The sequence below is a fragment of the Schistocerca cancellata genome, chromosome 3 (assembly GCF_023864275.1).
Source record: "Schistocerca cancellata isolate TAMUIC-IGC-003103 chromosome 3, iqSchCanc2.1, whole genome shotgun sequence".
Lineage (NCBI taxonomy): Eukaryota > Metazoa > Arthropoda > Insecta > Orthoptera > Acrididae > Schistocerca > Schistocerca cancellata.
This window is the reverse complement of record NC_064628.1, coordinates 918,171,082-918,430,714: the sequence shown is the minus strand read 5'-3', so window position 1 is coordinate 918,430,714 and position 259,633 is coordinate 918,171,082. Positions and strand designations below refer to the sequence as shown.

The following is a 259,633-nucleotide window of genomic DNA, read 5'->3' as shown; positions in this document are numbered from 1 at the left end:
CGTCTCACGCGGTCTACACGTCCAGCACGAACGCTGGTCCAACTGAGGCGCCAGGTGGAAATGGCATGGCAAGCCGTTCCACAGGACTACATCCAGCATCTCTACGATCGTCTCCATGGGAGAATAGCAGCCTGCATTGCTGCGAAAGGTGGATATACACTGTACTAGTGCCGACATTGTGCATGCTCTGTTGCCTGTGTCTATGTGCCTGTGGTTCTGTCAGTGTGATCATGTGATGTATCTGACCCCAGGAATGTGTCAATAAAGTTTCCTCTTCCTGGGACAATGAATTCACGGTGTTCTTATTTCAATTTCCAGGAGTGTATGCCTAGACGACTGAGGTCGCCATGAGATTCCACTGATTTGAGGCTGGATAGGTGGGCCACAGATACACTAAACATTTGCCTGCTCAGTGATCAACAACAACAACATCGATACAGTAACAGCAGCATTAGACGCTAAGAGCAAGGAAATGCAAACCATAACTAGCATTACACATCCGTGCACATCGAAGACTGGTTACGAGTGACTCGCAAACCACATAAGAATGCTGACAGCGTAGGTGGTGTGGGGGAGGGGGAATGTAATGAGAGCCACAACACACTTTCTTTCGTCTCTCTACAGCGATCAGTGTAGCAGCCTAGTGACCAGTCATATGCGTTAGTCTTCTTGTTTAAGTTGACCCGGCGGCGACCTGTACCTTCAACAACAGATTGTGCCAACATGTCTCTCCAAACTGCATCACCGTGATACAGGGTCACTTAACGAAAAGAGAAGCATCGATTAAACCTAGTTCTGACCAATCTTTGTGTTGCGGACTTCGATTGGGCGGTCCTGGATCATAAAGTTTACGCAGGTACTTCTGATTTCTGGTAGTGTAAACGTCACGATGAGTCACCTAAGCTATTTTGACGTACTGCCGCGTCACATGACACTTAGCGTGTGTTTCCAATAAAGTGGCTCATCAATATGCACTGTAAAAATTACAACAGAAAGGATGGCAAATAACGAAATTTTATTTTCTGTGTATCTCCAGTATATTGGAAAGAAATCAAGATAGAGCTTTTAGGTGCTACAAGGATATACAGGGTGGGAAAATTAGTATGGGGAGCAGACATTTCTGTGATCAACAGTGGCTCTAACCATGTTCAGTATCGAGTCGAACAGCTTGGCTGATACAGGGGGTGGACAGGAATATGGACCAAGTGGCTATGAGCATTATAGGACTTAATTTTTGAGGTCATCAGTCCCCTAGAACTTAGAATTACTTACACCTAACTTACCTAAGGACATCACACACATCCATGCCCGAGGCAGGATTCTAATCTGCGACCGTGGCGCTCGTGCGGCTGCAGACTGTAGGACCCAGAACCGCTCGGTCACGGCGGTCGGCACAGGAATATGAAAACACCACGAACGCAACGCATTACCATACCTAATGCGACGCAGCAAAGCCGTTGACATTCAAAACAGCTTCCAGCCGTCTCAGAATCAATAATTACTTATCCTGATCCTGCATGGTTTACAATGGGATCGTACGCCATGATTCCTGCAAAATAGTCGGAAATGCAGGTGAAGATTGAAGGGGTGTCCACTCTTAAGTGTCCTGACAATTTTGATCAGAAAGTGTATGTGTATCAGGGCATCGCTATGAAGGGATTGCAAGCGATGATGGACATTATCTCTCAGAACAGCCGTTCACTTAACGACCGGGACCAGCGGCATTTTCGTGGAGCTGTCTGCGGTAACAGACAAGCAACAGCGACTAAAATAGCCGCAGAAATCAATGTGGAAAGTTTGACAAACGTATCCGTCAATACGATGCCTCTAAATTTGGGGTTAATGATGCATGTCAGCAGAGACCAACGCGAGTGGCTTTCCTAACAGCACATAGCCTGCAGTGACTCTTCTGAGCTCGTGACCATAACGTTTGGACCTTACACGACTGGAGAACCGTGGCCTGGTGGCCTTGTTTACAGTTGGTAATAGCTGATCGTAGGATTCGAGTATGGTGCAGCCCCCTCGAAGCTTTGGATCCAAGTTGTCAACAAGGTACTGTGCAAGCTGGTGGTGACTCCATAATGGTGTGGGCTGTGTTGACAGGGACCACTGGCTGGTAATGGTTATGGTCGACTACTTGGATACCATTTGCAGGCATTCATGAACTTTGTGTTTCACAAATAACAACGGAATATTGGTGGATGCAGTGCACCATATCACCAGACTACAAATGTTCACCCTTTGTTTGAAGAACATACTGCACGATTCGAATGGTTGGGCCACACAGACTTCCCGATATGAATCACATCGATCATCTATAGGACATAATCGAGAAGTCAGTTCGTCCACAAAAATCGGCACTAGAAAAGATTACACGTTTATGGACGGCTATAGAGGCAACGTAGTTCAGTATTTCTGCAGAGGACTTCCAATGACTTATTGAGTGTGTGCCACATCAAGTTGCAGCAATATGCTGGGCAAAAGGAGATGCGACACGATATTTGGAGGCGTCCCATGACTTTTGTAGCAATGGATATTTCTTCCCATTTCATTCCAGAAATGCTCTATTTGTGACAATACAGTGGACTGGGGAGGCCAGTCATAGATCCATACATTCCTCAAGACGTTTGTGTGTGAACTGCAGCTCGGTATTTGCATTACCACCTCTCAGATATGTCATTTGGTACCCTGGTCATGAAGATCATGGTAAAGTTGCTAATCGTTCTTGTCATATGTAGGTGACCAATACGAATCCCTTAAACAATCAACAAATCAGTCCCATTGTCATGCGAATCAGCTCCTTACAATATAATTCCAAGAACAGGGGAGGCAAGGATCTCGACAATCACTGCATCCTGTGACTTTTCACCAGGGCGTCTACAGACACAGTGGCTTTGATACGTCCGCCACCAACAGAAGCGACACTCATCGCTACTCACAACAGAATGACACTGAGCGTTCAAGTCGAATATTGCTCTAGTCAGAATGCGTCTCTATTGTTTGTGGTTTGGTATGAGCGGCAAACGACTAGAGATGGGGGATCCGCTCTTGAACTGATTCATATAGTTGAATCTTTCAAAGGAGTGAACAATCAGTGATTCAGAAAAAAAGAACGGTAGCACCAAACGTTTCCCACGGCAGAGAGAGAGAGAGAGAGAGAGAGAGAGAGAGAGAGAGAGCATATCAGCAGCGCCTCTGCTGGTCACAGCACAGTGCACGCCACACAACACAGCCAGCGCCGGCCTCTGCCCTGCTTCTACCTTGGCTGCCTGCATTGTGCAGTGCCCCATTGGATTTTGTGTTTCACATATGCCGTGCCGTCTCTGTGCATCGTCTGCCGCGTGCAGTGTCTGGCGCAGCTTAACTTCGCATTGCACTCTGTCGGCGATCGTTTCAGTCGCATGTCCTGCCCTCTGGGCAGTTGATGCGAGCAACAGGACAGAGAGCCACCTAGCGGATAACATAGGAACTACTTGCAACAACCTGCTCGCAAGGGAACGGACGATTTGTCTCGGAGTGGGTGAGTGGTGGCCGTTCACTGCTCCCCCCACCCTCGGAACTCGACCGCTCAACGCTCACCCCACCGTTCTCGACTCTAGCCAGAGCGTTGAGCAAAGCAACTCAGGTGTCACTCTGGTTTCTGCGGTCTTAGCTCACGCAGTAATACAGCTCGCGGCTCGACCTGCTCGACTCAGTGCTTCTGCATCGGAGTTCGTTTCTACTGGATATTGTTCTTCGTAGTAATACCCGCTATGTATATTACATTATTATGTTATGTATACATCATTTGTTTTTATTTTATTTTTATTTGTTTAAACTGATCAGATCAGGTTCCTGACGACTCCTCTTACTGTAGGATTTTTATTATGGACACTCGAATTTACGCTTTAATTACGAGCGAACCGATGAACGTATCGCAAAATGTGATACACCAATATTTTCCTTGTTTTGTTCTGTGTAAGGCTATATGCAGCACTTTCGTTTTACAGTCAAATTTATATTTTTTTTTTCTTATTCTGGTACGGATTTTGCGATTTTAGGCGTCTTTGGAAGGAAACGTTCACTTTAAAAATATATGGCCTGCGATGTATTTGTATGAGGTTAATGAAATTTTAATATATTATAGCCAAATATATTGTTAATGTAAATCTCAAGTTACAACATTTTCCGATCACCCAAAAAACCACGATAGTGCAAAATAAATCAATAATCAAAAACTTTGTCATATCGTGGAAATTTCAATAAACAATACAAAATTCTTACTCATTATCTGTGTTACTTCAAAATAGGATCAAATAAGATCAAAATGCAGGTATAGTACTGGAATAAGCCAAGTTTAAAGGGCAATGTGCCTTCCATTCATTTTCTATTTTAAATGAGTGGTGAGTCATGAAAAAGAGCTAATTCATTTCAGGGAGTGAACAGTTCTGATCTGATCTCTGAAAAGAACAGCTTTGCCCATCTCTACAAACGACACATGATGACTAGAGATGTCAGCCCAGCTTCCAGTAATCTGCTCAGCAAAATTCCTGAAGACACTCTGCCTGTTGCCTCGGACTACATCTGTCTTTTGCCTGCTACTCTTCACCGTCGATCTCCTCCTGGTGTAGGCCGTGTGGAAGAACTCGTGCCTACTCTTATCGCCACACTGTTTTCCTGAACCCATGCTGCTGTCTCTGTGACATGTCAGTATGACTCTCCTGTGTTCCTCATTCCATTGGTCCGACCTTACTGAACTCCCCTGGACATACTGTGTTTCGATCCCCACCTGAAAAGTTCCAGGAACATATACGATGACTCACAGGTAGCAAATAAATTTAATAGTAATTTCGTAACTACAGGGTGAGTCTTACTAACGTTTAAAAACACCCGAAGCGATGTAGACGCCGCTGCGACAAATGATTTAATATGAGACACATGGTACCGCAAATGGCTGGAAATACCCCACAAGTGGATGACAGATGTTGAACATGTGACATAACCAGATGACGTACCTCGTCGCACGTGCTACGCTTGTGCCTGTCGATCCTATACTTACAGGAATGGGGCAGTGCTACGCATTTATGCATAATGATGCAAATTTCGGGCACATTTTGTAAGTGCGATCTGTTGTTAACGCAAAGCAAATGCTGTTCTTGTTTTCTGTTTCTTTCCGTTGGTCCTTATTTTCTTTGTTTACAGACATCGTGTAGTAAAGGAAACGTGGGTCATTTATAGGTTACTACGAAATTCAGAATTTTATACTCATTTACTTGTGACGCAGTACGGTATGTTTTTGCTGTACTGCAATAAAACATGAGAACGGCAAATAAAATTGTACATCTTATATCAGCGTAAACACATAACTGTCTGACGCAATGAAAAAAAGTGCTGTCTGCCCGGCAGATGACTCGAACCCTGGGATCCATGCGCTGAAGTTTTGATCATTCGCCCGCAGCCACCCCGGCCTTAATGCTTGACATGCGTTGGCATGATGTTCATATGTGTGTGAATTCGTAAGGGGCCAATCTGCTTAGGTCATAGGTCCCTAGACTTACACACTACTTAAACTAACTTATACTATGAACAACACACACACCCATGCCCGAGGGAGGACTCGAACCTCCGACGGGAGGGGCCGTCAAAACCGTGGCATGATGCCATAAACTACTCGGTCACTCCTCGCGGCTGTTGGCATGATCAAGTCCCATAGACAGATAGGCTCAATCACTGCAAGTTCCGCCGACGTACGTCATCTATCGACGTCACATATTCAACACTTGTCATCCACTTTAGGGGTATTTTACCGACATTTGCGGCCCCGGGTTCAAAGTTGGTTCAAATGGCTCTGAGCACTATGGTACTCAACTGCTGTGGTCATCAGTCCCCTAGAACTTAGAACTACTTAAACCTAACCAACCCAAGGACATCACATGCATCCATGCTCGAGACAGGATTCGAACCTGCGACCGTACATGTCACGCGATTCCACACTGTAGCGCCTAGAACCGCTCGGCCACCCCGGCGGCTGCGGCCCCAGGTGTCTGATATTAAATTATTTGTTTCTTCGTCATCTACGTCGGTTCAGAGTTTTTAAATGTTAATAAGAATCACCCAGTTTAGTAGAAAGTATAGTAACAATCAATTGAAGAGAAAGATCACATGAGTATGTTGAAAAAGTAACCCTCATAAAATTCAGCCATATGAATTTCTCACCAAAGCCTCCTCCAGAAATTGAGAAAATACTCTCAAAAATCAAATCTCATTCAGAATTTGATGGTGTTTCACTGAGTGAGGTGGTACAGTGGTTTGCACATTGGACTCGCATTCGGGAAGACTACGGTTCAACCCGCGTCCGGCCATCTTGATTCAGATTTATCTTGATTTTCCTAAATCGCTTCAGACGAATGCCGGAATGGTTCCTGTGAAAGGGCACGGCCAATTTCCTTCCCCATCTTTCCCTAATCCGAGCTTGTGCTCCGTCTCTAATGACCTCGTTATTGACGGGACGCTCGACACTAATCTCTTTCTCTCCTCTTTGATAGTGTTTCCAATAGAATACTGACGATTTCTACCCTTAACTGCACACGCCCCACCATTACAGAACCTCCACCAACTAGAACGGTCCTCTGCTGACATACAGGGTCCATGGATAGAAGAGGTTTGCACTATGACCGTACATGCTCATCCGCTCTATACAATTTGAAACGAGACTCGTCCAACGAGACATCATGTTTCCAGTCATCAACAGTCCAATGTCGATGTTGACGGGTTTATTACACCAAAAATAAGTGTACATGTCGAGGAAATAATAGTGTCCACACTGATGAAAATTTGAATTGGAAAAGGCTCATTTTGGAACTTCTAAATCATGTTAGCTCAGCCTTATTTGCACTTAGAATGATTGTAAACCCTGGGACGAGACGAATCTATAAGCTCAGATATTTGACACTCTTTTATTGAACGATTTCATATGAAACGTTGTTCTGCGGCAACTCATCTTTAAGGATGAAGGTCTTCATTGCTCAAAGAATTGTTGTAAGAATAACATATGGTGGTCATCCATTATCATCTTGTAGGCATCCTTTTAGGGAGCTGCGAATTCAGACTACTGCTTCACAGTATGTTTATTCCCTCATGAAGTTTGATATAACTAGTCCACTACAGTTCAAAAGGAGCATTGATGTACACAATTACAATGCCAGAGGGAATAATGACATTCATTACTCCAGTTAAAATTGTCTTTAGCACAAAAAGGAGTGCATAATGCCAGGACAAAAATTTTTTACCACTTATTCAGTGACATAAAAAGCCTGACGGGCAGGAAAGTAATATTTTAAAACAAACTAAAAACGTTTCCCCTTGACATCTCCTCCTATTCTGTGGAATTTATATTATTTTAATATTTAATACATGGAGAGTAGGAGTTAAATAAAGGTGTATTATTTTTCAATGACGGTGTAAAATGATTCATTCCACAGCATTACGATTTATGGTGAAAACTGTTTCATGGAACATGGAACTAATTACCTTAGACACACTCAACAGCCATCACGTACATACATCATTATTCTTAAGTGGGTATCATCTCTTTCCTACAGCAAATTACGAAAACAATTTCGCAAAAGGATGAAATTTTAATCAACGTATCCCACAGGCATGGAATTTCTGCGGCGTAAGTTTGGTAGCATTCCGATTTCCGTATTTGTCACGTAGCTAATTTCCGTGGTCCGAACCTGAAAACCGGAATTTTATTCTGGCAACATACAAAACGTGCAACGTCTTTATTCCAGTGCAGTCAGAATCCAGTGCTGATTATGAGTTGCATTGGCGTGTCACCCGCGGAGAGCAACGTATTGTTCCTCTGGAAGGACCAGGCGTCATCCATAGTGGCAGCGGAAATTAGAACTTCCCAGTACCCGGCGGTTTCTCTTCGGCGGTCGTCGAGTTTCAGCCAAAGAAAGGTGACGCAAAAGACTGAAAACACGTAGATGAGGTTGGAAGCACATATCTAGCAAGCTCGAACTTACCGGCCTCTCAGGGAAGGGGGTCGCCCTATTATCTGCTACTGTTAGGGAGCAGTCGGCCAGTTAGTAGGACGACCAGCTTTCAGAAATATCGCTGTGAAGTTCTGATATACCGTCGCTCACCGTTTGTTGTATACACCAAGTTTTGACACGTCCCGATACTAACGGTGCCTGGGAGTTAGGTTGGTCTAGTTCATACTTAGTGAAGAAACATACGTTATGGACAAAGAAAAACGACGCACCACGAAGGAATGATCCGAACGGGACAGAAATCATTATGAAGTGATGTACATATTCAGACATGATAACAGTTTCAGAAAAATTTGATGATTCATTCAAGAGAAAACGCTTCAAAACTGAGCAGGACAATAACGCGTTAGTTGACCTCTTGCCATTAAGAAAGCAGTTATTCGGCTTGGCATTGACGGATAGAGAGTTGGATGCCTTCCTGAGGGATATCCTGCCAAGTTCTGTCCAACTGGTGCGTTATACAGGGTGTCCCATTTATCTTGACCACCCTAATTAACTGTTTGTCCAGATACAAATTAGAAAATGTTTCAAGCAAATGTTGTATACCTGTCACGGGGACATCAATCAGCATGTTTGCCTTCGTTGTAGCTTTGTTTTCTTACAAAGATATGAAGAGCGGTATGACTTTTTTTTTAAATGGCACACTGTATTTTTTATTCATTTCCTATCCTAAAGACCTATTCAAAAATGTATCACAGCGTACCATTCACTGAAACACAACGACCCGATCGGACAACTCCATTGTGGTGCCTCGTCCTTCTTTCTTTCTCTTTCTTGGAGTGTATTTATATAACCCCAATGTTATCTTAGCTACAGTCCGTCTCTTTGTCTTGGTTGTTACTATCAGCACAACAGGTAAAGGTAGTGCAAAGAGTTGATTCGTCACTTGTCAGAAGCACGGCGTCAGTAAACTCAGGAGATCAATTGAAGACATAAAGTCTGGAAATGAGTCCGTGATCATATCTTTGGCACTTTATTTTACAGGTCCGTCTTGTTCACATTTTTTTTAACATTCCTCTATGACAGGTTTTGGCCACTGCCATCTTCAGAGCATAAAATATTCTGATGTAGTATCAACGTCAAACTAAACATGTATGTACATAGTAACGTTGATACTACGTCAGAATATTTTATGATCTGAAGATGGCAGTGGCCGAAAGCGGTCGTAGAGAAATGTTAAAAAATAAAAAAATTATGTGGTCAAGACTGACCTGTAAAATAAAGGAACTGAGGAGAAATAACAGAAAACCGTGGCTAATATGAAAAGGATAGTTAGTAGAGCTTCGAATGCACTTTTGTTGAAGAGGCCTCAAATACGTAAAGTTGTACAAAACAGTGAAGCACGCCGAAGTGGAGGAGGAAAGGAAATGAAATTTAACGTCTTGAGAGGATACGTGACTACAGAATCATGTCAAATTTACAAGGAATTCGGCAGTACGAGCACCCATTACATTATGACGTTGCATCCCTCCCGGTCTGGATGCATGCAGTGATTGGACTGCAAGGGCGTCATAAAGCTGTTGTACCCTTTCCTGAGTCACGCTCGTCCCCAACCGTAGGCGGTAATCGATATTTTGGATGGTGGTACAAGGGCTTACATGACGTCAGAGTTGGCCCCACAAATGCACAAATTCGAGTGGGCTGGCTGGCCACGGGAATACCTCAAATAACGCTGAAATTTTATAGAACGACTTGACATGTGTGGACGATTGTTATCCTGTTGCAAATGGTTCGATACTGTCACATGAGAGGTATCACAAGTGGACGAAAGATCTCCGAGACGTATTATTGTACAATCAGAGTTATCTCAGTCACTGCCGGGCGTGACCTGAAGTCATCACCTACGCACCTACGGCTCTCCATAACATGAAACTGTGAGTTACGTAGCGGTGCCTGGCTAAAACATTGAAAGAATAGACCCTCTCCACAGGTCGTCCCCACAGACGCCGCCGACGGTCATCTGGGCAGTGCAGAACAACGATTCATCGATGAGTACAGGAAATTATCTAATCTGGCTGCCACTCTCTTGCCAATAGTGGGAGATGAGACAGAACGTTGGAGGGGGGAGTCCATTACTTGTTCCTTCACGGCAGGCGCAGATGTCGTTACTATGCACACTACGGGGATCCCCCCACGCGGTCACACTTGATCAGCTGGAACGTTGACGGCGAGTGTGTCTGCTCTTATGTTCCCGTGCAGCCCAACATCGGATCATTGTCGCAGCCAAGTGACCCACAACTCTTGATACCGTACGATTCGGAAAATTGGAAATTTGTGGTAAGGTCTGATGGGAAAAAACCTCTGAGGTCATCGGTCCCTGAGCTACATCTACATCTACATACACACTCCGCAATCCACCATATGGTGCGTGCCGGAGGGTACCTCGTACAACTAGCATATCTTCCTGTTCCACTCCCAAACAGAACGAGAGAAAAATTACTGCCTATATGCCTCTGTACGAGCCCTAATCTCTCTTATCTTATCTTCGTGGTCTTTCCACGAAATGTAAGTTGGCGGCAGTGAAACTGTACTGCAGTCAGCCTCAAATGCTGGTTCTCTAAATTTCCTCAGTAGGGCTTCACGAAAAGAACGCCTCCTTTCCTCCAGAGACTCCCACCCGAGTTCCTGAAGCATTTCCGTAACACTCGCGTGAAGATCGAACCTACCAGTAACAAATCTAGCAGCCCGCCTCTGAATTGCTTCTATGTCCTCCCTCAATCCGACCTGACAGGAATCCCAAACGCTCAAGCAGTACTCAGGAATAGGTCGCATTAGTGTTTTATAAGCGGTCTCTTTTACAGATGAACCACATCTTCCCAAAATTCTACCAATGAACAGGACGACTATCCGCCTTCCCCACAACTGCAATTAAATGCTTGTCGCACTTCATATCGCTCTGCAATGTTACCCCCAGATATTTAATCGACGTGACTGTGTCAAGCGCTACACTACTAATGGAGTATTCAAACATTACGGGATTCTTTTTCCTATTCATCTGCATTAATTTACATTTATCTATATTTAGATTTAGCTGCCATTCTTTACACCAGTCACAAATCCTGTCCAAGTCATCTTGTATGCTCCTACAGTCACTCAACGACGACACCTTCCCGGACACCAGAGTATCATCAGCAAACAGCCGCACATTGCTATCCACCCTGTCCAAAAGATCATTTATGTAGATAGAAAACAACAGCGGACGTTCCACACTTCCCTGGGGCAGTCAAGATGATACCCTCACCTCCGATGAACACTGACCACTCACCAATCACTTATACACTATTTAATCTAACTTAAACTAACTTATGCTAGGGGCGACTCACACGCCCATACCCGTCGGGGGTAGCAGCTCGGACCGTGACAAGACGCCTCTGGCCGCTCTACTATTCAAGCAGCAGGTCAAACGCACGCTACGCGTCCCCTTTGAAACTCTATCAGGTACCTATAATGTAGTACGCGGTATCTCCGAGTCCTTCAGAGTGCTCACTCAAAATCTGGCGCTGTTATTGCCTCTTCTACAGGGTGAACATTAATACGAGGGCAGTTCAATAAGTAATGCAACACATTTTTTTCTCGGCCAATTTTGGTTGAAAAAACCGGAAATTTCTTTTGGAATATTTTCAAACATCCCCGCTTCGTCTCGTATAGTTTCATTGACTTCCGACAGGTGGCAGCGCTGTACACAGCTGTTAAAATGGCGTCTGTAACGGATGTGCGTTGCAAACAACGGGCAGTGATCGAGTTTCTTTTGGCGGAAAACCAGGGCATCTCAAATATTCATAGGCGCTTGCAGAATGTCTACGGTGATCTGGCAGTGGACAAAAGCACGGTGAGTCGTTGGGCAAAGCGTGTGTCATCATCGCCGCAAGGTCAAGCAAGACTGTCTGATCTCCCGCGTGCGGGCCAGCCGTGCACAGCCGTGACTCCTGCAATGGCGGAGCGTGCGAACACACTCGTTCGAGATGATCGACGGATCACCATCAAACAACTCAGTGCTCAACTTGACATCTCTGTTGGTAGTGCTGTCACAATTGTTCACCAGTTGGGATATTCAAAGGTTTGTTCCCGCTGGGTCCCTCGTTGTCTAACCGAACACCATAAAGAGCAAAGGAGAACCATCTGTGCGGAATTGCTTGCTCGTCATGTGGCTGAGGGTGACAATTTCTTGTGAAAGATTGTTACAGGCGATGAAACAGGGGTTCATCACTTCGAACCTGAAACAAAACGGCAATCAATGGAGTGGCGCCACACCCACTGCCCTACCAAGAAAAAGGTTAAAGCCATACCCTCAGCCGGTAAAATCACGGTTACAGTCTTCTGGGACGCTGAAGGGGTTATTCTGTTCGATGTCCTTCCCCATGGTCAAACGATCAACTCTGAAGTGTATTGTGCTACTCTTCAGAAATTGAAGAAACGATTTCAGCGTGTTCGTAGGCACAAAAATCTGAACGAACTTCTCCTTCTTCATGACAACGCAAGACCTCACACAAGTCTTCGCACCCGAGAGGAGCTCACAAAACTTCAGTGTACTGTTCTTCTTCATGCACCCTACAGCCCCGATATTTCAATGCTGAATAAAACAACTCCTGTTTCAGAAAAAAATGTGTTGCATTACTTATTGAACTGCCCTCGTAAAACCGACAAACTGCTGGGACGGGTTCCTGACTGGAAAACATGTAAAAAAGAGGTCCTATGAACATCAGTCCGGAAATGGACGGTGTGCGTGCAACGACAGCAAATCGTGCGGGAACGCAGTACAGAGCTGCATCGCACCCACGTCACAACCGGTGTTCAAAGTGGCCTCCGTTGTCTTCCAGGGGATGGGGACAGGAGCGGTTGCCTTACAGGAAAGCATAATCGTACTTTGACTAACAGAATGTTGCCGGACTACTTCCTGGAGATCCTTACAACATTCGCCTCAATGTCTTATGGTACTCAGACCTCCAAATCTGGTGTACTTACAGTCCTCCATCTCCCTGCACGTTCCTCTGTCGGAAGGATCCCTTGACCACACATACATCCAAGAAGGGCTTGAAATTTTGTGTGATGTGGCTGGTGTCTGTGAGAGTACAGCTTTGGTACAGCTCTGCTGCCTCTCGGTCACTTCCCTTTTTCTCGGCCGTACAGAAAAACTATCTCGCCTCCTTCCCGACAAGAATATTGAACCATTATGCTGCTAACAGTAATTTGTGTCAATCACTTTTGTGGCGGGGGCTCGTAGCGACAAACACTTCGCTGTAGAAACGGCTTACGAAGTCACCGCCACACTTTTAATAGCGGGCCGACCGGTCCGCTGGAACAGTGAACAGAAAGATGAAAACCAAAACACTCTGATTAAATAAAAGTCGGTACTTATCTTTATTAACGAAGATACAGAAACACAGTAGTGAACTCCGTGTCTACAGAAACTGTCCAGTTCGAGTCGGAGCGGCTAGGACAGCGTCGGCTGACGACAAACAACAACTCTGCTGCGATGAACACACAACTGACTAGCAAGTACACAAATCGGTGGCGAGTATACAACTGAGCGGCGAATACAGAACTGTCCTAGCGCTCGCGACTCCAGCGCTTAAGAAGCCAGCAGCCAGCGGTGGCGCGCGCAGACTTGCGGCGATTTCCTGTATCGCTGGCGCTGCTTATGCGGACGGCGTCCGGACTTTGATGCTGCCACCCTTTTGGCAGCGGGCTCGGTTGGCATTACTGGCTAGGATATAACAATCACATAGCCTGCAGCCTACAAGGAACACACGGCACATAGTCACAGGAAGTGTTATTAGTCAGCGTCATCTACTGTGGCAACGATGCATTTCCGGTTACATATTCGTTTGAACTTTTTACTTGTTTTCCAGTCAGGAATCCGTCCCTGCAGTTTTTCTGTTTCATTAATGTTCACACTGTATACACTACAATGCCCGGTAACAACTCTAAACACGAACAACACTAATGCATCATAGAGAAATGCAGCTGTAATCATCTGCATATCAGGTGATGGTGTGTACGTGAGCCACTGACATACAGTTATATCTAGTGGGTACATTAAGTATTTTTTTAAAATTATTTCAGGCACAGTATATTACTTCCATATACATATACATCTTGTAATTACGACGACAGAATAAGGGAAACAGTGTTAAATAATATACACTCCTGCAAATGGAAAAAAGAACACATTGACACCGGTGTGTCAGACCCACCATACTTGCTCCGGACACTGCGAGAGGGCTGTACAAGCAATGATCACACGCACCGCACAGCGGACACACCAGGAACCGCGGTGTTGGCCGTCGAATGGCGCTAGCTGCGCAGCATTTGTGCACCGCCGCCGTCAGTGTCAGCCAGTTTGCCGTGGCATACGGAGCTCCATCGCAGTCTTTAACACTGGTAGCATGCCGCGACAGCGTCGACGTGAACCGTATGTGCAGTTGACGGACTTTGAGCGAGGGCGTATAGTGGGCATGCGGGAGGCCGGGTGGACGTACCGCCGAATTGCTCAACACGTGGGGCGTGAGGTCTCCACAGTACATCGATGTTGTCGCCAGTGGTCGGCGGAAGGTGCACGTGCCCGTCGACCTGGGACCGGACCGCAGCGACGCACGGATGCACGCCAAGACCGTAGGATCCTACGCAGTGCCGTAGGGGACCGCACCGCCACTTCCCAGAAAATTAGGGACACTGTTGCTCCTGGGGTATCGGCGAGGACCATTCGCAACCGTCTCCATAAAGCTGGGCTACGGTCCCGCACACCGTTAGGCCGTCTTCCGCTCACGCCCCAACAACGTGCAGCCCGCCTCCAGTGGTGTCGCGACAGGCGTGAATGGAGGGACGATTGAAGACGTGTCGTCTTCAGCGATGAGAGTCGCTTCTGCCTTGGTGCCAATGATGGTCGTATGTGTATTTGGCGCCGTGCAGGTGAGCGCCACAATCAGGACTGCATACGACCGAGGCACACAGGGCCAACACCCGGCATCATGGTGTGGGGAGCGATCTCCTACACTGGCCGTACACCACTGATGATCGTCGAGGGGACACTGAATAGTGCACGGTACATCCAAACCGTCATCGAACCCGTCGTTCTACCATTCCTAGACCGGCAAGGGAACTTGCTGTTGCAACAGGACAATGCACGTCCGCGTGTATCCCGTGCCACCCAACGTGCTCTAGAAGGTGTAAGTCAACTACCCTGGCCAGCAAGATCTCCGGATCTGTCCCCCATTGAGCATGTTTGGGACTGGATGAAGCGTCGTCTCACGCGGTCTGCACGTCCAGCACGAACGCTGGTCCAACTGAGGCGCCAGGTGGAAATGGCATGGAAAGCCGTTCCACAGGACTACATCCAGCATCTCTACGATCGTCTCCATGGGAGAATAGCAGCCTGCATTGCTGCGAAAGGTGGATATACACTGTACTAGTGCCGACATTGTGCATGCTCTGTTGCCTGTGTCTATGTGCCTGTGGTTCTGTCAGTGTGATCATGTGATGTATCTGACCCCAGGAATGTGTCAATAAAGTTTCCCCTTTCTGGGACAATGAATTCACGGTGTTGTTATTTCAATTTCCAGTAGTGTATTTCTTTTATTTTACGTCTTCCTACATACGTCGGAAGCCGTTGTGAAGTGCATGGTGGGGCGTATGTCGTACCAGTATCATCAGTTTTCTTTTCTACTCCATTCGTGGACTGAGCGAGGGAAAGTTGTTCTGCATCCACCCTACTCTCCTTTATGTATTTTTTTATGATGTCAACTTGAGACATACGTTGATTGTTGCGTAATGGTCGAAAATACGTTCTCTAAATTTATCCAAGCGAGTTTCGTGCGATCACGTCACCTTGATATCAGGGATTCCCGTTTAACTTCCCCTAGCATTCCTGTTACACTGCCGTATGCACTGTATTGGCTTGTTACGATACACTCTGTTTGTCTCTAAACTCCGCCGGCCGGTGTGGCCGTGCGGTTCTAGGCGCTTCAGTCTGGAACTGCGTGACCGCTACGGTCGCAGGTTCGAATCCTGCCTCGGCCATGGATGTGTGTGATGTCCTTAGGTTAGTTAGGTTTAAGTAGTTCTAAGTTCTAGGGGACTGATGACCACAGATGTTAAGTCCCATAGTGCTCAGAGCCATTTGAACCATTTTTTTGTCTCTAAACTCCGAAGTCGTTAGATGCCTTCCGTAATGCCTGCTTAATTAAGCCCCAAAGCACTCGGACAACACTCTGGAGCTGGTGGCTGCACCGTCGTGTATGCGATCTGATTTATGCACGCATGTGGAGCATCATCAGGGAGGTCTCCGCTTCTGTCCCACTCCCCACGCACCAGCTACTGCGTACCCTGATACAGGGTCGCGCTGAGACGAACGTAGCACAGCGCAAATATTTCTGGAAGAAATTTTATGTACTGGAAAAATTCTTGCAGTTGCCTCGTAATATATTACGTGCAATGTTTGTTTTATGTTACTCGTAATAAACACTACAGTGGAAAAGTACCCTCGCCACACCTGAACTAACATGACAGTCAACTATGTACATTCTCTGTACAACGTGGAGCACACGATACGAACAGAGCCGGGAGACTGACATTACTGGTAGTGGCGTCATGAAGTGCACTGCCCATTGCTTCATCAGCCGCCATATTACAAGGTGCATTCAAGTTCTAAGGCCTCCCATTTTTTTTCTCCAGACTGGAAAGAGATAGAAACATGCGCATTGTTTTAAAATGAGGCCGCGTTCATTGTCAATACGTCCCAGAGATGGCAGCACCGTAAGGCAGATGGAATTCTACCGCCAGCGGCGAGAATGAGAACTGTTTTAAATACTTAAAATGGCGACGTTTTCCTTACTTTAACAGCGTGCAATCATTCGTTTTCTGAATTTGCGTGGTGTGAAACCAATTGAAATTCATAGACAGTTGAAGGAGACATGTCGTGATGGAGTTATGGATGTGTCGAAAGTGCGTTCGTGGGTGCGACAGTTTAATGAAGGCAGAACATCGTGTGACAACAAACCGAAACAACCTCGGGCTAGCACAAGCCGGTCTGACGACATGATCGAGAAAGTGGAGAGAATTGTTTTGGGGGATCGTCGAATGACTGTTGAACAGATCGCCTCCAAGGTTGGCATTTCTGTGGGTTCTGTGCACACAATCCTGCATGACGACCTGAAAATGCGAAAAGTGTCATCCAGGTGGGTGCCTCGAATGCTGACGGACGACCACATGGCTGCCCGTGTGGCATGTTGCCGAGCAATGTTGACGCGCAACGACAGCATGAATGGGACTTTCTTTTCGTCGGTTGTGACAATGGATGAGACGTGGATGCCATTTTTAAATCCAGAAACAAAGCGCCAGTCAGCTCAATGGAAGCATACAGATTCATCGCCACCAAAAAAATTTCGGGTAACCGCCAGTGCTGAAAAAATTATGGTGTCCATGTTCTGGGACAGCGAGGGCGTAATCCTTACCCATTGCGTTCCGAAGGGCACTACGGTAACAGGTGCATCCTACGAAAATATTTTGAAGAACAAATTCCTTCCTGCACTGCAACAAAAACGTCCGGGAAGGGCTGTGCGGGTGCTGTTTCACCAAGACAACGCACCCGCACATCGGGCTAACGTTACACAACAGTTTCTTCGTGATAACAACTTTGAATTGATTCCTATTGCTCCTTACTCACCTGACCTGGCTCCTAGTGACTTTTGGCTTTTTCCAACAATGAAAGACACTCTCCGTGGCCGTACATTCACCAGCCGTGCTGCTATTGCCTCAGCGATTTTCCAGTGGTCAAAACAGACTCCTAAAGAAGCCTTCGCTGCTGCCATGGAATCATGGCGTCAGCGTTGTGAAAAATGTGTACGTCTGCAGGGCGATTACGTCGAGAAGTAACGCCAGTTTCATCGATTTCGGGTGAGTAGTTAATCAGAAAAAAAATCGGAGGCCTTAGAACTTGAATGCACCTCGTACGTGTACACCACGGTGACACAGTTCTGGACGCTGTGTAGCGAGCCCATTTTTCTTTGAAACTGTCCTGACATATTTCAGAGGATCCGAATTCCCTTGATCAAGTGGTCGTTCAGTTACACCGCTCTGTAATTGCAGATCAGGTTTGGAAACACCAGTGGCTGTTTTCATTTTGCTGCTTGTTTTTTCTGACTTTAATATACAGTACGGCGTAGGTTTCGAAAAGCTGAAAGCTTACAAGCTGGCTGCACGAGGTAGGAGTCCCTTTAAGAGGAATTGGCCATCATAAAAAAAAAATTCTCCACAGTACACTTTTAGCAAGATAAGAGGTCTCTAGGCAGGTGCGTTTTACCACAGGGCGTGTGAATCTTCATAACGACGCCTCCGACTAACGGTCGGTTTAAACTTTCAGACTCCAGTTTTCTGATTGAGTCTTGGTGTCTTTTTCCAGCTATATGCAGAGCATTGGATAGGCTCTTTTCAGAATTCTTTCACGAAGTGGAACAGATTTTTTGCATTCCTCCACAGATAAGAGTTTTATTTGATCAGCATAGGAATAATGCACGAAAGTAGGATATTTTTTGACATCTTCACTCAACTTTCACTGGTAAGCGCTAGGAAACATTACTGCCTTTGACCAGCTGCTGTGTCCGCCGCTCGTGGTCTCGTGGTAGCGTTCTCGCTTCCCGAGCACGGGGTCCCGGGTTCGATTCCCGGCGGGGTCAGGGATTTTCACCTGCCTCGAGATGACTGGGTGTTTGTGTTGTCCTCATCATTTCATCATCATCCAGGAAAGTGGCGAAATTGGACTGAGCAAAGATTGGGTAATTGTACGGGCGCTGATAACCACGCAGTTGAGCGCCCCACAAACCAAACAACAACAACCAGCTGCTGTGACGAGAAACAGCGAAGTTACAGATCGGCCTGAAGGAGTACGCTTCGGCGTAGGCCTTTGCCGAGATATTACATCACTGTAGTATTTGGTGAATACTTCACCCTAGATTTTCGTAGAGTTCAGACCTCAGATTAGGACAGGAGAGATACGTGATGAGATCAGCCTTGATGCCACTACAAAGATGTAGGTACTTACGCAATAAGTACAACGAGACGGCTGAAAACTCATGTTCCAATTGCTGTTGCTGCAGCCGAGAATCTTATTCACGTTCCGCATGTTTTGGTAAGATACGTCACCATCACACCCGACGAAATCGTTCACACACGAACTCGCTCCCCTCAGGAGCCAGGTGCGTCATTGTAAAGTTACGAATCTGTCTTCTTGCTCTCAATGCACATTCTGGCAGCCTTATGGTGCTCGCTCTTACCTTTCGGTCTGCTTACTACTTTTAATTACCAACTGATGCAGTCACTGGTCATTATTAATGTACCTGTGTATCATCCTACCTAACAACATGTGCCAAGGTTATGCCTCACGGTTACGATCATTTGCACGTTTGTCAGTGCTTCTTTTTAGTATATCTGTTGGTAACTTTAATGTTTAAATATTATAAATCTAAATGTAATAGTGACCATTTGTTTCCATTCATAGCTAGAGGATCCGTTCTCCGATTAATAAATCTATGTGAGTGATGTGGTACTAATTTGTTTCGTACTTAATTGGACTGCCACTGTAAATATTCATCAAAACAATACGTTTCCTTGTGCGACAGTACCCTTGTTTTAAATTTATTTACGTGAGCATTTTGGCTGGTTGCTCATACTGTGTGTCACCAGAATTTGGTATTGTGCATCATAGTGATATAGTCCAACTAAATCCGATAATCAACAATGGCGTAACATTCAAGTTGAAGCTGGGCTCATCATGTCGTTACTTCTGACTGCTGCCAAATCGTGGGTGGTCAGCACGCACGGTTACTGCAAACTGTGCGCCTTTTGCATATTGATGCAAATTCTACGGAACGCAACAGAACGGGCGACAACGCAAGAAAGCGAATTTTTAGATACCTAATGTTATTTTGTTTAAGATGGATCGGAATAATATTAAATCCTGTAACAAACGCTTTTGCCCTGAAGACCACCAATTCAGCTGCGTAGGTTTAAACAGACAGAAAGGCTGCAAATTTCTGTATGATATGCTGCTTCAACTAAGGATGGAAGGGACACATTTCAACTGCTTGGTAATGTTGTCAACTGTCGCCACATAGTAAGCTTAAATACGTGGGGGAATGCACAGCGTTTGTGGAGGTATTACGCCACCTTTTTCGCTCTCTCTATCTCTCTCTCTCTCTAACACACACATACACACACACACACATACACACACACACTCACTCACTCACTCACACTTTATTTAGTTATTTACGAAATAGTGACAATAAAGATTTATATTTTTTAAATGCAACACTATCCTTTTCTAACACTCAAGTGATGTATTTAAACAACTGTGTAAAAAATCAGTTTAAAACAAGCGTCTGTCAGTTTCAGTTAGGGATGTAGAAACTCTCAAAGTTGTAAGGCTGAATACAACAAACTGTACGTGATGTTGTTGGTATCATTGAGTGACAAACTCCGTCGCTTGGACTGCAGAATTCCTCCTCAACCCTGCCGTATACAAGGCAATGAGTACCTTCACATATTGCTGAATCTCCGTGAATGCCAGCACGTTGGAACGTAGCAGCCACGGTTCATGCTGTTAGTTATCCTGGTGGCCGAACTCCACCAGCAGTTGCTTTATTATGTGCTGAAGAACGACTTCAAGAAAGAAGTAAATGCAGAATGTGTGGCACACTCAGACGGATAGCAACAGAAGTGAGCATATGAAAGTTCTTGCTTTAGCTACAGTACACCACGATATGTAAGTTATCTGACGAGAAGCTGCTCTTGTCACTGGTTCCAGCCTTATATCGGTGTGTCGAATTGTATACGGTAACAAGTTTCACCCGTACCACCCATCACTGAGACAACAACTGTATGGGAAGCGCTTCAGTTGGAAAGTTTCAGCTGATAGGCCATGAATGACTGCGCTCCGGACGTCTCACGATTTGATATGTTCGCTGAAGAACATACTTCAGCAAATTGTGGTGCACTGAACTGTGATGAAACATTACTGTCCCAGAATGCGGTTCACTAACGTGTATTATGAAATCATAAGATATGTAGTCATAATAGATTCACACTGCTTCGCAGCGCCCTGACAGATGGGACGTATCGAAATCTTTATTATCTGCAGTTTAGGTGCTCACCTCGAAAATGTTAGTCTAGGCATCAGAGGCCGTTTATGGTGGCATGGTAGCAGAACAATGGCCACACAGTAAATTTTGGTGCCATGTTGTGCAAGAACTGAACAACATACTTTCTGGTCGATAGTTTGGAAACCGTGTTCTCTGAAAAGGTCCGCAGAATCGGCCAATTAAACGCCAGTAAGTTTCTTTCGGTGAGGATATCCACGGACTTCTGGTCATGTCATCGTGTCCACATTAAACAGCTGGTTTAAATGCATCAGATACATAAAAAATTAAATAACAGTATCTTTAAAAATATTTTAACGCGTTACTGCAACCCACTGAAAAACTGATCAACTTCGATAATAGTTGCACGTTTACCTCCTGTCATATATACACTCCTGGAAATTGAAATAAGAACACCGTGAATTCATTGTCCCAGGAAGGGGAAACTTTATTGACACATTCCTGGGGTCAGATACATCACATGATCACACTGACAGAACCACAGGCACATAGACACAGGCAACAGAGCATGCACAATGTCGGCACTAGTACAGTGTATATCCACTTTTCGCAGCAATGCAGGCTGCTATTCTCCCATGGAGACGATCGTAGAGATGCTGGATGTAGTCCTGTGGAACGGCTTGCCATGCCATTTCCACCTGGCGCCTCAGTTGGACCAGCGTTCGTGCTGGACGTGCAGACAGCGTGAGACGACGCTTCATCCAGTCCCAAACATGCTCAATGGGGGACAGATCCGGAGATCTTGCTGGCCAGGGTAGTTGACTTACACCTTCTAGAGCATGTTGGGTGGCGCGGGATACACGCGGACGTGCATTGTCCTGTTGCAACAGCAAGTTCCCTTGCCGGTCTAGGAATGGTAGAACGACGGGTTCGATGACGGTTTGGATGTACCGTGCACTATTCAGTGTCCCCTCGACGATCACCAGTGGTGTACGGCCAGTGTAGGAGATCGCTCCCCACACCATGATGCCGGGTGTTGGCCCTGTGTGCCTCGGTCGTATGCAGTCCTGATTGTGGCGCTCACCTGCACGGCGCCAAACACGCGTACGACCATCATTGGCACCAAGGCAGAAGCGACTCTCATCGCTGAAGACGACACGTCTCCATTCGTCCCTCCATTCACGCCTGTCGCGACACCACTGGAGGCGGGCTGCACGATGTTGGGGCTGAGCGGAAGACGGCCTAACGGTGTGCGGGACCGTAGCCCAGCTTCATGGAGACGGTTGCGAATGGTCCTCGCCGATACCCCAGGAGCAACAGTGTCCCTAACTTGCTGGGAAGTGGTGGTGCGGTCCCCTACGGCACTGCGTAGGATCCTACGGTCTTGGCGTGCATCCGTGCGCCGCTGCGGTCCGGTCCTAGGTCGACGGGCACGTGCACCTTCCGCCGACCACTGGCGACAACATCGATGTACTGTGGAGACCTCACGACCCACGTGTTGAGCAATTCGGCGGTACGTCCACCCGGCCTCCCGCATGCCCACTATACGCCCTCGCTCAAAGTCCGTCAACTGCACATACGGTTCACGTCCACGCTGTCGCGGCATGCTACCAGTGTTAAAGACTGCGATGGAGCTCCGTATGCCACGGCAAACTGGTTGACACTGACGGCGGCGGTGCACAAATGCTGCGCAGCTAGCGCCATTCGACGGCCAACACCGCGGTTCCTGGTGTGTCCGCTGTGCCGTGCGTGTGATCATTGCTTGTACAGCCCTCTCGCAGTGTCCGGAGCAAGTATGGTGGGTCTGACACACCGGTGTCAATGTGTTCTTTTTTCCATTTCCAGGAGTGTATTACGAGAGTTATATATATATATATATATATATATGTGTGTGTGTGTGTGTGTGTGTGTGTGTGTGTGTGTCTGTGTGTGGGTGTGTGTGTGTGTGTTATATACTGCGGCTCGCTTCCAAACAGCTCCACAATTTTGCGTCTCCCAAAGGTAAGGTAAGTGGCCACCATTAGTAAACAATTTGCGCACAAGGACAGCAACTTACATTATGTTTGGAAGACGCAAAGATGTGGAGCTGCTTCGAAGAGAGACGCATTTTTTTAGAGACTAATAGCTAACATAAATGAGGAATCATTATTTTAAAAGTAACATTCATGTGCCGGCCGGTGTGGCCAAGCGGTTCTAGGGGTTTCAATCTGGAACTGCGTTCCTGCAACGGTCGCAGGTTCGAATCCTGCCTCGGGCGTGGATGTGTGTGATGTCCTTAGGTTACTTAGGTTTAAGTAGTTCAAAGTCTAGCGGACTGATGACCTCCGATGTTAAGTTCCATAGTGTTTAGAGCTATTTGACCCATTTAATATTCTTGTACTAAATTATTATAAATGTGGTGACTGTATTTTAGGACATACACCATTTTGAACCAGTAGTCACAACGATTCAAGACACAAAATAATTAAAGATATTAGCTGCAAATGGGCATTGATTTAAACCAATGGGGAAAGTTGAACATTTCCTCCATATTGGAATTCGAACACGGGTCTCAGATACCTGCAGATTCATCCAAAGTCAAGCTCGTTGCTGAATAGTAGCATACGATTTACTATATTTTTTTTGTTGCTAGTTACTTTCAGTGTCACCACTAATGGCAGAAACTTGCGTATCTAAAGTATCTATAGAACGGGGCATTCGGCCAACCGCTATTTGTAGTTTCTTACTGTCAAGGTCTAAAACAAAAAGTACTTGTGTCATGTTGTACTTTTATGCATTCTCCCTCTGTGTAAGTACTCTTTTATATTGGAATATAAAAAAGTCGGCAGCTTCAGTAGGTAAATCCGTTTCCCTGGAAAACTTGCTCGTAACCTTACTCTAAACCTGCAGTTTTTTCTGAAATGATGCAATTTAGTTTTCCTTAGCTTAGGAACAACAGGAAAGTTTTTCCGGAAACCACTGTGGTTGCTGTCATGATGGTTTTTGAGATAACTCGTCTTGTACTGTGACAGTGACATTCTATGCAAAAACACATTGTTTAATTGTTACTCTCTACAAAAACGAATTTCTCCCATCACTCTTTATTAAACACTCTGTTTTTTTTTCTTCATAAGTACACTTCTTAGGTAAGACTGTAACTGTTACGACACTAGCAGTAATCACATGTTTACTTACACAGTGATACAGCATTATTAGCTACGACCGTGACCGGGGACTGACTGCTGCAGCCCGCTCGTTGATGGCGATAGGAAGACTAGTTTTAACATGTCGCATATGATGCAAGTCTCAAGAGATTGAGCTAACGGCCAGAATGGACAAGGATGGAGAAGACAACAGATTAGCGTAACCACTTAAAAACTAAATCTAGATTAGTGGCCGGGAAATCGAAACCCACTCCTCCAGTATTCAAATCTGCTCTGTCTTTAACCACAACTGGAACCCACTGGAAGTGTTACCGAAATAGTCTTACTATGAGATGAGCTACCCCTGTAATTTAGGTGTTCATGACTCGTCTGTTATGCCGCTGTCGTCTCAAGCCGAGTTTCAATAACAGCGTATTTCCACTAAAGTAGTATTCAGAGACAATGCAGGTTTGCAGCCGGCACTGAGTTATTTTGCTCCAAGATGCTTCGACTAGGCGCCTGCAAATGATTGTGAGGTGTGCCTCAGAAAACTGACGAAGATTCTCCTTTCACGCAGTTTGTCAGCGCATTGCGTGTATTCCACCCATTCGTTAAGACGATGTAGAATGACTGACCCTGACAACTGGCGTGTAGCGCCGTCGCAGGTGGATCCGCGTGGCTCAGGTGGGATGTCCTCAGGCTTGCTGCTCGCCATGATCATCAGTGTACTGCGTCTACATCCACATCTGCAGGGTGTTTCTTTCCACCGTGTACAAACTCTAGGGATTGATCGATGAGAGGATACGGAATAAAAAAGATCTAATGAACTTATATCCGGTAATGCATCGTTTCCGTGCTAGACTCCATTCACGCAACCATACTTTGTTACAGAGACTGCGGCCTGGTACACGCTGTACCGTGCAGCCGCAGTTACAGTACGCATGGTTTACTCCTAGAGGGTTGTACTGTTGCTCACACCTCATGCCCTAGCGCCCCCTCCTGCCACGGTAATTGGTAATGCTGCGTCCGATTCACTTCTCTTGCTGACTCACCCTGCAGAGGACGTGATACATCGTTGTAAACAATGGTACCGTATTCGAATCGAGAGCTGGCCGATATGATGTTTACTTACGGAAAGGCAACGGGCGGCGGTTAGCAAGTTTGTATGAGGAGACCTAACCCAGCCGATAACAACTGCAGTATTCACTGTTCGCAACTGTGTCTTAGACGGTCGTTTCAGGGAGCAGGAAATCATGGAGGACGCATCCGAAATGTTAACACAACAGACTTGGAGGAAAATGTTATTAACACTGGTGAAGACGACCGCCTTGTTAGTACCAAGCAGTTGGCCCGCCAGTACAGGATAAGGCAGTCGACCGTGTGGATGATTGTTTCTACCCTTATCTCTTACAACGTGTGCATGACTTACTAGAGACAGACTTTCAACAGCGGAAACAGTTTTGTCACTGGATTCTTCACCATGCAACCACGATTCCTGGATTTGTTTCATTCACAGATGAGGTCACCTTTACGTGGAGTCATAAGGTTCATAGCAGTCATTAGCGGAACAGCATGCAGAACCCCCATGGTATGGTGGCAGCGAATCGTGACGATCGGTGCAGCCGGAATGTGTGGACCAGGATAACTGGCGGCCGTATTTTGGAACCAGGCTTTCATCCACGTCACCTAACAGACCGGAACTATCAGCGTTTCTGGCGGATGACTTTGCATCCCCTGCTGGAAGAAAAGCCACTGATGATGCGAAGGGTCCTGTAAAGAACATCATCTTTGCTTTGTCTTACTTTGTTATGGTAATTACTGCTATTCTGATCAGATGAAGTGCCATCTGTCGGACATTTTGTGAACTGTTTTTTGTTCTAATAAAACCCCATGTCATTCCAAGCATGTGTGTCAATTTTTACCGCTCTATCTACATTATTCCACGGTTTATTAAGTTTCCAAATTTATACTGACTTTTTGATCACCCGGTAAATACGTTATGTAATGTGAATAACATGTTCTCGGGTTTCCAACCGCGTCAATTGCTTAAAACTACACGAGCTTTCGGCCAAGCACTCCTTGGCCATTGTCAAGTGTTATGACTGCCAGTGGGTTGTTGGTGCGCCCTTATATACGCTGGCTGCCGGCTGTGACGTCACTGATGCCAGTGACATTGCCATATATGGGCATGTTTTAAGTCGGCGTTCGTTGTGCCCTCTTCAACCACGCGATTGCTGTATCCTACGCAGCGCTGAGTTCTAAGCCACCGTCTCTATTCAGGGTGTGTGCGGTAATTTTTATTTCAATAGCTTCCTTTATTAAACTGTCCCAGAAGCCGTTAGTGCGAGCCACGACTGAGGTATCGTTCAATTTTATGTGGTGACCGTTTTCTAATGCATGCTCAGCTAACGCAGATTTCTCTGGATAGCGTAGCAAACACCCTGAATAGAGACGGTGGCTTACAACTCAGCGCTGCGTGGGTACCAGCGATCGCGCGGTTTAAGAGGGCACATCGAACGCCGACTCAAATCATGCCCATATATGGCAAAGTCACGGGGACCAGTGACGTCACAGCCGGTAGCTAGCGTATATAAGGGTGCATTAACAGCCCACTGGCAGTCATAACACTTGACAATGGCCAAGGAGTGCTTGGCCGAAACCTCGCGTAGTTTTAAGCAATTGACGCGGTTGGAAACCCGAGAACATTTTATTCAAAGATGGTTCAAATGGCTCTGAGCACTATGGGACTTAACATCTACGGTCATCAGCCTCCTAGAACTTAGAACTACTTAAACCTAACTAACCTAAGGGCATCACACAACACCCAGTCACCACGAGGCAAAGAAAATCCCTGACCCCGCCGGGAATCGAACCCGGGAACCCGGGCGCGGGAAGCGAGGACGCTACCGCACGACCACGAGCTGCGGACCACATTTTATTCAATGTTACCTCCGTGAGACTCTGCATTCATACACGTCATATAATCTGTTTATAGCCTTTCATCAATGTTTCGCAACACAACGTGAGAGAAGGAAGCAAACTCAGTTTCGCAAGATCGATACTTTGTAAACCCATGCTGATTTGCGGCCTGACGCTCTTGTGTCCCTAATGAATTCGTTGTATTCGAACTTGGAATAAGTTCAAGAATTCTACATCTCGTCTTTGTTAAGGGTATTAGTCGATTATTTTGCGGGTCTGTTCTTTTTCCATTCTCATATAGAGGAGCCACCAGCGCCTTTTTCTAATCCCTTTGGGCTTTGGACTGGGCGAAAAATTCGCGATAAACGCTGGCTAGTTGTGGTTGCGATGCCGTAGGCAGCCTTCTCTCGTTTTCAATCGGAGAAAATCGGGAAAATGGTTCTGTTACACACTTCATCCAGCTAGTACCTGCCATCATAGTCCATGAAATTATACGCCATGTGTATTAGGAAGGATTATTGACTCATTGAGTCCCAAAATGATGCTGCTGTGGCTAAATTTTTGATTTACCATACTCCGCTGAACGTCCAGTGTTGACACTGCGTTCAGCGGTAGCAGACTTGATTGGTGCAAAAGGTGAGTGCCGCTTTGATGATCGGTGCACTGTTTTCCCACGGTGGGCGTGCTCCAGCCATCGTAAGACACACTATATTGGCAGTGAGCTTACCTAAATATTGATGAAGAAGAGACTTTACCGAGGCCGGTTGCTAGAAATGCAAACTGTACACACTTTAGGAGAAATTGGTTGCACTGACTAGTACATTTTTAGTCTTTGGAGCCAGCGCAGTATTGAAACTTCCAGGAAGCTTTTTAAACCGTGTGTCCGACTTGGATTCGAGCCAGGAGGTACGTATTTAGTTTGTTAGGAAGTTTGAAAACCTCGCAAACTCCGCTGCGGTATAAAATATTCGCTATGGAATCTCTGTAGTATAATCTGGTAATATCCATATGTTGCGAAAAGTGGTAGTTAGCCCTAAATAATGAAAACTGTGAGATCATCCACGTGAGTACCAAAAGGAAACCGTTAAATTTCGGTAGTACGATAAGTCACACAAATACAAAGGCTGTCATTTCAACCAAATACCTGGGGACGACAGTTACGAACAAGTTAACTTGTACCGGTCACATAGATATTATTACAGGGCAGACGAATGAAGGACCATGTTTAATTGCTACAATACTTAGAAGAAGCAACAAATCTGTTAAAAAGACTGCCGATACAATGCTTGTCCGTCCACTGCTAGATTATTGGTGTCCAGTGTGGGTTCCTTACCAGACAGGATTGACGGAGGACCAAAATAAGTTTTAAGGAGGTCACAGCGTTTTGTATCACTACGAAATAGTGGAGAGAGTGTCACGAATATGATAGGCGAGTCGGGGTGGCAATCAATAAAAGAAAGCCATTCTTCGTTGCAGTGAGATGTTTTCACGAAATTTTGTTCTCCTACTTTCTGCCCCGGGCAACGGCCTTGCCGCAGTGGATACACCGGTTCCCGTCAGATCACCAATGTTAAGCGCCGTCGGGTGTGGCCGGTACTTGAATGGGCGACCATCCGGGCCGCCATGTGCTGTTGCCATTTTTTGGGGTGCACTCAGCCTCGTGATGCCAACTCAGGAGCTACTCGAACGAATAGTAGCGGCTCGGGTCAAAGAAAACCATCGTAACGACCAGGAGAGCGGTGTGCTGACCACACGCCCCCCATATCCGCATCCTCATTGAGGTTGACATGGCGGTCGGATGGTCCCGATGGGCCACTTGTGGCCTGATGACGGAGTGCACTTTCTCCCCCGGCTGCCAAAATGTTTTGGTGACGCCCACCTGCGTACGGAGAAATGATCATCATTACAAAATAAAAGACATAACAGTTCTCACGCAAGGGTATGTGTTCGTTTTTCCCGCGCACTTTTCGAGAGTGGAACGGTAAAGAAGTAGTGCAAAAGCGGTCCGATGAACGCTCTGCGAGGTTCTTAAGCATGAATTGCGCAGCGATAATGTGGATGTAGCTGTAGATTACGAAGATCACGCTAAAATTCGCGAGCAAGTTTAAAGTATCTTGATAAAAGCCAGCACAGTTAAAAAATTCAGAAATAGCTGGAGTTTGTTGCCCTATATACAGTTTGCATAGCCAAGTTAAGAGCACTCGAATACCTACAACACAATTTCGACATCAGTCTATTTTCGATAGTAGTTAAAGAGACGGTGGATAGAAGGTTATTACAACAGTTCCCAGTTTGTTCTCTATTCTAACGCCAATATTTGCAGCCAGAGACTTTCAGGGAAAACGAAATCTACAAAAGAATGTTCTACAAGCTGCAGAAATTAGCGGTAAGCATTGGTTTCCTAGGGCTGTTAGAAGCACCATCTACATTTTGGTATTTTACATTAATAATTCTGAAACCTAGTCCCACGCACGAGTTGAATGAATTCTGTTTTTGATATTTACTGTTTAACTTCTGTATTACCAGTGTTATAAAATATAGTAGCAGACGTTAAGCACAAACTATGATAATAAACATCAAAATTTATTTTTAAATAGGCTGTTGTTTATTTAGCGGGGAAATTCGTTATCCGCAGGTGCCTGCTGAAGCTCATTCGAGGACGTTTTAGGTGTTGGCCAATGGACAGTTACATAAGTTACGTTTTTTGTAATGCTATTCTTCTCTCTATGTCTTCTGGAAAGATAAAGTCAGTGATCGAGATATTTATATAATTAAAGGGATATTGCGCAAACTCACGAGTAGAAATCAGATGAAGCTATACTTCATCAATGTACAGGCACACCAATTACAATATGTTTATCGTAATGATATTCTTCTCTATGTCTCCCGGAAAGACAAAGTCACTTGTAACAATTATCTGATGGGGAATTTCAGTGATTGAGATATCTAGGTAATTAAGAGTAGATTGCGTAAACTCGGGAGTAGAAATCAGGCGAAGCTGTACGTCATACGGCAGAGTGAGAAGGGTCAACCCTCCTGGCATGCGTGAGTACTTTGTTCTACATTTTAAAGCCATATAATTGCACTAGAGTTAATGAAGTATTAGAAGTGGGTTTAGTAGGCGTTACCTCGCTTTGTACTGTTGGCTAACTGGCAGAATTTATGGTCCACCACCACAAATACTTTCTTCATTATTGTCAACCATTTCATAGCAAACTTTGATAAAAATCCCCCATTTTTCTGCAAGCATTACTGTCATCTACTTAAATTATAAAATCACCGATACTCATCTTCGTTCACGGCTTCGCATCAGTCTTAGCTCTTCCAGATAAGAATTCTCTTGATGGGTGTCTTTTCGCGTAAGACTCCAGTGTGAGCGTGATGTTTCGGAGAGGATACTCCCTCCCCCCCCTCTTTCTCTCTCTCCCTCCCTCTCTCCCTCCCAATGTCTCATTCTATTTCCAACTTCAGGCCAAGTGCCATTGTGATACGGTCCTTCTCCTTGTGTACGGTAGGTACTGGCGGCGGGCATAACCTCGAAACGGGCGCCCAACAGCATTTGGACGGCTTCACAGCCTAACAACAATGTTGTTCCTGCGTGGTGGAAAATATTAACAACAACATGATGGGGTTCCAGTGGCCCTGCCTCTCTCACGCTTCGTGTTGTGGCCACACGGGAGAGCTTCAATAAATGAATTCGTCGACCACATTCATCTATCAAAGTATTAAATTGAGCACGGAGGCCGCGGAGAACGACTGACCCCCGTTTCTGGGCGTCCACGAACAGAGGAAGGCTGATAGTATTTTGGAACATGAAAACCCAGCCACACAGATCTGTATCTTCCGGCGATTAGCTGCCACCACATACGATAGCTATTCTCGTTCCCAACGACGCTGGCGCAAAGCACGAAGACAGTCTGTAGTAACATCATCTTACAGTTGGAGCTGGATCTCCTAAAAGACTTTTGTTTCCAATGGAAACATAAAACAAGAAATTAAGAAAGCGCTGGGTCAACACAGACATAACAAGAGCACAGAAGCACCAAACAATTAAACAGAACTTACCGATCCTGCCATGTATAGGCGCAAGAATCCGCCGAGCTCTGTGTAAGAGAGATACCAAGCCAGTTTATACTCCACCTGCAAAAACAAGGAACCTCCTGGCCACTGTGAAAGATACCTTCGGTCCTCCACCTGGTGTTCTTCACGGTACGTGTGAATGTGGAAAATGTTACAACAGACGAATGCATCGCTGTATCTCCCTGCTTTGCATGGGCCATCTTTGCAACGTAAGACCTAGGCTGTAAAATGAATCTGCATTAGATCCTACCCTCTCATAAAAAAACCAGCTGCTCAAATAATGGTTTCTAGAGCAGCACTGTCAAGCAGGCAATCGAGATTCGAGTGACGGGAACACCTGTTAACTGAAGTAAGGAGTTTGCTCTCAGCGAAGCTTTGCAGCCAGCATTTGAGGCAATAGGACAGGAGAGGAACCAGTCTGCGGTGTGCAAGGCTGCGGTGTGTGGCGGTCAGGACTTGCCAGTTACATTAACAACCGACCAATCCGTAGTTAACTGTAGTGAGACGCCGTTGCGAGATCTGCGCACATGCTTGACACTGGCATCTACCGGATACAGGGTGATTCAGTGGCCCCTACCGATAGGCTGTATGCAACCTGCAACGCCTTCAGAAACCATGCGCGCACTTTTCGTTACCTCTCGAACACAAACTATTCGTCCTACAGAACAAATGGAGGGCTTATTTCAATAGTGGTACAAGTCCATTTTTGTTCATATAGAGATACACAGTCCTAAAGTTAAATGAGCACTGAAAAATCTACAATTGGGATACCAGAAATATTCAAGCATATGGCTTCTTGCTAGAGATGAACCTTTCTTTCTGTTTGTTTGGCTCATTAATTTCAGAAGCATTATTGACAGGAAAGTGGAGGTAATGGACTTATACCACTATTGAAATAAGCCCTTAAATGAAAAGGACCTTTTTGTAGGTACGCTAAATTTTGAACTGGGATACGTTTTCACTGGAGGCCACAGGTTTCTAGTTATTCAAGAAAAACGTGTTTCAGAGTCAGTTCTGTATGTTTTTCTTAAATAATTCGAAATCTACAGCGTTTCTCAATACAAAATTTAAGTACATTAAATTTCGTAAAAAAGAAAAGATCTTTTTGAGCAGGGGCAGCTCAATACCTCATATAAGAAGATGGACTGACACACACCGTCCCTTTGCCAGGTGAGACTAGCCATTCCGAAATGTCGCGCTGACGCTGCAGTCTTAGGCAAAAAGGAAACTGTGAAGGTTCAACGAAACTGACACGCCCTGACAATCTTCATAGACATAAGAATTTTCTTGGACCAGCAGTCACTCATTCGCGTGGCTGTATGTCCTATGCATTTATATTTAACTATCATTACAAACACAAACACATTCTCCAGAACACTGTGCTCCCTGACCCACTTGTCTTCGTGTTTTTACCCTTGAGACATGCATCTCCCCATCACTCTATGAGCCATCTGCCGGGTTTGGATCGTTTTACGCATTGGAAGTCCAAGCAACACTGCCACAGGTCATGAAGACCCAACGGTACCGACAGGCCGCCGTGTCATCCTCAACCCATAGGCATCACTGGATGTGGTATGGAGGGGCATGTCGTCAGCACACCACTCTTCCAGCCGTATGTCATTTTCCGAGACCGGAGCCGCCACTTCTCAATCAAGTAGCTCCTCAGTTTGCCTCACAAGGGCTGAGTGCCCCCCCCCTCCCCCCCCCCCCCCCGCTGCCAACAGCCCTCGGCAGACCGGATGGTCACCCATCCAAGTGCTAACCCAGCCCGACAGCGCTTAACTTCGGTGTTCTGATGGGAACCGGTGTTACCACTACGGCAAGGCCATTGGCACCCAGAAATACTTTTATGTCCGGTTTCTGGGCATTACGTCCGTTTCAGAGAGCGACAGTTAATACAGCATCAGAACAGCCAGTAGCAAGTCTTCTAAAGGTGTTTCTGACACTATATTAAAATAGTCTGTAAGTGAACAACAGACACGGAATTCCATCCTGCATAAAAGACCATTAATCACTGTTATCTGAAGACTGTCTTATCCCGTTGCTTTCCTTTCTTTTTAATCTCACCTCATCTTGTATTACTTTAGTAATGTAGATATATTCCTGATGTTATCTGAATTTCTGCTTCAGCTCTGGCGTCGTAGTTGCTGTAGGACCCGACCGTTTAACTGATGAAATGTGATCTCCACCGAACATCAGTTTCGTTTTAGTCTCTTCGTACCCCTATTATCTTATTTCTAGCTGCCTCACGTACCACATTTTCGTGGCACCTTCTCTCATTCTCTCCGAACAGTTGCCTTAAGATTAGACAATTCTTTTACATTTCTCTCATCACTTACGCGAAACACTTTCTTTTTAATAGAAGCCTTGGTGCATTTGCTATATGTTCAGTCTATCGCATAGGAAAATACGTTACATACATCGATCTTTTGTCAGTTGCTGTATAATACACAGTTTCTAAGATACTGAACACTTAGTTAAATTTAATCCCGTGTACTTTCGTAATCTTACTTAATTTGCTACAATCCGAGTTCGTGCTTCCATATGTTCTTCCAGCTATCCCATCGGCATCTAATGAGTCTATGATCCCTGTAAGTCCGATAATGGTTCGCGAGCGCTGCATCAAGTAATATGTCTATACCATTTGATAAGACACAGTTTTACTGTTCTTCCAGTCAGGCGCCTCAAACTCCATTTCCTACCACGTTCCTACTAGAGAAATGTATTTAAGCACAAACTGTAGTGGACTGACCCGACAGCCAATCCACTATGACTTGTAGCCGAATAGCACGCTTTTAAGCTCACGCAGACTGGCGTGAGGTCTGGAACAGATTAAAGGAGTTGAGTCTAATAAATAAAGTACGGAGTTGATGTAATACTTAACTTTAATCCATAATTGGAGAACATCGCCCAGTTGTACAGCCGACTTTGCTAGCGAAGCTACACTGACAAATACGCTCTCATTTGCCGAGACGATAGTTAGCATAGCCTTCAGCTACGTCATTTGCTACGACCTAGCAAGGCGCCATGACCAGTTTATATTGAGATTATATAATGTATGAACAAGAGCGATGTTCTCCAATTATGGATTAAAGTTAAGTATTACATCAACTCCGTACTTTATTTATTAGACTCAACTCCTTTAATCTGTTCCAGACCTCACGCCAGTCTGCGTGAGCTTAAACGCGTGCTATTCGGCTACAAAAAATGGTTCAAATGGCTCTGAGCACTATGGGACTTAACATCTACGGTCATCAGTCCCCTAGAACTTAGAACTACTTAAACCTAACTAACCTAATGACAGCACACAACACCCAGCCATCACGCGGCAGAGAAAATGCCTGACCCCGCCGGGAATCGAACCCGGGAACCCGGGCGTGGGAAGCGAGAACACTACCGCACGACCACGAGATGCGGGCTATTCGGCTACAAGTCATAGTGGATTGTCTGTCCACTACAGTTATCACTGACAGTGGTGACACGCGGGTCCGACGTATACTAGCGGACCGCGGCCGATTTAAAGGCTACCACCTAGCAAGTGAGGTGTCTGGCGGTGACACCACACAAACGTTTAACCTTATGGGAAAATTTTGTAATGATAACCTGTATTGCGGAGATTCGACATGCACTCCGTTGGTAAACGTTCATACCCTTTCCATATCTACTGCAGCAAGTCGGTGGTGATTGATTCTGACGCTGCTTCGATCCCCTGCCATAACTGTGACAAGGAGTATGGCAGGGACGGGACAAATACTTAATCCTCCACACTGACCAACAAAAAAAAAAAAATTACAAACAGTTAAGCCTGCTTATCGTAGCGATCACAGAATATCATCAGCATCTACACTGCCGAGGCATCATCCAGGCTGATGTTTATTTAGGTATTCCCATACAGCGAAACGAAAAAGAGGCGTTGCGCCATATTGTTATCACATGAAGTCGATGGAGTCCTCTTGAAGTAGTCATAAGAAAGCATGTCAAGAAAGCAAAATGTCTATGATAATTTTGCTTATCTACATCTACATCCATACTCCGCAAGCACCCTGACGGTGTGTGGCGGAGGGTACCTTGAGTACCTCTATCGATTCTCCCTTCTATTCCAGTCTCGTATTGTTCGTGGAAAGAAGGATTGTCGGTATGCCTCTGTGTGGGCTCTAATCTCTCTGATTTTATCCTCATGGTCTCTTCGCGAGATATACGTAGGAGGGAGCAATATACTGCTTGACTCTTCGGTGAAGGTATGTTCTCGAAACTTTGACAAAAGCCCGTACCGAGCTACTGAGCTTCTCTCCTGCAGAGTCTTCCACTGGAGTTTATCTATCATATCGCCATTACTAAATGATCCTGTAACGAAGCGCGCTGCTCTCCGTTGGATCTTCTCTATATCTTCTATCAACCCTATATGGTACGGATCCCACACTGCTGAGCAGTATTCAAGCAGTGGGCGAACAAGCGTACTGTAACTTACTTCCTTTGTTTTCGGACTGCATTTCCTTAGGATTCTTCCAAAGAATCTCAGTCTGGCATCTGCTTTACCGATGATTATCATTATATGATCATTCCATTTTAAATCACTCCTAATGCGTACTCCCAGATAATTTATGGTATTAACTGCTTCCAGTTGCTGACCTGCTATTTTGTAGCTAAATGATAAAGGATCTATCTTTCTGTGTATTCGCAGCACATTATACTTGTCTACATTGAGATTCAATTGCCATTCCCTGCACCATGCGTCAATTCGCTGCAGATCCTCCTGCATTTCAGTACAATTTTCCATTGTTACAACCTCTCGATACACCACAGCATCATCTGCAAAAAGCCTCAGTGAACTTCCGATGTTATCCACCAGGTCATTTACGTATATTGTGAATAGCAACGGTCCTATGACACTCCCCTGCGGCACACCTGAAATCACTCTTACTTCGGAAGACTTCTCTCCATTGAGAATGACTTGCTGCGTCCTGTTATCTAGGAACTCCTCAATCCAATCACACAATTGTTCTGATAGTCCATATGCTCTTACTTTGTCCATTAAACGACTGTGGGGAACTGTATCGAACGCCTTGCGGAAGTCAAGAAACACGGCATCTACCTGTGAACCCGTGTCTATGGCCCTCTGAGTCTCGTGGACGAATAGCGCGAGCTGGGTTTCACATGACCGTCTTTTTCGAAACCCTTGCTGATTCCTACAGAGTAGATTTCTAGTCTCCAGAAAAGTCATTATACTCGAACACAATACGTGTTCCAAAATTCTACAACTGATCGACGTTAGAGATATAGGTCTATAGTTCTGCACATCTGTTCGACGTCCCTTCTTGAAAACGGGGATGACCTGTGCCCTTTTCCAATCCTTTGGAACGCTACGCTCTTCTAGAGACCTACGGTACACCGCTGCAAGAAGGGGGGCAAGTTCCTTCGCGTACTCTGTGTAAAATTGAACTGGTATCCCATATGATAAAATAGGGGCTGTAAATCTTTTCCCAGCCCGAACTACAGTGATCTTTGTGGATCTCGCTCGTGTTGCACAGAGAAATGGGGTTTTCTGTTCTCGAAAAACTTATATATCGCGACGATTACCTTTACCATTAGTATGAAATGTTGCATAGGCATTAAAAATTATACTCTCTGACGTGTCACTGTCATTGTTCATTCCAGCCAACGTATCGATGCAGGAGTCAGGTTGTGCAGAATAATCTCCTCGACTCAGTGCATGAACAAACTGTAATTTGCACGGTTTCATGCGGAAGAGCTTACACATGATTATGTGGATTGGTGTTTGTCTGATATGAAGCTCACAGCTTGCACAAAGCGTTGATTTCTATAGGCTTTGTTGGAATGCTGCTCGAGCGTGATCGACATTTTTCTCCTGCACAGTAGTCAGACCGGGGCATTTGCCTCTGCGTATGGAGCCCTCCTCTTCATACTGTTTGTACAGGTATAAATGGAGACTCCACTGGATGTGCAGTATCCTCTCAGAGCAATTGACCTACGCAGACTCCGTTACACTCCTATAAAGATCCATGTTAACTGTAAATTATACAACGGAATCGCTATCTTCAAATACCCTAACATAGAAAGATAATGTGAAAAATCACAATAATCCTACATTATAACTATCTATTCCATCAATAGAATAAATCAGTGAGCTGAAGGAAATTACGTGCTTCTTCAAGGAAAATTGCAAATGAAACATAAGCCGATTTTTTTTTATATTAAACACTTACAAGGTATTGGAATCAACATTATATGAAAAAAAAACAATGTTAATTGCTGAAGTCATCTAACAAGATAGGCAACCGGAGGGATGGCTACTGTATGCTAGTTGAATATGACATCATCATTCAGACCCAACGATTAATTTGGTAACTCCAGTGCTCCATTGAATACCACATCGAATGACACTAAGGCATGAATCGGATTTAGTGGAGTTGTGGCACCGGTACGGCTTCCTATCTAAACACCAACACCCGTGTAATGGGCTGTGATGCTGTAAACTCTTATCACTCTGCTGCGGCAGTGAGTCGGAGTACCGTGGTCGTAGATGAAGTTCAGAATCTCGCTCGTCATAAAACCTCCAAGCGGCACGATGTCTTGAACAAGCTGCCTGTCTCCATCCACAGTCCTACCGAAAGAGTATCCTCCTCTTTCTACACTCCACATATCCTCATCACACTGATGAATGTACATTTTATTCCCTGTTTCCAAGGGGTGCACGCACAGATTTCGTTGCGAGTGACTAAAATGTTTTCTCATAACCTCCGAATGTTATGTAACATTCCTGGGTGTTAATAACCGCGCCATCTGTATTCAGTTTTTTATCAGTGGATGACTACCGGTTCCGTGGCACTAAAAGCCACATCTTCAGGTGAACATATGACTAAAACATTATAGCGGCAAAGCTCGGAAACTTTTTGCCCGAATTTCGTTGTCCGTCAGAACAAAACACCACTAAGCGGCGGTATGCCGTACAATAAAACAGGCTGATTCCAATATACCGGATGGGGTGCTTGTCCGATCTACACGGCATCGCGTACAGGTGTCGTGGTCGCTAAGGTGCGAAGACCCCATTACACCCCCAAGGATGCAAATGAGTTCAGTGATTCCGACTGTGGCCTACTGGTATTGTAATCGCCGGAAAATACGTTTTTGGGGCGTATGTTGACGCGCAGTGAAATTTGGGTAGAAAGGTTCCGAGCTTTTCCGCTCTAATGCTTTAGTCATATGTTCACCTGAAGATGTGGATTTTAGTGCCATGAAACCGGTAGTGATCCAATGATAAAGCACTAATCACAGCTGAAGCGGTTATTAATACGCAAGATGACTTCTCATAGTTGTGGTTTCCCTCCCTACACGGTCGTCTGCAGTTATGTAACATTTTGTTCCTCCTTTCTGTAATCCTGTTGCCAAATTGTAAATGATCAATTGTTCCCTATTCACTTCTAAAGCCAACTTGTTCCCTTCCTTGTTTGTAGTTTGAAGTTTCTTTTGTGTTAGCAGAAGACCCAACACCGTGTTACGAGTGGAGGCCGAAATGCACGCGTTTTACCTCACGCAGGCTGGCGTGAGGAGGGAAGAACTATACTGACGTGAGGTCTGGAACATGACAAGGAATGAGAATTCAGAAAGCGGACGTAATTAGTTTGGTACTTAACTTTAATCCTTTAATGATGAACGTCGCTCTTGACGGTACATGATTCACAGTATTATCTGTTCAGAGTACATTCTTGAAGTAATTATAGTAACTGAGTATGGCGTCTTGCTAGGTCGTAGCAAATGACGTAGCTGAAGGCTATGCTAAACTGTCGTCTCTGCAAATGAGAGCGTATGTAGACAGTGAACCATCGCTAGCAAAGTCGGCTGTACAACTAAGGCGAGTGCTAGGGAGTCTCTCTAGACTAGACCTGCCGTGTGGCGGCGCTCGGTCTGTAATCACTGACAGTGCCGACACGCGGGTCCGACGTATACTAACGGACTGCGGCCGATTTAAAGGCTACCACTTAAAGGCTACAGTTTCCTCTAAACAACTTTTGCTAAAACGTTTCATATAAAGGACTAATGGACCCGTAACACTTCGCATTCGCTGCTCCATTTCTCGTCTATTACAAAGAATTGTTACAACAGTGTGATGTCGTCCTCTGGACAAAAATAACTACAAATTTCTTCCACTCCCCCCCCCCCCTCTGTTCTTTTCTGCTTTACCATTTCTACTACTAGTCCATGAAGTTACAGGGGAGCAACTGGGGAAATGTCAAGTATCAGCTTTATGCTGTGATCCACAGTAGTAATTACCTCCGCTTTTTCCTCTTCCCATGACATGAATTACATAACTTGCTTCTCCTTGTAAGCTTCGAGAAAGCTCTCACTCTCACAGTCCGTTATTAAGTGTTCGCACAAATGATTTTGCAGTAAAATTTACTATAATTTTTACCTTCACCGCAGACGCATATGGTAGTTACCTATAGTGTATTGTCTTAACATCGTCGCGAATAATTGCCTTCGTCTTATTTAGAATTTCGTAAAGTGAAGAAAGAATCCAGGGTAGGCTTTTGTCACTCTGGGTAATCGGATCTGAAAGTAAAGCTGAACTAGAGACCCGAATAGCTGTATACAGAATTCAGCTATATTTCGTCCTTATTCAAGTGAAGTTAACGTTTTCGCAGGTACATAGATCGGCGGTTGTTCTGGACGCAGAGTGAGCGATGTCTGCCCTCTTGGCCGCAGTGTGGCTGCTTATAGCAGCAGGAGTCGTGCAGGGACAATCGACGCCACCAAACATCATTTTCATAATTGCAGATGACTTGGTAAGTTTCACCTCATGATGAAGTAAGAGCAAAAGTCGTTAAATGTATTCGTAGAAATTGATTTCATTTCGTTATGATCTCTGGCAAAGAAAGAGAGTATTGAAAAGCAGGTATACCTATAACTCCTTCATATCTCAATTTGTGCTCTGGATGTACTAATGCACCCCAAATGCGTTGTGTACCTTGAATGAAGAGACATCTACATAAATAGAACTAGCTTCTGCCGTGTCGCAGGGAGCGGTTTTGGGACCTTACTGTTCGCGTGGTGTATGAGTTACCTGGCAGACAATACTAATAGTAACTTCAGATTGTATACTCAGGATGCAGGTACGCCGGCCGGAGTGGCCGTGCGGTTCTGGGCGCTACAGTCTGGAGCCGAGCGACCACTACGGTCGCAAGTTCGAATCCTACCTCGGGTATGGATGTGTGTGATGTCCTTAGGTTAGTTAGGTTTAATTAGGTCTAAGTTCTAGGCGACTGATGACCTCAGAAGTTAAGTCGCCTAGTGCTCAGAGCCATTAGAACCATTTGAACAAGGATGCAGGTACCTGTGATTAAGTTCCGTCTGAAAAATAGTTGTTGAAATGTCCTTTCCGATCTTGGTAAGATTCCAAAATGTTACAGGGATTGCTAAATTCTTTTCAATAAACAGAAGCTGGTAACTGTGCACTTCCCAAAACATAAAAACATATTTTTCTGCGCTTACATTATCAGTGAGCTACAAAAGTGTGAGATGATCCACAAAAGTTCTAAAAGAAATCCGTTGGAATTCGATTACTCGATAAATAGTACAATTCTCAAGGCTGTCAATTCAACTAAGTACGTGGGTGTTAAAATTACGAACAACTTCAGTTGGAAAGACCACATAGATAATATTGTGGGGAAGGCGAGCCAAAGGTTGCGTTCCATCGCCAGGACACTTAGAAGGTGCAACAAGTCCACTAAAGAGACAGCTTACACTACACTCGTTCGTCCTCCGTTGGGGTATTGCTGCGTGGTGTGGGATCCTTGCCGGATGGGATTGACGGAGGACGTCGAGGGGGTGCAAAAAAGGGCAGTTCGTTTTGTATTATCACGTAATAGGGGAGAGAGTGTGGCAGATATGATACGCGAGTTGGGATGGACGTCATTAAAGCAAAGACTTTTTCGTCGCGGCGAGATCTATTTACGAAATTTCAGTCACCAACTTTCTCTTCCGAATGCGAAAATATTTTGTTGAGCCCAACCTACATAGGTAGGAAAGATCATGAAAATAAAAAAAGAGAAATCAGAGCTCGAACAGAAAAGTTTAGGTGTTCGTTTTCGCCGCGCGCTGTTCGGGAGTGGAATGGTAGAGAGTTAGTATGATTGTGGTTCGATGAACCCTCTGCCGAGCACTTAAATGTCGTAGTAGTCATGTAGATGTAGATGTAGAATTGGAATCAATGAACTCATTTGCTTCCTTGATTGTGTAACGGCGTCTTAGTTGTTTAATATTCAATGATAAGTCTTCTAACAAGAGACTGATCATTATTTAATGTGAGTTGCAACGAATCCCTGATCTACATCTTGAGTTATGAAATAACACTTATGTTGTTATTTTGCTGGTGGCCTCGTTGTCATCTGTCCTTCTGATCTTAGCACATTGATCTAGTGCATGCTTGTCTCGGATTCGATTTCTAATACAAAATAATGGTGTAAGGACATTGATATCAGATGGCTTCCTCAGCTTTCAGCAGTACTGCAAATACACACCAGCTCCATTTGTAATAGGTGTCTTCCTCTGCCATCAACAGTATTACAAAAATACATTTGCTTCATTAACAATAGGTCTTCCGACAAGACAGTCAATTTCGAATCACATTCTCGCCGAGATTGTCCATTTACAACTGCTCTCCCCACAAGATTGTGCACAACGAACAAGAACAGACACAAAATATAAAATCAGAGAGCTTACAACATTGTCGATAATGCTCGCTAGTACAACTTCGGAGTAATTAATAAAAATGAATTTACAGAGATTTAAATAAAATGCTTCAACACTAATTTAGATAGTTATAATTTGAATGTTTAAATATTGAACAACTTATTTTCTATCAGTATGTGTGTATACGAAATTGTTTACACCTAAAAGAAGATACTGATACTCACCTTTTCTTACTGTTGATTGACGACCCCATGGAGCGCTGTGTGCACAACTACCATATATGTTCAATTAAAAGGAACGGGCAAAGCTGACCTTTCTTTTAATTTATGTTCCTTACTGTGTTATTGACTTGATAGCACTGCGGGTCCAATAATGAGGAAAGTGTAATGGAGTAATCACAGTGGTTCGGGAAAGAAGGTGGGTGACATCCGTTCAGTACTGTTAAATACAATCAGTCTGTAAAGAAGATTATTTACAACACCTGATCCAAGCACACTGATCTAGTGAATGCCACCCACACCATATAATAATAATAGTCAGTACAGAGCGTATACGAGGAAGTGCAGCAGGAAAAATCACAGTAACAGTATAAGGTGTCAGGCAAACCGAACACCTTCCATGAAAACTCTGACATGATAAGTAAATCCAGTAGTATGTCACATAGCTCCAAGTAAATAGTGACATTAAATTAACCAAAGTAATACGAGTAACGAGTGAGCAAATGGAATACCACAGACTAACACAAGAATGCCTAAATGCATGTCATACCTTCCCACCGTGAGACAAACGCAGCTCCGAGGGGAGAAACGAGAACAGAAGCCGAGACCAGAACCGTGTTAAGCTGGAAGGCCCTATGATAAGGGACGGATGGACACCCACGTCGCCAGCTAACCGCTAGGACAACACCACCTGCAAGTTTTAGCGTGAGACTTTTTCGCGTCTCTGTACGTTAGGACCACCCGCAGCCCATGTTAAAAGATCCTCCATAAGAACAGTATAGATCTTATGATAACGCTAAAAGGACCACACCAGCTGCAAGTTCTAGAGTGAGACTTTTTCGCGTCTCTGTTACGTTGCAAACTTTAAAAGCATTGCCCCACCACGAAAGGTATAACGTTTCTCATTGGATAGACAGAATTTTTGTAGGCAGAGCTTAAGGTTAACATTGAGACCCTGACTGATCAGATGAAAACTCAGTCAACTTCGGTAAATAGTAGTAAGGAGAAGTTAGAACAGAGTTGCTTCGGAGACGGCGAGGTGAGCGTAGCTGTGCTTTCCGCCACCCCCTGACGAACACGGACAAGGTAATGAACGCACGCGATGCCCCATAACAGCGCATAAAGCTTCACTCAGAACTGCAGAAGTCTCATCTGTTACACCCCTTTTTTTGCGTAATACTAGTGTCGATCGTCAATTAAAGCTCATGGTGTTCACATTTGCCACATGAAGTAAAAATCTGAAACGCGATGATTTTTCTGTTATATAGTTATTGAGAAGCCACCTCGGCCACTGTAATTTACGACAAGTTAGGTAAGTAATTTAAGATAATTGAGGGTCACTGTAGACCAATTTGATAGTTTTCTCTTTTGTGAAACTTAATTGAAACCTAGATTATACGTAGATGTGATATGGCATAGGTCATCCTTCGATCCATTATAGAACTTGGAAACCCATTCAGGGAATGTTCGTTCACATTTTTGTTGATCGCAGTTGGTTTTTACCATCCTGTATTGCAACAGGTCCCAGGTTCAAACTAGTCAATTCCCTAAAAAACACGCTCAGAGCGTCGTTGCGCGAAAGTGGTAGGGGGACACGATATAGAACAAACAGACACCACGCAGAATGTTAGAAAAAGGCGACCCTGCCAGGATGGTAAAATACCATGATTGACGGTCGACCACATGCCTAACTAGGTCAGAAAAATATCGTGTTGAAATATTTTCGTAATAAAAAATTTTTTTTTGAGCGTTATAAATAGTCGAAAACAGTAGCTGCAGCGATAGATGGTAAGAAAGTATTCAGTAGAACGTGAGACATTCTAGCAGAGACAATAGCATAATTAACTTATGAATTTTAATATTGTTAGAATTAAGTTTTCTCTGCAATGCAAGCGCACAGGTGGTGGATACATCGTTGACAAGTTGGTTCTGACCCAACAAGTAAGTGAATGGAGTGTCAAGTCGTGTGTGCAAAAAGTTTATGAAACGCGTGAGATCGTATGAGCGCATGTTGACGAGAAGTATGGCGCGTGAATTGCTTCTAAAACAGAAAATAAGGGATTCGGAAAGATTAGCAATGGCAGATCGAGACCTTGACCGAATTGAGGTAGAGACCCAACATGAAGATGGACAGAGAATAGAGGACAGTACAACAGACCATGCAGTATCGCGAGAAATAGGACAGATAACGCACCATAACGAGGATAATGTACGCCAAGGCACAGTAAACCTAGGTCAGCATACGACAGAGGAGCAGGAAAATAGAGAGACAGCCGATGAAGATTCTAACTTGCGTCTTGAATACGTAGAACCCATAGTACAAGTAATCAGAGCTCCCTCACCTCAGAGTACAAGGAATTCGAGCAGAAACGTGTCACCGCACAGTACAACGCAATCGGTTGCGAACCAACACTTGGGCGAAAACACAGAGCGTAGGACGTCGGAAGAAAACGCAATAGGGCCCACCAATCTGGCAGAATCATTACAACAAATTACGGAAACCATGACAAGGCAAAATAAAGACATAGCGAACCAAATAAAAATTCAGAATGCAGAAACCACGAGACAAATGCGTGAGATTAAAGAACAAAACAACAAAATTCAGTTACACCTACGTCATATTGAAGATGAGGCAAAAGAATCTAGAGAAGTGATAGGAAACTTAGTAACAGGTCACAATCAATTGAGAACAGACATTGACAAGGTACAAGCGGATGTAGAAACATTGCGTAATGACATTCAGGACGAGATCAAAACATTACCTAACAACACCCTGGGAGAAGTCAAGAAACTAGAGAAATAGATAAACGAAATTACTAGACAAGCATCAGGTACAGCGCGTGAAATTGTTGAAAACAGTGTGTTACACAAACGTATCACAAAAGCAGCGCTGAAAAGATATGATAACCGCATAGTCAAAATAGAAGCGCAAACGAAGCGACAATTTCAGAAATTGCGAACAGAGTTGTTGCAAACCATTGAAGAGCGTAGTGAACAGGATCGAACAAGCACAGCGTCTGCAACCACATCCGTATCTGTAACAGCACCGGAAAAACAAGCAATTAACGAAGATATTACGCATTTGCGATTCCAACCACAGGCGGAAAGTAACATACGTGACAATGGAAAGCCAGGTCGCGAAGAGTACAGTGCAATGCATTCAGCTACACGTTCACAACCTATGGAAGAAAATTATTGCGAACCACTCCAACGATACTACGCAAGGGTAGGCGATAGTTACAGTGGACAATATCCCATGGATCTACCACAACCGGAAAGAACGACGGGAGAAATGATCAGAAACAAAAGTGGCGAAGAATCGCGAATTTCATATGGAACTATGACGAAGTACGTCAACGATCATTTCCTCACAGTCAGAAAATTTCAACACTTTCGAGAAGGAAACCAATTACAACCAAGAACTTTTATTGATCAATTCCGAGTAGGATTACCAGAACACTGGGCGCTAGCGCACAAATTAGACTTTATATGTGCACACATGTCAGGAACAGTCGCAGAAACCATGCAGAATGTTGCAGCGACGTGCCGATCGTACGACGATTTCAGAGAGAAGTTTCTCTCACGATATTGGTCCAGCGAAGCACAGAACAGAGTGAAGTACGAATTATTACAGAACCCATATTTTGAAAATTCAGGAGAGAAGAGTCCCGTGAAATTTTTCGAATTAATGGCAAAGAAAAATCAATGCTTAGATGTACCATACAGTGACGGAGAGTTGATTAAATTATGCGCGATGAAGCTACCATTGAAATACCAGCAATCATTAGTAGGTCGCGGAGGCAATGACGTCGAAGCATTTGAAGGTATTCTAAGGGAACTAGAGTTCAAATTTTCGGAAGATGACGCAAGAAAAAGACGAAGCGCACGTGAAAACGAAAGCAAAAAGCAGTGGAATCCACAAGACACAGTACAAAGAAACAATAATTACGAACCATGTGATAACTTCGCACCAAGAAACGACAATAGATTTTAACAAAGAACCGGTTAAGGATTTAGAAGAGAATATGGAAATAACTACAATTCACCCAGGAACGGCAACAACTATTACAGAGGGAATAACGACAACCGGAACGGGTACTGGAGAACCAATAGACCGATAAATTATCAACAAAGAAACCACTATCAACAAGCTGAACAAGAAAAGAGAATACAGATAGAAGAGGTAGAGGTAGAACCACCAAACCCCGATAAACGTTCAAATTGATATCTAAGCGCCCATGCCAAAGAGAATAACGCACCGACCCAGGACAATTGCAGCACCTTGAACAGAGAAGTAAAAATGTTACCACGAGAAGAGAAGAAGGAAGAAACAAATCCGCAGGGACCAGATGGAAACGAAGACAAGAAAATAACAATATCGTGTTGGGACGAAATTAATTGGGAGAATACTGACGAGGAAGATGAATTACCAGAGGCATGCACAACGAATGTAGGAGGAAAGGACGAAGTCATGAATATCGCACAGCTGTTTGAGATGGAAACCAGGGAAAGCGAATTCAATGAGGATAATGCGCAGTCGACAGAATTTCAAAATAAGTTATGAGTGGGCACACAACCCAACATATATAATGAAGGAAGTTATGAAGCGATAATTAGAGCATTTAGATGCTATTATGTGGAAGTAGCGACGAAGAAGGAGAAGATAGACGAGGATGAGGAAAAGGTAGAGGATGTTGAAGAAAGCGTAAATGAAGGAAGAAATAGAGAAGGGGAAATAAAAGAGAGAGAAGTAGCAGTCGAAGCTTATCCTACAGAAAGTTCGAATTCACAAGGGAAATTCCTGAAAAGTCTCATGTATGATTCAGTGGAGGATTCGTTGATGCAAGAAGAAGAAGAGCAGAATCAACCCTTTTAAATTCAACCAATTTTGAAGGCCATGGTAAAGCATATCCCAGTCAATATTGTAATTGATAGCGGAAGTGAACTTGCTGCGATGTCAGAAAATTTATTCATACATTGTAATGACAATGAGGAATTGCCAGTTCTGAAAACACGTAAGATTAAAGTAAGAGGTCCTTTTAGAAACAATGCTGCAGAACTCTTTCGTGCCAAGGTCAAAAGATTGAAGCCAACTTCGTGATTATACCTAAACTAACTGCAGATTTGATTATAGGTGCAGATTTTTTAAATGAGAGATGAGCGATAATAGATATGGGGAAAGGTAGCGTAACATTCGGGAATGTCACACTTCTCTTTGAGGAAAAGCTAAAATTGGAAGAAATACCACTCATAAACAAACAATTAAGAATGACGCGAGATAAAGAGGATGAAAGAGGAGGAGGAGGATATTACCGTTTAACGTCCCATCGACAACGAGGTCATTAGAGATGGAGCACAAGCTCGGATTAGGGAAGGATGGGGAAGGAAAGTGGCCGTGACCTTTCTAAGGAATCATCCCGGCATTTGCCTGAAGCGATTTAGGGAAATCACGGAAAACCTAAATCAGGATGGCCGGACGCGGGATTGAACCGTCGACCTCCCGAATGCGAGTCCAGTGTGCTAAACACTGCGCCACCTCGCTCGGTAAAGATGATGAAGAGTTAGAATGGTATGCACAAATGGGGGAATCGCCTCAACTCATATTAGAAGTCCATAAAGAAATCGTCAAAAAATTGCATGAAGTTCAAGGTATTTCGGAACACAGTAAAAGAGAATTAGAGGGCATTTTACGAGATAACGCACAGGTATTTTTACCTAATACTAGCAGTATTAAACACTTTCAGTACAAGTTTGAAGATTAATTTTATTACTGGTAAATAATCAGCAAAATATGTCAAGATTATGTTGCAGATAAGATCGTTAGGACAAAGCAGAATGAAGAGAGAGGAAGGAGGGAAAAAGAAAGTAGTTTCAATAAAAACAAAAACAAAAATAACACCAATAGTACCATAGATTAAGGTGAAGGGATAAAGCGTAGATAGTCTAACAGCATGAAATACTAAAATGCTATACACCACGACACTACACAAAAATAGAAAACCAATTTGAGGTTTCTTGTTTAAGTTAAGACTCAGAATATCTTAGAATTGTAACATGGAAAGGGCGCTGAAAAAAAAGCGTAAAACAATGTAGGTACTAGACATATGTTAGATGAATATAACATTTTGTAAGAAGCATTGTAAAAACTCCAGCAAGGATGAGATGCAACGACCCACAAGTGGCAATGCAAGAAGTATCAAGAAAAAAAAGGACGTAATTAGCAAGACATGATTCCTACAAGGCAGAAGCGTCGGGGGAGGGAAAGGACAGTGAGACCAGCAAAGGGCGCTAGTAAATCTACTCCTGAAGGGACTGGTGCAGGGACTGACAAGCAAACACCGAACGCCAGAAGGGTCTCCGAACGCTTCCACTCAGTGGAGCGAGCAAAAAACGGTCCAACGAGAGACCGCTTGGGCAAGCCACCACTGGCAAAAAATAAAAAAAAGTGTTAAAATCACACTACCGCTATTAAACAGCACGCAGATGCACGAAACTGAAGAAAACGTCCACAAAGTAGAAATGACATGTCCAAACCATTTATCAAATAGTTACTAGGACGAGAACTTCAAAGCGACTAGTTATCAATAAATATTTCCATATCCTGCCCAGAGAAGAACCAAGAAGCAGATAAAAAGCAGGAAGAAGTTGAATATTCACAAGATTGAGACCAAGAAAGAAGATGAGTGAAGAATAGACGACATACCTTCCCAAATCCCTATCCTACTGTAAACTAGTCGTCTGCGAAGTATTACAACGAAAAACGACCGCTTTCAGCTACACATAACGATGACTTTCACGCATACAAAGCCAGTAAACCATGAGATTCTGCACTAACAGCTCCATTCCATTATGGGACCTCCACAACAGCAACACACACTTGCAAAGCCAACAAGGAACGACGAACGAAGCTGTACATCAAATACTTGCCCACATCCATCTCGCTCAAGTCCATTGCCTTCGTGCAAAAGAAAAAAAAAAAAAAAAAACTTAAACATTCATAGGATTGTGTGAATGTGTGAAATCAAGTTAAGCACACTGAACAGCTAATAAACTACAAACTAACAGTTATTGACTGTGGACTTAAGTAAAAAGTAGACTATCGATAAAAATAAGTTATTTGTTCTGAAATGGACAGTATATAAAGAACAACAGTGAGGCATAATAAACACTAAAACCATATGCCACTTGTTTTCTCCTCATAAAAATGAAAGAATAACTATATTTTACTTATTTTCTCCTTACAAAAATAAAGAATAAAAATTATCTTGTTGGATGTTTTCCCTTTTTTTAACATTTGTAACATTTGTTAGGATAATATCTCAATACTTGTGCATGTATATTTCTTTGTCGAAGCAATTCTTGGAAATAATTCTTATTTGTTAGTGTAAAAATGTTGAAATGAGTGTCGAGAAACAAAAGCATTTTACTTGTACATGATATTTAGAAAATGTGTTAGGAATAGATATTACTTAATCACTACATTTATAAATAATATATATATATTTCAAAGAAAGTCGGTGTGAAAGACTCCTCATTTTCCATAACAAACTTCTTTAAAAACAAACTTCACACTTAAATAAAGAAAGAACATAATTAAAAATAAATAATAGCATAAACATATTCTTCTCTTGTCATTTTTGAGAATAATGTGGAAGAATATAAAAATATAAATTAGTAATACAAACTAGTATAGAACACAATAACGTGGATGAACAGTAGGCAACAAAAGTTAGATAACGGAATAATTTTTGACTGACTTATATAACGATTCAATCATTGCCTAAATTCAGTGCAAAAATTACGTTCGAAGGGTGGTGATGTGTAAGGTGTCAGGCAAACCCAACACCTTCCATGAAAACCCTGACATGATAAGCAAATCCAGTAGTATGTCATATAGCTCCAAATAAATAGTGACATTAAATTAACCAAAGTAATACAAGTAACTAGTGAGCAAATGGAATACCACAGACTAACACAAGAATGCCTAAATGCATGTCATACCTTCCCACCATGAGACAGATGCAGCTCCGAGACCAGAACCGTGTTAAACTGGAAGGCCCAATGATAAGGGACGGACGGACACCCACATTGCCAGCTAACCGCTAGGACCACACCACCCACAAGTTTTAGCGTGAGACATTTTCGCGTCTCTGTTACGTTAGTACCACCCGCAGCCCATGTTGAAAGCTAGAGCCCTCCAGGAGAACAGTATAGATCTTATGATAACACAAAAAAGGGCTACTCCACCCGCAAAGTTTTAGTGTGAGACTTTTCCGCATCTCTGTTACGTTGGGACCACCCCTCAGCCCATGTTAAAAGATAGAGCCCTCCAGAAGAACAGTATAGATCTTACGATAACGCTAAAAGGGCCACACCAGCTGCAAGTTCTAGCGTGAGACTTTTTCGCTTCTCTGTTACGTTGCAAACTTTAAAAGCATTGCCCCACCACGAAAGGTATAACGTTTCTCATTGGATAGACAGAATTTTTGTAGGTGGAGCTTAAGGTTAACATTGAGACCCTTATTGAACAGATGAAAGCTCAGTCAACTTCGGTAAATAGTAGTAAGGAGAAGTTAGAACAGAGTTGCTTCGGAGACGGCGAGGTGAGCGTAGCTGTGCTGCCCGCCACCCCCTGACGAACACGGACAAGGTAATGAACGCACGCGATGCCCCATAACAGCTCATAAAGCTTCACTCAGAACTGCAGTAGTCTCATCTGTTACACCCCCTTTTTGCGTAATACTAGTGTCGATCGTCAATTAAAGCTCATGATGTTCACATTTGCCACTTGAAGTAAAAATCTGAAACGCGATGATTTTTCTAATATATAGTTATTGAAGAGCCACCTCAGTCACTGTAATTTACGACAAGTTAGGTAAGTAATTTAAGATAATTGAGGGTCACTGTAGACCATTTTGATAGTTTTCTCTTTTGTGAAACTTAATTGAAACCTAGATTATAGATGTGATATGGCATAGGTCATCCTTCGATCCATTGTAGAACTTGGAAACCCATTCAGGGAATATTCGTTCAAATTTTTGTTGATCGCAGTTGGTTTTTACCATCCTGTATTAAAACATTTCGTTTTATCAATAGTGCAATTTATATACAATGTTTTGTGAGTAGAATAAAATTTCCAATGGTAAACTTAACTGCTTTTTCGACGTTATTTTCCCAGCTAACTAAAAATAGGAAAGATTTGAACCCCTTCCACTAAATTTAGTTAGTATGAAGATTCCTTTACAGGGAGTGCAGTGGAGCTGACGCTCTAATCATTAAGTATTTGGTTATATCATCGCTAGTCTCACAGAACTCTTCTGAATTCTACATGGCATGTGTTGTCTGACGTCTCCTTACCAGCAACAGGTCCCAGGTTCAAACTAGTCAATTCCCTAAAAAACACGCTCAGAGCGTCGATTCGCGAAAGTGGTAGGGAGACACGATGTAGAACAGACACCACGCAGAATGTTAGAACAGAAGTCAGAAAGATATGATGAAAAACATGTATTAAAAGGGATGCTTTCTCACGAATGCCAACAAATTAAATTTTATGTACCTGTATAAAAAGGAGAAATAGTGGAATGTATTACAGCAGCCTATGTACTACTACCGTAGGAATAGCGAATGCAAAGTTTAGTTACACCCTTCACAGAGGCCTCTGAACAGTCAGGCTACTCGTACTCCATACTCTATGTAGACTCGAAGATATCATCCAAAAATTAATACAGTAATACGGCACTGATGTCTTTCCGTGTACATTAGTACTTTCCCTTGACATTAGTTAATTTTTAGATATTTTAACCACGTTTAAATTAGTGTCCTATTCATTACTTTCTTCGAAAAATTGCCTCCAAAATACAGGTGCGTCTTTTAGTCGAAATTAATATAAAAATATTCAGTGTTTTATTTAAAATTTCCACTAGTCTTAAAAATGGCCATATATTCGATATGTCGTGGGAAACGTATCTGTATCTAGCAAAATTGGGTTTTATTGGCAGCAGCAGTGCATCGATGCGACGAACATGAGCTGCAGGGATTCACAAGCTTACTAACAGTGTGGAAAACATAAGGAGAAGGGACACGATGATAAGACATCTGTTAAGGGGGGTAGGACGTCAAACGGGCCACCTTGGAGCAGGAGAGGCACCACAGGACATTTTAATTTCCACCGTCTATACTTTTACAAATAAATTTATAAATCTTTGACAGAATGACGAGGAAGGATTCAGCATTCATACTCATAGCAGTGATAGCTCAAAAACGTAACAAAATACACTTTTTACATGTGAAATTTCATTGTTTTTTCACTTACTACTGGCTGCATTTGTTGATATAGGTACACTTTTCTTCCTAAGTAAGAGAGATTCTTCGATGAATTTTGTGCAGCATACTAACCATAGTTATAGGTGTATGAAACATTAGAATTTATTTAATTTATGAAAAACTGAATGAAATGTTACATTTTAAATTTCATGTTTAGAAAAAACTCAAATTTTATAGTTAATCACCTCAATTTCTACCACAATATTGTAATAGATTTGGAAAATTCTAGAATTTCATTCACCTGTAAGTACTGTTCGTATGATGTGCAAAATTCATCGAAGAATCTCTCTTACTTAGGAAGAGAAGTGTACCTAAGGCAACAAATGCAGCCAGTAGTAAGTGAAGAACATGATGACATTTCACATGTAAAAAAAGGTGTTTTGCTACGTTTTGAACTTGCACTGCTATGAGTGTGAGTCCTCAATCCTTCCTGGTCATGCTGACAAAGTTTTATGAATTTATTTGTAAAAGTATAGACAGTAGAAAGTAAAATGTCCTGCGGTGACTCTCCTGCTCCAAGTACGCCCGTTTGACGTCCAAGCCCCCTTAGGACACGAAGGAATGAGTTATATGGTACTAGAGGGAACTGTAGATGGGCAAAAACTGTAGAGGAAGACAGAGATTGGAATACATCCAGAAAATAATTGAGGGTTGGTTGGGGTTGGGTTGTTTGGGGAAGGAGACCAGACAGCGAGGCCATCGGTCTCGTCTGATTAGGGAAGGATGGGGAAGAGGTCGGCCGTGCCATTTGAAAGGAACCATCCCGGGATTTGGCTGGAGCGATTTAGGGAAATCACGGAAAACTTAAATCAGGATGGCCGGACGCGGGTTTGTACCGTCGTCCTCCCGAATGCGAAAATAATTTATGTAGGCTGCAAGTGCTACTCTCGCATACTGCGATTAGGAAACGTGACATTCATATCAGATAGTCCTTATGGTTTATCTAATAGAAACGCGTGCTACAATCACAGAACCACAGTTGCAGCGACAGAAAGTGAATGCATAAGACAACGCTTTACACACACGCGCGCAGAGTCTGGTATCAGACAAGCTATAACCCCATCCCACAAGTGCACTGCTTCCGCCTTACGGTAACATTAAAGGACAGGCTATACTCATAGATGAAGTGTGCGTCTAAGCGAATTGTATGAATATGTTAACGACACTGCCTAGTCACTTTAATGCAGCCGTGAAAACCCGGAATAAACACAGTTTGTAACGCTCGTCGCTGAGAGATGTGTAGGAAGAGGGTCAGTGAAGTTCTGGAAGGAACCTACAGGGATTTGGAGCCGCCGGCAGTTGTGGCCGAGCGGTTCTAGGCACTTCAGTCTAGAACCGAACGACCGCGCTACGGTCGTGGATTCGAATGCTGCCTCGGGCATGGATGTGTGTGATGTCCTTAGGTTAGTTAGGTTTAAGTACTTCTAAGTAGTTCTACGCTCTTCATGACCTCAGATGTTAAGTCGCATAGTGCTCGGAGCCATTTGATTTGGAGCCATGCCGACTCCAGCGCCGTGGCCAGCTGCGCCAGGTTTCTCAGTTGATGATCCATGACGCGAACAGCCCGATCGAAGTGGTTCCACAACTTCCCAATTGGGTTTAAATTTGGGGAGTCAGGTTGGGGGCTAGGGGACTACGGTGGACTCATTCTGGTACTTTTCGAAGCACGCACGTACAATGCGAGCAGTGTGGCACGTAGCAGTGTCCCGCTGGTAGCATACTGCATATAGGGGCTGACATGGACAGCATGGACAGAAGGATACCTTTGTTGATCCATCGTGCGCTGCAGAATGACGAGATCACTCAGGACATTTCGCGGAAATACGCCCTAGACCCTAAACCTCGCTCCTCCTGCCGGGACCCTTCCGACGAATGTTCCAGGTTGTTTGTTTTCAGACGTTTCGCTCCCCATAGGCCAACAGCCGTCTACACGATGGAGCATGAAACATGATTCATCTGAAAAGGCCACATGTCGCCACTTGCAGTTGCGGTATTGCCGTGCAAATTGCAGTTTTCGTCGCCGATGAGCAGCAGTCGACACAGGTGCATGAAACAGGCACCTGTTGCGGAGGCACATACCCTGGAATTCTCGCTGAACGATCGTTGAGAAGTTGTTAGTCCCTTAGTACACCTGAGCGGTCAGTTGCTGAACGCACGTCTATGCGCCCGTACGGAATCCCGCAGCCATCGTTTACCCGTGTCATCTGTGGCCCGTGCTGCACCCGTGGCCCGAAAGCCATTGCCCATGACCTTTCTGACGACAGGCAAAACGCTCTGTTTCCGCTTTGCAAAAACGATTGCACTTGTTTTTCGTGTCCCTCTGACATGCTTTGTATTCACTACGCTGCTAGTGCTGCCACCAGCCGCCTGGGAGTGGTTATTGCACTTTGACGTCGAAGATAGACGGTGGTCATATTTATGCAACGGACTGTGTATAACAGATGTAACATGCTGGATTTCACAGAGGAACAGTTTGATCAACGTCTCAGGTAAACAAGTAAAGCGGCAGTTGCGACTAATGTATGATCACTTTTATAAAATGTTCAAATGTGTGTGAAATCTTATGGGATTTAGCTGCTAAGGTCACTAAGGTCATCAATCCCTAAGCTTACACACTACTTAACCTAAATGATCCTAAGGGCAAACACACACACCCAAGCCCGAGGGAGGACTCGAACCTCCACCTATGATAACTTAAATGCTTTTACGCAGCAACAGAGACGAATGCTGAATTAACTATATTTTATGAAGTGTACAGTTAATCTAAGTCAACTAATTGTTCTATATTAGATATAATTTGAAACTTCACCTAGACAGGCTTGGCACCAGAATTAACCACATCAACAGAACATCGGACGACAACAAGAGTCTAAGCCTAGTCATTTCCAACATGTACACAATGAAGTACGAGGGTGAGTCAAACGAAAACCTTAAATTTGTAATAACAAATCGAAATTCCGCGCCGTTATCCTGTGAGTTGGTAAGCGTGCTACAAACAGCCTGCAGAATGGCCTGTAGGTGGCAGCATAGTGCAGATGCACACATACCGTCGCAGTATCAGTATAAGATGGCCGCCACTCTTGCGACTAGCACCAGGGAAGAACAGCGTTCTGTTAATCGGCTTTTCCGTAGTGACAATGTGAAACCTATTGCAATTCATCCACGAATGAAGGTTCAGTACGGTGATGCATGTTTGTCACAGCAGCAAGTCTACGAATGGAGTAGGAAGTTCGCAAACGGTATGACTTTAGTGGAAGATGCTCCTCGTCCAGGTCAGGCACAACGAGTTGTGACTCCACAGAACATTTCAGCAGTTGATGTCATGGTGAAAGAAAACCATCGAGTGACACTGAATGACATTGCAGCATGTTTGCAGATTAAATGGTTCAAATGGCTCTGAGCACTATGGGACTTAACATCTATGGTCATCAGTCCCCTAGAACTTAGAACTACTTAAACCTAACTAACCTAAGGACATCACACAACACCCAGTCACCACGAGGCAGAGAAAATCCCTGACCCCGCCGGGAATCGAACCCGGGAACCCGAGCGTGTGTTTGTAGATTAGTCATGGGTCAGAACACCACATTGTGCAAGATGTACTCCAGTTTCACAAAGTGTCTGCAAGATGGGTGTCACGGCAGCTGACTCCTGAAATGGGAGAACGACGTGTTGATCCTTGTGAAGAACATCTTCGGCGCTTTAAACGAGAAGGTGATGGCTTCCTTGCAAGAATCGTTACTGGGGCGAAACCTGGGTTCACTTCCACCAACCGGAAACGAAGCATGACGCCATTCCTCATCACCAAAACCAAAGAAGTTTCGAGCAGAACCATCGGCAGGGAAGGGTATGCTGACTCTCTTTTGGGACAAAAAAGGCGTCATTTTGGAGCATTACATCCCTGGAGGGACCACTTTCACCAGTGCACCACACACAGATCTACTAAAAAATCATCTGCGGTCTGCAATCAAATCAAAGCCACGTAGGTTGCTAGCTGAATGTGTCCTTTCGCAACATGACGATGCAAGGCCCCACAGTGCCCGTACAACAGTTGCAACAATCACAGACCTGCATTTTGAGTGTCTTCCTCATATACCAGGCCTTACCCCAAATGATTTCCGTATGTTTGCACCCCTGAAAGACGCATTGGGAGGAAAGAAGTTCCGTTCTTATGAAGAGGTACGCCACGTGGTGCATGAGTGGTTGCGCGGACTATCAAACGAATTTTTTTCTATAGGAAGTTATGCACTTTGTAAGCGCTGGAGGACTTGCTTTGAGCATGAGGTAGGGGGGAGATTATTTTGATAAGTGATACAGCTTTGTGCCACTACTTCACAATAAATAATATTAAAAAAATTATTTAAGGATTTCATTTGACTCACCCACGTAGGAAGGCGATAGAGCCCGCATCTCGTGGTCGTGCGGTAGCGTTCTCGCTTCCCACGCCCGGGTTCCCGGGTTCGATTCCCGGCGGGGTCAGGGATTTTCTCTGCTTCGTGATGGCTGGGTGTTGTGTGCTGTCCTTAGGTTAGTTAGGTTTAAGTAGTTCTAAGTTCTAGGGGACTGATGACCATAGATGTTAAGTCCCATAGTGCTCAGAGCCATTTGAACCAAGGCGATAGAGCTACGACAGCTATTTTTACACGTGTTTTAAAACGAATACCTACAAATACAATTCTGCAGTTATTTTACACACGCTTCGAAAGGAATGAAAACAAGACGTATTATGCTAAAAACAGATCACTGAATATACAACGTGAATTGAGTAGTTGTGTAATGTGATACTAAGAATAAATTAAGACCAGACGTTTTCGTTGGAACACGGACATGGCCTGTGACATGTCGTTCAAATTTGCCATTTAATTCTTATTTTTGGCATCAGTTTATTTCATTTGAAACAGTAGGTCTAAGTACGTAAGCTTTTTACATGTGTGTGGAAATTTCCTGCTCTTCTGAAATATCCGTGCATTAATTAAAATTGTAATACAGGAATCTCATGATTGTTGTCAATCGGAACTGGTTGTTAAATAACAAATGTTTTCAGCAGCTCAAGAGGTCATCATGACGTTTTCCAACTCCTAAAAAACTTCGAACAATAATATCATATAAGGGTAAAGCGTTTTCTATCTTGTATACCATTCCACACGTTTCTTGAGAGAATAATTACCACATCAGAAAACCTTGCGTTTCAGGGATGGAATGATCTGAGTTTCCACGGCTCCGATCAAATCCCGACACCCAACATCGACGCCCTGGCTTACAACGGCATCATACTGAACAGCCACTACGTGATGCCAACATGTACGCCGTCCAGGGCGTCTCTGCTGACAGGGAAATATCCCATACGCTTAGGTAAGGAAAGTATTTATATCAAGATCCTAATATATGGAACACAGCATCTCTATGTATTGCCTTAAGAGCAGGAAAATCTTTTCGAGATAACTGAAACGTGACAGACGCATCGATAAAGCACTTTGCTTGTAAGTTATTAGACAGAAAATAGTTGTCCATAATAACATACAGGGTAATATTTATTTAGCTATATGAAATAAAGTCGTCGTAAGTTCTGACGGTTTGCGTTGGGATGTCCAAACTATACGGTTGGCTGCGAGGCATGATGGAAATTAGTATGGTTTCGTTCAGCGACGAAGCTTACTTTCATTTTGGTAGGTTCGTCTATAAGGAAAATTGGCGCATTTGGGGGACTGAGAATCCACATATCGCGAATGGGAAGTCTCTTCACCCTCAACGGGTGACAGCGTGGTGTCCAATCTCCAATCACGGAATAATCGATGTGACATTTGTTGATGGAACTGTAACTACAGAACAGTACGTGAAGGTTTTGGAAGATGATTTGATCCCCACTATCCAAAGTGACCCTGACTTCGACAGGATGTGGTTCATGCTCGACCCCATCGAAACAGGATAGTGTTTTTTGTTCTGGAGAAGCACTCTGGGGATCGCATTCTGGCTCTGGGATACCCAGAGGCTACTGGCATGGGCCTCGATTGGCCGCCTTATTCTTCGGATCTTCGGATCGACCCCATCGAAACAGGATAGTGTTTTTTGTTCTGGAGAAGCACTCTGGGGATCGCATTCTGGCTCTGGGATACCCAGAGGCTACTGGCATGGGCCTCGATTGGCCGCCTTATTCTTCGGATCTGAACCCATGAGACTCTTTTTCGTCGGGCTATATTAAAGATAGGTTGCACAGCAATAACTTCAAAACCCTTCCTGAGCTAAAAACACCCATTCAGGAGGTAATCGACAGCATCGATGTTACGATACTTTAGCGGGCCGGTCTAAGGCGCTGCAGTCGTGGACTGTGCGGCTGGTCCCGGCGAAGGTTCTACTCCTCCCTCGGGCATGGGTGTGTATTTGTCCTTAGGCAAATTTAGGTTAAGTAGTGTCCAAGCTTAGGGACTGATGACCTTAGCAGTTAAGCCCCATAAGATTTCACACACATCTGAACATTTTGAACTTTAGCGGATTACGCAGAATTTCGCTATTCATCTGCGCCACATCATCGCCAATGACGGCAGGCATGTCGAACTTGTCACAACCTAAATGCGAACGTCTGTGGTGATGTTTACATGTTGAATAAATTGTTTGCAGACTGTATTTTGTACCTAATTTACGTTTCTTTTCTTCATACATTTCAATAATTACCACCCTGTATAGACTGGCATGTCTTATTGCCGCTATCTCAAGACAAATTCAATGTCAAACAATAGTTCTCCAGATGTCACTGCAATAACCAAGTGTATCACTGCAGCGATGTTATCACGGTAAATGTATCTGGTGAAAGTTACCGGTACGTCAAACAAATATCATGACATTCAATGCAACTTCGGGAAGTTAACAAAGTTCTGCACACGCTTCATTAGTATTAACCCGTTAAGGATTTTGCGTCCTCAGCATATAGAGTTTACGTGCTGAACGTCAAATAATTAACAGGTTACCCCATTTGTAAACTATTCTCACCCCTGGAGCTGGTTTACGCTTTGCGCCCCGAGGTATCATGAGTGATAACTCAAGGTTTAATTTTTTTCTCGGTATCGTACGCAGCTAAACGTTTTCTGACCTGTGGCATCATGTGCGATACACATCGCACTTGCACATCTCACTTCTTCATCCTTCTGCCGAGCACCGCAGGGATGTCAGCATTGGCTGTGATTCTGATCGTGAGCTGCACTGCATGTCTCGGCGAAGGGCATGTCTCTTTCTAATCATAGGTGTTTTTACACGTTTTAATAATTTATTAAAGCTTCACAAACATTCCGCAATTAATAGCTAACTGTAAGTTAGCGTTGTAACGGACTTATAACCTTTAAACTTCTGAGTATCATACATTATGATACCTCGGCCTCAATTCCCACTTTGTTTACTTCAGTGGTATTGGGGTTATATATATTCTTTTAGTTTGAATACCAGGCTTGATCGCTATGTTCAGAAGAACAGGTCAAAATGCCCAGCAGAAGGATGCAGGGGCCTTACCTTTGTACGATGCGGACAGTGCAAAGTGTTCCTTTGCTTCGCTACTGACAGGCCATGCTTTACCCATTCAACAAAAATTATAATTAAATCAGGAGAAGTAATGTTAACTCAACACTGATCCCTGTGGTAACACCAGGAAAAGTAAAAACACTTTGAAAAGTTTTGGTATTGTAGTTTTGTTTAAGTATTTCGGACTGTTTCCTTACAATTTTTGAAAGATTTGAAACAAAAGTGTAATTTGCCCTATCTTCAAATCTACGACTAAAGTGAATAACATGTGTAACGTACATGCCGCTATTTTCTGTAATAAACCAAGAAGAAGGTGCAGAGTTGTGTGTATAATTGTCCTGCTGAAGTCCTGAGGAATCATATACCGCCTATAAGGAATTCACTACGGTTTCAACAAATTCTTGAGAGTCTTTCATTACTAACATTCACACAAAGCAATTAGCACAGTACCAATATACTTGTAGTTTTAATATGTGCTCGGCAATAAAGAGGTTGTATATGGGAGTTCTTCTGGTAATGGTCTACCATAGACTACTTTCTGTACCTACTCACTGCAGTACCTTCCATTTCACATATTATCTGCCCACACTATAGTCTGCATTTTTCGATAGCTTCAGATGCTACCAGTCCCCTCTTTAGATTTCTAAGTTCAGTCCCCAATTATGCATATAGTGACCCAGACATAAACTTTCAAGAACTTATTCTTCAGTTACGCATTAATATCTTACACCAGTAAAGCACTTTTGTTAAAGAAAGCGATCTTCACGTTAGCCAGTTATGTAATATTCTTTGTGTAGCCGAAGTGTGTAATATTGCTTCATAGAGAAGAGATCTTTTTATCCGTTTGCGCTCCTGCCAAGCAGGTCTTTATTCTACGTCTTCCTTTTCATTTCTGCGCTCAGGTATGCAGGGAGCACCTCTGAATCCCACCATCAAGGGAGGGCTACCTGAAGGCAAGATCCTGCCGCAGTACCTCAAGGATCTCGGGTACGTTACCAGGGCTATCGGCAAGTGGCACCTGGGCTTCCACAAGAAGGAGCTGACGCCCACATATCGCGGGTTCGACTCCCACCTAGGTTACTGGAACGGCCACATTGGATATTATGACATCATTTTGGACTATGGGGTAAGTACCTTCTACTAAATTCTGAAGTAAGTTCTTTCATGCACATCTCAGTACCGTACACATAGATGCCACAGTGCAACAAACACTTGAAGACTTTTATAGAGCAGTGTGTACTTGTGTGGTACACGTACATATATACACAAAAACCCACCACATTTGTGTGGCTGCACAGCCCGCTGAAACTATTTCTCCCTCTTCCTGCCCCTTTTAGAATGGCGCTCAGCAAAGAATGCATGTCTGTATACGATAATACTTCTCTACATGCAATAATTTCCGTAGTTTATTCCTTGTTGTCATTATGCGAAATGTAGGTAAGTCAAAAGTCATAGTTTATTGACTCGTACTTGATCGAGTATCCTCGGAACACTGCGAGGTGTACAAAACCTTTCTCGGAAAGTCTTCCATCAAAGTTTGATGAGACTGTGTGTGATGCTCCAGGTCAAAATCAACAACCAGCAACCAAGCACGCTCCTCTTTTCTTAAACTTCTGTATCGCTTCCCTCAATCAGATGTAATAGTACTGTTAACAAGATTCAAAAAATGGTCGTACCAGAATTTTGTAAACTACCTTGTAAACTACCTTATGGTTCCTTATAAATCTTCCAATAGATGTCTTCCATGGACAATCTGCATGTTCTGACTGATCACGGTGAGTGATCAGCGATCGTGTAGTCAAAACTTACCGGAACTTTCCGTGTAGTTGCAAGCATTACATATGTTATGTTGCCTTTATTTCCATCGAGTCTCTGCCAGTCTTTGCAACCAAACAATAATATATATATCATTTTGCCATCCTTTCTGCTAGTGACATGATCACGCCACGGCCATGACAAGGTCTGTGCCCTTTCCCTTAAGTAACCGACTGTTTTGTACTTTTTATATCTACCGTTTTTTTTGTCTTCCGTTGTGGTGCCCAACTCTATTCTCTTCATTCCTCTTCATCGATAATGTGAGTTTTCTAATACTGAATTCATTTAACGTCCATATCTCGCAAGCGACAAGTTATTACCAGTAATATATAGTGGTCAGTAATTGTTTTCTTCAATCAGCCGCCAAGTGATTTCATAATCTCCTGTGTAATTTTGTACGTAAATGTTTGGGTCTCCGTGTATAAGGAAAATGTTAATATCCCAGTGACTTAAGTCATTAGTCAGTTGTCAAAACTGCAAGATATCTTCCCCAAGCTTGCCGGCCAAATTTATTACGTGGAGTTATTTCTCCTATTAACCCTCATTTCATATTTACAGCAATCGTGGTTCCGTTATTTGAGGAGTGTGATAATGATATCAGATTGATGTCTTGGCCACCAAAGTCACTGAGTCTAATCTCGATGGAACACATCTGTGACGCTTCCAGATACATTTCACTACCCTTTTGAAAAAGTCGGTTCAAAGTCGATTTTCCCTTTTCCAAAACGTGTTGATGCTAGAATGAGTCCCCATTCGTCTCCGTTCGGCTTACACAGGTTTCAGTAGACCACTGCACGAACACACATGTCAGTGGACAGAACATCTTTCCAAGTTTCTATTTGTAATATGCACTGCGGTGTAGTTGCGGTAGGCCATGGACGTGCCAGAAAATGGGCACATATCGTCCACTCCGTACTGTAATATGCAATTAGTTCACACTTGCAAATAGGCAGCCCAGTAAAAAAACTTCTAAAGGAAGTTGCTGTTATGGATTTTCATGCAGTTAGTGTCACCGGCCTCAATCAGTTGTATACATTTATTGACTTCCAGCATGTAACAAAAGGTAAGCACCTTTAATGTGAAATAAGATCTTGTACGCTCTATCGTCTGACACTTGTCTACTTCAGGTATGTCTTAGAGTTGCCACAAGTTAACTTTATGAGAACCCGAAAGGCACCTACGAAATGCACTGTATACTAACCTTATAGTACCAGGTGCCCACACATGACACCTGGTTATATTCAGTCATAAACATGGCACTGCTCTGCCCAGTTTCTTTTATTCGGAACGAAAACAAAAAATTACCTCTAGATTTGTGAAAACACAACAGCTTTGAAATTATGAAACTCTTCCTGTACGCTGGGCAGAGATTCTTCTCATATCTAAAACGCCTTTTTGTAAACGTCTCTATGGCAACGTCTCTTCATAGCTCAACAGACGGCTGTTGTTTGCGCATTCAGCCGTTGGCACTTCGCACTTGCAAACTGTCAAAAGCGCTGACAGGTGCCAGGGATTTCCTTAAGCTGACTCGACTGAAATAGTGCCTTGGTAGCAAAATAATAAGTATTAAAAATTCATACATGATGCTGGATTGTTTCAAGTATCTCACTGTTTATGACACCATATATATTGCACAACGTCTCGTACGATGGTATACTTCTGTAGGTACATTCAGCGGCATATGTGAATACTGTCTGCAAAAGTAGTTGCGAACAGAATTAGTAACAAAGAAGTAATAAATTTAAACTCTATGCGCAATGTGGCTTTTTTCAAGCGTCTCAGTGTTTATGACATCATATCTCCTGAATTATGTGTTTTAGCAAGATATAATTTTGCAGGTGCATTCATCAGCATATTTGGATACTGCCTGCGAAATTTATTGCGAGCAGGACTAGTAGGACAGAAGTAATACTCTTCAACGTAACACATGACGAGGCAGTTTTTCAGAAACCTTCTTGTTTTTGACGTCGTATGTCCTGAACTATGATAGGTAGGTGTTTATTACCCCCACAGCGATTGCTGCTTGACAGTAAGGCATATACGTGCCAATTCAGTGAAAATCAGTGCAGAGGTTTAGCAGGAGATGTGGAACATATGCACACAAATATATACACAGATACATTCATTCATTTTATACCTATGAATGAATGATTCTTTGTAAAAACAAGTAAGCACCCAGAGGCCAAAAAGGAAAAAAAATGAAACTTGAGTTTAGCGCGTATGTAATCTTATTTCACTGATTAAAAAGGAGTCATATTTACAACAACAAAAAGCCTAGGCAAGATGATCACCCTTATTATTATGACGTTTCACTGCTTCTGGTCTGGATACATGCAGTAATTAGACTGGGAAGTATGTCATAATGGCATGGTATCCTCTCCCCAAGCTGTATCACCCATAACTATGGAAACTGGTCCTTGACATCCCACGTAATGGCGCTGGGAAAGAGTTCACAACTGAACAAGAGCCACACATTCTGCGTCGGGAACAGATCTGGGGATCTTGCTGCCCGCAGACGTACCTCAGCATCACGCAGATGGTTCATAGTGACTTATACCATGTAGGAGTGGCGCTCAATAAGTAATGCAACATTTTTTTTTTTTTTTTGAGTACAAGTTGGTATTATCCAGGTTACCAATGCACCGTATTATCCCCCTATCTTTTAGCTGCAAAACCCTATTTTACAACATTTCCGTAAACTACGACAGTCCTACGCTATATTACTGGGAGATCCTGTATGCCAAAATGGTACCACTCTGCTGGGTGACGTCGGAGCCAAAGTCATGCAGCATTAATAACCTCAACATCATCAACATGCGTTCTTCAGTGGGCGAAACAGATGGAAGTCGGAAGTTGCCGGCTGTAGGGTGGAAGAGGATGAACCCTCCAACTAAGTGTTGTGAGCTTCTCTGGGATGCGCAGACTTGTGTGAGGCCTTCCATTATTATAGAGAAGTTCGTTTCCATTCTTGTGCCGACTAACATGCCGAAGTAGTTTGCTGAAGGTAGCTCAATACACTTCAGAATTGATAGTAGCACCCTGGGGGAGACATGTTACAGAATATTCCCTCCATACTTCCACAAGAGCGCCTTCATGACTTTGCTGGTTGTGTATGCAGCTTTGAATCTTTTCTTTGGAGCAGCTGTGTGCGGTCCGCCAACATTCGGGAGATCGGATGAGATTGCGTGACCATGTTGCGGTGATGACAGACGAGTCGCACACGAGTCACCGTGCTTTTTTTCACTGCCAGGTCTCCGTAGACATTCTTAAGCGCCTGTAAATATCAATGCTCTGGTTTTCCACTAAAAGAAACTCAGTGATAGTTCTCTGACTGGAACGCACCTCCGTTACAGACACCATTTTGAAGTTCCACCAGCTATCGGAAAGTCAAGAAACTGTAGAAGCCGAAGAGGGAACATTCCACGATACCCCACAACAAATTCCGCATTTTATCAACCGAAATCGTGTGAGAAAAAAGTTTTGTAGCATCACTTATTGAACGCCCCTAGTATAGGTGAGCACTGTCCTGTTGAAAAATGGTGTGAAACGATGTGCGTGCTGTACTGTTTTGCCGTCAAAGTTACCGGCCATGATCTGAAGCCCTACCCGACGTCTCTGCACACCATGTTGCCAGAAGAACCACCGCTGTGCCTCTAAAAAACATTAGAAGAAAGGGACCAGTCTCCAGGTGGCCGCCATATTCGCCGAAGATATCACACACGCTAAACACATCACGACGCCAATCGTCAGCAATACATGCTTCGCAGTCACGGCATCACTCCAGACACAGCCGCTTGTGTCGTACTGTTAACAGCGGACAACACATGAGAGGATAATGCCCTAGTCCACGTGCTGCAAGTTTCCGTCCTGTTGTGTGAGATGACACACAGAAAGTATGCAAATTCCCCTCGATATGCGAAACAGATAAAAAAATTTCCTCATTTTAGCCTTGATCTTATAGAAAGTGTAATAGGTGACATAAATGCTTTCCAACACGAGAATCCGCTAGGTAAACTAATCCTTTCCTGGATTATCTTAACATTTGCTCCGACGTCTTGTCTCTGACTCCCTCGCAGATATTGTCCATCGAAGTACACTACTGGCCATTAAAATCGCTACACCACGAAGATCACGTATTACAGACGCAAAAATTTACTGACAGGAAGAAGATGCTGTGATATGCAAATGATTAGCTTTTCAGAGCATTCACACAAGGTTGGCGCCTGTGGCGCCACATACAACGTGCTGGCATGAGGAAAAAATGGCTCTGAGCACTATGGGACTCAACTTCTGAGGTTATTAGTCCCCTACATCTTAGAACTAGTTAAACCTAAGTAACCTAAGGACATCACACACATCCACGCCCGAGGCAGGATTCGAACCTGCGACCGTAGCGGTCTCGCGGTTCCAGACTGCAGCGCCTAGAACCGCACTGCCACTTCGGCCGGCGGCATGAGGAAAGTTTCCAACCAATTTCTCATACACAAACAGCAGTTGAACGGGGTTGCCTGGTGAAACATTGTTTTGATGCCTCGTTTAAGGAGGAGAAATGCGTACCAGCACGTTTTCGACTTTGATAAAGGTCGGATTGTAGCCCATCGCAATTGAGGTTTATCGCATCGCGGCATTGCTGCTCGCGTTGATAGAGATCCAATGACTGTCAGCGGAATATGGAATCGCTGGGTGCCGGAGGGTAATACGGAACGCCGTGCAGCATCCCAAAGGCCTCGTATGACTAGCAGTCGAGATGACAGGCATCTTATCCGCATTGCTGTACCGGATCGTGCAGCCACATCTCCATCCCTGAGTCAACAGATGGGGACGTTTGCAAGACAACAATCATCTGCACGAGCAGTTCGACGACGTTTCCAGCAGCATGTACTACCAGCTCGGAGAGCATGGCTGCGGTTACCCTTGACTCTGCATCACAGACAGGAGCGCCTGCGATGGTGTACTCAACGACGAACCTAGGTGCACGAATGACAAAACGTCATTTTTTCGGATGAATCTAGGTTCGGTTTACAGCATCATGATGGTCGCATCCGTATTTGGTGACATCACGGTGGACGCACATTGGAAGCGTGTATCCGTCATCGACATACTGGCGTCTCACTCGGCGTGATGGTATGGGGTGCAATTGGTTACACGTCTCGGTCACCTCTTGTTCGTATTGCACGACCGCATGTTGCAGGTCCTGTACGGGCCTTTCTGGATACAGAAAATGTTCGACTGCTGCCCTGGCCGGCACATTCTCCAGATCTCTCACCAATTGCAAACGTCTGGTCAATGGTGGCCGAACAACTGGCTTGTCACAATACGCCAGTCACTACTCTTGATGAACTGTGGTATCGTGTTGAAGCTGCATGGGCAGCTGTACCTATACACGCCATCCAAGCTCTGTTTGACTGAATCCCCAGGCGTATCAAGGCCGTTATTACGGCCAGAGGTGGTTGTTCTGCGTACTAATTTTTCAGGATCTATGCACCCAAATTGCGTGAAAATATAATCGCATGTCAGTTCTAGTATAATTTATTTGTCCAATGAATACCAGTTAATCATCTGCATTTCTTCTTGGTGTAGCAATCTTGATGGCCAGTAGTGTGTAAACCATCACTATTTTTAATATGATAAACAATGAATGCAAAATAATAAAAAGAATGACAAACTTAGCGTTCAGCATTCAAGACAATGAACACAAAATTTCAAATATTCTTTTAACTAGAGCATTTAATGGTAATTATTAATCACATGTCATTTCGTCACAGTAACTTATGTAAACAACACTAAACATTTGACTGACATTTTTGGCGGTTTCGTTAACGCTCTATAGAGATCCATAACCACATTCTTTAACATTACATAACTACAAATATAAAAACATATGCCTTAACTAGTGACTCGCTATCGCTCCGGGAATTCAATTACGTTACACATGGGATAATTATTCTCCTTTTACTCTATAACAACACCTGTTCGTCCACCATAACACTTTCAACAAGCACTACCGACCCGATGGTAGTTCTTTTATAGTATATGTCACTGAGACATTATGTTCATTTAAACCGTGCTTCACTCATTTATTGAAACTGTCGGCCCTGGTTGCTGTAGTAGCAGTATACTTCGTCATTGTCAGCCATAATTACGCGGTTTTCAGCCGAATGTTTTTTCTTACTGACTGCCACTCTGGTTTTGGCTTTCATGTCATGTCATCTTGCTATCATGGCTGCGAATTACTGTGGTTCCAGGCGTCATCAGTTTCATCACGGTTACATGCAGTAAACAAACATATTTCAGACACGACATACTAAAAAGCTTTCACATTTTCCATACTGATTGCATATTATTAGTTATTTTCTTTTCTCCAAAAGGCACACAAATGTTTTTCAACGTTCCATGTAATTAATTACTGAATTTCCTCCTGATACACGTTAAATCATATTCACCAGTTAAACTAGTTCATGTAAAACCGAACCCACTACAAAGCAATCAAACATAGAATATTTGTTTACAAACATCCCTTAACATTACTGGTGTTTGCAGTTTCTATTTACAAACATTGACTCATCCCTGTTTACGTCACCTATGCGTTCGTTTAAGCGTCGATCCTGATATATGGACGCCACTTTCCAGGAATCCATTGGCACGGGACTGATCATAGATCCCTTCACTTTAAATACCACTTCGGACATCACTTTCCGCTCGCTTCCTTATCTACAAGGCCGTTCAACTCAGGGGACGTGTATATAGACACGATAATAAAATTCATTATGCATGATTTTTTAACCCTAGTTGGCTCTTGCCAGTAGCATCTCCCCACTCTGCTGTAGACATTGAGCCTTATTTAGTTCATGGTCCTTTACCCGGCGACAATTTATTTCGACCATTTATTCACAAAAGAAGTGCTGCTTTCATTGTCCGGTATCCATACTACTCACATACTCATTACGACGTTATTTTTTAACATCACCTTTTAACGACTGGGATTCATAGTGCGTCACTTCTACTGATTTTGAACTGGGTACCTTGCTCATAATTTAGAGGTCTTCAAAATTTCATAACACAGTTTTACCTTGTCCTTGATACTAAATGCTTCATCGTCATTTTCATTAATCTTGTACATTTCTAAAACACATTCCGTTGCCTAGAAAGCCAATTCGTTAATCCTCCCTTTACAGCTTGTAAATTACTTTTATCATATCAGTAACATATTGTATCTTCCCGTCACACTCCACCACGTTTGTGATATTTGAAAACACTTTCGTATACTTTAAACCCCAATTACTTGCTCCTCCTTTTTCCATATTGTTAATTAGTTTCATTTCCTTTAGTTTAACTTTTATTCCACTGGTTGACACTCTTTGTTTCAGTAACATTATGACGATTCTTTTTTCTTCTCTAGGCAATTTTATATTTACTGGATTCGTACAGAAAACATTGACTCATCATCATCACAAAGGATCGATAATGGACTTCTTTACAAGACACTTAGTTTTTGCATACTTTGTGTTATTTTCTGTACCTAGATCTTATCGATGACACTGTCCTTCTCAAAACTCACGACTTCACCCACTTTTCTGTAATAAAACCAATACATCAATGTGATACCACCATGGCAATAGTTCTCACTACTTTTCCTTTGTTCCTCTTTTCCACTATTACCTGTTTCTTTAGTCTAACGGCATTTACAAGCTCGTAAGATCTTCCTAGTACAATGGCATCTAACCTGCTACTGATTCCAGTGACCACTATCATTTCAATAGCACCAACGCCAACCCTCACACTAAACTGATAATTCTTCGTATTCTCCTCCCTTATACCTTTTCCTTTAATTTACTTTCTGCCATGATTATTACATCATGTATTACAATGAAAATCTGAACTCCTATGAAAGTCCTCTATTTCAAAATCGTTAAATTGTGTCTTATCATCTGGATGTAAATACTCATCAGAGTTTTCTTTGTCACAGTTATTGTTTTGTTTACAGCCATGGAACATGAAGCCCTTCGTTTCGCACCTACTCTTTTCCTGGGAAAATCATAACTACTGCTTTAATTCTATTTTGAGGGATAGTTTTCATTTGTTCCCTTTCCCCCATTTTTTTATTTCCTTCTGACGCCCTTCCATTCGTTGCTTTTTTTTTTGGCAAATCAATCAGCTAACACAAAGCCTTCAAAACATTTCCTGTTTTCTTTCTGTGATTCCCAGTATGGTGCACGTTTCTCTTACATGTAAATTCACGAAAAGAACCTACTTTCAATGGGGGTCATCTTTGTTAACATTTACATTACTAACATCAAATTTCTTAACAGATTCTACATTAATAGATGGTGTAGATCGTATCAGACGCCTCTACGGGGAGGAGATATCAGGAGAAGTGCGACGCCTGGAAGGACTCCAGAAGAAGAGAGTGCAGCTTTTGTGTTCCCTCACATTCCTGTCTCGTTGCAGAGCCGTCGGCGTTATACCGAAGTTTCTGAAGATAAAGCGACTGTTCTATTCGGGAAAGGCACAACGCATTTTCAAACGGACTGAGGAGGCCTTACTACGAGAGCGCATTCAGCAGACCCGACGGGACTTGGCAAGCACAAACTGTAAGTTAATGTCTCTCCATATTACGATCAGTAATAAACTGTGCAGCGGTGACTGGGGTAAAATTGATAGACTACTGGTTGATACCATGGGGTAGCGTATGTTGACAACGTCTAGTAGACAGAAGAAGAAGTTTGATAATTTGCTACCTAATCAGACTGTTCGGCATTTAGACGTTACCCGGACCGTTATCAATTTGTCCAAACGTTCGTTATCTGACGATGAGACATCTGTGCTTGCCAAGGGAGGAAATTTTGCTGTTAGTCCGCGTTTTGTGCCCACGGAAGAAATTATAGCCAGTGTAGAAGCAGGAATTCGCAGTGTGGATTCTGTAACAGCTGAAGAAATCCGTATAGAAACAGTAAGAATATTATCCAATGCAAAACCGCCGAAAATTAATATAACTGTGGGTGAGAGAAGAGCTTTAAAACTCCTGAATGACGACGTTTGGTTCTCCCAGCTGACAAAGGAAGCGCAACGATGGTTATGGATGTGGCCGACTATCGGAGTAAAATTACTGATCTACTGGATCTGCAAGCATTTAGGAAGCTGAATAAGGACCCCACTAACAACGTTCTCAGAACTGTGTCTTGGTTAATAAAAAAGTCCTCCATTGAAGAGAGTGTACAGAAAGGTCTCTACAATTCGGTTGCACTACCACCGAGGCTTTATGGATTGCCCAAAATTCATAAAGAAAATGTGCCGTTAAGACCGATACTAAGTGCCATTGGTTCGCCCACCTACTCGTTAGCCAACTTTTTTACTACGCTGCTAAAACCACATGTGGGCCGTTCGGACTCTTATACAGGGTGATTCAAAAAGAATACCACAACTTTAAAAATGTGTATTTAATGAAAGAAACATAATATAACCTTCGGTTGTACATCATTACAAAGAGTATTTAAAAAGGTTTTTTTTTCATTCAAAAACAAGTTCAGAGATGTTCAATATGGCCCCCTCCAGACGCTCGAGCAATATCAACCCGATACTCCAACTCGTTCCACACTCTCTGTAACATATCAGGCGTAACAGTTTGGATAGCTGCTGTTATTTCTCGTTTCAAATCATCAATGGTGGCTGGGAGAGGTGGCCGAAACACCATATCCTTAACATACCCCCATAAGAAAAAATCGCAGGGGGTAAGATCAGGGCTTCTTGGAGGCCAGTGATGAAGTGCTCTGTCGCCATCTTAGCATCAACTGACGCTGACGCCTAGTCAACAGTGCCTCAAGCAAACAAATGTACAACTAAATGAAACTTTATAGCTCCCTTAATTCGCCGACAGATAGAGCTTAGCCCTGCCTTTTGTCGTTGCGGAGTTTTAAATTCCTAAAGTTGTGGTATTCTTTTTGAATCACCCTGTATAAAGAATTCGACACATTTCATCAGCTGATTGAATGGCATAGTGGTCCAGCCGGAGGACATATTGGTCAGCTTCGATGTGGTATCGCTGTTTACCATGGTTCCACTTAATGATGTATTGGAACAGCTGGATCGAATTTTTCCTGCCGATATTTCAGAACTGTTTAAGTGTTGTTTGAGACCACATACTTCAAGTGGAATGAACAGTTTTATGAGCAAACGGATGGCGTGGCTATGGGAAGCCCACTAAGTCCCGTAATTGCAAACTTCTTTATGGAGAAATTCGAAGAACAGGCCTTATGTACTGCCAGCAAAAACCAAATGTATGGTTCCGATACGTGGATGACACGTTTGTGCTGTGGAGACATTGTAGGGAGGAACTAAGCCGGTTCCACGAACATCTGAACAGTATAAACTCGAGAATTCAGTTTACAATGGAGGAGGAGGTAGACGGCAAGTTACATTTCCTCGATGTGCTTGTTTTTCGAAACGAAAATGGTAGTTTGGGCCACTCAGTATACCGCAAACCCACGCACACGGACCGTTATTTGCACCGGGATTCGAACCACCACCCAGAACAGAAGCGGGGTGTTAGCAAGACGTTAGTGGACAAAGCTAGAAATATTTGTGATCCCGAGTTGCTCGACGCTGAGATGGAACATCTCCACAATGCACTGATGAAAAACGGATATTCGTCCGCCGAAGTAAAACGTGCGTTGAGGCAGGCAGGCAGAAATCATACTGACATACAGACTAATGCAAAATTTAAGGTTTTCCTGCCGTTTGTTAAAAATGTAACGGAAAGAATAGGGAGGATCTTGGCGAAGCGGAATTTTACCGTAATTTACAAGCACACCAGCAAGATACAGGAATACCTTAAGCCTGCCAAGGACGCTCGCAAACCACTGAAAAAAGCTGGAGTGTATAGGATCCCATGCAGCTGTGGTGATGTTTATGTGGGTACCACTAAAAGAACTGCTTCTAAACGTTTAGAAGAGGAGAAACGGAACGATCAGCTGTGCTGTTGCGGAGCATGCTTTCCAGCCAGGGAACCACAATATTCGTTTCGAGGAGACGCAAGTACAAGCGGCCACAAGCGGATATTACGAAAGCCTCTACAGGGAGGCAATCGAAATCGCTAAACACCCAAATAATTTCAACCGAAAGGAGAAGGGTGTGAAATTAAACGGTATAAGGATGCCGGTGTTAAAGAAGATGTGTACCACCCGTCCACTACTGGGTGATGGCAACGGCGATCGACGGCGACGGACAGCGGCAAATTGCACTGACGTTTTCAAAACACGTGACGTCACGCCGCGGCGTGGGAGCGCGCGGACACGGAATTTAGCGGCAGTCAGTAGCGAGCCAGTGGGTGTGTTGGACCTTCCATTGAGCTATGGACCCCCTTGAAGATGTCTCCCGCAGTCGGAGACGAAACGTTGGGAATCGACACAGAATTCATCAACCGACCACGGCATAACAGCCCGGATTCCTTATTCATGACGACCAGAATATTTGCTTCAGATATATTGTCTGCAGTGCCTACAGCCCCTTGAACCATTTCCTGCTCCAGATTTAACGATAAATCACTTACATCCCTGAGGTCTCTTACATTGTTCCGATGGATATGAGTTACTGATGACTTCTGCTGAGTCTGTCGCTTCTTGAGCCGTGTAATGCTCCGTGTTTTCTACTTGACTTTTCGGCATGTGGTACCACTCCTAGGCAGCACAACATTACACATAATTATATGGATTTCAAAAACTGTTATTTATTCCTTCTCATATCTGATGTGAATTTTGACTTTCTATGGGTAAGTTTGCTCGTTCTCCAGATGACGTACCATTTGTACACTGTGTCGATGCTTCGCCGGTGTGTCGAACTCCGGACCTCTGCGCCTCAGGGGCACCCCCTGTCTACAGCGGTGACAGATTCCCATACGCCCTCTGCATGCATAGATGCCTCCTCCGGGTACGTGACTGCCGTCGCCACGTCGTTGGCCGCTTGCTTCTTTTTTCACCCTCGCAATATCTTCCTGGTGATCGTTCGGTGTATTTCACTCTTCAAATCTTCATCATCCATGGACGCGGTTCAACTTTTCCGAGAAGTGAATTCGTTACTTTCCGCAACACACTTGTCGTACTCCGCGACGCACACAACTGTAACTCGACATTGCTGCCGGAAAGCCATTTTTTAGTTTACAATTCACTTCATGCTTCTATTTTCTACTTAGACAGAAACCTTTTAGAGCTGACTACTTGAATTTTTCTGAGAAAGTAGTCGTCTGGCTGTATGGTATTCTTAAAGGGTGATCAAGGTAAATACAAATAAAGTAAAAAAATTTCGTAATGAAAAACAAGCTCTTGTGATGTGTGAATAACCATAATTATAATACAGTAAGTACCTCATCGTTTACGTTGAAAAGTACGCAGAAATCGGGATCTGCACATCGTTTTTCATACGTATGTTTACAATCACATTCTCATGTTCCTTTCCCACCTCAGATAGTAAGTTCATCACTTTCTGGATGGAAAGCTCAGTAGCAAGGGACTTGTGTCTAGCAATGCTATGTAAGGCATCGCCTAGTGGAACTGCCTTACAGGAACTGCGTCATCTTCACTATAATTGTGTCACTACACTGAGGATGTGCGTTCATTTCCGCTCATCTTCCAAATTATCATCACTATTGATGCGTCCAAATTCTTCGTTCACTGTAGAAATATCCAATTCAATATTGGCAGCATTGCGCAGGTGACTGAGGATGTTAATCGATTTATCGCCATCCTTTTTTTTTTCTTCGTCGTTCGCATTTTGTGAATACCGAAAACCAGAATTAATGAAGCATTTTCTAATTGTTTCGTTTCTCACTTCATCTCATGCACTTTTAATCCAGCTGACAGCATCACCTACTGTTACAGACTTAGCTAGGCCATGCACGGATGTGGCGTTGTACGTTTTCACATCCAGACAATGCAGAAGCTTTTTCGGTAATTTAGCTGAAAAGACGGGATCACTCCTTGATCAAGAGGCTGAACACGTGATGTTGTGTCCATAGGAAAAATAAATTTTACATCCAGACTTGATAACCCGATGCATTATCTACGAAAAGTATGACATTACATTTCTCAATGTTCATTTGTCACACGTCACCCATGCATTTTTATTTCCGTGCCAAGAGACACAAGGAAGGAAATGTTAATCTTTCTTAAGCACAGTGAACGATTTCCTCTTTGTATCACTAGTCGTTCTTCTTTTTCACTGCAGAGATTAGCACAAACACGGATCGTGAATCTTTGTCTCGCCATTTTGCCGCCTTTGCACTGATCATCCTTAACAGTTGGTGTTTTGTCTGGAATAGATTTAAAAAATAGACCAGCTCCATCCATGTTGTAACTGCCACTATCACAATAGCCACTTATAATTACATTAAGTCTCGACTCCCTGTCGGATACAACATCCTGATTAACGTATGCACTTTCTCCACAGACTGCTTGAAAAACAATACTGTGTCGAACACGAACTCGGTCCAACCAACCGTTGCTTGCATTAATATTTGGGGTTCCAAGATAACAAGCAAATTCAAGGGCTTCTTACTGCAGCATCGGTCTGCTAACAGGCAATCCTTTGACACGTGCTCTATTAACCCACTCTAAAATGGAATTATTAACTTCTTTTCCTTGAATTTTTGTTGACACTTTCTTACCATTTCGTAATAGCAGCGATTTGAGTTTTATACTGTATTTCATTTTTCCCCACAATTAAACTCACCAGCTAATTGACACTACAATTTTTCGTTTTCGATCTCTCTTATAACAGAATTTCGCTGTTCTGGTGAAAGAACAAGTAGTTTTCTTTTTATTTGAAGTAGCCATGACTGTTCATCACACAGGAAAAACCAGCACTATTGGCTATTACATATAGAAACGACAGTGAAATTTTAGAGCTTGTTGTCACATTGTCGACGAGAAACCTTGCGTTAATACAGTATGTTCGTGATCGTCTGAAAGGAAGGGCACTGTTAGTTAAAGAGTGATCGCTGATCGAGAAAAGCAGTGGTCATTTCAAAGGGGATAACCTTTTCATTGGTCTTACAGAAAGTTATTTCCGTTCCTTAAAAATATAGCCGGTTAGAGAAGGGGTCGGCTCAGACGGGAGGTCTTTCCAGAGGTTTAACTGTATTTGATTTGAAATTGCATCTTCTGCCCTTAAAATATTAGCATTATTCCCAGCTTAAGGATACCTCATGCCACGTTCCGTCGTTGTACTAGACTGACGTAAAAGCTTCTCAACTTAATCACGATTCCGTAGAAAGTGATAGAAGTAAAGTACTGATAACTGGTCAAGTCTTCCTACCCGAGACTGTAGTGTTTAATGTAACCCTTTCTTGGATTATCTTAGTGAATCGCTGTATGTAATTTTCACCTAGCTGTTTTCTATGAGTCTCTTGTAGATCTTGTCCCTCGAAGCAACCTTTGTAGTGCATTGGACTCTTCAACGTGATTTGCTTGCTTATAGCTAATTTATTTGAAATAAGTCCCGGGATGGCATTACGATGCGCTTATTAGCAAACACCTTAAAACGGTAACAATTTGCTATTAAGAAATAATTCGTCTGAAACTATTAGTAAAACTCAAGAGCATTGTGAGACTGTCTGTAACGTAAGAACAGCCCCGCATCTCCGAAATTTCCGAATCGGGGCGAAAACTTTATAGTGGCGCCCGTCCTGCCCCCACCCCGCTCCCTCCGTCAGCCGTTGAGCGTTTGGGACAGGACATTCCTCTATCGCACGTCACCGTACTTCGCTCTATGGAACTTAAATGTATGTATTTTGTAGTGGGAGTCATCAAGCCTATATTAAGGACGGTGGAATTAGAATGTCATATGGTACATCTTCTGGTCCTAGAAGGCCGGTTTGGCATTCTACCTCTCATAAAAAAAAAAAAAACTCACGATTATTTGCGACGGGGAGAATAAGGGCTCTTCAGATAATTTGTACTCTTTGTTGGTTATTAGCTAATAAGTTTCTCTTTTGCGTGACATAAAATTAAATACAGGAATCACAAAATCAGTAAAGAGAAGAAACAAACAAGACAGTACACATTTCTTCAGTCCTTAGGTCCCAGTATCTTTTGCTCTCTAATCTTAATACATATTTGCACGGCGTGCTTTCCTTTTCTGCGAAAGAATCTACTATGTCAAACTTCGTCAAACGTTTCTCTACATGAAAAATCAAAATGGCGTTGTCTAATGCTGAAAAAGCTGTTAATACGAATAGTACGCAAGACTGGTGTGTTTTCTCGGTTTTGTTACTCTGTATGATCAAAAGTATCCGGACACCCCAAAAACATACGTTTTTCATATTAGGTCCATTGTGCTGACACCTGTTGTCAGGTACTCCATATCGACGTCCTCAGTATTCATTAGACATCGTGAGAGAGCAGAATGGGGGCGCTCCGCAGAACTCACGGACTTCGAACGAGGTCAGGTGATTGGGTGTCTCTTGTGTCATACGTCTGTACGCGACATTGCCACACTCCTAATCATCCCTAGGTCCACTGTTCCCGATGTGATAGTGAAGTGGAAACTTGAAGCGACACGTACAGCAGAAAAGCGTACAGCCCGACCTCGTCTGTTGACTGACAGAAACCGCTGGCAGTTGAAAAGGGTCTTAATGTGTAATAGGAAGATATCTATCCAGATCATCACACAGGAATTCTAAACTGCATCAGGGTCCACTGCAAGTACTGTGACAGTTAGGTGGGAGGTCAGAAAATATGGATTTCATGGTCCAGCTGCTGCTCATAAGCCACACTTCACACGGGCTGGGTGTGGGTATGACGAATGTTCGGTGAACGTCATCTGCCAGCGTGTGTAGTGCCAACAGTAAAATTCGGAGGCGGTGGTGTTATGGCGCAGTGGTGTCTTTCAACCCCTTGTTGTTTTGCGTGGCACTATAACAGCACAGGCCTACACTGATGTTTTAAGCACCTTCTTGCTTCCCACTGTTGAAGAGTAATTCGGTATGGCGATTGCCTCTTTCAACACGATCGAGCACCTACTAATTCATAACGCACGTCCTGTGGCGGAGTAGTTACATGACAATAACATCCCTATAATGGACTGGCCTGCACAGAGTCCTGACTGAATCCTACAGAACACCTTTCGGATGTTTTGAAACGACGAATTCGTGCCACCGATACCCATACGTCTCCTCAGTGCAGCACTGCGTGAAGAATGGGCTGCCATTCCCCAAGAAACTTTCCATCACCTGATTGAACGTATGCCTGCGAGAGTGGAGGCTGCCGTCCAGGCTAATGGTTGGCAAACTGCATTACCTTTGGAGGGCGCCACGAACTTGTAAGTCATTTTCACCCAGGTGTCCGGATGCTTTTGATCACATAGTGTATGTCTATTTTGTCACTGATAAAACGAAATAGGCCTTTCTAATATTGCAGCAACTGCAACACACACCAAATAAGCGAGACTGTTTTTGCACAAATGGTCATGTTTATCTACCTGATCTATGTAAGTAACACGACAGACTATAATTCACGGGGTAGAAATATCAAATGCCTATTAGGCCTACTGCAAGCAGAAAGTTTTATGCTAGAAAATAGTTTCACATTCCATTCATATGCTCCAGCTTCTCGAACATGACATCGAAAAGTAGTAGTGCGACATTCTTATATGAATTTGGAATCTTCATGTTGTGCCTTATAATTCGTGTAATGTTCTCGTTTCTTCTCCTTTTACCGAGCGAGGTGGCGCAGTGGTTAGCACACTGGACTCGCATTCGGGAGGACGACGGTTCAATCCCGTCTCCAGCCATCCTGATTTAGGTTTTCCGTGATTTCCCTAAATCGTTTCAGGCAAATGCCTGGACGGTTCCTTTGAAAGGGCACGGCTGATTTCCTTCCCAATCCTTCCCTAACCCGAGCTTGCTCTCCGTCTCTAATGACCTCGTTGTCGACGGGACGTTAAACACTAACCACCACCATCTTCTCCTTTTGCCGGCAGGGGTGGCCGAGCGGTTCTAGGTGCTACACTCTGGAACCGCACTACCGCTACGGTCGCAGGTTCGAATCCTACCTCGGGCATGGATGTGGCTGATGTCCTTAGGTTAGTTACGTTTAAGTAGTTCTAAGTTCTAGGGGACTGATGACCTTAGAAGTTAAGTCCCATAGTGCTCAGAGCCATCTTCTCCTTTCTCGTTCTAACAGACAATCTTGTCACCACCAATTCTGTAACTATTCCTGCCATTGTCAAAACTTATTCTCCGGTTAACTTCACCAAACATGCCAGAATCACAGAATCCCGCGTTATTCTCCGGTTAAGCCCTGTTACGTGTTCGTACGACGTCTCTTCCACGCTCTTGCTAGAATAGAGTTTAAAGTGTGCTAACAGAGAACTGAACAACTGTTATTGTTGCGATCTGGCAAAAATTTTGTGTCAAAATTTTGTTTTCTTCGATACAGCGAGAAGATCATACGTAATCTCTCTTATCGGTTATTACTGTTAGTCGCTTATTTCCACTGAAGTATTCTGAATCTCTGGATCCTCAATAATTATAACAACGCTGATAATTCGCTCATCCAATCAACCGCTTAGACAAACACCAACTGGCCTTCACCCGTTCGGGTTTATTCGGCTCAGCTCGTGTAGCCCCGTCCCCTTTTGCCAGGGGGAACTTTTTTATATCTAGATGTGACAGAGATTCCCCTGGCAGAGACAACTCGTACAATATGCACGCATCCAAAAATCAACTTATGAAAGCAACTTAGAGTGTGTTCAAAACTGTTCAAAAATCAAGTCGGCTGCGTGTTAACATCATACGAATAATCGATAGAGGAACGTGCGCTGGATGATATGCATTTTGTGAAATACGGCTTTTTTCTTCAAGAATATGAATTTTGTGCCCCCTGAAATTGCCGCTCGAGGCAGATAACCCGGTTTAACCCCCCCTTCCCCCACATTTCCCTGCATCCGGGCCTACGTAAGAACTCTTTCGCCGACTTGTGGCATAGATGCACGGCTGAATTCTCTTGTATGCTTCATGAAATCTTCAATACTTTAACAGAATTCATTTGGCTACTGAATTACCTGGGTCATTGCATATCTATTATATGGTACTAAGGTGCTGGTGACGTGTAGGTTGCTGCAAGAATTTGCTATGGCAAAAGCGGATTTTAATAACTAATATTTAATAAAGGAAGTTCCGAGTTTCGCACCAGAACGCATGTGGCTCCCCTACGAATTGACTGCCGAGCAACATTAGCTGTCAGGGCTCTCCTTCTTCTCTCCATTCCCATGATTCACTACCGCGTCGTATTGACCACTGGACCACTTGTCACCGCCACGTTCGTGGGAACCAGCTTCCATCTCCCTGCCACTCTATTGTTCAGTGCTTCTTAGGGTTGCACATTACTTCTGCTGTCTGATGAATTCTAGCAAACGTAAAATTTATCAAACATAATACACTACAAATCAAGAGGGATCTCACACATCTTCATCGGTGAATTCCTTACAAAATTAGAAGAAAATTCCAATTTTCAAAACAACAGAACCGCCGTATTATGGATAATGGTGATAGCATATACAGTTGATCCTTGCTTCTTCCTAGGCAGCAAACTTAGATTGTTTCCAGTTTCATCATTATCTGCTCTAAACATTTTTTTCATTAAATGATGTCTTTCAAGATTTACCAAAAAGAAACAAATTTAACAAGTTTATACAAGTATCAAAAGCAAAACGATTTACAGTTTCCTTGTATTTACATAACAAATTTCATTCCATTTCCCACGCTTTCGTAATATCTATACATATCCCATCGAATGGGAACATAAGGTTCTACTTTAAAAATAATTTTTTTTGTGAAGGGAACCACATCGACTCTTTCAGTCGACACTGATCTTCACTTGACAGACGTTATGAGCAGTACGTGTCTAGATCTCACACCAGCTACACGTAGCAAAAACGAAACACCAGGGAAACTAATATATTTGGATGTATGTCTGTGTGTGTGTGTGTGTGTGTGTGTGTGTGTGTGTGTGTGTGTGTGATGTGGTTTCTCAATGTGTGTAGGAGAAAAATTTACGACTGAAGGTCAGTGATCAGTGCTGAAACGAATGCAAAACGTGTGTACCATTTTCTGTAAAGCAGTACTTACAGTATACTACCCCGTTTCTGTATCTCAATAGCGTTACGACGGTGTAACATAACACTTAGTAATTAATTTGTAAAACATTCGTGTGACAAATATTTCATGGAAGGAAGCTCTTTGGTCGACATATGTACGAAGAGGTTCTGTACCGAACGAAAGGAAACAGGTTCGTTTAACTTTGGAAAATTTGTATTTCTTCTTGGCATAACCGGCAAGGAGTCTTGACCAATGTCGTCCAGCAACTGTGGACTAGCTTCCTTCGTACCTATTCTGTCTGATATTGTCTACTTGAATTGTAAGTTCCATGTTCCACTGTTCGTCTCGCCATCTGAGCGTAACTGCCTTTTCGAAGTACAGGTGATGTTGGAAGACTGCCGGCCGCGGTGGTCTAGCGGTTCTAGGCGCTCAGTCCGGAACCGCGCGCCTGCTCCGGTCGTAGGTTCGAATCCTGCCTCGGGCATGGATGTGTGTGCTGTCCTTAGGTTAGTTAGGTTTAAGTAGTTCTAAGTTCTAGGGGACTGATGACCACAGATATTAAGTCCCTTAGTGCTCAGAGCCATTTGAACCATTTTTTTTTGGAAGACTGTTCTAATAAACAAAGTATTTGGCGTTTTTTACTGATATAATACGAGGCCATACAAAAAAACGGCAAAAATAACATTTACATGCGATTTACCTGTACTACCTGCCAGCTATGTAACGGGGTACGCCGTTGCTACTGGATTACTAGTTATTTTTCCTGTTTTACTGTTCCATATAACACACCTATCACGAACCTAATACGACGCCAGACTAATGTGGGACCGCTCTGTCGAATTAGTACGTAAAATTCCGGTTTTAAAAACCAGTTTCTTCCACCGGGAAAAAGAAGTTTTGCGTTGATACTGGTTGTCGCATAAACATTTGATGAGCAGTATTTGTTGGGGTCGACTTCAGCGATAAAAAGCAGAATCAAATTACAAATATCTGCTGAAAGACCTGATAAAATGCTTCTTACAATTCTTAAGAGCGACACTCTGTGTGAATTTTGGCGTGTGTGCATATGTATTGTACATTTAATCTATTACCACATTTCATTGTGGTAGGCAGGTGCTGCGTTTGATTGTAGTGATAGCATCTTATCAACAGCGACATATCGCATTCACTTATTTATTACCTATTTAATCAAATCACTGTCTCGTTTCGATATTCCCTTGGCGATTTGTCCGATGTCTACTTAAGGTATCCGGTTATCAAGAAACACATTGTAGGCTGGCGCTCCCTTATCTACAAGCGACTGAAATTCGTGAGTGATAAGAGATTAATTAGTTTCTCGCTATCTTCTCAAAAGTAGACGTATTGAGAAATACGGCTGTAATACAAATACAAGGTTTATAATTTAAAATCCAGACAGACACTAGTATGGCTTACAGAGGTTTATTGAAAGCAAAGTATTACCCGTTTCGGATTTATTAGAAATGATTTTCCAGATGTCTCTTACTGGTTTCATTGCTTTCCCGACGGGGGGCTTCGTGTAGAGGTGGACACTTCTGTGCGACGAATTCGTCGCGTATTTGTGTTATGGATTTCAAAGTCAACACAGTTTTACGCATGTGTTAACGTTAAAATGTATGTCGCAAATTCACGACAAATTCGTCGCAAAGAAATATATCACACCGCAAAAATCCTATATAGAGAGCAAAACGATTCCCCATGTGGGGAGCAAGCAGATACGATGAGAAGTAGCAGTATTTTTTTCGCATACTTGTAATGTTATACCAGTTCATTTATGTATTTTATCCGATATGAGATCGTGGTGGACGGTCGGTGATTGGATAATTGATCATTTCTTTGTTCTTTGTCTGATATTGACTAGCCCAGGCGCTAACATTTTTCTGTAGTGTTGCATGCCTGGAAATTAATTTCAGCTGAGCGCTAACAGCACGCAGTGGTGACTGTAACACGTTACCGTGAAAGCGGCGATCAGCAGAAGGGAGGTTAGAAGAGACGCCGTGTCGTGTTCGACCGGAAGGTACGAGTTTGAATGCACTGTAGAAAACAGTGTGGAGACAGCGGCTATATAGCCATACTGGAGATTTCCCTGTGACAAGGCCGGTGCATTGAGGTTAGACGCACTCCTGTCGCTACAAAATAGCCAGAGGCTGACAGCAGGGGGTGGAAAGAGATAGCATCTTACAAGTGAAGAAGGCATCCTTTCAATAAGGAGCAATGCGCTGGTGCCACGAACGGCGGATGCAAGTTTGTCTTTCGCAGACCTTCTCAGGAGAAAAGGCGAGCGATATTTCCCGTCAAAAAATAGAGAAGTGAATCTGATTGGTGGTGTCCTTAGGCGTAGGGCGAGTTTTAGAATTTATTAGAATAGTGTCCCTTATCGAGTACGAAAACCAGGCGACTGGCTGGGAGTTTCATGACCAGTTTAGTGGGAGACGCTGCTTTCGTAATGGGCTCGGGGATTCGTTGCAGGCAGACCACACGTAGCTGCCGCGAGCCTCGCAGGAAACCGGCACACTGCATGTAAGGGACGCACCTGCACGTGTCGAAAGAGGACGTATTGTTGGTAAGGGACTTATAGGCTTCGCTGACAAGGGCGTGAGTGAAGAGTCTCATTGTCAGAATTGGCAAAGTGTCGATTTCGCCACTAGGAATGGGTTAGGTAAGCAGTGTGACGATTGTTTGCTTCTCTGTGGATTATGCGGCATATTAAAGTGCTATTTTACGAACGAATAGCTGAGCTAAGTTTCTGTTGCAGTTTTATAAGCAAATAGAAACATCGAATCGTTTTCTGTGTCTCACTCACGTAGTTTCAGCCATAGGTGTTTTCGGACAGTGCACTACGTCCACTGTGCAGACAGAATTTATAGGTACGCAAAGCACACCGATAAGCCAAAACATTATGACCACTCAATTATTCAAAAACAGTCTGAATCGTATTTATAATAATAATAATAATAATAATAATGATAATAATAATAATAACAATAAAAACAGATGCCTATAAATAACTAGGATACAGACAAAAAATAAGAATAGATAATACAAATATTAAAGAAGAACTAAAAGAAAAATATAGACACAGGCTAACAAAAATACTAAAAACAGAATTGACAGCAAGAAACAAGACAAAAGCTATAAATACCTATGCTATACCAATATTGACCTACTCATTTGGAGTTGTGAAATGGAGTAACACAGACCTAGAAGCACTCAATACACTTACACGATCACAATGCCACAAATATAGAATACATCACATACATTCTGCAACAGAAAGATTCACATTAAGCAGAATGGAAGGAGGAAGGGGATTCATCGACATAAAAAACCTACATTATGGACAGGTAGACAATTTAAGAAAATTCTTTCTAGAACGAGCAGAAACTAGCAAAATACACAAAGCCATCACTCACATAAATACATCGGCTACACCACTGCAATTTCGTAACCACTTCAACAACCCTTTAGATCACATAACATCAACAGCAGATACGAAGATAGTAAATTGAAAAAAAAAAACACTACATGGCAAGAACCCGTATCATCTAACACAGCCACACATCGATCAAGACACATCCAACACATGGCTAAGAAAAGGCAATATATACAGTGAGACGGAAGGGTTCATGATTGCAATACAGGATCAAACAATAAACACCAGATATTACAGCAAGCATATTATTAAAGATCCCAATACCACAACAGATAAATGCAGACTTTGCAAACAACAAATAGAAACAGTAGATCACATCACCAGCGGATGTACAATACTAGCAAATACAGAATACCCCAGAAGACATGACAATGTAGCAAAAATAATACATCAACAACTTGCCATAAAACATAAACTAATAAAACAACACGTTCCCACATACAAGTATGCACCACACAATGTACTGGAGAATGATGAATACAAATTATACTGGAACAGAACCATTATAACAGATAAAACAACACCACATAAGAAACCTGACATCATACTCACCAATAAAAAGAAGAAATTAACACAACTAATCGAAATATCCATACCCAATACAACAAATATACAGAAGAAAACAGGAGAAAAAAATGAAAAATACATCCAACTGACTGAGGAAGTCAAGGATATGTGGCATCAGGATAAAGTTGACATTATACCGATTATACTATCAACTACAGGAGTCATACCGCACAATATCCACCAGTACATCAACGCAATACAGCTACATCCAAACATATATATACAACTACAGAAATCCGTAGTTATTTATACGTGTTCAATAACCCGAAAGTTCCTAAATGCAATGTAACATATACCGTACAGTTAAAAGGAAGTCACGCTTGATCAAGGTCCGCGTCACTTTTGTTTTTGACCATACATAACGTTTGAGAAAAGAAAGAATAATAACAATAATAAATGCGGTTAAGACTGTTTTTGAATAATTGGTTAATCATAGTAATCGCTGCTTCATCTATACAACCATGTTGTCCAAAAATTATGACCACAGCCCACCGTGACGTTGGATGCCACCTGGTGGCGTTGCGAGCACGTGACGTAGTAAGCCCGTCAAAGGGGCAGACAGGGGCGGGTGATCACACTAGCAAACATATGGGCTGCAAATGGGGAAATCCATTGAGATAAGCGATTTTGACAAAGAGCACTTTATTATTACGCTGAGCCTGTGAACGAGCTTCCCTAAAGCGGCGAAGCTGGACGAATGTTCACGTGCTAGTGTCGTGAGCGTTTACGCAAACAGGCATAAGGGTAGTGGAACTACCTCCAGGCGCTAATTTGGTTCGACGTCCACGACTCTTCAGAGAACGTGGCGTTCGGAGGCTCGTCTGCTTATAAATTAAGATAGATTCTGATCTTTGTCATCTCTGCCGGAAGAGTGTAATGCTGGTGCACGCACAAGCGTTTCGGATCACGCCGTTCATCGTACATTCTTGAACATGGAGCTCTACAGGAGACCACCAATACGTCTTCATACGTAGACAGAACGACATTGTCAGTTACGATTTCAGTTGGCACGGAACCATTAGGATTCGACCGTTGATCAATGGAAACGTGACGGCTGTTCGGGTGGATCACATTTAGCTACACTAGGTCGACGATCGTCTCCACAAACACTATCATCGAAGTGAGCGACGGCTCGAAATGTGCAGCGCGTCACTGGCGCTGGCTGGTGGGGGCAGTATTATGCTATTGGTGACGTTCTCCCGCACTTGCAAGGACCTGTAGTAGTAATCGAAGACATGCTCAGAGCTGCGAACCGCAGCATCGCTTCATGCTTGATTTCTTTCCCGACGGCGATGTCATATTTCGGCAGTGTAATTGTCCGTGTCTCAGAGCCATAACCGTGGTACTGTGGTTTGAGGAGATTTATAGCGAACTCAAGTTGATGTCTCGGTGATCAAATTCGCCTGATGTAAATCCTATGCAACCTATCTGCGTCGCTATCGTTCACCATCATCGTATACTGGAGCCAGCGGACAGTTATTTACTACCATAGCGTGACCTGCCCCAAGACGTCTAATGCCACATACCTCCGCAAACCTACCAACAAATTTTCGGATTCCTGATATGCAGAATCAGTGATGTATTTCGTTTCAAGGCCGGACTAACAAGCTATTAAGCAGGTAGTGATAATGTTTTGGGTCATCAATATACATCTTCTGCACCGTAATCGGTGATACACGCACCATTGCTCGGCAGTCACACTAAATGTGCTGAGTTCCATTTGCTTGTTCTCTAAGCTCTTTACTATCAGTGCCAATCAGGCTGGAAGTCTTATGGTTCACGGGGCTAATCGGTATCAGCCAACTTATTGCGAGCGTCTAATATACGACGGTGCGATTTAGAGGACAGTCACAGATGTTCTCCCAGTCTCAAAGCTAGAGTAGGATTTAACATTCTGTACGTATTTTATACATTTACATCATTCCTCTATTGTTTGAAAATAAATAATTTTAAGGTATCTAGTTGTATTATCCTAGTAGGATATCTATTCGACATTATAGATTTACTAATTAAGTTAGAATAGAATATCATCACGACTAGGTATCTTATCTAATGTATTCCTCTAGGTGTAGTTTGTCGATACAGTGCTGTTTTAAATTCATTCGTATGCGAGAAGTTTCCGTTGCAGACACAACATTGGCAGCCACTCATACAAGCGGTATATATACAATATAACCCCGGAGTTCACACTGTAAAATATCCGAACTGGGTAATGGGTTGTTTTAAGTAAACGTTTGTAAATCACACTTGTAGCTGAGTGGTGTTTAAATTATAAATATTATACTTAGTTTCTTACGATCAATGGTGTGCAATCTCTTTACTCCGACAGGGAAGGTATTCAGAATTCTGTTTAAAAGTAACGAAACGTGAGTGCCAAATATTTCTAATAACTCTACAGAATAATGATGTCAGCCTGATTGGTTGGTAATTACCTTGCGATCCCTCATTAAGGAATGGAAGAGCCAGATTATTTTTCCACTCCATGCAGGGAGCTCTATTATTCCAGCGACACACTATAGGCTGTTACTCGAAGACGGGGTAATCCTTCCGCATATTCGCTATTGAATCCAACAGCAGACCAATGCAGCCATTCAACTGTCACTCGTCTTCACTTGTTTCTGACCTCTGCATCTGTGCAATAGTTCAAGGTTGAAACAAAATTCTTTGTGAAAAGAGACAGTCTCACCTGCAATGTTAATTTTATTACAAATAATGCGTTCCGATTGATTAAGTCATCATCAGATTTTATCAAAACCCAAAAAAAAGGCCAATGTCATAGAATAGTATAATTCTTGGGCGTAGTTCCAATCTGCTCTAAAATTATTATTGTTATTACCATTATTTTCCAAAAGCGAGGAAAGAAGTAAAGGCGAAACGCTACCAAAAGCGTTTCATATTACCGGATGAATAGACGATTGGTCACAAATGAAGGGGATTAAATCATATAAAAGAAATTTCTACCAGACTAGATCGACTGAAACAAAACAATACGTCAGATGGTAATAGTAATAAACCGGAGTAAATATATAAGACACAGGTCTGTACTAAACCGTCAGTATAACCGAGCATTACCACCGAACGAAGCGCAGCATAGAGGCAGACGTACGTCGTATGAGTCTGAAATTCAGTTAAGTAAACCGCCTACAAAGCGGTCACATTGGACCTAGAGTACGCAAAAAAACACATGTGCTCCGTGATAGTAGAGTGGCTCGACCACAGAGGGCACAACTGTCGGAAAATCTTCGACTATCAAGAAAACATTCACAAGTATCAGTGAACGATCTTGATGAAACTTGGCGGGTGTGTAGAGGGGACAAAATAATTCAATACGTATTTTTTGGTTTGTGCCCAATTTATCTTTTTAGGGATAAAACACACCAAAACGTACTTTGGCGCATTAGGTTTTCAGTGAATATCTTCGAAACGATGGTATACAGAAATAGCTTAACGTATCAGTGTTGATATGTAATGAACTGTCCGCCTCCATAGCGTAGCGGTAGCGTTACCGCCTACCACGAAGGGGACCCGGGTTCGATTCCCGACAGGGGACTGCGTGTTGTGTGTCCATCATCACTGACTTGTAGGTCACCTATGTGGCGTCAATTAAAGACGACTTGCAATACGGCGTCCGAACTCTCCCGAATGGGGCCTGCCGGCCAAGAATGCCATACGATCATTTTGTTCATGTAAATAAGTTCCTTGGAAACTGATCATCAAATGTTATTATTTTCATGTCAGAAACATACAGGTACATGTACATACATTTCACACAGTTATAATTAAATTACTTTTGACCAAAACTTGGCCACTTCCAGTGCATTTTCTGTTGCTTGTTAAAGGTCATCTTCTGTACAGGAGACTGGACACAGTCGCCACCGAAGCATGTGCCGGACTGTCTGTTCTTCTCCACAGTCAGACTATAGTTTCATTTGGGTCTGTGTATCCCCATTTTGCCGCCTTAGCTTTTGATCTTCCAACTCCGGATCTTAGCCTATTCAGGGACTTCCAAGTTGTCCATTCCCGATCATGGCCTGGAGGTAAAGCTTCAACAACTCTATTCCAACCAGGGGCAAGGCAGGTCGCAGCCCTCCGTAGTTGTAGTCTAGCTTTCTCAGCGGTGGTTGTAAGTTCTTTTGATGTCCTAAGGAAGGTCTTCCTTGACTTCAGTCGTTGCGGATGCGGTTCATGCCCCATGAGTAAATTAATTTTCCACTTGTTCGCAGCTATCTCTCTTCGAACAGGTGGTGGTGCTATTTCTGCGAGGGGGTAATAATTTGAAATTTTGCAAAAAACAGTGAACACAATGTAAAACAGAATTCATGAGGATTTGTAATTCATTTGTTCACGATATTTGTTGGTGGAGCTACAGAAACTGGAAGTCGTGTATTTTTTCGTCTACTTTGGGTCAACCGACACGGGAAGCAGCGAAGATGAGGTAAGAAGACGGACCCCGTTTGGCCGAGTAGTGATGAAGCAGATAACGGAAATATGCCAGAACAAAGCGCAAAATCTAGAGGAAGATCGAGGGCAAGAGACCAAGAGAAAGAGCAGCGAGCAGGTAGAAAGATCTAATCAAGAAGATCTTGGGGCGACCTCTTCAGCAAGCTGTAAGCGAGGCTGGTAACCTTCTGGGAGGGAGACTCTTGGTTCATGATGTCACGACACACAGTAAGACATATGTCATCTTACCGACCCAAGGGCGCTATCTGCTCAGCTCCTCAATGACGATTTGCTGAAACTCCCTTGAGTGCCATAGTTTAGCCGTAAATTCAGGCAAATGTAGGCCGCTACCATTATTAAAATAGAGAATCTCGTGGCCACCGGTTGCTTTTGTAGCGGCCAGCTTGCGTTGGCTGATTTGTGACGCGCCCATGCTCTCCTGTCGGCCAAGATGCGTGGACGATCTTCGCCTAACGTACGAATACATGCATGGCTACACAGAGTATGGATTTTTCTAGAACTTATGTATCAAAATAGACTTTAGTTACAATGAAATGAAAATATCACATTCTCTTCGTCGGCTTATGTAACTTCTTGGCTGCTATTACAGTAGACTTAAATGATAAAATTATATGTGACGACACAAAAACCGATAAAAGTAATTTTTTCCGTTGTAGCCTCGCGCTATGTCTATTGCAAATGTATAGTTTTACGTAAAAAAGAAGTTGCGAGAAGAAAAAGATCTCCACTTTAAAACAGCTGCCAGAGGAAATTCGATGCATTTTGAGGTCTCTTCCACGAGAATACGCGGAAAACTTGGTTTCAAGTATGCCTGGAGATGCCAAGCAACCATCGAATCTGCGGTTGACTGAATGTATTATTTACTGTAACTGCATTTTTCTTTTGTTCACATAGATGTTCATCTAAGTTTCAGAATGTTGTCGAATAGATTTTTCTACTGATTAACCAGACCATGATCTTGCTTAACAGACTGAATGACTTTATTTATTATTCCATTGGATTTTACGATGCCACAAAAAGACTGATGTGACATGTTTCCACGAGCAGCCTGGGAACGCGTATACACCACACTCACAATTTCTGTGTACATACATTAGGAAAACAACCTCGCGATCTGGCCTAATTTGGCGTGGAGCCATGTACATCGAAGCATTTCCTGGAAAGCAGGGGCCTGCAACTGATTATCGATCAAGATATACATTTTAATTGCATAGCTTCTACTTGTGATTTTCCTTGCTGGTGATGATAGTAGGGCACTTCTATAACAGGCGAGTGCAACTCTTAACCTGTCAGTAAACGTACCCATCGCATGCTTTACCTAACGGCATACACCTTGACAGAACTGCTTCTAATTAATACGTAGGCATTCCGATTTCATCGACAAACGGCCCAGTGCACAAATGAGGAAGCATCGGTTCACCCACCCACCACACGATTCAGTAACGTAAAGAGACGGGCCCATCTTGACGTAAGGCCGCAAAACCTTGTCTAGACATTGATGATAGGTTTCTTTACAGATGTTTTGGCTATTGCGTGTACATTCTGACGTCGTTCCATTAAGTGGTTTATGTCTTGATGGACCTGAGGGCCAAATTTGTCACTAACTTCTTGAAGACAAACGAAAACTGTTGGAACAGTTTTCCAGAAGATGTTAATTGTGTGATAAAATCGAATTTAGTAAAGCATTACATCTTTATATATTTTGATATTAATTCAGTTGTATTACACGATGTCACAAAAAATATTGTTGTCACATACTTCGACGGAAAAAAGGTCGTAAAATTAGATCTGAACACAGGGCGCAAAACATCGAAACTATGCCCTAGACATGGCTCCACAAACGATCTTGGTAGTGTGTCGCGCCAGTAGTCCCATGGAATAGCGTCAAAAGTTTGACTGTCAGCTTGTGGTAAGCTGTTACGTGTAGGCATGGAAGTCCAAATAGGTATCCCTTTATTTGAAAGTTTCGACCGCATCATACAGCGATCAATGGCGGTTTCCCCTTGTGAGTAAAAGCCAGTCCCACACACGAGAAGTGAGTGTTGTGGCAGATTCAGGAATCCCGCATCGCAGGTCCGGACAAGGTCCTAGTAGATATGGTCAGCTACTGTAGTACCGCCAACTGTTATGAGGTATTAACGTGTGTAGAAAAATTTCATCTAACAGTCACAATAAAAGGTTATTTATTTGCCACACGAGCGGTCTCGGGCTTGCGCCCATCCTCAGATGTTTATATATTCACTTACATGTTTATATTGCTGGAGATCCGTGTATAAATACAAAAAAATTGTTTTCTGGTGACAACAGATACAAGTAGGACAATTGTAAGTGGCAAGGCAGCATTTGCCGAAAATGTATCTTTAGTTACATAAAGGTGAAGCATCATTATCGTAGTTACGCTGTGGTGACAGTCTTTCCACTTAGTTACACACCTATCATTTTCGCGTCCATATTTCAGTGTTATAAAGTTCATCTGCATATTTAAATATTACGATGTGCGCTCGTGATATTCACTCTGTCTACATACAAACATGTGGCCTATGGTCAAAGGTCTTAGACGTAGCAGGTGTAAAGGTGTTGCTCATACAGAAATATGTAGGTTGTAGTCAACGAACTTAGTCACAGGAAGTGCAAGGATGTTGCAAATATAGAAACTTAAAAAGCTATTATAGACTGCAAATTTTTTTGATACACATTATGAAACTTTTTGATCCACATTTTTCTCATAGAACTTAGATCTAGGAAGTACAGTGATGTTATATATATGAACTTACTAAAAGCTATTACAAATTTAAAATTGATGGCTAAAACTGTTTGGAGCCACGCTGTTGTCATAGAACTTAGATCTAGGAAGTACAATGATGTTACACACATGAAATTATACAATAACAGGTACAGCTTGTGTTTACAACATGACTTTTACACATTATGATAATGACACTTGAACTGTTGTATAACTGCTACATCGAATTTCCATAGAATAATAAAATGTTATTATATCATAGGATAATCAGTTTTTTTAATATTTTGTGAAATATGTGAAGATAAGATCTGTTTGCTTCAGTGGACATATTAAAAAAACAACATTCCTATATATGACACTATTCAGATAATTAAAAAACAACCTATTAAAACACAAAAAGCTATCCAAGGCTGAGATATGGAAACTCATTGACCTGCTAGAACTAGTCCTATCACACAATTATTTTACTTTTAACAACAAATTTTATAAACAGGAAGATGGTCTTGTAATGGGCCGTAGTTTGGCAGGAATACTTGCAGGTATTTACATTAACCATGTAGAAAATAATTTTTTCAGATGAGATAGTTCACTTAAAAATAATATAATATACTAAAATAGGTATGCAGTTGATACTATTATCTTGTAAGAAGTTACAACTGAGGAGACTGAGAAACTAGTGAAAGGCCTCAGCAAAATGCCCAACAACTTCGCTGTAGAACATCAAGTAGTTAAATGCATTAATTTTCTTGGCCTTACAACATCTAATGTAAATAACAAACATGCCTTCCAGATATACAGAAAACCCACCACGAGTGACGTCATTAACAATTCCTCATGTCGTCCAGTACAACAAAAAAGGCATTCTTCAGATCCACACTTATCTGCATCCATAAAATTCCAATCAGCCCCCATGATCAACCTAAAGAAATTAATTTTATCAAATAAATTGCACGTGGATACGACCCAGATGTAATTAATTAACTTAACAACAAAATCAAAAAGAAACAATGCACACCTACTAAATCAGATTCACAAGAAGCAAAAAACACATTTGCCCACATACCCTTTGTAGGTAAAATTTCATATCAAATTGCCAACCTGTTTCGGAAAACTGGTATTCAAATTTTTTTCAGCACTAACAACAAGCTACAACAGCACATCATCCACAATAGTAAGATAAATAACAAATGCCACCACAAATCAAGTATTTGCGAACTTTTATGTGACAATTGCCCACAGTTCTACATAGGGCAAACTGGAAGGAGTTTCACTATAAGATACCGTGAGCATATACAGGGCTATTACAAATGATTGAAGCGATGGTCACGACACACTACAGATACGTAGAAAAACTCATAAAGTTCATTTCTTAAACAGGAGATTGGAAAACCGATGGATCGGTCGTGGTGGAGATCATGATCAGCAATTCATGTCATGGCCTCCACGCTCTCCCGACTTAACCCCATGCGATTTCCTTCTGTGGGGTTATGTGAAAGATTGTGTTTAAACCTCCTCTACCAAGAAACGTGCCAGAACTGCGAGCTCGCATCAACGATGCTTTCGAACTCATTGATGGGGACATGCTGTGGCGAGTGTGGGAGGAACTTGATTATCGGCTTGATGTCTGCCGAATCACTAAAGGGGCACATATCGAACATTTGTGAATGCCTAAAAAAACTTTTTGAGTTTTTGTATGTGTGTGCAAAGCATTGTGAAAATATCTCAAATAATAAAGTTATTGTAGAGCTGTGAAATCGCTTCAATCATTTGTAATAACCCTGCAGATGCCTTCCAGCTAAATAGCTCTGACAAATCCACCTTTGCAAAGCATTTAAAAAACCATGGTCTCTCAGCCACAGCCATTACAGACAACCTACAAATAATACACACTGTGAACAAAGGATAGAAAATGAATCTGCTTGGATACCTAGATATTTATATCCACAGCTTTAACACACCAGTCCTTATTCTCATCGAACAAGTGGAGCTTGCAAACAAATCTTATTTTCACATATTTCATGAAATATTCAAAAACAAAAACTCATTATCCTCTGATATAAAAACAATGTAATATTTTATGGAAATTCGATGTAGCAGTCATACAACAGTTCACGTGTCCTTATCGTGATTTGCAAATGTCATATTGTAAACACATGCTGTAACTGTCATTGTGTAATTTGTAATAGCTTTCAAAATGTCATGTGTGTAACATCATTGCACATCCTAGATCAAAGTTTTCCGACAAAAATGTGGATCAAAAAATTTCATAATGTGTATTAAAGACTTTACAGTATATAATAGCTTTGTAAGTTTCTATTTTTGCAACACCCTTGCACTTCCGGTGACTAAGTTCTTTGACCATAACCTACATATTTTTTGTATGAGCAACATCTTTATACCTGCTACGTCTAAGCTCTTTGACCATAGGCCATATGTTTGTATGTAAACACAGTGTATTTCACCAGTGCACATCGTAATAGTGAAATACGCAGCTAAACTTTATAAAACTGAAATATGGACGTGAAAATGATAATAAGTGTGCAAATAAGCGGAAAAAATGTCACCACAGGGTAATTATAATAATGATGCTTCATCTTTATGTAAGTACAGATATATTTTCGACAAACGCTGCCTTGTCACTTACAATTGTCCCACTTGTATCTGTTTAGTCACCAGCGAATAATTTCCTTTTTTGTATTTATACAGTGATTTCCAGTAATACAAACATGTAAATGGATGTATAAACACCTGAGGATGGGCGCAAGCTCGAGACCGGTCGTGTAACAAATAAGTAACCTTCTATTGTGAATGTTGGCGGAAATGTTTGTACAACCTATAAAGGAAAAGACACGGAGTTCAACAGCATCCATTATGGATAAAATTCATTTATTAATGTGTATCTGGGGCTGAGAGTTTGAACAGCGTAGCGCTGGATTTGTGTAGCTATGAATGTTGGGTAGGGAGAGGCAAATAGCCCAACTCGTGTCGAATGGCTGCAAGGGGGCCGCCGGCTGACGGACGGATAGCTAGCTGTGTACTGTGTCACACCGACCCGCCCTCCACATGAGACACTGCAGAGAGGATTGGAATTTAATGCAGAACATCAGCTCAGATTCTTATAATTTTTTAGGGCATACTATATTCATGTTAATAAGGGAAGAAAAAGAGTACAGCGAAGGCAGTTACTTCTAAACGAGGGTGGTAATTTTTATATGCAAGGGTGCTTTAGGAAAAGTAAATATTTTAGTAGGTGATATTACGGAAAAATCTGAATATAGCTTTGGTCCAATTTTAACTGATTACAGCAACATTTCTGTAATCAATTAAATTTGCGCAAATGTTATGTTCCAAATTGTCCGTAGTATTTACTTCGTCCAGTTATCTCCCCTAAAATGTTACAAAACAGGGTACAAATACCATATCAGCATATTTGTGATATGCTTAAATGAAATAAAAACTTAATCCTGTAACTAGCAAGTTGCAGGGTTAAATTTTCATGTCGTGTGTTGGCACTCCAAATGCTATGTGCTTATTTATAGACCGTCAATTTTTGTTTTTAAGTTCAAATTGTGAAGTGGTGCTTGAGTTCACATAACTGAGAGTTCAGCTGTCATCTGATTGATCCTCTCTAGTCACGACCACACAGGCTTCAGTATTTCACTGCTGCTGTCCTCATCATCTGATACAGAAATTACAATGTTTTACATAGATTCTTCTCTCACACCTTCTTCTATGTTCGACCTCATAATCTCTTTCCACACATGATTCACGACGTTCTTTCAATTTTCAAGTATTAATCGTGTGACAACCTCATTTACCAGCCTCACTTGGTCTCGCTAGGTAAACGTTTTATTTCGCCCTGCGACATCTTCTATTATTAGAGCCCAGGCAACTTAGATGCCGTTGTAATGGCAGTGGCACGATGCAAGACGTATAATTTGGTATCGTTTAACTAATTCCACACGTTCCACTTTTTGCATACTCTGTTCAAAGCCTATTTTAATATCTTTCAACCAGCTGGATATTTTGTGTCTCCTTGCAAAAGACTTTGGTGATTTACTTAATTGTACAAAATGCTACGGAACGGTGTCCATTACGAAACACTACCTGAACTGACATTTGGCAGCAAGAGTAACGGACCAGATTTTAAATGTATCTGCATTCGTTTCTCGTGGCGATCGAGAATTTTTTTTTTTCTGACTGAAACATCACTATAACACCGGACACAAAACCGTTGACAGAGGCAGCATGAAGAATAATTAGTTGCCGTCTCTTACCAGTTGGCACACTCGTAGTTCTGTGGCGCGTGTCGTCTGTCCATTAAATGGTTCGTGCAGGAGACACGTTAACCCGTGTTTCGTTAATCCGTGTTACGTTCTCCCGATCCACTGCTGGCAACTCAAGCCGGAAACAATATCTCCGTGCCACCATGTCTCTGCCTTCCATTGGTGTCTTTCTTCCTGAGAAACTTTTCCCCCGTAAGACACCTTTTGTTTCTTTTAACAACGCAGAGAAATGCGAACAGTGGCGAACAGGCCACTGTCTGACAGTGACGTCATCTTACTTTTTAGTGTCGGGTAGTCCCTCCTCCTGTAATAGACTTACACTGAAGATCCAAAAAATTATGACCACCTGCTTAATAACTTGTGTGTCCGTCTTCGGAAGAAGTACATAACTCATTAGGCATATCAGGGATGCAACAGGTTGTTGGTAGGTTTGTATAGATATGTGGCATTAGACGCCTTAGGCACAGTTCATGTAATTCGCGTAAATAATGGACCGCTTATTTGCCTACGCGGTGATGGCGGCAGATAGCTCCCCCGATGGTTTCCATTAGGCTTCCATCAGGTGAATTTGATCAACGAGGCATCAACGTGATGTCCCTATAATGCTCCTCACACCACTGTAGCACGGATCAGGCTCCGAGACACGGACAATAACACAGCCGAAAGATGACATCACCATCGCGGAAGGCACCAAACGTGAAGAGATGCATGTGGGTCGCAGCTGTCAGCGTGTCTTCGTTTACTACCACTGGTCCCATGCAAGCGCAGGAGGATGTCTCCCATAGCATATTACTGCTCACAGCACCCTGCGTCCGCGGCGCTCTGCACGTTTCGAGTAACTGTGCACCTCAATTACAGCGTTTGTCGAGACGACCAACGACCTAGTGCAGCAAAAATGTGATTTACTCGAACGGCTGACACGTTTCCATTGATCGACGGTCGAATTTCTATCGTCCAGTGCCCACTGCAATCACAGTTCACGACGTCATTGGGTCAACATGTGAGCACATAGCGGTGGTCTGCTGGGGAGCACTATGTTCAAGAATGTGCGATGAACGGTGTGCTCCGAAACACTTGTTCGTGCACCTGCATTGAGCTCTTTCGGTAGAAATTCCACAGATTACTATCTGTCCTGCTTTACATACCAGACAAGACGCCGAACCCCACGTTGTGTAGCCGCGCGGAGTAGCCGTCCAGTCTCAGGCGCCTGGTTACGGTTTGCGGTGCTCCTCCCGTCGGAGGTCCGAGTCCTCCCTTGGCCATGGGCGTGTGTTGTCCCTAGTGTAAGCTAGTGATAGGCCCGCTAATCCCGCTGGGCAAAACAGGTTATAGGATTGTGGAACGGGCCAAGCGTTGAAGTCAGTTTCTGCTTCTAATTGTCATTTATTGTAATGTAGCAACTCTTTCTCGGCTGAAGGCCTCCAACAAGAAATCGTAAAAAATAAAAATCCAGTTAAAATAGCAATGAAATAATTCAAAAAACAACCTACGCAAGGTGCAATACAAATGGCTGTGGGCCACAATGAGATTCCAAAAATTTGGAATGTATTACCATACATCTTTAAAGGCAGAAGGCCAGCATGTTTAACAACAAGAAATCTTAAAATCCAATTAAGATAGCAATAAAGTAATTAAAAGAAGTAACATATGCAAGGTGCAACACCAGTGGCTGAGGGCCACAATTAAACCTTAAAATTTTTTAAATATGTTACCATAAACTTTAAAGGCAGAAGGCCGCAGTGTTTGAGCTCGGAAGATAAACTTAAAAATTAATTTTGCAAAATTTTAAGAAAACAAAACAAATAACCATAAGCCTAAAATTTAAAATAGCTGACAACAGATAATTAATCACCGGTGGCACTCAGAAGGCCTCCAGGGAGGTCAGGCTGCCCTCGTTCACTTAGGTGAGACAGGTGGCGAGCCCAACTATGCTTGATCCGTCGGAACCCAACCAGGGGACAGCCACGGTCCGACCGACACAACGACTTGCTTCCAGTCAATCAATACAATAGAATTCAAACCGGAAATGTTACAAACGAGATAATCCACAAAAGAGTATGTCAAAGCTACACTCAGCTTCCATGTCCTGGGTCGGTGAACCATGGAGCTCTTAGCGATCGGACAGCTCCACACACGCTGCGACACAGCGCAGGGCCAGGCAGTGAACCCAGACGACTGCCTGCCTGCAGCTCTCTAGTATGGACAACCTCCTCTGAGGTGGTCTACAATATCGGAGTCTGTTGTCATTTGACATTTACTCCACAAGTATAAAGATAAAATTGGCTGGGATAAAAAAAGGGTTTGCTAAAACTTGTCTGAGCTCGACAGGATAAAATACAAGAAGTGCTAGGAAACTAGCGGCGAGAGGAAGAAGAATGTTTGTTCTTCTTCTGCTTAACTCTCGGAATAGCAGCGATTATACGCTGCCAGTCATAATCGGTAAAAATAGGGAAGCGGTTTATAAGGTCCAAGTCACTCTTAGGAATGATGGCGGAGAGATTTGCAATTGCCCAACCGAAATCATAAGGCTTATGGGGTAGAGGTGGTTTAGGAACACTGGAGGCGGTAAAAGGGTACGGGGTATTGTGATGCGCGAACGTGTTGCCACGCAATGATTTTGCGACCATCTTCATCAGTTCTGGCGCAGTGATCTCTGTCTCTGCTGGCGGCGTGTGGACCGCCTCTCCTGTGTCCTGTTCTCGGATGGGCGCAGCAGTTGTGACTTCATCTCCCAGCAGCGGCAGTCCCGCCTTGTCCTCGGAAGGGCGGGCGGGCGTCTCGATGTCCTCGGTCACGTCATCTCGTATTGCTGGTAGGGCTGGTTCGGAATCTTGTTTCCGCTGGCCATCCTCCTTCGAGGAGGGGGCAGACATCTCATTCGCTACCTCCGTGGGCGCCCCCACAGCGCCCTGCGTTACCACAGGAGCCGGGAGAGCGTCCGTATGCGTGGCGGCGGTGGCAGTCGTAACTTTCTCGCCCCTTGCGAGTCTTACAGGCCAGCAACTCGCGATGCTGCGCGAGCTGGAGGCGTACCTCGTCCACCTCGGCCCGGAGTGCGGCCCTCTCACCTGCCATGGCAGATTTGAGAGCAGCAACTGCGTTGGCGACAGCATCGTCGATCTTGTGAATGCTGTTGGAATTGCAGCAGCACAGCCCTCCACTCGCGCCAGCACCGGCAGAAGTACCAGTGGCGTGATGCGCGGGCAGAGAAATTACCGCTTCTTGATTCCTTGTCACCTCTTCTTGCGCAGTGGTTCGCCGTCGGTGTGTGTTCCGCTCCCTCCCGCGGCCACGGCTCTTGAGGTAGCTGCAGCCACGGTGATTGGCAGCGTGGGAACCGCCGCAATTGCAACATTTTGCAGCGGCTTCCCTAGGCTTCTTACAGTCGCGAGTGAGGTGTGGCTTTGCACACTTCAAACACGCGAGTACTCCTGTGCAATCCGCGGCGAAGTGCCCCAACTTCTGACAGCGAAAGCACTGTAGAGGTTTCTTCCTCTTCTGCTTGCTGTCCAGTCCAAGCGCCTGGCCCAGGAGGCTAACGATTGCGGCAACTTGTTCTCCTCGTCTTCCCTTCTGGCGTCCAGACATGTTGGCGCGGCGGGCGAGAATGCCGGAGCTCTTAGCGATCGGACAGCTCCACACACGCTGCGACACTGCGCAGGGCCAGGCAGTGAACCCAGGCGACTGCACCGCCCGGAGATGTCCTCCCTGGTCCGCACCAACCGACCGACTGCCTGCTGATCCGTCCGAAACTGCTGCTCCTTAGCGACTGCACTGCCGGTGCGTCTCCGACTTATTTCCAGACACACGACGGCGGAAATACTGGCTCGGACCCAACCATGCAGAGGAAACACGCCCACTGGCTAAACGACATCCCTGAACCAGGAAAGGACCATCCCAACTTAAACAAGATGGTAACTGAAGGGGCCGAGAAGCGCTCGGAGAACCAGTTACGCGTCGCCCGATGACACGACCGACATCTCAGAGGCAACACCCCGACAACATTTAAAATAACTTGTCAAAGGAAATAACGCTAGCTACACACACAGCCTGACAAACACTTGCACGAAGACCTGAACGATACCCAACACTAACTAAGCAAGCACGAGGACAAATCGGGAGTCGATGCACACACACACACACACACACACACACACACACACACCACACACACACACACACACACACACGACTCATGAACGATCGGTGAGCCAAAACGCGTCGTCCGGTAGGACGACCGACCGACGATCCACCAAAACCGTGGCCCGTCTCAAGTGGTGCGTGGCGGCAATGGTCGGGCGAGCCACGTCGACGCAGACCTCACTGCTGCTCCAACCCGACTGCACCAGTGCGGCATTGCATCTCCCCGACTGGCAGATCCGGACTGCGCTCAGGACGCTTTCGAACGGACTGGCAGACCCGAACTCGCAATCCGAACTGGCGATCCCAACTCCCCTACAACAGACAATGAGCCGGAAGTAATAGCAGTCGAGCAAAGCTACTACGAGAGGGGATGTATCGATACGCGCTGCTAACGCCGCTCACGGTCTGGCAAAGCGGCAACTCAGTGAAAGTAGTAATTTAAATTATCGTGGTGAGGTGGAAGTACCTTGAAAACAGGTTGTAAAATAAATGATGGCGGGAACATGAGCCACGCACGGCTCAGTTAGTTTAACGTAGATTAAGTTGTGCATAAGCCTATGGACCGATGACCTGAGCAGTTCGTTGCCATAGAACTTACCCCAAATTTCCATTTTCCCATGTTCTGTGTAAGGTAGATTAAGTTGTGCATAAGCCTAGGGACCGATGACCTGAGCAGTTTGTTGCCATAGAACTGACCCCAAATTTCCAATTTCCCACGTTCTGTGTAAGGTAGATTAAGTTGTGCATAAGCCTAGGGACCGATGACCTGAGCAGTTTGTTGCCATAGAACTTACCCCAAATTTCCATTTTCCCACGTTCTGTGAAGAATCGTGGACGTCCAACCATTTCGCGCCTAGATGGCAGGCCTATCGAATGCGTCATAGCCTACATTGGAAAAGTGACGTTTACATGTTATGTGCACGCCGTAGTTTGTAAATAATTTATGTTTGTTTTCATGTAGTTCAATAGTTGTCACCCTGCCTGACTATAGAACGAAGTGTCAGTCACAAGTGACTGCTTTACGTCACGGTTGCCCAATCCCCAGAGAAGAACTGCTTGTTTCCGTGCAGGACATCGGCGCAGGCTACGACATGCACAGCAACATGACGACCGCCTGGGAGTTCGCCGGGCGGTACGCGACCGACGTCTTCACAGAGGAGGCGGAGCGCCTGATCCAGCAGCACGACTCGCAGAAGCCGCTGTTCCTGTACCTGGCGCACCAGGCCGTGCACGCGGGCGACGCCGCAAAGTGGCTGGACGCACCCCAGGACGTCATCAACAAGTTCCTCTACATCAGCGACCCCAACAGGCGCATACTGGCCGGTGAGTTGTGGCAGTACACCGCCAATCAAAAAAGCGGCATCCGCATTATCCATGTAACTAACACTGAAAAACGTTTAACTGAGCATAACAATAAAATAGGACCTGCAAGGGCAGTTGAAAGGAATGGACAATATCGTGAAAGGAGGATATAAGATGATAACTAAAGCAAAACCAGGATAATGGAATAGAGTCAAATTAGATCAGGTGATGCTGAGGGAATTAGATTAGGAAATGAGACAGTTAAAGTAGTAAACGAGTTATGCTGTTTGGGAAGCAAAATAACTGATGATGGTCGAAGTAGAGAGGGTATAAACTGTAGACTACCAATGGAAAGAAAAGCGTTTCTGGAGAAGACAAATTTGTTAACATCGAATATAGATTTAACTAACCCTTTTCTCAAAGTATTTGCAATGGAGTGTAGCCATGTGTGGAAGTGAAAGAAGGAAGATAAACAGATTAGACAAGAAGAGAATAGAAGCTTTCTAAATGTGGTGCTACAGAAGAATGCTGAAGGTTAGATGGGAATAGCACGTAATTAATGAGGAAGTACTGAACAGAACTGGGGACAAGAGGAATTTGTGGCAAAACTTGACTAGAAGAAGTGATTGATTGGTATGACTTGTTATGGGACATCAAGGGATCGCCAATTTAGTATTGGAGGGCAGGGTGGAGGGTAAAAATCGTAGAGGGAGAGCAAGAGATGAATACACTAAGCAGATTCAGAAGGATGAAGGTTGCAGTAGGTACTTGGAGATTTGTACGGGATAGAGTAGCATGGAGAGCTGCATCAAATCACTCTCTGGACTGAAGACCACAACAACAACAGGAATGAGATACTGACCCGTCAGTGCGTCCTCTCTCGAAATGGTAGACCTAATCGATAAAACTACTTAATCTACACTCCTGGAAATTGAAATAAGAACACCGTGAATTCATTGTCCCAGTAAGGGGAAACTTTATTGACACATTCCTGGGGTCAGATACATCACATGATCACACTGACAGAACCACAGGCACATAGACACAGGCAACAGAGCATGCACAATGTCGGCACTAGTACAGTGTATATCCACCTTTCGCAGCAATGCAGGCTGCTATTCTCCCATGGAGACGATCGTAGAGATGCTGGATGTAGTCCTGTGGAACGGCTTGCCATGCCATTTCCACCTGGCGCCTCAGTTGGACCAGCGTTCGTGCTGGACGTGCAGACCGCGTGACATGACGCATCATCCAGTCCCAAACATGCTCAATGGGGGACAGATCCGGAGATCTTGCTGGCCAGGGTAGTTGACTTACACCTTCTAGAGCACGTTGGGTGGCACGGGATACATGCGGACGTGCATTGTCCTGTTGGAACAGCAAGTTCCCTTGCCGGTCTAGGAATGGTAGAACGATGGGTTCGATGACGGTTTGGATGTACCGTGCACTATTCAGTGTCCCCTCGACGATCACCAGTGGTGTACGGCCAGTGTAGGAGATCGCTCCCCACACCATGATGCCGGGTGTTGGCCCTGTGTGCCTCGGTCGTATGCAGTCCTGATTGTGGCGCTCACCTGCACGGCGCCAAACACGCATACGACCATCATCGGCACCAAGGCAGAAGCGACTCTCATCGCTGAAGACGACACGTCTCCATTCGTCCCTCCATTCACGCCTGTCGCGACACCACTGGAGGCGGGCTGCACGATGTTGGGGCGTGAGCGGAAGACGGCCTAACGGTGTGCGGGACCGTAGCCCAGCTTCATGGAGACGGTTGCGAATGGTCCTCGCCGATACCCCAGGAGCAACAGTGTCCCTAATTTGCTGGGAAGTGGCGGTGCGGTCCCCTACGGCACTGCGTAGGATCCTACGGTCTTGGCGTGCATCCGTGCGTCGCTGCGGTCTGGTCGCAGGTCGACGGGCTCGTGCACCTTCCGCCGACCACTGGCGGCAACATCGATGTACTGTGGAGACCTCACGCCCCACGTGTTGAGCAATTCGGCGGTACGTCCACCCGGCCTCCCGCATGCCCACTATACGCCCTCGCTCAAAGTCCGTCAACTGCACATACGGTTCACGTCCACGCTGTCGCGGCATGCTACCAGTGTTAAAGACTGCGATGGAGCTTCGTATACCACGGCAAACTGGCTGACACTGACGGCGGCGGTGCGCAAATGCTGCGCAGCTAGCGGCATTCGACGGCCAACACCGCGGTTCCAGGTGTGTCCGCTGTGCCGTGCGTGTGATCATTGCTTGTACAGCCCTCTCGCAGTGTCCGGAGCAAGTATGGTGGGTCTGACACACCGGTGTCAATGTGTTCTTTTTTCCATTTCCAGGAGTGTATTACACATTCCTAAGTCTAGCATCGATTATGGGGTGGTGAATATTCATACGAATGAATCAGGAGCATGAAATTGTACATGGTAGTTTCGTTGGTAAGTTTGAAAAATCTATACGATATTAGCAGTGTAACTACCTCTGTTCAGGAGGAAGACATTTCCCAAAGAAGTGTGATTCACAACCAGTTGTGGACCATGTTTATTATTCACATTAGTACCCACTTCAGAATCGGTGTCAGTTCCGCGACTTACGTAAAACGATTCTTGAAACACAGGTATACTGTCTACCATACGTGCTGCATCTGTACTGGACGTTTCACTAACTGGTTCACTTGATGCTGTATTACTAATGTGTTAGTGTTCGAAACTCTAGAAACAGTTGCTACACTACCTGCATCAAAGTCTCCTGCAAATTCCGAAACTTCTGCATGCTGTTCTGTAACGTCTTCCGATCAGTTCAGTACGCAGTCACTCAAAATTTTATGTATCACAGAACTATGCGACCTCAATGACAAATCGTTTAGATCTCAAAATAATATTCACTAGTATCGATATGATCCCTGTAACTATAAAAATTATACAAAGGGGAGTAAATAATACTGAAATGTGTGCAAATACTATTTTCGTCATGTTGTATATTATAAGCATTTTCATGCAGGTGAACTGTCAGCGGAAATAGTGTACATTAACTCAGCGGCTAAAATTTTAGATGTAATTTAAGGGGGAATGGATGTAACTAGGAAATGAATTGGTGAGAATCTCTTTCCTTACATAAAAGGCGAGGAAGAAAACTAGCTAAAAATATGCTAACAAAGAACCCCCGTATTGACTGTGTACTATATAATATAGGAAATGTTAATGAGAGTTCAACTTCCCGTCGCTTATGCCAGGAGACATCAGAAGTGTCAATCTATAGGAAACAAATGCTACTTGAACACAAATCCTGCTCTTGAGACGAGTGCCTCAAAGCCTATCCGTAAATATTCATACCAATTACTCACTTGGTAGCTAATATCTCAAGCCCACGAAATAAGAAACATAAAAGTGATAATAAACGCAGTAGAAATTCTTCCAATCCATCTGTGGCATACAGCAAACCGGTGCAATAATAAAAGCAGTCATATTCTTAGTTATCAGACAAACCGTTATGAATATAGTAACAGCAATATAATCGCTAATTTGTACCAAATAAAGTAGTAAACAGTATTACGGACCAGTAGTATATACTCGTATGCTTACCAGTACCACTTGCAGCGTTAATGTGGAATATTGAAATTGTTGAAAGGAATTAGCAAAACCTGGTAGATCTACAAGTAAACCCTTAATCGCAAATACTAAATTTTGAGAACATTCTGTTTAAATATCTATATATAGGGTGTTTCAGAATTCATGTTAAACACTTCTAGAGGTTGCGGAGGGTAATTAGTAGATTTAATTTTATATATGAACCCATATCTGCAAATGGCTCGTTTTCATGTTACAACGAAAGCAAGGTGTACAAACTTTTCTACTATTAACAATGCTATTACAACAGCTTTTCGATACGAAGACCACCAAGTTCGCTGCACACAGTGCATTTACGCAGTAAGTTCACTTAAACTCGGTCCAACAAGCGTGGTACATGCTTAATCACTTTTGCCACAGTCATGATCCGTGCAACCAGATCTTCGTCTAACTGGACAGGGATCTGAGAAACAAAACTCTTCGTGTGTCCCCGCAAGGAAAGGTCCAAAGGGGTTAAATCGACGTATCATAGTTGTCAACCATGTGGTCTACCTCGACCAATCCAACTGTCCCCGTAGACGACGTTTGAAAAATTTCTGACTCGAACTGCGAAATTTATTGCCGCGGCATCTTGTTTCAACCTCAATTCGTGCCGAATGTCCAGTGGCATATCTCCCAAAAATTCATGCAGCACTTGGTGCAGGAATATCAAGTGCCGTTTAAGAAGGAATTCTTCGAAATTCCACCCCTAAGTGTATGAAATAGGAGATGAAATGTTTCTATCCTTCTTTGAAAAACAGACGCAATTAAGGCAATTTTGAAGCGAGACCTGTGAAAATTAGTATTTGGTTTCTTCGCTAGCAATAAAGAAATATATCTTTCAGAATTTATTGATGTTTAACCTCTATGAGCGTAAAGTAATGGGAGAGAGGTTTTTGAAAATAAATTATTAATAGCCGGCCATTGTAGCCGAGCGGTTCTAGGCGCTTCAGTCTGGAACCGCGCCACCGCTACGGTCGCAGGTTCGAATCCTGCCTCGGGGGTGGATGTGTGTGATGTCCTTATGTTAAGTCCCATAGTACTCAGAGCCATTTGAACCATTTTAAATTATTAATAAAGAACTGCTCAAGTATATTTGAAAACCGATATTTCATCTCTCGGTTACAAACAAAAAAAAAAAAAGATGTTTCATTGCTTTTGGATATTCAACACTTAAGGGGCTGTTACATGTAATAGTTAACTATGAAAGCATGCTTAAAGCTAAATATATGGAATTTACAATTTGGGTTCTTGGTTGGCAATAAAGATTGTGTTACACTTTTCTTGGAAATTGAGCCCCTATGGCGGTGAAATAGGGAGAATTGCTTGTATAATATATCTCGGTAATAAAGCTATTTGGAAGCTAGAAGTACGAAAGCTGGTATTTCGTTTCTCATTCAAAAATAAAAAGATACACCTGTTTCAGAATTTTTTGAAATTCAATCACTAACGGATAAAACAGAGGACAAAAGTTTTTAAGAAAATATTTCGTTATATTAAAAAAATTTTAAAGGTACATGTATAAAAAGTGGTATTTCACTTCTCGGTGAAAAACGTGTTAGAGGATGAAGTTTATGTTAATCATATTTTTTGCGTTGTTGTGGTGGTAATACAACCACAAGAACGCAAAAAACATAAACTTTCCAGAATTGCTTTTCGTTGAGAAGTACGTTCGCCAAAGACCATGCTTCTATGACCGTCTTTAGCGTTTGGAGGTTAGAAGGTGTTGCAGTGTGTGTGCAACACAAAAATTCCATTAGAGAAATATTTTTAAAAAATGTGCAGACTATACAGTCTACGCTATAGAATTGGCTTGCGCTACTCCAGTTGCCGATAAGGGATTAAAGAGATATGAAACAGAAGAACACGGCCATGCCCTGATGATACATCAGACCGAGGAGACCATTGATTACGGAAATGCTAAGTAACTGAAGATTGTGTCGTTATTTTGGAAAGAAGACACGTGAACACAACCGATAGAATCTGAACTGGACTGGCTCGAAGTAAGGCCCGGTGCGCCACCGCAACTTCGCCCAGCCAGAAAATGAGTTAACCTTGGGAACACACTGGAACACCTTCGACCAGCGACCAAAGCTGGTGTTGCTCTTTCTACAAGACCGAGGATACCTAAGGTCACTTGGAGCAGGCTATGGGATTGTTCGGCTCGAATTCATAACACAGTAAAACTGTTGGTCGTCATCCATTGCGGTTTCAACTTACAGCGATGAGAATGGGAATACTGAAAGCTCAGAAACATCGAAGCCGTAATTCTTCCCCCACTCCATACACGACTGGAAAGGGCAGAAACTCTGATATGTGCTACATGGCGATTATCTTCCACCACGCCCTTCCCCGCAAAGTATATGTATGTGCATGCACAGATTTAGATGTAATCGCCTGCTAACCATTCCCAAGCGTCACTGCATCAGCGGGCATGGTTCATTCACTTATTTTATTTTATTTATTGTTTCATTCATCCTAATAAGATTGTCTCTGTTAGTCCGTCATGGACAGTGGTCATCGACTGATTAAGTAATGGTCAATGTCAATGGAATTCACCAGCAGCCATGAAACTTAAGATGTTATTTTATTTTATTTTATGTCTACCAGTTTCAGCATTTGACTGAGCCATCTTCAGTCTCCTTATGCATCTATCCAAATAAAACGAAAATTTCTTACAGTTGTTTGATACCAACTTTGTTGCTCATCAAGTCTTCGAATGAGGCACTAGTGTGCCGATTGAATTCATTACATCCAGATATTTATGACTCTATATGATATTTTCGTCTTATCGGAGAGATGCATATGGTGTCTGAAAATGGCATAGTGAAATGCTGAAACTGCAAGCCTTCGGAAAAAAAATAACATCTTACACTGTTGTTGGCAAATTTCATTGACATTGACAACTGATAAGCTTACAGTCGAGGTTTGACGTGAAGTCATGTACGAGGTATGCACCCATTTTTACGTAATTTGAAGGTTGTGTTAGCACGAAGGATGCTATAAAAATACATGGAAGTCACAGACTGTGTGGTTACCACTTCCTTTAATTACGAGTTTAGATTCATACATCACCATCAGATTAATAAGTGTTTTCGTGACGAAATGTCATAAATTTGTATGGAGGCATCTACTTTCGATTCATACATCATCTTCAGTTTAATAAGTGTTTTCGTGACAAAACATCATAAATATGTATGATGGCATCAACTTTATCCATAAGAATATGAAACTCAGTTATCTTACGGATAAAGAAGATGACCCCTTACAAACGTATGAGTTGTTCACAATACGAAACTTCGTTGTCTAATGGGTCAGGTAGATGACTCCATACACATGTATGTCGTGTTGTCGCCCAAACCGTGATTAATGTGTAACAGAAGGACTTCCATTATAGGCACTGCCGCAACCTTCAAAAGATTGGGTCCGCCAGGCACTCTCTTATACTTAACCAGCCAGTCTATATATTTTGCGTCACAGTCATTATGATAAGAGTGTTATATCTTACACTAACTGTTAACCGCAGCTGCGCTCGCGTATCAGTAGTCATGGTATGATGAGTGATGGGAATAGGTGAGGTAGCAATTTATAAGCATCTCTGTATATAATGGTGTAGACAAATATACACAAAAAAGTATGCAGGGTCGGTAGGCAGGTACATAATGAATGTGTTTCTATTTTGCTGCATATAGAATATGAAACCATGCGTCGTATTTACTGTGATTAAAAAATTCCTCGATTCAAAGTATTAGTAAAGGAGTAGAGCTTTCCTCTGGCACACATGGTACTGGATGAGAGATTTAGCCACCAGAGAAACCGTACCGACCATTTCTATCTCCCATTCCAGTGCATTATAGTACCTACATTTTGATCCATCCCATTAAGATGACATAATTTATAATTAACATAGTCAATTAAAAGATCATATTCCAATGCAGCCTCACCAGAAGCCTCCAATGTTCGCCATGTAAAGGTGCGACGTCGTTCTATTTGTCGCACAGTCTTTAAATGAGGCTCTGCGTCTCGGAAGCTGTAACAGACGCATGACGTTCAGCATCTAAAATGCGACGGGCTCGTGTCTGTTATGATGTCTCTCCAGCTCGTAAGGCCATCTGACGTTCTGCATCCAAGTTCTGGAGGACATGACATTGCTGCGACATATGCTGGATTCGAGAAACTATCGCAGCTGTACCATCTGGTGAGCAAGATCTATGAGACAGGCGAAATACCTTCAGACTTCAAGATGAACATAATAATTCCAATAGCAAAGAAGCAGGTGTTTACATATGAGAAAATTACCTATCTATGAATTTAATAAGTCGCAGCAGCAAAATACTAACACGAATTCTTTACAGACGAATGGAAGAACAGGTAGAGGCCGACCACGGGGAAGATCAGTTTGGATTCCGTAGAAAGGTTGGAAGACATGAGGCGATACTGACCCTAAGACTTATCTTAGAAGATAGATTAAGTTAAGGCAAACATAAGTTTGTAGCATTTGTAGGCTTAGAGAAGGCTTTTGACAATGTTGACTAGAATACTCTCTTTCAAGTTCCGAAGATGGCAGGGGTAAAATACTGGGAGCGAAAGGCTATTTACAATTTGTACAGAAACCAGATGGCAGTTATAAGAGTCGAGGGGCATGAAAGGGAAGTAGTGGTTGGGAAGGGAGTGAGACAGGGTTGTAGCCTCTCCCCGATGTTATTCAATCTGTATGTTGAGCAAGCAGTAAAGGAAACAAAAAAATTCGGAGTAGGAATTAAAATCCAAGGAGAAGAAATAAAGACTTTGAGGTTCGCCGATGATACTGTAGTTCTGTCAGAGACATGCAACGAATTGGCAGAGCATTTGAACGGAATGGTCAGTGTCTTGAAAGGGGAATATAAGATAAACATCAACATAAGCCAAACGAGGATAATGGAATGCAGTCGAATTAATTTTGGTGATGCTCAGGGAATTAGATTAGGGAACGAGCACTTAATGTAGTAAAGGAGTTCTGCTATTTGGAGAGCAAAATAACTGATGATGGTCGAAGTAGAGAGGATGTAAAATGTAGACTGGCAATGGCAAGGAAAGAGTTTCTGGAGAAGAGAAATTTGTTAATTTCGAGTATAGATTTAAGTGTCAGGAAGTCGTTTCTAAAAGTAATTGTATGGAGTGTAGACATGTATGGAAGTGAAACAAGTGCGATAAATAGTTTGGACAAGGAGAGAATAGAAGCTTTCGAAATGTGGTGCTGCAGAAGAATGCTGAAGATTAGATTGGTAAATCACGTAACTGATGAGGAAGTGTTGAACAGGATTGGGGAGAAGTGGAGTTTGTGACACAGCTTGACTAGAAGAAGGTATCGGTTGGTAGGACATGTTCTGAGACATCAAGGGATCAGTTTAGTATTGGAGGGCAGCGTGGAGGGTAAAAATCGTAGAGGGAGACCAAGAGATGAATACACGAAGCAGATTCAGAAGGATGTAGGTTGCGGTATGTACTGGGAGATGAAGAGGCTTGCACAGGATAGAGTAGCATGGAGAGCTGCATCAAACCAGTCTCAGGACTGAAGACCACAACAACAACAACCATCTCCTCAGTCTCTGGACTGAAGGCCTCAACAACAACACATCCCAACTGAAAATTTCCAGCTATGCGAAGTGTTGTAGCAACTCAATATCATACACTGGGTGCAAAATAACATAAGATTTCCACTTTCGCGGAATAACCTTTAATCGCTAAAGGAAGCCGACTATCGCACCAGCGTCGTTCGCATCCTACTCACCTACACCACATTTAAAAATATTATTAATACACAGAAAGATAATACAACTTCCTAAAGTAGCCTATGATATTTCTCAGGGTTGAAGATACCCCATATTAAATATCACCGGAATCAGTTCAGCGGTTAGAGGCGTGAAAACGTAAGGGTAGAGTTATTTTCGTATTTAATAATAATGGTACAACTATGATAGTATGGATTAAACACGTTAAGAATTGAATAAGCGTTGTACTGATTACTCTGAATCGTATTACGCGGAACATATCAACCACTAAAGCATTTTCCAAAATATGATAAAATTCAAAATGAAAGTGAATTACGTAATTTTCAGAAATTATTTATGGCAATTTTAGTTTATATCTTCCTAATCTAACTGTTTCCTAAGTGAAAAAATCGATTTTCGCTAGTTTGCTACGTACTCTATCTTGGCAGAGTCTTCCTACTTTCTGCTCACTGTCAAGCGCGACCGTTTCAAGACACCACAAGAACTCGTTCTAGGATTAATGATTTTATATTTAGCATTGTTTGTTTTCTTATTATTTACAAAAACGTGCTGCTTTGTGATTAAGACTAGGCCCTCATTCACCTCTCTAAATGAGAGGAAAGCAAATAATTAAGTATTCATCCCGTTGAAATAACCCTGCGGAAAAAATCAGACACAATTAAGTTCACGACAATCCTGTCTTCTTCTTTTTCTGGCAGTGTAGCATCATACCACTGCAATGTTCGGAGCTAGATGCAATTTTCGCTGAAATATCAATATCAGTTATTCAACATTCGAAAATTCGGACTCTCTTCACCCGCAAATTGTCGCATGATGCTACTCCACATGCAGTATTCGATGGCCGAAGCGCTTCTGTGTTTTGTGTAAATGTCGTTCATTACCGAAATATTTAATTTAACAATTAATTTCTGCAAAACATGATTTGTAATTGAACCATTTTTCCTCGAAGTGCTGTAATATCTGACGCAATTATCAGGCACCGTGGCGTGGTTTGCGGTCCGTCTGACGCTAGTGCCATCGCGCACACAGAGATCGAAATGAATTTGAAACTCACAAAATTACCTGAGCCTGCTACATACATTTAAACTATTTCATCTACTGCTGCTACTCGTCTGGTATCGTCGATGTCTGGCAATTACATGCTAACTAACACTTCCAGTGGGATTTCATTATTGGGACCCGTGATCCAAAATCTATCATTGTAAATGTATACGCGACAGGCTTTTAGCCATTCATTCTACCTGTACTGTATCTGCACTTCCGATTCTGAACGTAGTCGGGAGTAACAACTAAAATTGAAGTGCCACATCCAGGAGAAATGCTGCTCTCAAATTCATATTAACAACAAAGCTGAAATAAAAGAGCAGTACTATCACAAGTTACAGGGTGTTTCCGTAATGGGGTCTAAAACTGTAACACGACATAGAGAGTGTTCCACTGAACAGCTCGAGGCAGGGAACCTAGGGTCGGAGAAGCCAGCTTAAGGAGGTACGAAAGTAAACTTGTCTACCTCGTTGTCCGCCTGCTTAGATGCCGGCACGGTAGCTCAGCGTGTTCGGTCAGAGGGCTGCGTGTTGTCTGTAATAAGAAAACTGAGTCAAGGTGTCAACGATCAACTTGAACGGATATCGTGTGACGTCCGCCCAGATCAAACGCAACGAACTACACCACTGGCCATTAAAATTGCTACACCACGAAGATGACGTGCTACAGACGCGAAATTTAACTGACAGTAAGACGATGCTGTGATATGCAAATGATTAGCTTTTCAGATCATTCACACGAGACTGACGCCGGTGGCGACACCTACAACATGCTGACATGGGGAAATTTACCAACCGATTTCTCATACACAAAAATCAGTTGACTGGCGTTGTCTGGTGAAACGTTGTTGTGATGCCTCGTGGAAGAAGGAGAAATGCGTACCATCACGTTTCCGTCTTTGATAAAGGTCGGGTTGTAGCCTATCGCGATTGTGGTTTATCGTATCGCGACGTTGCTGCTCGCGTTCGTCGAGATCCAATGACTGTCAGCAGAAAATGGCATCGATGGGTTCAGGAGGCTAATACGGAACGCCGTGCTGGATCCCAACGGCCTCGTATCACTAGCAGTGGGGATGACAGGCATCTTATCCGCATGGCAGTAACGGATCGTGCAGCCACGTCTCGATCCCTGAGTCAACAAATGGGGACGTTTGCAAGACAACAACCATCTGCACGAACAGTTCGACAACGTTTCCAGCAGCATGAACTATCAGCTCAGAGACCATGGCTGCGGTTCCCTTGACGCTGCATCACAGACAGGAGCGCCTATGATGGTGTACTCAACGACGAACCTGGGTGCACGAATGGAAAAACGTCATTTTTACAGCATCATGACGGTCGCATCCGTGTTTGGCGACATCGCCTCGAACGCACATTGGAAGCGTGTATTCGTCCTCGCCATACTGGCGTATCACTCGGCGTGATGGTATGGGGTTTCATTGGTTACACGTCTCGGTCGCCTCTTGTTCGCATTGACGACACTTTGAACAGTGGGCGTTACATTTCAGATGTGTTACGACCCGTGGCTCTACCCTTCATTCGATCCTTGCGAAACCCTACAGTTTAGCTGGATAATGCACGGCCGCATGTTGCAGGTCCTGAATGGGCCTTTCTGGATACAGAAAATGTTCGACCGCTGCCCTGGCCAGCACATTCTCCAGATCTCTCACCAATTGACAACGTCTGGTAAATGGTGGCCGAGCAAATGGCTCGTCCCAATACACCAGTCACTACTCTTGATGGACTGTGGTATCGTGTTGAAGCTGCATGGGCAGCTGTACCTTTACACGCCATCCAAGCTCTGTTTGACTCAATGCCCAGGCGTATCGAGGCCGTTATTACGGCTAGAGGTGGTTGTTCTGGGTACTGATTTCTCAGGGTCTATGGGTCTATGCCCCCAAATTGCGTGAAAATGTAATCACATGTCAGTTCTAGTATAATATATTTGTCCAGTGAATACCCGTTTATCATTTGCATTTCTTCTTGGCGTAGCAATTTTAATGGCCAGTACTATATATATAAAAGAAGGCTGGGTGGTAACGTGCTCGCCTCCCATGCAAGCGGGACCGGGTTCGATTCCAGGCCGGGTGGGGGATTTTCTCTGCTCGGGGAATGGGTGTTGTGTTGTCCTCACCATCATTTCATCATCATCACCGGTGCGCAAGTTGCGCAATGTGGCGTTGAATGAAATAAGACTTGCACTTGGCGGCCGAACTTCCCCCAATTTCATTAATTGTCTACCTCGTTGTCTAGCATTACTGTTTCCATGCTTGTTTACAACTAACGTGCTCTTTTTTTTTATATGTACACTCTTTATACCCTGGAAGGAAACTAGGAGGACGAGCCCGGTTACTAGGAAGTATTCCCTTGTAGCTCTATTGGAAGGGGGCATCCTAGTCCATGGGCCTTGATTACATCCTATCGGTATACCTAAAGTCACTTGTGTATGAGACACCAGTGGATACGGAGATGGAGTTAGTTGCCGGTAATGTAGCTGCCTGTGACGTTATTCGAAATCCGCCAATGGTAATTGTCAGGATGCGTCAGAATCTTGTTCGGCAATGTCATGGTTGCATCGAGGTTGATGACCGCTAGTTGCAGCACATTTTGTAAGATACAGTACAAATGGTACGTTCATTATGTCAGTGATGGTATTTGCAGTTAACTGTAACTAATGTAAATAAAGAAGCACACAGTACTGTGATTTTATTCCTACTACCTCTTTACTCTGGCTTCTCCGACCCCAGGTTCCCTACCTCAAATTGTTTAGTGGAGCATCCTTTATGTCCTGTTAAAGTTTTGTACCCTCTTACGGAAGCACCCTGTATAAAGATTTTGTCGTGACGTCAGGAAGCAGAAGATACGTAGCCACGCTTTTAAATTGCTTGAAACCTTGTTTTCAGATGAATACCGCAGGTTTCTGCACCGCTGGTGGTCACTTGCATGCACTATATCCCACCAGCCTCCTTTGTTTATGAGATATGTTTAAGAGCTATCAAAACATCTTTTTTCCCACGTAAACTGATAAGTGATGCAGACTTTCTACTGTGGATATGACTTGGGACAGTTGTAGCAGTAGGCGGCACAATTCTTGCGTCATGATATCAGCTTCTGAAACCGGTTCCGTACGAAGCACCAAGGTCCTCAGGAAAGATCTTTTCTCTTCTGGGAGGTGGCAGTGTCTAGCGTGCAGATATCGGTCCGTGTAGGTCGATTTTCGTTAACCATTGCCCCTAAGACGTGGCCAAGGAAGACAGCGAGAGGCAAGGCACCTTTCGTCTCTACCTCCGTCGTGGACTTGATGTGGGCGTGTATATTTTGATTTCCTCCATGAACTCGGTGCACTTTTCATGTCTCTAAAGGAAAGTTTTTATCAGTGAAGGTTATCTATAACCAATGAAGGTTGACATGAGATAGCGGGAAACATTACCTCACACATTAATTTAGTTTTGCAGGACAACACAAATCAAGTATTAAATCATGTCACAACTAAATCACGGACTGCAAACATTGTCTGATAAGAACTATGTATTTTCTAATTTACGATAAATTGTGCAATATGTCTGTTAAGCGTTTAAGCATATGATTGTACCTATCTTACCTTCGACGTTGTGAACATTTCGTGTGCGTATTTGCTGTTACCAAACGATCACTGAAGTTTATTTAACCCTTTTTACTGAATTTTATTAAATTCTGAGAATGAAATAAAGTTCATGACGAAGAAGTAAAAGGAATGAGATTTGACGATGTTTTGGAAGATCAGCTGAATGGAATGGATGGTGTTCTGAAAGAAGGATGTAAGATGAACATCAACAAAAGCAATACAAAGGTAAGGACTGTAATCGAATGGAATTGACAGTGCTGAGAGAACTAGATGAGGAAAGGAGGCACTTAAAGAAGTGGCTGAGGTTTGCTGTTTGGGCAGAAAAGTAAATGACGAAGGCCGAAGTAGAGAGGCTTTAAAATGTAGACTGGCAATGGCAAGAAAAGCGTTCCAGAAGAAGGAAAGACTGTTGACATCGAATATTGATCTAAATGTTAGTGAGTCTTTTCGGAGTGTGTTTATCTGGGGTGTACACTTGTACGGAAGTGAAACGTGGATCATACATACTTTAGACAAGAACAGAATAAAAGATTTTTAAATGTGATGCAGTGGGTAGATAGCGTGACTAATGAGGAGCTACTGAACAGAAGGGCACTGAGGGCAACAAAACAGAACGTAAAATATCGTCGACGTACCGATGTGCTGGAAGGATGATGTTGATGGTGATGTTTGGTTTGTGGGGCGTTCAACTGCGCGGTTATCAGCGTCCGTACAAATTCCGATCCTTTGCTCAGCCCAATCTCGCCACTTTCATGATGATGATGATGATGAACTGATGAGGACAACACAAACAACCAGTCATCTCGAGGCAGGTGAAAATCCCTGACCCCGCTGGGAATCTAACTGGGAGGGAACGCTACCCCGAGACCACGAGCTGAGCACGCTGTTCTCGAAGGGTGCCTAGGATGACAACCAACGGGGCCCTGCTATGAATTGAGATGGCACCCCAAACCATCATTTCTGTTTGTTGGGCCGTACGGTGGACGACGGTCAACTTCGAATTCCGCTGCTATCTGGGGCGTTTCATGACACATTTTCGCTGGTCATCGTGATTCAGTTCGAAGCGGGACACGTCACTGAAGACAATTCTACTAAGTCAACGAGATTACTAGTCGAAGGCGTGCCTAGATACGCCCCGAACAGTGGTGGGATACCAAGCTGACTGTCGGCCGCCATACAGCCCGGTCACAACATAGCAGCAGCTCTTCGGCTGCCATCTTCAACACTCTTACAACACAGCGGTACGTCGACGATATTCTACGTTCCCTTCGGTTGCTGTTCCTTGAAAGCCATCCTGAGCTTACAGTCCAGAAAGATAATGCCAGCCCGCACACGGCGAGAATTCCTGCTGTTTGTGTTCGGCCTTGTCAAACCTTACCATAGCCAGCAAGGTCACTGGATCTCTCCCCAGTTGAGAACGAATGTAGAAGGTTTCCAAACGACTATGACGATGTAAGGCACCTCATGAACAGAATTTGGCACCGTATCCCACAGTAGGACATCCAACAACTCTGTCAAACAGTGCCAAAGCGAGTACCTGCTTTACATGATGTCAGAAGTGGACCAACGCGTTACGGACTTGCTCACTTTGCGAAGCTCTTTCTCTCGAACAAATCGTCAATCTTTTTTCTCAAATTGTAATGATTTGTTTCTCTGCAAATGTACATCATTCGGAAGGTGTTTTTTTTTCTAGCTCACCTAATTGTTTGACTAGTACAAAAATTCGCGAGTAGAAAGGACTAGACGCAATTGTTAATCTATAGAGATCTAAAAACTCTGACAAAGTGATACTGTTGAATGCATTCCGTATTAATAGCAAAAGCTGCTTTCCTCGACTAGACAGTTTTTTCTCCTCCCACTTTACGTTACGTTCAGCGCATGTGAAAAGTGTTTCCTCACAACACATTTCGTTTGCTACATGAAGCCTCCTGTAATTGGTTGTATGATTTATTCCCTGACCAGGATTATATGAAATCAAAATGTGTGTAGTGTATCGAAAGTACGTCTCTGGTATCACGGACTGATCTAAAGTGCGAGTACAATTACTGTTTTCGGCCTTTTGTTGTCTGGGAGCGTGGACACATTCGTCAATGACAAATCAGAAGGTACAGTTGTAGAACACAGTTTTCTGGAACTTCACAATACATGAATGGAGTCAAGGTGATGGGGAAAGCTACAACAAATTAATGTTGGTGAGACACAGTGTGATAAAGTAGTTGTGTATTTAAATAAATATCACAGCCACTATTCACTGGCGCATGCCGTAAGCACTGGTACTCAAATCTTGATCTTTAAAGAATTAAGACAAGTCCCTGCTGTTCGTTACAAAGCAAAAATCTATGATGCCCAACTGTGTTCAACGCAATTAAAAGTCCCGACTCATCTAACAAACGCAAATGAATACAAATCTAGACTGTGATTAAAACACGAAAAACGCCCGATGACTCCACACTGCTGAAATACTTACAAGTTCTGAGAACAGCCCAAAAATAGTCGAAAAAATTTCAAGAAACCAAGGAATGAATTTCGAGGCCATGCTAGGAGAGAACACACAAAATTTTTGTATAGGTGCTGATGTACACACACGAAAAGTACTTGTTCAAACCGAAAGTGGGAGACGTTCTGCCACAATTACTATCAAAGTTCCAAGTCTGAGTGCCACACACCTTCATCTACCAAGTGGTTATATCTAAACTTTCCCTGTTTAACACGATATAACACGGAAACTATCTACGCTATGAGGACCAAACTTGTTAGCATTAATGTCAAGGAACTGGGGAAGAGAAGTAATGCAGAATGGTTCAAAAGGTTCTAAGCACTATGGTACTTAACATCTAAGGTCATCATTCCCCTAGACCTAGAACTACTTACACCTAACTAGCCTAAGGACATCACACACATCCATGGCCGAGGAAGGATTCGAAACTGCTACCGTAACAGCAGCGTGGTTCCGGACTGAAGCACCTAGAACCGCTCGGCCACAGTTGCCGGCTGAAAATGAAGAATCAACTGAAAAACTTTTAATGTGCTGCTAGGGTACACCATCCCATTACATACCGGTACCATTACTGCTATTAAAGGGGCTCAATATGGCGCCCATCAGCGTCCTGAAGAGTCTGAAATTACAGGACTGCATTCTACACAGCAGAACGAAGCATGTCCCTAGGCATTGTGGCTATCTCTCTTGATATGCTGCGCTTCACATTAGCACATGTGCGGATGTTCTCCTGGTAAACCCTGGCCTTCAGGCAGCCGCACAGTCAGAAATCACGGGTAGTGAGAGCAGGTGATCGTGCTGGCCAAGTATTTGGAAACGATCGGCTGATAATTCGATCATATCAGACCAATTGTGTGATTGGATGGAGGAGTTCATAGATAACAGGACGCAGCATGTCATACTCAATGGAGAGAAGTCTTCCGAAGTAAGAGTGATTTCAGGTGTGCCGCAGGGGAGTGTCATAGGACCGTTGCTATTCACAATATACTTAAATGACCTGGTGGATGACATCGGAAGTTCACTGAGGCTTTTTGCAGATGATGCTGTGGTGTATCGAGAGGTTGTAACAATGGAAAAATGTACTGAAATGCAGGAGGATCTGCAGCGAATTGACGCATGGTGCAGGGAATGGCAATTGAATCTCAATGTAGACAAGTGTAATGTGCTGCGAATACACAGAAAGATAGATCCTTTATCATTTAGCTACAAAATAGCAGGTCAGCAACTGGAAGCAGTTAATACCATAAATTATCTGGGAGTACGCATTAGGAGTGATTTAAAATGGAATGATCATAAAATGTTGATCGTCGGTAAAGCAGATGCCATACTGAGATTCATTGGAAGAATCCTAAGGAAATGCAATCCGAAAACAAAGGAAGTAGGTTACAGTACGCTTGTTCGCCCACTGCTTGAATACTGCTCAGCAGTGTGGGATCCGTACCAGATAGGGTTGATAGAAGATATAGAGAAGATCCTACGGAGAGCAGCGCGCTTCGTTACAGGATCATTTAGTGATCGCGAAAGCGTTACGGAGATGATAGATAAACTCCAGTGGAAGACTCTGCAGGAGAGGCGCTCAGTAGCTCGGTACGGGCTTTTGTCAAAGTTTCGAGAACATACCTTCACGGAAGAGTCAAGCAGTATATTGCTCCCTCCTACGTATATCTCTCGAAGAGACCATGAGGATAAAATCAGAGAGATTAGAGCCCACACAGAGGCATACCGACAATCCTTCTTTCCACGAACAATACGAGACTGGAATAGAAGGGAGAACCGATAGAGGTACTCAAGGTACCCTCCGCCACACACCGTCAGGTGGCTTGCGGAGTATGGATGTAGATGTAGATGTAGATTTCCAAATGCATTTCGGAGAATCAGGTGAACTTCACGAGTGATGTGCGCTGGAGCCCCATCTTGCATGAAAACTGTTGAGTTGAATGCGATTCTCTCCTATAGGGCGGGTAGGACACGCTGGCGAAGCATATCGCAGTAATGCTGGTCAGTCACAATGCACATCATTGGTCACTGAGCGACAACCTGTTCAGAGAAGAATGGGCCAATGCTGAAGGTAGCCGTGAAGCCACACCCCACGGTGACACGTTCGTGCACAGTGACTCGAGGTGAAGGTAACCACACTCGCCAATTCTGAGTGTTCACCTCACCCTTCTGAGAAAAATGAGCTTCGTCTGTCCAGGGCCACCCCTCGTCAACTTCAGTCCTCGGGATAAAATGGAGAGAGAAGTCAACACGTCGTTGTGCGTCCTGGGGTGCAAGCTGCTGTACGATATGGATCTTGTACGAATACCATTTGAGAATGGTTCGGAGCGCCTACCGTACAGGTGACCACGACGTGTTCAATTGTCGTGACACAGCACGCGCACTGCCTGACGATCGGGAATAGCGCGCAGCGTTGCTTGCCATAGCGACAGCGATTACATCAACCACCTGTGGTGCAACCGATCGTCGGCCTGCTCCCGTAGCGACGGCCAGTTCTCCAGTTGATTCGATATTCTTCATCATGCTCCGCGCAGCAGACGATATTCTTGAAGTAGCATTACTGTTGTTTTGATAATAAAGCTTCATCAATGATGACCTGCTCCTTCTGTCCAAGCTCGTGTTGGCACGTCAACAAGCGCACGGCGACGGGTCAGGTGTGTGGGATGAGCGATCACGGCAGCTGGTGGACGGTGGCGCTGTGACGCATGGACATTAATGCTGCCAAGTTTGGTACTCGCACGGTAATTAGTTTCCGTGTCATAACTTACAATCATCCGGTATAGAAGTGCTTAAGGGGCTCCGGAACGCCCTATACTTGCAATGTTAAAATAACGCTTATAAATTACATCTTTCCTCACAAAGTATTTGAGGTAGGAAGTTGAACTTTTTACTGATTATTTATTGGAATATGGGCTACAACTTAACACAGGGATTTTACAAAATTTTAGTTCAGTTATTAAAGATGATTTTTTTTTCAATTGTAATGAAAATTCACAACATTGTTTTGCAATTTTTTATTTATATATTCAAAACTATACAGTTTTTTGGAAAAAGGCTGGGTTAAATTATGCAGAAGGTACTGTGTAACATTTACTAAGAGTTTGAAACAAATATGTTTGGAAGATCCTTAGAAAACATGTAATTAGTATGAGAAAATAAAAGTTTTGGGAATCGAGCGACAAAGATTGGATTAACTTTTTAGTGCATTCCAGGTCCATTGGATGGATTATCTTCATCCTCTGCAAACTCCTCCTCCAGCTTCCTCTTGTTCCTCCTCCTGTTTACTCTTGCTTGTATTTCTAGACTCTTTACAGCCCTGTCTGCAGCCCGAAGGCGTCCCTTGTCTAAAGCAAGCATCGCTCGTACCATGTTAGAACCTATCTTCATTCCCATATTTCTAAATACCTTGCACCTTACAATGTTGCCATCATTGAAAGTCGCAACAGCATCATACACACCAAAGTGAAGTGTTTCTATTCCAACAAATACAGTCTTGGGGATTCTCGACCATATAACACTATTTACACTTTCATTGGGGTTTTGAGTTTTTCCGTGAATACACTTTTTCAACAGTTCAGGTGCTGCTAAGCCTCTGAAAATAGGTTAGCCACAACACATACTTTATCTCACATCACTAAAATGTACCTGATGAACAGGGATTTACTAATAACACCATTTGACAGCAGTTTAACAGCGCCACAGTGGGTTACGCCCATGTAGAACACATTTAAAAAAAAAATTTAAAAATAGTTGTAGTCTTCAGAATTGAATAAATTATATATCTATTAAAAGGTAATAGTCTGCAGATTCAGAAAACGCAAAAAAAAATTGAACTTTTCATGATTTTGAGCCTTTCCGGAGCCCCTTAACTTCCCTTTATTTTCTGTTGTTGGACTCTGTACCAGTAGAAGTGTTTAGTTTCTATGTCCTCAATATCGGTGAGCACCTAATTACATAACACGACATACTCTCCAGTGCTGATTAACTTGAAATGTTGCATTATGTTGTGCTATTCCAAGATCACCAAAACAGTTAGTATGAATTACTATAGCCACACAATTTCACTATGTTATTAACGTTGTCTTAGAAATACTACTAGCAAAGAAACACACCATTCTTACGATAATGTACACTCATGCTCGTAAATTAAGTATTATTGCAGAATGTGGTGCCACACAACGTGGCTCTACACAGATCTGGTTCAAATGGTTCAAATGACTCTGAGCACTATGGGACTCAACTGCTGTGGTCATAAGTCACCCATATTTTAGAACTACTTAAACCTAACTAACCTAAGGACATCACACACATCCATGCCCGAGGCAGGATTCGAACCTGCGACCGTAGCGCACAAATCTGGTGCTAATAGCATAGGCACATAGGGAACACACACGACACAGATCTATTGATGATAAGTTGAGAAAATCGTCCCGAGACACATGTGCTACAAAATGGTTCAAATGGCTCTGATCACTATGGGACGTAACTTTTGAGGTCATCAGTTCGCTAGAACTTAGAATTACTTAAACCTAACTAACCTACGGACATCACACACATCCATGGCCGAGACAGGATTCGAACCGGCGACCGTAGCGGTCGCGCCTTTCCAGACTGACGGAAACTCCTAGAACCGCTCGGCCACATCGGCCGACACATGTGCTACAAAACGTCACTGTTTCCTGCGCATGTACCCCGACACCAATATGGGATATAATGACCTTGCACACGTACACAGGCCGCACAATGAGTTGGCATACTCTGGATGAGGTGGTAGAGCAGCTGCTGCGGTATAGCCTCCCATTCTCGCACCAGGGTCTGTCTGAGCTCCTGAAGTGTCGTAGGGGTGTGAAGACGTGCAGCGATACGTCGACCGAGGGTATTCCAGACGCGCTCTATGGGGTTTAGGTCTGTAGAATAGGTAGGCCACTCCATTCGTCTGATGTCTTCTGTTTCAAGGTACTCCTCCATGATAACAGCTCGGTGGGGCCGTGCGTTATCATCCATGAGGAGGTAGGTGGGACCCACTACACCCCTGAAAAGACGGACATACTGGTGCAAAATGACGTCCCGATACACCTGACCTACTAAAGTTCCTCTGTCAAAGACATGCAGGGGCATACGGGCACCAATCATAATCCCACCCCACACCATCAAACCATGACTTCCATACAAGTCCCTTTCAAGGACGTTAAGGGGTTGGTATCTGGTTCCTGGTTCACCCCAGATGAAAATCTGGCCAGAATCACTGTGCAGACTATACCTGGACTCGTCCGTGAACCTAACCTGGGACCACTGTTCCAATGACCATGTACTGTGTTCTTGACACCAGGCTTTACGGGCTCTCCTGTGACCAGGGGTCAGTGGACTGCACCTTGCAGGTCTCCGGGTGAATAAACCATGTATGTTCAGTCGTCTGTAGACTGGAGACAACTGTTGCAGTGGTTGCGGTAAGGTCCCGAGAAAGGCTACCTGCAGTACTCCGTGGCCGTCTGCGGGCACTGATGGTGAGATATCTGTCTTCCTGTGATGTTGTACACTGTGGACGTCCCTTACTGTAGCGCTTAAACACTTTTACTGTCTGCTGGAATCGTTGCCATAATCTTAAGATCACACTTTGTGGCACACGGAGGGCCCGTACTACGACCTGCTGTGTTTCACCAGCCTCCATTGCCCTAGTATTCTACCCATCATAACGTCATCAATATGCGTTCTTTGAGCCATTTTCAAAACACAGTCACCATTAGCAAGTCTAAAAACGTCTGCACACTTACTCGCTGCACCGTACTCTGACATGCAGCAACACACCTCTGCGTATGTGGACTGCTGTCAGCGCCACCGTGCGACGACCGCAGGTCAAATGCACCGCATGGTCGTACCCCGAGGAGATTCAAACCCGCAAATCGCCCACCAGAACGTTGTTTCACCGCGCTACCAACATTATCCTTAATTTGTGAGCATGAGTGTTGTTTCCCATCCTGCTGATGGTTTATCTCATGATCCGAAAAAAATTAAATTGTGTCAGATTTTATTTACGAAACAATAATCAGCTCTAAACAACCAATAATTGCATCTAGTAACTTAAACATGTCCTGTGGCCGAAAGTCTATGCTAGTACAAAAAATAAACAAGGGATTGGCAGTAGCAGGCTATATGGTATCAATCATGAATTCAATAATTCATTGGCGGTTCAAGCAAACGATAAGTTGCTACCAGTGGATCTAGACACTTGGAACTCTTGTGGAATATACCGCAATCCACAAATATTTGGACGTTTACAATTATAACCTATTCGAATCCTGTTGACGCAATGTGCCATAAAACTGATCGGCCAGCCTTGTACAGGGTTATCACAAATGATTGAAGCGATTTCACAGCTCTACAATAACTTTATTATTTGAGATATTTTCACAATGCTTTGCACACACATACAAAAACTCAAAAAGTTTTTTTTAGGCATTCACAAATGTTCGATATGTGCCCCTTTAGTGATTCGGCAGACATCAAGCCGATAATCAAGTTCCTCCCACAGTCGGCACAGCATGTCCCCATCAATGAGTTCGAAAGCATCGTTGATGCGAGCTCACAGTTCTGGCACGTTTCTTGGTAGAGGAGGTTTAAACACTGAATCTTTCACATAACCCCACAGAAAGAAATCGCATGGGGTTAAGTCAGGAGAGCGTGGAGGCCATGACATGAATTGCTGATCATGATCTCCACCACGACCGATCGATCGGTTTTCCAATCTCCTGTTTAAGAAATGCCGAACCTCATGATGGAAGTGCGGTGGAGCACCATCCTGTTGAAAGATGAAGTCGGCGCTGTCGGTCTCCAGTTGTGGCATGAGCCAATTTTCCACCATGTCCAGATACACGTGTCCTGTAACGTTTTTTTCGGAGAAGAAAGAGGGGCCGTAAACTTTAAACCGTGAGATTGCACAAAACACGTTAACTTTTGGTAAATTGCGAATTTGCTGCACGAATGTGTGGATTCTCTACCGCCCAGATTCGCACATTGTGTCTGTTCACTTCACCATTAAGAAAAAATGTTGCTTCATCACTGAAAACAAGTTTCGCACTGAACGCATCCTCTTCCGTGAGCTGTTGCAACCGCGCCGATAATTCAAAGCGTTTGACTTTGTCATCGGGTGTCAGGGCTTGTAGCAATTGTAAACGGTAAGGCTTCTGCTTTAGCCTTTTCCGTAAGATTTTCCAAACCGTCGGCTGTGGTACGTTTAGCTCCCTGCTTGCTTTATTCGTCGACTTCCGCGGGCTACGCGTGAAACTTGCCCGCACGCGTTCAACCGTTTCTTCGCTCACTGCAGGCCGACCCGTTGATTTCCCCTTACAGAGGCATCCAGAAGCTTTAAACTGCGCATACCATCGCCGGATGGAGTTAGCAGTTGGTGGGTCTTTGTCGAACTTCGTCCTGAAGCGTCGTTGCACTGTTATGACTGACTGATATGAGTGCATTTCAAGCACTACATACGCTTTCTCGGCTCCTGTCGACATTTTGTCTCACTGCGCTCTCGAGCGCTCTGGCGGCAGAAACCTGAAGTGCGGCTTCAGCCGAACAAAACTTTATGAGTTTTTCTACGTATCTGTAGTGTGTCGTGACCATATGTCAATGAATGGAGCTACAGTGAAGTTATGAAATCGCTTCAATCATTTGTAATAGCCCTGTAGAGTGATGTCGGCAGGTGCACTCATTGTGACGTGCGGACGCGTTTGTTCAGTACAGAGTGTTCTCACACAGGTTCACACTGATGGCTTTCGCACACATGCCCGTAGGTGTGCTCTGGAAGCTGGATGAGTCTGTGGGACGCGTGGTGGCGGCGCTGGAGAAACGCGGGATGCTGGAGAACTCCATCGTCGTGTTCGTGTCAGACAATGGAGCGCCGTCTGATGGGATGGATCAGCCCAACTGGAGCTCCAACTACCCACACAGAGGGGTGAGTTAATGTAACTGCAATCACGACAGGTGATTACGAAATCTAATATATTGTTATTATTATTGAAACTAATTGACCACTCTGGATCATACTGCAGCTTTATTTCTGTTTTGTTCCTTTATCTGCAGTTTCCTCTGTTTCCATCACTCCTTCGTGCGCCCGCTAGCCTGCTTCTACTGTTCTTCTGTCCTTGTTCCTCCAGTTCTACTACGTCTTCCTTCAGCTTGACACTCTTCGAAATTTTGCAGTTTGCTCCTAAATCTACTTCTTTCCGCACTCTGGGACTCGGTAGTGACCGGTTTTTTCTAAATATTATCTAACTTCTTTTTTCTTTCTGTATTGTTTGAATATCTGCTTGGTTAATGTATTTCCAATAACTCTATACAGGCTTCTAAGGAACTCCAATCCTCCCTCCATCTCCTCCACATAATGTCTGAAATTTTACCATGTTCTGTTAATTGCTTCACAGTTTATATCTGTTTTAAATCCACACTGTGCCAATGGTTTTACTCATAATTATTCATTCCTCAAACTGCTTCAGGATATAGTACGTAGAGAGTGCATTCACTGGCTTTAGATAGTCTCTTTTCACAGATGACCTAATACTGCATTTCCAGTCGATACATTCCTTACTTGTGTGTGTTTGTCTCTGTGTTTGTGTGAATTCCATTCTCTTTCCAGCTTTAGGATTCTATCCCTGTCACTGACTTCTGATTTTTTCTGATCCATTCCCATGTCTCGTCAACGTAAGTGAACTTCTTGACTCTGCCAATTCGACGCATCTTTACCTCAATGAATTTTACTACAAGTATATGTTTTGCCATATATTTAGTCTGAGGTTCTGCGATATGTTTGCCTGACATTGGTTGAAATGTACGTTTGTTTATTTTGAACTTTCTGATAGCATTCATCATCAAGCGCTAGCTAGTTGATTTGAATTCTGTTTCATTTTCTTCCTAGATACATCGACTTATTTCCGACTCTTCAATCCGAGTAACAAATTCCCTTGAACTTCTCTCGAAAGTAGTTGAAGAGGAGCAGCGAAAGTCATAGCTTTTACTCACACTGTAGTTTTTATAAATTGGTGACTCTGTTTAGTGATTTATTTTTATTCCAATGAAAAACTCTGCGTTTGTCACACGATCATGGACATCTTAGAACTTCAAGAACGGTTTTACAGCTAAATAATCCTCATTTGTCGTTACAGAAATTCTTAGGTACATGTATAACATGGAAGGAAAGGCATTTCATTAACAAAACATGCACACCAAAGTCTGCACACCGAGCTTCTTTTGCAGCGAAGTGTCAAAGCACTAACGATAACCACAGTTTCTCAATTTCTAAACTGTTCTTTTCTGTAATATGTGGCAAACAATATGAAAAGAGTTTAACGTAACGTTCTATTGCACTCGTATATTTTTACCAGTATGTCTTTTCTCGAAACTGAAACATTCACTTTACAGCATATTTGATAAGAAACGTATTTATAAAATGTAAGCAACTTCTCTAAAAATTAATAATTAGTTAAATTTTGTTCCACTTCATACTTGAAGTACGACAAACGTTTTACTGCCTACTGACAATGAATCAAATATTCTTTAAAAGCGACTGGTTGCAGTATTCCTCTCCAGAAATCAAGCGTATCTTTTACGTACTTGATAATCGTGCATTACGAAAGTTGCATGAAGAAGCTTGCTAATTATTTACTTACTTAATATGTTGTACAAGTTAAGAAAATAGACTGAATAACGAGTGTTTTCCTCGTTTCTCAATGAAATGTCGAAACGAATCTAGAAAACACTGAAAATATCCTAGCCCCTTCCACTGACTTTCTTTAGTGCGAAACATTTAAGAATTCATGGATGAAAACTGAAAATAAGTTACATCTGTTTTCATATTTATATGATGAACACAAATCGTTATTTTCCAGACCTTTTATGAGTCGCGTGATGTGGGTATGATTGGGTTTTTTGCAAGGAAAAAGTAAATAAATAACAACACACGAGGCCATTCCAGTTCCCACACTCCTGGCAGTATGCTTGCCTAATTTTGCTTCTCCGTTGTTACAGTAGACAGGAAGAAATTTTTGTCAACACCTCAGGATGAATAAATTATTAAAATGTATTTAACGATTACTATTTCCCTTATTATACAACAGTCAACGTTTTGGGGTACATATGTCAACTTAGAAAAACGAGAAATAAGAGTGTGGATCAAAGTCTTAGTATGGATCTGAGTCTAAGTGGTATCCAGTTTTCGCTGCGTACTATCAAGTCTCCTGCTGAATCAGTCATGCCCCAACACTTGATTTGATGTAGCACCGATTTCCTGAAAAATGGCTCCTTTAAGCTCGTACAGCGTATGTGGTTTGCATACGCACATCCACGATTTGAGGCAACCCTACAAAAACGAGTTATATCTGAGAAACTTGCGAGCCAAAGGTGTAAAATTAACTTGTCCAGGAAAATTCTTCATGCACCTTAAGACAGGGAACCTAACGTCCATCATATGTAAGTGAGTTTGGTTGCCTGTTTTAAGGTGTATGAACTATTCCCTGGCCCAGGTTTATTACTGCCACTATGTACGACCACCGAATTTTACCCCTAACGAAATCCTCGCAACGTTAGCCCAGTGAAATGTAGCCCCACTTTGCGAAACCACATTCGGTTGCGATTTGTAGGCACTGTATAGTGCCTCTCCATAGACACCGGAACTTTCTGACCTCAAAGAGCTGTGGTGCACCATACTGTTACTTTGTAACTGCGAAGTGGGTGTTAGTTCATGTCAAATGGTTCAAATAGCTTTGAACACTATGGGACTTAACATCTGAGGTCACCAGTCCCCTAGAACGTAGAACTACTTAAACCTAACTAACCTAATGACATCACACACATCCATGCCCGAGGCAGGATTGGAACCTGCGACCGTAGTGGTCGCGCGGTTCCAGATTGAAGCGCCTAGAACCGCTCGGTTACACAGGCCGGCTGATGCATGCCGTTAGGGTTTTTATCTGACCGACATCATGACTTCAGTCATTTGTTCCGAAAAGATATGGATTTTCCGAACCATTAAGATATTAATGGCTGAACCATCGCCTTGCTCCTCGACCAGAATGATACATAGCAGGAGCCCACACAGTAGATGGTTGATATGTACTATGTCATCCCAGCATGTCCAATGGGTTCAGGATTTTCTGATGTTTGAACGTCGTGGATCACCTCTTTCCGACTTTCATTTTAGAGGTGAATCTGTTTGTAATCTATTTCGGTCCATGTTGAAATGCTAGCTGAACTGTGGCAAAGTTTTCAGACCAAGAGCCTTTACTTTTCAAAATTATCAATGGCAAATAAACGATGCTAACACTGCTGACCACAGCCAAATGGCTACTAAAATTGCATAACATGGACACCAATGCGTCGTTGTGAAACAATGAAAATATTTAATGTTTGTGCTACCAGTAGGTGAAACTGCGTCATGTTATTGCCACAACCTGCTGCTTAATATATGTGAATATTTGTTGGATTTAGGGGCGAGGCTGCTTAACACGATATGCGAAGTTTGCTGATCTACACTCCTGGAAATTAAAATAAGAACACCGTGAATTCATTGTCCCAGGAAGGGGAAACTTTATTGACACATTCCTGGGGTCAGATACATCACATGATCACACTGACAGAACCACAGGCACATAGACACAGGCAACAGAGCATGCACAATGTCGGCACTAGTACAGTGTATATCCACCTTTCGCAGCAATGCAGGCTGCTATTCTCCCATGGAGACGATCGTAGAGATGCTGGATGTAGTCCTGTGGAACGGCTTGCCATGCCATTTCCACCTGGCGCCTCAGTTGGACCAGCGTTCGTGCTGGACGTGCAGACCGCGTGAGACGACGATTCATCCAGTCCCAAACATGCTCAATGGGGGACAGATCCGGAGATCTTGCTGGCCAGGGTAGTTGACTTACACCTTCTAGAGCATGTTGGGTGGCACGGGATACATGCGGACGTGCATTGTCCTGTTGGAACAGCAAGTTCCCTTGCCGGTCTAGGAATGGTAGAACGATGGGTTAGATGACGGTTTGGATGTACCGTGCACTATTCAGTGTCCCCTCGACGATCACCAGTGGTGTACGGCCAGTGTAGGAGATCGCTCCCCACACCATGATGCCGGGTGTTGGCCCTGTGTGCCTCGGTCGTATGCAGTCCTGATTGTGGCGCTCACCTGCACGGCGCCAAACACGCATACGACCATCATTGGCACCAAGGCAGAAGCGACTCTCATCGCTGAAGACGACACGTCTCCATTCGTCCCTCCATTCACGCCTGTCGCGACATCACTGGAGGCGGGCTGCACGATGTTGGGGCGTGAGCGGAAGACGGCCTAACGGTGTGCGGGACCGTAGCCCAGCTTCATGGAGACGGTTGCGAATGGTCCTCGCCGATACCCCAGGAGCAACAGTGTCCCTAATTTGCTGGGAAGTGGCGGTGCGGTCCCCTATGGCACTGCGTAGGATCCTACGGTCTTGGCGTGCATCCGTGCGTCGCTGCGGTCCGGTCCCAGGTCGACGGGCACGTGCACCTTCCGCCGACCACTGGCGACAACATCGATGTACTGTGGAGATCTCACGCCCCACCTGTTGAGCAATTCGGCGGTACGTCCACCCGGCCTCCCGCATGCCCACTATACGCCCTCGCTCAAAGTCCGTCAACTGCACATACGGTTCACGTCCACGCTGTCGCGGCATGCTACCAGTGTTAAAGACTGCGATGGAGCTCCGTATGCCACGGCAAACTGGCTGACACTGACGGCGGCGGTGCACAAATTCTGCGCAACTAGCGCCATTCGACGGCCAACACCACGGTTCCTGGTGTGTCCGCTGTGCCGTGCGTGTGATCATTGCTTGTACAGCCCTCTCGCAGTGTCCGGAGCAAGTATGGTGGGTCTGACACACCGGTGTCAATGTGTTCTTTTTTCCATTTCCAGGAGTGTATTTAGATGAAGCTCTCTGATTTACATAAATGCAAGGCGAAATGCACCTTTAAAAAGGTGAGTACGCCTTATTGTACCTCATGGCGATTTCAGTCTTTCCCAGCTACGACAGCCTCATATTATGTGATCATTAGCTTGAAACTGTACTACACAAACCCGAGATCGATTGTCTTGAGTGGTTTTCTCGATTATAGTTTCGTAGGAACTCGTCCGTAAGACGAATCTTGTGCAGTCACTATTAGAGCTCCTTTGGCCTTTCTCAATATCCAGGCAGATTCAGTTTTAACCACTCACAGATTTTTGTCTTCAGGTCGGGTATACCGTCATTCAGAGAGGACCTGCACTCCTGCCTACTGATAACGGCGAGTACACCGTTTGTTTGCAAATTATATTAATGAGAACCGTGAGCTGACACAGACTCTCACAAAAAGTGATTTACTTTAGATTTCGATAGTGTTCTTTAGCTTCAGCTCCTATATTTCATGTGTGTCCTTAGTATGGGCAGGAACTGTGACTGCTGTGTTCACATGCGAGCCGAGTTGGTGGTCCTTCGATCACAGCTCCAGGTGGCGTTGGCTTCTGTCATGCAGGTTGAGACGGTTGCCAATGGGCATCACTATGGGGGCTGGAGAGGAGGATCTGAGGAATGCCCAGCAAGTTCCATGTGCCTCTGACCGATCCACTATTCTTACCGCTTCTGGTCCTGTTTCCACAGTAGCTGATCCCTCACCTGTGGTCGAGTGGGAGGTCGTTCCAAGTTGTGGCCGGCAGTGAAAGACTTCTGAGGGGACGATGGGAGGGCCTTTCCGGTTGGTAAGACAAACAGGTTTCGGGTGCTATCTGTGCCTGACGATGCCCCTGAGGCAGATGAAGTCGGTCACCCTGTTCCAGACGAATTCTCTCGGTCTGCAAGGTCTAGGCATTCACAGAGGGTGGGATTACTGGTGGTTTGGAGCTCCAGCGTAATGAGCCCCCATAGGAATATTGCTGCAAAGGGGGTGAAGGAATCCAATGTGCGTTCTGCGTACTACCCGGCAGGAGTCATCTCAGATGTGGAACTGATGCACTTGTATGCCATGAAGAACGCGGGGTGGTGGCTCGTGTTCGTACTAAAGATCAAAAGAGGTTCTCCCTGGTTTAGAGCGGCTAATTAAAGTACACTCCTGGAAATGGAAAAAAGAACACATTGACACCGGTGTGTCAGACCCACCATACTTGCTCCGGACACTGCGAGAGGGCTGTACAAGCAATGATCACACGCACGGCACAGCGGACACACCAGGAACCGCGGAGTTGGCCGTCGAATGGCGCTAGCTGCGCAGCATTTGTGCACCGCCGCCGTCAGTGTCAGCCTGTTTGCCGTGGCATACGGAGCTCCATTGCAGTCTTTAACACTGGTAGCATGCCGCGACAGCGTGGACGTGAACCGTATGTGCAGTTGACGGACTTTGAGCGAGGGCGTATAGTGGGCATGCGGGAGGCCGGGTGGACGTACCGCCGAATTGCTCAACAGGTGGGGCGTGAGGTCTCCACAGTACATCGATGTTGTCGCCAGTGGTCGGCGGAAGGTGCACGTGCCCGTCGACCTGGGACCGGACCGCAGCGACGCACGGATGCACGCCAAGACCGTAGGATCCTACGCAGTGCCATAGGGGACCGCACCGCCACTTCCCAGCAAATTAGGGACACTGTTGCTCCTGGGGTATCGGCGAGGACCATTCGCAACCGTCTCCATGAAGCTGGGCTACGGTCCCGCACACCGTTAGGCCGTCTTCCGCTCACGCCCCAACATCGTGCAGCCCGCCTCCAGTGGTGTCGCGACAGGCGTGAATGGAGGGACGAATGGAGACGTGTCGTCTTCAGCGATGAGAGTCGCTTCTGCCTTGGTGCCAATGATGGTCGTAAGCGTGTTTAGCGCCGTGCAGGTGAGCGCCACAATCAGGACTGCATACGACCGAGGCACACAGGGCCAACACCCGGCATCATGGTGTGGGGAGCGATCTCCTACACTGGCCGTACACCACTGGTGATCGTCGAGGGGACACTGAATAGTCCACGGTACATCCAAACCGTCATCGAACCCATCGTTCTACCATTCCTAGACCGGCAAGGAAACTTGCTGTTCCAACAGGACAATGCACGTCCGCATGTATCCCGTGCCACCCAACGTGCTCTAGAAGGTGTAAGTCAACTACCCTGGCCAGCAAGATCTCCGGATCTGTCCCCCATTGAGCATGTTTGGGACTGGATGAAGCGTCGTCTCACGCGGTCTGCACGTCCAGCACGAACGCTGGTCCAACTGAGGCGCCAGGTGGAAATGGCATGGCAAGCCGTTCCACAGGACTACATCCAGCATCTCTACGATCGTCTCCATGGGAGAATAGCAGCCTGCATTGCTGCGAAAGGTGGATATACACTGTACTAGTGCCGACATTGTGCATGCTCTGTTGCCTGTGTCTATGTGCCTGTGGTTCTGTCAGTGTGATCATGTGATGTATCTGACCCCAGGAATGTGTCAATAAAGTTTCTCCTTCCTGGGACAATGAATTCACGGTGTTCTTATTTCAATTACCAGGAGTGTAGTAAAGATTGCTTGCGAGATGAAGACAGAGCTCACCATATGTAGTGTCGTCAATAGAACAGAACCGACTGTGGTCCTTTGGTACGGGGCTGAGTTGTGGGTCTGAATCAGAGGCTCAGACTGTCCTTCAACAATGTAGTTTGCACATACACTCAGGAAGCTGAAACACGGGTAACAGGGGCTGTGTGGAGGGAACTTGGCGCTTTTTAGGTTAGAGGATCACGAGCCCGTGAAGCAAGGGAGTCAGTATCAAAGGGTGCAGGACGAACACAGTAAAAGCGTAAACTTAGGAACAGTCAAAATTGCAGTTGTAAACTGTGACAGCTGCGTTTGAAACCAACCAGAGCTACAAGTCCCAATAGCAATGAATCTCAAATGGTGACTGATACGGAAAGCGGGCTAAATGCGGAAATAGGTTCAGCCGAAATTTTTACAAAGGACCTAGCCGTATTTAGAAACGATGGATTAAACACTTTTGGCGATGAAATGTGTATTGCGGTCAGAAGTCGTTAACTTTGTAGTAAAATTGAAGTAGATAGCTCATGTGAATTAGTATGAATAGAAGCTGAACTTGCAAACCGAAATAAACTAATAACTGACTTGTTCTACCGACCCCACTACTCAGATAATGCAGTTGCTGAACAGTTCAAAGAAAAATTAAGTGTCATTCCGAATAGGTATCCTACCCATACAAATTTAGTTACTGGTGACTTCCAACTGCCCTCGAAAATTTAACGAAAATACTTGTTTACAATTGGTGTTAGCCAAGAAAAGTGTCCAAGATCGTACTGAATGCGTGCTCAGAAAATTATTTTGAACACCTGGTTCAGGAACCCAATCGGAGTGTAAATGGCCGCGAAAACGTAGTTGACCTGTCAGCAGAAAATAATTCTGACCACATAAGGAGCGTCCTGACTTATACAGCGATTAGTGACCCCAAGCTACAAAGAATGTTGCAACATACAAAACCACTAAAAATAAACGCAAAACACATCTATTTTAAGCAAAGTCACGACCTGTGGCGGAAGTGACGTGGATTGCTGTTGTAGTTTGAAGTATTTCTGAGCAAACTGTTCAGCGACAGCGTATTCCCATGCTGACCTAACATCATCGTAAAATTACGACTGCAATTTTACCGGGTCAACGATATTCTACCTTGTATATGAATAATCATGTTGTCTGTCCCAATGAATCACGTTTCTTTTTACACCAGATCGAATGTTGTGCTCAGATCTCAGATATGCCGTTATCCAGGCGAACCTCTGCTCGGAAGATGCTCCACTAGCTCAGTTGTAGGCGGGGGCGACTCTTTCACATGGGCCTCCATTGATCTTGATGTAGGAACTGAAGGTACCACGACGGCTGTGGACTTCCGGAAGGCTGCTGCGAACCACTTGCATTTCATCATGCTCGGTGGTTTCTCCGGCGGCGATGGCATCTTAGACGTGTGAAAAGCTAGAATCGTAATGCGGTGTTTTGAGGAGCATGATAGTGTACTCAGGTTTATTTCTTCGCCGCCAGGTCTGAACCAGCAGGGGCACTTCTGACCATTGCGCGACTACAAACATCCGGTCCAAAAATTTCGGGAGTGGCGCGATTTGGGCATTGCGCCTGTTGTCGTATTCGTTCGGAAACCTATGAAGGACTTGTAGACTCAATGAAACTCAGAATTGCTTCTGCATTACGTCCCAATGGTGAACAAATACGCTATCAACTTGTGCTCTTTTTTTGCTTTCGCTCGTCGATGTATCTACATTTCTACTTCAGTACTCAGTTATGACTCAGTCATGCTGTGTTTTGTGTCCTTCTGCCTCAGTTAAAGGGTTCACTGTGGGAGGGCGGCGTCCGGGGGGCGGCCCTTGTGTGGAGTCCACTTCTGAAGAGCGCGCCAAGGGTGTCCAACCAGCAGATGCACATCAGCGACTGGCTGCCCACGCTCTACACTGCTGCTGGTGAGTGCGCCACACGGCAAGTAGTTCAGAAACACACCGCCCACATGTGCTACAGAAAAAGATTGTTTACTTTCGTTCGTCAGTGCAGAGACAAAATTACGTAAGATTTCCGAGATCTATAAGGGTGATCAGAACAAACCTGTTCCGGAAAATATTTCACGCACCTAAAGATAGAGAAACTAACGTACATAAGCTGCCCTAGGTGTGGATTATGCAAGGAACAGGAAACACATTCTAGACAAGTTGTTGTGCCAGTCTTGTACAGAGTGCTCTCCTGATGATGTATCTTGATACTTAGGGGGAAACCTGACGGACCTCCCTACGGATCTGGACGGAATGAACACATGGGATGCGCTCGTCACTGCCAGCGGCTGGCCACGCACTGAGGTCCTGATCAACCGCAATGACGACGACGGGACGGCTGCCATCAGGGTTGGCGACTGGAAGCTCGTCAAAGGTGAGGGGGACTGGTCTGTCACAGGGCAGAGAGAGACGAGACAAAGGTGAACAGACAGCTGGTCATTTGTTGGTAGTGGTGGATTGCTCCCATAACTGTTGCGTTTTCCCCTCACGACAGATCTTCCACAAACAGCGTTCACGTAAATTTCTGAGTGACAGAAGCAAAAAGTAGCTTGGTGTTAGTTTAGTGTTTATACCGGTTCGAAATCATCATCCACGAAGGAATTATCCGAGTGGGACGGAAGGTGTGATGTACATCTACAGGCATAAAAAGATTACAGTTGAGAAAAGTTGGATGATTACTTCATGGGACAGGGATTCACAAACTGAGCAAGTCAGTAACGAGTTGCTCCACCACAGGCCCTTATGGAAGCAGTTACTCCGCTTGACAATGACTGATAGGGTTGTTTTGTGGCGGCGTTCGTAGCGACAAACACTTCGCTGTAGAAACGGCTTACGAAATCACCGCCACACCTTTAATAGCGGGCCGACCGGTCCGCTGGAATAGTGAACAGAAAGATGAAAACCCAAACACTCTGATTAAATAAAAGTCGGTACTTATCTTTAATAACGAAGATACAGAAACACAGTAGTGAACTCCGTGTCTACAGAAATCTGTCTAGTTCGAGTCGGAGCGGCTAGGTCAGCGTCGGCTGACGACAAACAACAACTCTGCTGCGATGAACACCCAACTGACTAGCAAGTAGACAAATCGGTGGCGAGTATACAACTGAGCGGCGAATACAGAACTGTCCTAGCGCTCGCGACTCCAGAGCTTAAGAAGCCAGAAGCCAGCGGTGGCGCGCGCAGACTTGCGGCGATTTCCTGTATCGCTGGCGCTGCTTATGCGGACGGCGTCCGGACTTTGATGCTGCCAACCTTTTGGCAGCGGGCTCGGTTGGCATTACTGGCTAGGATATAACAGGTTGTTTTATGTCCTTCTGGGGGATCTCGTGCCAAATTCTGTTCAATTGCCGCGTTAGTTCATCAAAATCCCGAGCTGCTTGAGGCGTCTGCCCATAATCGTTCTCAATTGGCGAGAGATCAGGGGACCTTGCTGAGCAAGATAGATTTTGACAACACGAAGATAAGCTGTGTGCAGGCAGAAATTATCTTGCTGAAATATAATCCCAGGATGGGCCTGCCGTGAAGGGTAACAAAACGGTGCACAGAATATTGTCGACCTACAGTTGTGCTGTAAGGGTGACGTGGATGACAACCAAACGGGTCCTGCTATCAAATGAGGTGGCACTCCTGACCATAACCCCTTGCTGTCCAGCAGTATGGGGGCAAACAGTGAAGCTGGAACTCCAGTGCTGTCTAGCGCTTTCCCAGACACGTCTTCGACGGTCTTTAGGGCTCAGGTCGATGTGGGACTCATCAATGAAGGGAATTTTGCTTCAGTCAATCAGATTCCAGAATGCAGACGCGTATGGAAACGCCCTGGACAGCGGTGGGTCACGAACCTGACTTTCGCCCACCACATGGCCCGAGAACCATGAGCGATGGTCTGGTGTACTTTATTTGATAATAAGACCCCTTTGGTTGTCACCCGCAGCACTGTTATAGCACAGCGGTACATTGACGGTATTCTCTGCCCCCTTTCGTTGCCCTTCAAGGAAAGTCGTACTGGGCCTGCATTTCGGCAAGATAATGTCCACTTGCACACGTCGAAAGTTTGAAATGCTTCTCTTGGCCATCACTGTCGCCGAATCGCCCCAGTTCAGAACATTTGGAGTGTTATGAGCCGGGCCGCTTGAAACAGCTCGGGATTTCGTCGATCTACCGCGCCAATTCGACAGGGTTTGGTATATCAGGGGGATATCCAACTACTCTGTCAATGCCAAGCCGAATAACTGCCTGTCAATGCCAGTCCTAATAATACTTGCGTAATGGACAGACGTGGACCAACGCGTTACTGACTTGGAATTTGTGAAGCTCTTTCTCTTCAATAAATCGTTCAACTTTCCTGATATACTGATCATTTGTCTCTACAGATTTCCGTCCTATTTGGATAATTCTTTTGTGCCGCGTCTTCTTTGGTGTGTGAATTTTCGCTCTGAGGAAGGAAATACGTGACCTCGATTGCTCAGAACCGCACATAAATGTTCTTGAAATAGACATGGCCTTATCCCAAAAACAGTGGTATGAGGGATTCGCATGCAAAACTACGCGTCTTACAACGAGATATACGTGAATGATCTTCTATCCAAGGCCTAGTAGAGGATTCGTGGTAGTGCGGAGGAACGTAATGTCGGCATAATAGGATACAAAATATACAGATAGTCACTTAGTATCGTAGTTCCCTCTGCTTAAAATAATTACGCTATCTGAACGACAGACTCTTTACACCGAACTCATACCGCTGCATGGCTATTCAGAGCTGAAAGTACAGGTGTGCGACTGCGATGAAATGGTCGAAGTAAAGAGGGAAACAACGTAATGCATATTTGATAAAAGCCATTTTCTTCACATTGAGCACCACCTTTGCGTTCCAGTAGTTCAGTACCAAACGCCACACTAGTTAAAATTTCAAACCTTATATTGGAATGCCATTGTCACTACCTTCCTCTTGCCACGCATACTGAAACATAGGCTTGCATGTTGTTGAAACGACTATCATATAACTTTACTTGTAGTTTTTCACACTGTAGTTTTGTAGTTTGTTGTTCAGGTAGCAAAATTATTTTATGCAAAACGAAATATGGCAGTTATTCACAGCACTGGAATCTGGGTTTTTGGTCCATTTATATCGATTTTTGGTTCCTCGCGTTACCAAAATTCCTCTGTTGGATCGTCAAATATCTCTCTCGGTAAGACGCGCAGTTTTTCATGCGAATGGCTAATATCGCTGTTTCGGAATGAGTGATTTACGTTTTCGGCACATATTCGTGCGGATCTCAGCGCTCAAGTTCACGCGCCTCCCATGCGAGTCACATCGACTGATACAGGCGAGTTTCTATGGGGTAGGTGTTCCCCCCGCACGATAGTCCAACATTTCAGGAGGTTGGGAATGAATCCCTCGAGTGGAGACATTTCGTCCTAGAGGGGTGGTTCCACTTTTCTGGACTGCTCTTTATTTTTCCCTCTCAGATGGTAGAAACAATTCAGTTTGTGCTCACTGTTGGTTGGTCCCTAGATTCACGTTAATATAGCGTAGTTGAACGTAAGGCTAAGCCGTGGCAGGTAATATACAAGCGTGTAGTGCTGGTTTTTTTTCCATACCGCAGGACCAGCATCCAGCAACGGCTACTACGGAGCGAGTGGAGCAGAGGATCCGCGCTACACGCCGCAGTACGACCCACAACAGGTGGCGAACAGCCTGGCAGGACGAGCCGTGGCCGCCGTAATGGAGGCGACCTCCACATCTGAAGACATGCTGCGGTTGCGAGCGGAGGCCACTGTGTCCTGTCCCAACAGGCCGGAAGAGCCAGCGTGCGTCCCCCAGACCGAGGACGGCACGTGCGTCTTCAACGTGGTGCTGGACCCCTGCGAGGGCGGTACCTCGGTCAACTCCAGTGACGTGCTGGACACGCTGCTGAAGCGACTGGAGGCGCTGTCGGACCCCATGCTGCCTGTCCAGGACTACCCTGTGGAGCCGGAGCTGGTGCGCCCGTCCCGCTGGAACAACACGTGGGTGCCCTGGACCGACTGCATCGCCGATCCCACCTACATCGCCTGCAACGTAGTTACTTAGCCTAGGGTACCACCACGGAGAACGTCGTTGCGGTGCGCATTGTAGCGCTGTCCGTCATTTTTCGTACGGGTCCATCGGCCCCTCAAATTCGTGTAAAAGTTGTAGTGCCTTTCTAATATTTCTGCTGCTTTCTAATGATGCTTTTGGAATATCAATTCAAGATATCTACGAAATAAATAATAAATCACTCTCTGATTAATGACTATCACGACTTTTCGCTGTCTTCCTTACGTTTTGTTTTATTTTGTTTATTCACTAATCGTATACAGACCACAAGGTAAGTATTATCTTTGAGGAGACATCAGCATAATTTGTGAACGAATAGCTACTACTTGTGGAAATTCAAATTTAATTTCATGAGAGAGACGGCTTCACAGCCGTTCGCATCTGCCGTTAAACATTTCAGTGTATGTGTCTGCGTTGTTATGTTTCTATATAGGTTAACGTTTACGCTGTTGTTGTAATGTATCACTCCACCCTGATGGAAACGAAACGGTGGCCTCATACTACACCTATGTACAGAATTTTGAATTGAGAGCAACCGTAACCATTGTCCATCACTATAAGGGAAAAGACACCGCTCTGGCTGTAAAAAGTTTTTATTAAACTTGTGGTGTCACCGCCAGACACCACACTTGCTAGGTGGTAGCTTTAAATCGGCCGCGGTCCATTAGTACATGTCGGACACGCGTGTCGCCACTGTCAGTAATTGCAGACCGCGCGCCACCACACGGCAGGTCTAGAGAGACGTACTAGGACTCGTCCCAGTTGTACGACGACTTTGCTAGCGACTACACTGACGAAGCCTTTTTCTCATTTGCCGGGAGATAGAATAGCCTTCAGCTAAGTCCATGGCTACGACCTAGCAAGGCGCCATTAACCATATCTAGAGAGAGTCTCACTTGTCTCATCAAGAATGCTGTATACAAATTATGGATTAATGTTAAGTATTCCAGCAGCTACGTACTTTTCTTTATAGCATTCATTACGTATCCTGTTTCAGACCTAAGCAAGCCGGCGTGTTTTGACGCGTGCATTTCGGCCTCCTTCTCTAAAAACAGTGTCGGCACGTCTGCCGACACTTCAAAACTGACGACCGCTTTCACGCCAAGTTAGGGGCATCACCAGGTGATATAAATTTTGTCTATATCATTAATTTGGGCTGTACTAATGCGTCTCCACGTCCTTGGCGTTACTGATAAATTGAAATCATCTAGAAGCGTTTGTCAAATCGATAAAAAGGGGATGACCCAGAAACAAAGTATCTGTTGTTGTTGTGGTCTTCAGTCCTGAGACTGGTTTGATGCAGTTCTCCATGCTACTCTATCCTGTGCAAGCTTCTTCATCTCCCAGTACCTACTGCAACCTACATCCTTCTGAATCTGCTTAGTGTATTGATCTCTTGGTCTCCCTCTACGATTTTTACCCTCCACACTGCCCTCCAATGCTAAATTTGTGATCCCTCTATGCCTCAGAACATGTCCTACCAACCGATCCCTTCTTGTAGTCAAGTTGTGCCACAAACTTCTCTTCTCCCCAATCCTATTCAATACCTCCTCATTAGTTACGTGATCTACCCACCTTATCTTCAGCATTCTTCTGTAGCACCACATTTCGAAAGCTTCTATTCTCTTCTTGTCCAAACTAGTTATCGTCCATGTCTCACTTCCATACATGGCTACACTCCATACAAATACTTTCAGAAACGACTTCCTGACACCTAAATCTATATTCGATGTTAACAAATTTCTCTTCTTGAGAAACGCTTTCCTTGCCACTGCCAGTCTACATTTTATATCCTCTCTACTTCGACCATCATCGGTTATTTTACTCCCTAAATAGCAAAACTCCTTTACTACTTTAAGTGTCTCATTTCCTAGTCTAATTCCCTCAGCATCACCCGACTTAATTTGACTACATTCCATTATCCTCGTTTTGCTTTTGTTGTTCATCTTATATCCTCCTTTCAAGACACTGTCCATTCCGTTCAACTGCTCTTCCAAGTCCTTTGCTGTCTCTGACAGAATTACAATGTCATCGGCGAATCTCAAAGTTTTTACTTCTTCTCCATGAATTTTAATACCTACTCCGAATTTTTCTTTTGTTTCCTTTACTGCTTGCTCAATATACAGATTGAATAACATCGGGGAGAGGCTACAACCCTGTCTCACTCCTTTCCCAACCACTGCTTCCCTTTCATGCCCCTCGACTCTTATAACTGCCATCTGGTTTCTGTACAAATTGTAAATAGCCTTTCGCTCCCTGTATTTTACCCCTGCCACCTTCAGAATTTGAAAGAGAGTATTCCAGTCAACATTGTCAAAAGCTTTCTCTAAGTCTACAAATGCTAGAAACGTAGGTTTGCCTTTTCTTAATCTTTCTTCCAAGATAAGTCGTAAGGTCAGTATTGCCTCACGTGTTCCAACATTTCTACGGAATCCAAACTGATCTTCCCCGAGGTCGGCTTCTACCAGTTTTTCCATTCGTCTGTAAAGAATTCGCGTTAGTATTTTGCAGCTGTGACTTATTAAACTGATAGTTCGGTAATTTTCACATCTGTCAACACCTGCTTTCTTTGAGTTTGGAATTATTATATTCTTCTTAAAGTCTGAGGGTATTTCGCCTGTCTCATACATCTTGCTCACCAGATGGTAGAGTTTTGTCATGACTGGCTCTCCTGAGGCCATCAGTAGTTCTAATGGAATGTTGTCTACTCCCGGGGCCTTGTTTTGACTCAGGTCTTTCAGTGCTCTGTCAAACTCTTCACGCAGTATCTTATCTCCCATTTCATCTTCATCTACATCCTCTTCCATTTCCATAATATTGTCCTCAAGTACATCGCCCTTGTATAAACCCTCTATATACTCCTTCCACCTTTCTGCTTTCCCTTCTTTGCTTAGAACTGGGTTGCCATCTGAGCTCTTGATATTCATACAAGTGGTTCTCTTCTCTCCAAAGGTCTCTTTAATTTTCCTGTAGGCAGTATCTATCTTACCCCTAGTGAGACAGGCCTCTACATCCTTACATTTGTCCTCTAGCCATCCCTGCTTAGCCATTTTGCACTTCGATTTCATTTTTGAGACGTTTATATTCCTTTTTGCCTGCTTCATTTACTGCATTTTTATATTTTCTCCTTTCATCAATTAAATTCAATATTTCTTCTGTTACCCAAGGATTTCTATTAGCCCGCGTCTTTTTACCTACTTGATCGTCTGCTGCCTTCACCACTTCATCCCTCAGAGCTACCCATTCTTCTCCTACTGTATTTCTTTCCCCCATTCCTGTCAATTGTTCCCTAATGCTCTCCCTGAAACTCTCTACAACCTCTGGTTCTTTCAGTTTATCCAGGTCCCATCTCCTTAAATTCCCACCTTTTTGCAGTTTCTTCAGTTTCAATCTGCAGTTCATAACCAATAGATTGTGGTCAGAATCTACATCTGCCCCAGGAAATGTCTTACAATTTAAAACCTGGTTCCTAAATCTCTGTCTTACCATTATATAATCTATCTGAAACCTGTCAGTATCTCCAGGCTTCTTCCATGTATACAGCCTCCTTTCATGATTCTTGAACCAAGTGTTAGCTATGATTAAGTTATGCTCTGTGCAAAATTCTACAAGGCGGCTTCCTCTTTCATTCCTTCCCCCCAATCCATATTCACCTACTATGTTTCCTTCTCTCCCTTTTCCTACTGACGAATTCCAGTCACCCATCACTATTAAATTTTCGTCTCCTTTCACTACCTGAATAATTTCTTTTATCTCGTCATACATTTCATCTATTTCTTCATCATCTGCAGAGCTAGTTGGAATATAAACTTGTACTACTGTAGTAGGCATGGGCTTTGTGTCTATCTTGGCCACAATAATGCGTTCACTATGCTGTTTGTAGTAGCTAACCCGCACTCCTATTTTTTTATTCATTATTAAACCTACTCCTGCATTACCCCTATTTGATTTTGTATTTATAACCCTGTAATCACCTGACCAAAAGTCTTGTTCCTCCTGCCACCGAACTTCACTAATTCCCACTATATCTAACTTTAACCTATCCATCTCCCTTTTTAAATTTTCTAACCTACCTGCCCGATTAAGTGATCTGACATTCCACGCTCCGATCCGTAGAACGCCAGTTTTCTTTCTCCTGATAACGACGTCCTCTTGAGTAGTCCCCGCCCGGAGATCCGAATGGGGGACTATTTTACCTCCGGAATATTTTATCCAAGAGGACGCCATCATCATTTAATCATACAGTAGAGCTGCATGTCCTCGGGAAAAATTACGGCTGTAGTTTCCCCTTGCTTTCAGCCGTTCGCAGTACCAGCACAGCAAGGCCGTTTTGGTTAATGTTACAAGGCCAGATCAGTCAATCATCCAGACTGTTGCCCCTGAAACTACTGAAAAGGCTGCTGCCCCTCTTCAGGAACCACATGTTTGTCTGGCCTCTCAACAGATACCCCTCCGTTGTGGTTGCACCTACGGTACGGCCATCTGTATCGCTGAGGCACGCAAGCCTCCCCACCAACGGCAAGGTCCATGGTTCATGGGGGGACAAAGTATCTATAGAAATATAAAGACGCAGTCCTATACACTGCAAACTTACAATGGTTTAATTGAGCCTAAATTAACGAAACATTTTTTTACTGATTTGTATTTTCGAAGATATATTCATTATTATGGAGCATATTTTCAGGCAGAATAATAACGTATTTTCCCAAAATTAACCACCAACTTATGTGTGAACTGAGGCAACTGAGCCGGCCGGGGTGGCCGAGCGGTTCTAGTCGCTACAGTCTGGAACCGCACTACCGCTACGGTCGCAGGTTCGAATCCTGCCTCGGGCTTGGATGAGTGTGATGTCCTTAGGTCATCTAGGCTTAAGTAGTTCTAAGTTCTAGGGGACTAATGACCTTAGAAGTTAAGCCCCATAGTGCTCAGAGCCATTTGAACCATTTTGGAGGCAACTGAATATTGCTATGAATGAAACACAGTGCATCCATTCCTCTGTTTCAGTCAACCGCTGCCTAATGCTCCGTTTGAAACTCTGGAAAACCTCTATTGCTTTTAACTTTCTCAGATTCCACATCCTTAATTTCCTCCCTTTGTCTCGTTTTCCAGTTGCAGTTGGTAGTTCATAACAAATAAATTAAAAGATCAGAGCCCACACGTGCCCCTCTAAGTGCTTTACAGTTTAAAATCTTACCTACATATAATAATCTTAAATCTACTGATGTATCCAGACCTTTGCCACGTACACGATCTTCTTTCGAGATTCTCAGACCAAGTCCTTTCATTCCTTTCCTTTTGTCCATGGCCTTCCATTTTTTTTCCTATCTTACTGTGCCTACTAACCCACTACAATCCCCAAACACAATTTACGATCTGAATAAATAATATTATTATACCTTTTCCAATCTCTTTGTCATCTGCAGAGCTATTTAGCATATAAACTCGTACTACTAAGCTGGGAGTTGGCTGCGTGTCTCTCTTGATCAAGATAATGCTGTCACTATGCTTTCTTCGTGTCTCTCACACGTCCCGCTGGCTGCAGCTGTTGGACGAAACACAGTACTTCGACAGCGACGTAGGAGACGCGATGCAGCAAAGACGCTTATTCTGTACTATTAGTCATCAGAAATTCATGGCAAGGTAAGCTCTTCGAATATGTTTTGTTAAAGATTGCATCCAAATGGGCACTCGAGAGCAATAGAAACAGCTGATTCAGTGAATACTCTCATCATTCACCATACTCTTCCGAGGAGTTCCCTTATTCATTATTACTCCTGCATTACCACTATTTGATTTTGTCTCGATAACTCTGTACACGTCTGACCTGCTGACTAGAAGACCGGTCCTTGCTGCAACCGCATTCGACAAATTCCCACTAAATATGACTTCAACTTACCCATTTCGCTTTTTACAAGTTCTCTAATTTACCTGCACAATTGCGGAATCTATTATAAAATGTAGACTGGCAATGGCAAGGAAAGCGTTTCTGAAAAAGAAAAATTTGTTAACATCGAGTATGGATTTAAGTATCAGGAAGTCATTTCTGAAAGTATTTGTATGGAGTGTAGCCATGTATGGAAGTGAAACATGGACGGTAAATAGTTTGGACAAGAAGAGAATAGAAGCTTTCGAAATGTGGTGCTACAGAAGAATGCTGAAGATTAGATGGGTAGATCACATAACTAATGAGGAAGTATTGAATAGGATTGGGGAGAAGAGAAGTTTGTGGCACAACTTGACCAGAAGAAGGGATCGGTTGGTAGGACATGTTCTGAGGCATCAAGGGATCACAAATTTAGTATTGGAGGGCAGCGTGGAGGGTAAAAATCGTAGGGGTAGACCAAGAGATGAATACACTAAGCAGATTCTGAAGGATGTAGGTTGCAGTAGGTACTGGGAGATGAAGAAGCTTGCACAGGATAGAGTAGCATGGAGAGCTGCATCAAACCAGTCTCAGGACTGAAGACCACAAAAAAAAAAAAAAAAAAATATTCCACACACCGATTATAACATCACCGTTTCCTTCAACAATTGGTTCTAGGGACTATTTTCCCTCTGGAATTTTAGCCCCATATAATTAAATCATCACTGCACCATACAGTACAGCTGCATGACCTCGGTATATATAACAGCCGCAGCCACTTGCAAGACAAGAAAAAAGAAAAGACCTACTACGAATGATTCATCCGAATTGGACGGACATCGGTAGATGTGTTTAGCATGTGCAGACAAACAAATGATAATAGTTTGACGAAGATCGGATATCTCTCGGAAGGACATTGAATAGCGGCATCAATTAGCGCAAGCCAAGCCGAAGGGCCAGATGTGGACCAAAGGGTTAAGGACTTGCTCAGTTTGTGAAGCTCTTTATCTTGATACACCATTCAATTTTTGTGAAACTGTAATCATTTTTTTATATCTATGTGTACATCATATATACCGATTTTCCGCTCTGTTCGGATAATACCTTCTTGGTGCGTCGTTTTTTCTTTCTTTTTTGTTGGTATCGGACAGTAGTTAGGTCATTGTGGGTTTTACAATACCATATCAGTCATCCAGATTGATGCATCTGTAACTACAGACTGATAAGGCGGTTCCTCGTTGTCGGGGATCATATGTTAGCGTTTAGGTTGTCCGGGATCATACGTCAGCGTTTAGAACCACTAAAACTTCTAATCAGCTAAAGAGTGGCGTCACGAAACCAGCAAAAGCTGCCGTCATCTATATTTGTTTATCGACACCCAGTTTCTGTCAAACGACCATCATCAACGATCGAAAACTATTACAGTAGGTTAAAGGAACGTTCTTTGGCGTCAAGTGCATAATTCTTGTCAGTTGCAACATATTTCACTTATAAAGCCGTCCACTGTCTTATACGTTTTTCGACTAGACCAGTGTTTTCCAAAGTTGCTGAAACCATTACCCCTGCGTGCATTCAGATATTAGCTACTATTCTCTCTCGTCCCCTCTCACCATCATCAATATTACATTCTAGTTAAATTTTGGGATCTTCTGGAACATTGTTTATTACTTCCTATTTTGATGACAAGTTTAGAGCTACTACAGAGATCATCATCATATCTACATTCCTTTGTTATAGTAGGAGTCGCTGGCGTGGAGCAGGCCCGTCCATGCTGGCGTGGAGAACATTGCTCAAATCGCTCATCACAATAAAATTAACAACTCATAAGGGACCACGCCTGTGTTTACTAAACAATTTTTTTAATGAAAAGTATTTCCCTAGGCCACTTTTATTTTTTAAACGACCAAAGAATGATATGTATTTGCTTACATATTTTATTAAACCGCGAACTTTTCGAGTCAGTGAGACAAATGGCATTACAATTATTTCTGATAACCTTCATTTGTAGAATGATGAAGCAATTCTCAGTGTGATGCGAATGCCATCTACAACTCGTTGTCTGAGAGGAACCTTAGCTACCCATTTTGAGGATAAGCACTTGTTACGAAACGTACTTCTTCTGCACCTCTTGATCCATAGCGACTGATTACATCCACATTCAAAATCAACCAAGTTAAAATGTATGCACAATACGCACTGTTTGTAAATCACGAGACTGCTTCACTCCTAACGTCTGATCTGACAGGAACTGGTAGGAGGCTGCCAATGTTTGTACCTGCCCACTGCCGCCAATAGCACTATTAATTATAATAATAATACTGTGCATGATCTGCAGTAATACAGCAGCAATTTTATAGTTACTGGTGTAATGTGCTCCTACGAATTTCGTGACTGAAGAAAGACTTAGAGTTTTGTTATTAAACTCCCATATTAACTGCTTTCACAATCATCCGGAGAAAGGGAACTGATAAACATTGGGTGAAATTTTTAACATGTCTAAACCGTTACATGGGAACTAGTGACGTAAGATCTGAATTTTTTGTAGAGGTGCAACATAAAAATTAAACGTTTTTACACTCGCAGAGACGCTGAAGGTATGAAATATTACTGGAACTGCTCTAGAGATTAGGAGATTCCTAATAAATGATTATGTAACTGGATGATCAGTTTATTCTGATAGTTTTATCTTCTTTCCTAAAAAGATGATCAACTTTTTTTCACGAAATTAAAGTTTGTTTATTTTGCTAACAAGTTTATCGAAACTGTAAGACAGAAAACAGACATGATGAAAGGAAATATTCAAAGGCGTCTACCGGTGAAGTGTATGTTACTGGACAGCAACACAATAATAGAATTTCCATATTTACAATGTTTAAGTGCATATCATGAGTTCTTTGTATCTGGAATACTCCACACAGCCGTGTTTGACAGGCACAGGTAAATATTTGACTTTTACACAGCGAAGCTTTATGCTAGAGAACACAAATGGCTGTGTACGCTTTTTTCTGGAGTTAAAACCTCGGATCTGACATGATGAATGATTGGATATCTTTCGAAGAAAGAATATTACAGCACCGACTGCTTGTAGTTCACAACAATACTACGTTAAAGCGGAATAGGCAGACGAAAATCAAGTGGACGCAACTTACCATTTCGTAGTGTGAGGATCAGAGGAACGTAACTCCATTTTAGCTACTTTACGGGAGGTTAAAAAAAACATTTCGTTTTTCAGGGACTAATACAAACTTTATTGACAAATTTCTACACTACACATAAATACACTTAAAAATCTGTCAGATGATAATATATATATAAAAATGGTTCTTACTGGACTAAAAAATGGTTCAAATGGCTCTGAGCACTATGGGACTTAACATCTGTGGTCATCAGTCCCCTAGAACTTAGAACTACTTAAACCTCACTAACCTAAAGAAAACACACACATCCATGCCCAAGGCAGGATTCGAACCTGCGACCGTAGCAGTCGCGCGGTTCCGGATTGAGCGCCTAGAACCGCTAGACCACCGCGGCCGGCCTTCTTACTGCACTACCACTATTAATTTTTAATACAGTGCTAAGGAGATACGTCTTTATGATCCTAAGTGAATAAATCTTCATAGAGGTTTTACACTTTGGAGATACGCAATTGGTTTGCCAAAATAAAACTTACAAATAAATTTACTCATTAAAAACAGATACAGTAAAAGTAAAGACATATGAGCGGAATTTGTGCCTACATCACCAATGAATGTTCACTTTCTAGCTAACTTCATCACAACTGTTGCCACCACAGTATGAATCTCCAGCTATTTCTTCTTGAAGACTCTTGTAAAATGCGTGGTACTGTTCCCTGATAATGCCACTGCGGCATTGATCTAGGAGGTCCTTTACCTTCTGTTCCTGAAGTTTCAGTGCTCCATCGTATTTCGGTTCCAACTGGAAGATTTTATTTGAATTTCGGGATTTTCTGGAAACCGGCAAACTTCTGAATTGTTGATTATGGAAATGCTTGAAAAAGATGTGATTAACATCGCTTTTGCGTCACTTTAAGCCATTGTACTTGATTCCCTTCACTGTCAATTTTAGTATTCTTAAACTTTTCGTTCTGCATAGCACCAAAATCCAAAAAGTCCTTCTGGTCCATTTCAATGACTTCATACAGTCTTTGTTTTGTAGCAGTTTGAACAACAGTACACCACCCCGAAGGGTCATAAATATTAACATTTTTTGCAGCCCTCTCTATATGGGCGTGGACTAAATCAATCTCCATTAAAGAGTGGCCAGGCTCAAAGAAGCACTGCTGTATCACCGGGATGTTCAATGTTTGGATAGCATGAAGGAACATTTCGGAGAACAAACCAACTGGACGGCCATCTGCAATCTTCTGGAGTTCTTGAAATACTCATGATGCTACTTAAATTGAGCCACGTTTAGCCACACCTTCATGCCACATGTAATTTCTAGCGTTCCTGATAACAGTATTGTATACTGTGAGGTTGTATACCGCCAGTCTTCTAATGTAAAAAAAAAAATTGGCTTTAGCTGCTATGTGTGGACAGTATCTCACAGCTTCTAGGTCAAACTCCAGTAAATGACATTCTCCTGCTTTGGCCTACTCCTTCAATTCATTTTTAAGTATCCTAGCAGCCTCCTTTCTCTTTAGGTGTTCTGAGTGCTGGAGTTTCTCTTCCTCTTGATTTTCTTCAGAGAAATTTTTAAAGCTATAGCAGTGGTCACATACATGTTTTCTTGGTACATGAAAGCCTAAATTTCTCTGTAATGCCAATTTTTTTTCAGCAGTAATCTGTTTCTCTTCGCAACGTTTCTTATATAGTTCGTGCATTATTCGTATATTCAAATCTCCTGGTAAGAACTGTCGCACAGTGCTCTGTCGGCAGTAATGCGATTGAATGGTAGGAAATTATTTTATATGGTTCCTTATTCTCTCCCTTGCCTCGTTGGATCTCCTTATACCTGGACGATGATGACCCCTCTTGTCAGAAGACAGAATCATGTTGCTGCTGTCCCTTTTCTTCTGTATATATCGCACAAATGTTTCTCATATATTAAAAATGCTAAGGAAAAACCCTAGACACACTTGAACTTCACTACCATTTTTCAGGAGAACGCACTGCTTTGTGACATTTCTTCGAGACTGCGCACCTGCAGAACGTGACCTCGCTTTAGGTACCACCTTAATAAGTGGAGCTAAATACTGTCGCTGCTTTTCTAAATCTTTCATCATCCAGAATCCTTGGAACATCTATCTCCCTTCAGTCTCGCTGCTGTTCTCGCTACACTTTCTCGGGCATTTGGAACAATCCTTGTACTTAAATGTTCTGGCTGGTACTTCTTTATTAGCAGTTGATTTGTACGCCTTTCCTGACTGCCTATTCATTTCTTTTATGTTCTTTTTCCACTTGTCAGTGTTCTTACTTCCTTTTCTCGTTTTATTTTCCTTACCAACTTCATTTACTCTGTCAGATTGCCCATGTTCTTGATCATTAGACTCAACGGTCACTGGATTAACATCTTCCTGTTGCATGTTCATTACCATCACAAAACCTTTGCCCACACAAATTGAAGAATGAGGACTGAAAAGCTGATTTGTCGGTGAAATTGGATTTCTGTATTGTATCTCGTTTGTGATATTGCCTGGAAAGGATAAAATTATATTACTGACGTTACTGCCTTATCTAGCATAATATACCACATTAATCAACTATGAATCTTACAGTCTCATTGTATTTTAAAAATTATGACATGCGATAGTTACGACAAAATGTACCACTTCACGCAAAGACAATAAATGTGGCCCTAGCTCTATTGAAATGCACATGTGTTATTATTTTAGTAACATCGTAGTTAGGAGAAGAAATAAATCAGAATGTAATTAAGGACCACTAAGAAAATGCGTACACACAACCATATTCAAACGATAGTCCCAGTATATATACTTTGTTTGTCAAATAATTTGTGACTAATAAATTAGTATTTGAAATGTTAAAACAAGACCCACGGATTATCATTTTGCTTACCGAGGTTTTCTAAAGATAGTTGCAGTTTCTGTTGAACTGCAGCTCTCCTTGTCTTTGGCCTCGGAGATGGTGATGGTGATGATGATGACGAAGAATCCATGCTGTTTGCGGGCATGTAATCATCTGATGAACCCGAACTAAGCACTTTGAAATCATTGCAATCTTCTTCAGTTAACTCTTGCAGTCGTTTCACTTCGGAACAGTTTTGTATTGCAGACGAGGTTTCGCCGTTCTTTTCTTCAGCTTCTGTAGTTCCTACAATACGGTATACAAACAATGAATGGGAATCAAGTCAACCAACTAACGATCTATATATCCATGGATGATTATCTCATAGATAAAAGTAATAGTAATTCATCTTATCTTCATCAGATGTAGAATTACTTTCACTGCGCTAATTTTGCATCACTAGCTCAACCATTATCCTTCCTTGTGATGTCATTTTTTATCTAACAGAGAGCGCACACTAACAACAACCTCTTCACAGTGGATACCACACGAAACTAAACAAAATTTGACGTGACAATGACAGCAACGTGACTTCGTTGACAATGCTTACAAAAGGCACTCATTGTTTAGCTTTTATCCGCTTATTGATTCTTGCAGGGGAAATACAACGTACCTAAAGTGTTTCGAGAACTGATGAACAGACGAATGCTTCAGCAGGGAGGCGTGATGCGAAGTTTCTACTTGGCGTCGCAAGCTTCGTTATTATCTGCTAGACAACATATAATACTCTTTCAGCACACAGGAAAATAGTGCGCAAATGCAGCAAAATTGTATTATACAAAACAAGCAGATAATGGTATCTGCTGAATAAAATTGTATTTCCAAATTTACTTAATGAGGTAAGCAGTCAGAAGAACGTAAGTGCCCATACGTTTTGCTGATCCGAAAATAGAGATGCACTGACTCGAGACAGAAGAACGTAAGAGCCAATACGTTTATCTGTCTCTAAATTAAGCTCAAAACTTGAAGATACGCAGAAGCCTATTCTCGCAACGAGAAAGATAGAGATACACCGTTTTGACACATCAAGGACCTGATTACCGTGAGGACACGTTAAAAAACCGAAAATCGCATTTTTGGAGAAACGTTCCTCTGACTCTAATAATGTTATGTGATTACATAGTTTTAAGGTATGCCTCACAGTAACTGAAAGAAACATTAGATAAAAGTTGTACAACAACCTTTTGTACACACTGTGTTAACGTTTTACGTATATTGTCTTTCCTGGACAAATATTGGTACCGATGTGTTTGAAAATAGTGAAAATGTGCTTTTACCTCTGCATTCTCTAGTACTTCAGTTCCTGTGAGTTCATTGTGGTCCATGTAGCCTTGATTCAGCGATCGGACGTGATTTTGTGTTCCGATGTGCTGCGACTCTTTTATACTTTCGCAGAGAAATAAGTAAAAGGCCTTTGCTTTTAACGACACTTGCAGTTATATTTTCCACAAAAGCATTTTTCTTACAAAGTATTGTTATGTCTGCTCGTTATAACTATCGCTCTCAACATCTCACCTCAGACAGAAGAATCTAATAAAAAACAATTAATGCAGTCTAATCTTCCACTTCAATTTGCTGCACACACATGGTATGTTTCCTGGTTATCATTACTATGTGCAATTTTGCGTAAGCTGTTGTAAGATAATAAATTTTATAGTCGAAACAAAAAGAAAAAATGACGACTGTTTTTTCTTTCTCTATGTTTAGATACGTTATTTCCAAAGGAGAAATGACGACTGTTTTTGCTTTCTCTATGCTTAGATACGTTTTTTCCAAAGGTGAAATGACGACTAATTCTTCTTTCTCTATGTTTAGATACGTTATTTCCGTCCTCAATGGATACTGGAGTCGATGACTTTAGTTCCTTCGCGGACAGTTCAAAATGGTTCAAATGGCTCTGAGCCCTATGGGACTTAACATCTGAGGTCATCAGTCCCCTAGAACTTAGAACTACTTAAACCTAACTAACCTAAGGACATCACACACATCCATGCCCGAGGCAGGATTCGAACCTGCGACCGTAGCAGTCACGCGGTTCCGGACTGAGCGCCTAGAAGCGCATGGTCACCGCGGCCGGTTTCGAGGACAGTATGCAGTATATACATTATAATATTTTATACATGAAATTCATATACAGTCTTACAGTATGATACGTCACTGTGCGTGTAACATGGCCCGGGAATTTAATCCTTTACTACTGGACCAGTGGACGATGATTATGAACTGATTCTGACCATCTTCTTACATGTTTGGAGCTGAGTCGGAACACTCATATCTGGTATTTCACCCGACGTATCGTGCGTTACTTCAACTTTAAAGTAATTATCTTCTTTTCATGGAGGTCCTGCAAAGCAGTATCTCCGTAGAACAGTACGTAGCTCAGGAAAGATTTGAATGCGTCTCATTCTAGCTGTTATGGGTGGGAGGAAAACAATATCAACTATAATTACGAAGTGATGTCAACATTTCGTCATTGACTGTTTTATATTTGTTTCTGTGGGTGTACAATCACAATTACTTCGTAACTTAGAGCAGATACAATATAAAAAAGAAATAGAACATACTCCTTGAAGGCTAAATAAGAATTAAGTGACATTTCATTTTAGACCTTCTTTTGCTCGTTGTTGTTTGCATTTCTTCCTTTTTTCGTTGTTGTTTACATTCCTTTAGAGGGTGTCTGCTCGTTGGCAGTCGAGACACCGCCAAGCTGCGACGTCAGAACATAAAATTCCCCGCCCACAGAAGGTAAAGTCGTTTACTCACCTTAACGCCTCGCCCATAACTCGAACCTCACACCTCTCAGTTCTATTCTGCACAAACGTGAAATTAAACGGCCGCGCTCGGTATGTGTTTCGTGACTTTTTCCCTGCGAAATACTCCTTTACTATTTTGACACCATCATCTTTCTTTATCATAAATACAAAGTGGTAAACGTTGTTTACCTAAATGCCATGTAACACTATAGTTGGAGTTTTAAGCTTTATGTGTTTTTGACTGGATACAGGTTAGCCCTTATTGATAACTTAAATCTTCATAATATTAGTTCACAAATCACAATTTCTACATTTCATAGTCTTATAAGGTTATGATGTGTTTACTGTCTCATCTATAAATTGGTATTTATATAAATTGTCGTCCTTTTAGATTGCTTAATCTTCATTATACTTAATTTAGTGTCTGTCCTTCATTTGTGAAAGTGTTTATTACTTTCCGTCCTCAATGGGGTATATTCTTTTTCGACAACTAAACTGTACTGTTCGACTTTCCTTGGTGTTAAGCCGTCTTGTTTGGGTCCACCAGCCAGAACTGCAATGTTGCCAGCGCGTCGGTTAACGGGAATATGCTGGGACCTTACGGTGCTAGTCCGTGCGACTGCACGCCCATACTTGTCTGGTGTCCCATAAACGTCCCTCCAAGGAATAGGGCGGGTCTTGTGTGGCCGAACGACGCAAAGAAGACGTCAGAACTGGTCCATATAGCCAAAACCTTCATAAGGTAGGTTTGCAGCACCATCACCAGCAGATTTCTTAATTGACAGTTCGCCCGTCCCTAACGGTCGTAGTCTCACTACCGTGCAGGGAATACTTCGTCGTACACACGTTTATGTTTGTATCATTTAAGTCTATGCTCCGTAATTTGAACATTTTAACACAATTTTAATACGAAGACTGTAAATGCATCTCACGAGTCATGTCACAATTTCAATTTATTATCCTATTTCCTTATGGAGGAATAAAAATCGTTCCACACTTCCGTGCACCTTTAAAATCAGTTTCACGTACAGACCCACTAAAATATGGTTTTCGACACATGTTTACTCTAAAATACATACTGTTATTTATAATTTTTGTCACAAAAATTTTGAAACCAACGTTTTTAAAGAAGCAGAGGGCTTTCCACGTGTCAGTTTTCTTTGTATTACATTGTTTTAGGTACAGAAGGAAATTTTAAAATTTATTTTGGGTAATTCCAGGTTCTTCCTATTTCAGACATGTGAACACATTTTTCTCGGTCAGTTCTTCACTGCACATCAGGATTTTCATCATAGTTCTGTCAGATCTAAGATCTTAGTACATTCAGCAGCATCTAATGGGTGATTTCTACAGTACCTACCTAAACACTGGGATAGAGGGTCACGCATCAGAGAGCACATTTCAGTACAGAGTCTGATTACACTATTAAGAAAAATGTTTTGGAAAAAAGGCAAAGAAAAAAATAATACAGCATAACATAATGTTGAATAGGTGTACTGTGTATTATGTACATATTGACGTGGGCAAGGTCGATAAGGAATCGGCACTGTGTCTTCCTTCTGTTTTGCCAAGGATTCGTTGTTTCTGTTTACAAAGCCATACGATTTACATCGTCTCAATTTTATTGTTCATATTAAGTATGCGTATACGTTTAGTGTTACTTGTTTATGCTGATGCAAGTAAATATTTGTCTTTAGTCACTTTCACCTTAATTATCCTTCATTTTGATTTGCATAACTGTCGGACCTCACATCCAATAATTTTAATTACGAAACTTTCTGGCAGATTAAAACTGTGTGCCGGACCAAGACTCGAACTCGGGACCTTTGCCTTCCACGGGCAAGTGCTCTACCAGGAGAGCTTCTGTAAACTTTAGAAGGTAGGAGACGTGGTTCTGGCAGAAGTAAAGCTGTGAGGAGGGGGCGTGAGTCGTGCTTGGGTAGCTCAGTTGGTAGAGCACTTGCCCGCGAAAGGCGAAGGTACCAAGTTCGAGTCTCGGTCCGGCACACAGTTTTAATCTGACAGAAAGTTTCATATCAGCGCACACTCCGCTGCAGAGTGAAAATCTCATTCTGGAATTTCAATATTATCATTATATGTATACATATATGTACAGATTTATACCATTGTTTATTTGACAAGTAGTCTAGTGGTCTTAAAGCAATTCTTTAATTAATTTTGGTACAGAACGTATGTTTCACAGTTCCATTAAGCTGATATTTTGTATGCTGACAGTATACAATATTAGAACTTGCATAATGTAACAAACAGTGAGAGACATTAAAGCAAGAATATATTATAGGTAATATCTTTGACGTTCATCGGTGATTATCATATCATAATGCGTTATTTGAATACGCAACATGATCGCATCTGTGTGAGGGGAGACAATGTTGTCATTGCCCTTATCTTTGAAATATATTCTGCTCTGACTTGTGAAACGAACATTGCCAATTGATTTACAACCCAATGCCTTCGTGACTCACTGCGTGTATCATCTCTCCCGTCACTCGTTTTCTACTTGTTTATGGAAATTCTATCAGTTCTGTTTCCTCTATGTTGCCGGTGTGGAAGCAAGACTGTGTCCTGGTACCGGTAGCTATTCGTCGGAGTGTGCATCAATCAAAGTAAGATCTATCATACTCTTTGTTTAGCGGTGGTTGACATTCACATTCAGCTAAAACAGTGAATCAGTAACCCCGCTCTATTGCCGAAGTTATTCATCATGAGTACTGTTGACTGTTCCTATCAGGCACATTAGTATTCTCTTCCGTTTCTTCCGCTGTGTACTGTTGGGTTCATTTCAGTGTTAATATTCAGCCCAATGTATTAGAAAAGAATTTTTGTTGTCTTGTGGTTAAGTGGGTTTGTTTGAATCTATAACCAGGACGTCCCATACCACTCACGAGGCACGTCAAGCAACCAAGATAAATGTGACTTAAATTTGCATTTGCTCAACTTGTTTATCCAGTTTTCAATGAGATTTTAGTTAATTATTTAAATAACTATTTTATACTGTAAATTATGTAAAACTTGTTCCGCCCGTGAAATGGGGTTTTGACATGTGATGTTCTCTCTTTTGGGTTCTGGCCCGGTCTACGTTATGTCATCTTAATGGTCTGTTAACCACCTCAGCACTCACAACAGTCATTTGGGGTATATCTAATGTATTACTTAGGTAAATTAATAGCAATTTTATTCGGTTCATTCCAGTTCTCTCATTTCTTGAGTGACTACAAGTTCTTCTATTTTCAACCCTTATTCTGGAAGTGTGAATGCCCGTAATCTACAAAGATTTATTAGTGGGTCTATTCCTATATGCGGTTACAGTTGCCCAGCTCCTGGTGCTGTTGCGATTTCTATCGTGACTTGTTTGTTCTTCAGCCAATCACTTCAATTAATGAGTTTAGCACAATGTGGAGGTCAGTCTTACTGTTTCTTTACCTGTCTCAGCCTTAGGAAGGGGCTTATTTCCTCAAGCAAACTTTAGGCTAGCGCTGGTCCATTAGGACTCCATTGATCTTATGACAGTTTTATATAGAAAGTAACTTATTGTGGTCGAGTTTACTGATTTTACACGGCCAATGTGATCCAAAAGCGATGGTTTTAAGGATAATTTGTAACCCCCTTTAAATGCTGAATTGTTCAAGAAGAAACAGAGTTTTGTTAGAAGCCTCTTTGTATATATTATTGGTATCTTTAAATTTACTTTGCTATTTCCATGATTTAATGTATATGCCCCTTTTAATGGGTGTTAGATTTATCCTGTCTTATTTTGTGTTTAAGCAGGCCCACTGAAATATCACTCGCAAATTAAACTAACTGATCCGGTATCCTTTAACATGTGAATCTGCTTAGTTCTCCGTGTTCTACGATTTATCTCGTCGGAAAGTGTTTCAGTGTTATACTGTATACCACTCAAATCTGAACCAGGTTGTTCTCCAGTTCAACTGTTTACTCTCTAATTTTCGTGGAATTTAAAATTTCTAAATTTATAAGCCTTAACCTGTTTTGTGTAAATTTTTGTCAGTATAGCTGTGACCTACCTAATCAATTTCAACACGCAATTGTTGGTTTTTTAACTGGGTTTGTTGCAATAAATGCAAACGTAAAGTGAAGCTTGTGGGTGATTCATATTCTCCGGTGCCTCATCCTTAGTAATGCTAGAACTACATTTCTTTTATTAAAACTTGTGTTAAGACTTTTCGGTGAGTTACTTGGAGAAAAGAAAAGGAGGCGCTACACAAATGTTATTAAAACAGATTTTATCATCACTAATGTTATACAGCCCCATACAATTAACAATAATTGAAAATGAAATACATATGAATTTTAGGGTTTCATTGTCTGCTTTCATTTTTTACTTTTATATTTCAGGAGAATCATTGCATTCCCCAGAGTCATATATACATACATTAAAAGTATAAAAATTAGGAGCACCACGAGCAACATGTGAAGGCACATATGCCAAAGTCACTTTTTTAGTGTGAATGTCACTAGGAAAAGCAACCTCGATAACGCTGCGAAATATCTCGGTTCTGGTGACAATTTCGCCGTAAACCAAGCGTACTGAAGTATTTTCTCGAGAGTTCGAGCCAGCAGTTGATTACGGATCTAGGTGATCATTTTATTAATTGCATCGCTTGTACCTAACAGCTCTGTTTCCTGTGAGAGGAGATTCGGCCACTTGTGTAATAAATTAATATCCTTAAGCTGCTTAGCGACATCGGCGAAAACGTAACTCTTTCTCTGCCACGGTGACAAGTGACGTTTTCAGGATCAACTCTTGACAGCAGCCGAAAATAACAAAATGCAAGAACCGTACGTTCTGGCCACAGAAACTGACTGATCTAGCCAATGTTCCTCAAAAATCGAAGGGAGAGAGGAAGTCACTAAAGACGGAGCACTGGTTCGAATTACGAAAGAATGGGGAAGAAATCGACCGTGCCGTGTTCAAAGCGACCATCCCGGAATTTGCTAGTAGCGATTCAGGGAAATTACGTAAAACCGATATCTAGATGTCCGGCTGCATATTTGAACAGTAGTCCTCCTGAATGCGAGTTCGGTGTTGTAACCACTGCGCCATTTCGCTCATAACTTTCCTCCATGGGAGTTGTTTTCTGGGAGTTAGTTAGTTAATTATGTGTTCCATTGATCAATAGTATGGAAAAATCGTTATGATGTGGAAATTGTCAAATGCACAAGAAATGCGCACAGGAAATAAGTTCTTTTTTTTTTACATTTTAGTGTTATACCTAAATGTTTCTATTATCTATCCCATTTCCTTAAATGGCACAAAATGTATATATTATATCACCAGATTTATTTACTCAGATTCAAGAATTCATCTATGGTATAAAAGGAGTTGTCAAGGAGGCATGGTTTCAATTTGTTTTTGAAACTGTTACTGCTGTCTGTCAGACATTTTATTTCATCTGGTAATTTTATCAAAAAGTTTTATACCAGCATATTTTACCCCTTTCTGAGACAAAGACAGGTTAAGTAAAGGATAGTATAGGTCTTTCTTTTTCCTGGTATTGTAATCATGAATGTCACTGTTGATTTTAAACTGGTCCATGTTGTTGAGAAAAAATTTCATTACTTAGTAAATGTACTGTGAAGCTGTTGTGAGAATTCGTAACCTTTTAAACAGATGCCTACAAGATATGCGACTGTGAACCCCACACATTATTATAACTACTTTCTTTTGAGCAGTGATTACCTTTTGCCTAAGTGTTGAGTTGCACCAGAATATTATTCTGTATGACATCAGAGTGGAAGTATGCAAAATATGTTAGCTTACTAATTTCTACATCCTCAAAATTGGCAGTTATTCTGATTGCAAAAGTTGCTGAACCTAGTCGCTTTACGAGATCCAAAATATGAATTTTCCAGTTAAGATTCTCGTCTATATGTACACCCAAAACTTAGTATGCTCTTACCTGGATACTGACTTTTTTTGATGTGTTATGTTTATTGAAGGAACTATACTTTTTGCAGCAGAAAATTGGATGTACTGTGTTTTTTTCAAAGTTCAGAGCAAGCCCATTCGCAGAAAACCAATTAATAACTTTTCCAAAGAACTTATTTGTATCATTTTCTGTCGGACTTTCTTTTACTGGTTTAATAATTATGCTTGTATCATCAGCAAACAGTGTCAGTTCAGCATCTTATTTCACATAAGAAGGGAGGCCATTCACATATATGAAGAAGAGGAGGGGACACATGATCGAACCTTGGGGAACACCTTATGTAATTTCACCCCAGTTAGATGAAGTGGCAAACTCCTTTGAATCACTTGAAGCATATAAAGAGACTATTTGCTTTCTGTTCTGTAGATATGACTTAAACCACTCATATGCCGTTCCATTTATACCATAGAATTCGGATATACCATAGAATTGGGATATACCTGGTGGTGCGTTCAGCCGCTGGTAGGAGTGTCCATACTCCGGGCACATTGCCCTCTTTCCTTACGGATGTATTAGAGTAGTGTCTAATGTGTATTTGTAGAGTCAGGTGAGTGTATTGGATGAGTGTATGGTGTTATGTTTGTGTAGTATGACGGTGATGGTGGTGGTGGTGGTGGTGGTGGTGGTGGTGAGAGGAGGTGTCAACGTACAGCCTATGGCTCTTGAATAGCACCAAGGGAACCGCCGACGTTAACACTGATCCCAACCGATGCATGGATAATCAAGAATCAACAATCCCATGCCTTCACTTGATGAGCCACTGCGGAGAGGTTTGTAATTTAATCCAGAACATTGGCACAAAGGCTGGTGATCAGAAACTAAACGCAACCACCTTTCCTACAACTGCAGTCCAAATATTAGCAGTGAAAACTTCATCCATCACCACGGTTCCAACCGGCTTACTTCCGAACCTAGACTATGGAGAAGGGTTTGCTGAATGTGGGCAGTTAGCTGTGCTGGTTCATCAACACTGCAATATTTGGGGGGCTCATCATGCAGCGTGACAGCACACGCTAGGAGGTATTGCGTACTGTGTACAGCAGTGGAGTAGTGTGTGGTAAGCAGGAACTCCTTAAAGATCTTTACCGACCTAAATTTTAGCAAATAATTTGTTTTGCGAAGGCTTAACGCCAGGCAGTGTTAGGTCTCATAGCGCCACATAGGAATATCCCGACTTTTAAGATAATCTACCAGCATAAAGCGTTTGGATCGAGAAAGCACATTGATGAAATATTAGATGGTCAATGTGTGTACACTCTCAATGGCGTACTCCTCGAAATGCCTCCAGAGGATCACGTGACCTCCATCCCAAAGCTCATTCCACAGAAGAAGTTGTGGATGGAGGTATGCTGCAAAGAGTGGCTAACGCAGCATCCATAATAATCATCTCTACGTGATATTACATCACACATTGCATCTTTAATCATGTTCTGGAAAGTGTCTTAAGGAAAGATGTCTTGTACTGCGTAAACCATTCCTGCAGATACGAAGAAGCCTTTTGAATTATCGCTCATCTTATCGTATCAGATAATCACGGCAACAAGCTCAAAGAAACCATAGTCGATGGTGGATCGAGATTGTCGGCCGTTAATAACTCCAGCAATTAGTGAGAATCGCCGAAATCTTCGAAGCAAAAGAACTGTACGCTCGCTGTGGTACATTTTCCACACTGAACAACACAAATAAATACTAACGGGGTCAGAAGCATACGAGGACTATTCAGAAAGTAAGGCCCAATCGGTCGTGAAATGGAGACAACTATGAAAATCAAAAATATTTTATTTGAAAAAGTCGGCTACACCTTTCACGTACTTCTCTAAACAGTCTCCGCTGTGACTTAGACATTCGTCGTACCGTTGTACCTTTGCAGTACCCTCGTAATAGAAACCAGCCGCCTGTGCTTTCCGTCAATTCTCTACGCTAGTCTGCAGCTCGTTGTCTGTGTGGCCAGAGATTGTCAAGAGGAGCCAGTCATGAGCCCCATTATGGGTAATCGAACACTTCCCTTCGAAAACACCGAGGGATCATCTTCATTGCCCCCTGCAAAGTGAGGACGACAGTCTTCATAAAGAGGGAAACGCACGGCGGTTACGTTATGTGGACTGCATGACATCAGGCGAAATCTCTCACCAGGCCCTCAAACTCGGCGGGATACACTACTGTTCTAATCATCTCTACGTGATCATTGTACGCTCAGAAAGGAAAAGAGCGACGTGACGCGATCAACAGGGATATTTAAGACACTGCCCAACACATCTGTGGAAAACTTCATCAGTTTTTCATTGTGGTTTCCATTTCGCATCCGAACGGACCTTACTTTCAAAATATCCCTTCTACATTTCTGTACCAGCGGCTGTGGCCGAGCGGTTCTAGGCGCTTTAGTTAGCTAGGTTTAAGTAGTTGTATTACTATGGGACTGATGACCTCAGATGTTAAGTCCCCTAGTGCTTAGAGCCATTTGAACCATTTCTGGGCCACCTAGAGTTCACCTAAGTCTGGTACTAAAAGTCCTGATACGGTATGTAGATAAAATTCTGAGTATGGTACTGAAAGGTCTCGCAGACAATCACAAATGTAATATCGATACCAATGAAATTTTATGTAATATCATGACATTTTCTCTGAAACAATATAACAAAATTAGGACTGTAAAGGTTAGTAGTGTATTTTGTACCAGGCATATATGCATACGTAATTTTATTATTCGATATGAGCAATGAAATGACACAAGTATTCAAAGGAAACAAGAAGGCTTATGTCTCAGATATATCTTGAGTGGAGCTGGATATCATCTCTTAGGACATAGTTCTTTGTGTAGTAATTTGATGCTGACTGAATCTTACATTGGTTCTTGGTAGAACGAATTCATAATTAAAAATGAAAAGCCAAAACGGTGGGTGCTCTACAGTTCTAATTTATTTGGCCAACCGGGTTTTAGCTTACAAGGCCATCATCACAATTTAATTGACAGTCGTCGTCAAAGAGGGTACAGTATTGCTTGGTGAACAGCACTAAAAATATATTACAAATGGAGAGTGGGGTGCGACCAGAGAGTCCAGTAAATGTCATCATTGACAGGACAGTGACGACATAATTGGAAACGGTAATGTTAAAGAGTAAATATATAAATGTAACAAACGGGAGGTATCTTGAGTAAACATCGAAAAAGAAAAGCTGTCTGGTTGTTCTACCACACGTAGATCTCCTCTTCCGTAAAATGTACTTTTTGCCGAAGTTGTCTTTTCTTGCAGCTTATCCTTGGATACGGGAGCGATCCCCCACCCCGGGAAACACACACACACACACACACACACACACACACACACACATACACACACACATGATAATTCCTTTTATATGTTTAGTTTCAATGTTTTTGTAGTTAGTTCCACTTATTTACCGTTCAGCGTTAAAATTTTCAGTTACGTTGCCACTGCGACCTCGAAGATGACATTTACTCTGTGTTTGCTCCTCAGCGTCCATGTCTAATACGTTAGTCAGGTTGTTCACCAGTATTGCAGTCTTTTTGACAGCGACAGGCTGATGACGTCCTTCTAAAACTGGTTAACAAAAAGAGACAGTACTATAGAACATCCTCAATTTTGTGATTTTCGATACACTGTAGTAATTTCGGATATCGGTAGTTCACGTCACGTCGAAAGGCAGGTTACTCAGAGGAAGAAAGAGGGACCGAGCATGGCAGGGGGAGAGTCCTGGGTAGCTTAGAGTAATTAAGATCAGCGTAAACGTGGAGGCAGAGAAGTGGCAGAAACCTTGCTTCGGAGTCCAACGATTATAACCGTGTATATAGTTAAAGGCTACCCAGCCATTGACCTTTGTCTGTGGGAATGCGCACAGGTTGCCCAATCTCTTACGGGAATCTCCAAAGCGCACGCGAGTAATGAGTGAATGGGCAAATGTCTACATTACATATGTAGAATTGTGGACAGTTGGGAATGTGAGTCTCACAGGGGGCGTGCAAGGGATACGTCCCTGCAGTCGCGCTGTTTATCTTTGTCCTCGGTGACTCAGATGGATAGAGCGTCTGCCATGTAAGCAGGAGATCCCGGGTTCGAGTCCCGGTCGGGGCACACATTTTCCGCTGTCCACATTGAGGTATATCAACAACACCTGTCGGGAACTGAGGATTTCAGTCAGTCATCGATTATAACCGTATCGGCACTGGGTTACGGTCTCTAAAGTTTGCAGGAAATATGCATATTATCACTATCCCACTATATGTAAGGGCAAGGCATCTGTAAGAAGACTAAATCTCAATGGCTGCAGGGAGTTACGGATAGGCTGAGACGCCGTCAGCTGTCCTGTTGGTTCCGCAGTCATACTACGCTGATCAGTCTCGTGGTGTTGAGAGGTGGCATGAGCCCTCTCTCATATTTCTATCTTACGATTTTCCTCTCTAATTTCATGCAGTGAAAAGTTGCTATTCCTTCACACGCGGACTTCCCACGCAGCATCTCTCGTCACCCGGGTGGTCCGGTGACAGGCGGGCTCTGCTGATCTGGAAAGCGTTAAGCCGACGGGTGTGAGGAAGTCGAGTGAATGCTTTGCAGACGCCGACATTGTCAAAAGACACGCCCGGAGGGGTCTGAAGTAGCGGCTGGGCTAGAGGTTCCGTTACTTCGCAGAAACTTAGCGAAAACACTTTCTGGCGGGCTACCAGCGAGGCGTGGGAATGACTTGTGTACCCAGGCAGTTGTGGCGGGAAAATTCCCGCGCCTTCTGCAAAATAGTAACTGTGATTGGCTTGCTCAGGGCATAGCTCCGTGACGTAGCAAAATCAGCGCAGAAATTGGCGCCAAGAATCTCCATTGGTGGAATGGTAGTGTTCCGGCAATAGAGTGGAATTTTCCGCCGGTTTTTGAGTTGCTGATTGGAACGTTTAACCACGGCCACTGTCGTGGGGGCGGGAATGTTGTGTGCTCGGCCTGTACGGGTGCTCTAGGTAGTCGGCTCTCGCCTTTCGGTCGAGGACGTCGAAGCAACCAGCCATCGCCTCCAGTACGCCAGATCGTGTTCTGGCAGTTAAGAAGACAGTTTGGTAATGTATGTCCGCAGCACCGGCAGATAGGGATTTTCCTAGGTGATAATCAGAGCTCAGCAGAGCTCACCTGTTCGTTTTTTTCTAACTTTGTTCTGTCTTGAGTAGCAGCAATTAATGTTGGGTTAGCTGTGTGTCTCTCTTAAGATTTGAGTGGCAAGGAATTGGCTCCACATACCACTTCGTCTCAAACCTCACAATCTAGTTTAGGGACAACTTCACCTTCATAGCGTTTGTTTGAGTATCCAATTTGAGCCAATTTGATGTATTATAAATGTTTCATGTGTTTTTGTTTATTATTTTGTGTTTAGTCTTAATAAATCATATTGTTATTTTGGACAGAACTTTCATTCTGTTAATCGGTAGAGCAACCCATCATTTCTCACTACGTTAGTGAAACCTTCCTTTATTTAACTTATTTATCAAATTAAATTATTGCAGGTGCCAAACTCTTTTCTACTCCACTTGCAGGGTTGATTACAGTCAGTTCGCGTATATTTTTTAATCCATGTGCAACAGCAAAAGTCGGAGTTGGAATAGGGGGGGCTTAGAGCATCATTTACATATGGAGATTCTAGAAGAATTTAGTGTTAAATACACTGCTTGTCCCGGCACCTCGCAGTGTTTGCGACAGCGTTGCAGCCCTCGTCCGTCGCGTCGACGAGGCAGTCGGTCCAGGGCACCCAGGTGTTATTCCAGCGCCGGGGGTCGGCCAGGCCGGGGTACGTGGTCGAGTCCTGCTGGGGCAGCATCGGCTGCGACAGCGCCTCCAGGCGCTCCAGCAGCATGGAGAGCACCGCCTCGGAGGCCGCGCCGTCGCCAGCCTCGCACGGGTCGCGGCTGACGTTGAAGACGCAGACGTCGCTGCCGTTGACGACAGCGCACCGCGGCTGCTGGGGGCGGTCAGCACAGGAGACGGTGGCCTCTGCGCGGAGCCTCACCATCACCTCGGCTGGAGTGGAGTTGCCCAGCGCGCTGGAGATGGCCCGGCCCGCGGCGCTGGACAGCACCTGCTCTGGAGTGAAGACCGGGGTGTAGCCGGCGTCCTCGCGGCCAGTCGACCCCTGGTAGCCCGTGTCGGAAGCGCTGTTCTGCCGGCCTGTGGCACGTAGTCACAGACATTAACGTAGTATTATAATACCCAGTCGTACAAAATTTGAAAATCGAGAGCAGCAGTTAAGGGGCTCCGGAACGCCCTATACTTGCAATGTTAAAATAACGCTTATAAATTACATCTTTCCTCACAAAGTATTTGAGGTAGGAAGTTGAACTTTTTACAGATTATTTATTGGAATATGGGCTACAACTTAACACAGGGATTTTACAAAATTTTAGTTCAGTTATTAAAGATGATTTTTTTTCAATTGTAATGAAAACATTTTTTTGCAATTTTTTATTTATATATTCAAAAATATACAGTTTTTTTGGAAAAAGGCTGTGTTAAATTATGCAGAATGTACTGTGTAACATTTACTGAAAGTTTTAAACAAATATGTTTGGAAGATCCTTACAAAACATGTAATTAGTATGAGAAAATAAAAGTTTTGGGAATCGAGCGTCAAGGATTGGATTAACTTTTTAGTGCATTCCAGGTCCATAGGATGGATTATCTTCATCCTCTGCAAACTCCTCCTCCAGCTTCCTCTTGTTCCTCCTCCTGTTTACTCTTGCTTGTATTTCTAGACTCTTTACAGCCCTGTCTGCAGCCCGAAGGCGTTCCTTGTCTAAAGCAAGCATCGCTCGTACCATGTTAGAACCTATCTTCATTCCCATATTTCTAAATACCTTGCACCTTACAATGTTGCCATCATTGAAAGTCGCAACAGCATCATACACTCAAAGTGGTTTCTATTCCAACAAATACAGCCTTGGGGATTCTCGACCATATAACACTATTTACACTTTCATTGGGGATTTGAGTTTTTCCGTGAATACACTTTTTCAACAGTTCAGGTGCTGCTAAGTCTCTGAAAATAGGTTTTATCACCTCCATTATTGCATGAGCCAGACTATGCTTATGAGTGTACACTTCACCAGTTAGCAATCCTTTGTTATATTTACACCAACTGTGTTCTTCTTTGGGACACAAGCTATGTAGGGGATTTTCATCGGCTGAAAAAGTATGAAAAAAAAAGAGCCCAAACAACCTTCTTCATTTCGTCGAAACTTTGGATTTCTAATTTCTAATAACTTTACTTTTACTCATTATTATACTTCAACAAAACAGAGACTCAAGAAACAGAATTAATTACGAATATTTTCGAGATAACGACAGAGTAAATAAACATGAAACAATCGACAATCACACCAGCGATATATATTGAACCATCACAGGTTAGCCACAACACGTACTTTATCTCACATCAATAAAATGTACCTGATGAACACGGACGTTAATAATAACACCATTTGACAGCAGTTTAACAGCGCCACAGTGGGTCACGCCCATGTAGAACACATTTCAAAAAAAATTTAAAAATTGTTGTTGTAGTCTTCGGAATTGAATAAATTATATATCTATTAAAAGGTAATAGTCTGCAGATTCAGAAAACGCAAAAAAGTAAAAATTGAACTTTTCATGATTTTGAGCCTTTCCGGAGCCCCTTAAGGAATACTAACTAGTACGCTCATTACCGGAAACATTATGCCTAGCTATATAATAACGTACTGTTCCGACTGCGGAACTCAATACAGCAGCGATGAATAGCACAGTCTCGAGAGGTCGTTGGTAGGTTTGTAGGGGTATGTCACACCAGTTTTCTACGCACAGGCCACAAAATTTCCAGACACTAAGAACTGCTAATAACTGAGTGTAGCCGCGCGGGATTAGCCGAGCGGTCTGGGGCGCTGCAGTCATCAACTGTGCGGCTGGTCCCGGCGGAGGTTTGAGTCCTTCCTCGGGCATGGGTGTGTGTGTTTGTCCTTAGGATAATTTAGGTTCAGTAGTGTGTAATGTTAGGGACTACTGACCTTAGCAGTTAAGTCCCCTAAGATTTCACACACATTTGAACATTCTTTAACTGAGTGCAGACCTGGCCAGATATATTACATCACGTTCTTATCAGGCGAATTTGGTGGCGAAGCCATCAACAATAGTTTCCCCATGGCGCTCCTAAAACCACTGTACTACGATTCTGGCCTTGTGTCATGGACATATTTCTAGCTCGAAGATGGCGTCGCCGTCGAGGAAGGCATCAAACATGAAGGCTTGCAGATAGTCTGAAATAGTGTTCCGTTCTCCGCATCACTGCCGGACGATGTGGCCGTGCGGTTCTAGGCGCTCCAGTCTGGAACCGCGTGACCGCTACGGTCGCAGGTTGGAATCCTGCCTGGTGCATGGATGTGTGTGATGTCCTTCGGTTAGTTAGGTTTAAGTAGTTCTAAGTTCTAGGGCACTGATGACCACAGATGTTAAGTCCAAAAGTGCTCAGAGCGATTTGAACCACTTGCTCTCCACATCACTCACAGTGACTTCGATTAGTACCGTAGGTCACCTAGAGGCCCTGGTAAAGGTCCCCCAAAAAATTATACTGCCCCCATTGGCACGCATTCGAAGTGCAGTGCATTTATCAGGGAGCTGTCCGCTTGGATCACTGCGCAGTCGCCACAACCATGGACGTGATGTAATAAAAGATGGGAATCACCTAGTCAGTCGACTAGTTTACACTGCTCTGCGGTCCATTTTCGATGATCCCCTCTAAGGCGCTGCAGTCATGGACCGTGCGGCTGGTCCCAGAGGAGGTTCGAATCCTCCCTCGGGCATGGGTGTGTGTATTTGTCCTTAGGATAATTTAGGTTAAGTGGTGTGTGAGCTTAGCGACTGATGACCTTAGCAGTTAAGTCCCATAAGATTTCACACACATTTGAACATTTTTTATGATCCCCTGGGGGCTGAAAGCACCGTAAACAGTGCCGTTAGGTCACTACGCTAGGGTCACCTGCTGCGAAGCCTGATGGTCAACAATACAAGGCGAATGGTGTCCTATAAAACACTTGTGCCTCCACTAGCGTTGTACTCAATCATCAGACCTGCACAAGGATCGCTGTCTGTCCTTTATAGAGCCGACACGGTCACGATCTAACACGTTGTGCGATGAGATGCGTAACTTGTCACCAGGTCGTTGTTTAGCCGACATTCAACCATTTTCCTTAGATACTCTCATCAGGAGTGCCCGAACAGCTGACCAATTTCTCTGAATGCCTGTGCACGTTCCCAGGCGCTGGGCCATAACAATCTGCCCTCTGTCAGAGTTGCATATTTCTTCATTTGCGACCGTATCGTCGATAGAATGATTGCCCTTTCTTCTCAACTCTGGCTGGTGGTCACTTCTAAGTATGCTGTCATCTAGATGCTGCTCGGGAGTATCCAAGGCCAGCGGCAGCACTATTACAAAATGGGCGAGTTTCACCTGGGCTTCCATGAGACTTATTGCAGTAACCTACTGTCCCATAACAGGTATGGAGAACATGAACATCGTTTCTGACCCTCCGTGCTCGACGTGTTTCGCGGCGACGATGTCACCTTGTAACACCATTATCGATTGTGAGTAACTGGTACAGTGTAATTTAACTATGAAGTGTTTATTCTGTATGAGTCAAGGTCTTTGAATTGTTGGAGGGAAGTGGAAATTTGTGATGTAAATTTTGTTTTAAATTAACAGTGTGCTAAAATAACGAAACTTTATTGAATATGTCTGTTTGTGAAAACGAAATTGTATGTGTAAAACTGGTTCATACTTAGGGATCTTGTATTGTGAAATAGAAAAGATTCACGGTAAATGATGACAGCCAACCGTGAAGAATTTCAACAGTTGCTGTTTCAACCATGTTTAAAATCTTGAAAGACAAAAGATGTAGGGAAATCCCTCCACGACGGAAGGGGCTTGGCGTGAGAAAAGGTGGAAGTGGTGGTCAATTTGGGCGGCAAGAGAGGGAGCACCTTAGGCAGTCAGTGGCCAGCAGTCACATAGTCAACACCGCAGGTGCCAAGTGAGACATTCTGAAACCCGGTCTACTGCGGAATGGCCTCGGATGTGGTTCCGGCTGTAAAATGGTGCTATCGCATTTGGAAAGGGTTTAAAGATGATGAATACGTCGCTAAGAAGAATTGAATATGGCTTAAAACTGCCAGAAGCAGACCTGATAACAACCATGTGCTTGCCACCTCTATTGCGCCATTGTTTCACCCACTTTGGAAAACTGATATGTATTCCAGTATGAACCAGTGTGCTTGTGTGTGCTTTTGAAATAATAATTCAAGTATTGCAAAATTTGTGTTTAAACTTTGAAACTGTCCTTTTAATGATACCAAGCAGGATCCTATCTTAAAAAGTGCTGTTGACCGAGTATACTGTTTATGAAGAAATGCAAATTTGTTTCTGTTTAAATGTGCCTAAGTTTCAGTTTTTATGTGTACAAAAGTTGCTAGTTAAATCATTTGTTTCATAGATAAAGGGAGAGGACCATTATTTTAAACTTATTAAAAACCTTTATTTCTCTTTGAATTGCTACTACTTTAATTGTGCCAAACTTGAGTGCTAAAGGGTATAAATGTTGATAATTAAAAACATTTGCTTCTCAAGTAATGAAAATGGCACATAATGCTACATTCATTTGAAACATTACTTTATCTTGAATTTATTTCCGAAGATAAATAAGAATATTGCTAGTGTAAATTGTTATATAGCATTGAAGGCTACATAATCTGAAGTGGGTTTGTAATTCAGCATTTATGTAATGCAAATTGTTTCTGAAATGTGTGCATAGTTGCTTATAAAGGAAGAGACAGTTTAAGAGCCCCAACTATAATCTTTGCTAGAAGGAAAGGTCAATTTCAATTCAGATTTTGCTATTGAAACAAAAAACATTACTACAGAAAAATGAATATGAAATGTGATAATATAGTGTTATTTTATTGCATTTGTGATGTGTATGTGTTAGTCAAACTTGAACTCTTGTCAGGTGCCACTTAATCTCGTGAGGTATTTGAGAACATTCTGTGCTGCATTAATTAATGGTTGAGGTAGTAACTATAGTTAATAGGAACAAAGTATCTTTTACATTTCTGCGATTGGCAAGCTACTGCTATCCACTGTGCATTTCACCTGGGAGTTGTGTGTGTTCATTGCAATTTACTAAGACAGAATTTATGAAAGCACCTCTTGAAAGAGTATATTTAATTCCACCGAAAATAATGTTCTCACAGTATTATGCATCATTAGGCTGTCGACCGTGTATTATTTCATTTGAGGGAACTTAACTGCTTTCATTTCTTCCAAGATTAAAGTCTTCCTGCTTTCTACTAATTGCCATAGTCCGAAATTCAGATTCGATACTCTCTATCCATTAGGTTAACACGCGGTCAATTTCAAAATTCCTCCCAGAGGGTAACCATATATTGTAGGTTTATGTCATATTTGGCATTTAACATTCCGCGGTAGCGTTATAACCTTCCAGCAGTGTAAATGTATGTGCCTCAGTGCGAGTGTAGTCAAGGATAGATAACTGACGTTGATGTCTTAGCCCCCAAAACAGCCTGACCCGAAACCGATGGCACATCTGGCGCCACCTCTGTCCCAACAGACCACCAGCCAAAAATGTGCAGGGATTGCGTGACTTGTGCATAGGTGTCTGATGCGACGTACTTCCCAAAAACTAATCTACCTACCTATGTACTTACGTACCTATTTATCGAAATCAAGTCGTATAGAATAGCTGCTGTGTTGCATTCGAAAGCCAACACGCCATTAAGCAGGTGGTGTAACATGGTCAGTCTAGGTTTCAGCTACAAACACATTAGAGAAATGTGGGAGAAAAGATTTACAGATATGTTCAGCTACACTACACTAAAGTGACAAACAGTCACCGATCAGTGATAGGCACGTATACAAACAGCGGTAGTATATCGTACACAAGGAAGAAAATGGGAGTACATTGACGGTGAAGTCATTTGTACTCAGGTGATTTACATAATAGGTTTTCGACATGATTAAGGCCTCATCAAGGGATTTAACAGGTACTGAGCAGGAAATGGTCGTTGGAGCTGGTCTAAACTCACATTCCACTTCGAAAATCGTTAGGGAATTCAATATTCCGAGATCCACAATGCCTAGAGTGTGCCGAGAATTCCAATTTTCTGGAATAACCTCTCATCACCCGACTACGCAGTCGCCGACGGCCTTCACTAAACGACCGAGAGCAGCGGTGTTCAAATATATTTGTCCTTGCCAACAGACAAACAAAACTGAGTGAAAAATCGCAGAAGTCGATGTAAGACGCTCGTGGAACGTAGCCGTTACAACAGTGCGGCGAAACGTGGCGTTAATGGGCTAAGGCAGTAGACGACCGACGTGTGTACCTTTGCTAACAGCACATCGCCTCCAGCGCCTCCCCTTTGCCCGTGACTATGTCGGTTGTACCCTGTAGTTGTTGTGGTCTTCAGTCCTGAGACTGACTTGATGCAGCTCTCCATGCTACTCTATCCTGTGCAAGCTTCTTCATCTCCCAGTACCTACTGCAACCTACATCCTTCTGAATCTGCTTAGTGTATTCATCTCTTGGTCTCCCCCTACGATTTTTACCCTCCACGCTGCCTTCCAATACTAAACTGGTGATCCCTTGATGCCTCAGAACATGTCCTACCAACCGATCCCTTCTTCTGGTCAAGTTGTGCCACAAACTTCTCTTCTCCCCAATCCTATTTAATACTTCCTCATTAGTTATGTGATCTACCCATCTAATCTTCAGCATTCTTCTGTAGCACCACATTTCAAAAGCTTCTATTCTCTTCTTGTCCAAACTATTTATTGTCCATGTTTCACTTCCATACATGGCTACACTCCATACAAATACTTTCAGAAATGACTTCCTGCCACTTAAATCTATACTCTATGTTAACAAATTTCTCTTCTTCAGAAACGCTTTCCTTGCCATTGCCAGTCTACATTTTATATCCTCTCTACTTCGACCATCATCAGTTATTTTGCTCCCCAAATAGCAAAACTCCTTTACTACTTTAAGTGTCTCATTTCCTAATCTAATACCCTCAGCATCACCCGACTTAATTCGACTACATTCCATTATCCTCGTTTTGCTTTTGTTGATGTTCATCTTATATCCTCCCTTCAAGACACCATCCATTCCGTTCAACTGCTCTTCCAAGTCCTTTGCTGTCTCTGACAGAATTACAATGTCATCGGTGAACCTCAAAGTTTTTATTTCTTCTCCATGGATTTTAATACCTACTCCAAATTTTTCTTTTGTTTCCTTTACTGCTTGCTCAATATACAGATTGAATAACATTGGGGAGAGGCTACAACCCTGTCTCACTCCCTTCCCAACCGCTGCTTCCCTCTCATGCCCCTCGACTCTTATAACTGCCATCTGGTTTCTGTACAAATTGTAAATAGCCTTTCGCTCCCTGTATTTTACCCCTGCCACCTTTAGAATTTGAAAGAGAGTATTCCAGTCAACATTGTCAAAAGCTTTCTCTAAGTCTACAAATGCTAGAAACGTAGGTTTGCCTTTCCTTAATCTTTCTTCTAAGATAAGTCGTAAGGCCAGTATTGCCTCACGTGTTCCAGTATTTCTACGGAATCCAACTGATCTTCCCCGAAATCGGCTTCTACTAGTTTTTCCATTCGTCTGTAAAGAATTCGCGTTAGTATTTTGCAGCTGTGGCTTATTAAACTGATAGTTCGGTCATTTTCACATCTGTCAACACCTGCTTTCTTTGGGATTGGAATTATTACATTCTTCTTGAAGTCTGAGGGTATTTCGCCTGTTTCATACATCTTGTACCCTAGACGACTGGAAAGCCGTGACGTAGTCAGATGAGTTCCGATTTCAGTTGGTAAGAGCTAATGATAGTTTTCGAGTGTGGCACCGACCCCAAAGAGCCATGGACCCAAATTTTCGATAAGGCACTGTGCAAGCTGGCGATGGCTCCATAACTGTGTGGGCTGTGTTTACAGGTAATGGACTGGATCCTCTGATCCTGGTGAACCGCTCATTGACTGCAAATGGTCATATTAGGCTACTTGGAGAACACTTGCAGCTGTTCATGTACTTCGTGGTCCCAAATAACGATGGAACTTTTGCGGATGACACTGCGCCGACACTGCGCTGGCATGAATCGTATAGAACTTTTATGGGAGGCAACAGAGAGGCTACTTCGTGCACAAAACCCTCCACCGGCAACACCTCCGCAATTACGGACGGTTTCAGAGGCAGCATGGCACATTATTATTGCAAGGGACTTCCAACAACTTGAGTACGTACCACGTCGAACGTCTGCACTACGCCGTGCAAAAGGAGTCATACTAATATTAGGAGGTATCTAATGACTTTCGTTACCTAATTCTATTTGTAAAGTTGTTAGAACTGTGCGTCTTGATGATCCAGAAACAATACTTCACATCCAAAAAACTCTGCTGATGAGTGTAGCTTACTGACTCGCAAGATCCTGTATGCGACTAGACAGGTGGTGTGCAGGATTTTGGGAAGGGACGCGCGGTGCTGAACAGTCGAGGTTACGAGTAAGAGCACGTGATGGGAAACTTCTACTCACCTCTGACGAGCTTCCAATCGTCTAGTCGTATGGCGGCGTTGCCAACCACTTCGTCGACGTTGATCAGCAGTTCCGACCGCGGAGATCCGAAGCCAGTCACCAGCTGAGGCCACGCATTCACGCCGTCCAGGTCCTCCGGAAGGGAAGATGCATTGCCTCCTAAAAAGTAAAGTATTTCTTCTCTATATGCTATAAATAAGCACAAGTAAAAATGGTTCAAATGGCTCTGAGCACTATGGGACTTAACGTCTGTGGTCATCAGTCCCCTAGAACTTAGAACTACCTAAACCTAACTAACCTAAGGACATCACACACATCCATGCCCGAGGCAGGATTCGAACCTGCGACCGTAGCAGTCGCGCGGTTCCGGACTGAGCGCCTTAACAGCGAGACCACCGCGGCCGGCCACAAGTAAAGGACTGGCAAGTTGCATCTGGAGAGTTGCAGCGACTATTGTAATCTTGTATCTGATTATTTATTTACTTCAAAAGCTTTAAGTAGGCGATTACCTGTTTCGGTTATTATCGGCTAGCATCAGATTTGTTCACCTTAGTTGTCACCTAACGCGGCAACATTATCGCTATATGTGTCTCCAAGTAACGTTGAGGTAGCCAAACATGGTGATGAATTTGATGCTGCACTCTGTAGCTATTCTAATACATTTAATCAAATAGCTTGATTCGTCCTGTATATTTGTCAGTTTCATTCTACTTTTTTTTTTCTAGATATGAAGACGGCAGACAACGATCGGAGCCGCTAATCATCTATGTCTAATCACAACTGTGATCAAACTGTGAGAACGTTGCCGAGTCGTTGTGGTGCATTGTGTGATAAAGTTGTCTTGATCCGATAGCGATTGCGACCATTGGATCTTTGCTTAATCGGTTGCTACAGATTAAAACTTTCTACATTACGAGCGTCGTTCAATAAGTAATACCTCATTTTTTTTCCCTAAAAACCGATTTATTGTTAAGTCAGAATTTGGTGACAATATACGTCAACAAGTCTTGTCCATGTCTTATTTTTTTACGTTGTTCAAAATGGTTCAAATGGGTCTGAGCACTATGGGACTTAACAGATGTGGTCATCAGTCCCATAGAACTTAGAACTACTTAAACCTAACTAACCTAAGGACATCACACACATCCATGCCCGAGGCTGGATTCGAACCTGCGACCGTAGCAGTCGCGCGGTTCCGGACTGCGCGCCAAGAACCGCGAGACCACCGCGGCCGGCCTTTTACGTAGTCTCCACCACCTCCTACGGCCGAACGCCAACGGTGTGAAAGAGAATGTATTCCCTGCTGGTAAAAATCTCTTGTGCATTAGGCGTCGCCATATTTTCACTGCATGACTGACACTCTCGTCATCTTCAAAGTGTGTTTCCCGTAGACAATCTTTAGGCAGCCCAAAGAGATGGAAGCCAGAGGGTGCCAGATCTGTAATGCAATACAGAGTGGATGAGGCAATGATGTCCAAGCCAATTTGGTGATGTGTTCCCGGGCTCTGAGACTTATGTGTGGACCTGCAGTATCCTGTTGGAGCAAGATTTCTGCTGGATTCTTGTCCGATCGAACACGTCGGAAACGGTTCTGGAGTTTATTCAGCGTCTCTGAATTGATGATTGAGTCCCTCTCATCATGACTTCTCCGGTAGAGGGTGATATCTTGAATTTCTCCTTTTGTAGTGAATGAGAATGATGCCACTCCATGAACTGCCTTTCTGTTTCCGGCGCAAAGTGGTGCACCCAGCTTTCGTCCCCCGTGACGGTCCGTGACAGAAAAGCCTAAAACGCCTCCAACAATTCAGATGAAATGGCCTTTCTTTGAATCCTGTGGTCCGCTGTCAGCATTCATGACGCCCGTCGTGAGCATCTCTTGGAATACCCGAGAGTCTCGATAACTGCAGAAGCATTTCCAATGCTGACCGACAACTGTGGAGCCAATTGTCAAGTTTCGACTCGCCGTTCGGCACGAGTAATGGCATCCGCACGATCCAGCATGTCTGCAGCAGTGGCTGTGACAGGACGTTCCGAGAGTGGCTGATCGTGGCGCTGTGTTTCCTGAGGCTGTAACCTTCTTTCCCCGTCGCCCAACTGTGGTCCTATCAACTGCAGTATCGACATACACTGCATGTAAATGTCTATGGTTCACTGCACCAACGCCGCCATCGCATTTAACAATGTCGTAATGGAGAATGGGGCTGTAGCGTTCTTCTCCAACATGACAATGTGCTAGACCATTGCCACTGTGTATGAACTGGGGTTCACTGTGACGCCACATCCTCCATATTCTCTGGATATGCATAATCGCGACTATGCTTTATTCGACGTAATGAAAGAGGTCGTGTGGGGTAACAAATTCACCATCAGTGACGAATCTCACACAGCTGTCCACCGTTGACGCCGTGATACTCCGAAAGAATGGTTTGAAGCTTCCAGAACAATGGCACATTTGCATACACACTGAGAGGGGGGCGGGGGGACCTGAAATTTATTTGCGTTTCTTCCGTAAATGTTTCTTGTGCGGACAAAAAAATTGTACCCATCATTTTGAACACCTCAGGTATAACCTAATATTCTACATAATAAATCTTTTCTCTTATGCACCCTCCGCCATGCAGTTGCCAGAATTTTCCAGAGTAAAAATGTAGAACTCTAATGGGACTCGGTAAGATTGTCTGCGGCGAGTAATGAGTGTAGTGGGCAGTGGCACTACGAGTGTAGTGTGTGGACATTAAGTTGGGAATGTGCGTCTCACGGGGAGCGTGCTAGGGATAAATCCTTGCAGTCGCACTACCCTCTGTACTTTCGGTAGCTCAGATGGATAGAGCGTCTGCCATGTAAGCAGGAGATCCCGCGTTCGAGTCGTGGTCGGGGCACTCATTTCCAACTGTCCCCGTTGATGTGTATCAACGCCTGTCGACAGCTTAAAGTATTTATTTAATTATCATTTCATTCTAGAGAGCTGCATGGTCACGATTGGTATCTCTTCTTTCAGACATGTCCGAAAGTACAGACACCATCTCCATGTAGACAACACACTTTCGGCCTCTCCATAAATTGCTTGAAGATATTATCCCAGGCCAGATTTGTCTGGTCACGATAATAGCTCAGTAATAGGGCAAGTAGATTTGGAATGTACCATTTCATCCCACCATTCAATGGATTCATTTTTACATGCAGCTGTGTGCAGCAAGTGCAAGGTAGGTGTGATGCGTTGTTCACACCTCATTGTGAATGTATGGCTGTGGACTGACAGCTGATAACTTCCGTCTTCTGCGGCTTAGCTGCGACGCCCTGGCCGGCTTAACCCATTCATTTTTCTGCCGGACTGACTTAATTTCTTCAGGTCCTGGCAGCGTACAGGTTGTTACTATACCTCGGCCAGGTATCAACTGTCTGCGGTGACTATCTCGCAGAGGCAGTGTGAATGAAATATTTGGAGGCTGGGAAGTGCATTCGTATGCATAAAGATTCCAGCATCGGACCACGAGGAAGATCCATTCGATGTGGGACAGAAATAAGTCTTTCACAATGTGGTGGTAGACATCAGAATGAAGGCAGATATCCAGCCCAAGACTCAGTCGTTAATAGGTTGGCAGGCCTCCAGATGGCATATTCACTGCCCCTCTCCTCCTCTCTAGTTCGTCTCTGACTGCTTTGTAGACTTCTCACTAATCTATCCGACTGTCAGCTGTCCACTGAATAACCAGCGGCTGTTCCTACTTGGCAGTTTCGTTAAATTGTCCCCACTCTGTCCTCCAGGGCACTGAGTTTCCATTTCTGGTCTTTGCTACTGGTGCACTCAATCTGCAATCACATCCAACGAATGACCGACGCTACAGAACCACGTCTCTAAGTCGTGAAAATTTTCGATACTGCGAAAGTTGACGTCAAGCCTAAGAAGTTCTAAGTGGCTCTCATGATGTTTGCTATTGCAGTACTTCACACGGAGGTCTGCTGCTTTCTAGCATATTACCCATTCTCAGAATTTTCATAAAGTGCTATCCCGCATTACCGACCCGTAGAGAAAGAAGTGATCCAACAACAAACCAGCTTTCTTGAAAAAGGAATACCTGCACTTCACGCAAACGTTGAAAGGTACTTGGAAATTGGCAACATACCTCTTACTGTCCATGAAGCTTTAAGTGCAGCAGCCAAACACGTCAGTTAAGCCGTACCTGTTTGACTTTTGCGAAAGTCTCAGATGCATTCTAGGAGAAATCAACTTGTCTTCGGTGCAAGGTGGCAAACTACAATGTAAATAAATACACTACCTTCTAATGACGGAGATAAGAAGATGAACGTCGCTAAGGGTGTCCAGTAGCGGACGCCACTGTGAAGGCGTTTCGAGTCTCCAACAAATGAGACAGCACGGTGTCGAATGCACTGGAATCATCTCCAGGGGGACAGTGGTTGTTATACTGGTCTCACAAGCCAGGTCTACTTTTCCTCAAATTGTTTAAGACGCAGGCTACGATGATTCCTTCTGAATGTCTGTGTCGGATTATACTGCCCATTCTTCTCCAGTCTAAATCTGCTCTCCCTCTGCAATGACCTCGTCTCAAAATGAAACATAAATGCGCGAGAAAATAAAAGATCATTTCCACTTGTAAAATACAATGAAGAGCCAAAGAAACTGGTTCCATGAGTAATATCATGTAGGGCCCCTGCGAGCACGCAGAGGTGCCACAAGATAACGTGGCGTTGACTCGACTAATATCTGAAATGGGACTCGACTAATATCTGAAATAGTGCTGGACGGAATTGATACTATAAATCCAACAGGGCTGTCGTTAAATCTGTAAGAGCTCTTTTGAATAGCACGTTACAAGGCATCGCAGATATGCTCAAGAATGTTCATGTCTGGGGAGTTTGGTCGCCAGCGGAAGTGTTCAAATGTTCAAATGTGTATGAATTCTTAAGGGACAAAACTGATGAAGTCATCGGTCTCTAGCCTTATACACAACTTAACGTAACTTATGCTAAGAACAACACACACACCCATGCCCGAGGGAGGACTCCAACCTCCAGCGGGAGGGGCCGCGTGGTCCGCGGTATGGCGCCCTAGACCACGCGGCCACAGCGGAAGTGTTTAAACCCAGAAGAGTGCTCCAGGAGCCACTCTGTAGCAGTAATGGACACGTCGCACTATCCTGCTGGAATAGCCCAAGTCCGTCGGAATGCACTATGGACATGAAAGGATGCAGGTGATCAGGCAGGATGCTTACGTGTCACCTATCAGAGTCGTATCTACAGGGCTATTGCAAATGATTGAAGCGATTTCATAAATTCACTGTAGCTCCATTCATTGACATATGGTCACGACACACTACAGATACGTAGAAAAACTCATGAAGTTTTGTTCGGCTGAAGCCGCACTTCAGGTTTCTGCCGTCAGAGCGCTCGAGAGCGCAGTGAGACAAAATAGAGACAGGAGCCGAGAAAGCGTATGTCGTGCTTGAAATGCACCTACATCAGTCAGTCATAACAGTGCAACGACACTTGAGGACGAAGTTCAACAAAGATCCACCAACTGCTAACTCCATTCGGCGATGGTATGCGCAGTTTAAAGCTTCTGGATGCCTCTGTAAGGGGAAATCAACGGGTCGGCCAGCAGTAAGCGAAGAAGCGGTTGAACGCGTGCGGGCAAGTTTCACGCGTAGCCCGCGGAAAATTGGCTCATGCCAGAACTGGAGACCGACAGCGCCGACTTCATTTTTCAACAGTATGGTGCTCCACCGCACTTCCATCATGATGTTCGGCATTTCTTAAACCGGAGATTGGAAAACCGATGGATCGGTCGTGGTGGAGATCATGATCAGCAATTCATGTCATGGCCTCCACGCTCTCCCGACTTAACCCCTTGCGATTTCTTTCTGTGGGGTTATGTGAAAGATTCAATGTTTAAACCTCCTCTACCAATAAATGTGCCAGAACTGCGAGCTCGCATCAACGATGCTTTCGAACTCATTGATGGGGACATGCTGCACCGAGTGTGGGAGTAACTTGATTATCGCCTTGATGTCTGCCGAATCACTAAAGGGGCACATATCGAACATTTGTGAATACCTAAAAACGCTTTTCGAGTTTTTGTATGTGTGTGCAAAGCATTGTGAAAATATCTCAAATAATAAAGTTATTGTAGAGCTGTGAAATCGCTTCAATCATTTGTAATAACCCTGTAGATGCATCAGGGGCCCCATATCACTGCAACTGCACACGGCCCACACCATTACAGAGCCTTCACCAGCTTGATCAGTCTCCTGCTGACATGTAGGGTCCATAGATTCATGAGGATGTCTCCATACCCGTACACGTCCATCCAGTCGATACATTTTGAAACGAGACTCGTCCGACCAGGCAACATGTTTCCAGTCATCAACAGTCCAGTGTTGGTGTCGACGGGTCGAAAATGGTTCAAATGGCTCTGAGCACTATGGGACTTAACGTCTGAGGTCATCATTCCCCTAGAACTACTTAAATCTAACTAACCTAAAGACATCACACACATCCATGCCCGAGGCAGGATTCGAACCTGCGACCGTAGCGGTCGCGCGATTCCAGACTACAGAGCCTAGAACCGCTTGGCCACTCCGGCCGTCGTTGACGGGTCCAGTTGGGGTGTAAAGCTTTGTGTGGCGCAGTCATCTAGGGTACAAAAGTGGACCTTCGACTCTGAAAGCCCATATCGATGATATTTCGTTGAATGGTTCTCATGCTGACACTGGTTGATAGACCAGCAATGAAATCTGCGTCAGCTTGCAAAAGGGCTGCATTTTTGTCACGTCGAAAGATTCTCTTCAGTCTAGTGGGTCAAGTTCTTGCAGGATCTTTTTCCGGCCACAGCGATGTCGGAGATTTGATGTTTTACCGGAATCCTGATATCCAGGGTACACTCGTGAAATGGTCGTACGGGCAGATCCCCACTTCATCGCTACCTCGGAGATGCTGTGTCCCATCGCTCGTGCGACGACTATAAAATCACGTTCAAACCCACTTAAATCTTGATAACCTGCCATTGTAACAGCAGTAACCAATCCGACAACTTTGCCAGAAACTTGTCGTCTTACATAGGTGTAGCCCACCGCAGCTCCGTATTCTACCTGCCTACATATCTCTGTATTTGAATACGCACGCCTATGCAAGTTTCTTTGACGCTTCAGTGTTGATTCCTGGAACAAGTTTTAAGGTAAACTGAACTTACTAATTTTGAATGCAAGTTTATGCTGATATGGGATGTAATATCATACACGGAAAAACTGAAGGAGACACCTCTCTGACAATATTTCAGGCTCATCCATATTAATCCTTGGAGTGAGACTAGAAGACGACAAGTTGCTTTCGATTGATTTTTGTAATTCATTCTATTTTGTACTGCTACTGGCCCCAAATTCTGACGTTACGTTTATCGCTAATCGATTTTGTGTACCACTGTTGCAGAAAATTGATTTTTCCACAATATCATTACTTTCCTTTCACTTCTGTGTTACTAAATAGGTATGTCTGCGTTTTTTAAGAAGAAAAATAGTGCAAAAACACTCATAATTTCAAAATTTACAATTACATCAATGTTAAATAAATTATAATTTAATACCGTTAACACAGAGTAGTTCGTAACCTAGTAGGGGAGACGGACAATTTGAGAATTTAAGTTAATTTCATGTTTTTTGAATATTATAGTATAATGGTGTGTTATTTTATTGTAGCTAGTGGTATATGTTTTTAATTCACTATAATCGTCAGGTACATTAGCAATTTCAAAATTAATGTAAATTTGTCTGGGCAAGGAGAAAGAAAACTTTGACCACTGGGGAACATGATAATACTGACAAAGGTTAAACATTATCATTCTTAGAAAATGTAACACAGTAAATTAATTAAACATTGTACGCATTTCTCATTGAATATTATGTAATGAAAGGATTATTTCATCTGCTATTTACATAGCTCAAAATCAGTGATTTTCATCAATAAAAATCCCACGTGAGTATTCCTCTTTCAAGGTGTGAGCAATTCTCATGTCAGCCACCAAATGTGTCATTTTCAGCGCTCTGCCCACTTCCCTGTACATCTCATCTCATGCACATTACAGCACAATACTTTCTTAGGAAATTTTCCTTGTTTTCATTAAAAGTACACGTTTTCCCATGTTTGCTTCCTCATCAACCGACAACTGTTTCAGTCTTCCTTATCAACCAACAACGGTTTCATAGAAGTTATGCTTTGCTGGACCTCAGAAATTTTCAAATTATGGTCTATGTTTTAGATCTCCGTCTACTAGATATGTTCTCTTCTGCTTTTTATATACTTTGTCAGCATCATGGCCCGAAATTTGTTATTCTCATTTCTATTACTATGCTTAACTTTTCTCTTTGATGTTATAGGAAAGTACTTGTATAATAAAATACTGTAGGATTAAAGGAAACCACCCTCAGAAAACAGAACCGTTAAACTGTCAACAGGCACACACAAAAGGAAGAAACCTTACTAGCTTTCGGATTTTTTCCTTTCACGAGCCTGAGTAAAATAAAATACAGAAACGCATACACTCTTGTACGCACGCAGCTTGTAGTTAAAACCATGTACGGGTATAGACAGGAGTCTGTGTGTGTGTGTGTGTGTGTGTGTGTGTGTGTGTGTGTGTGTGTGTTTGTGCGTTTGTGTGTGTGTTTGTACAAGTGCGCCGGCCGGAGTGGCCGTGCGGTTCTAGGCGCTGCAGTCCGGAACTGCGAGACCGCTACGCTCGCAGATTCGAATCCCGCCTCTGGCATGGATGTGTGTGATGTCCTTAGGTTAGTTAGGTTTGACAAGTTCTAAGTTCTAGGGGACTAATGACCTCAGAAGTTGAGTCCCATAGTGCTCAGAGCCATTTTTTTGGTGTGCAAGTGTGTTTATGTGTTTTCTTTCCCTCTAGCTCGCCAAACGGTAGAATCCGAGAGCTAGCAAGTTTCCTTCCTTTTACTTTGCTCTTTCTGCGGTTTTCCTTAGGCCTGTATTGCAGAGGTGGTCACACCCCATACTGAGTGCATTAACCAGTTGTTGTATGTAAATGTGTTAACTTGGAAAAAACGAAGGACATTTTTGTCTATCGTTATGCATGATGCAGTTACTTCCGTTCTATATTCTTTACATTGTTTCTACTTTACTGTCAAATGATTGTACTGTTTTGTGGAAAGAAACGCAACCTTGTACAATTTCGATGTTGCTTTAAATTTTGACACCAACGTATTTTTCTCTGGCTCAGCCCTTGTCCCATGCAAACCGATTAACGAAATTGTAAATCTGTCTCTGTGAATGAGTAACAGAACTTTCTCTCCTGTTATTTACCCTCAGCAATGGCCGTCTTGGTTGTATCATGTTGGCCCACACACAGCCTTATCATAGCCTTTCCCTTTTTCCCACAGAGGCCCCAGCATGCTGATAATTTTGTCAGCTAAATTGTTGTCAAGTCTTCATTTCGTAAGGGTCAGCAGCATTAATTCAAATTTCCTTCCACTCAGCCAATTGTTCAGCTATTTTATCGGGAAATAACGGCTGTAGTCAAAAAAACTAACAACGGCTGGGAGAGCGGCGTGCTGAGCACTTGCCTCTTGATATCCGAATCCTGTTACACGTGTCGATTGAGGACGACACGGCTGTCGGTCGGCCCATTGGGTCTTCTGAGGACTGTTCGAACGGAGTCAGTTAGTTACTTTTTCTCATATTTTTGCCTATTTTCAGCCAGAAATAGAGAATAAGATTATAATTTTACCAGGCTACCAAACAGAAAATCACATGCGGCACCTTATAACATTTAATTATTTCTAAGTGTTATTATTATACGCTCATATGTGCGTCTGCTTTCGATGATATCTTTCAACGCATTGTGAATCGTTTATGATTATTTAACAACAGCTATAAATATTGTTGTGTGTTTATGACTTAACAATTGTAATGTGCAGAATAATAGGACATAGTGCCTTTCATTTATTATTATTATTCAATATTTGCTGGAGACCCACTGCAAGGTGTGACACGGTTGAGCAAAAGAGAAATGAGAGTGCACTATTCGTATTGCTAGATATCGTGATAGTGTGCCGTGGGAAAATTCCTAATATTTAATGCAGTTCATTTCTCGCCTTTCCCTACTGTATTGTATTGTATTGTATGTTAACCTGGTACCTAGAAACGACGGAGAGGCTCCGTCCCCGCCGCAGTCGCAGTGGTCCACAACCCCACGACGACTATCGCAGACCACTTCACCCCTCCGCCGCCCCACACCGAACCCAGGGTTATTGCGCGCTTCGGCCCCCGTTGGACCCCCCCCCCCAGGGAACGTCTCACACCAGACGATTTTAACCCCTATTTTTGCGTGGTAGAGTAATGGTGGTGTACGCGAATCTGGAAAACTTGTTTGCGCAGCAATCGCCGACATAGTGTAGCTGAGGCGGCATCAGGGAAACGAGCCCGCATTTGCCGAGGCAGATGGAAAACCGCGTAAAAACCATCCACAGACTGGCCGGCTCACCAGACCTCGACACAAATTCGTGCCGCCGAACGGTGCTCCTTCCCGCTCGGAGAGCCGTGCGTTAGACTGCACGGCCAACCGGGTGGGCTATATCTAGTTTAGTCAGTGGAGTTAGTAACACTTGCGATTTGGAGAAGGCTAATGAATAAACAATGATTTAATTTTTTGTATCGCTCTTCTTCTGCTTCAGCTTCTTCTTCTTCTCTGCACAACCACATTCCCTCTACCTACATTCCGTCCGTCGCCCCAGTCATTCCACACGTATCGTCCCCGAACATACACCTTCTCAAACTTGACTTACCTGCTGCTGCGTAGAGCGTGGGCAGCCAGTCGGTGATGTGCATCAGCTGGTTGGACACCCTGGGCGTGTTCTCCAGCAGCGGGCTCCAGACTGCAGCGACGCCTCTCACTCCGCCTTCCCACAGGGTGTTCTTAATCTGCAACACAGATAAAGTCGCGCTGTACTTCTCCATGACTCTGGGCCTCTACAGCAACGACAGCCATCAAACGTTTTTTCCTAGACCGTCTCAAAATCACAACTGAACACCTGCATCTATATCTACATGTTCACTGACGGAAAAACAGCAAAACCAGAAAATAATTATAATTACTGTAGAGTAACGAAATGTCAGGAATACCTTTGTCTAGGTAATATATTGAAGTGATTAATATTGCAAGATCAGACGTTAATGTAAGAGTGAGCTATACCATTACAAATGTGAAATGATGGTACATGAGTAACCCATGCAACAACCAAAGTGGTCAATGCAAGCGTGCAAACGCGCATGGATCGTGTTGTAGCAGGTAACGTTTGTCAGTTACAGGGACTGAGTTTCATACCTGTTCCACTTGTTCGGTCAATAGAGGGACTGTTAATGCTACTTGTGGATGACGCTGGATGTGTCGTCCGATGCTGCCCATAGATGCTAAATCAGAGACAGATATGGTAATGGAGCAGGCCAAGGTAAGTCGTCGACACACCGTAGAAATCGTTGTGTTACAACAGTAGTACGTGGGCAAGCGTTATCCTGTTGGAGAACACACACTGAAATGCTATTCGTGCATGGCAGCACAACAGAGTGAATCACCAGAATGACGTACAAATTTGTAATCAGGGTGCATGGTACAACCACGAGAGTGCCCCTGCTGTCATGCGAAATGGCTCCCAAGGTATGGGTCCAGTGTGTATAGCGTCCCCAGTGCTATATTACGAAAATACTTAAAAATTGCATAATATATTTTCATCACGTAGCCGTAAACTAATAATTTCTCTGTGTAGGTTTAGAGTGCAAAGAAATAATTTATGACAAAATGATCTAAAGAGACGACAAGATACGCTCTTTTGTTAATTTTTTTAGTCGTCTTCACTTCCTCTTTTGTCTTGAGTGTGTATAGACGGACATCTTTCGAGTGCTGACAAATTTAAGCATATTTGTATGAGTTAAGCAGATAATATATTAATTGAATATTATTGTGCACTTTTAATTTGTAAGAGGTGATCCCGATTTCATGTCCGCCTTCCTTGAATTAACCTGCATTCAAGTAATTTACAGTTCAACAATCGCAACGGCCGATGCAGCCAACGACGCCATTACGTGGCGATATTAACTTATGAAAAATAAGCGGAAGCGAAATACTCGCCCGCTATTAACGTAATATTAATTTTTCTCCACAGCCGCCCGACGTTGCAGAAAATACTTAGCTTTTAAGATTCTTATTTTCAGTACCATAGCCGAGACCCAGAGCCAGGACTCCGGTTACAATACAATGGTTAACGGAGGTAAGAAAAAATACTCTCGCGCGTGTGTGGGCCGCAATTGTAATTAATAACTAAAGATCTTTTGCTTTAAAGTGAATTGACTAGCCGAGGAAATTAATATGAAAAGTTTATTACATTGTTCACCTTGTATGCTCATGTTTTAAGATGCAGCAAGTCTAACATTCATTAACGTAACAAATACACTCCTGGAAAATGAAATAAGAACACCGTGAATTCATTGTCCCAGGAAGGGGAAACTTTATTGACACATTCCTGGGGTCAGATACATCACATGATCACACTGACAGAACCACAGGCACATAGACACAGGCAACAGAGCATGCACAATGTCGGCACTAGTACAGTGTATATCCACCTTTCGCAGCAATGCAGGCTGCTATTCTCCCATGGAGACGATCGTAGAGATGCTGGATGTAGTCCTGTGGAACGGCTTGCCATGCCATTTCCACCTGGCGCCTCAGTTGGACCAGCGTTCGTGCTGGACGTGCAGACCGCGTGAGACGACGCTTCATCCAGTCCCAAACATGCTCAATGGGGGACAGATCCGGAGATCTTGCTGGCCAGGGTAGTTGACTTACACCTTCTAGAGCACGTTGGGTGGCACGGGATACATGCGGACGTGCATTGTCCTGTTGGAACAGCAAGTTCCCTTGCCGGTCTAGGAATGGTTGAACGATGGGTTCGATGACGGTTTGGATGTACAGTGCACTATTCAGTGTCCCCTCGACGATCACCAGTGGTGTACGGCCAGTGTAGGAGATCGCTCCCCACACCATGATGCCGGGTGTTGGCCCTGTGTGCCTCGGTCGTATGCAGTCCTGATTGTGGCGCTCACCTGCACGGCGCCAAACACGCATACGACCATCATTGGCACCAAGGCAGAAGCGACTCTCATCGCTGAAGACGACACGTCTCCATTCGTCCCTCCATTCACGCCTGTCGCGACACCACTGGAGGCGGGCTGCACGATGTTGGGGCGTGAGCGGAGGACGGCCTAACGGTGTGCGGGACCGTAGCCCAGCTTCATGGAGACGGTTGCGAATGGTCCTCGCCGATACCCCAGGAGCAACAGTGTCCCTAATTTGCTGGGAAGTGGCGGTGCGGTCCCCTACGGCACTGCGTAGGATCCTACGGTCTTGGCGTGCATCCGTGCGTCGCTGCGGTCCGGTCCCAGGTCGACGGGCACGTGCACCTTCCGCCGACCACTGGCGACAACATCGATGTACTGTGGAGACCTCACGCCTCACGTGTTGAGAAATTCGGCGGTACGTCCACCCGGCCTCCCGCATGCGCACTATACGCCCTCGCTCAAAGTCCGTCAACTGCACATACGGTTCACGTCCACGCTGTCGCGGCATGCTACCAGTGTTAAAGACTGCGATGGAGCTCCGTATGCGACGGCAAACTGGCTGACACTGACGGCGGCGGTGCACAAATGCTGCGCAGCTAGCGCCATTCGACGGCCAACACCGCGGTTCCTGGTGTGTCCGCTGAGCCGTGCGTGTGATCATTGCTTGTACAGCCCTCTTGCAGTGTCCGGAGCAAGTATGGTGGGTCTGACACACCGATGTCAATGTGTTCTTTTTTCCATTTCCAGGAGTGTAATTTGAGACTAATATTGTTAAAAAGGAGAACTTCAGGAAAGCATTTAACAATAAAATCAAAATTAAATGGAATATCATTTTTATTAAGACCCACCACGTAAGTCGGCAACAATCAAAAAATAATAATAATAACAATAATAATATATTAAATTACGACGGCCGAAGGACGCGAGATGTGTCTAGCAGGCAGACAGAACGGTTGCAGGCCCAAACAGGCCTTCTTTTAGTCAACACACAGACATCACTGGCGCCGAGGCAAAACCAGATTTCATCATAAAACACAACAGGCTTCCACTCTTCTCTACACTGAGCTGTCGCTTGACACCACTGAAGTCTGAAATGGCGCTGGTTTGTGGTCAGAGGAATGCACGCAACAGTTCATTTGGCTATGAGCTGTCCTTGAAGTAACCGATATGTGACAGTTCGTTGCGTTACTGTGGTGCCAACGACTGCCCAATTTGCTGCTGCAGATGCAGTACGATGCGCCAGAGCCCTACGTCGGGAACGACAGTCTCGGTAGAGCCGCCGACCGGGGTGGCCGAGAGGTTCTAGGCGCTACAGTTTGGAAGTGCGTGACCACTACGGTCGCAGGTTCGAATCCTGCCTCGGGCATGGATGTGTGTGATGTCCTTAGGTTAGTTAGGTTTAAGTAGTTCTAAGTTCTAGGGGACTGATGACCTCAGAAGTTAAGTCCCATAGTGCTAAGAGTCATTTGAACCATTTTTTCGGTAGAGCCACGTGGCAGTCCGGAGGCTGGTCTCCTTCTGACAGTATATTCTCGTGACCACCACTGCCAGCAGTCAGTTGCTACATTCCAACTAAGCCTTTCTGCAATACAGTTCCCCACAGTCGTTTAATGAACAAAGTAAGAGCATATGGACTATCAGACCAATTGTGTGATTGGATTGAGGAGTTCCTAGATAACAGGACGCAGCATGTTATTCTCAATGGAGAGAAGTCTTCCGAAGTAAGAGTAATTTCAGGTGTGCCGCAGGGGAGTGTCATAGGACCGTTGCTATTCACAATATACATAAATGACCTGGTGGATGACATCGGAAGTCCACTGAGGCTTTTTGCAGATGATGCTGTGGTGTATCGAGAGGTTGTAACAATGGAAAATTGTACTGAAATGCAGGAGGATCTGCAGCGAATTGACGCAATGTGCAGGGAATGGCAATTGAATCTCAATGTAGACAAGTGTAATGTGCTGCGAATACACAGAAAGATAGATCCTTTATCATTTAGCTACAAAATAGCAGGTCAGCAACTGGAAGCAGTTAATACCATAAATTATCTGGGAGTACGCATTAGGAGTGATTTAAAATGGAATGATCATATAAAGTTGATCGTCGGTAAAGCAGATGCCAGACTGAGATTCATTGGAAGAATCCTAAGGAAATGCAATCCGAAAACAAAGGAAGTAGGTTACAGTACGCTTGTTCGCCCACTGCTTGAATACTGCTCAGCAGTGTGGGATCCGTACCAGATAGGGTTGATACAAGACATAGAGAAGATCCAACGGAGAGCAGCGCGCTTCGTTACGGGATCATTTAGTAATCGCGAAAGCGTTACGGAGATGATAGATAAACTCCAGTGGAAGACTCTGCAGGAGAGACGCTCAGTAGCTCGGTACGGGCTTTTGTCAAAGTTTCGAGAACATACCTTCACCGAAGAGTCAAGCAGTATATTGCTCCCTCCTACGTATATCTCGCGAAGAGACCATGAGGATAAAATCAGAGAGATTAGAGCCCACACAGAGGCATACCGACAATCCTTCTTTCCACGAACAATACGAGACTGGAATAGAAGGGAGAACCGATAGAGGTACTGAAGGTACCCTCCGCCACACACCGTCAGGTGGCTTGCGGAGTATGGATGTAGATGTAGAATATAGCAGACGGATCATGCAGCTTCTCGTAGCCCTATTACACGACATCGATCAAACTCAGAGAGGTGTTTGTGGCCTTAAAGGCATTCTTGACTAACATCAACTCACCACATCCAGCCCCATAGGGTAACTAACGCACGACCATTACAGCATTTATTTAAAGCAAACCAGATTTGAATCCTCACAGTCACGTTACTAGAACCACTCTTAGGCGCCTGTTGCGGAACTTGGATGGACGTCGTATTACAGATGTAGTTACACGCTTACTAATTTTCGTTCGTACCACACAACTCATTCTTCGTATTTTGATATTTTCCCGTCGATGTGTATCACTGTTTGAGCCATGGCTGACTCATGCTATGCGTTGGATTAAACCTTGGTTGCTATTCTGTGTTGTCTCACCCAGTTGTCGGGATTATGCTGTTATCATCTCTTTCTGCGATTGGCTGCAGCGGTTTGTGTCGATATTCGCACGTTGGAATATCTTTCGCCTGGTGCTTATAATTTCCGGCTGGGCTATGTACAGGCAGTTGTCGGTTGGCGTGGAGCAGCGAGGAAATCTCCGTGGTGGATGGTTTGGCCGGGCCAGCTGGCAGCCTCTGTGCGGTATTGGAGTCTGTGGTGCTGTTCCCATTCCTACGATGTTAGTGGCTCACCGATCTTGGACATGAAAGTTGAGTTTTGACTTAATCTGCCAGCAAATCACGACTGTTCACGTTGTTTGGAGTTTATGTCGGCTGTTGGGATATTCCCGCGAGAAACAACATGTATTTTGAAGAGGGCAAATTTTAGCTATCCTCCGGTGGAGTTTAATTGCACTTGTTTATTTGAATTGAAGTGCCCCAGCGGAATCTTCTGCCATGTGGCCGACAACGTTCCTGCTACCTGCCCAGCCATTGACGTAAATTCAGGCAATTTATCTTTCTCATCGTGTTGTCGCTGTCCAGCACGCTGTGTAGTTTGACAGCTCAATGTGTAATTATTTGTGGGCCCCAATACCTTCTACGTTCTTCCATTGAACTCCCTATTGTGAAGCTGGTAGGGTGAAGTAGAGGTTATCTTGTCGGTGGGTCCATTGACTGTCCGTAGGTTGGGTTTTCGTCGGATCGACAATGGTTGGGCCGACTGCCTGTCTCACCTAAGCGAGCGTTAGTGTTTGAATTCCAGGCCGACCCTCGGAACTTCTGAGCGCCTTGGTTGTACTGCCTTTTCTTGTTTGTTCTTGTCGTTTGTACTTGTATGGCTTCTAGCAGATTTTTATATTACGGTTGTTTTGCCCTTAAGCCGCCAGATGGCTTGGGCCTTCAGCCCAATTTAAGAACTGTTTTAAGTAAAGCCATTGGCATTTTCAAAATTAATGGTATTCAGTCTTAAGTGTTGGGCCTTCGTTTGGATTTAAGTTGTTTTCTCTTAAAGTGTCAGATTCTTTGCGCCTTCAGGCTAATTGAGGAACTGTTTTAAGATAAGGCTTTGCCTTTCAAGTTGAGCTTTAAGTTATTGGCTTTCAGCCGTTTTTAAATTAAAGTAGCCTTGCCCTTAAGGCATGAGATTGTACAGCACATTCAGCCGCTAATTAAGTTGCAAATCTAAAGCTATGATTTTTTTCTTGGCTCTTGTAATGTTTGATCAAATAAAAGTTTGTATGTCCGAGTGTAACTGACAGCCACTTATTTTGGCCCCTTCCACTACTTAAACTACCTGTCGTGTCCTGCAGGTTTATCTCTCTAATTTGACCTTCCTGGTCTTTACGCGACGCATTTGTAAGAGCAAGCAATCTATTGTTTGATTCTCTTAGGAACATCTACATCTACATTTATACTCCGCAAGCCACCCAACGGTGTGTGACGGAGGGCACTTTACGTGCCACTGTCATTACCTTCCTTTCCTGTTCCTGTCGCGTATGGTTCGCGGGAAGAACGACTGTCTGAAAGCCTCCGTGCGCGCTCTAATTTTACACTCGTGATCTCCTCTGGAGGTGTAAGTAGGGGGAAGCAATATATTCGATACCTCATCCAGAAACGAACCCTCTTGAAACCTGGCGAGCAAGCTACACCGCGATGCAGAGCGCCTCTCTTGCAGAGTCTGCCACTTGAGTTTGTTAAACATCTCCGTAACGCTATCACGGTTACCAAATAACCCTGTGACGAAACGCGCCGCTCTTCTTTGGATCTTCTCTATCTCCTCCGTCAACCCGATCTGGTACGGATCCCACACTGATGAGCAATACTCAAGTATAGGTCGAACGAGTGTTTTGTAAGCCACCTCCTTTGTTGATGGACTACATTTTCTAAGGACTCTCCCAATGAATCTCTACCTGGTACCCGCCTTACCAACAATTAATTTTATATGATCATTCCACTTCAAATCGTTCCGCACACATACTCCCAGATATTTTACAGAAGTAACTGCTACCAGTGTTTGTTCAGCTATCATATAATCATACAATAAAGGATCCTTCTTTCTATGTATTCGCAATACATTACATTTGTCTATGTTAAGGGTCAGTTGCCACTCCCTGCACCAAGTGCCTATCCGCTGCAGATCTTCCTTTATTTCGCTACAATTTTCTAATGCTGCAACTTCTCTGTATACTACAGCATCATCCACGAAAAGCCGCATGGAACTTCCGACACTATCTACTAGGTCATTTATATATATTATGAAAAGCAATGGTCCCATAACACTCCCCTGTGGCACGCCAGAGGTTACTTTAACGACTGTAGACGTCTCTCCATTGAGAACAACATGCTGTGTTCTGTTTGCTATAAACTCTTCAATCCAGCCACACAGCTGGTCTGATATTCCGTAGGCTCTTACTTTGTTTATCAGGCGACAGTGCGGAACTGTATCGAACGCCTTCCGGAGGTCAAGAAAAATAGCATCTACCTGGGAGCCTGTATCTCTTATTTTCTGGGTCTCATGAACAAATAAAGCTAGTTGGGTCTCACACGATCGCTGTTTCCGGAATCCATGTTGATTCCTACATAGTAGATTCTGGGTTTCCAAAAACTTACGGTGATTCAGTCCGCAGGTCGTGGTTTTGTGACTAGCGTTGCTGCCTCTGGATCACGGTCCTGGATTCGGTTCCCGACCGGCTTTACGATTTTCTCTGCCTGGAGACTGGGTGTTTGTGTTGTCCTTATCATTTCATCATCATCATTCGTGAAAGTGGCTAGATTGGACCGTGTAAAGATTGGAACTCTGTACGGGCGCTGATGACCACGCAGTTGAGCGCCCACAAGCCATACATCATCATCACACGGTGGTTCAGAACGCCTCTTTTGCTGCGTGTGCCACTGGAGTTGACTGAGCGTGACGCTTTCACGCCTGCTAAATGAACCTGTAAGGAGACGCCCAGTTGTTCATTGGATCTTCTATGTTTCCTCTACCAATGCTATCTGATGCTGATCGCAGACTGACCAACAAAATTCAAGTTTTGGTCGAATGATGTTTTGTAAGCTACTTCCTTTATTGATGGACTATATTTCTTAAGGATTCTCTCAGTGAATCCCAGTCAGACATCTGCCTTATCCGTGATTAATTTTATATGGTCGATCCACTTCAAACTGCCCCGTACGCATACTCCTGAATATTTTATGGAAGTAACTGCCTTCAGTGATTGTTCTGCAGTCATGTAATCGGGCAATGAAGGGAGTTTCCTTCTATGTGTTCGTAATACGTTACACTTGGTTATACTCATTGTCAATTACCACTCCCTGCATCAAGCGTCGATCCTGTACAGGTCTTCCTGCATTCCGCCACAATTTCTAGCGCTGTCACTTCTCTGTATACAACATCGTCACCCGCAAAGTGCGTGACGTTGTCTACTAAGTAGGTCATTTACATATATTCTCTAAGGTAATACACCGCTGACAGGATGCGTAACACAGTCGTACATTGTTTGTAATACTAATACCGCCAAATTAAGCAACGATATCACAATTATTTTCAACATTCGTGACAGACTTTACACAAAGACGATTAACTGATTAAGAAGCAAGTGCCGTTAAAAAAGTGAATATGCTAAGTTTGAAATAATATCTCGTGAAATAGTCAACACTGTTATGGCTACCATAAAAACATCTTTACAGTGTATTCTAAATGGAGACGTGCACATTCTTTTTATCAGATCTCGTACTTGTTTCCTAAAATAACTTCTATATGACAGCCTCACCCGTGATGTATTCGACATACGGCACTGTAATATATTTTGAAACGTTCAGGAACAAAAAGAGTAATATCACAACCAAAACACCATGAACACTTTTTTCTCTATACACTTTTCCCTTTCGTAACTTTACCAACACTGCCACAGTACTGGTCAGATGCAGGTGAAGTCATGTATTACACGCGGCTCTCCCTGGACAAGCAGTAGCCTCCTGGCATTCATTTTGTTTTGTTTTACTTTATTTTATTTTTTTGGAGAGATCTGAGGGGCGGTGGACTTTTTATGTCACTCACATAAAGCACGAAAACAGCAGTGTTCTCCGCGTCAAACAAACTCAAAAAGGTTTGATTACGACATGTTAGACTTTTTTCTCTTATAATAAAAACAAAGTCATCTCATCTGATTTTGCCACTTTTACTTCGCTGTAAAAGGAAATTCTCTATCTGAAACGTGCGCATTGTAAACGTGCAAAGATGTGAGCAGGTCGGCAAATGTTTTACGCAGACTGGCAGTATACAACGCGTTTTCGTTAACTGCAAACACTCCAACATTATTAAACCTTCTGGCAGAGTAATAGAGAACGTGTTAAAAGTAATTGTGAAAGGAAAATAAATTAAAATTTTAAAATCGGCTGGGAACAATTAGCAATCAAGACTAGTTGTGAGTAGGCTTTTTCGGTTTTCATGTTGTTAACGCCATGTAGCGCTCTGTATGAAAATCGCTGACAGTGCTGTGTGCAGTCTGTGGCTGGTTGGATTCATTGTTGGAATATTCGCTTGTGTAGTGCTGGGCAGTTGGCTGTGAACATCGCGTAGCGTTGGGCAGTTGGAGGTGAGCAGCCAGCAGTGGTGGATGGGGAGAGAGAGATGCCAGAGATTTGAGAGGTTATTTACAAGCGGACGATCTGGACGTGTGTCCGATAGAAAAAGGAATTTTGTAAAGATGGTTGTCATGAATTGATAGATATATATGATGACTTCTGAACATTATTAAGGTAAATACACTGTTTCTTCTCTATCAAAATCTTCCATTTGCTAACTATGCCTATCAATAGTTAGTGCCTTCAACAGTTAGAATCTTTTATTTAGTTGGCGTATTGGCACTCGCTATATTGCAGTAGTTCGAGTAACGAAGGTTTTTGTGAGGTAAGTGATTCATGAAAGGTAGAGGTTATTGTTAGTCAGGGCCATTCTTTTGTGGGGACTATTGAAAGTCAGATTGTGTTGCGCTAAAAATATCGTGTGTCAGTTTAGTGATGATCAGAATAAGTAAGAGAAAACTGTTCGAGTATGTTGAGTTTTGCTCAGCTGTTTGAAAATCAAATAACGTACAAGTTTACCAGTAATAATTTTTCTAGGGGAAAGTTTCATGGTTTAAACTACAACAAGTAAACCAGAAAAAAGTAGCAAACAACAAAGAATAGTGTTCACTTAAACTGGCCGCATTACCTGCGCATTTGATTCCTTTGATGAGTCTTTTGATTTATTTATTGGCTCTGAGCACAATGGGACTTAACTGCTGAGGTCATCAGTCCCCTAGAACTTAGAACTACTTGAACCTAACTAACCTAAGGACATCACACACATCCGTGCCCGAGGCAGGATTCGAACCTGCGAACGAAGCGATCGCGTGGTTCCAGACTGTAGCGCCTAGAACCGCTCGGCCACTTGGGCCGGCGATTTATTTATTAAACGGCCTTTGTCACTACAGCGTAGCCAGGCAATTCAGTATTGACAAATGTATTATTCATTATCATGTATACCACCTAGATGACGTGCTACAGACGTGAAATTTAACCGACAGTAAGAAGATGCTGTGATACGCCAATGATTAGCTTTTCAGAGCATTCACACAAGGTTGGCGCCGGTAGCGACACCTACAACGTGCTGACACGAGGAAAGTTTCCAACCGATTTCTGATACACAAACAGCAGTTGACCGGCGTTATCTGGTGAAACGTTCTTGTGATGCCTCGTGTAAGGAGGAGAAATGCGTACCATCACGTTTCCGACTTTGATAAAGGTCGGATTGTAGCCTATCGCGATTGCGGTTTATCGTATCGTGACATTGCTGCTCGTGTTGGTCGAGATCCAATGACTGTTAGCAGAATATGGAATCGGTGGGTTCAGGAGGGTAATACGGAACGCTGTGCTGGATACTAACGGCCTCGTATCACTCATCGCTCGCAGTCGAGGTGACAGGCATCTTATCCACATGGCTGTAACGGATCGTGCAGCCACGTCTCGATCCCCGAGTCAACAGATAGGGACGTTTGCAAGACAACAATCATCTGCACGAACAGTTCGACGTTTGCAGCAGTATGGACTATCAGCTCGGAGACCATGGCTGCGGTTACCCTTGACGCTGCATCACAGACAGGAGCGGTAGCGATGGTGTACTCAACGACGAACCTGGGTGCACGAATGGCAAAACGTCATTTTTTCGGATTAATCCAGGTTCTGCTTACAACATCATGATGATCGCATCCGTGTTTGCGACATCGCAGTGAACGCACTTTGGAAGCGTGTATTCGTCATCGCCATACTGGTGTAACCCCCGACATCCTCATCGACGGCACTTTGAACAGTGGACGTTACATTTCAGATGTGTTACGACCCGTGGCTCTACCCTTCATTCGATCCCTGCGAAACCCTACATTTCAGCAGGATAATGCGCCACCGCAAATTGCAGGTCCTGTACGGGCATTTCGGGATACAGAAAATGTTCCACTGCTGCCCTGATCAGAACATTCTCCAGATCTTTCACCAATTGAAAACGTGTTGTCAATGGTGGCCGAGGAACTGGCTCGTCGCAATAGGCCAGTCACTACTCTTAATGAACTGTGGTATCGTGTTGTAGCTGCATGGGCAGCTGTACCTGTGCACGCCATCCAAGCTCTGTTTGACTCAATGCCCAGGCGTCTCTAAGTCTTTATTACGGCCAGAGTTGGTTGTTCTGGGTACTGATTTCTCAGGGTCTATGCACCCATATTGCGTGAAAATGTAATCACATGTCAGTTCTAGTATAACATATGTGTCCAATGAATACCCGTTTATCATCTGCATTTCTTCTTGGTGTAGCAATTTTAATGGCCAGCAGTGTATTTCTCCAATGAATACCCGTTTGTCATCTGCATTTCTCCTTGCTGTAGGAATTTTAATGGCAAGTAGTGTAGTAGTAGAAGCGGATGATAAATCCGAATGCTTTGCAAGAAAATTTTGGGCCTGCAATTTAGGCGTTCGTATTCCAAGCGAAATTCAGGTGACGGACTATCTTTGTTGTTTGTAACTTTGAACTAGTAGAATTACCTTCCTCCCTCGAATTCCGTCGGGGTACCAGTTGTCCTCAGTCAAGCAGCTTAGCTTATGACGCAGAGGGTGAGCTGTGTTTTCTGCCCTTCCTGAGTTTGAATTCTTCTCTGTCTTCCATCAAAAACGAATTCGCAGCTGATAATTCATTGCTCCCAGATCAATGTAGAGCGGTACCGTAGCCTATGGAGATTGCTAAAGAATGAGTACTCATCGTGTTCTGGACGTGGTACAGTTTTCGCACTGGCACATCTGGGATTATCTTTGAACACGACGGACTCACCGCTCAGCGTTATAGTGACACTGTGTTCCTCCATCTGCATCTTCTCAGGGGTGCATTCGGCCACTCCTTCACTTTTACGGACAACAATGCGTGACTGTATCGAACAGTGCGTAAGGAGGAGGAGGAGGAGGAGAAGAAGGAGTAGTAGAGGCTCTTGAAACGAGAGTATATTTGGCGAATGAACTGGCATCCCAGTTCCCGCGACTTTTATCCCGTCGACCACTTGTGGCACGCGTTGGGAAGATCTATTGCAGTATGTCGACATGCACTAACGACAATCGAGCAGTTTCAACCGCACTGGTGGAAGAATGGAATGCCCTACGACAATGACTCCTTACCAACTCCCCAGTTGGCATGGGGGCAATTCCACGAACATGTAATGTTGTCCATGGTGATCACACACCTTATAAAGAACCATCCCACGCCATCTGTTATGTGCAGGGGACAACGATGAATAGTGGTGAGTTCAGTGTAATTAATGTCTTTGAATAAAACTCTCATTTCTGTTCGTCTCATCGTATATTTATTTCGTTACCTTCTGCCAGATATTGCAACAGTTATTTCTACGTATTTTCCAAGTATCTTCGATTTACGTTACTTGGCAATGAGACATCGTGCGAAAGATTTCGGCCTGTTTTGCAAACTACTGAACACACCTATTACGCAAGCCATGAAGGATGGTATATTGTACCACAACCAGTCATTCCCTATGCTGTTTCACGTCTGCGGTCGTTATCGGGGTCAAGAATCACATTAACTGGAATATAATTGTCTTCAGTCATCAGTCCCGTTTCGAACTGAGCCTTGATGACTGTATAAGACGTGTATAGACACGCTCCAGACAGCCAGACAGCGGTGGGATACCAATGTCACTGTTATGCTGACAAACTGGAGTGATGGTCTGTGGTGCCAATTCATTTCATAGCAAGACCTATCTGGTAGTCATTTCCGTCAACTTTACAGTACAGAGGTATATCGAAGATATTCTGTGTCCGGTTTCGTGCCTTTCATGGCATGCCATTCGGGGCTCACATTTGAACAAGATAATGCCCGCCCGAAAACGACGACAGTTTCTTGTCTTTGTGCTTGTCGAATCCTACCTTAGACAGAAAGGTCGCCGCACATCGCCCCGATTCAGAACGTTTGGGGCATTACGGGGCCTCCACACAGTTCGGGATTTTGGCCATCTAACGGGCACTTGAGCAGAATGTAGCACAATATCCATGAGGAGACACGCAATAATTTTATCAATCAATGCCAAGCCGAGTAACGGCTTGCATAATGGCCAGACGTTAACCGACACTCTCATGAGTGTTTCAATTTGTGGAGCTCTTTCTCCTTAATGAATCATCCAATTGTTCTGAAATTGTAATCATACGTTTGCCTGCACGTGTCATGTCACGTCACATCTACCAATTTTTGTCCCATTCGGATAACTGCTTCGCCGTGTGTCGTTTTTATTGCCTTACAGTGTGATTTAAAAATTTCTACTTCAGCCAGTGATCGGCCCCAAGAATAGCTTGAGCGTGAGGAGGGTAGCCAATACGGGAATTTTTTACGAATACTTAGAAAATGTACTGAAAAAATTTTGACAGTCAACATGTCTTTACACTGAACGTGGTCTGTTTTTGCTATCTACGTGTCGACTGGCGAGTATGCATCAGAGGACCTCAAATTGCCTCCCAGCCTTAAAAAAACCATGTGCACTTTACAGTTGCTCTGCTACCGGAGAAGCTGCTTCTTTTGTGCGGTGCAGCCCTGAATCTACCACGGGGAATTCTACAATTCTCCATCTGTTGACGCAAGTACAGAGATCTGCAGCCAAGTCCGTCACGGAGACGACGAGGTCTTTTCCTTCAAACCAACTGGCCTCGAAGTAACTCTGGGAACAATGCTGCAAATTACGAGCTCTGCTTGCATTCCACACACGAGGTCATCCGTCTTCACCACTTCCGTCAGCCGTCTGTAAGAACTCAGGGTGGTCTCAGGACCCGCGCAACAGGCGTCATTGGAGCCGACATGAACCACAACTTGCAGATTACTCCATCCTGCACGCTCGAGAGCCGTAGGCCAGGCCTCCTCCACATTTCAGATGAGCTCTCCAGCAGACATAGCAAGTGCACATTGAATAGCTTTCTGGCACCGAACGGTGTTTCCCTAAGAGGCTCCACAACGTGCCTAACGTTGGAGATTCCGAAACTAGCAAATCCGTCAACGCCGTGCGAGTGCTCGGATACTGCCGAAGAAACGGGCACCTGTCCACTCACAGCGTGAATGGCTGAGCCCAGGCAGTCAGCCTCCATACCACCCGGCACTCAACCTGCTATGAGGACAGATCCACCGTGTCAGTTACACTGGGCGATGCCTCGGCAGCAGAGCCTGTGGGCGATATTAGCGGCACCTAAGGCGTCCTGCTCAGTTCGCGACCATGAGGCGGTAGCCTCAAGATGGCTGGCACTAGCCGAAAGTGGCTTCAGGTGTTCGCGGATCACAAGCAGCTCCTCCTTTTTCCACAAACAGAATGCATACATCCCGGAAAAGGCTAACCAAGTAACTCGCTACTCTGTTGGTGCATAGCATGCGACATCTGGAACCTGTCTGCCCGACTAGGAGGAAGCGAACGGTTGTTGGATCTTCAAAACTAAGAAATAAATGATAAAAGCACTACAGATTGCTTAACCTATACTTTGTAGACACAAAAACTCGAGATTCCACTTCTTAAACAGAAAAGAAACACACACATAATCTAAGATATAAACAGCGATGAAAATACTATTCTTGCGTGTTAATACATTACATAATATGTTGTGCAAGCGCAAGTCAATGAATGAAAGCAATATTTTTTTCTGGTCAGTGGACGGACAGCTCTGACTCAAACTGGAATTCTTTAATTTTATTTGCTCTTGTCCATTTTCTCTGTTGTTTCAGTGAATAGCGCTTTTTCTAGTAATCTCAGAGACTTTCATTATGAGAGATCTTTTGCTTGTATGAATCAAAATCGAAATGAGACAAGAGATCCATTTTCTATATTCTAAACGAACATATACTGCGAAGATTACTCACAGAATTCAGCTGCAGTATAGTGACACGTATCTTCAAGTACGAAAAGTGGATAACTTCTTTTAAAGGTGGGTGTGTATCCGCTTCCACACCGTGCGGTTCTAGGCGCTTCAGTTTGGAACCGTGAGACCACTACGGTCACAGGTTCGAATCCTGCCTCGGGCGTGGATGTGTGTGATGTCCATAGGTTAGTTAGGTTTAAGTAGTTCTAACTTCTAGGGGACTGATGACCTTAGACGTTAAGTCCCATAGTGCTCAGAGCCATTTGAACCAATGAAGAGCAGTTGAGGGGGCCATCCACTTCAAAATAGGATAGGGAATTCAGACAATTGCAGAAATGGTTCGTGATGATCGTCGTAGAAGCATTTACGGCATTGTCCGTGATCTGAGCATTAACAGTTGATCACCATTACAATCGTCCATGAATTTCTAAAACATCGTGAGGTTTGTGCTCTTTGGATACCATGTCTTCTCGTGTATGAACACTACAGAAATATTTCGAAATGGAAAGTCACTTTTAAGGCGTTCTGAGGAGGAAGAGGGAAACATCCTCAGCCACACAGTAATCATTGGTGAGCAGTGAGCATATGAAATGGATATATGGATCATTACCGATAGCAAAAAAGTTCAAAATACAAGTTTCAGATATATGTTGAGCTTTTCACCATATCCCTAAGATTCTATGAGCCCACTACCTGGTGACCTGCAGGGAAGGGAGGCTCCAAGGATATATTAATGAAGAAGCTCACCTGACTATAAAAGAAACTAGCAGTTATTATAAAATTGTTTCATGACCATAAACAAATGGATTATTCACTGGAGTGAGTATGTAAACATTTCATAGGTGAACAAAACGATTGTAATTACGAAATCTAGCCTTGATGCAGGAGGGTGGACACATGAAAGGTAAGTGCGAATATCAATAGATTCGCCAAAGCGCATGGTGGAAGCAACTGGCGCAGTGCGAAAGTTAAAATTGTGCTATCAAACCCTGATGGAAGTTAACTAATCTTGTGTTCCCATCCGATGCGACGACTATATTGCTGGCTCATCAGTACCATCCTATATGGTGTAGCAGCAACTGTTGTCTGACTTAACTCTTCGAGACTTGCCCGTTTCTGTCAATGTAGGAATCTCGCTGGCCAATTGCATTAGGCCTTTCGTGTTCCGATCAGTAATAAATTTGTAAATAAGTTTAACAAACACCAATTCTCACGAATTTGCTGCGGTTAACCTATATGACGGTGTTATGTTGAGAGGAAGCCAAAAAAGTCTCCCACTCCGTGACAGACTTCTCACCACAACCAGCCAAAGGAATTACGCATAGATCCACACCGGAAAGCGTGCCTTCTACAGAAATAGTTATTCTGACCCAGTTTGAGTGTTCGTTACTAGGAATTTAAATGAACATTCATTCATTGCACGACAGCAGGGAAACAGGCAGTCTCACACATTCTGGTGGATACACCTGGATTCACATGCATTCTTTCCAAAGGGATTTCTTGAAGTGTCTCACACAATACAGTTTTATGACGTATAGACCACCCTGAGTTGCCTGCTGATCTGAGATGGGACGTAGCGAATTCTACATCTCTTACCTGCTCGGGTGGACAGCTTTAAGCTCTGATTTATGACACCCTCTGGTCCTTTTAAGTATGCTTCCGCTTTGTCCAAAACAGAGCCCTCAATGTTGCAGGAAACAACAAATCCACAATATTAAAAGGAAAGTAAGAGAAGAAGTCATTAGCAGTACTGAATACTGTCTGCAGCTATGATTCAGCGTTAAAGGATCATCCACATTGACTGTTGGAGTGTGCATAGTACATTATAAAACACGTTGCGTACGGATTAACTGCCATATAACATCACCTTCTTGTCATCTTTCAAACCGTTGCCGATGAAACTGTGCTGAGAAATTAATCTGAGCACAAACTCATCATATAAACATAAAAATTTGAAATCTGTTCCGTTATGCCATTATTAGTTTGATGTTCTAATACTGGCTAGAAAACTAGTCAACCGAAATTTGATTGTGATTGCTGAACATCACAGGTAGTCACGGATTGTTGGTGCAACCTTGTGTGATTTATGAGGAAATACAAAGAGTGTTATCATTAATTGCTGTTGGATGTGATTAAGTAGCTTAGACAGTTTTGATTGAAATGGATAAACAGTGTGATGTGCTACGTGAAGATTTTTCTGTGATGCTCCGCTGCCTTTAATTATGATGCCTGAATTACTGATTTGTTCGAGAGTTGTATTTGATTAACTACATTCTGAGCAAGTGGATTATTCCTTGACTTTCTTGAATTTTTCATTATAAGGGGTTAGTGTAAGGATGTTTTACACGCAATATCATCTGATTAGTCAGAGTAAACGTGAAGTCAGGGAGTATTAACTGTTAACAAAAATAGTTTATGTGCAGAGGATTTCATTTTTCTAGTTTATCTACAGGTTTCTATGGTTCCATCTGAATCAGTAATTACAACTAGACCCCCTAAGGTTGCAAGTATCTCACACTGTTGACAGAACAAATACCAAGGATACTACAAGTCTAACACGTAGGGAACTCGCCATACCATGAAGAATGAGCGGGCAAGAAGGTACAATCTGTACTTCAGGACGATATTAGGAAATCTGTTAAGAACTGTGGCGAGTCAATAGGAGTATGATGGGATTATATAGTATAAAGTAGTTACTCACATGGCTATTTCCCAAAGAAGGTTTCTTTTAAAGAAATTGTACTTTTATTTTGGCTTGCCTTCATATAAATATTATAAAACGAACATTGTATTCATCCTTTCATGAAGTGTATATGAGAAACCCATCTGTTTTGAGAAATGCTTGATGGAGGTTGATCTTACCATTTGTTTGAATTTAGACTCACCCCTCTCAGTGGATAGTTGGAGCCCCAGTTGTTGTACTGGCCTGACGAAGGGGCTCCATTGTCAGCAATGAAGACGATGATGGAGTTCTCCAGCATGCCGCGCTGCTGCAGCGCCGCCGCCACACGTCCAACCGACTCGTCCACCTTTGACATCACAGCTGCCAACAGATGAAATGTTCGGTGGTTGGTCTGGACATGTATGATGTTTCTTGAAACATTGTTACCTGCTAGATATTCGTATCAAAATATATTCTAAGTCAGTGAGTGAGATACAGCACTAAGACATTGCTCCCTATCATTGAAGTACTGTGGTCCAATTTCTGGCCCAAGCTTGCTGGGTTGGGTTTTTACACGACTTCTCAAATCAATACAAACTCTGAGTCTAGATACTTTCTAGGACAATGTCAAGTGTAAGTCTGGCCTCAGTCTCGCCACACAAGACCAGAGCTCTGCTTCATGTAGCACTCCTTAATTTAAGGACTGCACACCCTTAGAGAACTTTAGAAATTCTGGAATGGGTGTATGTAGCTGCTACGTTGTATTTAAAGTAACACATTTTTATCACATATAAGTACATTGAATTGTTTGATACGTACAGCAAACGAAGAGCCTTATAGCTGACATTCCTTACCATGCTGTTTTCGTCCATCCAGAGGTTCTGTTCGCTTCGTCGGTCCTGCAAGCAGGACTTGCCAAATACATATTCGGGAAATGAAACATAAAAAGGCTATGTGGCACATGAATTGACTGGAACGTCGACAGTTACGTTTACTACAAAAGACCTGAGTTAGACTCTATGGCAATCTCTGTTACGGTATGTTGTGACAACAATACGCTACTGTGCTGTAAACAACCAGTTTTGATCAAGCGAAATCTTCAAGTCACCTTGTAACAAGTATTTCGACCTATTTTGTATCTGTATCGATATTTATATGCTAATTTGTGGTGTTGCATATGTAGAGTGTTGCAGGCCCTAACTGCCATGGAAATTCTTTGACCACGTATTTATATTTTAGTTATATGAACATTCTGAACGAAGTTGTTTAACTGTGCCCGTGGATTTTAATAACTACTGCACTGATTGTTATATAATGTACTGTAAATGACTTGGTCCATAGTTAGGGAACGTAGGGTTGAATGTAAAAGACGGAGGAAGCCACGCACCTGCGGAAGCAGCCTGGCGTAGTGGAAAAGGTGTGGTTGACACGCAAGTGGCAACTCGTCCGTTGTGATTGGTAAGGAGTCTGGGCTGAGCAGTGCTGTGGTTAACATTTCGCTAGCAGTAGCGGATCATTTTGGCTCATTGTGGCCAGAGGAGCTTAAGAGCAGTATTTACCGGCCTCGGATGCTGCATTAGGTGATACTATTATCATGGCATGTGTTTGGCCCAGTAAAACTATAATTTTCTGACGCCAAGAAGATCTGTAGCAGGACGAGGCTAACAGTACTGCCATTATTGCATCGCCGCCACTTTAACAGCCACTGGAATCTACGCCATCAGTGCCACCAACCTTCCACTAAACTGTTTATATTTGGCACTCCGCAAATGGATAAGGTATATGTGAAATTTGGTAGATTTTAATAATAATTGTGGTGTTGCTAAAAACTCTGTCCTAGCATATTTTTAAATCCAGATTTTAAAAAGAGTGAGATTGTGTGACATTTTCTTTAATGGCTTAAAGCAGGCTACTTGAAAGTATTGTTTACTGTAATGTTCATGAACTAATTTCCAACGTAAGTTGAGTTACGTCTTGAACAGTAAATGGTAGCCCAAATTTGGAACACTTCTTCTACAAGAACCACACTGTCTCGGGTGCCTGCAGTCCGCAGCTCGTGGTCTAGTGGCTAGCGTTGTTGCTTCTGGATCACGAGGTTCCAGGTTCGATTCCCGGCCGGGTCGCGGAATTTCTCCGTCCGGGGACTGGGTGTTTGTGTTGTCCTCATCATCTAATCATCATTCGCCTTGTGAATAGACTGTAAATGGAAAGATTCAAACCTGTACGGGCGCTGATGTCCACGATGTTGAGCGCCCTACATACGAGCATCATCATCAACATCATCATCCAGTGACTGCACAGTATATGTGGGAGCTTAAGAAAATAATAACATTGAGGCGGAATAAGGATATCCAGCCCGCATTCGCAGAGACAGATGGAAAACTGCCTAAAAACCATCCACAGACTGGCCGATTCACCGGATCTCGACACAAATCCGCCGGGCGGATTTGTGCCGGGGACCAGGCGCTCCTTCGCAGTCCGGAAAGCCGTGCGTTAGACCGAACGGCTAACCGGGCGGGCATAAGAAAGAGTAGGTCGTCTTGCTAACAGATATCGTAATGTTGCTCCCACGCTCTAAGCTTGTTTAGTAATGCTGAATATGCATACATTGTCAACTTGTAATTTGTGTCTGTGTTTTTGAGGAGCGATATATTCGTTGTTAACATAACGTATTTTGCTCAGTCACTTCTAGCTAGACTATTTCTTTCAGTCATGTTTTGCTTAAGTGTACTGAACACAGGCTGTATTTATCAGGTTGACATGATGTTAGGCGAAGAGTGGTTCAAAAGAAACGTATTCTCATTACGTTCTGTATTATCAAGCAAGGTTGGAATGAAACGACAGATTTTGGCCCGTTACGTCTGCGTGTAAGTTATTTTCAGTCTTCAAACAAGGTAAGACGACGTGGGTTAGTGATTGTTGACATCAGGTCGTTACGTGTGCAAAATTTCGTAGCGATTTTCCGTAAGTTTAATAAATACAACAGATACGCTGTGGTAACTTCTCTGCAGTGACGGTACTCACGACTCCAGAGAGTACCACAACACAATCGATAAACCGCGTTCGAAACACTCAAAGCGCAGCAGCTGTATGGATTGGCAGTAGGAACAATACTGAGGAAAGCCGGGGCTACAGCTGCCATCACGTTTGCGGATAGCAATTGCTCGATGGCTCTTTAAATACCGGAGCACCGAGCTACGGCGGACAGTTCCTTTCAGTGCGCCGAGTCACGTAGTCTCCAGTTACTGGCGAGTCTAAAATCTGCAGTGTTTGTGCCTCGTCTCAAAGACTCAGGCATCGTAGGCCAGCTCTGGACTCTCCGTAGGCATCACTGAGAGTCACAGTGACTGGACTTTAATATTTTAGAGAACTTGTAATAATTTCAAACGCCTACTTGTGTCGGATATTTCACAAAAAGAAGCATTATTTAAGTTGAGTATTCCTTCATATTTAATAAATACCATTTTATTACAAATTGTTGGGAATATTTCTGGCTGAAGATAACACACGCCGTCCCCTTGCATTCCCAAAATTTACGATTCCGCGAACGTAGACATCACGTGGCTTTGAGGGGAAGAATTCCTTCAGATACGTTCACAGCGCATTCTTCGTTCGGAAAGGAAGTTCTCGATAGAGAGCAAGAAAGGTGAAAATCCGACGATGTAACATAAGGTCAATAAAGTGGGTGTGGAGTGACTTCCCTATCCGACTCCTGTAGACTATATACCGTGGACTAGCATCAATTCATTCAGTCTTCCTGGTCGTTGTTCTTGGATTGTGTCTGCATGACGTCTCAGTTGTCGACAAAAAAAATCAGCACTGATGGTTACAACTCTCGGAAGCAATTCCTGGTACACAACACGGTCACTGCTCCACCACATGCATGATATTACATTTTGTAGATGCGCGCAGATCTTTGGACGGGGAATTGCTGTTTGTACTCAGCCATTCCTTTCTTTTCCTTATGTCAGCATAAAGACACCATTTCTCGTCACCAGTAACGGTAGAGGATAGCAATGGCCGGTTCCGTTCACGATCCGGTTTATAACGAGCAAGCAGAGATGCACAAACTGCCACCAGCTGATTTATGTGATTTTGACTCAGAGCATGCGATATCTATACACCCAATTTTTGAACGTTCCCCAACGCATGCAAATGTCGCATTATTGTGGGATGATCATAATTCATCACATTTGCGAGTTATTGAGTACAATGAAGTGCATAATTGTGAATTAATGCGTTATAATTATCTTCATCAAACTTTGAATATCTTCCTGAACGTGGAGAGAGTCGAATGTCAAAAATATCCTCCCTGAAACGAGAAAGCCATTTTCTTCTCATCCTCTGTCCAATAGCATTATTCTCATACACGGCGTAAATGTTTCACGCTGCCTCCGCTACTGTCATCTCTCTGTTGAACTCAAACAGAATATACGGAAAATGATCCGATTTCTTCATTTGGCACTCCATTTTCTAGCGTCCACAGTTCCACTCACTATCTCCAAATGACAATATGACGATATGTGAACTCAAATAGCAACAGTCAAGTACAAATAAAAAAATCGATAAATGTATCCCTATAGCAGCCGGAAAAACAAGGAAAACGAGAATGTTACGAACTTTTGCATCAACCTAATATGTATCACAAGCGTGTGAGTCCTATCGAATGGCCCTTAGATGTTAGCTATTACCTTCACTGTAAACTGATGAACGCATGCTTGGGAAGACAGCCCCCTTGCACTGCCCATCGCTTCAGGTGTAAAACTAACACCAATTGCGATTACCTGTTGCTTTCACGAATCTGTTTAATCATGTATTCTATACTCTACTGAGCCATGTAGGTCCATTATTATCTGTGGTGCTCGGTTATATGATATTTAGTGCTGTGTAAGTATTCTTGAGGCATTATGGTGAGCCAGTTAGCATCAATTATCTTTTCATGGACATTGTAATTTTCGTTTTGCATATCGATGTAACATCAGGGCTTGCACATCACTACTTGGAAAAGTGATTAATGCTAATACTTAAACAGGCGCACCTTTCAGTCCAGTTGTTACAGATACACGCTTAAAGACTAAAGACTGTGAAATACACTCCTGGAAATTGAAATAAGAACACCGTGAATTCATTGTCCCAGAAAGGGGAAACTTTATTGACACATTCCTGGGGTCAGATACATCACATGATCACACTGACAGAACCACAGGCACATAGACACAGGCAACAGAGCATGCACAATGTCGGCACTAGTACAGTGTATATCCACCTTTCGCAGCAATGCAGGCTGCTATTCTCCCATGGAGACGATCATAGAGATGCTGGATGTAGTCCTGTGGAACGGCTTGCCATTCCATTTCCACCTGGCGCCTCAGTTGGACCTGCGTTCGTGCTGGACGTGCAGACCGCGTGAGACGACGCTTCATCCAGTCCCAAACATGCTCAATGGGGGACAGATCCGGAGATCTTGCTGGCCAGGGTAGTTGACTTACACCTTCTAGAGCACGTTGGGTGGCACGGGATACACGCGGATGTGCATTGTCCTGTTGGAACAGCAAGTTCCCTTGCCGGTCTAGGAATGGTAGAATTATGGGTTCGATGATGGTTTGGATGTACCGTGCACTATTCAGTGTCCCCTCGACGATCACCAGTGGTGTACGGCCAGTGTAGGAGATCGCTCCCCACACCATGATGCCGGGTGTTGGCCCTGTGTGCCTCGGTCGTATGCAGTCCTGATTGTGGCGCTCACCTGCACGGCGCCAAACACGCATACGACCATCATTGGCACCAAGGCAGAAGCGACTCTCATCGCTGAAGACGACACGTCTCCATTCGTCCCTCCATTCACGCCTGTCGCGACACCACTGGAGGCGGGCTGCACGATGTTGGGGCGTGAGCGGAAGACGGCCAAACGGTGTGCGGGACCGTAGCCCAGCTTCATGGAGACGGTTGCGAATGGTCCTCGCCGATACCCCAGGAGCAACAGTGTCCCTAATTTGCTGGGAAGTGGCGGTGCGGTCCCCTACGGCACTGCGTAGGATCCTACGGCCTTGGCGTGCATCCGTGCGTCGCTGCGGTCCGGTCCCAGGTCGACCGGCACGTGCACCTTCCGCCGACCACTGGCGACAACATCGATATACTGTGGAGACCTCACGCCCCACGTGTTGAGCAATTCGGCGGTACGTCCACCCGGCCTCCCGCATGCCCACTATACGCCCTCGCTCAAAGTCCGTCAACTGCACATACGTTTCACGTCCACACTGTCGCGGCATGCTACCAGTGTTAAAGACTGCGATGGAGCTCCGTATGCCACGGCAAACTGGCTGACACTGACAGCGGCGGTGCACAAATGCTGCGCAGCTAGCGCCATTCGACGGCCAACACCGCGGTTCCTGGTGTGTCCGCTGTGCCGTGCGTGTGATCATTGCTTGTACAGCCCTCTCGCAGTGTCCGGAGCAAGTATGGTGGGTCTGACACACCGGTGTCAATGTGTTCTTTTTTCCATTTCCAGGAGTGTAGTAACAGAGCAAATTATTTTACTGAAAGACGTGCCACAAGTAAAATGACTTTCTATTTTGTTTTGAAAAAAGGGCAGTAATATCGAATGTCAAGGTTAATGCAATCAATCTACTCACGATATACGAAACAATTAAACTCTTGAATGTGCTTTAAATATCTAGCCTACTACGTAATGGAGCCTTGAAAGCAAAAACTAACGAAATTTAAGTTACCTTCCAGACTACGCAACTCATTTGCAGCAAGAAGTGCTAACTCGCAAAGACCAAAATGTATCCATACAGATCAGTGGACCTAGAACTCTTACCCTCTCTCAGAGACGTTTACTTGCATAAACAGAAATGAAAGAGACAAAACTATTGCCGGGTAAGCCTACATTGCGCCCAAATTATGAAAAAGAACGCCCATGTGTATAAAAAAAAGTCGAAAAGTCAAATTTATTCTAAAATAGAAACAAAAGCTACGGACACAATTTCCAAACGCAGCAATCGAATTTATGGTCATACGAGAAGAATGAATGACACCATATGGACTAAGATTCATTTGTGTTCCATAGCTCCTAATGCATAGTCGTACGGAACCGTACCTGCTGAATCATCAAATTACTGTCAGAAAAATTATAACTCATAAAATAAATAGAGGAAAACAATTAAAATGCAGCTGCCAATGATATTACATGTATGTCATTCCACCTTGACAATGCATACGTCACTCGATAACAGCCGTAACAGATCTGTAGCGAAAGGAAAGAAATAAAAATTATAATCGCACAGCAGCGAGTGTGGAGACTCCTTATAAATAGTCTACGTCATTTTCCAACTAAAGACATTTTCAGTTTTATAGTTTCGAACTCTAAATACCTCAATACTTGAACCTAGAGTAGATAAGTAAGCAAACAAAAACCACACAAAACTGAAATACCTTCAAAGCAGCTACAGTGACGTTTGGGACTTTCTGAGACGAGAAACGAGCTGCTGCAAAAGGTTGAAAATGGTTCAAATGGCTCTAAGCAATATGGTACTTAACATCTGAAGTCAGATGTGAACTAACCTAAGGACATCACACACATCCAAGCCCGAGGCACTATTCGAACCTGCGACCGTAGCAGCCGTGTGGTTCCGGACTGAAGCGCCTAGAACAGCTCGACCCAAAAGGGTGAGAGGAAGGCACTTCTACACACAGAGCTTGAACGAAGGAATACCGATAACAACTGTCATAACTATGGTAAGCTAACGTGATACATGTTGGCCGACTAACAAAATAAATGAATAAACAAAAATATATGTTTTTTTTCAGCAAGCTTTAGTATGTAACCATGTTGAGAATAGGACGCTATGAGAGTAGGCACACAGCGATCTGCCTGGATAACAGCGCGCATTAGCACGCATCTTGTGGGATTCGGATCGTATCCTTCCGCCTGATTAACGTGGAGGGCTAGTGTGTCGGCCAGTCTGGATGTGGTTTTTAGGCAGTTTCCCACATCCGACTAGGAGACTACTGCGCTGGTACCCACATTCAACCTCAGTTGTACTATTCGTAAACACCTTCAAACCGTTCTCACATTTCCACATGGGACAACACCAGACGCAGGTATGTGGGATACACAAATGCTGTCAGACTACGGAACGGGTGGCGACCGGAAGGGCAGCTATCCATCGTCTAGCAATGGTATTTCCAAAACCGTATTAACTTGCCGGCGCTCTGAAGAGGTGAGATAAGGTTGGGATAGAGAGGAGGGTGGGCGTACCTGCGTAGAGGCGGCGGTTGGGGTCCGAGACGTGGCCGAAAGCGTTCACCACCTGCTGCGGAGCGTCCAGCCACTTGGCGGCCACTCCAGCGTGGCAGCCGAGGTGCGCCACGTAGAGGAAGAGCGGCCTCCGAGTGTCGTGCTCAGCTATCAGCCTCTCCGCCTCCTCCGTGAACACGTCCGTCACGTAGCGGCCAGAGTACTCCCACGCCGTCCGCATGTTGTCGCGCATGTCGTAGCCGCTCATGTTCTGCAATGATATCACGGAAAAGCTTCAGTAAAAAGGGCTGGGGATCACGTTTCTAGCGAGGAAATTCAAGTATTGAAGTGTTTCAGACGTCTTACTCCAAGAGGTTACTGTAACACCTTTTCACAGCATCACAGTGACGTACATATGAAGAATTGTCATACTAAATAGGAACCAATTTCTATGAATATTTGGGAGATACACGGGCCAGTCACAGTAATTTGAATCCTATGTTGAATCTACTTCTACATCTACATCATATTCCACAAGCCACCTAATGGTGTGTGGCAGAGGGTACTTTCGGTACCACTATCTGATCCGTCCAACCCTGTTCCACTCGCGAATAGTGTGTGTGAAGAATGATTGTCGGTAAACCTCTGTATTGGCTTTAATTTCTCGGATTTTCTCCTCGTGGTCAATACGCGAGGTGTATGTGGTGGGAATTAATATGTTGTGCGACTACTCTTGAAAAGTAAACTCTCCCGAACGAGTCACGAAAGTCGAACGGTGCCGACCGGTCTCCGTGTCATCCTCAGACCATAGGCGTCAATGGATGCGTATATGGAGGGGAATGTAGTGAGCACTCCGCTCTCCTGGACGTATATCAGTTTCCGAGACCGGAGCCGCTACTTCTCAATCAAGTAGCTTCACAGTTTTGCCTCTCAAGGGCTGAGTGCCCAGCCCGAGTTCTTAACTGACGGGAATCGGTGTAACCATGGCTGCAAGGCCGCTGACCTCCTGAAAAGTGCTGTCCCGAAATGTCGATAGTAACTCTCTCCGTGATGCACAACGACTCTCTTGTAACGTCTGCCAGTGGAGTTTGCTTAGCATCTCCGTAAAACTTTCTCGCCAGCTAAAGGATCCCGTGACGAAACGCGCCGCTCCTCTACCTCCACTTATCAATCCTAGCTGATAGGCATCCCATATAGATGAACAATACTCAAGAGTAGGGTGAACAAGCTCCTTATAATCCACTTGTGTCGTGATTGTTTTACATTTCCTTAAGAATCTTCCGATGAATCTGGGTCTGGTGTCTGCTTTCCCAACTATCTGTTTTATACGGTCATTCCACTTAAGGTCGCTCTGGATAGTTACGCCTATATATTTTACGGCAGACCCTGTCTCCAGCTGTATGTCATCAACAGTGTAGCTGTATAGTGGATTTCTTTTCCTATGTATGCGCGATATCTTACATTTATTTACGTTCAGAGTCGACTGCCAGAGGCTGCACTAATCATAAATTCTCTGCAGGTAGTTGTGTACATTCTTACTATCTTCTCGCGGTACTACACTGGCATAGAAAACTGCGTCAACGTCCAATAACCAAGCACAGACACCGGGTGGTGGAAGTAACAGTGGGAGGAATACAAATCGTGTCAAGGGGGTGTGGGCTACAGTGCAGTTGTTGTGGTGCTGATCAAAGGGAGCGATTTATTTGCGTCCAAAAGGTCATCCTCATTGGCTTTCGCCCTAAGGGTGGAAGTATTACCAACACTTCTATGATGGTAAACAGTTTGCGTGCTGCCATGATTAGAGTTGCTGTTGTGATCTTCAGTCCAATAATATGTATAGTGTCGTTGTTTTGCTCTTCAGTGCCAGTAATATGTAGAGTAATAGTAAGGAAATATGTACGGCCGCTAGGAGTAATAGAATGAAAGAACATGAAATCCTCAGTGTCGCAGACGAACCATTCCTCGCTAATGAATCGCCAGCAGAAAAAGACCATTGTCAGTAAGCTGGAAAAGAGAGATTCGAACGATTGTTTGAAAGTTATTGAATTTCACAACTGCACAAAATACGAAGTAAAGGAAGACATTATTATAGCCGATGAAGATGACAGGTTATATAAAAATTCTGCTGTGAAAGAAAAGGAACTATACCATTAGGAGAAACATGTGACAGTAATTATTTAAGACCCAAAAAAAGATGTTGCTGATGTGGTCTTCAACCCACAGACTGGTTTGATGCAGATCTCCATGCTACTCTATCCTGTGCAAGCTTCTTAAGTAACTACTGCAACTTAAGTCCTTCTGAATCTGCTTACTGTATTCATCCATTTACTCTCCGCCGGCCGGGGTGGCCGAGCGGTTCTAGGCGCTTCAGTCTGGAACCGCGCGACCGCTGCGGTCGCAGGTTCGAATCCTGCCTCGGGCACGGATGTGTGTGATGTCCTTAGGTTAGTTAGGTTTAAGTAGTTCTAAGTTCTAGGGGACGGATGACCTCAGATTTTAAGTCCCATAGCGCTCAGAGCCATTTGAAGCTTTGCCCTCCACGCTGCCCTCCAGTACCTAATCGGTAATCCTTGATCCCTCAGAACTTGTCCTGCCAACCGATCCCTTCTTCTAGTCAAGTTGTGCCATCCATAAAGTCCTCTTCCCCGCAATTCTGTTCAGTACCTCCTCATTAGTTACGTGATGTACCCATCTGATTTTCAGCATTCTTCTGTAGCACCACATTTCGAAACCTTCTATTCTCTTACCGTCCTATGCCTGGCAGAATGGCACTATCCAAATCTGGCGCTGACGCAACTGTGACGTACCATGGACCATAGGTGACAGAGCTGAACAAGAGCAGCTGCGGTGTGTAAGAGCGAGTAGACGAGCAACTATTGTGAGACTGACCACCCAGATAACCAAGGGCTTCCAACAATACCTCCTAATTGCTGCGTAGGTGCTTCCACAGCAGGTGCCTAATACATGGTCCCATGCTGACTATTACTTCACCGGCAAAGGAGGCTGGAGTTTGCACGCCAGTACTGCAACTGGACGATCACTGAATACCGATAGATGACTTTTTCAAATGAATAACGTATTATGCTCCGTCGGACAAATCGTCGCTCGCGTGTGCGGTGCGAAATGTCTGAAAGCCAACACCCTGCATGCGTTATGGTCTGGCGAATGTCGTCGTGGCACTTGCTGGGCGATCTCGTCATTCTGGAAGGCACAATGGGTGAACACAGGTAGGCATCTGTCCTCGTCGACCATGTCCACCACTACACGCAACTTTGCTTTTCGTGGGAGAGGACATCTACCAGCAGGGCAATGCAACATGTCACACAGCTCGCAGTGCTCATGTTTGAAGAGCACCAGCATGAGTTCACTGTACTCCCCTGGTCACCAACCTCCCCGAATTAAAACCCAATAGACAATATGTGGTATAAGCTACCGCTTCTGTTTTGCTCTTTTCTGCTAATGGGTAAGACTGCGAGCCGAACAATTTTGCACAAAGTGTACCGCTAATTTGTCGCCCTGACACTTATACGCTCTCCAGAAGGGTAGGCTTATCCTTTGCTCAATATGTGACGTTAATTAGTCGTATGCAAATCTGGTTGGTTTCTAACCATAACCTCAGTATATGCTAGAATTTACAAATCTTTAACATATTGCAGCGCGTCAGCAACTGTTAAATATACAGAAAATAAATAATTTTTTCAGCCTTCAGTTGCAAGGTAATTTTTACTCGTTTACCTAGGTTTCGATTCCAGTAATGGAATCTTTTTCAGAACCTATAAATTAAACCACATACGGACATATATTGCTCACTGAAATACATTATCAGTCTAATGATTGAATAATAAAGAAATCATGATACTCACAAAAAATCCTCATTTCTGGCCGGCGTAGCTCCGTCTACGTTCGCCTTAATGGTTTTAATTTCGACAGACATTATCTTATGATCATGCGTCTTTATTGTTTTAATTTTTAATCTGTGACATGGCCAGTGTTTGGCTCTCAAAATAATTTAATTTTTTGTAAGTATCACGATTTTTTTATAATTCAATCATTAGACTGATAATGCATTTCAGTGAGTAATATATGTCCGTATGTGGTTTAATTTATAGGTTCTGAAGAAGATTCCATTACTGGAATCGAAAAATAGGTAAACGAGTAAAAATTACCTTGCAACTGAAGGCTGAAAAAATTGTTTATTTTCTATATGCTAGAAAGTTCAGATGTGCTGACCTACAAACAGTGCCTCCACCAGGTGGTTGCAAACATGAAATACACAAATAAGGAGATAATAAAATGACAAAGGAAAGTACTAGTTGTAAAATGATACATTCAGTAGTGTTAAATTCTTTACTCTTCTGCAATGTACTCTATACGAGATTACACAGTACGAGCAACATTATAATTCTGCCCATTCACATTTGGTAATCGCTCTGTCTGGCACTGTCCGGTGATATATTCGCGGTCGTTAATTCAAGCGCGGAATACTGACATCAGCTACAGCAATTGCAATTATTTTTAGAACTACACTCGCTTGTAGCCATGTGAAGCCACTGCATAGAACGAAAAAGACACGTGATCAGCAATTCACTTCTCTAACCGCCGTTGCGAATGTACGACCACTACAGTTATCTGACGCTTATCGCTGCAAAGGTTTGCGCCACAGCGAGATGACATAAATTCTACTTCACCAAAAGCTTCCGTGGGCACCTCCACGGCTGCCGTGGAACACCAGACGATCCTCAGGCTCTCGCTACAACTCCTCTGTCCCAGTAACGAGGTCGCACACCTCGCCAGGACCAACCTCTCTTCTCGACGCCCCAGGAACAAGTGTATCTCTGTCGCTACGGTTATTCGTAGCTCCTGTTCTTTTTTCTTCTCCCTTTTAAAGTGCGTGGCCAATCATGTTGCCGGAAGGCTTTCGTTTCCGAGCGCCGACCAGTCTCAGTTTTGCAACCGACCGAAGCTTCTAGAAGCTTCCAGAAGCTTCCGCTCCGGCCGTTGGAAAAACCACCTACACACCGCCACGCGTTTTGTGAGCGAGCCCCCGTGTCTTCTCCTTGTCCTCGGCCACGTGGCTCCCGCTAAGCCGCGGTCCACCCGCCTGGGGTTTCCAGTAGCTTACGGGCGCTGTTGTCTTCAGCTCTCTGGCCTGTCCGCTTCACTATCGCCCAGCGTGCAGATATTCTGCTACAAATTAAGACCCCTAGCCGATGTCAGCATCGTTAATGGTTTCCTGTCTCGATGTTTATACTATTAAAGGGTCTTCTTTCCGGAGTGGTAGTTGTAATGTGGCTCAAAATGATGCCACCTTGCAGTGGGACCACCTCAATCGGGCTGTTCGCGCTATGTGGCCTGAGCCAGCCGAGAAACCAGGCTCAGCTGGCCACGAGCCTGTAATAGGCATGGCTCCACATACCAGCCGGTATGTACCAGAACCTCACTGATTTTCATATTAAATATGAAGAAATTCCTCCAGCTGTATTTAAGGTGCCGATTTTATTTTGGCAACTAGTTTCAACGTTGTAACAACGACATCTGCAGGCCCATACACTTGTTGACGTCAACTGCGTGCGGCTGATACTAGATGTCAGTGGTGAGATACAGACGTGCTCCATGGGGAAGGAGGTTAGTAACTCACTGATTTTCTTCCAGTACGCCTCACAGGGTTCCACATTATAAAAGGAGGTTATTTAGGATCGTCACAGATGGTCACATTAATGTCACTGGACAGTCGATTCACAGTTATGTGCAGATTTCGTCGACAAATGTTTCTTGTTGTGTAATAATAATGGCTCACGATCGAAATTAGCTAATACCACGGTTTCGATAAAGTACAATACAGGCTACAACTTAAATCACTTAATCAAAGCAAGTCTTCAAGTCGAGACTGTATACTAATAAGGTTCCTTTCAGAGTATGGTGATGCATTAGCTCCATACTTAACAATCATATACTACCGTTCGCTCGACGAGAGATCCGTACCCAAAGACTGGAATGTTGTTCAGGTCATACCAATATTCAAGAAAGGTAGTAGGAGTAATTGACTAAATTGCAGGCCCATATCGTTAACGTCGATATGCAGCAGGGTTTTAGAACATATATTGTGTTCGAACGTCATGCATTACCTCGAAAAAAAAAAACGGTTTATTGACACACAGTCAACGTGGGTTTAGAAAACATCGTTCCTGTGAAACACAACTAGCTCTTTATTCACATAAAGTGCTGAGTGCTATTGACAAGGGATTTCAGATCGATTCCGTATTTCTGGATTTCCGGAAGGCTTTTGACACTGTGAAACGTCCCCTTAGAACAATAATACAAGACTGTGCTTAAACTGACATACAATATTTTTAGCGCAACTCAATCTGACTTTCAAAAATCCCTACAAAAGAATGGCCCTGACTAACATTAACCTATACCTTTCACAAATCACTTACCTCACAAAAATCTTCGTTACTCAAGCTACAGCAATACAGCGAGCGCCACTACTGCCAGCTAAATAACAAATTCAAACTACGGAAGTCACTAACTACTAGTAGGCATAGTTAGCAAATAAAAGATTTTAATAGAGAACAAACAATGTATTTACCTTAATAGTCATCAAAAGTCATAATATATACAGCAGTTCATGACATCCATTTTTACAAATTTCAAAACTCCGCCATTTCTCTCCCCACATCCACCACTGCTGGTGGCTCACCTCCAACTGCGCAACGCTACGCGCTGTTCACGTCCAGCTGCCCAACACTACAATGGCAGACAACAATGCTAACAAGCCACAGACTGCACACAGCACAGCCAGTGATTTTCATACAGAGCGCTACGTAACGTTGCCAATAAGAAAATATAAACAGCCTACTTACAACTGCACCACACAAGCGGATATATCCGTCTAATCTAAAAGCCGTAAATTCAACTAAATACCTAGGTATTACAATTACGAACAACATAAATTGGAAAGAATACACAGGAAATGTTGTGGGGAAGGCTAACCAAAGGCTGCGCTTTATTGGCAGAACACATAGAAAATGTAACAGACCTACTAAGGAGACTGCGTACACTACGCTTGTGCGCCCTCTTTTAGAATACTGCTCCGCGGTGTGGGATCCTTACCAGATAGGACTGACGGAGTACATCGAAAAAGTTGAAAGAAAGGCAGCACGTTTTGTATTATTGCGAAATATGTGAGAGAGTGACACAGAAATCGTTGCGACGGAATGTTCCCACGAAATTCCAATTCCCAGCTTGCTCCTCCGAATGCGACCATATCTTGTCTACACAGACCTACATAGAGAGGAACGATCACCACGATAAAATAAGGGAAATCAGAGCTCGTACGGAAAGATATAGGTGTTCATTCTTTCCGCGCGCTATACGAGATTGGAATAATAGAGAATTGTGAAGGTGGTTCGATGTGAACCCTTTGCCAGGCACTAAAATGTGATTTGCAGAGTACCCATGTAGATGTAGATGTAGATGTACAACGGTCAATAAGTTCTTTTATTAAACGCCTAGAGACTGTGGATCCCGATGGAAGCCAAAACTCCTTATTATTTTTCTGTTGCCTTTTCGTCAGCACAGTCAGCATTGTTCAAATGGTTCAAATGGCTCTGAGCACTATGGGACTGAACAGCTATGGTCATCAGTCACCTAGAACTTAGAACTACTTAAACCTAACTAACCTAAGGACAGCTCACACCACCTAGTCATCACGAGGCAGAGAAAATCCCTGACCCCGCCGGGAATCGAACCCGGGAACCCGGGCGTGGGAAGCGAGAATGCTACCGCACGACGACGAGCTGCGGACTCAGCATTGTTACATCGGTTTTGGCAGAGTTAGTGTCATAAGATGGTCATATGCCGTTTCTGACGCCGCATCTCCCCACAGGAAGGAACATGTGTTTCATGTGTTTCCTATCATTCTACGTCTAGTGTAGCTCTCATTTTGAGGTGCGATGACGTTCTCAAGTGTTTGCGTAAAGGCTACATGAGGCGGAACCAGTCCAGTATTTACCTAATTTTATGTGGGAAACTACCTAAAAAACATACCCAGCCTAGCCAGCTCATCTGTCCACAACGTTAATCTGCGAGGGGTATCGATCCGGGACATTCTCACCTCTCCGTGCCGCACAAGTGGCGCGTTAACATGCTCGGCTGTCCGAGCGGATTTTATCAACAGCCGCTGCTGGACACAAAAGGTTGCAACACCAGGAACAATGGCAAATATCATAGCTGGTAAAAACCCATAACAGAGTTTGTAATTGATTTGGAAGACATACACTGCAAAATTTAGTACCCTGAGCTAGCACGTCTGCAAGCTGCAACAGGTTCATTGTCGATGGACGTAAGATCGACGTCAGCCTAGATGACATACACGCATACATTATTCGATTCTGCTCCAGTGCTATGCCAGAGTTCCTACATCGTTGTGTCTGACGGGTGGCGGAATGCCAGTCTTTCAGTAGCTCATGACTGGGTGTTTTCAGTGGTAGAAACATCTGAAGAACGTGTTGGTCAGTGTACTCAATGTACAGGAAGGTGAACACAGCACGGGAAGCAAGTGGTCTTGCGTTATATCGTTGAAAGATGGCATTAGACGCACCTCTGAAGTAGGACGTAGTCACTGCTCTTAGCACATCGGAAATGTATTGACTGCGGACCAAATTGCGGGTTTGTGAACCAGAAGCAACGTGTTGTGTGCCACACCATCAAGCCAGCTGCTTTAGCCGTTACCGTTTGCTCTAATCGGAGCCTGCACGCATCAGTACCTCTATCGTTATTGCTGTATGTCAGACGAGGATTTGTCTGAAAGGACGACGTGGTCATGCTCCTGTCTCCGTTTTTTTCATTCGGTGCAACAGTGTCGGCCCTCATCGACGGAAACTGAAACGATGGTCGCCGTGGTGTCAGTCTGAAGTGTTCTACGCTTCGACGCACTGCTCCTGTGGGGAAACGCCTAGCAGCGGACAAGCACAGTTTCAATGTCAAGTGGCTTTATCGTCTGTGGACACTCTATTTCTGCTTTCTCGGGCGCTACCTACATCTACGTTATACTCCACAAGCTACCTAATGGTGTGAGGCGGATGCTACTTCAGGTAAAACTAACTGATTCTCTATGCCCTATTCCACTCGTCAAAAGCGCGCAGGAAGAATGATTATCGGTGAGCCACTGTATTAGCTCTCTTTTCTCTAATTTCTCGTCGTAGTCATTACGCGAGATGTATGTGGCTGGAAGTAATATGTTGTCCGAATGTTACCGGAAAGTGCTGTCTCGAAATTTCAGTAGTAAACATGTCCGTGATGCACAATGCCTCTCTTGTAAACTCTGACACTGGGGTTTCGTCGGAGGTCCGAGTCCCCCCTCGGGCATGGGTGTTTGTGTTGTACTTAACGTAAGTCAGTTTAAGTTAGATGAAGTAGTGTGTAAGCGCAAGGACCGATGACCTCAGCAGTTTGGTCCCATAGGGACTTACCACAAATTTCTAAATTTCTACCGGGGTTTCTTGGGCATGTCGGTAACGCTCTCACGCCGACTAAATGATCCCGTGACGAAATAAACTGCTCTTCGTTCGATCTTCTCTATCCCTTCTGTCAATTCTACCTGGTAACGATCACATATTGATGAAAAATACTCAGGTATCGGTCGAACAAATGCCACATAAGCCACTTCCTTCGTCGATGAACTATATTTGTTTTTCTTTCTATAAGTCGCAGTCTGCCAATGGCTTTTAATACTATTTGTTTCATGTAGTGATTCCACTTAAGGTCACTCTGAACAGATAATTATAGATACCTTACGGTAGATACGGTTTCCAGCAGTTTCTCATCAATAGTGTTGTCGTAAAGTAGTTGCTTTCTTTTCTTGCGCATGCGCAGTATATTACATGCATTTACGTTCAGGGTCGACTGGCAGAGTATGTACCATTCATCAGTCTTCCGCAAGTAATTCTGAAAATCAGTACTCTGTTCTGGCTTCGCTACTTTGTTATAGACAATCGCATCATCTGCGAACAGTTTTAAAGATCATCCGACGCTTTATTCTAGATCATTAATATATATTGTAAACAGTAACGGTCCTATTTCATTTCCTTGGGGTAGTTTGGAAATTACCTTCATCTGCCCATTTTGTTCCGTTAAGAACGGCGTGTTGAGTTCTATCTGCAAGGAAGTGTTGAATCCAGTCGCAAATCTGCTGTGATAGTCGATAAGCTCGTATTTTTATCAATAAGCGGCAGTGCAACACGGTGTCAAATGCCTTCCTGAAGTCAAGGAACATGGCATCAACCTGATCGCCGTTTCCTACAGCGCTGTGGACCACATGGAGGAACAGAACGAGCAGAGCTTCCAAAATTTGTTTGCAGAACCCATATTCATTTTTAAAGATGAGATTTTCGTTCTCCAAAAACGTCATAATTCTTAACAATAAAACTTGGTCCGTAATTCTACAACACACTGACGAGAACTATAAACGTCTATAATAGTATCCTTCTTTTTTACGACCCTTCTTGAAAAATGGAATAACTGTGCTTTTTCCATTTTTTGGGTATCCTTCGTTGCCCCAGCGATAAAAGGCGGGATTCTTCTAGGTGTGTCATCTGGGCCTGGTGACCTTGCACTACTAAGCGACTGTACATTGATGGAAAGGAAGGGCAACCCAAATGATGCGTTGGAATCATGCATGGTGTTCAATAGGGTTCTCCTGAACCCATCAATTCCATGATCACATGACAGCCGCACCAACCCGACCTACACTAACGTCTACGTCACTGAACCATAACCCGCAGTCCTTACAGGCTACGATCCTGCTTCTCTGGAATGGAGACACGTCTTGGTAGGCATATTGAAACGTCCCCTTACAACAATTGTACACGACTGTGCTTAAACTGACACACAATATTTTTAGTGCAACGCAATCTGACTTTCAAAAATAACTACAAAAGAATGGCCCTGACTAACATTAACCTATACGTTTCACAAATCAATTACCTCACAAAAATCTTCGTTACTCGAACTACTGCAATACGGCGAGCGCTACTACTGCCAGCTAAATAAAAGATTCAAACTGCGGAAGGCACTAATTACTGATAGGCTTAGTTAGCAAATGAAAGATTTTAATAGAGAACAAACAACGTATTTACCTTAATATCATCAAAAGTCATAATATATGTAATTTCAAAACTCCGCCATTTCCTTCCACACATCCACCACTGCTGGCGGCTCACCTCTAACTGCACAGCGCTATGCGCTGTTCACATCCAGCTGCCGCTGCCCAACACTACAATGGCAGACAACAATGCAAACTAGCCACAGACTGCACACGGCACAGCCAGTGATTTTCTTACCGAGCGCTACGTAACGTTGCCGATAAGAAAACATAAACAGCCTACTTACATAGCCCCCATGCTCCCCACAAAAAATTTTACAAATTGTTTTGGGCAGTGGCCAACACAGATTTGAAAAAAATTTTCATAATTACAGTAAGAAAAATATCAAATGCACACACTTATTAATACAATGTTGGTCATTGTTACGTCGTTTCGGCGGTTCCATCTCAAAATTCGGTGTACCTGGCCAATTTCTTTCATAATTTCCGAAGTGCCCTGTGTTATTATTTTGTGGCTGTTCCGTATTTCTATGTCCCTCTTCCCGTATTGGAGCGCGAGTGTCCTCTGAAATACGTAATTCTTGTATTACCTGTGTCCTGATCTTGTACTTCCCGGATTTCTCTTTGATGTTGCGTATTAATTTGATTAAGATTTTGTTTCAGTTTCCTAATTTGTTCGCAATCTTCTGTGTCATTAAAGACTACCGGTTTTGTGTCATTCAGATTATCATCTACCTTCGTAGATAAGTTAGTGACCTGATCCGAAAGTTCGGCTACTTTCTCCGATAGTGAACACATTTCCTCAGTGTGTCTTTCTGAACCAATTTTCAGAGTATCTACTGTATCCTTTAAGTTTTCTTGAGTTTTTGCAAGTTGCGTAACCGAATCGGTAGATGCAACTGAGTCAATTTTAGCTCGCAGGGTCTCATGATTTTCATGAACAATATTAAGTAGGCTGTTTATGTTTTCTTATCGGCAACGTTACGTAGCGCTCGGTATGAAAATCACTGGCTGTGCCGTGTGCAGTCTGTGGCTAGTTTGCATTGTTGTCTGCCATTGTAGTGTTGGGCAGCGGCAGCTGGATGTGAACAGCGCATAGCGCTGTGCAGTTAGAGATGAGCCGCCAGCAGTGGTGGATGTGTGGAAGGAAATGGCGGAGTTTTGATATTACATATATTATGACTTTTGATGATATTAAGGTAAATACGTTGTTTGTTCTCTATTAAAATCTTTCATTTGCAAACTATGCCTATCAGTAGTTAGTGCCTTCCGTAGTTTGAATCTTTTATTTAGCTGGCAGTAGTTGCGCTCGCCGTATTGTAGTAGACTGAGTAACAAAGATTTTTGTGAGGTAATTGATTTGTGAAACGTATAGGTTAATGTTAGTCAGGGCCATTCTTTTGTAGTTATTTTTGAAAGTCAGATTGCGTTGCGCTAAAAATATTGTGTGTCAGTTTAAGCACAGTCGTGTACAATTGTTCTAAGGGGACGTTTCAATATATCTTCGTCAGACTAGGCATAGCAAGGTCTTTAATAATCAATACTCAAATGCGATATCTGAATTAGAAATCCGCTGCGTAATCTTTCCCTATGTTTAGAATGACGACGATGTTAGTGCTACCTATTGCATGCGATTTCGCTCAAATGCTGCTGATCTGCGTATCCAAACGTGTGGTACACCCCATGCCAACCTGACGTTTGCTGACTGTGTTACAGCTTTCATGTCTGGCAGTGCAGATGTGGTCCTGCTTTGTTCTGGGTTTTACATTTGGCCCTAAAGTGTGAGATGTCGAAGACGCCTCCGTCTGCTGTGATGTTGATCTTACGTTTATACAGAGCTCTGTCTGCTATACTGATACAAAACCATCACTACGAGATCAAGCTATAAAGCAAACCGGGGAACTAAAACCTAGCACGTCTTCTTGGTAATTACGAGGTGCATTCAAGTTCTAAGGCCTCGGATTTTTTTCTCCGGACGGAAAGAGATAGAAGCATGCGCATTGTTTTAAAATGAGGCCGCGTTCATTCTCAATACGTCCCAGAGATGGCAGCACCGTACGGCAGATGGAATTTTACCGACAGCGGCGAGAATGATAGCTGTTTTAAATACTTTTAATGGCTACGTTTTCCTTACTTGAACAGCGTGCAATCATTCGTTTTCTGATTTTGCGTGGTGTGAAACCAATTGAAATTAATCGACAGTTGAAGGAGACATGTGGTGACGGAGTTATGGATGTGTCGAAAGTGCGTTCGTGGGTGCGACAGTTTAATGAAGTCAGAACATCGTGTGACAACAAACCGAAACGACCTCGGGCTCGCACAAGCCGGTCTGACGACACGATCGAGAAAGTGGAGAGAATTGCTTTGGTGGATCGCCGAATGACTGTCCAACAGATCGCCTCCAGAGTTGGCATTTCTGTGGGTTCTGTGCACACAGTCCTGCACGACGACCTGAAAATGCGAAAAGTGTCATCCAGGTGGGTGCCACGAATGCTGACAGACGACCACACGGCTGCCCTTGTGGCACGTTGCCGAGCAATGTTGACGCGCAACGTCAGCACGAATGGGACTTTCTTTTCGTCGGTTGTGACAATGGATGAGACGTGGATGCCATTTTTCAATCCAGAACAAAGCGCCAGTCAGCTCAATGGAAGCACACAGATTCACCGCCACCAAAACAATTTCGAGTAACCGCCAGTGCTGAAAAAATGATGGTGTCCACGTTCTGGGACAGCGAGGACGTAATGCTTACCCATTGCGTTCCAAAGGGCACTACGGTAACAGGTGCATCCTACGAAAATGTTTTCAAGAACAAATTCCTTCCTACACTGCAACAAAAACGTCCGGGAAGGGCTGCGCGTGTGCTGTTTCACCGAGACAACGCACCCGCACATCGAGCTAACGTTACGCAACAGTTTGTTCGTGATAACAACTCCTCATGCTCCCTACTCACCTGACCTGACTCCTAGTGACTTTTGGCTTTTTCCAACAATGAAAGACACTCTCCGTGGCCGCACATTCACCAGCCGTGCTGCTATTGCCTCAGCAATTTTCCAGTGGCCAAAACAGACTCCTAAAGAAGCCTTCGCCGCTGCCATGGAATCATGGCGTCAGCGTTGTGAAAGATGTGTACGTCTGCAGGGCGATTACGTCGAGAAGTAACGCCAGTTTAATCGATTTCGGGTGAGTAGTTAATTAGAAAAAAAATCGGAGGCCTTAGAACTTGAATGCACCTCGTACATCAACGAAAATGTTTAACATAAAGTATACACTGAACTGAGTGATGTGACTTATTAGTTTTATTTACTGCATTTTTCGATAAATGATAACAGTGATTAAAGTACTGTATACCTATTAGAAATCAAATATTTGGTTGAAATAACTCTGGTTTCAGACTCTTGTTGTACTGTTTTGGCCGAGATCTTCGTTTATTTGAAACTCTTATTACGTAGAGGAAGGAACGTAATCCTTACTCCTTATCGTCTTACATGCAACTCGTTCCCACACTGAAACACTGCCTGTGGGCGATAGAAGCATCGTAGTCCCATAACTTTTCTTTCTGTACTGTAGTTCACCTGTGTACTCCAACTACCCCTCGCGTTTCTTACATATCATCACCGTCCCTCCTCTGGTCGCATTCATCTCCCACTCTACGGCTGTTAGGGTTGTCCTAGTCGACAGCAGATTTTCTGCCAGATATGAGTACGAAACGTTGGACAGGCTTTCGAAGTTATGCCTTATGTGTCACCTCTTCCTACCACCATTCCCACTTGCAAGAGCAAAGTGTCACTGGGAAACTTACTCCAGATTGGATTATGAAGTCATAGTAGCCAACCAGGCCACTCCAGTAGCCGAGGTGAGAGTCGAACCCTCGGTACGTTGGCGTGTACTTCTTCGAGTGGTGGCCGAGGTGCCACTTGCCCACAGCTCTGGTCACGTAGCCCAGGTCCTTGAGGTACTGCGGCAGGATCTTGCCCTCCGGCAGCGCGCGAAGCTGAGCCGGAGAAATGGGCTGCCCCTGCATGCCTGTTGACAGACGGCCATCTCTCGACAATGGTTTAGCACATGTACAGTCTTCCAATGTGAAGAGTTATTACAATATAATTAGTGCAAGCAGGCAAAAAGGAATACAAACGTCTCAAAAATGAGATCGACAGGAAGTGCAAAATGGCTAAGCAGGGATGGCTAGAGGACAAATGTAAGGATGTAGAGGCTTATCTCACTAGGGGTAAGATAGGTACTACCTACAGGAAAATTAAAGAGACCTTTGGAGATAAGAGAACCACTTGCATGAACATCAAGAGCTCAAGTGGAAACCCAGTTCTAAGTAAAGAAGGGAAAGCAGAAAGGTGGAAGGAGGACAATATTATGGAAATGGAAGAGGATGTAGATGAAGATGAAATGGGAAATACGATACTGCGTGAAGAGTTTGACAGAGCACTGAAAGACCTGAGTCGAAACAAGGCCCCCGGAGTAGACAACATTCCATTGGAACTACTGACGGCCTTGGGAGAGCCAGTCCTGACAAAACTCTACCATCTGGTGAGCAAGATGTATGAAACAGGCGAAATACCCTCAGACTTCAAGAAGAATATAATAATTCCAATCCCAAAGAAAGCAGGTGTTGACAGATGTGAAAATCACCGAACAATTAGTTTAATAAGCCACAGCTGCAAAATACTAACACGAATTCTTTACAGACGAATGGAAAAACTAGTATAAGCCAACCTCGGGGAAGATCAGTTTGGATTCCGTAGAAATACTGGAACACTTGAGGCAATACTGACCTTACGACTTATCTTAGAAGAAAGATTAAGGAAAGGCAAACTTACGTTTCTAGCATTTGTAGACTTAGAGAAAGCTTTTGACAATGTTGACTGGAATACTCTCTTTCAAATTCTAAAGGTGGCAGGGGTAAAATACAGTGAGCGAAAGGCTATTTACAATTTGTACAGAAACCAGATGACAGTTATAAGAGTCGAGGCACATGAAATGGAAGCAGTGGTTGGGAAGGGAGTGAGACAGGGTTGTAGCCTCTCCCCGATGGTATTCAATCTGTATATTGAGCAAGCAGTAAAGGAAACAAAAGAAAAATTCGGAGTAGGTATTAAAATCCATGGAGAAGAAATAAAAATTTTGAGGTTCGCCGATGACATTGTAATTCTGTCAGAGACAGCAAGGGACCTGGAAGAGCAGTTGAACGGAATGGACAGTGTCTTGAAAGGAGGATATAAGATAAACATCAACAAAAGCAAAACGAGGATAATGGAATGTAATCGAATTAAGTCGGGTGATGCTGAGGGAATTAGATTAGGAAATGAGACACATAAAGTAGTAAAGGAGTTTTGCTATTTGGGGAGCAAAATGACTGATGATGGTCGAAGTAGAGAGGATATAAAATGTAGACTGGCAATGGCAAGGAAAGCGTTTCTGAAGAAGAGAAATTTGTTAACATCGAGTATAGATTTAAGTGTCAGGAAGTCATTTCTGAAAGTATTTGTATGGAGTGTAGCCATGTATGGAAGTGAAACATGGACGGTAAATAGTTTGGACAAGAAGAGAATAGAAGCTTTCGAAATGTGGTGCTACAGAAGAATGCTGAAGATTAGATGGGTAGATCACATAACTAATGAGGAAGTATTGAATAGGATTGGGGAGAAGAGAAGTTTGTAGCACAACTTGACCAGAAGAAGGGATCGGTTGGTAGGACATGTTCTGAGGCATCAAGGGATCACCAATTTAATATTGGAGGGCAGCGTGGAGGGTAAAAATCGTAGGGGGAGACCAAGAGATGAATACACTAAGCAGATTCAGAACGATGTAGGTTGCAGTAGGTGCTGGGAGATGAAGAAGCTTGCACAGGATAGAGTAGCATGGAGAGCTGCATCAAACCAGTCTCAGGACTGAAGACCACAACAACAACAACAATTAGTGCAAAAGAAAGTTCTGGTTAATTAGACTGAATCCTGAACATGTCTCCTTTATGAAGACAATGATATTAATTTTTATTATAGAGTTTTTGGAAATCATTATGGTTTCATTACATTAAGCTATTATTGTTTTGTAGGACTGGCACCTACTTCTGTGCGTACGCTTATAATAGGTGCAACCGTTACAATTAAACTTCTAACTACGAATAGTGTTTTCGTGTTCTCTTGACTAGTGGTTTTTACCTCCACGTTTGATACGCTTTTATCGCCTTACTTTATCTAACACAACGATATGCATATTTCAGTGTAATCTTAGACTGACACAACGATATGGATATTTCAGTGTACTTTTCGACAAACACAAATACGCTAGAAGTCCAGGCCAGCATAAAAGCAGGTAAGTTACTCAAGAGAAAGCAAAACCAAAATAAACACATGACGATCAAATTTCCCTCCGGTGTGGATTTTGCTTTGTAGTGGCAGTTTGAAAATACACGCATCAAAAAAAGTTTTGCATCATCTCGGTTCCGAGAATTCCGGAACCTGTACAGAAATTGTAATAGAGATCAACATATACATCATTTCCTCACTTTTTATTGCTCACGTAAACCACACAATGGATGTTGTACCCCTATACAGCGAGACCTTCAGAGGTGTTGGTCCAGATTGCTGTTAACACCGGTACATCTAATACCCAGTAACGCGTCCTCTTGCATTGATGCATGCCTGTATTCGTCGTGGCATACTATCCACAAGTTCATCAAGGCACTGATTGTCCATATTGTCTCACTCCTCAACGGCGATTCGGCAAACATCCCTCAGAGCGGTTGGTGGGTCACGTCATTCACAAGATGTGCACGAAGGGGGTCCGAATTGTCGTCCATGAAGACGAATGCCTCGCCAATATGCTACCAATATGGTTCACTATCGTATCGCGCAGCCGTTACGGCGCCTTCCACCACCACCAGCGTCGTACGTCGGCCACACATAATGCCACCCCAAAACAACTGGGAACCTCCACCGTGCTGGACTCGCTGCACAGTATGTATAAGGGGTTCAATTTGACCGGATTGCCTCCGAACACGCCGACGACGATTGTCTGGTCGAAGGCATAGGCGACACTCATCGGTGAAGAAAACTTGACGCCAATCCTGAGTTGTCCATTGGGCATATTGTTGGGCCCATCTGTACCGCGCTGCATGGTGTCGTGGTTGCAAACATGGACCTCACCATGTACGTCGGGAGTGAAGTTGCTCATCATGGAGCCTATTGCGTACAGTTAGAGTCGTAACAAGACGTCCTATGGCTGCACGAAAAGCATTATGCAACTTGGTGGCGTTGCTGTCAGGGTTCCTCTGAGCCACAATCCGTAGGAAGCGGTCGTCCACTGCAGTAGTAGCAGTTGGGCGGCCTTAGCGAGGCATGTCATCGACAGTTCCTGTCTGTCTGTATCTCCTACATGTCCGAACAACATCGCTTTGGTTCGAGACGACACTTCCCTTGTTGAGAGCCCTTTCTGGCACAAAATAACAATGCGGACGCGACCGAACAGCGGTATCGACCGTCTAGGCATGGTCGAACTACAGACAACACGAGCCATGTGCCGCCTTCGTGGTGGAATGACTGGAACTGACCGGCTGACGGTCAGCTGCTCAAGCATGGTTGGCCGGCCGGAGTGGCCGTGCGGTTCTAGGCGCTACAGTCTGGAGCCGAGCGACCACTACGGTCGCAGGTTCGAATCCTGCCTCGGGCATGGATGTGTTTGATGTCCTTAGGTTAGTTAGGTTTAATTAGTTCTAAGTTCTAGGCGACTGATGACCTCAGAAGTTAAGTCGCATAGTGTTCTGAGGCGTTTGAACCATTTGAAACATGCATGGTTTTTTTACATCTTTGGGCGGGTTTAGTGACGTCTCTGAACAGTCAGAGGGACTGTGTCTGTGATATAACATCCACAGTCAATGTTTATCTATAGAAGTTCTGTGAACTACGGTGATGAGAAACTTTTTTTTGATGTGGATAGTACAAAACAATACCTTCCACTTGGAGGCGATAATCAAAGGCCATTCAGCAACTTTGTCCTCTTTTCGCACTATATTCCTCATTTTATAAGAATCCCTGTATTTAAGTGTGAGATTTGAACACTAGATTCAAATCCGCAGTTCACAGATTTACATTCTAGTAGTGGTCATCTCTCTGATATCTGCTTTTTGGACATCGAAATTCTTCCATTTTATGGTTTAAAAGTGATTCATTTGTGGCTTTAAGAATCATTAAGACTCATTTGTTTTATTCTGTTAGCTGTTTTTGTGCTTCACACTGTTCATCAATGATGAGTGTTTCTCAGGCTCCTAATCGGTACACGTATTAAATGGTCTTAAGTAAATTGCTCTTATTTCACCACCAGGTTCGTTCTTTCGAGTCCTCTGACACTGAAATTCGCATCAATACACACGTTTTCACACTACAATTTCTAGACATGTTAATCAAATGAATCTGCGTGAAAAATGTCTTAAAATCCCCTTTGAACAAAATATAACGTTAAATCTGTCGACACAGACTGCTCACACAACGTTAACAATACCTTCGTAATTACTTCACACAGTGCATAGTGTTGGAAAGCCATATCATGTAGAGTGTTACAGAACGAAGACAGACAGAGGCTTAGATATGAACGCTACAAAAGAAAAGGAGATTGTTGTACTTCTTTTTACGTCAGTCTACGACACAACCTGCCTTAAACGTGGATGCAGCGTAAAGAACCACTCACACTTTGTAAACGAAATTGTAGTACGAACTATTAGAATGAATTATCATTTTACATGAGATTCATAGATTATTATTCCGTTTCACCAAAATATATACCGAGTGCATGTGAGAAAGAAGTTTTCATTAAAACCATACAACAGTTCGACTGTGTACATCAGTGCTACAGCTTCCAGTAATATTTATCACAATGGTATGACTCTGAGAACTGAGAGAGGCTCACATAAGAATACTTTTTCTGATGTACATGAACCAATTATAATAGCGCATGAGACTGCTCAGCCTTTGGCTCGGGTTCGATCCTTGCTATCCTCCAATACGTGTGTATTGTTGCGCTTTCCTGTTCTCCTTTAGGAAGCAAAACAAAGAAGACGTTTGGCGTCACCGTCTCTGGCGTGCAAAATGAATTTTCGCACTCAATGGCCTGATGGGCTAACTTCAGTTCTAATTAACGAGGAAAGGCGCGACCTATCCAGTTTTTTTCCTGAACTATTACTTCTCAGCACAACCTACCCCGCAATCCAATACGTGCCTTTCAAACTGTTACTGGCCACCCCGCAAGAGGCCATCCTTCTTAATTCAGGGAATTCAGATCCTTACAGGAGCATTGAAAACTAAATTGACGTTTAAAAACCAAGAAATGTATGTGTTTGATCAAAAAGTTTATATTCAATATTTATTACCAGCTGGCGGGTGTGGCCGTGCGGTTAAAGGCGCTACAGTCAGGAACCGCGTGACCGCTACGGTCGCAGGTTCGAATCCAGCCTCGGGCATGGATGTGTGTGATGTCCTTAGGTTAGTTAGGTTTAAGTACTTCTAAGTTCTAGGGGCTGATGGCCACAGATGTTAAGTCCCATAGTGCTCAGAGCCATTTTTTTCCAGTTTTAGCTGTTGAGCCTGGGACTTGGATTTCGAGAGCAGAAAGTTGCTTGGACAGGAACGGAGGGATGCACGTCAAGAATTATTAGAGTAAACAAGCGAACAAATATATTGATCAGAGAACAGACTAGAATGGAAGGTAAACTATGCCTGTACTAAAAATGAAGTTGAGATGTGTATGTAGTTACGCGAGTTGATAATATATGGAACAAAGAATTCATTCGATAAATGCATTACTTTATTAAATTTACAGGATCAACATGGAAAACAATCGTTAAACATCGCAGAGCACAGGAAAATCTGGACGAGTTCTTAAGCTAGCAGTGAATGCCAAATAACTGACGATATTAATAATACAGAAATACTGACGAACAGTGTCCGAAAGGTAACTGTGCCTCTTTGAAAACACAGTTATTTGCACCGCAAATCGATGTTAATGTATCTCTGCAAGTTCATCTTTGTTTTCATTTAAGAAAAGATCTAGTTTCTCATTTCTAATTGTTACGTTTTTTATGACATTTAGTTTTCCCGTACGCTCTTACAGAACCACGAAAAGGAATATGTTTATGATGGAAGGAAATATGAAAGATGGAACGATTCAGCACATACTTGGTCATAACCTAGAGAAAGTTTTGAGCTCACTGTTTATGTCGTTTGTTTATGGGAGTAAATGCATGATTAAGAAGCATAAATAATAATTTATAAATGGCTAAGGTGACATCGTTGTCACGAATAGGTTCTTAACAGCTACGACAATCGAAGGAAACTGTCATGCACTGGAACCATTTCATTCATAGTACTGACCTGTGCGAATAGGGTACTTCCCAGTCATGAGAGCTGATCTCGAAGGCGTACACACAGGCTGCACGTAATGACCGTTGAGGATGACGCCGTGGTATGCCAAGGCGTCGATGTTGGGCGTAGGAATCTGGTCGGAGCCATGGAAACTAACGTCATTCCAGCCCTGGAAGAGGTTCCGGTGTTTAATGACTTAGTGTTACATCACAAAAAATACTGAAAATCTACATTCAGTGATTCAGGAGAACGGTACTTTTTGACATTTAACATGGAGTGTTATTACGATGTGTTATCTGTTGTTTTGTGTTCTGTACCTCTTTACACAATTCCTTTTAATCGAAAGTGGCTCTGAGCACTATGGAACCTAACATTTGAGGTCATCAGTCCCCTAGAACTTAGAACTACTTAAACCTAACTAACCTAAGAACATCACACACATCCATGCCCGAGGCAAGATTCGAACCTGCGACCGTAGCAGTTGCGCGGTTCCGAACTGAAGCGCCTAGAACCGCTCGGCCACCGCGGCCGGCTGCTTTTAATCGTCAGGCATCCAAGTAACTAGTAATTAGTATCTTGTTGGTCGGAATATATATCAGGAGCCAATAAAATAGTAATTGAAATACATCTCAATAAGCGTTTACACCCCCCCCCCCAAAAAAAAACACTGTGGATGAGATACACATCTTATTGTTCAGCAACAAATGTTACGCAACTTTACGCTATTTTAGTAACATCCTACAGGCTTCTTACTGAATGTTTACAGCTCAAATAAAAATTCAACGCTATCCGAGTAAGGTGGCAACGAACAGCGAGAAAAGTGACTACGTGCGAGTCGAAACTATAAATAGTGTCCTCTGCCCTCAACAACAGACGCCAAGGAAACGTTGTGACATTTTAAAATCAGAAATAGTAAACAACGTATCTAAACTGACTCAAGATTTTTGTTAGGGGATGCAGCGTTTATATAGAGCACTTCGTAGAAAACACGAATACCATTATGGCTGTAGAGAGATTAACGTAACTGGCAGAAAAGCTACGAACAACTACAGTCCAGAAAGATGATCATAAGTTGAAGTGCAGTTTGGAGATACTCAAAATAATTCTTGTACTAAGGACATTCACAAAAACCTTAGTAATAAATGAAATTATAATTATGAACAGTGTATGTTATTCAGTAACAGGAAACTATTTAAACAGTAAAACAGAAAACAATTAGATAAACTCGAAGTATAGAAGAAAAACAATATTGACGCGGCTGTGGCGAATGTTCCACCGAGAAATAACGATAGAAGGAGTAGTATTACTTTTTAATTAGTAGTATTTATTTTACTTTTAAAATTATTTCCGACATTTACGGAGTCAGGGATTCCATATTACATCCTGTCCTATAGTTTCATGTGTGTGTACTTATCGATGAATCTGCTGACGTACAACCTCTGTTCAAATTTCGTTAGTCATTTTAATGTCTAATTCTTTTGTCTAGAGTCCGCTGCTTTTTGTTCTGTTCTGTTCCCGCTATGATCAGTTACGGACGCATTCTCATGACGCTCTGTATGAATATACACTCCTGGAAATGGAAAAATGAACACATTGACACCGGTGTGTCAGACCCACCATACTTGCTCCGGACACTGCGAGAGGGCTGTACAAGCAATGATCACACGCACGGCACAGTGGACACACCAGGAACCGCGGTGTTGGCCGTCGAATGGCGCTAGCTGCGCAGCATTTGTGCACCGCCGCCGTCAGTGTCAGCCAGTTTGCCGTGGCATATGGAGCTGGTAGCATGCCGCGACAGCGTGGACGTGAACCGTATGTGCAGTTGACGGACTTTGAGCGAGGGCGTATAGTGGGCATGCGGGAGGCCGGGTGGACGTACCGCCGAATTGCTCAACACGTGGGGCGTGAGGTCTCCACAGTACATCGATGTCGTCGCCAGTGGTCGGCAGAGGGTGCACGTGCCCGTCGACCTAGGACCGGACCGCAGCGACGCACGGATGCACGCCAAGACCGTAGGATCCTACGCAGTGCCGTAGGGGACCGCACCGCCACTTCCCAGCAAATTAGGGACACTGTTGCTCCTGGGGTATCGGCGAGGACCATTGGCAACCATCTCCATGAAGCTGGGCTACGGTCCCGCACACCGTTAGGCCGTCTTCCGCTCACGCCCCAACATCGTGCAGCCCGCCTCCAGTGGTGTCGCGACAGGCGTGAATGGAGGGACGAATGGAGACGTGTCGTCTTCAGCGATGAGAGTCGCTTCTGCCTTGGTGCCAATGATAGTCGTATGCGTGTTTGGCGCCGTGCAGGTGAGCGCCACAATCAGGACTGCATACGACCGAGGCACACAGGGCCAACACCCCGCATCATGGTGTGGGGAGCGATCTCCTACACTGGCCGTACACCACTGGTGATCGTCGAGGGGACACTGAATAGTGCACGGTACATCCAAACCGTCATCGAACCCATCGTTCTACCATTCCTAGACCAGCAAGGGAACTTGCTGTTCCAACAGGACAATGCACGTCCGCATGTATCCCGTGCCACCCAACGTGCTCTAGAAGGTGTAAGTCAACTACCCTGGCCAGCAAGATCTCCGGATCTGTCCCCCATTGAGCATGTTTGGGACTGGATGAAGCGTCGTCTCACGCGGTCTGCACGTCCAGCACGAACGCTGGTCCAACTGAGGCGCCAGGTGGAAATGGCATGGCAAGCCGTTCCACAGGACTACATCCAGCATCTCTACGATCGTCTCCATGGGAGAATAGCAGCCTGCATTGCTGCGAAAGGTGGATATACACTGTACTAGTGCCGACATTGTGCATGCTCTGTTGCCTGTGTCTATGTGCTTGTGGTTCTGTCAGTGTGATCATGTGATGTATCTGACCCCAGGAATGTGTCAATAAAGTTTCCCCTTCCTGGGACAATGAATTCACGGTGTTCTTATTTCAATTTCCAGGAGTGTATATCGCTCCACGTTCCTGAGCTAGGTGCGCCGATCATTTCATTTGCTTCTTGCCGCAATTTTCACGCGAGTGCGCAAAGAATGATTCGACCGACCGTCCACTAACAGTGACGTCGTTGTGCGACCTACACCAGTCGTCGTTCAAATTGTTGATGGTGGTCCATGTTTTAATTTTTCGTTTACAGCAGCCGCTTCACGGCGAACTTGGCACGGAGCGTTGCAGTTTCATCGCGATGTGCCGTCTATATTGCGTGCGACAATACGCGTGCGAACGCTATCTAATGGCACTTTCGTCCTGTTTTATTAATTTGGAATGCTAATTTACATTATTGATTCCCCTTTAAGGCTAGGAAACACGACAAAGGCAAGAAATCATTAGATTTTTATTGGAAAGCTTATAAAAGAAAATGTCTAAGTACATTCTCTAAATAATATATAGTAATAATCATGTTAACTGAAAACAGAAGGCCGGCCGGAGTGGCCAAGCGGTTCAAGGCGCTACAGTCTGGACCCACGTGACCGCTACAGTCGCAGGTTCGAATCCTGCCTCGGGCATGGATGTGTGTGATGTCCTTAGGTTAGTTAGGATTGAGTAGTTCTGAGGTCTAGGGGACTGATGACCTCAGAAGTTATGTCCCATAGTGCTCAGAGCCACTTTTTTTTTTTTTGGGAAACGTAACATAATGAACAAAACAAAATGCGTATGAGAGTAAGTCGGCACGAAACTACCTCCTACGTGGATGTAGATGTAGAAACAGGAAGACAAGCGCCCAGTTTCTGCCATGCTGCTGATACGAAACGAAAAATATATGTTTTTATGGGGATGTTCTTGACAATGTAAACATTCGTATAAGACACTATGCACAAAAGCTAAGGTGCTCCACAAGAAAAAAGAAGATCACACAAGTTAAGGATGTAGCATATACAGACATTTATTAACGAAAAGGCACGATGGTGGGCATGCTATTAACTGTCTTTTTTTTGGTTTGTTTGTTTCAGGTGAGGGGTACTCAGAGTTAGGTATTACTGAGGAAAAGTAAGAAATAACCAGCCGGGGTAAATCAAATACTCCTGAAATGCATTAGCTGTGACAGACACAATAATACACATTGTCAAAAGTGTCTACTGTGCTAAATTTGTATAGACAGAAATACGCACAACACATATTGTAGACATACCGCAATATCCGTGTTTATCTGATTGTCTTAAATAAAGTTAGCTGCAGGAGGATTCACCCGTGGTCTAGGGGTAGCGTCTTTCCTTCCTAATCGAAAGGCTCTCTGTCCCCCTCTCTCCCCACCCCCACCCCCCGCTTTAGTTTTGAATAAAAATTATCAGTAATGGCGGCCGAAGACTTCCGCCATAAGAAGTCATCCTCTTTCAGCCAACACTCTTGCCAAAGAGGGCGGGAGGTCGGACAGAGCTTCGGGCCACACTCTTGCCCTTGCTGTGGGAAGCTGTCCCCAAAGGCGGGAGAACTAGTAGTGACCAGTGCCATGAGGATGCAGATAGCAATGGAAACTACTGCATTAAAGACACATTATGTATGTCCACAACATGTGGCCTGTAACTGAAAAATTGCCATGACAATCTCTCCATGGGTAAAAGACTCCTGACTAGTCCCCCATTCGGATCTTTGGGAGTAAACTGCTAAGGGGCAGGTGTCCATGAGAAAAAGACTGAATAACCAATGAAACGATAACATTCTACGGGTCGGAGCGTGGGATTTCAGAAGTGTGATCTCGATAAGGAAGCTAGAAAATGTGAAAAAGGAAATGCAAGAGTTCAGTCCAGATATAGCGGTGCTCAGTGAAGTGAAATGCTAAGAAAACCAGGATTTCTGGCCACATGAGTATAGGGTAATATAAACGTCTGCAGAAAATGGTATAATGGGAGTAGGTTTCGTTATAAATAGGAAGGTGGGACAGACAGTGAGTTACCGTGAACAGTTCGGTGAACAACACCGACAACAATAGTCCAGGCATACGTGAATACGTTGCACGCCGAAGAGATGGAGAAAGTATATGCGGATATTCAATGGATAATTCAACATGTAAAGGTGATGAAAATCTAATAGTCATGAGAGAATGGAATATAATTGTGGGGGAAGTACTAGAAAGAAGGCCCATGGGAGATTTGAGCTTAGTACTAGGAATGAGACAGGAGAAGACTAATTGAGTTCTACAATAAATTTCAGACAGTAATAACGAATACTCAGTTAGATTACACCATGGTCAGGAGGAGATGCCGGAATCAGATATTGGATTATAAGGCATACCCAGGGGCAAAATAGACTAAGATCATTGTCATCATTATTTAGCAGTGACGCAGATCAGACTGAAGTTTCAACGAGTAGTCAGGAAGATTCAGTGTGCAAAGAAGTGGGAAGCGGATATACTAAGGAATGAAGTGATAGGCTCGTGGCTCTCTGAGGCCGTAGAGTGATAAGGAATGGTTCAATAGGCAGTTCAGATGAAGAGGAATGGACGTCTCTAAAAATGGTAATTACAGCATATTGGAAGAAAAACATTGGCACAAAGAAGGTAGCTGCGAAGAAACCATGGGTAACAGAAGAAATACTTTAGTAGGTCGATGAAAGAAGGAAGTACAAAAATGTTGAAGGACATTCACAAATGCAGAAATACAAGTCACATAGGAATAAAGTAACTGGGAAGTGCAGGGAAGCCAAGGCGAAATGGCTGCATGAAAATGTGAAGAAATCGAAAGAAAAATGATTCTTGGAAGGACTGTATCGAAAAGTCATGACACATTTCGATGAAATTAAAAGCAAATGTGTTACCATTAAGAGTGTTACTGGAATCCCACTGTTAAATACAAAGGAAAGAGTGGATAAGTGGAAAGAGTACACTGAACGCCTACATGAGGGGGAAGACTTATCTGATGACGTGATAGAAGCAGAAATAGGAGTCTATACGAAAGAGATGGGGCATCCTGTATTAGAATCAGCATTTGAAGGAGCCTTGGAAGACTTGACATCGCATAAGGCCGAAGGGATAGATAACCTTCCATCATAATTTCTAAAATCATTTGGAGAAGTGTGAACAAAAAAGCTATTCACGTTGGTGTGTATAATGTACTCTGAGGAGACAAAGAAACTGGTACACCTGCCTAATATAGCGTTGGGCAGCCGTGAGCGCACTGAAGTGTCGCATCACGACGTGGCATGGTCTAGACTAGTGTTGGAAGTAGTGATGGAGGGAACTGACGCCAAGAATCCTGCAGAACGATCCATAAAACCGTAAGAGTAAGAGAGGGTGGAGATCTCTTCTGAACAGCACAGCACGTTGCAAGGCATTCCAGGCATGCTCAATAATGGGGAGCTTGGTGGCCAGCAAAGGTGTTTAAACTCAGAATAGTGTTCCCGTATCTGTACGTATCAGGGGTAACATATTACTCCAACTGCGCACTCCCCACACGCCCCACACCATTACAGAGCCTCCACCAGCTTGAACAGTCCCCTGCTGACAAGCAAGGTCAATGGACTGGCGAGGTTGTTTCCATACCCGTACTCGTTCATCCCCTCGATACAATCCGAAACGAGACTCGTCCGACCAGGCAACATGTTTCCAGTCATCAACTGTTGGGCTGAGGCGAAGCGTAAACCTTTGTCTCGTGAAGTCATCAAGGGTTCACGAGTGGACTTTCGGCTCCGAAAGCCCATATCGATGATGGTTGTTGAATGGTTCGCATGCTGACACTTGTTGATGGCCCAGCATTGAAATCTGCAGCAACTTGCGGAAGGCTTGACGTTGATCGATTTTCTTTAGTCGTCGTTCGTCCCGTTCTTGCTGGATCTTTTTGCAGCCGCAGCGATGTGGGAGATATCATGTTTTACCTGTTTCCTGATATTCACGGTAAACTCGTGAAGTGGCCGTACGGGGAACTCCACACTTTACCGCTATCTGGAGGGTGATGTGTCCTATCGCTCGTGCGCCGACTGTAACACCACGTTCAAGCTCACTTAAATTTTGATAACCTGTCATTGTAACAGCATTAACTGTTCTAAGACACTTGTTGTCTTATATAGGCGTTGCCGACCACAGCGCCGTATTATGCCTGTTTATGTATCTCTTTGTTTGAGTGCGCATGCCTATACCAGTTTCTTTGGATAACACCATCTGATTTTTCGGAAAAACATCATCTACACAATTACGAAGATTGCAATAGCTGACAAGTGCGCGAATTATTGTACAATCAGCTTAACAGCTCATGCATCCAAGTTGCTGACGAGAATAATGTGCAGAAGAATGGAAAAGAAAGATGAGGATATGTTGGATGACGATCTGTTTGGCTTTATGAAAGGTAAAAGCACTAGAGAGGCATTTTTGGCGTTGCGGTTGACAATAATGGAAATACTGAAGACAAATCAAGACAGGTTTGTCTGTTTTGTCGACCTGGAAGCGTTCGACAACGTAAAATGGTGCAAGATGATCGAAGTTCTGAGGAAAATATGGCAAAGCTATAGGGAACGACGGGTAACATGTACAAGAGGGAAGAGGGAAAAGTACTAGTGGAAGATCAAGAATGAGGTGCAAGGATTCAAAGAGTGTAAGGCAGGAATGGAGTTTTCACACCTATTGCCGAATTTGAACAACGAAGAAGCAATTACGAGAATAAAAGAAAGGTTCAAGAGTGAAATTAATTCAAGGTGAAAGGCTATCAGTGACAAGATTCGCCGATAACACTGATGTCGTCAGTTAAAATGAAGATGAATTCATGTCCTGTAGGATAGTCTGAATGGAGTGAATAGTCTGACGAGAAGAGAATATGGACTGAGAGTAAATCCAAGAAAGACGAAAGTAAGAAGAAAGCAGAAATGAGAAAACCGAGAAACTTAACATCAGGGTTGATAACCAAGAAGTAGAAAAAGTTAAGTAATTTTGCTACCTAGGCAGCAAAACAACCCTTTACGAACGGAGCAAGACATAAAAAAAGTAGAATAGAAGTGGAAAAAAGAGCAATTCTGACCAAGAGAAGTCTACTAACATCAAACAGAACCTTTAATTTGAGAAAGAAATTTCTGAGAATGTTCTTTTGGAATGCAGTATCGTATGGTAGTGAAACTTGGACTATGGGAGAAAAGGAAAAATTATAGCTATGAATAAAATGGGTTCACATAATTACTCGTCCGTCACCTAGGAATTCAAACGCTGTTAAGCTACGTTGTGCAAAACTGAAGGCACGAGAGTGGAAGTGCGGTACTTACCAGGTCATCAGCCACGATGAAGACGATGTTTGGCGGCGTTGTTACGGAATCCGTTGAGACAGCCATTGCTCCCGCGTATTCTGAGGCCGCCAGCAGCCATGCTGTCGCTAATAGCGTGTACATGGTCGACAAGTTGTGTACTGGGAACAAACAGTGCAAAGAAAATTCATTTATGGTTTCAGTGAAAGTTCGGTTTTGCTACGAAGAACTGATTAGTGGCGTTGGCTCATGCACTGGTACTGTAGCTGGATATCTAGAATTAGAATTTCTACAAATTCTGTGCAATGAAATGATAATTAAATAATATCACTTAAAATAAGCGAAGTGAAGAACAAAATAATCTTTTTGAATGTAATGAAAGATATAAGATAACACAGAATACTTACCATTTACGGAAAATGATGAAATAATGAGCACCGAAACATTGCACTCTGATTGATTCTGTGTTAATTGTTATTCCACTTTAAGTAAAAGGTTTTGCGCAACATGTACCGAAACAAGACTGTGGTTATAAGAGCCGTAGAACATGAAAGGGAAACAGTAATTGAGAAGAGATTAGTCAGGGCTGCAGCCTATCTGCCATATTATTCAAGCAGAAAAGATGACAGAAAACCTAGGTGAAATGTGGGAAACGAATTACAATTAAGGGCCAAGATATAAAAAATTAATATATAGACGATCAGTCGAGCAGCAGCGACGGTAAGTTGAAAAATGTTTCTCAAAGACAGAAACATGCCAATATCCAATATATATTTTAGTGTTATGGGGATTTTCTGAAGGTAGTCATAGAAATCTGATGCTAGGGAAGAACGGTGAAGGTTAGATGAGTATATCCAGTATAAAGTACAGATCCCTGATTATTTTGGTAACGTTATAGATTCCTTTATGTTCGGTCATCAAACTTATCTCTTGTTGATTAGCCGGAGCTGAGTAAAACTTGCCTATAGCTTTATCCATACAGCACATAATACGCTCACATGCACGCACTCACATAACCTCTCTCAGACACAAAACACAAATAAACAAAGCGGAAAGAGAAATTAATGACACTGAAGCTAGGAAAGGCAGTAAATTGATTCATTAACTAAGCAACTGTTATATAACCTTGTGGCGTGTGTCAGGTACCTCCACATGATCAGTATTAAACACGCATATAAACAATAAAATAAGTGACGTAGGATATAACACCGACTTTAACAGTTTGCAACTTTAAAATAAGCCGAGCAGTACAACGCAATCATAAAATTTTGATTGAGTCTATGACACATGTATGTAGCTCTAAAATGCAGAGACAAATTTCATTAGCGGCATAGAGATAGTGCACACTATTTGACATCAGCAAGCGGTGCAAACACTGACAAAATAAAAATAAATTCGGCCTTATTATTGTTTAATTATTTGTTGTGAATTATTAGTGCCCGTCTGTTTATCAACCTTGATGTGCTTCCTTATGCTGCATCTACTGTTATCAAAAGGAAACACTTCATTGGCAGTGGCTGAGCAGTTTATCATGGAAACGTATTTGAGCGCCAAAGAAAATTGTCAGCTACGAGTTACGGTACCGAAGGAATGAAACTCTTGTTGCAAGCTGCTAACCAGATATACACTGGGATACCTCATAATATCGTGTCGGACCTCCTTTTGCCCGTCCTAATGCAGAAAATCGACGTGGCAGGGATTCAACAAGTCGTTGGATGTCCCATGGAGGAATAGCGAGCTCTGCCGCCTCTACGAGGTGCATTCAAGTTCTAAGGCCTCCGATTTTTTTTTCTAATTAACTACTCACCCGAAATCGATGAAACTGGCGTTACTTCTCGACGTAATCGCCCCGCAGACGTACACATTTTTCACAACGCTGACGCCATGATTCCATGGCAGCGGCGAAGGCTTCTTTAGGAGTCGCTGAGGCAATAGCAGCACGGCTGGTGAATGTGCGGCCACGGAGAGTGTCTTTCATTGTTGGAGAAAGCCAAAACTCACTAGGAGCCAAGGTCAGGTGAGTAGGGAGCATGAGGATTCACTTCAAAGTTGTTATCACGAAGAAACTGTTGCGTAACGTTAGCTCGATGTGCTGGTGCGTTGTCTTGGTGAAACAGCACACGCGCAGCCCTTCCCGGACGTCTTTCTTGCAGTGCAGGAAAGAATTTGTTCTTCAAAACATCTTCGTAGGATGCACCTGTTACCGTAGTGCCCTTTGGAATGCAATGAGTAAGGATTACGCCCTCGCTGTCCCAGAACATGGACACCATCATTTCTTCAGCACTGGCGGTTACCCGAAATATTTTTGGTGGTGGTGAATCTGTGTGCTTCCATTGAGCTGACTGGCGCTTTGTTTCTGGATTGAAAAATGGCATCCACGTCTCATCCATTGCCACAACCGACGAAAAGAAAGTCCCATTCATGCTGTCGTTGCGCATCAACATTGCTTGGCAACATGCCACACGGGCAGCCGTGTGGTCGTCCGTCAGCATTCGTGGCGCCCACCTGGATGACACTTTTCGCATTTTCAGGTCGTCATGCAGGATTGTGTGCACAGAACCCACAGAAATGCCAACTCTGGAGGCGATCTGTTCGACAGTCATTCGGCGATCCCCCAAAACAATTCTCTCCACTTTCTCGATCATGTCGTCAGACCGGCTTGTGCGAGCCCGAGGTTGTTTCGGTTTGTTGTCACACGATGTTCTGCCTTCATTAAACTGTCGCACCCACGAACGCACTTTCGACTCATCCATAACTCCATCACCACATGTCTCCTTCAACTGTCGATGAATTTCAGTTGGTTTCACACCACGCAAATTCAGAAAACGAATGATTGCACACTGTTCAAGTAAGGAAAACGTCGCCATTTTAAGTATTCTCGCCGCTGGCGGTAAAATTCCATCTGCCGTACGGTGTTGCCATGTCTGGGACGTATTGACAATGAACGCGCCCTCATTTTAAAACAATGCGCATGTTTCTATCTCTTTCCAGTCAGGAGAAAAAAAATCGGAGGCCTTAGAACTTGAACGCCTCTCGTACAGTAGTCCATAATTTCGGAAGATTTGCCGCTGCAGGGTTTCGTTCACGAACTGTCTGATAACTGTTCGACGAGATTCATGTGACAGTTCCATGGTTGTTTGGGAACATTAAGTTCATGTATGGCTGCAGATTGTCTCAATGTAGTCGAATATAACTATTTACAGTCAATGATCGGTTTTCACCGCACCACACCATTTTGGAGCCACAACCAACATGTCCAGTGCTTTGTTGACAACTTGGATCCATGGCTTCTTCGGACCCTACTATCATCGATAACCAGCTGAAATCGTGACTCATCTGACCAGTCCACGGGTTTCCGGTCGTCGAGTATATGAAGATGGCATCTATTCTTTCGGACACGTCCGGAAGAACAGATACCATCCTCATATAGTTAAGGCTAACCAGTCATTGACCTTCTTCTGTGCAGATGCACACGCATTGCCCGAAGTCTTACAGGACTCGGTAAAATTGTCTGCCGCGAGTAATGATTGTAATGGGCAGGGACATTACGAATGTAGTATGTAGAAATGAAGTTGGGAATGTGGGTCTCACGGGGAGCGTTCAAGGGATAAGTGCCTGCAGTCGCACTATCCTCTGTGCCCTCGGTGGCTCAGATGGTTAGAACGTCTGCCATGTAAGCAGAAGATCCTGAGTTCGAGTACCGGTCGGGGCACACAATTTCAACTGTCCCCTTTGATGTATATCAACGCCTGTCGACAGCTTAGGTTCTTGATTTAATTATCAGGAGAGGCGCTCCAGGCGATGACGTGATCTTAGCAAAGGTACTCGCATCGGTCGTCTGCTGTCATACCTCACTGACACCAGATATCACCACACTGTTCTAGCGGATACGTTCGTCGTACGTCACACGGTGATTTAAAGGATTACTTCACGGAGTGTTGCTTACGCATAATCGCTGTCAACTCTACGCAAACGCTGATGCTCTCGCTCATTAAATGAAGACCATCGGTCACTTTGTTGTCCGTGGTGAGAGGTAGTGCCTGATGTTTAGTATCCTCGGCATACTATTAGCACTACATATATACTCCTGGAAATTGAAATAAGAACACCGTGAATTCATTGTCCCAGGAAGGGGAAACTTTATTGACACATTCCTGGGGTCAGATACATCACATGATCACACTGACAGAACCACAGGCACATAGACACAGACAACAGAGCATGCACAATGTCGGCACTAGTACAGTGTATATCCACCTTTCGCAGCAATGCAGGCTGCTATTCTCCCATGGAGACGATCGTAGAGATGCTGGATGTAGTCCTGTGGAACGGCTTGCCATGCCATTTCCACCTGGCGCCTCAGTTGGACCAGCGTTCGTGCTGGACGTGCAGACCGCGTGAGACGACGCTTCATCCAGTCCCAAACATGCTCAATGGGGGACAGATCCGGAGATCTTGCTGGCCAGGGTAGTTGACTTACACCTTCTAGAGCACGTTGGGTGGCACGGGATACATGCGGACGTGCATTGTCCTGTTGGAACAGCAAGTTCCCTTGCCGGTCTACGAATGATAGAAGATGGGTTCGATGACGGTTTGGATGTACCGTGCACTATTCAGTGTCCCCTCGACGATCACCAGTGGTGTACGGCCAGTGTAGGAGATCGCTCCCCACACCATGATGCCGGGTGTTGGCCCTGTGTGCCTCGGTCGTATGCAGTCCTGATTGTGGCGCTCACCTGCACGGCGCCAAACACGCATACGACCATCATTGGCACCAAGGCAGAAGCGACTCTCATCGCTAAAGACGACACGTCTCCATTCGTCCATTCACGCCTGTCGCGACACCACTGGAGGCGGGCTGCACGATGTTGGGGCGTGAGCGGAAGACGGCCTAGCGGTGTGCGGGACCGTAGCCCAGCTTCATGGAGACGGTTGCGAATGGTCCTCGCCGATACCCCAGGAGCAACAGTGTCCCTAATTTGGTGGGAAGTGGCGGTGCGGTCCCCTACGGCACTGCGTAGGATCCTACGGTCTTGGCGTGCATCCGTGCGTCGCTGCGGTCCGGTCCCAGGTCGACGGGCACGTGCACCTTCCGCCGACCACTGGCGACAACATCGATGTACTGTGGAGACCTCACGCCCCACGTGTTGAGCAATTCGGCGGTACGTCCACCCGGCCTCCCGCATGCCCACTACACGCCCTCGCTCAAAGTCCGTCAACTGCACATACGGTTCACGTCCACGCTGTCGCGGCATGCTACCAGTGTTAAAGACTGCGATGGAGCTCCGTATGCCACGGCAAACTGGCTGACACTGACGGCGGCGGTGCACAAATTCTGCGCAGCTAGCGCCATTCGACGGCCAACACCGCGGTTCCTGGTGTGTCCGCTGTGCCGTAAGTGTGATCATTGCTTGTACAGCCCTCTCGCAGTGTCCGGAGCAAGTATGGTGGGTCTGACACACCGGTGTCAATGTGTTCTTTTTTCCATTTCCAGGAGTGTATTAGAATATTGAATTCCCTAGCGAGTTCCGAAACTGAATATCCTATGAGTCTATCTCCAGCAACCATTCCACGTTCAGAGGCTGGTAATTCCCGTAGTGTGGTCATAATCACGTCGGTAGGCTTTTCACATGGATCACCTGAGTAAAAATGATAGCTCGACCAATGCACTGCCCTTTCGCCCTTTGTGTACGCTATACTACCGCTGCCAGTATATGTGCGTATCCCTATCCCATGACTGTTGTTACCTCAGGGTATTTAGTTAGTACATGCCATTAATCTTTCATTCATTTGGGGCCACTGTTGCACTTAGTCCTTGCGCTGTAAAAAAACATTTCTGTATGTACTTTTCCTTTCGGCTATGCAATAATACCACCGTCTCGACGTCCCAACGACCAAGCATGACCACGTCTCTGGCGAAATGCCCTCGCATTTGCACACAGTTGAACACCTTGAAGAAGTTTGTCATAACATAATGAATTCCTGGAGAGAACTGTTAAAATCTTCAACGCCCAGCGTCGTTACGAAAATTTTAAACTGAATAATCGAAACAAGTCTGAACAAGTTTTACGCTGATTTGTTCTCCAAATAGTCAAACGTTGATTGCTGGTAATGCAACCTATCTCGGAAAATTCTTTAGTGACGACGGCAGAACCTTCCAACTGTGATATATTTCTGTATAGGACACAGAATAAAATATAAAGCACACATACGCACTAACCAGAGACAAAACGTTAATGAACATTGACTTATAGACTAAGCTCGTGCGGGCATATGTGCTTTCCATTCAAGCAATTTATAACTTGAAAATCTAATGAAGTATGAGCTGATTTAGTGGCAATCAATTTAGTAAAGCTGCTATTCCAAGCGCGATAGTTGGAACTTCGTCCCGAGACCTTACCTGATCGCTGGAAAATGCTAACAAAGGTAACTGGCGCGCGCATTGCTAAATTAAATATGTGCCTTTCTTTCGAAACAATCAATATAGGGAGATGGGACCACGTCACATAAGGCAACCTTTTGCTAATGTGAGTGGATGGAACCACGTGATCGTACATACTGACAAAGAGAATACTTTATCGCAATGAGTACGTCTGTGCACAATATGATAAATGAATATTACAATGTTGAAAAACAGTAGTACAGAATTGGTAAAATCATATCGACAAATACAGAACTTCAGTACAAATGTTAAGCAGGTATAGAAATTACGTAATCATTTGATGAGACACAAAATTAATATTATTTGATCTTTCCCATAGTTTTAAGCGAGAGAGAGAGATGCTGCAAGACAATGATGTTCAGGGATGGATTAATTGCAAACATACACTGCCATACAAGTGCGCATGTGGATTCGAACGGACCATGAAGGAATATTGAACTCCGCTGCAATGCGGGTAAATACTTGACAAAACAAATTATTCTGACTATGCATTATTCGAAAATACACACGAATGTGATGAAACTAAAGTGAAAAGCGAGTGAAATCACGTATTAAGCCCACAGCAACCAGCAAATTGACGCATTTATTCAGAACACAGGACAGCCAGTTCTGGGCACACAATACAAGAAACAGCACCAAACATGGAAGTTTGACGACCACCACCCTAACTGGCCTTAAGAAACGAAGACATTCCACACTAGATGGCACAAAGGTAACATGTGCTGGGCGTTCTAATGCGGTAATCACACGATGCTTTGAAAAATAAATGGCACACGTAGGGGTATACTAGTACGCAATATGAAACACAGCGGTTCACGAAAAAAAAATAAACGCTTATATATTTCCGATATCTCAAGATCCTTAGAAAGTATTGAGATAAAACAGTAAATCACTCTTATTCAGCAATACACCTACACTTTTTTTTTTCTTTTCATCAGAATGGCTTGGTACTATCATACCACTTCAGTAGACCACAGCCAAACCATCACATAATATAAGCTGCAAATGGGAGAAAAATTAACTATGATAATAAATAAAAGGAGAAAGGAAAAAAATTCTTAGAACATAACCGACAAACAATGACCAAGCTCTCATGATGTGTATGAACAATTTTTTATGTAACTTTTTAGTCATTTTTTTAATATTTTTGTTTTGTAGTTTTTATATTTTTTTAGTTTTTATATAGAATCTAAAAGCAGAACTGAACGGCGATTTATTTTCAAAGAATATTGTTAAGAATTTATTTTATTTACTAGCGATTCATCATGAACATTAACACTTTTAATCACACTGTGTAAGCATGGAAGTAGTTGCCAGGGAGTAACTGATGAAATCGTAACCAAATTCCTTTTACAAATGGGAATTTTATTTACTTTAATAGTGCCTAAAAGATTTTTTTTAAAATAAACAGATTTTTTCGGGCAGAGAACCTTGCCGCTCCCTTTTGACACAGCCGTAATTACGACCGCTCACAACAGCCACTGAAAGATACACTGGTGAAAATCTGAAACACACCAGACAACTTTAAACTAAGAGTTTTAATAATTTACACAAGCATACAAACGATGCACCCCCAGTAGGAGGGATGAAAATGGTACAAAACACTAACAATTAATATACTAACCTTCCCAACGAAGGTGAAACTTGATTTTAACTTCTAAGAAAAGTCTTACGGTGAAAGTGTGGCAACTTTATATACTGAAATGATCATTTTAATAAAACCCCATGAAATGCAATCTTATATAAAATTATACAAGGTTGGCCAAACAATAGTTAAGATGCTCTACAGTACACAGATACCGCCTCTCAAGATCATAGGCAATAATATCAAAGTTTCCAGAGATCAAAACATATTTCAGGTATTAGGTCGTTACACTCCAAGCAGTAAATTCGTTAAGACAACAAATCCGACAAACATGACAGAGGCAGCTACTAACGTACGGTAGATTTATAGGGAGATTACCGAACAACCCGAACCGCAGGTTGCTCTAACCTGCCCCTACTTCACAAGGGAAAAACGGATCACCCAATTTATAAACAACCACCTTCCGGCGGGTAGGCATACGGAGAAGAATGGTGGGACGAACCCAAAGCAAAACGGCTGGTGACCTCACCAAGAAAAGAAGTAGGATTTAACAAGAGTAAATCAGACAACATATCACCTAACTGCGATATCTCTAGAAGGCCTGGCGCAGCACCCCCAAATCTCTCTCCCGTACCGTCCGCTGCCAGCCGCTTTAACGGACGTAGGAAGGCGCGCCGATCTCCCGTCTCACGGCGCCGCAGCTCGCACCGGCCAGACTGATGTCGTGGGTTGACTCCTGTTGCTCTCGTGTCGGCCGCGAAGTCATTACCTCTCGCTATACGCCGCGGCCCACTGGACTCACGTGGCGACCTCACATGCGCCGACGTTCAAGACGGACAAGTCATCATGTGTCTCAGTGCGCGACCGACCAACCGATCGATCCAACCGCCAATGACCATTGCCTGATCAAACTCGAGCAGACTGGCGGCCTAACGCGCAGACTCAGATGCAGCAACTAAGCCCCGACCGGGTGAACACTCGCTGAGTTCTCTTACTGGCGGAGTGGAAAGACTAGCACTCCGAACGACAGACAGGCGCTAACTGCCTAACAAATGTGGACGAGAGACAGACTAGCAAACTGGGGACGAGAGACTGACCCAGAGTGACCGACTGGCGAGCTCATAGCGCCTCTTAAATGCACGTGAACAGGCAACCTTTCCCACCAGAGGGAGACATCAAACTGCGACTGCCACAGTGGCGCCACCGCCAGAAACGGTGGGCGACTGCTTCACACTTGCTCTTCAAAACAGCAATTTTTACCACGGCGCTTGAAGGACAACGAAATCAGATTATACTCGAAACAGCAAACTAAAAAAATTCCCAATTTGATTGCAAGGATTGTATACGTCATGTGTATCTATAATTCATCTATACACATTCTACAATAGAACTGGAGCGATGCTGAGTCAAAACACAAAACAAAACGAATAGGTAAATCAGGAGAGAACAAGCCGAACCAAATTAGATGGGAATACACATCATCATCATCATCATTATCATCATCATCATCATTTAAGACAATATGCCTTTCAGCGTTCAGTCTGGAGCATAGCCCCCCTTATACAGTTCCTCCATGATCCCCTATTCAGTGCTAACATTGGTGCCTCTTCTGATGTTAAACCTATTACTTCAAAATCATTCTTAACCGAATCCAGGTACCTTCTCCTCGGTCTGCCCCGACTCCTCCTACCCTCTACTGCTGAATCCATGAGTCTCTTGGGTAACCTTGCTTCTCCCATGCGTGTAACATGACCCCACCATCTAAGCCTGTTCGCCCTGACTGCTACATCTACAGAGTTCATTCCCAGTTTTGATTTCCTCATTGTGGACACCCTCCTACCATTGTTCCCATCTACTAGTACCTGCAATCATCCTAGCTACTTTCATATCCGTAACCTCAACCTTATTGATAAGGTAACCTGAATCCACCCAGCTTTCGCTCCCATACAACAAAGTTGGTCGAAAGATTGGATGGTGCACAGATAACTTAGTCTTGGTACTGACTTCCTTCTTGCAGAAGAGAGTAGATCGTAGCTGAGCGCTCACTGCATTAGCTTTGCTACACCTCGCTTCCAGTTCTTTCACTATGTTGCCATCCTGTGAGAATATGCATCCCAAGTACTTGAAACCGTCCACCTGTTCTAACTTTGTTCCTCCTATTTGGCACTCCATCCGTTTATATTTCTTTCCCATTGACATTACTTTCGTTTTGGAGATGCTAATCTTCATACCATAGTCCTTACATTTCTGATCTAGCTCTGAAATATTACTTTGCAAACTTTCAATCGAATCTGCCATCACAACTAAGTCATCCGCATTTGCAAGACTGCTTATTTTATGTTCACATATCTTCATCTCACCCAGCCAGTCTATTGTTTTCAACATATGATCCATAAATAATATGAACAACAGTGGAGACAGGTTGCAGCCTTGTCTTACCCCTGAAACTACTCTGAACCATGAACTCAATTTACCGTCAACCCTAACTGCTGCCTGACTATCCATGTAAAGACCTTTAATTGCTTGCAAACGTTTGCCTCCTATTCCATAATCTTGTAGAACAGACAATAACTTCCTCCTAGAAACCCGGTCATATGCCTTTTCTAGATCTATAAAGCATAGATACAATTCCCTGTTCCACTCATAACACTTCTCCATTATTTGCCGTAAGCTAAAGATCTGGTCCTGACAACCTCTAAGAGGCCTAAACCCACACTGATTTTCATCCAATTGGTCCTCAACACATAACAAAGAAAAACACTTATCATCAGAAAAATGAAATTAACCAACATCTTGCCGACGGTAAACAAGATTCAACATGTGGGCTAAGAGGTCTCTGTATCTAGGCATTCACTGGCATGTCCAACAGGCAGTGATACTGTATTGCAAGAAGGTCGTATGATCTTACCCCATCGCCTTCCATAACATAATGGACGATGTGTCCCAGCAATCGTATAATGGTATGGGTTTTCGACCGTGGAAAGAAGAAAGAATCTGGGCGCAATATGATGTCCATGGTGTACACAGTCTCAGAAGATCGAGTAAGGAAGGCCAGTTGCATCCTAATCCAACACCAGTGTGCCACATGACCTCCAAAAGTAAAAATATGTCGTATCGTATCTGTAGACGTACAAACGACTATATAAATCCGTGTCGTTAAGCCCAATACGGAGAAGTCGCTTGTTCGATGGAATCAAGTTATTTACTACCTTATAAACGAGAACGCTACGCGCATCGGAAAATGGGAAGACTCATATTAAACCAGACTGTCATCCAGGTTGTTTGCTGCGATTCTCTTTCAATGGCGTGTGGGCAAGTGACTGAGTCCCACGGTTCTCCATAAAATGTCAGCCCCTAAAAAGGTCACTACAACACAGAAGTCACGAATGTGTTTTAACTTCTAATTTGTGCGACCAACGTCAATACGTGGTTCAAGACTAGCAGAGCGGACACAGAGAAATAAACGAGACCCGAATGTGTGAGTTACTTAAGCCATCGTCAAAACAGTACGACGCACATAGCATCTGCGTCTTCCTTGATATATCAGTCAGACTCAACCACCCAAGGATCGAGGCTTTGTGATCACCTCATACCGACAGCGAAATATTTGTCTCTCCCATAAGAAACGACCAGACAATTGTAGTTTCTTCGCCATCAGGGAGCGGATAAATTTAGGCCACGTAATAACCTTGTATCCAGTATCCGGATTTTCAGGAGCAGAGTAAGAGAACGCCTTTCATACTCTAGTATCGCTCCCAGAATTTTTTCCGTAACAGACTTCCAGCTGAGCCATTTTGAGTGCGCAACGATCAGTGATAATACCTATAAACGTTTGCCGATCCTCTGCAATAGCCCGCGTCATGAAAACCCCACAAGGTAAGAAGCATCCATTTACCTTCATTACGTTTCGCACCTGAACTCTGACAAAAACAATCGCTTACAGCTTTCAGTCGAGGTATCGCGGCAGGATTGCAAAGTAGAACCGTCACGCCATGCGCGTATACACGAACAGCTACAGCCCCTCTTGAAAGCATCCAACTTGTCAGATCGGATGCTAGCATCCGAAGTAGGACCTTCAGAGACGAAACAAACAAAGTCGGGTCTCTTGAGGCACTCCCCTACGAATATTTATCGGGGGCGTTAGTTGGCCATTAAGAAACACCGAAGCTGAAATACCCATAAACAGCAGTCGCCGTGTGTTAGCAGTAAAACCAAAAGCCTCCGGAATCCGAAGCTAAGAGTCGTGATCAACAAGATCAAGTACCTTATCAAAGTCTAGAAAAGAAAGAGCGCAAGGGACGGACGTTACAGCAGCAACTGAAACCATGTCCCGACACTCCACTATAGGGATAAGAATGGTACGACCAGGTACTAAGTTTTGATGTTTTGCAACAATCGTCTGCATCAGAGCCGACATCCTCCTATTAACTGCCCTCGCCACGGTCTCATAATCAAATTTTAACAAAGTAATTGAGGAAAAGCTATCAGGGGCAGCGGGGCCAGAGCGTTTGAGGATCAAAACAATTTTTCCCACTTTGAACGAGGTCAGCACTTCTCCACCCTGCAATACTTCTTTCAAAAGGGTCGTAAAGGTAGCACCCAACAACGGCCAAAAGCGCACATAAAATTCCTTGGGAAGTCCATAAAACCTGAGGACTTTTGGTACAAAAATGGTTCAAATGGTTCTGAGCACTATGGGACTTAACTGCTGTGGTCATCAGTCCCCTAGAACTTAGAACTACTTAAACCTAACTAACCTAAGGACAGCACACACATCCATGCCCGAGGCAGGATTCGAACCTGCGACCGTAGCGGTCACGCGGTTCCGGACTGTACCGCCTAGAAACGCACGGCCACTCCGGCCGGCGAGGACTTTTGAGAAGGCGATCCCACAATAAGTTTGTAAACTTATGTTCTGGCGTAATTGTCGTACCGAAGATGCTGACTAGTGGGTCGTAAAATGTTTCACTGGGCTACTACATGTGTACATAGTACTGGTGTAAGATACGCACTGTATCAGCTTGTGCCATTGCGATACGTCCATTATTTGTCTTGAGAGAATGAATACAAGGGCGCCGGCGACGGGTCTGATGCAGAAGCAAATGATATAAAGAAGTCAGTTCTACCGTCATCAATGAGTGGAGCTTGGATCGGTTATTCAAACCTTCATTTGTATTCTCTTCATGGTCAACAAGTTTGCCTTTAAATGCCTACCATCCGCAATTCCCAGAAGGGCGTGATCTGAAGCAGCGTAGAGTTCACGCAGGATGGAATAGTAATATTCGCACCTTGGCACCACAGAAAAGCATCAAAATTTTCCTGAGCCTCGATTTTGCCAGCTGTGTCCACCAGTCAAGCGTGGAAGAGTATTTCCCACCAGACCGTAGAGTACGCTCCCACACGGCTCGCACCACGTCATCGAGAGAAAGTTCAGATAGGTGAGCGACGTTTAACATCCACGGAGTGCGAAACCATTTGATTGGTTGTATTTCAAGAATGAGAGTTGCAGCCACAGCACAGCGATCCGTAAAGGAAGCTGGGATGACTTCAACATTAAGAATACTATCGCCCAGGCAGTCATAAGTAAAACCTATCTAACCTGCTACTAGAAGTCGTAGTAAAGTGGGTAAATTTAACTAACGTCGGGTATTCACGTGTCCAGACGTCTTTCAGGTGTAAGGAGCGACCAGGGTCAATTGATGTAATTCACGAGAGAAATTAAAGTTTGGAGACTGATCTGCAGGAAGCAATACACAGTTAAAAATCACCACGCAAAAGAGTGCCCGGACTCTTACGCAATACGTAAATAATTTCCTCTTTGTAATAACGCTAACGATCTAATGCGCGACCAGTGAAAGAAGGGGCAAATGAAAGAACCAAGGTAAGATTAAAAGAATGACAACTTATTCCCCTGCCAGAATTCAACATTTCCACCTTAGCAATGAAGAGTACCATCGCCAAAGAAGAAGGCGGTCCCCGTAGCATATTCGGGTGTTAGGTTAAAGATCATACGAAAACCCGTTAAGGAGAAATTCCAAAAAAAAAAAAAAATAAATAAATAAATAAAACCACCTCCTGTAAGAACACTAAGTCCGCACATGAATCATAAATGAACTGTCGCAGCGAAGCCAATCGCAATTCTGATTCCACACGATTTACTTTTAAGAAACGGAACGTGTACGCTGGGGTCATTGATCACAGCTATACAGGGATGTTCGGGATGTATCGAGCAGACCTAGGTACACTGCTGAGCATCGAGGTCCATTGCGGAGTCCAGAGATTAATTAGACACCGGCGGACCAGAACCCCTGTCATTGAAACCTTTTTTCTTAGATTTTTTGCGTGCCACCACATATCAGGTTGTATACGCTGCTTCTGTCGGCTACGTGGCATGGCGGCCTCTATAGATTGAGGTGTGGGAGGGGACATAGGCACAGCTTCCTGCCCCTTAGAACAAGGGACGTGTAATTCAGGCCCAGCCACTAAGGCGGAAGCATTCTGTGGAACTACCAAAGCGACGGGTGATACTTGGTCGCTAATTTTATTCTCCACAGGATTTGCTGTAGGCTACAAATTTGGGAAACCTTCGGCGGCTGAAGACGAAGGAGCGGGAGGACATTGCAGCGTCTCAGATTGTAACGCAGGAAACAGAGACGAACTGGGCGACTTCGCTGCCTCTCCATACACAGCCACTTGAGAAGGAGCCACGTGGTAAGCAGGAGGGATGCTGCCGATTACTTCCTCACCACTCACCATACCGGAGGTATCGTAACATCGATAGGAGCAGGGGACACAATCGATGCGGGGGAGTTACAGGCTCTATCCTAGGAGCAACAGGATTCTGAACCTGTCGCTGAGGCAAAAATTCATTTATACGATTGTCAGTACTGACTTTATGTTCATTATGATCTGAGCAGAAGTAGGTCCGACGTCGGGAGTGGTAGGAACAAGATCAGAAACCGTCCATTTGTGATGCTGTATTAATGACGGCTTTAATACAAAAACGCTCCGCGGGCAATTAAACCAAAAGTATCCACTTTCATTACATAGGAAGCAGATTCCCTCTTGACCAGTATACGTGACACGAACGCGTAAACCACACACTTGTAAACGCGATGGAATATTTCGTTTGACATGTATTCCCACGGAACGAATTCCACTATAAAACTGTAATCTGTGTTGAGTAGACCAGCGTTCACGACGGACCATAAGGAGTCAATACGTCCTTTAGAAAGTTGTCAGTGACCTCCGGCGGGAGGATGAACACTCGAATTTTGGTATCGTCAATTTCAGCATATGCGAGTGACACCATACTAAGGAAATTATCCCGATGCTTGAACGGGTCTTGAGAACCACGTCCTGACAATAATCTTTCAACGTGAAGGGGATCCGTAAATATCACGTAAAACACGTACTCGGCTGCGTCAAAATAAGCGGTCTGGACCTGATCAGAGTTCACATGAATTGTATCGACAAGCCAATCGTGCATTTCTAGAGATGCAAACTGCACGTGTCGCGTTGTTTTACTGTAAGTAAAGCTTACAGTACCTTTTCGTGGAATACACTTTTTTTTCCTTTATTGGGTTTCGATTCCCCCTAAAGGGGGCGGGCTGGCAGCAGCTTATTACGCCGCTCTTCAGCCTACAGAATTTGTTTTAAAAAGATGAAGAGAATAAAAAATAATAACAGTTGGCGATAAAATTGGTGACTTAAAGGTAAAAACGGCAGAAAATTCTGGAGCATAAAACATAAAACACAGGATCGATGAAGCTAATAAAACACACAGGAAGCGGAAAAACAATAGACAGACAATTAAAAAAAACATGGCGACAGTCTGGGTTCACAAGAGATATAAAAAGCACACCCAGCGACAGCATGATTTCTGTTCGCAACACTGTGGAAGGACGCACAACACCGAACACTCACTTAAACACTGCGCTAAAAGTTGGCACAAATACGACATACCACACCTGAGAGCAGGTGGGGGGAAACTGGACAGATGACGGGAAAAAGGGGGGGGGGACGGAGAGGAAAAGCGAAGGGGGAGGGGGGAAAGGAGCCAATGGAAGAGGAGGGTCCATAAGAGGGGTGGGGGCTGCTGAGCAGATGGGCCAGGGATTGGGGAAGGCAGAGGAGGGGAGTACAAAAGGACTCGGAGGGGGGGGAGAGACAGGAGATGATAGGCGGGGAGAAAACACAAGATGGAAAGGGGAGGAAGAGGGAGCCCAGGGAAAGGACGGAGGATAGGAGGGGGGGGTTGAGGATCAGAGTTGATAGGAAGGATAAATGGAGGGAGAGAGGGCATCATCCGGGAGGGGGAGCTGACGGAAGCCACCTTGGGAAAGGAGATGTAGGGTGTAGAGATGGAGGGTAGGGGGGACACAACGGTGAAGACGTGGCAGGGGGCGGGGATGGGAGAGGAGAGGAGCAACCAGGGGGTGAGGGGGTTCAAGACGGCGGGAGGTGTAGAGGATGCGGATATGTTCGAGGAATAGGAGCAGATGGGGGAAAGGAATGAGATCATAGAGGATCTGCGTGAGGGATGGGAGGCGTATACGGAAGGCGAGGCGGAGTGCATGACGCTCAAGGATTTGGTGGGACTTATAGAATTTGGGGGGGGGGGGGCAGATATCCAGGCAGGACTGGCATAACAGAGGATGGGACGGATTAAGGATTTGTAGGTGTGGACGATGGTAGATGGTTGCAACCTGGAGTACACTTGGAAACCATGGTAGCCATAGCGGAGCGGCCGACCGCCGCTGCAAGTAGATGAACACAGACAGTAAAGCAATAACGAGAAAAACTGCACACAAGTGGCGCTGCGACAAGTTAAATAAACAAGAACCTTCCTGCATGGGGCTTGAAGGGTAAAAACTCACTGTCGCCATTACTGACTACTTACAGTTCACAACGGCCACTGGACGTTTCCTGTAGGTTCGACTGGGCCTGTGCTGTCGTCTGGTTGTGAGCAGAGCACAGCGAGCGTTTCGTTATCTTTGAGTCAAGGTACAACGACGTAGAAAACTGGTTTCACTTGAGATATGGGTTTTATCAAGACAGCAATGGAACTAGATATCGCAAATTACAGGCTTCTTACGTGTGGTTACAGGCTGGTCTTCTGTGTTAATTTGCCAAAGGTGTTCAATGTCATGCGTGCACAGTCAGAAAGTTAAAAAGGATGTTGGGGAAG

The 259,633-nt window shown here is 43.7% G+C and overlaps 2 protein-coding genes and 1 pseudogene across 2 annotated transcripts; 1 reads left to right on the top strand and 2 right to left on the bottom strand.

Moving 5' to 3' along the window:
• Positions 1 to 32,963: 32,963 nt before the first annotated feature.
• On the bottom strand, positions 32,964 to 33,081 carry LOC126177257 (5S ribosomal RNA; annotated as a pseudogene).
• Positions 33,082 to 39,947: 6,866 nt separating this feature from the next.
• LOC126176650 (arylsulfatase B-like) lies at positions 39,948 to 140,000 on the top strand. The gene is made up of 9 exons (XM_049923808.1): positions 39,948 to 40,049; positions 57,689 to 57,848; positions 60,905 to 61,128; positions 97,589 to 97,597; positions 101,626 to 101,878; positions 126,159 to 126,319; positions 135,709 to 135,844; positions 136,143 to 136,301; positions 139,534 to 140,000. Exons 1-9 carry the CDS (start codon positions 39,948 to 39,950, stop codon positions 139,998 to 140,000), a joined length of 1,671 nt encoding a protein of 556 aa, XP_049779765.1.
• Positions 140,001 to 166,149: 26,149 nt separating this feature from the next.
• LOC126175998 (arylsulfatase B-like) lies at positions 166,150 to 259,425 on the bottom strand. Its single transcript, XM_049923111.1, has 9 exons — positions 259,346 to 259,425; positions 242,438 to 242,577; positions 234,252 to 234,411; positions 227,678 to 227,901; positions 212,793 to 213,042; positions 204,756 to 204,913; positions 186,080 to 186,215; positions 175,269 to 175,427; positions 166,150 to 166,799 (listed from the first exon to the last, which is right to left on the bottom strand). The coding sequence occupies exons 2-9, from the start codon at positions 242,558 to 242,560 to the stop codon at positions 166,291 to 166,293; spliced, it is 1,719 nt and encodes a 572-aa protein (XP_049779068.1). The 5' UTR covers positions 242,561 to 242,577; positions 259,346 to 259,425; the 3' UTR covers positions 166,150 to 166,290.
• Between the last annotated feature and the right edge of the window lie 208 nt (positions 259,426 to 259,633).

Bases quoted from the DNA above. Each gene is read 5' to 3' on its own strand.
- LOC126176650 (XM_049923808.1), top strand. From the start codon at position 39,948: ATGTCTGCCCTCTTGGCCGCAGTGTGGCTGCTTATAGCAGCAGGAGTC. The intron at 101,879-126,158 runs GTGAGTTGTGGC...ACATGCCCGTAG, and splicing joins CAACAGGCGCATACTGGCCG to GTGTGCTCTGGAAGCTGGAT. The intron at 135,845-136,142 runs GTGAGTGCGCCA...CTTGATACTTAG, and splicing joins CACGCTCTACACTGCTGCTG to GGGGAAACCTGACGGACCTC.
- LOC126175998 (XM_049923111.1), bottom strand. From the start codon at position 242,560: ATGTACACGCTATTAGCGACAGCATGGCTGCTGGCGGCCTCAGAATAC. The intron at 234,412-242,437 runs GTAAGTACCGCA...AACCTCTTCCAG, and splicing joins TCATCGTGGCTGATGACCTG to GGCTGGAATGACGTTAGTTT. The intron at 186,216-204,755 runs GTGAGTCTAAAT...TCTGTGTTGCAG, and splicing joins CCAACTATCCACTGAGAGGG to ATTAAGAACACCCTGTGGGA.